The sequence below is a fragment of the Eublepharis macularius genome, chromosome 12 (genome assembly GCF_028583425.1).
Source record: "Eublepharis macularius isolate TG4126 chromosome 12, MPM_Emac_v1.0, whole genome shotgun sequence".
NCBI classification, from domain to species: Eukaryota; Metazoa; Chordata; class Lepidosauria; order Squamata; family Eublepharidae; genus Eublepharis; species Eublepharis macularius.
This window is the reverse complement of record NC_072801.1, coordinates 54,851,738-55,092,361: the sequence shown is the minus strand read 5'-3', so window position 1 is coordinate 55,092,361 and position 240,624 is coordinate 54,851,738. Positions and strand designations below refer to the sequence as shown.

At 45.5% G+C, this 240,624-nt stretch overlaps 10 protein-coding genes, 1 long non-coding RNA gene and 1 pseudogene across 21 annotated transcripts; 3 read left to right on the top strand and 9 right to left on the bottom strand.

Annotated features, from left to right (window-relative positions):
• Nucleotides 1-21,981: 21,981 nt before the first annotated feature.
• Nucleotides 21,982-60,206, top strand: NDRG2 (NDRG family member 2). Of its 5 annotated transcripts, XM_054992606.1 has the most exons (17): nucleotides 21,982-22,081; nucleotides 30,782-30,864; nucleotides 34,144-34,188; nucleotides 36,483-36,588; nucleotides 39,031-39,151; nucleotides 39,256-39,318; nucleotides 40,615-40,675; nucleotides 44,258-44,344; nucleotides 45,794-45,850; nucleotides 48,186-48,289; nucleotides 49,221-49,265; nucleotides 53,336-53,387; nucleotides 53,557-53,604; nucleotides 54,434-54,469; nucleotides 56,221-56,272; nucleotides 57,025-57,058; nucleotides 58,110-60,206. In XM_054992606.1, exons 2-17 carry the CDS (start codon nucleotides 30,787-30,789, stop codon nucleotides 58,306-58,308), a joined length of 1,188 nt encoding a protein of 395 aa, XP_054848581.1. In that variant the 5' UTR covers nucleotides 21,982-22,081; nucleotides 30,782-30,786; the 3' UTR covers nucleotides 58,309-60,206. The 5 variants fall into 5 exon arrangements, with proteins under 5 accessions (XP_054848581.1, XP_054848578.1, XP_054848580.1 ...); XM_054992603.1 differs by lacking the exon at nucleotides 57,025-57,058; XM_054992604.1 differs by lacking the exon at nucleotides 57,025-57,058 and having other exon boundaries at nucleotides 21,990-22,085.
• Nucleotides 60,207-65,782: 5,576 nt separating this feature from the next.
• On the bottom strand, nucleotides 65,783-69,710 carry LOC129340500 (tubulin polymerization-promoting protein family member 2-like). Its single transcript, XM_054995330.1, has 3 exons — nucleotides 69,541-69,710; nucleotides 67,685-67,838; nucleotides 65,783-65,965 (listed from the first exon to the last, which is right to left on the bottom strand). Exons 1-3 carry the CDS (start codon nucleotides 69,708-69,710, stop codon nucleotides 65,783-65,785), a joined length of 507 nt encoding a protein of 168 aa, XP_054851305.1.
• An 811-nt stretch (nucleotides 69,711-70,521) lies between these two features.
• On the bottom strand, nucleotides 70,522-75,948 carry LOC129339430 (tubulin polymerization-promoting protein family member 2-like; annotated as a pseudogene).
• Nucleotides 75,949-83,341: 7,393 nt separating this feature from the next.
• Nucleotides 83,342-94,516, bottom strand: LOC129339429 (zinc finger protein 729-like). Its single transcript, XM_054994008.1, has 6 exons — nucleotides 94,386-94,516; nucleotides 93,745-93,846; nucleotides 93,229-93,330; nucleotides 92,925-93,095; nucleotides 90,987-91,057; nucleotides 83,342-87,195 (listed from the first exon to the last, which is right to left on the bottom strand). Exons 1-6 carry the CDS (start codon nucleotides 94,514-94,516, stop codon nucleotides 83,342-83,344), a joined length of 4,431 nt encoding a protein of 1,476 aa, XP_054849983.1.
• Nucleotides 94,517-103,356: 8,840 nt separating this feature from the next.
• ZNF219 (zinc finger protein 219) lies at nucleotides 103,357-121,877 on the bottom strand. Its single transcript, XM_054995305.1, has 5 exons — nucleotides 121,769-121,877; nucleotides 113,246-113,354; nucleotides 110,940-112,296; nucleotides 107,826-107,930; nucleotides 103,357-105,565 (listed from the first exon to the last, which is right to left on the bottom strand). The coding sequence occupies exons 2-5, from the start codon at nucleotides 113,249-113,251 to the stop codon at nucleotides 104,706-104,708; spliced, it is 2,328 nt and encodes a 775-aa protein (XP_054851280.1). The 5' UTR covers nucleotides 113,252-113,354; nucleotides 121,769-121,877; the 3' UTR covers nucleotides 103,357-104,705.
• Nucleotides 121,878-123,878: 2,001 nt separating this feature from the next.
• Nucleotides 123,879-157,827, bottom strand: ARHGEF40 (Rho guanine nucleotide exchange factor 40). 5 transcript variants are annotated; one of them, XM_054993605.1, is made up of 20 exons: nucleotides 152,265-152,474; nucleotides 150,240-150,437; nucleotides 147,303-149,064; nucleotides 141,298-141,418; nucleotides 140,006-140,111; nucleotides 139,301-139,399; nucleotides 138,575-138,691; nucleotides 137,728-137,826; nucleotides 136,240-136,367; nucleotides 134,881-134,998; nucleotides 133,716-134,305; nucleotides 132,882-133,128; nucleotides 131,840-131,926; nucleotides 131,193-131,417; nucleotides 130,709-130,870; nucleotides 129,174-129,336; nucleotides 128,462-128,614; nucleotides 128,267-128,370; nucleotides 127,589-127,642; nucleotides 126,854-126,942 (listed from the first exon to the last, which is right to left on the bottom strand). In XM_054993605.1, exons 1-19 carry the CDS (start codon nucleotides 152,340-152,342, stop codon nucleotides 127,604-127,606), a joined length of 4,596 nt encoding a protein of 1,531 aa, XP_054849580.1. In that variant the 5' UTR covers nucleotides 152,343-152,474; the 3' UTR covers nucleotides 126,854-126,942; nucleotides 127,589-127,603. The 5 variants fall into 5 exon arrangements, 4 of the variants coding, with proteins under 4 accessions (XP_054849581.1, XP_054849579.1, XP_054849580.1 ...); XR_008597983.1 differs by having other exon boundaries at nucleotides 126,906-126,942; nucleotides 127,589-127,694; XM_054993606.1 differs by lacking the exons at nucleotides 127,589-127,642; nucleotides 152,265-152,474 and adding an exon at nucleotides 157,745-157,827 and having other exon boundaries at nucleotides 123,879-126,942.
• LOC129339014 (uncharacterized) lies at nucleotides 126,853-136,218 on the top strand. The gene is made up of 4 exons (XR_008597984.1): nucleotides 126,853-126,964; nucleotides 132,277-132,353; nucleotides 134,714-134,818; nucleotides 134,917-136,218. It is a non-coding gene; the product is annotated as an uncharacterized LOC129339014 (long non-coding RNA).
• A 2,473-nt stretch (nucleotides 157,828-160,300) lies between the features above and the next one.
• SULT2A1 (sulfotransferase family 2A member 1) lies at nucleotides 160,301-177,903 on the bottom strand. 2 transcript variants are annotated; one of them, XM_054994993.1, is made up of 7 exons: nucleotides 177,721-177,903; nucleotides 176,441-176,579; nucleotides 175,564-175,772; nucleotides 172,824-172,950; nucleotides 170,660-170,754; nucleotides 168,396-168,576; nucleotides 160,301-163,194 (listed from the first exon to the last, which is right to left on the bottom strand). In XM_054994993.1, the coding sequence occupies exons 2-7, from the start codon at nucleotides 176,574-176,576 to the stop codon at nucleotides 163,061-163,063; spliced, it is 882 nt and encodes a 293-aa protein (XP_054850968.1). In that variant the 5' UTR covers nucleotides 176,577-176,579; nucleotides 177,721-177,903; the 3' UTR covers nucleotides 160,301-163,060. The 2 variants fall into 2 exon arrangements, with proteins under 2 accessions (XP_054850968.1, XP_054850969.1); XM_054994994.1 differs by lacking the exon at nucleotides 176,441-176,579.
• A 2,644-nt stretch (nucleotides 177,904-180,547) lies between these two features.
• LOC129340108 (zinc finger protein 501-like) lies at nucleotides 180,548-187,439 on the bottom strand. Its single transcript, XM_054994693.1, has 3 exons — nucleotides 186,914-187,439; nucleotides 183,981-184,719; nucleotides 180,548-182,371 (listed from the first exon to the last, which is right to left on the bottom strand). Exons 2-3 carry the CDS (start codon nucleotides 184,686-184,688, stop codon nucleotides 181,556-181,558), a joined length of 1,524 nt encoding a protein of 507 aa, XP_054850668.1. The 5' UTR covers nucleotides 184,689-184,719; nucleotides 186,914-187,439; the 3' UTR covers nucleotides 180,548-181,555.
• A 17,128-nt stretch (nucleotides 187,440-204,567) lies between these two features.
• Nucleotides 204,568-207,407, top strand: ATF5 (activating transcription factor 5). Its single transcript, XM_054994695.1, has 3 exons — nucleotides 204,568-204,721; nucleotides 205,833-206,111; nucleotides 206,607-207,407. The coding sequence occupies exons 2-3, from the start codon at nucleotides 205,934-205,936 to the stop codon at nucleotides 207,248-207,250; spliced, it is 822 nt and encodes a 273-aa protein (XP_054850670.1). The 5' UTR covers nucleotides 204,568-204,721; nucleotides 205,833-205,933; the 3' UTR covers nucleotides 207,251-207,407.
• An 862-nt stretch (nucleotides 207,408-208,269) lies between these two features.
• On the bottom strand, nucleotides 208,270-231,071 carry LIG1 (DNA ligase 1). Its single transcript, XM_054994690.1, has 27 exons — nucleotides 230,952-231,071; nucleotides 228,634-228,784; nucleotides 227,990-228,076; nucleotides 224,752-224,914; nucleotides 223,811-223,922; nucleotides 223,455-223,562; nucleotides 222,660-222,827; nucleotides 222,001-222,121; nucleotides 221,402-221,500; nucleotides 217,782-217,838; nucleotides 217,513-217,685; nucleotides 217,066-217,232; nucleotides 216,435-216,511; nucleotides 215,843-215,934; nucleotides 214,820-214,919; nucleotides 214,506-214,591; nucleotides 213,811-213,926; nucleotides 213,630-213,725; nucleotides 213,360-213,470; nucleotides 212,932-213,003; nucleotides 212,599-212,743; nucleotides 212,384-212,466; nucleotides 211,920-212,072; nucleotides 211,543-211,596; nucleotides 211,036-211,179; nucleotides 208,969-209,061; nucleotides 208,270-208,607 (listed from the first exon to the last, which is right to left on the bottom strand). The coding sequence occupies exons 2-27, from the start codon at nucleotides 228,648-228,650 to the stop codon at nucleotides 208,530-208,532; spliced, it is 2,772 nt and encodes a 923-aa protein (XP_054850665.1). The 5' UTR covers nucleotides 228,651-228,784; nucleotides 230,952-231,071; the 3' UTR covers nucleotides 208,270-208,529.
• A 928-nt stretch (nucleotides 231,072-231,999) lies between these two features.
• Nucleotides 232,000-239,656, bottom strand: ZSWIM9 (zinc finger SWIM-type containing 9). Of its 2 annotated transcripts, none has more exons than XM_054994691.1 (4): nucleotides 239,585-239,656; nucleotides 237,741-237,877; nucleotides 236,553-236,832; nucleotides 232,000-235,322 (listed from the first exon to the last, which is right to left on the bottom strand). In XM_054994691.1, the coding sequence occupies exons 3-4, from the start codon at nucleotides 236,798-236,800 to the stop codon at nucleotides 233,951-233,953; spliced, it is 1,620 nt and encodes a 539-aa protein (XP_054850666.1). In that variant the 5' UTR covers nucleotides 236,801-236,832; nucleotides 237,741-237,877; nucleotides 239,585-239,656; the 3' UTR covers nucleotides 232,000-233,950. The 2 variants fall into 2 exon arrangements, with proteins under 2 accessions (XP_054850666.1, XP_054850667.1); XM_054994692.1 differs by having other exon boundaries at nucleotides 239,529-239,586.
• Between the last annotated feature and the right edge of the window lie 968 nt (nucleotides 239,657-240,624).

Here is a 240,624-nt window from a genome sequence, read left to right as displayed (position 1 = left end):
ATTTTCAAGAAGATAATGATCTTTGGAGACATGAATGGGGTAATGGATCTGAAAAAAAAAAAGTGAAAAAAAAACAAGGCAAACTTCCCAAAAATGTGTTTAATTATATGGAAATGTTACAATTGGAAGATGCTTGAAGGATCAAAACTCTGAATACTGGAGACTATACTTTCTTTTCTGACAGACACCAAACACATTCAAGGATTGATATGTGCTGGATATAAAAAGCCTGAGTTATTTATATTGTTTATTATATGTTTACTCTTTTCTTTTGATGTAATTATAATTGTGCTATCATTATTTTCTTTTTTCTGTTCTGCTTATATTTATAAAAATAAATTTTATATACAAAAAGAATTTATATACTGCCTTAAAATACCTATGGCTATAACCCACACTTAGTCCTTAACCCTGACTGGCTGTACCCATTTTCAATGTAGCAACAGTCAGATTGCAAGGCCTCTGTTGGACATAATTGCAATATAATTGCTTGGGTACAGTTTACATTTGGGGAATGTTAGAAGACTCCACTTCTAACGCTGTCTCTCTTGTCAGGTATCAGAGGGGGAGAAACCAGAGCGTTAGAATAACAGGTCAGAGCATCTGTTTACTCTTTTACTGCCCTGAACTATCCTTTGATGTGTAGATTGCTAATCTCAGGACTTCCCCCTCAGGAACAGATTGGTAGATAGGAATCTCTCTCCACTTTTCTATTAAAGTATGGAGTTCCTATAATAAAGAACTCTTACTTCTTTTCTAAAACTAAAACTTTTCTAAAACTTTCACACTCACACCAGCCAGCATGCTCCAACCACCCATCATCATGTTTTCTCTGCAATCAATGCTACTCTGTTAAGGACCAGTTTCTGTTCTTTTTAACAGGGAAAAAGTAAGTATTTTATTTTACTTTACAGTTATATTATCATTACATTGTATTTTGGAAATGGAAAACTGGGAAAGGGTAGGCCCTATGTTTCCTTGTTGAAATAGCTTTGTTTGTTGCTGCTGCTGTTTTCTGTTTTTTGAGGGGTTTTTTTTGCTGGGTATGGAAGAACAGTTTTTTCATGGTGATGTGGGGAGGGGGGCTGCTTCAGCCACTCCTCAGCTCCACTTTTAATTTCCATTCCATTTTTAAATGGAGAGGTGGTATCTATTGCAGAAAAGGACAATTCCTAAACTTGAATGCTGTCTCTCTGAAGCAATGAGAAACCCCATCTGCATGAACAAGATTGGGGAGGGGGGTGCAGATCAGAGGCCTTTTTAAAATTTCCTTTTGCCCTGTGTGCAGCCTGGAGAGAACATTGGCAAGGAATGTGCACTCTGTACATGTTCATGCTCTCCATTTTTCTAGAACAGTTTCTTTTCTTTTTTTTAATTAAATTTTTATTGGAATTAGAAATATTTTGTCATTTATAACAATCAAATTACTTTAATATTCCAGTTCTAACCCCCTCCCTTTCCCCCCCCCGTTTGTTGACTTCCAACAGTTTTCCAACCCTTTGTCTATTCTTCCCCTACTCATTTCAACTTATTTTGTCAATTAAACATATACTTTCACACTCTTCTAAGCTAGTCTATTATAACACAGTACTAAGTCAATTTCCCTTCACTTATCAACTAACTAATACATTCCTGGCATGTTATTCAATAGTAATAATACTGGTAATATTCTCAATATCCTGTACTCTAACTTATTCATTCTAATGTCATCAATATGGGACAAACAATTTATCCCTCCCTATACATAACTTGAGTACTCATAAGTGATGAATACATTTATAAGTCAACCAATTTAACTTATACTCTATATGTTACTCTTTACTTCCTCTTATAGCTCTTATATCTCTTATCTTTATAACATAAAGTCAATCAATTTGACTCATATTCTACACATTTCTAAATATACCTATAAACACAATATACGTTCGACATAAGTCAATCAATTTGACCCATGTTCTGCACATTTCTGAATATCGTTATAACCAAAAATACCTTCAGCATAAGTCAATCAATTTAACCTATATTCTATATGCTACTTCTCATTCCCCCCCCCTTCTTGTATTCATGAATTTTAATTCTGTTAATTCTCAATTACACCCCTATCTGTCAGCAACATAATTAATTAATTAATTTCTATTCTTATATATCACATAATAACTATTACTTAATACTGTATAGAATAATCAAATAGAATAATTGCTGAGTAATTCTTCTTTAACTCTCCTCCCCCCGGTATAGTCACTTCTCTCTTCTTTTGTTTTTCTTCAATAATTTTCAAACTGCCACAGTTCTCCTCCCACCTCCCATTTTTTCACCAAACATAATTGCAATATAATTGCTTGGGTACAGTTTACATTTGGGGAATGTTAGAAGACTCCACTTCTAATGCTGTCTCTCTTGTCAGGTATCAGAGGGGGAGAAACCAGAGCGTTAGAATAACGCTCTGGAACAGATTGGTTGGGGTGACCAATTAGCTAATGCCTAGAGAAGAAATTTGGGGTGGGGGGACCAGGTAAGTAGCACTTTCAAAACTACAATGTCTCAAGAACGTCTTGTGGATTTGGCCAGGCTGAGTATTGAATCAAACATTGCCAGAACAATTAATTTTGATGCTGTCATTAGAAATTTTTCACAAAAAAGGCAAGGAAAGCTCATTTTTAAGTAAATACAAAGTCTTTTTTTAAATTTTTATTGACCATGCCACTATGGATAAAAAAAGATGGCTAATGGAGCAGGAAAGGGGCCCTGAAATTTTTTGGCACCGCCTCATAAAATTCCTCTCCGAAGGCCTGTTAACATCATTTATGTGTGGGTATATACTCCCTCTGCTGAGGGTCAGGCTGCCCTAAAAGTTCTCCCAAACTTCTCTGTTTTCCAGCCTTGTTAGGAGGTGGGGGGCTCTCCTGACGTCTTCCAGGAGGGCATTCCACAAGTATGGGGTGGTCACTGAAATAGCTCACGCCCAGAATGGCTGAATGTGCCAGGGGAGGGGGCGTTATTGACAGACCCAGCTGGGAAGAATGAAATATACAATCCCCAAGACACGGAGGGCTTTAAAGCAAAGCAACATCACCTTGATTTGGAACCAGAAACTAATTGGCAGTCTCATGAAGGGAGCTCAGAATATGAGCCTCAGGATTGCAAGGTTTTCAACAGAGGCTGCTCCCATGTAACTGTGCACAAGATTACAGTCTCAGCTGTGTAAGGTCGGCTATACATGGGATGTGAGGGTGGAGCTGTAGCAGGCCAACAGGTTGGAACAGGAGCAGGGGGAGACTGAAGTTCAAACAAATCTGTGGTTCTCAATCTTTAGCATCCCTAGGACCTCCATTTTCATCAGAAATGCATTGAAAGGAGTCTAAATTATGGTGACCACTTCAGAGTTGGTGCTGTAGATCAAAGCTTCTTTCTGCTGCCAAGGCATGCCTCTCTCAGGTACTGACTTTGCAAGGTATCACTTAGGAATACCATAAGGTAGAAAGTGCAGCACTTCTCAAGAGTGGAAGAATGTCAAATGGCCTGTGTAAAAACAATAGCCACAACAAACTGTTCCAAGGTCGACAATGGAATCTATACTTTCCTGTCACTGGGAAGCAGTCCCCACTGAGTAGACTTGAGCAGGATTCTGAGTAGACCTGGTTAGGATTGCTCTCCTAGTAATGATCCTGGTGCTTAGTTTTAGGTAATGCACTAGGTAGAATCTCATGAAAAGCCTGACTGGGTAGAATTTGGGTAGTTGCCTTTAGAGGACATGAATCCTTCATGAGTCTTGTAGAAAGTAATCTTTCCCCTGGTGTAAGATCTCTGTCTTTGGGATGGTTGTTTCCAGTATTCTCCAGCTCTAAAAATTACAAACTATGTTTCATCTCCACGTGTAATTGTGTGTTAATGCCTTTTCTTTATACTGAACATCAAAGCTCTGAGCTAGCTTTAGAGTTCCCCCAAACTCTTTATTGATCTTCCTCCTACAGTCAAGAAGTGTGGTGTTGGCCTTTATTACAAGGAAGGTCGGGGGGGGCATCATGTATATGCAAAGATAATAAGATAACGGGAGGTCTGCGATAAACCTGTGAAGTCTTTGAGGGATCACATGGTTTCTTCCAGGTTTTCTGCAACAAATTCCATATAGTAAGATACTGTTAAAACTATTATGGTAGTGTTTCCCAAAGTTGTCTGGACCGCGACCCATCTAAAAAAAATTTCAAAGTTCGGGACCCACCTAATACAATAACGATATATAACGCACCTGTGCCTTACATGAAGGGAAAAAAGCAGCGTTATATTGCTGCTGCAGCATTTTCTCGTTAATACATATCTTAACTATGTGAAGGACTGTTCAATTAAGAAAAAAAGAAAAACATCCAGTTATAATTGAAATTTTTACTTACTAAATATAAGATGTGATATTTCAATGAGAAGAATGTATTTGTTTCCTATTTCTTGCCATTACAGCTTTAGCGTCGACTTCGATTTTAGTCACTTTTAATCGCAATGAATTCGTTACGTCCAATTTATTTCGGTATTTAGTTTTAATATGAACCATGGATGAAAATCCCACTTCACATAAGTATGAGGTAGTGAAGGGGAGGAGGACTTTCATGGCTTCATCAAACAGGCAGGGATAGGTGTCAGCAACTGACAGCCAGAATTTCGTTAATTGCTTGCGATTAAAAGTGTTTTTCAGTGATGTATCTTCCGATAAATCAATAAGTTCTTCACTTGCTTTTGTTGACATGACAGTTGGCATGTTGTCTTGAAACGGGTTACAAATCCAGCTCATCATGTCGAACTTTTTCATCTCTTCCCCGAAGTAGGCGTCAAAGTTATTTTTCAACTCTGTTAAATGAGTGGAAATTGCAGACACTACATTGATATCTGGCTGCACTTCGTTTTCTATAATGAAAGTTTCAAATGTTTCAAAACAATCATACTTGCCTTCCTCGATACATCTCTTCCACAACGTAAGTTTTTTCATGAACGCTCGAATTTTATCGTGAACTGCAAAAATGTTGGATCCGTCTGATCCTTGCAGGTACAAATTGAGTTCGTTTAACTTTGAGAAAATATCCACCATGTATGTGAGCTTGAGGATGAATTCTTCGTCCAGTAGAGATTCAAGATACTCATTTTTTCCTTCCAGGTAAACTGTAACTTCGTTGCGTAATTCCGCTAATCTTGTCAGTACTTTCCCTCTGGATAACCAACGTACCTCTGTATGCAGAAGAAGAGATTTATGGAGACTACCCATCTCTTCGCACAGCTTTTGAAATAAACGTGTTTGTAAGGGTCTTGTTTTAATATAATTTACAATTTTCACAGCAGTATTTAATACTGTTTTTAAATCATCAGGCAATGGTTTTGAAACCAGTGCTTCTCTATGAAGGCTACTGTGTGTCCACAAAGCACTGGGACTTCGTTCAAGAACCCTCGTGACCACACTGCTATTTTTGCCGCACATAGCTCGAGCTCCGTCAGTGCATATGCCGACACAGTTCTTCCATTCCAAACCCTTTTCTTTTGTATAAGAATCAATTTCTTTGAAAATTTACTCGGCCGTTTCACGAATAATTGGTTTGCAGAACAAGATATCTTCATGCGTGTTGTTTTGCCATATATAACGCACGAAAACAAGTAACTGAGATAGGCTTTGCACATCGGTAGACTCATCCAGTTGTAGTGTAAAATATTTACTACCAACTACTCTATGGATTAACTCATCCTCTGCCCATTCGGACATCTCGTCAATTCTTCGTGCAACAGTATTATTGGAAAGTGGTATACGTTCGATTTCCTTTACTTCTTTTTCTCCAAACATTACTCCAACAGCATCTTTAATCAATGGCAACACTAAATTCTCGCCAATGGTATGAGGTTTACCTGCTCTGGCAATTCTTAAGCTAATAAGAGCCCCTAGGGATGGGCGGTATATAAATTGAATAAATAAATAAATAAATAAGATATGAGGCATAAGTAGCATTTTCATTAATATTTATGAAATGTGAAACAATATTCTTTGAAGATTTCATATCCAATAATTTTCTTTGAAAAAAATCCACTGGCTTATTTTTTAAATGGGAATGTTTCGTTTCTATATGACGTGTCAACTTACTTGGACGCATACTTTCGTTCGCCAATATTTCGCAGCAAATAACGCATTGAGGGCGTGGATCCACCGTATCTTGATTCCATGTGAATTAGGTATTCAACATCATATTTTCTCACAACTTTTCGACGTTTTGTTTCATGTGAATTTGTAGAGGGAGCTAGTAGGTCAGGCTCAGTGTCACTTTTGTCATCCGAAATAACATCTTCTATTTTTTTATCGCTCTGTACGCAATCTGCCGCTGGTGGCGTACTTTTTGCTATCCGTTTCAACCACTTGTCCATTATTTAGTTTTAAGAAGATAATAAACACACAATATGCGATGACGAATACTACAGTGACAACTGACGCTCGGGCTCATGAGTCGCCTTTGGCCGCCCCGCCCCCACCCCGCGCCCATGACGAACGATCACACTCCGCGCCACGCCACGAGAAATTAAATTATTAGTAACCATTCGGATACTGGCCGAATGACACGGCCCGGCCAACGTGTTGTGACTGTCGCCCTATCAGTTTCAGGGCCCACCCAATATCCGCTCGCGACCCACCAGTGGGTCCCGACCCATACTTTGGGAAACAGCGTATTATGGTGTTGCAGCCATCAGGAGGGGGCCATGTAGAGGTCTTCTTCTTTCTGTAGTGTTGGGGTGGTGCTTTATTGTTGGGGCAGTGTTCGTTGGTATGTTGAGAAGAGAGGGGCTGTTTAGGAGTGGCTTGTGTTTGCTGGTCTATTCAGACTATGACATTTGCCATCTTTTAAGATGTGAAAGTACTATTTCAACTGTGGTGGAGAGTGCCCTCAAGTCATAGCTGACTTATGGTGACCCCTGGCGGCGTTTTCATGGCAAGAGACTAACAGAGGTGGTTTGCCATCGCCTGCCTCTGCAACCCTCGTCTTTGTTGGAGGTCTCCCATCCAATTACTAACCAAGGCTGACCCTGCTTAGCTTTTGAGATCTAACGAGAGCAGGCTCATCTAGGCTACTCAGGTCAGAGTATTTCAACTGTATGTGGAGGAAATAGGTCTCCAGGTCACTACAGATCCATATAATCTATATTGATTTGGACTGGTGGAACAGAAGGACAAGTGCGGTACGGGGCGGGGGGGTCACAAAAAGGTAAACGATAAATGTTGCTCATGTGAACCTTTGGTTGGTGGCCACCAGGTGGCACTCCGCATTCAGAAATATCTGAGAGGTCAGGCAGAAAAAAAGTATTGTCGGTTTCCCCCCTTTGGCTTATTATCACCCACCAATACTAACCTGTCCTCATCCTGTCAAGATAGAAGAAAAGGATCCCCACCCCACCAAGTCTTCTACAATGACAATGCAGAAATGGCAGCTGAAGCTTTTCATGGTCTGGAGGTAAATATAACAGCATCAGTATTTGCTAATATTAAAGGGACAGCTAGAGAGACCAATTTAAAAGTTGGCAGCCCTAGCCATACTGTACTTTAATTACAAATGCACAGATCTCATGACTAGGGTTGTCATGTTCTTGCAAAGGGGGTGATGTCCCATCCCTTTAAGAGAAGCTGAATGGGATGTTGTTTACTTCCATGCCATGGTGCCCATTTTTGCGCAAGGGGCCTCTGTTAAAGGAACAGGTCTTTCTTTTTCTCTGATGGCAACTCTCCTCGTAACAGTCCTTTCTGATTAGTTTGGGGGGAAAAGCTATGTTCAAAATATACAGAGTTAGGGGAAAGTGGCTTACATTTTGTAAGACTGAGCCTTCATTTTCAGCATGTGGCCTGCCAACTTAATTTTTCTTGGCGCATAATTTGCTCTCTCTTGGCATGGAAAGTGACACAACCTGCTTTTAAAGACTTGAAAACTGTCATCTTGTTCCTATTGTTTTCTTTTCCTTCATGCTAAACTTGCCAATTTTTGTTCCCCTTTTTTGTTTTATGTCAAGCATGTCAAAGCCTTTATGCCCTTTATTAAATTTCTCTCCACTTCATTTCTGTCATATTTAAAAACGTGGCAATAAAACTTGGCATAATATTCCAGCTCAGACCTCCCTGGTGCCACGTTTTTCATCCTTAAGGTCAGATTTTAGCATGTCTTAACTTAATGAACTTTATACAAGTTGCATAAATATATAAATGGCCACTTGCCTGATTACCTACGATGACTGGGAGTTGCCTTCAGGTAACAAAGGCAGAGAAGTGTGTGTAAAATGAGAAGGATTCTTTTCAGCCCAACAGAGTGCCAAAAACAAGTAACATTTACATGTGGACAGGATTGCTGAGCAAAATAATTTGGGACTAGTACCTTGAAACTCTCTTCTGCTTGGCTGGTTTATATTGTACATAAGCCTGCCTTTAAAACACTGATGTTATTATTACAGAGGCAGGTTGCCAGAGCAAGTTATGCGCTACTTTAAAAAAAGATTATAAGCACAGTGTGTTGTCTAGCAGCGACACAGATGGTTACACATCTCTGTCTTTTCTTTCTTACTTTTACCCTATTGTTCTCCCCAACGGGGACCAAAAGCAGCTTACAACATCTTTCTTCCTCCATTTTATCCTTAAACCAACAACCCTGTGAGGTAGTTTAGGGAGAGCGAGGTGACTGTCCCAGGGTTATCCAGCTGAGCTTCCATGGCAGAGCGGGGGTTCAGACCTGGTTTTTCCAGATGTAATCCTGATACTCTAACCCAGGGTTTTTTTCTGGGAAAAGAGGTGGCAGAACTCTCAAAAGGGAAATGAGGAAGAAACATGTGGGATTCTTTGAAATCATATTATTTTCAAGCACTATTGCCGAGTATTTTCAAGAGGTGCCGGAACTCTGTTCCCCCGCGTTCCCCCTGAAAAAAAGCCCTGCTAACCACTATATCACACCAGCATAGCATGTTGACCTCATAATTCATTATCCCCTTCAGATTCTTCTCCCTGGCTCTGTCTCCTAGACCATTCACATTTCTTGCTATTTTTTTAATTGCACACTTGTGCTTTCTATCAATACTGTCCATTTCTCTTAGCACATATCTGATTATTCCCAGTTTTTCATCCAGATCATCTGACTTCAGGAGTGTAGTTGCCACCTCTTCACTTGACCCTGATTTACTACTCTTGGAGGGAGGGGTATGTGTGACTTTTTAACCAGCTGTGTTACATTATGGTAACACCTTTAAAATGACATTTCTCCGGCGAGTTAATGTAGGGCTGACTTCTCTATTAACCAGAGGCTGTGTTTTTGCAGGCTGAGAACCTACTCACTATTTCACCTCTGCTGTGATGGTCTGGATTTAGGAATTCACAGTAGAGACCTCTTGACTTCCAACTGACCTGAGCCAGCAAGCAAGGTGGTTCAACCAGGTCCGCCTGAGTTCTTTGCCTGTGTAACCAAGGACTGTTGATCTTGGCGACTGTTTCTGGGATCCCTCTACTGTGTAAAGAAATTTTTTTTATGTGTTTAGTTGCCACAAAATTTAAAAAAACTGACTTGTGACAGAATGTTTGCAGCTGTGTGATCCAAATAAAAGGAAGACAAGAGCTTATGAAACGGGGACAGTTCAGGCCCTCTGGCTTAGTGGCGGCTGACTCAATGACCTAGAACTGGGTGGCAGCAATAGGCAGGAGTTAATTCCCCACTCGAGCAAAACCGGATGCTTCAAGTGAGTGAGGATTTTTTTTATCCACCTCTGGCAAATGTTTTGAAGCTGGCAGCCTTGGAAGGAAGCTGGATTGGGGGGGCGGGTTTAAGGACCAGTCTTCTTCCTCTCCTCCCTGACCATCTCATCCCAAATCAGTGCGGCCATCTGGCTCTGTGGGGAACAATCACGGGGCTTCCCCCTTCAGCTTTGAAGGGGCCACTGGGGCAGCCTGGGGGGTGCCGGAGGGCGGATTAGATCCGGCCCTGGCCCGCTGTTCTGGCTGCTTGCCACTTGGTGCCAACACGTTTCCAGGCTCGAGGCCAGTTCTTTTGGGATTTGCACCCCCCTTCCACATATTGCCATGGAAACCATCCCCACAGAGCCTCAGCCAGGCCAGTTTCCCCTTCTCAGCTACCCTGGATTTGGAAGGATCCCCCTCAAGAGGCCTTCCCTAAGTAAAGCACCCCCTGACACAAATCCCAGTTGCCAGGGGCCCTAGGGGCCAAGTCTTTGCTAAAAAGGAAAGGGTAACAGAGGGGGGCTGTTTGTCAAGCTGGCAAAGTCCTACTCCTTGGCAAGCCATCCCAGGCATACAAAAGGGCATTGAAAGTCTCTCTCTCTCTCTCTCTCTCTCTCTCTCTCTCTCTCTCTCTCTCTCTCTCTCTCTCTCTCTCTTTCTCACACACACACACACACACACACACACACACAGAGCACCCAGCATTAGTTCTTTTGTTCCCTTAACTGGGAAACGCCGCCTCACCCCAGAGTCTGGCTCAGTGACTGGCCAGAGCCTCACACGGGTGGGAGGAAGCAAGGAACAGAGGTTGTTTGGAAGGGCTGCTGCTCATTGTTTCGGCTGCCGCTTTCTCCACTGACAGGGGTGCTGGTGCTTTTAACAGCTGCTCAAAGCAGAAAGTCGGCCTGGCGAAACTTTCCCCATTCTGGTGATGAGCAAAGTTCCATCTTGAATTTCTGCTTGTTGCAAAGCAGTTAAAGGCATTGGAGAGAACCTGGAGAAAAAAGAGGCGACCTTTCTTTCCCCTTCTCAGAGAGATCTGTAGTCTCACAAGGCCATCTGAGCATCTTGACTCCACACGTGTTGACAGACGTGTCTCCCACCTTACCTGGACACACTTGTTCGATACTGAGGCCTAGAAAATTCCAGGAAATCGCCATCTTCCCAGCATGACAGTCTAATATCTTGTCTTTTGCAATGGAGTATCACCAGGACACAGAGAAAACCATATGCTTCTAGGAGTGCAGGTTTTTAAAGAGCTGGATCTGAGGAACCCAGACCCAACTCAGGTTTCCACAGCCATACAAAAATTAAAAAGTAAATGGCAGTTAAAAAATAAAGGTGTGCCCAAACGGCCTCAGAATGCCTCTGCAGGGCTCCCGCTCAAGCCATTTCCCCACGTCACAATAGCACAGGAGGAGTTTTTCCCAGTTTTTACTGCTCCTGCACAGAATACTCCATGTGGAGTAGAAAAAACGGGGGAAACTCCCTCCCTTGATATTTTGACGGGAACAGCTTGAGGGTGTGTGTGTGAGCCCCTCCTGCTCCTGTGGAGGCATTCTGAGACCATTTAGAGTCTCCTTTATTTTTAACAGCTACTTCCCAAAGCTGCTGTGTAGCTGCAGGGAACTCGAGTTGCCTGCACATTAAAAACCTGCCCTAACTATTACTGCTATAATAACCTGGATATACTCTGAAAACAGATCCTTTTATCTATCTTCAAACAGTGTTTTCAAGGTTATAGCTATGGGGGAATGCCACCCCAATGATTCAACTTCCAGTTTTCAAAAAAAAGTTCCTAGCCCCTAAACTTGTAGAATCATAAGGAAAAAGCTGCAGTCCCTATTCTGCCTTGCTTAATCAGTAAACCTGCTCTTGTTTTCCTGTGACTGTAGAAACACTGGAATAAAATCACTAGGCACATGGTCACATTTTAGGTTTATAACACTGAAACGTTCAATTAAATATATTAGACTACATGTATTTGAGTTGTGTCATGAGCCTCCCCCAGCCTTAGCCCTCTTACCACAAATACCTGCGTAGGCTCTGGAATTAGGATGACCATGCGCACACAGAAATGGGTTACGGAGCTTTTCAGAGGGCCACAGTAGAGGGTCTAGCAGGTATAGATTTTCCCTCCACTGTATGCCAAATGGCACTTACCACAGATCTCTACCCAGTGATGCCCAGGAGCCTCTGGTGGCTGTTCTGAGCACTGTCCCCCAAAGTGGCATCTGCTCCATGTTTCAGGGAAGTGATAAAGGCCCTTGCCTGATAGGCTTTGTGGCTGACAACTGGCTTCCAGCTTGAAACCAAAGTCCCCAGAGGAACAGATAAGCTGACAACCATCCTTAATGTGCAGGCCTCATGGAAGTAAATGTGACTGTTTTGGTTGACGGCAATTGGTAATGTGGCTCTCCACAAGCTATGAGCGACTACCACTGCTCTATGTGTTGATTACATGTCTAAGAACCTGGTGCCCTCCTTGCAACTCGCCCCTGAAATTTGAACCCAGTTTATGAGGGCCAGTTCTTGGTTCCTCACTTTCCTGCTACTTACCTTTCAACCTACAAGGCAGCAAACATGACAAGCCCCTCTTATTTAATCTGGAGGAGTAGCGAACTTATTGGTACTGGCTGGAGAGAGCTTCTCTTATTATTGTTTGGAAAGATTTCTGATTTTAATATGATTAATTGCCTGGAGGGGCCAGAAATGTCAAAAGGTAATTAAGAAATATAATGAATGCCGTCCTCTTATGCCTGTAGCCAGAAGCTTTATGAGGAGGGTGTGGTTGAAGGGGTTAGTTAGAGGGCTGGACCAGGTTAGGGTAGACCTAGTTTCAACTCCCCTGAGCCAGCTTTCCTTTCTCTAACCTATCTCACTTATTTGTGGTGATGATAAAAATGGAAAAGGAGGAAAGATAAAACAGCAGTATCTGTATAGCAGTAGTATGAGAGCGGGAAGGCCCAGTTAATCAGCTGGAATACAAATAAGCTTATAACTAAAATGACTTAAGTGTCATTTTTAAATACAAATACGGTGAAATTAAAAATAAGATCAGTACATTGGTCCATTTAGCTCAATGTTGTCTGCTTTGCTTGACAGTGAGTTTCAGGAAGGGAAAGGTTTTTCCCAATGCCTACTACCCGTCAGCCTTGCCTGGTAGTACAGTACCTTTGCATCCATTCGTCAGAATTTTGGAAGAAGGTGGGAGCAAGCCTTACTGAGCAACTGGGTAGAAGCTTTCCTAACATCTGCACAAGTAAAACAGACAGTTTAGAGGTGTTTTTTCCCCTCGTAATAAAAACAGAACTATAAAAGGGCACTTGGAACATGTGGGGAGGCCACTCTAAAGCTCTCCTATAGCTACAGCCCTGCAACACTTGGGTCCACCCATTCCTTACTGTATATGCTCTGACACCTCCTAATTTGTAAGCAAGTGTCCCTGATTTGTCCTCTTTTTGCCTTTGAGGCATGCAGGTGCTAGCCTAGTAGAAGATCTTCAAAAGTCTAACCTCTGGAACAGAGAACAGATGTCTATTTTCTCTACTGCTCATGTATGTAGATCTTAGAACTTGAATACTAAAGCACCATACACTACACAGTCTGCCATTTCATATGCTGAAGTATATTTCAAAGTCTCGGTAACTTATTTCAGGACCACTATGTTTTCTAGGCATTTTTTAAAAAAATTAAAAAGCATTATTTTGACTTTTAAGTCCATGGAGGATGCATTATGCAACTAGCACAGCTGCTGAGCAGGAGCCTTTGGCACTATGTATAATCATGGGGCAGGGAGCCCAGGCTAATGATCATTGGGATAAGAAATAAGATTATTGCAAGCATATCGTCATATTTGACATGCTGGAAAGTGTGCCTGCTATTGTAGATTTAAGGGGCTGGCCCGTCCAGCATCTTTACTCCATAGCTCCCTATTCCCCTCATTGAGCCTGCTTGTGGGGAGGGCAGGATGTGGGATAGAAGCCTAATCAATAAATAAAATTGCAATTCCTATCATGCTTGGTTCTTGGTCATGCAGATCTAATAGGGTTACCAGCTTCCAGGTGAAACATGGATATTTCCCAGAATTACAACTGATCTCCAGAAAACATGACTGCTTTGGAGGCTGGACTGTATGGCATTATACCCCACTGAAGTCCCTTCCCTCCCCAAATTCTGCCCTGCCCAGGCTCCACCACCCAAATCTCCAGGTACTTCCCAACCTGGAGTTGGAAGCCTTAAGGTCTCAGGATCCCCAGCATAGCCTTTGCGGAGGTCAAATGGGGTTCCCTCCTCCCTTTTGCACCAGCAGAAAGCCTGGTTGGATCCAACCTTCAGAGAACATAGTGGGCGGATCCATTTTCATTAGCCACCTAAACAGAACAGGATGGATAAAGTGACTTGAAACCAAATCCATTTTGACTTATATCAGTGCTGCATGATACGCCTGCCATTTCCTGACCACCCACCACTAAGCACAGCCAGGCTCAAGTCTTGGAAAAGAGCCCAGGAATCCCTATTCTTCCTGTCCCTCTACCCCCTGGGCATTATCTTCTTGGAAAACCCAGGAATCATGTTTCCCCCTCCTTCCTCCTCTAACCTGCTACCTCCGCTAGCCTTTGCAGGAGGGAAAGAGCCCAGTAGCTTGAAGTACCAAGCCTCCCACCTTCCTCCAGTAAGCAGATCCCCATTATTTCCTGGGAACAGCGGGTTCCCTCTAGAGCAAAGAAGGGATTAGTTCTCCCCATTACCTCTCTGTGTTCGGTTGTGTGTGTTTAGGCCAGATTATTAAAGGGCCAGTGTCTCCCACGCCCTGTGCCTGCTCCAGTGTCTCTTTAAATCATTCCTTGTTCTCCTGGCACTCTCTGCCAAGTGTCCTATTTTTAGAGACACTCCTTGTCTCCAGTCCGACCCCCCTCGACTTGTTTTGCAGGCTTCCCCTGGCAACCTCTCAAAGCCTGGGCCAAGGGGGCAGCTCAAGGCCAACTGCTTTCCCCACACTGAGATTGTCCTAGTTCTCTATATCCCCTCTCCCATTTGCCCCATCTGTGGTACTTCCATAAAGTGGCTCAGTGCACAGTCCTGGTTCTGCACATGTACCCAAATCCACAGACAGCCCTCAGCTGTTTCCTCCTTTCCTAACCTAGCCCAAACTACTCCTCCTTAGAATTTGTGAAAACATTACTTCTCCCCCTCCTTCATTTAAAGCAGCCAGAGACAGGGTTCCACTACAAGCTATGTATTGTTGTGTGTGCATTTATAGAAACCCCAGGGCTTTCTCTCTTTTTCCCCTCTGGGTGTGCTCCCCTTTAGAACTCCAGAGGCAGAGGGAAGAGAAAAGAGCAGTTGAGGCTGGCTTCTCAGCACTGTTCTGAAGAGCCAGGAACAAAATGTCCCAGAAGAGAGTCCAAAAAAACCAAAGTTGGGGTTGAGGGGTGTGAGAAGTTGAGGAAGAAGAGCAAGGAACTCTCTGGAAACACCAGCCTAGTCATCCTGAAGAGAAACAGGCCCAGTCAGCTCCGATTCTAACCCCAAAGCAGAACCCTTGATAGTGAGATATGCAGGCTGAGGCAGATTTTGGGCACCGTTAAGGGCAGAGAATTGTCAGTTATTTATTTTAGTTTTGCTGTTGGCATGGTGTTGTTTGGGTTTTCTGTCTCCAGTGCCAAAATACCTTAGGCCAACCCCATTAAGATGGCTTCCTATCATTATGTAGTTTACTGCCTTCAGGAAATCCAAACTCTCTCTATACACACACACACACACACACACACACAACCTGGGTGCTCATCCTTCTGTCATAGAGTACGTGAGGCAGCTCACGCACCCCATCGTTGAACTGCCTGCAATGAAAAGTACTGGGTTTGAAGAGGTGTGGCAAATAATTGAAGGCTCTTAATGTCGGTTGTAGCTGGGTTAGTCTATTGTAGCAGAAGTTTAAGGTGCCAGTGGGTTTTTTATTTTATTTTGGAACATTGGATCAGTTATAGCAGTTTCATCAACAAAAATATAAGAACAATGGTGCTTACTAAGGATTTTTTTAATCCATTTATTCCACTCTGGCTCAAGGAGATTTACAACATCCAACAACCCTAACATTAAAAATATCCCACAAAATGTGAAGAGCTAGAGAATCACAATAAGCATAACCAGGGCTTTTTTTCAGCAGGAACGTGGTGGAATGCAGTTCCAAAACCTCTTGAAAATGGTCACATGGCTGGTGGCCCCGCCCCCTGATCTCCAGACAGAGGGGAGTTTAGATTGCCCTCCACGCCACTCAGTGGTGCGGAGGGCAATCTCAACTCCCCTTTGCCTGGAGATCAGGGGGCGGGGCCACCAGCCATGTGACCATTTTCTCTAAGGCCAACCCACTGAGTTCCACCACCCCTTTTCCCAGAAAAAAAAGCCCTGTGTAAGACCATTGCTATAGCATGAGGAGAAATGAATCAAAGACTCCATCCAGACAAAAACTATCCGTCCACACAAGAGGCTGCCTGTTCTTTCATTGTGTGTTTTTATTTTAGCCTTGCCTCTTTTCCACCAGTCTCTACTAGGGCCAGCTCATTCTGCTGCATTAGATGTGATTGGATCATTCTCCTGATCTCAGTGCAAAGATGAGAACAAAATTATTGTTGCTTTCAGAAGAAGCCGTTTGTTGCATCTCAGCTCTGGGCTTATCTCCTTCTACCAAAGAAACAAGCTTTAAAAAGTGGCATCCTAATTCCAACTGTTTGGAAAATGCTGGTTGCTTAAAAGCTTGCTGGAAATGAGAGGCCTTAATGTGGTTTTCAGAACACTGACAGAAGAATATTTGAGCTCCTCCACAGCACGTGCATTCCATAAGTCAGGGGGCCACTACCATAAAGGTCTAGTTCTGCTTCATAGCCAGTCTCACTTATTTCAGTGATGGGACCTCAAGTGTGGGGAGGGGTGAAAGGAGGGGCTGTGATATCCTTGATCACTGTCCCTCGAAATTGCATTCATCGAATGTCAAACATGCATGTGTCGAACAGGGTCATACACATCTACACTTTGTATTTTGGGGCGTATGCAGAAAGCCCGTGATACTCCGGTGCCTCAGGGTAGAAAATCCCAGTAGCAACATCCTCCTTTGTTGATACATAAAATAAGTCACAGAAATGTGATACCCTTTAATGGTACCGCAAAGCCTGCTGCCAGAGGCAGGCTGCCTCACCCTGGGGCTGGCTCTGTGTGGATACCATTGTTGTTGTTTTCAGAGCCTGAGATTTGAATTGTTGTATAAACTTAAATTATTGCAAATGGTTTTGGCAGAGAGTAGCATGAAATACAAGAGGAAGAATGGAGAGGAGTTAATGATTTAACGGCTTCACAGTAGTATTGTACTAAGCAGAATTGCACCCTTTTTAGCTCACCCTTCAACAGACTTGGAAAGGTGCAGTTCTGGTTAGAATTGCACTGCTAATAACAACCTTGCATTATTGTTTTATCGCTGCTAAAAATTTGTTTACATTTTTCATTTTAAAAAAAATCCCTGCTTAGGGTGACTTTTTTATTTAGCTGTTCTTAAGTCAGCTTGATCTTTTTGGAGTGATCTTGAAAATTAATTTCAAAAAAAATAAATGATAGAAGCAAATGATGGCAAGTTCTCTCACTGTGAAAACAAAAGCACCTTCCATTTGGTTATACACGGAGTAAAGATGCACTCCCAAGTGGAGATCCACCCTTCTAAACTCATTGACTTCAATGGACTTGGGAGGGTGGAACTCTGTTCAGGATGATACTCTGAGTCTGTAACATGCGAGTGCTGTTCTGGGAGACCTTCTCCTTTCTGCCAGTCCCAAATGGGGAGGGGTGGGCTGAGCATGCCAAGGAAGCATTCTTCACGCGTTCAGAAGTACCCACCCTCCTCCTGTTATGTGTTCACATAGACGAGAGCTACAGTGACAATCTGACTATCATCATGTTTGAATGCAAGCCTTATTATCAAAATAGAGAGAGGGGGGAGTATGTGGGAAGCCTGGCCAGCCACACAGCGGGAGAACAGGGGAGGGTGTGTGCGCACGTGGGCCGCTGATTCTGCACTAGGATTGGGTCGGGATGCAAACAGCTCTGGGGACCTAACTGGTTTGACCGGATCGACATGCCCGAGGAATGTGCCAGGCAAAACAGTCCCGCCCAGCCCTGCCAGAAAAAGCAACATTTAAGTGGGTGGGTTTGATGAAACAGAACACAGAACACATAAGCTGAGAAGTGAGGAAAGCAAGAGCTTGGGAAGAAATCATTCCTTTAAGTGTGGGGAGGGGGGCTGTTGGGGTTCAAGGCTGTCAGGAACCTGCATTTCTGATTCAGCGGCATTCAGTTTGCTCTGCGAGTGTGTATAGTTAGCACATGGTGGCACACTCTTCTTACCAGCACCACTTACCAGCACTCTTCTTACCTTCTTAGCAGCACCACTTGCCCCCCTCCCAGCTGAGCAGAGCCTCTCTACTGTGGGTCCCATGAACCCTCTGGCTTTCCTGCCATTTTGGCAATCCAGGAGAGGTTGTCAAGCAAGCTTGCAGGTCACAGTATGTAATTACCATTTTGCTTGATGAACTGGTGGTCCAGGCCTGGATTAGAGAGAGCAATCGGGAGACAGCCTGCCGATGAGTTTTGGGGCTTCTTTCTTTATATTTTCTACCCCGTGCATCAGGTAGAGAGCTAATCAGATAAACAAGCAAGGGGAAAAGGATGTCCCAGCCCCTATGACACCTGGTGTTGTGACTTTGCGGCAATAAGGAGGCCTGGGTTCAAATTCCCACTCAGGTATGAAAGCTTTCTGGATAATTTTCAGCCAGTGCCAACAAATCTGTGAGGTAGGTTCAGCTGAACGGGTGTGACTGGCCCAAGGTCACCCAGCAAGCTTCCATGGCAGAGTGGGGATTCAAACCTGAGTCTCCCATCTCATTGGGTCTACATCTCATTGGGTCTTTATAGCAGGAAAATCCTACTCTATAAAAGGCTAACCGTGTTCTAGACAACTTACTTCCTACCCTGATGGGCCTCCAGAGGGTGCTGCCCTGGAGGAAAGCCCAGAAGAGGCAGCCCATCCCTCCAAGAGCGTGCCGCACAAGGAAGCCCAGGTGGGGACCAGGCGTGGAGCAGGCAGCAATGCCGGCCCCCGTGCCTTCACCCAGCTGGGATCAGGAGTGGAGCAGGTAGCAACACACACACACACACCCCTTCACCCAGCTGGGATCAGGAGTGGAGCAGGTGGCAGTGCCCACCCCCTGCATCCACCCGGCCGGGATCAGGCACGGAGCAGGAGACAATGTCCAACCCCTCTTCACCCGACAGGGACCAGGCACGGAGCAGGAGGCAATGGCTGCCCCCCCTTCACCCAGCCAGGATCAGGTGCAGAGCAGGCATCAATGGCCACCCTCCTTTCACCCACCCAGGATCAGAGCAGGAGGCAATGCCCGCGCCCTCTTCAACCGAATGAAATCAGGTGTGGAGCAGGTTGCAATGCCAGCCCCCCTTCACCCAGCCGGGATCAGGCATGGAACAGGAGGCAGTGCCCACCCCTTTCACCTAGCTGGGATCAAGAGTGAAGCACATGGCAGTGTCTCCCCCCGCCCCCCCCCCCACGCCTTCACCCAGCCGGGATCAGTCATGGAGGAGGAGGCAATGCCTGCCTGCCCGCCCTCCCCTTTCTAGATCCCGTTGTATTTTTCCCCACGACGAGCTTTGTTACTAGTATGCTATAACACTGCAAGCTACTTAAATGTTCAGGTAAAAATTCATCTGTTCTCACCTTCTTGTATTCTAGATACTGAGAGTAAAACCATTGGGGTAGCTGACAAACCCTTAGAATGTAGCTTAATTAGATTACCTGGATTAATGCTTTGGCTGTTTAACATTTATGATGTTCCCTGCTGCAAAATCTCTAGCTTTGAGCCTGTGTGTGTTTGCAATCACATGTGGGAAGTGCTGTGTGAATAAACTGTATAAACATGCTGCTAAAATAACGTCTCATTTATCCCCAACTGGGAGCTGAAATGAATTTTAGAGAAAATGTTCTCAGCTAAATGCTCCCGGTTCAGTCTTCCTTTCAAAAATCCAAATGTTATATTCTCCTTTTCTGGTTTTCAGCGTCATGATTGTGGATGCTGTTTAATTTAGAAGTCATAGGGGGGAAATAGGGTATAAATATACTAAACTGACAAGTTTGTTTTAAAACTAATTTACAAGAATTTACTTTTTAAATGAACCACTCAAATCTAAAATTTAGAAGTGATATTTTGAAAAGTAATAAAGTTCAAACTCTACCATATTTTGGTTAAATTTTGGATTTGATTTCTGTTCTACCCCCATCCACTTCACTGGAAATCTTGAAATCGCTTCTTTAAAATGCTCAGGTTCAACTAGAAAAGATAAAGAACTGGAACTACCAAGAAGGCAATTCTACTTGTTTGAAACTGACACTTCTTAATTTGGATACCTTTACCCTACTTTTCTTCCCAAAGAAGCTTACAACATTCTCCTTTTCTTCATTTATTCTCACAACAACTCTGTGAGGTAAATTATGCGGTGTGACTGGCCCGTAAGGATTTGAGCCGGCCAAATCCCATAAGGATTTGAGCCAGACTCTCTAACCACTCCGTGTTCGCTTACTTGAGTGTTAACCAATAGGCGATTTCTGTGTCAATATGGGTAGGACTGCAAGATTTCCTTATGATCTCGAAGGAGAAAAGGATTTTTAAAAAATAGAGCTAACAGATAAGCTAGAGTTTGAATCTGGGTGTCTTGTGTTAATTCAAGTTCATCCATTGGATGTTGGTAAATCTTCTGGCTGTTTTTTTTAAAAAATGGGTGTTGCAGACAAGATGAAAGAATTGTTCCAGGCCTTGGAGCTTACCAGGAAACCACAACATCTGTCATGGAAACCCAGTCCCCAGGCATTCTAAGGGTTTAACGCTGGAGCCTCTTCTCCTCATTATGGTTGGGTCATGAGCCGTTTCCCGCACGGCTTACCTCAACCCGGAACGCTGTGCAACATGCCGAAAAAACCGCGGAAGATCGCGCAAAAACCACGGAAGATTGTGCAACATCGCGCAAAACTCGTGCGAGAAAACGCGATCTTCCGCGTTTTTTCCCGCATGTTGCGCAGCGTTCCGGGTTGAGGTAAGCTGTGCGGAAACAGCCATGGTATTGGAGAGCACCTCAGAGCATGTGCAGAGTGCTTGTTCCTCCTTCCCCGAGGAAAGGCAAACAACTCTCCCAACTAGAGTTAAGGAGGAAATCTGAAAACAAGAGAGCAGATTTTGGAGGCAGTTCCCATTGAACAAACGGAACATTACTTGGTTGCCCATCTCAGTTTTAGGAAGGTGAAATCCGATTCCAACTGTTGAGTTCAAATACAGTGTATTTCAGCTCAACAGTTGGAATCGAAATAGTCTATGGCTGCCAACTTCCAGGTGGAGCCTGAAGATCTCCTGGAATTACAACTGATCTCCAGCCTGCAGATATCAGTTCCACTGAAGGAAATAGCAGCATTGGAGGCCAGACTGCAAGACGCAAGACGCACCTTAAAGACCAACGAAAGACCTTGGAAATCAAGTTGGTCTATATGGTGCTATTGGATCTGTATCTTCCTCTTCGACTGCAGACCAACACGGCTACCCACCAAAAACTATCATAAAGTCTAGGAGAAACGGATGTCCTAAAATGACATTCCATCACCTTCCTAAATGCCATCTTGCCCAGGCACCTTCTCTAAATGTCCCGGAATTTACCAAGCCAGAGTTGGCAAGCGTACTCTGTAATGCTAGTGAGGCTTTTCTATTCCACCCCCTTCCCCAAACAGGTTCTTCTTGGGGCCGAGCCTGGGGGTTTAAACGCAGCTTCGTCTTCGTTACTGCAAAGCCAAGCTCGATTCGGAGGGCTTGTTTTTGTTCGGGATGCCCCTTTCGGGCGGAGGGGAGGTGGCGGGGGGACGCGCTGCCTGCAGGGGGCGCTGCCTCTCCGCTTCCCCGCTCGTTTAGCAACATTTTGTCTCGCTGCGTGCAAAAGTCCCTTGGCGGCTGAATCTCTGCCAAAGAGGGGCTCGGAGCCGAGAGGGGGGTCCCTTTTGTTGCCAGGCTTGGGGGCAAGATGGTCGCCTCTGCGCTGCCGCCTCCCCTCCACCGATCTCCTCCCCCCACCCCCTTCCCCTTCCTTGTTGGCAGTCCGGATTGGCAGAGGCGGAGCTGGGGGGAGGGGATTGGGGGGGAGGGGTCTCTCCCTGGGGTGGGGGAGGGAGGTGGTGTTTGCAGTCAGAGAGTCAAAGGCAAGTGAAGGTGGAAGGACAGACGGAGCGACCCAGCGCGAGCAGGGCGGCCGCCGCAGACAGACGCACGGACAGTGGGTACCAGCCGCGGGGGGGGGACAGATTTTCGGGAGGGGGCGTGTGCGGGCCTGGCTGCCATTCCCAAGGCGAACCTGCTCTTTCTGTCTCCCCCCGCCCCTTGTTTGCCTCTGTCTCCTTTGATCCTTCCAGGCACCCCGAAAGGGGGGGGGGGGAGATCTGTTGCCAGATGTTGCCCACTTAGGAGGGGATTAAGCGCCCTTTATGCCATCTCCCTTCCCCTCCTTCTCCGCCACCCAAATCCGGTGTCCTTCATCCCCGCAGTAGGTTATACAAAGGAATCCTCCACTCCCTTTAAAAAAAAAACCAGTGAAAACAGTGTTTGTTGTTCTTCGGGTGGAAATACCCCGGGGGGCGTCGGGGGTCCCCTCCCTTCCCTCCCCCTCCTACTCGCGCGGTGATCTGCTTGGCTTTGATTTCCTGCCTCGCTTCCTCGCGTCGCTTTTGCAACTGACACGAGCCGCGGACTCAAATGTCAAATGGAAAAACACTCCCGGTGCGAAGCGCTCCTCGCTCTTTCACCCACCCCCGGGGTCAAACCCCCTCAGGCACCAGGTCCGTGGGGCTTGGATGGGGAGGTGGGGCTTGACGCCAGTGGGGGGGGGAGTCTGTCGGGTTGCAGGAGAGGAGAGGGTTGGGGGACGGGTCGAGGGATCTTTGCCTACTGCTGGAGAAGGGATTAAGAGGATTTTCAGCTAGAGGAATGGGGGGGGGGGTCCTTGCAGTCTCGGATTCCTGGGTTCTCTTGGAGGGAGTGCCGTGGAAGGGGAGGGTGCTGGGCGTGTGGGCCCGATGCTGCTGAGAGAGCCCCAAAGCAGAGGGGGTGTGGGGACTCAGAAGCAGGTAGAGTGAGATGGGGGGGGGGATTCTTGGATTTTCTGGAGCTGAGGAGGAGAGAGCGAGAGGAGCCGGGACCAGGGAGGGCTTGTTTTGTTTTGTTTTCTGTACGCAACAATCCGGTGCAGGAAGCCAGTGTGGCAGCCCGGACTTCTGGGTTCTATGTGAGGGCACTGAACGCCCAGACCGGGATGCCTGGGTTGCTTGGAAGCGGCAGGTGGACCGGGAGCCCTAGTGAGCCCTAGTGCCTCAGGCCTCTGGGAGGGATATGCAGGGCACGGAGGAAGAGGGAAATTGGGAGGGAAATTGGGTTAGGCTCAGAAGGATCTCGCTGAGGGAGAGGAGTCATGGGGACTGGGGAAGGGGTCTACTTTGTGAGGCGTGAATGTAGAAGATTTCAGATTGTGGACTCTTGGCTCTTTATTCCTCCTCTGAGAACGGAGCAAGTGTCCTGCCCAGCTAGGGTCAAGGATAGGCCCCCCGAGCTCTAAAGAGGCCCCCTCTGTGGGGCGATTGTTTTGCTTCATGTTCCAGCAGCAAAGGTAGGCTTAGCTGCAGGTGTGTGCCTGTCTTTCCTATGCATGTGGTGTGGGTGCCAAGGACTGCTGGCACAGCGTGCGCCAAAAGTTCCTGGCACAGAGAAACTCCCTGTGTTTGAACCTGTAGTCCTCCAGGAAGCTCTCTGTCTGCTGACATTGTGTGGACTGATAATATCTGCACACGTACACACCCCCAACATGCCACCACACTGCTCCACTGCCTTGCCAGGCACTCTGAGTGGGGTTTGAAAGTACTAGGAACGCCCCCCCCCCCCACATGCCCAGAGCCTGTCCACAGCAGAGGGCTTCCTGGCTCTATCTCTTGGGCAAACCGTCTCATCGCACCAGATGTGAAGGACTGAATCAAGGAAGGTTCAGGCGTGTAGTCATGTCGATCTGTGGGAGAAGAGCAAGATTTGGGGCCAATGGCACCTTAAAGACCAACCCAGTTTCCAGGGGATGAACTTTGATTGTCAGAAATTAAGATGGCCTTTAAGGTGCTACTGGACCTGAATTTGAATTAAGGAAGTCTTCTTGCAGAGTGATCTAACTTCTAAACCAAAAAGACTGGAGAGCAATTGGCATGTTGTAGTGCAAGAGCAGGAGGGGTGTGTGCGTGCATGGCAGAAGGAGAGCCTTGACAGAGCCTAATCTTGGTTATGACACCCCCACGCACACATCTCAGGTGCTGGATAAATTATTTTTCTTTTATGTTGGACCGCACAGATGCTGAGTTGGGGCACGTGAATGCAGAACTTGTGATCCACTGAGCCAAACACAGGCTGTCAGATGACCCAGCCAGGACACAGCATCCATGGGACTGCAGAGAAGGGGGGGGGGTGCTCAAGAGGCAGTCTGCATCTAGCTTGGTGGGATGGATGCTAGCACCTTATGGGACTTGCTGGAACTCACATCTGCTTTTAACACTAAGATAGAATGGCGGGGAATTAATTTAACACATGCTTAGTGGCAGTCCTTTCACATTTCCTAAGGCTGAGAACTGGCTGTGGAAATGGGCAAGGAATTAAAGTCTAGGGGAGCTGGATCAAACTGGGCTGCGTGAGAGAGACAGGAGGAGGATGCAGAAAATTCCCTACCTTTGACTACCTTAAATTGTGCCGTTCCTTCATACGCTGTTCATGCTATGCTGGCTCCGTGGATGGAAACTTCATTCCTGGCAAGCTCCTGTGCCTTTAACAGCTGCCAAGCAGGCATATATTCAACAGGTGGTACTTTCTTCCACCAGTGCAACTCCCTGCCAGAAAGCTGCACCTGTTGGCATGTGATTCAGCTGGTGAAGCCCAGGTTGGGGGTGGGGTGGTGGTGACGACTGTAGAAATGCCAATCCATCAGGCAGTGAGAAAGAATGAGGCTAGGAGCCCAGAATCCTCTGGGCTTTCTTTTGCGCCGTCCTGGCCTTCTGCTTTTCCTGTTTTCAGCTCTTGGTATACCATATGCCCAGGGTTTCTTTTATGTACAGGATTTCTCCTTTGGAGGTGTCCAGAGGAATTATCTTCTGTCTGTTCCTCACAGGCCCCGTTAAGGGCCCCAGAGTGGCAAAGAGCCCCAGGGGAACTGGATCACTGCCCAAGGTCTGCGTGATCCAAGTAGCTATTTATGGCCCAGGAGGGGAGATCCTTGGCTAGAGGACAGAGTGGAAGCCAGCCGTGGCACCTGGAAAGGGGGCTCTGCCTGCAGTTCTTGGGCTCTGGGGAGGCAGCCTCAGTGTCAGCGATGGCATGTCACCAAAAGATGGGAGGAGGGAGGGAAGGGAGCCAGAACTGCTAGGTTCTCTTCCCAGCATTGGCAGGGAAGTTGAGTTGGTAAGGGAGGGGGGGGATGCTTAGTCATCCTTCGCCCGCCCCCCTTGCACTCTGTTTTCTTTCCTGTTCTTGAAATATAATTCCAATTTTTGAAAAATCCTTCAATGGCATGATAGGGCATGCAAGTATTCCCAAGTAATCTATCAGGGGGAGGGGGGAGGGGTAGCCGCTGCCCTAAAGAGGATCGAATCCCAGAGTTCAGGCCTGAGACTCTTGTGTCTTTCTTTACTTCAGTGCTGCTTCTGCCTGACAGGAGAGCAAGCGTAGGTTAGGGCTTTAGGAGGTTCAAGTTCTTAGGAGCATTGTTCTTTGTTTTGAGGGGCTAGGTGCCGTGTGTGTCGATGCTTTTGCTATTCAGGGTGCCCCAGGCTGGGGAAAAGTCAGTTTGTCAACCCAAAATATTCATCAAGATCTGTGAGTGTAGGCAGTGTGTACGTAGACACACCCCTACCCCATGTATTGTATTCAGTAATGTGTGAGTCATAACAATAGGCCTCACAATCCTTCTCTTTACAATGCAACCCAGAAGATAGACTGGGCTGAAGGGCCGGTTCACATGTTTTCTTATCAAATGACTGCAGTCTCACATCAATATGACTTGCATGTGGGAATGGAGCTTTCACAGGTAGGACCTACATATCACCTCTGGAGACTTTTCAGAGAAGGCAGTTCACACATTCAGTTGCCGCTCATCTGATATTGAGAGATCAAGTGGTGACACAAGCACATGTGAATCACCCCGGGAGACAGCAGGTCATTCTGCCAAACCCACCTAAGGAGCTTTGTGGCTTAATCCCATTTTGCATATAACATTTTTCCTACATGGAGGCAGTGGATTGACTTAAATCACTCGGGGGAAAAAAAAGACTGATTTAAATCGAGCTTTGATACAATCTAGGGACATAATCCAAAACCTTTGGGCAGGCAGCCAATGTGCCTTTTGCTCTGCAGAATTATACCGCTTAAAGGAGATAGCGTTCTGTTTGGATCCTGCTGTATTCATATAAGGACACTAAGCAAGATCAGCTACTTGAAAACATTCCATGCACACTAAAGTGGGATTCAGTCCCACTGAAGAAAGATTTACGACTTCATCCTATGCACATTTACTCAGAAGTAACTGTCCAGAACATTCAATAAACAAGGTCTGGTAGTTACTTGGCAAAATAATGTTCCTCAATGAGATGGAACATGGATGTCCATGCTTTTTGGTCAACTGAGTCATAAATATTCATAACTGGAAGAAGAGAGCACATAGCAGAACATGGATAGTTGGAGGACATCAAAGGGGAGTACAAGATTGCCCATACGGTCTCTTTTAATGATGCTACAGAAAAGGCAGCACCTGTGCTGATCTGGTATTCTGCAGGTCCATTCGGAAGTTCACTCTAATAAATACATGGCCTCATGTCAATTATAATGTTTAACCACAGAAATCTGTTTTTCTCCAGGGTCCTTTCTTTTTTTCAAAAATAAAAACGGCCTTTAACTCCCCGTTGTGTGATAAATTATCATGGTTCACTTTTAAAAGGTTGCAAGTATAGACTGTAAAAACCTGGTATTTAAGACTAGATTATTTTTGAAGATAGACACAGGGTCGGATCCAGCACAAGTGCAGGGACTTATGTCCAAGATGTACAACGTTCTCAACACACACACCCTCCCATGGCATCCTGCAATGCCCCCTAAAATCTTGATCCTGGGGGGCTTCCTTGCCCTTCCCCCCAGAACAGGATTTAAAGGGGCATTAGGGGCTGATATAGGCAGGAGGTGTAGAGAATGTCAGGCTGTGTGGGCAGAAGTCTTTGCTCCCGTGGAAATGTTTGTGCTACATTCAACCTACTATATTGGGTTTTTTAAATCTTACTTAAACGGAAACATGTAGGAATTGTTTTTTGTTTTAATCAAGTTGTATGGGCATAAGGTTTAGGTTTCATGGAACTGAACTTAATATTCCAACCATTACATATCCCTGCCAGGAAAAGCAGACATGGAAATAAGGGTTAGGAGCAGGCAGGCGTGGGAGACTTCAGAACCTACCTGAGGCGTGGGGAGAAAGTCAGTTACCAAACGAACTCTTCACCCCTCTTCATTTATTACAGGTGCTGAAATGAATTATGCAAAAATAAACCAGTTGTCTGTGAATTTGCATATTCTCACAGAATCCGCCTGTCTGGTAAATTTGAGTTCCCTTGAATTTTGGTTGAGAGAACAAACGCAGGAGATAACAGGCCTATTGTGTGTAGGTTGGTGTTCCCTTTTCACTGATATCACCGAAATAGTAAAGAGTCCAGCAGCACTTTTAAGACTAACCAACTTTATTGTAGCATAAGCTTTTGAGAACCACAGCTTTCTTCGTCAGATGCATCCATTTGAAGCCCACAGTTATAAGAACATAAGAGCTTGCTGCATCAGACCAGAGGTCCATCAACATACTGTTTCCCATAACAGCCAACTATTCCCCCTGGAGGACCAATAAACAACCCATAAAGGTTCTCTAAAACTGGTATTCAAAGGTTTACTGCCTCTGGATATGGAAGTTCCCTTTAGTCAGCATGGTTAGTGGCCATTGATGGATCTATTCTCCATGTCATTCAAATTCACCGTTGTCCTACTTGGTTATGTATGTACTCCCTCAAGTATTAATAAGCCTTGCTTATGCCACCAGGACAGAGGTGACCCGGAATGTTCTGTGGCCTTGAGCAAGTAGACCAAGGGGCTGTACACCGGTTGGGTCAGGAAGTGCACCATCACACCTGTAGCATTGATTTGCCCCATTGAAGAACTTTTTTGTAAGATCACCTTTTTAAAATGTATTATGTTACAGCTTTTATATAAAATCTGACTGGCTCTTTTTAGCTCAGTTCCACATATCTGAGGAAGAAAGCTGTGACTCATGTAACCTCATATTGAAATAAACATTGATAGTCTTTAAAGTGCCACTGGACTTGCATTTTATTTTGGCTGTTTTATAGAAGGGTGTGTGTGCATGGTTAGAAGTCACTGGAAGTGACTTATGACCCCTCCTAAAAAAGAAGTAGTCCCCCAAACTCCAACAGCATGACCCGCTGATTTTTGTCAACCCAAGATTCCCTCGATTGTAGTCATTCTCAAATGTTTATATTGGTGGCGACCCTTTTGCTACTATACTTGTGACCTTGGCAGGGCACTTACAGTGCAATCCTAAACAGAATTACTCAAGTCTAAGCTCATTGATTTCAGTGGGCTTAGACTGGAGTAACTCTGCTTAGGATTGCACTGTTTATGGCTGAAAGGTGAAAGTTAAGGAATCGTTTGTTTATTTAAGGAAGATGTTCGTCATAAGTAGGTATAGTAAAAACTTCTGAGCTTAATAAATGTGAAGAAAATAATAGCTGTTATCAAGTTTCTAATGCAAACACTACGGTGCACTTGTGAGCTTGGCAAGAGGCTTGTTGGAGTGCCTTGTCGGTTCTCAGAAAATGACTGATCTTTCTATTCGTTTCTTAGACGCCCCACCTGAAAGGAAGCCTTGGCTTGTCAGGAAAGCCAGCTATAGTCCTGCCAAGTAGTTCTGTTGTTGTGTCAACTGGGAGATGCACCTTTAGGTCACTTGAAATGTTACAAAGAGTTACGGGGCACAAAATTTCCCATTGTACACAACTGGCCCTTCTGCGGATTGTGCCGTGACCTCCAATGGGTTCTGTTTCACCGGCACACAACACACACACCCCGAAATATTGATGCCCCAAGCAACTGTGTTGTTTACTTGTGCTGTTGGGCAAGCCCTGGCCCCCTGCCAAGGAGTAGCTATTTAGATGAGGCCTCATTCACATTCGAGTTACATAAGCAAAAGATTTCGGTATACAAGGCCTGTGCTGTCCACTTCTTTTGTGGACTCATTGTGCTGTCTTGAAGCAGCTGTTTTCTTTCAGCCTCAGTTCTTCCACCTGTAAAATGAGAGATGGGTTTCTTCTCCAGGAATCACCGCTTCCTCCAAAGCAACCACAGCGTCTGTGCTAAACAAACCACAGTCCAAGCAACAACATAAAATAGCAAGCATGCCATCATATACACAAATGAGATGAAAATAATTTAAAAGTGTATTTTCCCTAAATATTCTGTCTACCAAGATAGAGCAACAAAAATTAAGACCATTTAATTTTTTTAAAAAATAATAAATTAAAATTTATTAACTGCCACAACAAAAAAGAGAAAAGGAATAAAAACATACCATACTATCCACATACTAACATACTATCCAGATAAGCCTAAAAATAGTTACAATATTTTATAGCTCCTGTTTGTCCTTGGCAAGTTGATATTTCCTCTCTGTGGCTGCCTTTGTGTCTAAAATGAGAGTGGTTTTCCTTACAAGGTTGTCGTGGTGTCAGCTATAATAAAAGTTGAACAAAAATCTGTAAATGATAAATGGTATTTATTAGTGGTATGTAGATTGTGGCTAGTTCCATAAATGGTGTTTAAACCAAATTATTCTTCATCTTTTTTTCTGATTTTTTTGGTGCAATTTTTAAAATTTTTAGTAATTTTGTTCAGTCAAAAAGTTGAATACGAAGTTTTACAAATTCATCTTCAGTTCTATAAACAAACCGTATATATGTTATTAAGTACACTTCACCACACCAATCAGAATAACTTTCCATTTATCAAACTTATTTAACTTTTTATCATGCAACGTACAGGTTAGTTTACTCAACTGTACAAATTCTCCAACCGCTCCTCTTTATTTGGAGTTATGTTCCTTTCTCATTATTAAGCAAAAACTAATCTTGTAGAAGTTACAGCATTTAAAACAAATTCTTGGAAAGGAAGTCTGCATAATTCAACAAGAAATATCTAGGGGAGAAAGGTAGTAAGTTAATTCTAGAAACTCCTGCACCTGTAATTGAACTTGGTATTGAACCGGTTATGGAGAGTTTTCAGTCCTACATTCAAAGTTTGCAAAGGTGAAAACACCTTTGATCCAGGACTGCATTCATTTCCTTGCTAGGCTAAGTTCAAGAATGTGAGCTGGTTCATACACCCCCGTCTACTTCACTTGATTACCTGCACTTGGGGGCTGGGAACTGAATGTGTGAACTGATGCCTCTGGAAAGAATAGCATTGGAGGGGCTACGGAAATTCGATCTGTGATTCTTAGCTCTTTTGTCGCCTGGTGGTGTATCATTCAGTGATACATGCGTACGTGCAAACTGTCCCTGAGATAATGTGTCTGGTGGGGCCAACCTCCTTTTCTACTGTGAAAATAGCAGGAAGTGTCCCCTCTGACAACCCCAAAAGACTGCGCTGGATACCAAGAGGCTGGGGTGGGCAAAGTCATGTGAGACAAAGATTGTAGTTGGGAGGTGAATTGGGTGAGATAGAGTGGGAAAGCTGACTGGATCTAGGTCATCTTTGGGGACTGATTGGAATGGAATCCCATTCTTAAACCATAGTTTAACAGATTCTAAAATCTCTTGGCCAACAAGGAGCTTGATATTTGTGTCTTTTGCTCCAGGTGCCATGACGGAACTCCAAGAGGTGCAGATCACGGAGGAGAAGCCGCTTCTGAAGGCCCCAGGAGGACCTGATCCGGGCAAGGTCAGCAAAAGGATGGAATTCCTCCATCTTCCCTGTGCAACTCCCTTCCCACCAATGTTCCTTGGGTCTTCCAGTTTCCTCTGTTTCCCTTCTTCCTCCTTCCCATCTAAAGTGGGTTGTTGGTGCAGGTGCATTGGAAGCTGCCGTAAAGAATCAGACCCTTGGTCCTTCTAGCCCAATATTTAGCTGCAACCAGGACCAGGCTTTCTAGGCTGAAGACAGAAGTCTTTCCCAGTTCCTCCGGCTGAGATCTTTTTAGCTGGGTGGATGCACCTGGGATTTTCTCTGTGCAAAGAGTACATTGCCAATGATCTACGGTCCTCCCTTAGAACTTGAAAAGAGCATCTGGAACCAGCTGCCCCAAGCTCTGTAGGACCAGTTCTATAGGATTCCATGACCTCCTCCAAGACCTGATGCCTCTCTTTTTAAGCCCTTTGAAGCACTGAGAGAGAGAAATAGCAGGCCTCTGCCATGCCTGCTGCTCAGGCTCTCTTATCTTAACCCCCGCTCAGGAAGTGTCAATTTGCAACAAACAGTAGTTAGATCTGTATCTAAAATCAGTGATGGTTGATCAGAGAGATTTAATAAGACCGCTGAAGTCAAATCAAATGCCTGCATTTATTCAGTGGGCAGGCTGCCAACTTTTGCACCAACCTCTGTGGCTGTTCTTTGAACATCTGCTTCATCTACAGCAATCAGCAGGCTATCCTGTCTTATCAGCATGAAAAGTGTTGCACTCTGTTTTTTCATAGGTGGCCTCTGTTAATGGGACAGGGAAAGGCAGCAGGTTATATTTTTTTCCCTTTTCTAGTAAGCTGGTATTTTTGTGCAACATTCCCATGCAGTACAACTGCAAAAACGTAAAACTTATTTACTTCATTTATACCCTGCTTTTCTCCCCCATAGGAACCTAAAGCAGTTTGTAGCATTCTCCTCCGTTCCATTTTTATCCTCACAACAATCCTGTGAGTTGGCTTAAGACTAATCCAAAGAGGTTTAAGACTAATCCAAGCAAGCTTCGATGGCAGAGCGGGGGTTCAGACCTGTGTCTCCCAGATCCTATTCCAACACTTTAACAGCTACACTAACCAAGTGGCTTAAAACTCACTTGGAGCTCTGGTGGTCAACTGATCTGGAAAAAGCAACATCCTGGTCGTTGTGTCTTTAACACAGTTTTTGATGTGCATGAATTAGAAAGTGGAACTTTTCTGAGCTTAGAGCTGAACATTATCACTTGCTGATGTTCAAGGCACAGCTAGAGTGGCCAACTGAGAAAAACCAGCAGCCCCACTGAGAACAGTTCCTATATGAGGAGGTCTGGCTCGGGGTAGGATGATGTACACCCCTTTCCTAAGTGTATTGAGAGATCTGGCATGGTTTGTAGTGATTAAAATGTCAGCCTAGGACACTCAAATCCCCATTCAGCCATGAAGCCAGTGTGGCAAAACAACTAAAGTGTTGGAGTAGGACCTGAGAGGCTCAGGTTCAAATCCCTCACTCATCTTCTTACCTTGGGCTAATCACTCTCTCACAGCCTAGCTTACCTCACAGGATTGTCACAAGGACAAAATGGAGGCGGAGGAGAGAATTACGTAGGTCACACTGTGCTCTTTGGAGGGAAGGCAGGATAAACAAGTGCTAGATGGACACACAATTCTTTTAAATTCTGTTCTGATGATTCACAGATAAATATGCGTTTGAGTGGAGAGTCATATTCCAAGGCCAGAGAAGCCATATGCTTGTCTCGCTTTGACTATTTAGGGAAATGGTGTACATGGAAACGATTATTCCCAGTAATCCAGCTGAGGGATCTGTAAATCAAAACATGCTTCATATCTTTTGAAGTGGCAATGATATGAGGAACATGAAGGTTTTTTTATTGATCAAATCTTAAACAGTCTGCTACTGGGATATCTGAAGGACTGTCAACACCCTTATAAATCTTCCTTATAAATCATCAGCTGAGGATTCCACTTTCTGAAGAGAAGGAAGCGGCTGCTGTGGGAAGGGTGCTGTCTGTGGTGGCCCCTCTATTATGTCACTCCTCCTCCACTTATGTCAGTTAAGCTCTCACTTTACTACTACTTAGGTGCCAAATTTAAGCCATGCTGTTTAACCAGGACCTGGACAGATCAGATTTTATTGTGTTGGATCTAGCCAGCTTTTCCATTCCATCTCTGCCAGTTCTCCTCCTCCTCCGTTCCACGTGGCTTTTGTCCAGGCAGGTCCCATGATCCCCAGCATAGCCTTTTTGGGTGGTCAAAAGGCCCCTACCTCCCTTTATTGCATGCAGAAAAGCTGGTTGGATCCAACCCTTTATTTCTATGCTTTCCCTACTGTTTTCTGCATTTCAGTTTCTATTAAATTTGATGTGATTGCTTTAGAGTGCAATTTTCTAAGAACATTTTCCTGGGAGTATGCCCAATTGATGAATAGATCTGAGCAGGATTCTGAACAGACCTGCTTAGGATTGCCCTGCCAGTGTAATAGAAAGTGGATCAGTTTGGTCAACAGGTGGGTAGAATGTTCTAGATAAACAAATGGAGTAAAACTAAATTATACCATGACTTGACTTTCCTGAAGTGATCTTGTGATGTCTCTGCTAATAAACTATGAGCTGAATTTAGATGTCAATCTAATTGCTTTGCGTGCTACCAGTGATGGGCATGCCAGTAGATTTTTTTTTCCTGGCTGGGCTCCTGGGACTTTAACATCTGGTACAGCGATGGGGAAAGTTTCTGGTGCTCAGCTTCTGCTTGCCTGTCATACTGCTGTTAAAGGCTCAGAAGCCCTATTGGGGAAACAAGCTGGCAACGTCCCCCCAATCTCTGCTCAGCCATTGTGAAGAGCTCTGCAGGGAAGTTACTGCCTTTTTAAATAAGGCACTATTCACTTCCCAGCAAGAAGGTCTAGAAATGGACCACTAATATTGGGGTATCACCTGGGCTGAGAGGTGCATGTCGCTAGCTGTTCCCGGAAAGTCCTGGGACATCTGGAAAAACAGCTGGCACGGTCCAGGTTTCTTTTATCTATCAGTGCGACTCAGAGGGACTAGGGTGTTGAATCCAGACTAAATTTTCTGCCCACAGAAGGCAGTCTCATCTGCAGAACAAACCCAAGTTTTAAGGATCTCAACTGAGGGTAGAGACCGCAGCTCACTTTGTTCCATGCACACACACCCGCCCCTGTCAAGCCAACCCTGATACTTCTTTCCTTACTTACTTCCCACCTTCTTGCACTTTGTCTGTCTTCTTCCCCCTTTCTTTCTCTGTGTTCTAGGATGTTGAACTGCTAACAGCCAAACTTCTGCAGGAACATGGCCAGGTAAATCTCTCTGCTCCCTTCTACCTAGAACCGCTTTTTTTTCTCCCCAGGCTTGCAGAAATCCCCTGCCCAACATTATAAAAGCCACGGCAAGGAGCTGCCCCTTCGCTCTTGGTGGTTCCCTGTCACACATGCTTCCACATCTATAATCACAGGAGGAAGGAAGATGACAGAAATATGAGCGTTTATTTCTCAGGAAGAAATCTTGTATGTGCATCTTTCCCTAGTCTGCGACTATAGTGATGGGAAAAGCCACACCTGTCAGTCAAACAACTGAGAAGGGGCAACACCCCTGTCAGGGGGAAAGGCAGCAATCCAAGGATAAGTCCTGGATTCTCTCGAGCTGTGGGGGAGGTTCAGTGAGTCAGCATAAGCAGAACTGGGTGTGATGACTTCTGCGTTTCCTGGGAGCTATTTGAGGCCTCAAGAGTATGTGTGGGTCACCTCTAGAGCTGCCACCAATTTTTCCCCTTCTGGCAGGATTCCTGTGCCTCTGACAGCCCATGTGGGAGGTAGAAATTCAACCAATAGAGCTTTTCCTGTTGCTGTGCTGAGAAAAGTTGCATCGGTTGGATTTCTGTCCATTGTGCAATTGTTCAAGGCACCGAAGCCCTGCCAGGAAAAATATGGCAACCTGCCTAGGAATTCTGGCTCCCGGCCCAGCTTGTTCCTTTGTTTGCTGGCTTCAGTTTGTAGCTTGTCTTCTCCCAGTTCTAACAGTCTAATCGCTATTCTAATTTGCCATCTGCCAGTTTCTTCCTTGGATCGTGAGGTGGACATGCGGAAACCAGATCTGGGTTTGAATTAGAGCTGCCACCTCCCTCCGCTCTGGAGCTTTGCATAGCAGTGCAATATGCAGCATTTCAACAGCTTCAGCTTCCCTTGCTGTCATACCTTAGGGCTGCCAAATTTTTACATGTCGTTGCTCCTGTGCTTCTAAAAAGCCTCTTGACCTGAAACTTTAGCAAGGGAACAGAGCCTTAGCTCCATGCTGTGAAGAGATTCACTAACTGGTTTCTGCAGCAGCACTCAAAGGCACATGAGCAGGAGAGACTACTTTTTTCCTTTGGCTCATCGGCAGCCATATTTTATCCCAAGCTGGAAGAACCTGTTGGATATTTGCTTGTCGCCCAACTAATGAGGTCACTCCCCTGGCTGCTTAAGTGTGACTTCATTAGCTGCTCTTAGGCAGGGCACAGTCACTTGGTTTCCCTTTCCCAATCTGTAAAACAGGAGCAACATTTTAATTATAGGATTCTTGTAAAGTTAGATGATGCAACAACAGCTTTCAGAAAGCACCAGAGAAGTCGTTCCTTTGCCCATTTTCCAGATAAAGAACTGAGGCTGAACAAATCCAGGCTTGCCTGATGGAGGAGGATGGAAACCTCTACCAAAATGTCCAGCCAGGTTTGAATATTACTCCAGAACTTAAGAGGGAGCATCCAGGAGCCTGGGCTTTACCAGCTGTTAGTTCAGCTTGGTGGGTTACAAATTGTGTAGGTTCTTGCTAGTCCCCACTCCCTCTGCTGGGCTGCAGCAGCCTTGCCTGGAGGTCTTAAATCTGGCTTCTCTGCCTCTCAGCTCTTTACTTCTGCCTTCTCTGCTGTCTCTTTCGTCCCTACCTGTCTCCCTTTTCATACCTGTGTCACTGTGGCTCTTGGATGGAATATCAGCAGGTGCCAAATTGCTCTGGCTGCTTCCTGAGGTCCCTTGTCTGGCATACAAGAATGTCTTAGCAGGAAGAGCTAGGAGAATAAACAATGAACTGTTATTTTTTTTAGAAGTCCAAACAGAAGGTGATTGTCTTGAATATTGACCCAAGTGTGTGTGGGGGGGTCCCCCCCTGTGTACCATGGGAGCGGTAAGATGGGGAACGGTCCTTTCTGTGTGTTGATTTTAGTGCTTACTCAGTAACATTGTGGCTAGTGTTCAGTTGATTGACCGGTGTTGGCTTTGTAGAGTTTTGATTTTGCCTTTAAGCACCCAATAGCTACAGCCTTGCACATCAGAGTAAAATAACATGTGGCTTAGCCCCAAGTTTTGACATGGCCCACTTCTCTTTTGTTTCTCTGCCCAGAGATCTTCTTTCTCAGCCCTGCTCTCTGAAACCCCTTAAATGGAAAAGCCAAGGATTGGACCTAAGTCTTTACTCATGCAAAATATGTCACTGAAGTATGGCTCCATTAACATTCCCTAGCTGGGTCTGTTTTGCAAACGTGCCCTGCAGGAACTAGTAGTAACCCCAGCACTGCATTTATTCACCCTTGTGTGTTTTCCTCCTTTTTCTTTCCCAGAAACACCAAGTGGAAACACCATATGGGATTGTCACAATCACCATTCATGGGACACCTAAGCCCAAACGCCCGGCCATCCTCACCTACCACGATGTCGGACAAAATCGTAAGACTGGAACACTATCTGGGGGGGGGGGGTCCCCATCCTTGTAGCTCCAAGAAAGAACTTGGAACTTTACTTGTTAGGGCAGGTCACAGAACACACAAAGGATTTTGTATTTTTGAAAGAACCCCAAGAATGTCTTGTTTGGAGTGGCCAGACATTTGTGCACAATACACATTTCTTATGTGTCTCCTACTCTTCCCCTGCTCTCTACTCCACACGTCATAATCGGAAACCCAACCCTACTCCTTTTAATGAAGGATAAGAATCAGAATTTGGCAAGACACAAGAACTGAAACTTCCTCATTAGGTGGCTTTGAGCAATCATAGCCTACCTGCCTCAGAGCTTGACTATACTTACTGCATTGGAAGTTCTGGGCCAAACTACATGCTTTTTAATGAATTGTGCTGGGATTCCCCCACCCAACTCAGTCAGACAGCAATTAACAGGAAGAAAATTGGGATTGGAGCCTCAAAACCCTGCCCCTTCCCATCCTCTTTTCTGACCTGAAATGGACCTGGAGGAGGTGAATCCCCCAATGGGGTAGTTTACAAACCTGGGGGCTGTTTCGAGTCAGGAAAACTGCATGAGGAGACCCAGTCTTTCTCCACAGCACGGGCCCCTGCAGTGGTTGGGAACTTAGTTACCAGCAGCCGCCATCTGACTGAGAGCCAGCTAGTTAAAAATGGAACATTTCGTTTGACCCTGTGTCTGATTAAGATATCTGAAACAGAAAAGGCTAAAGAGGGCTTTTAAAAAATCCTGCACACAAGGACAGAGGTGCTTTCAGCTGTCTTTTTCTCTTTTGTTCCACACTCTAAAAATGGCAGCTTTTATTTAAAACAAAAGCCAAGCTCCTAGTCCTTAAGATTATATAGTCGCAGACTTAGAACTTGAATGTACTGATAAAATCTCAGACCATCGGATGGGAGTGGGGTTGGTTTTCCCACTTTTGAACCACACTTTGTAGCTGTGACACTCTTTATGTGGCTACTTTTCTCTTGGCATTGGGAGGAGCAGGGGATCATGGATAAGAAGAGTAAGAGAGGAAGCTAGCAGCTCTTCCACTGCATGCGTGATTTCTACACTTTCTAGGAACGTTGGTGGGGGACCATTTAAAATTTCCAAAGGATGACAAATTGTACAAAAGGTGTGTGGTGTGTGGCTAGTTCCCCATGTGCAAAGCAGGAATGACAGTGGCCTCCCGTTAGGATTGCCAGCTCCAGGTTGGGAAATTCCTGGAGATTTGGGAGCTGAAGCCTGGAGAGGGCAGGGTTTGAGGAGGAGAGGGACCTCCACAGGCTATAATGCCATAGAGTCCATACTCCAAAAGCAGCCATTTTCTCTAAGGCCAGGAGATAAATTGTAATTCCAGAAGATCTCCAAACACCACTTGGAAACTGGCAAATCTCCCTCCCTTGCAAGATTGTTTTGACTATAAATTAACCAGGGGTTGTGATGTCCATTCTGCACCTCGGGGATTATTTAATGTTGTGATATTGTTATCCCATTTTTCAGCCAAAAGCTTGGCTCCCTCAGGAGCCAAAATACAGTATTTTGGAGAAGGGCCATGGCTCCGTGCTAAAATAACTGCTTGTCGTTCAGAAGGCCCCAGGTTTGATCTCTGGTACCTGCAGTTAAAAAGACCAGGGAATAGGTTATGTGAAAGAGCTCTGCCTGAGACCCTGGAGAGCTGGTGCCAGTCTGAGGGCCAAGCTACAAGTGACAAATGACACTTGAACAGCAAGTGGATTGAGTGGAGGGCAAGTGAACAGGGAGGGATACACTTGCTGTTCAAGTGTCATTCGTCACTTGTAGCTTGGCCCTGAGTAGACAGTACTGTCCTTCATGGATTAATGGTCTGATGTGTTGTAAGGCAGTTTCAATATAAATGTCAATTAAAATTTCCTTGAGAGGGAATCCTCAATTCCTCAGGAGCGGGGCACTGACTACTTCTTCCCTCATTCCTTCCTCCTTCAAATCTTGAAATTTTTCAGCCCCACAGATTCTACTGTCAGACTGTAACTTGACACGGAGATTGTACGTTCTTTTGTGCCTCCAACGTAAATTGTACTCTGTTGTGGAACTTGACTGCCCTCCGTCAGGGCCAATGGTTCCTCTCATCCTGGAAAAAATGAGAATCTCTTTCTTTTCAACACTAGTATTCCTTACAAGTCCTGCTTCTCTGAACACCCCCTGAGATATTTTGGCACCTGAGGCAGAAAAATCATAAGATGCCTCTCGGAAAATTCTATAGAATTTAATGATTTGCTCCTCTTCAGTGGCAACTGTAATTTGAAACTTGCATCTCTTTACCTCACGACAGAAAAGGCTGTCCCTTAAATATATATATAAAGGGCCTTGCCAGTCTGACCACACTGCCTCTTGCCCTTTTCTAGCCTGACACCCCCTTCTTCTGTCTCCTCACCCCCATTCCCACCCAGATCATTCGTGCTTCGACACCCTCTTCCACTTTGAGGACATGCAAGAGATCATAAAGAACTTCGTGGTGATCCATGTGGACGCGCCGGGCATGGAGGAGGGTGCCCCGGCCTTCCCTCTGGGGTGAGCCTTCCAGCCCCCACTCCCGTCCCACCCTCTTGGTCGGGTGTGATGGGGACACCATCCAGCTGTCTAACACAGACCCTGCTGTCTGCTTCTTTGCCTAGGTATCAGTATCCTTCGCTGGACCAGCTGGCTGACATGATACCCTGCATCCTGCAATATGTCAAGTGAGTCTGGTTGAGATAATGTGGGAGGAGTGTTGGGGTTCAATGCAAGTACATCATCTGGTGAGGAGCATTTTGGATCTTCCATTAGCATCTGAAAAGAAATGGCTCGCTCTGGAAGGTGGATTCAGAATCTGCATATCACATAAAGTAACTTGGGGACTGTGCAAACATTGAAAGATACTGCCTCCTACTCTGCTAATAAGGTCACTCACTTTTTTCATGAAAGAGGCTGAGGGACTTTAGCAGCTGTTTGATGTGGAAAATTCAACAGGTACAGCTTTTCCAATATAAAGATGTCATGGTGGAGTGGGCTATACAGGGGTACCAAGTCCCTTTACTCTCCCAGAGGGAGCAGGGGGAGACCTGGCACTCACTTTTTTCTTCTCTTCACACATGCATGCTCCTGGTGGCAATGTGACGATGTCACTTCTAGAAGTGACATTGTCACATCAACTGTGGGAGCACTCCTGCATTCTGCACGGGGGCTGATTCTTTGATAATTGGCCTGTTTGGGGCCAAAATCGGCCCCAAGTGAAGTGTAGGAGCACTTCTGGGGCTGGCGCAACGACGTCACTTCCGGAAGGGACATAATTGAATCCACTGGGAGTGTGCACATCACACATGTTCCCAAGGTGCTTGCCAGTGGTGGGCGATCTCCAAGCAGCTCAAAACCTCCCACCAGTCGATTACCCGCCACCAGCAGGCACCCGGGATCCCATAGGGATGTGTCTTTTGCTTCATGCTGACCTGCTGAAGGAATCTTTCAGAGACAGAAGCCACAGTGTTAACCTGTTCCATTTTTATCACATGCCAGACCTCCACTGAGTTCTTAAAATTAAGAAGAGCATTCTTCTGATCGAGGAGACCCTGGCCACTTCCTGCAGAATTCACTCATTCCCAGCCTTTTAAAGGCGCCCCATGCATTTCTACTCCTCTTCCCTTGTGAAGTTCAGGGAAGAACCCACCTCTGGGATCTCAGTTACTTTCTGTCCGGGTCCCACTCTCTGGAGTTGTGGATGCGGGCTACAAGTCCCAACTTGTTCCAGACCTCAGAATCAAAAGCTCCTCCTCATGGCAGTCTTTCCTTTTGTTTTGTGTCATTATTATCATTGCTGTATAAGCTTACAAGTCACTTTACGTAAAAGGAAGAAGGTTATGGAGATGCAAGATAAATATATAGAGATTGCAGTATAACTCACTCTTGTTCCAGAGGACCATTTAAAATACCCAGGGGGGTCTGGGAGCTCCTGCTTCTCTGTATATTTTGTAATGTCCTTCCCCCTTCCTCCCCTGCAGCTTCACAAGCATCATTGGAATTGGAGTGGGGGCTGGCGCATACGTCCTGGCACGTTACAGTGTAAGTCACTGGGGAGAGAGGAGGGTGGTTACCTAGCACTGGCTGTGGGAGAGAGGGCATATTAAAAGAAATGTCTGCCATGCCAAACGGATGTGGTAAGATCACTTCATGGGAATAAGGCCTTGGAGCAGACCTGTGAGGACAGACAGCCTCGGGGTTCATACTAGGCCACAGGACTGCAGAGCCCTGCCAAGGTGGACGCTGGATTATTGGTTGAACTGAGACGTGGTAGGGAGTTGAGTCTGACATCTGAAAGCTGGTATCATGCTGGAGTTAGGACAGTGAGCTACAGGATTGCGTTCAAATCCCAGAGGAGCCATAAACTCACTGGACAGAGTTAGATAAGCCACTGTCTGTTTGCCTCGGATGCCTGAAGATGACAATCCTGAACTATTTTGCAAGGAGTCCTGCATTCGCACAGACGAAGATGTTGGAGCGTTTAGGGAAACTACTAGGCAGGGGCTAGTGGCACATAGTGGCTGTGGCTGAGAGAGAGAGCTGTGGGCCAGGAAGTCACCAGCACAAATCTCACACATATGTCCCCTTTCCACCTAAACTGAGTCCCCTAGGTGACAAATAACAGACATTATAACATTTAAAACATTAAAAGAATATTCAAATGTATATATAGATATTTAACAATAACATGAAAACATAAACATTTGCCATTTTAAAATAGTAAAGAGTCCAGTAGCACCTTAAAGACTAACCAACTTTATTGTAGCATAAGCTTTCGAGAATCACAGGTCTCTTCATCAGACTCTTTACTATTTTGCCACTACAGACTAACATGGCTAACTCCTCTGGGTCTATGCCGTTTTAAAGCCATCTAAGATGTATGTGGGGAGAGGTCATTCTCCACCTCCTGTAGCAGTAAATTTTTTTTAAAATCCTCTTTCTTGTGTTCCTTTTGAACTTACTGCTTCTCAATTTTATTGAGACAAAAAAGAAAAAGAGGCTCCTCCAAACAAATAAGCCTAACAAAATAGGTGGAGAACCACACATGGAGGAAAAAACGGATCTGTAAATACAAACCAATAAATGTGTATTTTATTCTTTGAAAATGTGAAAGTGACTGATCCCTATGTACAAAAGAACTCTGTAATCATAAATAATTAAAAATGGCCGAATCCACACTCATTCACAATCTGCTTATCTTGTGCAGTCGTGGCAATCGGGTTCATTCCGCTACCATGCTGTGCATCATCACATTCACCCTTCCAGTGCATCTTCATGGCGCAATCATTTCTCCACACGCCACTGAGTAAAGCGTTACAGTGGGCGGTTCCATCCTCCGCCGTCAGAATTGACGGCGCACGTCACTTCCCCTTTTTTTTAAAAAAAAAGGTCAATTTTCCGGTATACCGATATTCCGACTTTTAAGAAATGGCAATGTACCCTCCCCCTCATCTTTGATTGGCTCACTTTTTGCTCGTCACAGACCACTTTCTAACAATTGGCTGGTTGGTATGGCGGGCAAATTTGAAATTAGATTGTCACATTAAAGGCATTGTCTGGAAATTCTGCTGTTCAGAGTGGTTTTCTGCTTTTAGTAGTTAACAACATGGATGCTCAGAGTGTGATATTTGTGATGATGGCTCAGATTGTGGTTGGCATGCTTCACAGCACAGCCACGTGACACCACGAGATGATGCACTCTGTCTTTCGCACATGGTAGCATCTCCCACCTGTGTCCTAAGCTTTCAGGAATATATTTGTTTTCCGCACCTGCCGTTTACTGGAGACGATCGTTGTGGGAAATACAGGATTCCTCGGCTTGGCTCCTTGCGCTCTTAAAAATGGCAGGACACAGTAGGGAAACGGCCCCCGTGTGACATGCGCATGCTCCGGTGACCGTTTCTTTCCCCGCGCAAACTGCTGCTCACTACAGTTGGTTTACTGGTATACCGACCTTTCTGCACTGTGCAAAAAAAAAAAAGGCGAGGAGAAAACAGATTTCTGCCACTATCACGTGGTTTGGAAGGAAGGCGCAATTGTGGCGCGGTGATGGTGGGGAACACGCGGAATGGGAAAGCGTGTGAGTATCTGCATGAACAGCGCACTGCTTGCGAAAAAGGCGCAGAAACAGAAAGGAAGTGTGGATTCGGCCAACGTAATATAGCAAACATGTATAACAATAACAACAATTTAAGTCTTTTTTACATGTCAGACTCAAGCCATTACCAAGCTAAGATCATATGGTGCCGTAAGAAATTGTAATGAAATTTTGCAAATTTATGGTGGATAACCGCCCCCGAGGAGGTCTGTTGATGAAACATCAGGTACCTTGCCAGCCCTGCATGTCGGGCGAGTGGGCAGCATCTTCAAGATGACCCAACTTCATTGGCACCACCTAAAAATGTGGACACTTACCTCATGGATGTTCTTTTGGTATTCTGCTTCTCTGCACCTGTTGGATTTTGAAATTGTAGACATCTATACACGAATTGTAATTTATATATAGTGGCTTGGACCAGTCTGTTGTTGTTGTTGTTAATTATTTATTATTATAGAGTTCTTTTGTACATAGGGATCAGTCACTTTCCTATTTTCAAAGAGTAAAATACACATTTATTGGTTTGTATTTACAGATCTTTTTTTCCTCCACATGTGGTTCTCTATCCATTTTATTGGGCAAGCCCCAAGTTCTAACATTTTGGGGGATGAGAGGAGGCTCTCTCCATATCGTTCTCAATTTCATTTATACCTGATCTGAAGAAGTGAGCTGTGACTCACGAAAGCTCATACCCTACCACAAATTTTGTTAGTCTCATAGGTGCTCCTGAACTATAGCTGTTTTATACTGATCATCCCCTTCTGGAACCTTTTCTAGAGTTTATCTTTTTCCTTTTTCAGAAGAGATGACTGGAACACTACATGCAGTCATTATAGAGTTATAGGAGGAAGATATTATAATAGTGGCAGTTTTCTTTTCAGTCCCTTTCCTAATATGTCCCAATGCTGAGTTTCCTCAGCATCAGTCCCTTGTAGCCCTATCCTCTGGTGAGTCACTGCCAATTCAGATCCCCCCACCCCATCCCTCCTTCCCCCACTCCCTCCCCTACAGCTGTCTTATAGAAAATTGTTAGGAATTCTTTTTGTCCCAAGTGGCCTTCCCAAGCCACTCTTTCTCAGCCTGGCTCCGAGTCCAGACTAAATTGGCAATTTCTGCTGATACTCCCTTCCCACTATAGAAGCCCTTCATTTTTTCCTCAGGATTCCCTGTCCCCAAAGAGCACCATTTTGTGGAGATCAGTGGAAGAGAGGAGGCAGGAAAGTTCTGCTCTGCTTATTGAAAATTTAGTCTGGATCCAACCTTCTGCCTCCAATATGTGACAAAAATATTGGTGTTCTTAATGGTTCTCAGGATTATTTAGATCTGATCCGACACATGCATACGCATGAGCTGTAGTACAACTACATGTGGGAGATCACATTTTTAAATCTTCTATTTTTTAATTCCTTGCAAATAGAAAGCCAGCAGAAAAAGGGCTGGGGCAGAACGTTTTTTCTGCCTGCTGTGAAGTGCTTTGAACATGCTGAAGAGCTTGTTTCTATGCTAAAGGTTATGATTCTCCACAGCTCACTCACGCTGACACGGTGGAAGGTTTGGTTCTGATCAACATCGACCCAAATGCCAAGGGCTGGATGGACTGGGCAGCCCACAAGGTGAGGCTGGAGGGAGGGGTGGCATATCTTGTCTGTTACTCTTCCTCTGAAATTGCAAGAGACGAACGTATGTCAAGTTAACATAGAGTGCAATTTTTTTGCGCTGAGACTGAGGGAAGGAGGGGAGAAACTATCAATGTGTCTTACATCAGAAGATGGAGCCCCATCTAGTTGTACTTGGAGGGGTCACCTAATTGATCCAAACTGACCCATCTGTTCCAGCCATTCTCGATTCATGTCAATATTTGCAGGCATAAACTGGCATGTTGCTTGCAATTATAACATTTATATATGGCTTCGCACCAGTCCTGAGGTTTTAAATTACCAGGAGGTGCAATTCATTCCCTCCATCCCACACAAAAGCCCAGTTACATAGAAGCAGAGCAGGTGGCAACATTTTCCCCCCAGATTCTGTTTATTGTTTTCAAAATCACCAACAATACAAATAACTTTTACAAGAATAGGTATCTATAAACAATTATTACATTCAGTATGTTTTCTAAATTATTATACATTCACACAATCATAAATAACATATATTTACAATTCATATACAATCATTTAGCAATTATTATATCTTACTGTATTGCATATTCATCCTGTTATGTGCTATTGTATCTGAGCATGGGGAAGTGGATGTGTATAACTCGTAGTGGATATATAGAGGAATTATATACTTCCAATTTACCACAGATCTAGATCTTTAAGTCTTTGGGGGATTTCTTGTTGTTCCATTAGGTATTCTAAGCAAGTCATTTGATGAGGTTAGCTGCTAAAGACCCCCCCCCCCGGGGGGGGCTCGTCCTCACCCTTTTTTCCCAGGAGGAGGGAAAAGTGACTTTCTTGAAAGAAGTGCAGAGGCCAAAACATTTCTCAAAGCAGTACCTCAGATGTGGAGGACTGACTCCTTTATCTTAGTAGAGTCAGGGGAGGGGCTGCATTAATTCAATAGACCCTGTACTTAAGCTCATCAGCAACCTCTTTGTGGTTACCTCACTGTTCCAGGGGCAAGCTACAGAAAGAAAGTTGTGGGAATCAGTCATGGTGACCCCAGCCGTTAGATTCTGGTTGAGGAAATAAAGATCAGAGTCTCGGAGATCTTTACCTGCCTGTAGAGAAATGAGCTGACTCCCAAATTTTCTCCCTATGGCCATAAATCTGTGTGAGCCAACCTTGTGTAGTGGGAAGAGTGTCAGCACTAGGATCTGGGACACCCAAGTTCGAATCCCCGCTCTGTCATGGAAGCTCACTGAGTGACCTTGAGCCAATCACTATTCCCTCTCAGCCTAATGTGCTTCATAGTGTTGTTGTGAGGAGGAAGAGGAGAGAATGATTTTGTAAACCCCTTTGGGGTATCCACTGGGGAGGAAAGCAGAGTAAAAATACATAAACAATAAACATCTTGAACAGAGTGTTGATTTTCCATCTCATCTTGGTTTTTCTCTACAGCTGACCGGCCTTACATCTTCCATCTCTGAGATGATTATGGGACATCTCTTCAGTACAGTAAGTGTGTGCAGAAGTGGGCTGCAGTCTGCATGTGGAGAAGGAAGGCAGGGAAAGGGTGGTAACATGCTAAGTGTAGCAAAATAAGAATTTTGTAAGATAGAATTGAAATGGGTCTTTAAACTCATATAGTTTTAATTTGGTGGTAGTGTACTAGTACTAGTTTTGATTCAATTGGCTTTTTTGTTCAATCTTCTTCAGTTCCCCTCTTTATTTCAGCCCCTGTCCCACATGGTATTTGTTTGATCTCCAGCAAAGCTGTTGTGGTGGTAAAAGTCAACTCCATCCTCCCTTTTTCACCAGAAGAAAAGCTGGTTGGTCCCAACTTACTGCCACCAATATACATGATTCCTGAGGAGGAGCTGTGTTAGTCTGTTGCAAAAGAAATAAAACAGGAGTCTCGTGGTACTCTACAGGCTACATTTTTTAAAATTCTGTCATGAGCTTTCAAGGGCTAAAGCCCTGTGTGACTCATCTGATGAGCTCTAGTCGGGTCATTTCATAGAAAAAGAGCTGGAGGAACTTATTAGCATAACTCATTAGCATATGCCATGCCCCTTGACATCACCGGAAGTGTGCTATTAGCATAACTGATTTGCATGTGCCACACCCCCTGACATCACTTATCCTAGCTGTTTTGGACCCAATCCTGGCCATTCAGGGCCGAAATTGGGCCCAAAATGGCAAAAAGAGGCTGAAAATGGCCAAAAAGGGGCCCAAAATGGTCAGGATTGGGCCGCTGCTGAGCGGGGGAGTGATCCACCACCCATCAGAGGCCCAATCCACACCATTTCGGCCCCAATCCAGGCCCAAATGGGCCCAAAATGGCTGAGAGTCAGGTGGGCGGGGCCACCTGTCATGTGACCTCTTTGGGGAACTGCTGGAACTGTGTTCCTGCACGTTCCCCCTCAAAATGAGCCCTGGCTCTAGTCCATGCAAGCTGATCCTAGATGTAAAAGTTGTTACTCTTCAAAGTGCTGCAAGATTTTTGGGTTTTGATGTATATGAGTTAATGGATAACATAACCAAAAAAGGAACTATGTTCAACTTTGTGAAACAGCCTGTACCCCGTTTAGTGAACTTCTAGATGTGCAAGTATTTTCTTTTCACTTCAGTTTGTCATCTTTAATTTATTCTCATGTTGATAATTATTTTTGCTGTAATTATTAGTCAAGGAAGAGAAAAAATGCCTTCAGAAGTAAATTAATAGAGAGTAATATAAGCCAAGAAGCAGGCCTCTGCCCTGACAAGTTTACAAATCCATTTCCAGAGATGGAGTTATAATAGGAGGTAGGAAGGCAAGAACAGTGTGAAAGGATTTGAGTAGATGCTATTACATGTATTTTGGCTTAATTTCTGAGGAGATGATTCATACAAGAACCATCACTGGTGCCTGATTGTTTTTTGGTCTGAAAAGCAGATAAAAATATAAGGAAAAAATAGTGCATGATGCAAGCAACATATGAGCATATACTGCACGTATGTGCCTGATTCCGCTTCACAAAAGAATCAGAAGTTTGCCATATTCTCTTGTGTGAGCTCCACAGAAATGAGGTGAACCTATTCGTTTTGATGAGGCTTGTCAGAATTCCCAAACATATTTATGCTCATAATGGATTAGTCTCCCATCTGAATGGAGTCCAAAATCTGCTGCTTGGCAGCCACCGCATCTCACCTGACAGCAGAACCAACTGGCAAGAGAAGGCTTCTTTTGCACTCCCACAAGTTCCTTTGCATGAACGAAGGACTGAGACACTTAGGGTGCCCAGTCAACTGCCAAGTTCAGTTAGTGACTTGCATAACTTTCTTGACCCTGCCAGTATTAACAATAGGAGATGTTTGAGTCGGGGTGAGTGGAAGAAGAGAACTGTCACAGAGTCAGTTTTGGTTACCTCAGTAATCAGAACTCAGCTCCAGAGCCAGAGCGCTGCCTATTTTGCAAACTTGAAGCAAATGAATGCCAATGACTTTCTTTCTCTAAACAAGGAAGAGTTGGGTTTGATGTCCAACTGTGCATCTCTGAAAAGAAAAACCCATCCATTTGGATTTCATGTTTGTGAGAGGACTGGTTGGTGTGTTCTGAACTGTTGCAAAATTTAATTTACAATTGGATAGCCCGATGACCAGGAAAAGAAAGGGGGGGGGGAACCCCTCTTTTAATACAATCTTAATGTGCAGAAATCATCAGGCAATGTTTTGCTTGGCCAGTAAAGAAGTGTTATCACCCACTAAGCTCTATGGGCCTGTTGAAAAGCTGGCAACTATAGAAAGCAAGAGGGTATATAGGAGCGCTGAGGCTACGGCAGTAACGCTTCCTCTCCCTGCTCTCCTCCAGGAGGAACTTTCCAAGAACACTGAGATGGTGCAACAACAGCGGGAAATCCTGAGTCATGCGACCAATCTGCCTAATATTCAGCTCTACTGGAGTAGCTACAACAGGTACGGGGGGGGGGGGGGAGAAGAAGAGGCCTGAGAGAGTGGCAAAATAGGGGTTGGCATTCGGAAGTGGGAGGGATAAAAAGGAAGAAAATGCAAATAGGGAGATGTCCTTTTCTCCCTTTTCTTCCAATTCAGGGTGTTCCCAAACTTCTGCTACGTGAGGGTGGGGTAGGAGGGAGTTGAATTCATCATCCAGTCTTGCAGTGAAGGAAATATCCGCCCCAAAAGCAGCACGGCCCCTGCATTTTTGCCTGAGAGCTGATTCATACATTACAAAGTTCATGTGGCACACGAATGAAAGTCACCGGGAATCTGGGATCAAGTGTGCCCTAGCTGGGAATTTAATTCACAGGCACGCAGAGGCCCAGTTCAGAAATGGGATGCAGTCCATGAAGAGAGGGGCTTCAGCCTGCCCCCTCTGCTCTGCTGTTTTCCCAACCTAAACCAGCTGCAAGGAGACACAAATTGCTCTGCTGGAGAAACTTACACGGGCTGTTTCAGCCTCCTCTGAAGGGGAGCCCCCCCTGGAGTTTTCTGGGTAAGCTCAGGCCAGTCAGTCTCTCACAGGGTGGTTGTGAGGATAAAATGGAGGAACGGAGAACACTGTTGTAAGCAGTTTTAAATCCCTACTGGGGGAAAAAGTAGGGTATTAATAAATAATATAATAGTATTAATAATAATTGGGAAGGAGAAGTCAGGCCCATTCAGAACTACTAAACCTCTCCCTGCCACACCTGTGGCAGGGAGGGCACCCGTCAAGCTTGGGAGCTGGCGACTGTAGAACTAGGGTCAGGTAACAAGGAAAATGCAAGACCGAGCTTTGAGACTAGGAGAAGGCAGGAGCAGAGGGAGGGAAATAGGAAGAGGATTGCTCATGGAGAGAGCTGATCGTTAGAAAAATGCTTACTGTTTTCCTTTCTTTTCTATACAGTCGCAGAGACCTGAGCCTGGAGCGTGGCGGAGACATCACCTTCAAGTAGGTCAACCTCCTGGCCTTCCTTCTTTCCTTCATCCACTTCATCCTTCTTTCCTTCATCTACTCTGAGGCAGGCATTTGGCCTCAGGTTGATCAACATGGGCAGTTTCTCCTGCCCCACTGTCTCTAATGATAGGGAGAGCCACCTTGTAGATGTGTGTGACAGACACAGGAGCCCTGCCAGACAAATCATGTTCTCTAGATGATTTTTCAAGTGGTCATTGCAAACTTGTCCTATCACTTTAATTCAGAAAAGATGCTGAAAGAATAGCAAAAGACTTGGGCTTTTTTATCCTGTCCTTCCCAAGGGAGATGATTTGAATCCACATGAATTATGTCAGTATTTGGAATGGGCATCAGTGACTTGTTGTGGAAGAAAGAATGGACATGAGATTTCTTTTTCATTCTCTGTCAGTTCTTGCCCCAGCACTAAGAAAAAGGTACATAAATAGGGTTGCCAGCTAACTAGGAAAAGCAATCTGGCTTGATTCCTGTGCCTTTAATGCCATCTTGATTTACAGAAATCAGCATGTGCTGTTGATGTCTGTAAATTGCTGCTGTTAAACACACAAGAGTATTTACTGGCTTGAAAGTTGGCAACTTCATATATGTGTGGCATTTGCATTGAAAGAATTATATAAATAAGAGGGGGAAAAAACAGAATCATTTTTCTTTAATTTGCATCGTCTCCAAGCAATTTCTGCTTTTTTAGCTGTTCATGTAATTAATCATGTTCTCGATTAATTAGCAGCAAGCCTGCTCCAATTTTCAAAATGTTTTTTTAATCCCCAAACAGAGACTTATTTGGATGATTAATTAATTCAAAATAAAAGGTGTGACCTTGTGAACAGCCCCAGAGGTAGTCAGTTGTCCTCCTCCCAACCCAGAAAGAGACTAAGAATAGAATGTGCTTAGATTAGGTCTGAAGTAAAGCCATCTCCTACCGTTGTTTCTTTTTTGACTGGTCCCTGCTCACAGTGCCTCACGGATTGGGCCTCCTTAGACAATGGCCTGGGCCCCAGCACCACACAAAGGCCGATTCCCAAGCTCCGACCCCGCCACCACTTCCCTGCTTCTCACATCCACTGCCTGCCTGCATGTCTGATCCCTCTCAGGATGAGTGTGTGTTAGGGTTGCCAGGTCCATGTTGGGAAATTCCTGGAGATTTGGGGGGCAGAGCCTGAAGAGGGTGTGGTTGGGGGAGAGGAGGGGCCTCAGTGGGGTATAATTCCGTAGAGTTCACTCTTCAAAGCAGCCATTTTCTCCAGGGGAACTGATCTCTGTTGCCTGGAGATCAGTTGTAACTCTGGGAGATCGCCAGCTATCACCTGGAGGCTGATTAACAAGCCTAGTGTGTGTCCAGTGGTGAGGAGCAGGAGCCACCCCCTCGTGTGCTTGGAAGGGGAAGGAAGGTCCACTGGAAAAGTGACTTGTTAATGGTCCCCCCAAACCTGCAGCCAGCAATGCCTGCTTATTCTGTTGGTTGATCTCTGCTGCCTTTCACACATTTCTGCCAATGTATACTTTCACCTTCTAGGAACCAGGAGCTATGCTTTGATCAAATATATATTTTTTCAAAATAGCCCTGATTTTTTTTTATTGTGCATCCTTTTACACATTTACACCTGATAATTTTGTTGGCGCACCAAGGGAATTGGGTGGCGGGGGGTGGGTGGGGTCTTCTTCATAAGTAGCTTTTGGACAGAAGACTGGTTCCAGGAGGAGACAGTGCTGACTCAACTTATGTTGCTACCCTAGACAAAAAAGTTGTGCTCTCCCTCCCTCCTGTACCGAGTAGTCGGTGGGATGTGGGGACTGTGGTCTCTTTTTAAGGACTTTCCCAGTGTCTCTTATCTGCTCCATCAGTGAGGAGAAAAAGGTAGCTAAGAAGCACCTGACTCAGACCATGTTGCTAGGGTTGCCAACAGGCCTGGAGGAAAATTTCCTGTTTCTTTCATACAGGTTTAATAGGAAATAATTTGCCAGTTGACAGTGTTTATCTCCATACTGTGACAATCCTCAATGGCACCATTTTCACTCATCAAACGGTAACCTCTATTAAAGGGACTGGACACGTTTCTCTTGGCCAGTTGGCAACCCTACTTATTGCTTTGATGTTCAGAGTAGGTTTGTATCTTTTAGATTCTGCTGCTCAAAGTGGCTGCCTGGACTGACTACTAAGTAGGACTGGCTTTGGCAGGGTTAGCGTGTTGCAAAAACGCTATGGTTGCTATGCAACCTCTAAAAGTGGTTCTTGGCCCCAGGAAAAAGGTTAGGCCCAAGCTGAAGCTGCCAGCAAGAAAAGATGGCTGGCTGGCTGAGCCTCCCTCATAGGAGAGGCACCCCCGAATAGACTAGGCCTTGTCTTTACTACAGTCTCTCTCTGAGGGGCAAATTCTAGCAAACTGCCCAGCTTTTCTCTACCATCTAGTGGGCGCATAAAAGTAACCCTGAGTACTTTGGTGTATGAGGGGAGGAAGAAGATATGGTGGTCGAAGAGCCTGACTACACATTATTGCTTGAAAAAAACAACCCCATCACATGATACCTGTGCAGGGCTGGGGGTCTGAAGGCAGCAGAGACAGGGACAGAAGCCAGACATACAGCGAAAAAGGAGCTGCCATTTATCTCTTTATTCTTGGAGGCTAATTTTCCTGAGCAGCGAGGAGGGAGAGGAGACGGGAAAATAGCCACTGAGAAGAGGATACCCCAAAACAGCCAGCAGCTCCCCTTTAATAGGAGACTGGATCCAGCCAGCATTTTCACTCATTCTTGCTCAGTCCCCCTCTTAGATAGGGTTGCCAGGTCCAGGTTGGGAAATTCCTGGAGATTTTGGGGGTGGAGCCTGGAAAGAGTGGAGTTTGGGGAGGGGAGGGGCCTCAACGGGGTATAATGCCATAGAGTCTGTCCTCCAAAGCAGCTATTTTCTCCAGGGGAGCTGATCTCTGTGGCCTGGAGATCAGTTGTAATTCCGGGAGATCTCCAGCCACCACCTGGAGGCTGGCAAATCTATTGATTAGTCTCCATCCCACATCTTTTTTTTGTCACTATAAGCCCCATGATCCTCAGCTAGCAATTTTTTTGGTGGGAGAGGGTGTCAAAGAAGGCTCACGTATCCTTCTTTGACCATCAGAAAAATTGGCTGGCTCCAACCCTGTGTGTGATTTCCATCTCCTATCACATGACTGTAATGTAGGGTTGCCAGTCCCCTTTCCCTCTGGGTGGGAGGTGGGAGACCTGACACTTACCTTGGTGCTGACCTCGCGTGGGAAGTGAGATCATTGCGCAGGCCATGTGCCGGCCCGGGAAGCGCTCCTGCTAGGGATACCAGTCCCCTGCCGGGGGTGGGCGATTCCCTGCTCCCACCCTCCACCCCCGTTTCCCTGGCCGGTAAGGGGGAACACGCCCGATTCAGCCCCCTAGGGAGTACAGAAGTGCTCCCAGGGCGGCCTGTGACCTGTGTGATGATGTCACTTGCCGGAAGTGATGTCATCGCGGAAGTCGGGAGCACACGCACAACAGGGGAAACTATAAGGTAAGTGCCAGGCCTCCAATCTCCCACTTTGGGGGAGGGGGTGTGTGTCAGGGGATCTGGCAATCCTAGCTTCTGCACTCCGCAAGTCAGACCGGATTCAGGCCAAATTGGGCCACTGCAGAGCACAGGAGCGCTGTCGGGGCGGCACGACAGGCCCTGGAGTGCTCCTGCACGCCACAGAGGCCCAATTTGGCCCTAACTGGACCCATATGGGGCTGAAACTGGCCTACTGCAGCATGCAGGAGCGCACTGCATGCCCAGGAGCACACCACATGCCCAGGAGTACACCCCAGGAGGTGCATTCCTCCACCTTTTCCCCTGCCAGCAAGGTAACCGGGAGTGGGGGGAGGGGGGAGCAGGAAATCCCCCACCCCAAGTGGGAGACTGGCAACCCTATTATTATAATGATGTGTAGTCAGCCTTTAATATCCCGAGCCTGGTTATGTGGAAACAAGTCTCAGGTAAGCAATTGAGAACAGCTCTGTTGATTTCTTTCTCTCCCCCCACCCCTTCTCCTTTCTGTCGATGTTGCCAGATGTCCTGTGATGCTGGTGGTGGGAGACCAGGCCCCTCATGAAGATGCTGTGGTGAGTGACGGTACCTGTCTCTTTCGGGAAGTTCCACAGTGAGAGAGAGTGCAGCTTCTGGGTTTCCTAGTCCCCTCTCTCCGAGTTTGCAGTGAGATCTAACATTCTCTCTCTCTGGTCTTCTTTTTGTCCTGATGCTATTTGTGTGTGTCTCTTTGTGTTCTCCCAGGTGGAGTGTAACTCCAAGTTGGATCCCACCCAGACCTCTTTCCTCAAGGTAAGCAATGCCAAGCAAATGCCATCACATTGCTATGGGCAGGACAGAAACAACTCACCCAGTTTTCGACTCTTTTCTAGTTGCAAGTCTATGGGTCGGATCCAGTGCAAAATTTCTGCTTGTGGTAGAGCTCTTGCACAAGCAGAAACACAAGAAAAAGGCTGCAGTAACCACTTGCACGACATCAGACTTATTGTATCCCCCTTTGAGTTTCTACTTGTACAAGATCTTATGCAAACATCAGAGATCGATGACCTACCTATAGGGAGAAAAATGCTACGTGTTGCATAAAATTGTATGTAAGCAGAAATGCTCTAAATCTGGTTATGTTTCTGCTTGCACATTGCTGGATTCAATCCCATGTTCCTCTAATCAACCACCACCTCTCTCTGTTTTTTTCTTGCATCTCTATAAGTGCTTCTTCAGTGCCATAATCTGTCATGGTGGTCCCTCAGGGCTTGGCTGAGCCCCCTTAATTGCTACATTACCCCTGGCCTCTAAGCCATCTCTCAATTCATATGCCTTTAGGGTGTGGGATTGTGCAAGTAATTTTCCTTAGAAGGGAGAACTCTGTTGTTGATGATAATTCAGTAATTTTTGTGTGTGTGAGCACAAGGGGATGGAGCCATTTTCTTCCACCAAATTTTACAACCCTCATTACATCCCCCTTCTTCTTCTCCTTCTGTCCTGAAACTTTAGAAAACAAACACCACCATCAGCAAAGCGATGCCTGAGGCAGCCACCTAGAAATAAGGCCAGGCCTTCCCCCCTCCCCTCGCCTTTTCCCTTCAGGTTCTACCCATCCGGGTTTCTCTTTTCTGTCTTTCAGATGGCAGATTCAGGGGGACAACCACAGCTGACCCAGGTGAGAAGAATGCGAACAAGCTAGGGTACAGAAGGAAGGTTCTGACAGGGTTAGGCCATGTCTACTCTGACATGTTGTGTTAAACCCCCTGCAGATCTCATCTTCAAAGCTTCATTTCCTGGGTTGATCCAACAGCAGTTTTACCAAATTCCCGTCCATCGACAGCCCCCCTCCCACATGGCTTTTTGTATATGAAGCTCCCATTAGTCAGTCGTTCGTTCAGTCAGTCAGAGGCTGCAAACCTCTGAATCCGAGGAGGCAACATCAGAGGAAGGCCGCATCCTTTATTACCCTGCTGTTGGCCCTCCAGAATGAGATAGGAAGCTGGACAAGATGGATCACTGATCTGATCCAACAGGGCTCTTCGCTTCCAACAGGGGTATAAAACCAATTCAACCGAGATTAGCTGCCCACCCGCAGTATGGCTCCTGAGGTGACCAGTATGCTTTATTACAATTTCTCCCCATCCAAGCGAAAGAACCCCTGTGTTATCTGGGTTTGTCTTTTATAGCATGAGTCAGAGAGGAAGGTCACACCACAGCGCGTTGCCACTTAGTAAATGGTTGCCCATTTGCTGTGTTTTTATTGCATCCAATTTAATCTGCAAGATGATGAGAAGATAAGAGCTGACTATATCTCTATGATGGTGTCACTTACTTGTTGAGTGCATAAAGCAAACATCCCAGCAGCATATGTTCGATAAGATGAATCACTGCCTGGTAACTAGGAGAGCTATTCCTTCGCAAGCCTCATACTTAGATGTTTAACTAACAGATTAATCTATTTGGCTGTTGGTTTTACACGGTGAACATTTCCACATAATGAAATAGGTCTTCTATTCCATCCCATCAAAGACTTTGTGTGTTTATTTTTAATGCTTTAACTGGGTGTGTTGTGTCATTTTTATTTTGGAAAAAAGTATACACAAAGAGGAATGGTTTAATTCAACAAATATAGAGAGTAATCAAACATCCCAATAAATGTTACGAGTTTTAATAAATCTCAAGCACCCATTCACTTCTCACAAAAGAAGGCTATATTTTCTTTTTTAAATTGTATGTTGTATAAATGCATCCAAACCAAAATAGTTTCAGCAAATAAACATGGGTATCAGCACCCCTAGTCAGAGTGCTGGCATAGGGTAGTGGCTAAAAGAATGAGCTTGATCCAAAAGTTTCTGGATTCAAATTTTGCTTCTGTCACAAATTCTTCAGATGGTGTTAGGCAAACCTGCCTTGCTCAGCCTTCCGTCTACAATATGGGTATAATATTGACCTACCTTGCAGGATTGTTGTAAGGGTTCTTGCAGAGTTATGTTTGTGGAAGACTTGGATCATTAAAAAGCATGATAGCAATGTTATTAATTAAACTTCCCACCAATTAACTCATCTATATTCAACCAGTTGAAACGTGCCAAGTTTTTCATTTTTTCTAATCCTAGAAAAATGTTCTCTAAGCAATATGCAGCCACTGAAAGGAAGTAAATGTTTTAAACTCTTGCTCTTAAATTGTTTTTTTTTACCAAAATTGCATTGGGCAGGGCTTTGCTAAAAAACACCAAATATGAATATGCCAGACAATTTTGCATAAATTAGGGATTCTACCCCTTCAGATTTCCCAAGCATTAAAAAAAAAAACCAGAAAACTTTCTCTTGGGAAGGAAGGCATCAAGAGTTCTGGTATTGCGAAGTGGTTTTTCTGGCGTGTGCATAACCACGTTTGCTTTGTTCTTCTTCTCTTCCATCTTTCAGCCTGGGAAACTGACTGAGGCCTTCAAGTACTTTGTGCAAGGCATGGGATACAGTGAGTATGGGAGCCTAAACTCCACATTCCCCTGTGCATTGCTAGGGACATTGTGTGGCATACTTCCTATAACCTCCAACAAAGGGTTCCATGGAATACCAGTCCCTCTGCTCTTCAAATATTCGGGTCGGATGTTGGGACTATTGCACCCTATCAGTGACGCCAGAGATTGTTGAGATTGGGCGGTTGCCAAGGCCAAGACTGGTGTAAAATCTTATGGAGCCAGCACCATCATCTTGCCTCTTGTTTTGATGTGGAGTCCTGCCAAGTTAGAGGCAATAGCCATTGTTACAGCTCAGTGGTAGAGCATGTGCTTTATATGGAGAAGGCCTCTGGTTCAGTTCTCCAGCATCTCCACTTAAAAGGAGCAGGACGTAGGTGATGTGAAGAGACCCTGGAGAGCCACTGTCAGTCTGAGTTGACAATACTGGCCTTCATGGACCAATGCTCTGATTGGGTTTAAGGCAGCCTCATTTATATTATTCTGACAGGGCCCTGTACCCGATTAGAGCAGACCCAGGACCCCTTGTGATGGCATGGGTCACTCTGAGATGTTTTTTCTGTCAATACCCAGAGTCTGCCTCAGCTGTTTCCACACAACAGTTAAGGGGAACTCTTAGGCTAGGTAGACTGAGAGCCCCATCCCACCCTGAAACCCCGTCCCCAAACAATGACCAGTAGTGTGTTTTCATCCCTGGAGACTGATTTTTTTTTTGTCGTGGACTGAGGTATTCTTTCCTGTTTTTCCTCAGTCCCTCATGTACTGGACAAGAAACTGAGTCAGGGGTCCAGGTACTTTCTGTGGCATTTCCCCACTCCATGCCCTGGCACGCTGTCCCCAACATGTCTACTCACCACCACCTCCTCTCTGTGACTCCTCACTCCTGTGTGCTCCAGTAACACACACACACAAACAGCCTCCACAGAGACATTGAATTGTTTGCAGTGCTGGTGAGAGCAGAAACGGCTTGATTTGGCTTTTTGTTGTGCATCTGACTCAAGAAGGCTGGTGAGGCACCTTCTTGAATAACAGCATCCTAGGGCCAGGCCTGGTCTGTGCCAAACGGTTCTCACTTCTGCACCATGGAAACCCTCAGTTTGCATTCCAAAATAAAATTGCTCACATTATTAACATTTTATGCATATCGTCTCATTACATCCAGTCTTGATTAATTTGCACCCTGTATTCTGAACCCAGTATTTGAGGCTTTTCAGAATTTGAGGAGGGGGGGGGGAGGCAATAATGTCCTATGTTTCTTGTTAGAAGGGGAATTGGAAAGGTGAGAGTGTAAAAAGATGTGGGGTGGGGTACATGACTTCAGGATGTGATGCCCAGGTTAAACTGGTATCTAAGCGGATCATCTGCAATGCCCGTAAAGTTTTAAATATCATTTTACCCTCTTGTGGGCTAAAAGAGTGTTACTGTGCCTGTTCTCCTCCTCTGCCTATGCAGGGGTTGCCTGAAGGCTTCTGCTGTCACCTTCCTTCTCCTCCTTCCCATGATCAGATTCCAGTTCCTATCACTTGACTGTGATTTTCTGTGCAACCAACAATGGCTGAAGATAGAAAAGAAGCGAGGCCCCTCAGCCTTGTAAAAAAGTAAAGTTGGGAATGGCAATCTTGAACAACTTCCTCGTAGTTCCAGGTCCTAATTTTGCACGTAAAGGTGCTCACTCTCACTCTGCCTTCCGCGTTGCAGTTTCTGACCTGGGAAATGCCGTCACTTGCCAATGTGACCTCAGAGTAAACCCTGGGGATTGGGATATGGCTCCCCCATATGTAAGCTCTTTGTTTGATTTTGCCTGTTTCTTTTTCTCTCCCTTTTTTCTCCCCTCAGTGGCCTCATCCTGCATGACGCGCCTGTCTCGCTCACGCACCGCCTCTCTGTCCAGTGCCGCCTCGGGGGACGGGAACAGGTCCCGCTCGCGCACCCTGTCCCAGAGCAGCGAGGCAGGGGCACCCCAGCCTCCGGCCCCCACCATGGAGGTGTCCTGCTGAGCTCCAGGGCAGGGGACGAGACCGCCTCCCACCACTGAACAGGACTTCTTCTGCTATCCCACAATGCACTCCGGCCACTGGGCCATGTGACGATCTCCCCTAACGGTACTAAACATCCAGGGAGGCCCAGATGGGATGCAATGTACTCTCTTTTTTTAAAAAAGCAAACCTTAACTGCCCTCGACCCTTTCTTCTCAACCAACACATACACATCTCTCTCTTCATCTCTACCTACCCCAGACTCCACTCTCTTCTCTCCCCTAATCTAAAACTAGTGCCAGCCCCACCCCACTTTCCTTAATGACCCTCCTCAACTAGGGAGATACAGACTGAATACTATCAACTTTCTAAATGATTAAATGCTCAGCACTTATTAGGATTCCTCATTTGTTCTCCATTTCTTTGCACACTGAGTTCTCTTAACAAGGGAGGTCTGGAATATTTGTGTTTTTTTCTCCCTTCCGTCTAAACCGTATAACTAACTGTTGTCCCTCCCCTGGTTTCTGAGCGATACGTTTTCTTGGTGTCGCCTAAATGGGGATCAGTGTGTCTTGCTAGCTTTCCTTCTCAATCTCTCTTCCCTCTGGAACGAACATAGGAACAAGTAGGACTTTCACAAGAGAGACTTGAGCCCCAATAAGGACTGACGTTGCTGCTGTCAGGCCAGGATAATGCTCCCAAAACAGGGGTGACTTTTTCCTCCCCTTTCTTCATCCCTCTGCATCCCCCCATCCTTCTCTGCTTGAGTCTCCTGTCCTAACACCTTTCCATCTCCGTCTGGCCTGGTTGGTTCTAATTCCTTTATGGGGCTTACACATAATTCCATTCCCCGCCCTCCATGATCCTGCACTCTTCCTCCATCCTTCATTTCTTTTACAGCCCTTACCACCCCATACATACAAACGTGCTTTTGTTTTATATCCCCAAATCCAGTCCTCTTCCTCCCCGTAAGGCAAAAGCTACATTTCTTACCTGTTCTCTTTCTTCTCCCCCCCCCCCCCGTCCTCAAAACTAATCCTTTGTAGATGGTAGCCGCTTTGTGATGTGCATGTATGGTTTCTGCTAAGACAGCAAGCGATTTTGGCGAATAGGGGCATTTTAGGAGGCTGGGTCAGGTTGAATTGGGGGGGAAGAGGTTTCTCTGGGGGAGGGTGGGATGGTTCCTCTTAGGATGTTTCAGGGGAATGATGGGGTGGGAAATGTTTGAGCCAGAGTGCGCTGTTGTGACGGTGCCAGGTACAGATGGCAGTTGGCTACAAGTGGTTTTGGCTTTGTGTAAGAAGAGGAGCGGAGGAACCTGTGATTAGCTGTGATTTTCTTTTCTTCAAATAAGTGCTGACTTTTGTGGGTTCTGGCTGCCGGCTTTGAGCAGGGCTCACGTGGTGCCATGGAGGGTAACTATTGTGTCAGCTTATTCTATAAAGGGATTCCAACTGTACCAGTTCTGTGAATGTTACTGGCTGTATTTAAAAAAGAAAATACACACACATACACCTTTAAATATATAGTAGCACTTTTTGCCACATTGCTCTCTCAGAATAAGGAATCCAAAATAAATAAGGTAATTTTTTTTCCTTTGGATCAGCTATAGTGAGAGTAATCGGCATGTAAACTTTTGAGAGACACAGAATGCCTCATCAAACTGCAGAGCAAAGAGTTCTGTGTCACCCAGAAGCTGGAATACTCCCACCCCAGAAGACGATGGTCCAATTAGAAAGTCACCTTACTTATTCCTTAAACCTGAATAGGCGCTGGGAAGTAATGGCTCAGCTGCCTGTGTAAAGGGGCATTGATGAAATGGGTTCCAGCTGGAATTCTTAGCTCCCGCATGTAATGGGATCTTGTTGTATTTGAGAATGTGTGAGCTCTGTTTTTTTTCCCCCAGAGCAGTCGATGGTGAATACCGACTCTAACAATAAAATCTCTAGAGGAATGAGTTTTTGCTTCTTTTCTCATGGTTGGGGAAGGGGCAGTCTACGTATTCTTCAGTGACCAGGACAGAAGCAGCTTGCGGTGGAATTAGAGATGTTTACAGAGGACTGTAGTTTTAAGACTGAGTACAAGAACAGTTGTCGTGGATGTGTCAATCAATAATAGCCTTCAAGAGCCTGTCTTCTTGCACTGGCCAGTTTACAAGCAAGGTGTATAATACACAGCACTTACATAACACTGTAGAATGTTCTTCACACATTAGTTGAGTAATCCTCACAACAATCTTGCAAGGTAGACTCATATCCCTATATTTCAGATGAACTGGTGGCTGAGAGTTGAGAGCGGGTCTTTCTAATGCAGCTCACATTCTGAGCCACTACAGCAGCCTCTATTCTCCTTCCAAAGACAGGAAGGAGAATGTCTACCCTACCTTTCCTCCAAGGAGCTCAATCACACGCAATTCTCTCTTCTATCTTCACAAAAACTGTACGAGAGAGGTTAGCTTGAGAGATCTAAGGTTGCCCTGAAAGTTTCATTCATTTATTTGCTTCATATATCCCCACAACAAACCTGTGAGTTAGGTTGGACTGAGCGTGCATGACTGGCCCAAGGTCTCCCAGCAAGCTTCCGTGACAGAGGGGGAATTCGAACCTGCATCTATCAGATCACAGTCCAACCACTACACTACACTGGTTCTCTTTGGGCTTATTGGAGCTCTGAACCTGGGTTCCAGTCGAGTGCTAATCACTCTGCTGAGTAAAATACATATCCTTTTAAATCAAAACCAGTTTATCTATGCTTACTAGCAGGCATGGTGATCAGAATACCTCAAGTCTGTTAAGAAATCTGCCTCCAACAAATAGAAAAGTATACTACTCCTTGATCCCTCTTCAACAAACTGGGTTGGACTCACGCTTGGTGTTTATGGGGTGGGCAGAAAGAGGCACAAAAGTGGAGTGTTGGGATACCAAACGGTGTTCAGTTCAGCTAGGCAGGTCCGTCGCTTCCTCCGTGTTGCAAACTGGGGCAGCCCAAAGAAGAGCGGCTCTGACAACGCAGAGTTCGTCCAGAGTTCGCTCAATCTAAATCTGTTGACATCAGGACAACATCATGGGATTGCAGTGCAGCCTATCTCTCTTGTGTGTTAATTTCCTGCCTGTGGTTAAAAATAAGATTCCCTTACCCCCTCCCCTCTGGCTAACTTGTTATCATCCACAATTTCTGCTGCCACAGTCTGCATATTCTTTGAATATTCTTTAAATTAAGGAACAACTATTCTGCGCTAAGGATGGTTGAACCCATGGAAGGGATTTTCAAAACTCTTCCACAGAATTCCCCTAGCAGATGTCTTTTCCATCCATGCTTTCCTCCTAGCAGAGCTGACCTTTCACCAACAGCCAAAAACTGTAATTTTTTTCTCCGTTTCCTTTGCCATCCTGTGCCAATAAGCAGCTTTTGAATCCCAAAAGCCACTGAATACTGCCAACTTCCCCCTCCCTCCCCATTTGAAAAGAAGGGTCAAAGCCCCTTATTGTTCATGCAGGGGACAAAAGACTTATCCAGCTTTGGGAAATGAAGAAGTTTTCAACCTGTCTGCACAAAGGCCTGGGCCCTCATCCCAGTCTGAACCCATGTGACTGCTTCCAATGTTTTCACTCTAAATGGAATTTAGGTCCTGTCTCCGCCACGGCAAAAGAAGCTGGAAAGCCTTTTTGTTTCGAAAGGCAGCGATGAGAAGAGCTTAAAAGGGAAGCCAATGACAACATCCTTTAAGGTACTGGTGCCCAGAGGGGCTTGGTGCTTCTTAGTTAAGACATGGAGAAACAATCCTCAGAAGCTCATACAGCACATGTATGCACCTGACCAGCTCCATGCAGTTACACGTGGTCCGTGGCACTAGAATGTGGATGCACCTCTGAATACATACCCAAGTGAAAGCAACACAACAGAGAAATGATTACCTATAGTGGGATGTGTACCCTAAAGGGCATCTTCTTGACACTTGTGGCTGTGCATCCCAGTGCTCTAGCAGCACTGTATTACTTAACATTGGATGCACATTTCACATTCTGGCACTACAAGTTGTGTTATTGTGTGGGGCTAGAGCTGTGTTAGGACGCAGGAGTTGGAGGAGGAGTGTTTGTGGAATGTTTCCCCAAGACTTAGCTAAGGGATAAATGCACCACGGGTGCCACAGCTTCAGCACCAAACTGTGGCTGCACTGCATGGGCGCCCAGTTGAAAATATTGCAGCACAGATGAACAACATCTGCACTAGGATGCACATTCACAAGCTTAAATCAGATGCACCCTAAAATGTGCTTGCTAATGCAGAGGGCAACTGCATTATATATATTCATTTTTTACTAGATTTGTAATTGAATGTACATTCCAGTTTGAGCATGGGTATAGCAGTTAAGAGTGTCAGACTGGGATCTGGGAGACCCAAGTTCAAATCCCCACTCTGGCATGGATGAGCCAGTCACACACACACAGCCTAAACTGCCTCACAGGGTTGTTGTGAGGACAAAACGGGAGATGAGGCAGGATATAAAAGAAGTAAATAGATCCAAATGTACATCCGCAATCACAGTCTGACACAACTATTTGTGGGGTTGGATCCGGACAATTGGTCTGGGGTGTCAGTATGCCCAGACTACAACCCATGTGGCTTTTGTCCACGCAGCTCCCATGATCCCTAGCATACGCTTTCCGGGAAGTGTCAGAAGGGGCCTCTTCTCCCTTTTTTAGCAGTGGAAAAGCTAGCTAGATTTAACCCAGGGTTAAATATATGCCACTAGACCTGAACTGAGGTGCTAGACGTTTTTTCCATGTGTAATGATAAAATCTTTTTTTCCTGCAATACGTTTAAGTCGTGCTCAATGACAGAGTTAAGCATACTGAAATCAGTGGCCCAAGCATGGTTAACTCTGTTCTGGATAGTGGCCTAGAGATTTAAAATGGCTCCTTTCAAGTGGCAGAAAAATGACATTTTTCATTGTAGCTGTATTTGATGCCAATAAAGTATTGCATCAGCAAAGGGAAAATAAAAGGTCACTTCTTTTCCACTTCTCTCTTGCATTAAAAACATTCACGTGCATACAAAATACTGGGAAAGATTGTCATGTGGAAACTGCAGCTGTCAGCCAATTAAAAGAATTTTTTAATTGACGAACCATCTGCTTTTTAACCAATTAATGATAGTACAGTTTAGGGAGATCAAAGCAAGTGTAGGATAACGTGCAAGTTACTAAGCAAAATGTAATGTTCGTTAGAAAGATGTAAAAGAGGCTGCGTTATTTTCTTCTTTCCATATTCCAGCAACACCCTAGAATCAGAACAGCTTCAGCCCACAATCAGTTGTGCCCTTCTATTACGGCCTCTCGGACTTAAAGTAAGGTGGACTTTCTTAGGGGTAAGCTACATAGAATTCAGCTGGACACACTTCTGAGTAAGCTTGCAATAGATTGGGTTGCAAAGATTGCCACCCAAGTGAAAATTCCTTAGTCTAGCTCCCAGCCATTCTTGGACTCTTGACATGTTCTGTGGACAATCTATAGTTTATTTTCAAAGTGTCATATGAAAGTAGATCCACTAGCCGTGACTGTTATTTTTATAACTTGCGTTTCTCACCGATGGGGACCCAAAGTTACAGCATCTTGTTCCCTTCCTCCTTTTTTTCTCACAACAACCTAGTGAGGTAGGTTAAACAGAGAGAGAGAGAGAGAGAGAGAGAGAGAGAGACCATCTCAGTCACCCAGTGAGCTTCTATAACAGACTGGGGATTTGATCCCTTGGTCCTAATCTGATGCTCTAACCACTACACCATGCTGGCTCTATAGGGCAAAGGACAGGTCTAAGCTTAATACTGAGCTGAGGCTCAGGCTGCCCCAGCTTTTCCATGGGACAAACAGTCACAATTAAAGAAAATGTGGATCCAGGATTATGTTTTTGAGGCAATTTCTAAGGAGCATGGATTTTGGAAATATGATGCTGCTCTCTGCTGGCCATTGTTGGAACTGCACAGCAAGTGTCCCCAGACAGCCCCAAATGCAATGTTCAAAGTCCCAATTTGAAAGGTCTTCCCTGGCTGTTCTACATTTGTTTTTTGACTTGTTGTATTCCATCAGCTTGGAAATAATGGGTTGAAAACACTCTTATGGTCGTGAAAGGCACACAAAAATGAAACAGCAAGGAACCCTTCATTTTTTTTAAAGCATTCCATTCGCTCCCTTGTACGCTTACATCCTGCAACAATAAATGGGTTAAAATGCTATCCAACTCACCGTTTGTTCATGAAGGACTACATTGCACTGTTTGCAAACAGACCCCAGGGACCAACTCGGTCTGCTGTCTACCCTATCCCCAGGACTTTTAATTCACACTCAAGTTCACAGCCCACTGCTTTGGACTCAAATAGCAATGGAGGGCCTCCCGGTAGGCCACGTAGCCCTGGAAGCTCTGGATTAGCCAGGAGAAGATCTTGCTCCAGCTCATCCCTTATAAAAGACGCTACAAAGTCTCTGTACTTAACAACTTGGTCCAGAGTGCTGGGAAGGAAGAAGGAACACTGTGGGCTTGAGCCCCTGGCATCTCCCTTTCCCTGCCCTGTTGCTGGGGGCTGAACTTCTACACCGAGGTTTTTCTCCACCTTAGCAGCCAAACTGGAGTTTTGTTTTGTTGTGGTTAATCATCCACACATCATGTCTGAATAGTGTGCCAGCTCTCTTTTCCCTGTCTTCAGTATGCTTTTTCTCAAATCTGCTATGATTCTTTTCAGAAAGACGACAGTCCTAGGGTGTCATCGTGCTGCCTGGTGGGAAGGTATGCATTTTCAAAGTTCCTCCCACATCAGTACCGTTAGCTCTCATAGCCATCATCTTCCCCGCCGTACCACTGCAGGGTTTTTTGAGGGCTTTAAAAACTGTCAGTGACTGCTATAGCGCTATAACTGTATAAAGCTATGACACTATAGAGCTAGCCATCAAAAAACCCTCCAGTGCTGTGGCAAGGGATGGCTGATGAAAGAAAGAGCACGGGGAGGCATTGTGAATGCCTCTGAATGCACTGCAGCTAGGATGGAGAACCCTCACTGTGTGGAATCAGCTTAAGTCAGGGTTCGAGAAATCTTGCAAAGCCATTGTCCAATGGAGATCCATCAGGGCGGCTATGGGGAGGTATTATTTCTAAAGAAACAGCTTTCACCCTTCCTCTTTTAACACAGGTCTTGAAAGCAGATTGGGCGCAATATTTCTTTTGCCAGCAAGCTAACTTAGAATGTAGTCCTAACTGAAACATTTCATGTATTTGTTTGCAGAAATAAATTGGGGACCAGTATTTATATACCTTGGGTTTCCTTTCATCTTAGTTCAAGAGCTAAATAAGCGGGTGGAGTTCCTAAGATCAGGAGTCTAGCACTTTCACATTTTTCAGATATTGCCAACCCATCTTCCTTGGTGCCAAACACATGCATACAGAGGCCAGCAGTGTATCAGAGCAGTAGTTGTTTATTGGCCTCCCCTCCCAAGGGCAGGGATGTGGGCAGGCTCCCCAGAGGGCATTGCAAGACTCCACTCCACACCTAGTGGCTCTTGTCATAGGTGCCGGCCCCCTTGTAGTTCCCAACATAGCCAGTGTTTTCATGCACGTCTGCACGACCAGCGATTCCCTTGCCTTTTCCGCTTTCATCAAAACGTTCCTTGTGAGAGCCCGTATACTTGCTGGTGTCTGTCAATCTGTCCACTGCACCAGCAGCAACAGCTTTCTACAAGATGGAGGGGGGAACAGTGAGTTAGATGGGAGGGAAGGGGCCGGCACTAGGCTGGTTTCAGTTAATGCAACATTGAGGCATGGGACCGGCAGCTGTGGGGGAGACGGGTGTTGGGATACACACTCCTTGCTTGTACAAGAAAGCCCTTCACAGTCCAACAGCCCATGCCAAATAATTTACCTCATAAAGCACAGAAAACGTATCAACTTAATGGTCTTACAGAAACTGAGGCAAAACTGCCAGTCATATTAGTGACTACCGGGGTGTTTAGGGGTGTCAGCTCAGGGAAAGCCCAATAAAGAAGTCTGGCTTTACTCCAGTCTGACCCCTCTGCCCAGGTGTAACACAAAGCGATTGTCATAAGGAATGAGGTCAAAACTGTCATTCCCTAAGTGCACCCGCAGTCTTGAGCAAGACTAACAGTTCTGGAGCTGTCTCTGCTTTTTGTAAAACAGTTAAATAGGTGAGCCAACCCTTCTGTTCCTTTTACTGGATCCATCCGAGTTTTTTTACTCCGCCTTATCCAGCTTCCTTTCTTATCCCCATCTCCTTTTCTATATTCAGGTCCCATGAGTCACCGCATAGCCTTTTTGGTGTAGTCAGAAGGGACCCTTCCAACCTTTGGTTGGATTCAGTCCTTTATTCAGGTAATTTATTTGTCTGGGTCCCGTACACTTCATGCCTAGAACAGAATGATACGATGTTTTGGCATGCTTTAAACAGATTGGGATCTGTATTCTGTTTGGGATGAGGATGAACCGGAAAGTCCTTAGACTCACGTGCTCATGTTTTTCTCCAGGTTTGAAGACTTCCTGGTTTAGAACTAGCTGCAGTTTATTCTGATGTCCATGTTGGGTTGGTTGAACCAATGGGGAGGGCTGTTTTTTCTTGCAAGCCAGGATTCCTTACTTGAACAAAAGCATGGCTTAGAATCCTGATTTGTAAGCAATTGGTGGAACTACCATATTTGGATGTCATAACAAATTGTAGTTAGTTCTTCTCAACCAAGAAGTCTGCCACCTCAGTGTGTAGGGTTGTCACTTCCAATTTGGAAAATTCCTAGAGATTTGGGGGCTGTGCCTGGGGAGGGCAGAGTTTGGGGAGGTAGTTCAACGTTTGATGGTGTAGAGTCCATCCTTTAATGCTGCCATTTCCTCCAGGATATCTGATCTCTGTCGTCTGGAAATCAGCTGTAATTCTGAGAGGGCTCCAGGCCTCAACTAGAAGTTGGTAACCTTGTTCAGTGCACAAGAGAAAGGAATGAGGAAGGTCTGCATAAACACCAGGACTTTCTGGATTATTTCAGGTGTCTGAATGCAGCCAGTGGATCCATCCAAGCTTTATTTTGGGAAGGGATCCGATATTAATTTTAATTTAATTTAATTTGTTAGTTTTTTCAAAACCTGACATGCAGGCATATCACTAGATGGCAGTACACTAGGCTTGGAGCAAAATGTGCCTCCTTTTAAAAAGCATCATTACGAGAGGAGATAGGCATGCTGGTGCTGTGGTCTCTGAACTGTAACGCCTTGATGTTGCAATCCCCAAATGAAAAACAGGGACGCAATGAGCCACCCCTTAATACGGTTCAGGTTGAGTGATTCTGGGAGCACTGCTCAAGAGGACCACCATTGTTACTCCCAACGCTTTTGCAGGGACACCTTTCGATTTCCTTTTTCTCCTTTCAAGAGGAGCCCCTTGTCACTCACTCACCGTCGCCCCCACATTGCCCGGCTCCTTGCCCTCCATCAGCTGGTGTGTGGCCTGCAGAGCCTCTTCGGGAGATTTCCCTTTGAAGCGTTTGACGCTCAGCTCCTTGATGGCTTCCTGGAACTCTGAAAATGTGATGTTACGGGCACTTTTGTTTCTAAGGAGAGAGAGGAAAGAATCACCTCTGAGCCTCATCAGGATCTGAGAAGCCTAAATTTAAATCCTCGCCCTACCACAGGAGCTGAATAGGTGACTTTGGGCCAGACACACACACACTCTTCCAGCCTACATTCTACCTCTCAGGGTGTCTGTGGTAAGGATAAAATGGAGGGGACCAGGGCTTTTTTTCAGCAGGAACGCAGTGGAACGGAGTTCCGGCACCTCTTGAAAATGGTCACATGGCCAGTGGCCCCGCCCTTTGATCTCCAGACGGAGGGGAGTTTAGATTGCCCTACGCGCTGCGGAAGGCAATCTAAACTCCCCTCTGTCTGGAGATCAGGGGGGGGGGCACCGGCCATGTGACCGTTTTTGCCAAGGGCGATTTAAACTTTAAAAAACTCTGCCCTTGTTCCAGCTGACCCAAAGTGACATCATTGTGTGGTTCTGAGTTTCACCACTGAGTTCCACCACCTCTTTTCCCAGAAAAAAAGCCCTGGAGGGGACAATGCCGTTGTGTAGCTTCTTTAGGGGCCCACTGGGGGTAAACAGAGTATAATTATATAAATAAATGAATTTTGGGCCCCCAAGAACTCTTCATTGCAGGAATACCCCTTGCTTGAATAAGGCATACAGAAGTATGATGAAGATATTGGCAGATCTAGTTAACTGGAACCCTGAAATGGCTGCTACTACTCTAGATTGCACGCGAGCTGTATGATTTTTTTTTTAAACAATTTCCTTACATTGCTGCCAGGAACAGACAGCCCTCTTCTTGCTAGGTTAGCTCTCTACTTGTAGAGAGTCATATATGTGTAAGGGAGAAATGAGAAAATGTGTCCCTCCTGTGTCCAGACAATTGATTCCTTCAGCCAAGAACTCTGCTACCTCATTTTCCTTCATGTTCATGTTACAGTGAATGTACATGCAATCTGTGTGCAGCATGAATGAAATGAAATCAAGCCCTCAAGTCAGAGTTGACTTATGGTGACTCCTGGTGAGGTTTCCATGGCAAGAGACTAACAGAGGTGGTTTGCCATGGCCTGCCTCTGCAACCCTGGTCTTTGCTGGAGGTCTCCCATCCAATGACTAACCAAGGCCAACTCTTAGCTTCTGAGGTCTGATGAGATCAGGCTCTCCTGGCCTATCCAGGTCAGGGTGTGCAAAGTGAACATCTGTTGGCTCTTTTTGACAAACAGGACTACATATGTACATGCAGGATGTATGTTTTCTGTAACGTGTGAACAGGTCTTATATGTAGCTCCTGTTGTGCCTAATCACACATACACAGGTTTCCTGCCAAGCTCTATCACATTTTTATCCCACCCTCTCTCTCTCCAAGGAACTTTGGGAGGCATACCTGTTTTTCTCTTCTCCCTACTTTATCTTCACAACAGTCCTGTGAGGTAGGTTAGGTGGAGTGAAAATGACTGGTCCAAGGTCTTCCACAAAGTTTTGTGGTAGAGTGAAAATTTGAATACATCCCCTCCATCCATTGTCTTAAAACATTACACTACACAATGCTAGCTCTCCCACTGATGTTTTAATTGAAGGGTGAAGGAAACTAATTTCCCTTGTAAAGATGTGCTTGTCGAGTTGCTTAGCACAGAGAACGACAACTCTGAGCTATACAGAATTTGGATAGTGGTCACCTAGCGGACCTTTCTATGTAGCTCCTCCCCAGCCCCAACCCTGCCGCTCACTTGACTTTGTTGAAAACGATGTCCACGTCGGTGCTGGTCACACACTTCCCATCCATCACACCACACTCCTTCAACATCTTAGAGAAGTTCTTGCCTGTCATGTCATTTCCAGTGGCGGCTGTATCGCCATAAACAGCGAATTTACGGAAGGCTTTTTCCAGCTCCGACATTCTTCCTGCAGCCGTGGAAACGGGTGTTGTGGTAGGAAGAACTCTGGTTACCTTCTGACAAGAGTGAAAGCTGAGCGCCGCTTGGCCTGTGAAAGGCCAAGAGAATAAACACTACCTGGCAGGGGTGTCGTGGGGGCCTCAAGAAGGAATCCCTTTGGAACTTGTGTAAAATAAGGCTGGGGCACCATTTTGGAGGCTACCACCACACCACAGGCATATGCTCTCACTGGCCCTGTTTACAACAAATGCTCCCCGTTTTCTGGTCCCTGTCTTTGGAAAGTCATTGCTTAATTTGTTGACTTTATGACTATTGTTGCTGATGCTGCTGTTGTTATTTCATTTGGAGGTGTCCTGTTAAAAAGCTGTTATGTTCAAGGTATTGGTTATTACATACAAAGCTCTTCACGGCCTTGGTCCGGCATACCTACGGGACTGCCTCCTTCCCTATGTCCCTCCATGGTGGTTTCGCTCATCTGAACAGGGTCTCTTGCAGGTGCCAGCCTGCACATGGGAGAAATCAACAGCAGCCCATACATGGGCTATCTCTGTGGTGGCCCCTACCCTGTGGAATGGCCTGCCTGAGGAGTAGGGTTACCAAGTCTGCCTCACCTCCCATCAGGAGGGTGGAGTCCCTGGCACTTACTTTGTGCATGGCACGAAGTCCTCCTTCGCACCTCAGAGCTGGCGTGATGACATCGCTTCCAAAAGTGATGTCACCATGCCGGCCACACAAGCGCTCCCACGCACTGCATGGGGCCGATTCATCCCTTTTGGGCCCCAAATCGGCCCCAAATGAAGCGTGGGAATGCTCTTACGGGTGGTGTGACATCACTTCCGGAAGTGACATCACCGGGCCAGTAGGGAGCACGCACTTGGTGTAAGCTCCTGAGGTGCCTGCCGGTGGCGGGCAAGCTCCAGAAGCTTGCCCCTCTCGCCAATCACTGGGCGATCGGTGGATGAGAGGCAAATAAATCCCCAGGAGTTTGCCCACCATCAGCAGGCACCCGGGAACCCTACGGAGGCTAGGAGAGCCCCCACTCTCCTGGCTTTCCAAAAACGATGCAAAACCAAATTATTCAAAAAGGCTTTTTACTCAGATAGGAGGGCTCTATTGTAGGGAGGGGGTTTCAGATGCTTCACTAATGAGTTAGGGACCATAGACTTCATCACTAAGTTGCCTTACACATTATCTGTTGCTTTAAATACGTATTCCTATATACTACCTGTGCTTCATGTTGTCTAATGTCAGTCCTAGAACTCATTATGTTCTGTTTCAGCAGTTCTTCAACTCTCTATTGGATCCTTGCTAATGGTATGTCTTTGTAAACTTGAATTTATTTATCCTATGGCATTGTTTATAGAAATGTCCTTGACACTATGGAACTGTCCTTGATACTGATTGTACTAATCTCACACTATGTAATCCGCCTTGAGTCTCAGTGAGAAAGGGGGACTATAAATGACATACATACATACATACATACATACATACATACATACATACATACATACATACATACATACATACATACAGGGTTTTTTTCTGAGAAAAGAGGTAGTGGAACTCAGTGGGTTGCCCTCGGAGAAAATGGTCACATGGCTGGTGGTCCCGCCCCCTGATCTCCAGACAGAGTGGAGTTGAGCTTGCCCTCTGCGCCACTCAGCAGTGCAGAGGCCAATCTAAACTCCCCTCTGCCTGGAGATCAGGGGGCGGGACCACCAGCCACGTGACCATTTTCAAGAGGTTCCGGAACTCCATTCCACCGCGTTCCAGCTGAAAAAAAGCCCTGCATACATACATACATACATAGAACAGGGGTGGGTAATATTTTGGGGGGCTAAGTGCTGAAAAAAATGCAACTCTAACCTTGTGAAGATGCTGGTATGCCACCAAAAGGGTGTGCTTGGCCTAACACGCTTTAAGCAAGGCAAGTCCCCATGGCACTGCCAGGGTCTCAGGGATTCACCTTGGACTTGACGGATGGTTTTGCAGGTCTCTGAGGCAATCAGAGCCATAAGCCATGCTTGTTGCCTGTTGTTTGAGTGGAGATCTAGCCTTGGCTGTAGCCAAGAAAAATGGTCTAGTGCGTCACTGTCGGGATGGGTGCCAGGGATTCCCTATCCCTGCTCTCGATCACAGATATCAAAGACAGATGTTTTTCAAGTGTTCATCAGAACCCTTTTGTGTGTGAACTTTAGCCACCAAGCAACTGTTCTGAGTAGTCACAAAAAATGTAGTGAGCAAGATATCACAGGGGAGGGCAGGGGAAGATGTGGCCACTTGAGTGAAGCACTCCTGAGGGTGGGGGAAGGTACCACCAGGGCTGAGGAAGAAGAGCCGTCTGTGTTCATCTGCCTTTTTTCTCTCATCTCAGTGTCTAAAATATTTTCAAAGTATCTTAATGTTCCTATCTGGGACTAAAAAAAAGTTAATGTTTAAAAATATGAATTATCAATTTTGTTATAAAAAAACAGAAAGGGGTGGTGAAGCTCAGATTTTAAAATCTACCCAGGGTGCACAAATATCTAGCGCTGATTATATGCTTCTGCGTGGTGTGTGAAATAGCCACCTCCCTCCCCACTGGTCAGTGTTGATGTAATTTCAAGCTTACCTGAGATGCTCCAGGCCTGCCCAGTTGGGTGTGTCCTAGGAAAGAGGAGGCCTGCTCTGAACCAGAAAGTACCAGTGACTTGGGAGGAAAAATTGTGGTAGGAACTGTGACCTCATCAAGTTGGCTTATGACATCATGGCTGAACTTAGTTGCTTACTCTGTATCTATAAAAAGGCAGTTAATACTATGGGAGGGCTATAGGATCAAGAGGCTTATATTTTTCAGCAAAAAGAGAGCTGGCTTCCTCATTTCTTACTAGTCCAGAAACAATCCAACACAGTAAAATTTTGGACTAAGATATACAGCAATTTTTGTCACATTAGGACACCATGAGATAAGCCAATTTACTTACGGTTTTACTTAGAAACTTAGAAACTACTTCATAGTTGCACACAAGTTTGTACGGTGGGGTTGCCAGCTCTTGAAATATGAAATTTCTGTGTCTGACATGCTCAGCAACATCCTAGAGAAAGTTCATTGCATAGGTGGTGCCTGGAATTCTCCAGTAATTATACCTAATCTCCAGACTATAGAGATCCATTTCCCTGGAGAAGATGGCAGCTTTGGAAGGTGGAATATATAGTTTTACATGCCTGCTGAACTTTGTCCCTCTCCCCAAACTCCACCTTCCTCAAGCACCACCCCTAAATCTCCAGGAATTTCCCAAGCCAGGGTTGGCAACGCTGCTAGGTTTGACAAACTCCAGGTGGAGCCTGGAGATCTCCAAGAATTCCAACTGATTTCCAGGTCACAGAGATCAGTTCCTCTGGAGAAAATGGCTGCCTTGGAAAGTGAACTCTGGCATATAACCTGTTGAGGTTCCATCCCTCCCGTAACCCGGGATCCACCCCCGAATCTCCAGGAATTTCCCAACCTAGATTTGGCAACCCTACCCCTGGCCAGTTTGCTCTTGTGATATAGCCATATCATCTCTACAGGCCATAATTTGCTTACTCAAGGATGAAAAGGCAGCTAGCTTCATCAGAATGAACCACACCCACCCCTCAATTAATCAAATAGCCCTTTAGTTGGGAGATGATGTGGTCTGTAGTCGACCAGCAAGACATATTCTTAGCCAGACACATACACACATACACACACAGAGAGAGAGAGAGAGAGAGAGAGAGAGAGAGAGAGAGAGAGAGAGAGTATGCCGGAGCAGCTGTGGTTTATTGGCTTTCCCTTCCAAGACAGTGCCAGATGGTGTTGCAACACTCCACCACACATCTTGTCTTAGGTGGCAGATCCCTTGTAGTTCCCAAGATTGCTGGTGTTCGGAGCTAGGTCTACACGCCCAGCAATCCCGCTGCCCTTTTCATTTTTGTCGAAATGTTGCTTGAGAGAGCCTAGGTTGTTGTTGGTGTCTGTCTGTCTGTCTCTCCACCCCACCAGCCGCGACAGATTTCTACAAGGCAGAGGGGCAAGAGGTCAGATGGAGTGGGGCTGGCATCGGGCTTATCCCAGCATACACAGCAGTCAGGGATGGGACAGGCTGCTGTGAGGTAAACTGAAGTTGGGCCGCCTTGTTTCATTGGATGGTGTTGTATCTTATCTGAACAGACTGGGGATCAGATTACTTTGGTTTCTAAAATTTCAGCAGGCGGTGCTCAAATACCCTTAAACATATCTTTGTAGCTGTTATGACCCTGGGCCTGCATAGTGACGCCTAGTAGCTCCAGGGAAGCCTCTAACTAGAGTGACTACAGGGCCTACATTTCCCAGGTCCCCTTTGGACCCTATGATTGGTTAACAGGGGATTGGGAGGGGAAAACTGCACCAATAGGGAAGTAGGGGGATGGTGCCTGAGAAGAAGGGCTAAAAGGCTTCACCCACAGTGGACGGATGTTCATTCCTAGGGAGCAGAGCTGAGGAGAGGCTGCTGCAGACAGAGGGATCCCTCATCCAGAAGGGATGAGTCAGCTTGAAGTCAGTCACCAGGAGACAGCTAGGAACAGTCTAGTTAGAGGTGTTAGGGTGTTTTGTTGTTGACCTATCTTTATAGTTCTCCTTATTCTTCAAAGTTTTGAACTCCAGTTATTACTAACCCTTTTAAATAAAGTTGTTATTCTGCCTGGGTCCTCACGTCTCATTTGATAACACAATGTAAAACCTATTGGGAAAGAGTGGACAAAAGTGGTTGGTTGGGCGCTCTGGGCCCTTCTGTGGAAACCTGTACCAGAGTGGTGGCAGCCTACAGAGAGCTTCCCTGCTCCCCTGCCTGCAACAGTAGCCATAAGGACTAAAGACAGAGAGCCAAGCTACAAGTGACGAATTACACTTGAACAGCAAGTGAACAGACTCACGTGTATTCCTCCCTGTTTACTTGCCATTCACTTGCGCTCCACTTGATCAAGTGGAGCGCAAGTGAATGGCAAGTGGCAAGAAGGAATACCTGTGAGTCTGTTCACTTGCCATCCAAGTGTAAATCGTCACTTGGTGATCAAGTGGAGCGCAAGTGAACAGGGAGGAATACACGTGAGTCTGTTCACTTGCCATTCAAGTGTCATTTGTCACTTATAGCTTGGCTCTTAGACTTGCTTTTTGGAAAAAACCAAAGATGAGATTATCAGGAAAACTAGATTCTATGCTCACTAGTCCATTCTGCACCTTTTCAGCAAGATAGCATACACACAGGCCTGCAGTTAATTCCTTTAAAATGCGTGCAGGGTTGTTTTTTTTAAGTGGTTAGCTCCCAATTCACAGGAGAGCTAGTTGGCACTCACAGTTGCGTCCATTTCAGCTGGTTCTTTGCCCTCCAGCAACTTGAATGTTGCCTGCAAAGCCTCCTCGGGCAATTTCCTGCTGAACCGCTTTCCACACAAAATCTTCATGGCCTGCAAGAACTCAATGTAGTTGATGGTGTGGGCCCCCTTTGCTCTGGGAGTTGCAGTGAGAGAAAGAAAGATGTTACCTTTGAGTCCCGAAGACTTTTTTGTTTCCTACCTTTGTAATCTATTGGACTCTAGGCACTCTGGATGGGCATATCCCATGTAATCTTTACATCTACTCTATAAAGGTTAGGCACAATGACAGCAATTTATGAACATATTTGCAGATTGGGGCTACATTTAGATCAGAAGGGTAATATCAGGCACAGGCAACAGGACCTTTTCTGCTGTGGCACCTAGCTTTCGCTGCCTGCAGTTCGTCTGGTGCTGAATGTGCAAAGCTTTCAGTACCAGGTTAACACTATTGGAAGTTTAACACCATTTTTATTATTGTTTCTTACATTAGCAGTTTTGTTAGAGTTGCCAACCCCAAGGTGATACCCTGGAATTACATCTGCTCTGCAGGCTACAGAGAGAAAATGCCTGCTTTGGAGGGTGTACTTTATGATATACTCCTCCGAGGTCCCTCCCCTCCCCAAACCCCACCCAATGAACAGAGCCTTGACCTAGCCTAGGGATCTTGCACTTAGTTCCAGCATTCCTCACCAACCCCTGTTCTTCAGCTCACTTGACTTTATTGAAAGCAATGTCCACGTCATCACCATTCACGCTCTTCCCGTCCATCACGCCACACTCGAAACACATCTTGGAAAAATTCTTGCCCGTCATGTCATTGCTCGTGGCGGATGTGTTTCCATAAGCAGCAAATTTAAGGAAGGCCTTTTCCAGCTCTGACATCCTTCTGCAGCTGCAGAGGAAGTAGCTGAAGGAATATAACAGAAGGGCTCAGTTCTGTATAACTTGAGGAAGAGTTATGCTCTTCAAATTTAGGACTGGAGACCCTAGTAAGAAGACAACCAGGCACTATGAATAATCTCTCTTGAGATTAATAATTACAGGGAGATGCGTCTTACTTCTTGCTTGAAACGTTGCAAGTTGACTCCGTTAATGGAATCTTGAGAGTAAAGGGGCTCCACATAGGGCTGTCAACCTTCAGGTCGGGGCTGGAGTTCTCCCAGCCCCAATCTCCTGACTGTAGAAATCAATTCCACTAGGGAAAATGGGAGCTCCAGAAGTTGGCCTCTATGACATCACATCCCTGCTAAGTTTCTTCTCATTCCCAAATTCCACCCTTACCAAGCTCCACCTCAAATATCCTGGAATTTCCCAACCCAGAGCTGGCAAGATTTAAAGATGTACACAGTTAAAGTGGCCCAACTTTATAGGGTAAATACAGATAATGACAGCCTTGACCTAAATGGCCCAGGCTAGCCCGATCTCATCAAATCTCAGAAACTAAGCAGGGTCAGCCCTAGTATGTACTTGGATGGGAGATTACCAAGGAAAACAACAGTTGTTGTGCAAAGGCAGGCAATGGCAAACTACCTCTGAATGTCTGTTGCCTTGCTGTATAATCAGCGGCATCTTGATGGCACATTACACACTTGTGTGGTGACCACTTTTATCACATCCCTGCTACCTCTTACTTCCCTGCTCTTACTTCTTGTGAGGATGTGGTAAAATGTACCTGATGTGTACAGTAGAGTGCCACTTCCCCGCGTCTGCTAAAGGCTGGGGTTGTCAGAAGCCAGTTCAGGCAGGAAGATCTTAAAACGTCAGATAATGCTTGGTCTTTGACAGACCTTACAAGGAAGGAAATTTCACAGTTGAGGTCCAAGTTCTGAAAGGAACCTTGTTAGTCTGACTCCGTAAAACCTAAAAGGAGTCTTGTGACACCTTAATACTCACATATTTCATGAGCTATCATAAGTGGATCTACTCAGAAACAAGTCTCATGTTCAACAAGGTTTACTCCCAGGAAAGTGTGCTTAGGAATGCAATCTTATAGTGCAACCCTGAACAGAGTTGCATCTTTTTAGACTCATTGGTTTAAATGGATGTAGAAGGGTATAAATCTGCTTAGCGTTGCTACTAGAGTCCACTTCATCAGATTCCTGAAATGCATCCTCAGTTGGCAGATGTAGTTGCATACATGAAAAAAAGGAGGAACCAGTCCTGGACAAAAGACAATGGAGTACAAGAGGTGCATTTTTATTCAAAGTTCATTGGGATCTAAGGAGTAGGGGATTGGATAATGCACTTCCAATCCTCTTTATAGATCATTTGGAACGGATTTTTTCGTGTGCAGAACAAAAAATCCACCTCAAACAATTGATAAATTGCATTGAAAGTGCATTATCCAACGTGTGCAGAATCAGCCATAACTCAACAAGAAACATCTAGGGGAGAAAGGTAGTAAGTTAATTCTAGAAAATTCTGCACCTGTAATTGAACTTGGTATTGAACCGGTTATGGAGAGTTTTCAGTCCTACATTCAAAGTTTGCAAAGGTGAAAACACCTTTGATCCCGGACTGCATTCATTTCCTTGCTAGGCTAAGTTCAAGAATGTGAGCTGGTTCATACACCCCCGTCTACTTCACTTGATTACCTGCACTTGGGGGCTGGGAACTGAATGTGTGAACTGATGCCTCTGGAAAGAATAGCTACGGAAATTCGATCTGTGATTCTTAGCTCTTTTGTCGCCTGGTGGTGTATCATTCAGTGATACATGCCTACGTGCAAACTGTCCCTGAGATAATGTGTCTGGTGGGGCCAACCTCCTTTTCTACTGTGAAAATAGCAGGAAGTGTCCCCTCTGACAACCCCAAAAGACTGTGCTGGATACCCAGAGGCTGGGGTGGGCAAAGTCATGTGAGACAAAGATTGTAATTGGGAGGTGAATTGGGTGAGATAGAGTGGGAAAGCTGACTGGAGGCCCAAGCTTCTGAAGGCCCAAGAGATTGTGCCTCTTGGGGTTGCCTGTTCTCCTCCTGAAATAGATCTACTACTCTTCAAGGTGCTCCAGGACTTCTTTTTCTCAGCACCAAAATAATGCAAACACTGAACAGTGGAAAGAGTGAGCCAGTTCCTGCACTCTCTGTAAATTATGAAAATTAATCATACCCCATGTATTTGCTTGACTTGCATAACGTCTTCTTCCTCTTCTAGTCAAGGAGATATTCAGGACCCTGAATCCTCTGTCCCAGCTCAGTTTTTCTTGCTCCTGAAGTTTCATCAGGCATTGTCCATACACTATCTTCACCTTAAGGGCTAGAAATTTGCCTTTTTTTCAAAAAATAAAAAAATAATAGCCGGACATTCTAACACATGAGTCTGTGATTTTGGCAAGTTAATGCTAATGCCTTCAAGTGCTGCCAGGAATGCTTGTTCTTTCAAGTATCTTTCAAAGTCAAAGTTATAAAATCACACCAGAAGAAATTCTGGATTCAGATCCTTCAGTTTCAGATTTGCAAAATTCAGCCAGTTTGGTTTTTTTAAAAGCCTAGTATTTAGAATATAAACAAACTAGCTTGATACCCGTGCTTCGCTACAGTATTTAACTAGTTATATGTATGTATGTAACATTCCTTTACCTGATTTTTATCTCAGAACACAGTTCCACAGCTGACCAATCCAAGGGGGGCGGGGTGCAAGCAGGGGAGGGGGCTGCCAGCCACACAAGGAAAGCCAGGCCCCACAGGGAGACGGCCAACCCTAGTGAACTTTTAGGGGAAGACTGGGAGGTGCATTTTACCTCAGGACACATTCAGTGACTCCCAATAGCAACTGCATACTGGGTGATTCCGCACAAATGGTTTTCCCTGCTTCAGCTTCTAAATGACCTCGATTTTTTCTTGTGTTTCCACACATGGGAAGGCAATCCTAGCAGCAGATTCGAAGTCACTGCACGTTTTGTCTGTTTTTTTTCCATCCTGCTTTCCCCCGACTTATTTGTCCATGCGCAGCAGATTAGAGATTTTAATCATGCGGAATTCTTTATCCGATGTTCTCCCCACCCTTGCCCTTTTCTCTCACCCTTCGAATCAACTTAATTTGTTTGGCCAATCATGTTTTCTAAGCTACACCCACTACCTTTTCCCTTCCCCTTTTTTTTAAAAAAAAATGTAAAAAAACGTTGCAACGTTTCTACAAATCTATGCAGAAACATATCCTGTGTCACATGACAACAGCTGACCAATAACGGGTCCATTTTACAACAGCCAAATTTGTTACTTGTTGCTCGCTGACAGCTGACAGCTTCTGAGGTAGAGTGAAAGTGTGATGGAGGGACTTCAGCGTTCAACTAGTGGTCTAGGCATTTCATGGAGGGAGAAAGAGACTGTCCTCAACACAACACCTATGACTAAACCACACTGCTCACGAAGAAAGTGGGAAAGATAGACGCAGGGTCATTGGTAACAATTTTCCCTCCAAATGTCAATAACCAATACTCTTCAACGATATCGGCGGGAAGTGCTCTGGCCTATCCAATATGTTTATTTGATGCAATGTTTATGTGTAGCAATGTTTTTTTGAGAAATTTTTTTCTAATGTGTTGGTTTGATGCAACGTTTATGTGTAGCAATGTTTTTTGGGGGGGAGAAAATAAAAAAAATGAAGATGTGCATCATTCGACACTTCCCCCGGGAAAAGCGATGAGGAATCAATTTTTATCCTGTCAAAAATTCCGCATGATGGACTTTGAGCCGATGAAATGTGCGAAACAAAAGCCTAAAGTGGAATCGGGGAGAAGTGGATTCGTAGGACTCCACCGCAGCATGACTGCTCAGAAAGTCCGATCAAAATTGATCATGCGGAATCCCCCACTGTTTAGAATGTGGAGGGTGAGGACCAATTGGGCAGCAGATGCAAATGACCTCTGTGTTCCAACTGTCTGGGAGGGGGAGGATGAGGTGTGGAATGTTGTGAGCCGCAACCAGTCTGCATATGCAAATGACCTTGAAAGGCTAGCCCAATAAGAGTGGCCAAGCTGGCAGTGGACGGGGGGGGGGGGGGCGGGGTGCAAGCAGGCAGCAGCCTGACAGCCACACAGGGAAGCTGTATCCTTTGGGGGAGACACATTTTACCCATTTTTACCCCCTGAAGGGGTGAATTTCTTAAAATCCCTTCTTAGTGGGTGTTTACATCATGAAAGGAATGTTCTCCCCTAATTTCATGTTTCTAGGTCCAGAGGTTTAGGCTGGGCATTGATGAGTCAGTCAGGGCACTTGTCTTTATATATAGAGAGACTACATATTAAATGTGTAATTTAATTTCTCCTCTAAATTGCAGTGCTACAAAAAATGCTTCATACAAAGTGGACTCCTGTTTACTTGAGAAACCATGCCATAATGTAACCGTGAGGTTCTAGGTTAATCCAGCCTAGTTAATCCAGTTATTCCCCAAAGGCAAGGTGAACCCAGAAAGCTCCCAAACTCAAAACCATTGTCTTAATCACACATTAATATCGGGTGGAAGTAGCTCTTTTGGCCTCAGGGAAATCCAGAACGACACATAATTCCATCTAAATGGAAGCCCACAGACCTTGGAATCCTCAGAGATGTACCCCCCTCCCAACCATGACTCCATCCCCAGAGGCTGTGTTCACCTGCATAAGCAGACAGTGGAGTCCTTCTGTGCTCCCTTCATGGAGCCACCCAGGAGGGGAAGGGCTGCTCTGGACCACTGCAGCCTGAGCGCAATGCATATCCTTCAAAGTGGAGATTGTGACTTCATTGGTTGCCCTGTAATCACTAACATATCCTGGTGATGCTGTCTCAAAAAGGAAAGTGGGTAGGTTTGGGAGTCAGGCCAGCAGGATAGGACATCTCTCTCTCTCTCACTACTACAACCAGAAAATTCTCTGTAGTCCAGAAGACATATAATGCATTCCACCAATAACATGGTTCTCACCATCTCCCCTGTAAAGTGACTGAGAGAACAGTAGTGGAACAACACCAAGTCTTTGCCCACTCATCTGCCCTGGGCCCTTTCCAGGCTGTTTTCAGACAGGCCTAGGGGACAAACATGGCCCTAGTGGCTTTAGTTGATGACCACCATTTGAAGGTAGACAAAGACCATGCTTCACTTATTGCTTCGACTGGCAACATTTGACAAAGTGAACCATGCCATCTTGCTGAGACTTTAGAGGCAGAGGTAAGTATCAAGATGTGCCTGGAACTTGTTTCAATCATTCCTCATGGACTGGACTCAAAGAGTTGCCATTGGAGACCATTGGAGAGCCAGTCTGGTGTAGTGGTTAAGAGCATGGGACTCTAATCTGGAGAACTGGGTCTGATTCCCCACTCCTCCACTTGAAGCCAGCTTAGTGACCTTGGGTCAGTCACAGCTTCTAGGAGCTCTCTCAGCCCCACCCACCATCACAGCGTGATTATTGTTGTGGGGATAATAATGACATACTTTGTAAACTGCTCTGAGTGGGCATTAAGTTTTCCTGAAGGGCGGTATATAAATCTAAAGTTGTTATTGTTATTTAAAGCCTTCAGAAGAAATCATTCTTAGCTTTGGAAATAGATGTCATCAATATGCTGATGACAGTACAAATAAAATGGGCTGTTCCCCCTCACAGTTAAACTAACAAAGTAGCAGCTAAGATGTCCTGTTCAAACTTCACCACAAGTTTACACAAATTGTCCCCCTATCTACAGTTACCAACTCTGGGCTTGAAAATTCCTGGAGATATGGGGTGGAGCCTTGGGGAGGGTGGGGTTTGGGGAGGGGAGGCTGGCTGATGGGTAGCCCCGAGTTCATTCCTCGTTTCAGCATTAGCTTTTATCAAAACCATGATTACCACATAAGATAATTAGCTTATTCATAAGGCACAGCAATACCAGCTCTTATTCAATGTTTCTAAACTATATTAGCCATTAGACCATTTTCTTCAGGAACAGTGTCCTCCAATACTTTCTTCTGGCAGCACTTTGTGTAAACAGTAGTATATTATTGGCCAGTTTCCACAGTGTTTCCCTGTGCATTGTGGGAAAAGATGCCATTCTTACATCTGGCAATGGACTGTGGACTTTGGCTTGGATCCTATAGCTTTGCTCTGTGAGTCTTCTCTCCAGGTGCTGTGGAGACATTTCTGCTTGCTCGATTCCAGGGTTGAGGTCCAGTGTGCCTAGCATAAGAGTAGGCAGGCTCCAAAGTGGAGGAGTGTCCCCACAGTGCCTAGAGAGAAGTACATATGGAGCAAGGGCATAGGATCCCAGCCTTTATTGAATCCATTGGTGCAACTAAGCAAGTAAAGCATGAAGCATGGCTGAAACATGCCTCTGCCCAAGTATCCAGTATGGCTAACAGTGAAACTGCCCAGATCTGAAAATCTGGAAGGGCCTTCCCATTTACTTCCAAACGAGGCAGGTAGTTTATCTTTCAGGGTAAAATTATTACAGCTTTCTTTCTAGCAACGACAAGTATGTGCAATTGAAGCTGACAGCCATTGCAATCCATGACAGTCAATATCCCTGAAGTTCCTGCCACATTTAATGGGCTTTGAACTCATTTTGAGTTTCAAAAGATTTTCACTCTGGCATAGTAGCATAACCAAAAATATTTTCCCCCTTCCAAAATTTGAGGGAAGTGAAAAAACGTTCTAGCTGGCTTTTCCTTCTAACCAATAAGTCAGTGAGCTTTTTCACTGGGGAAAATGGGAGAAATCCCTGTTGGCCACCCAAACGTGGAGATCATTGGACTTGAATAGGCCAGAACCATGTAGGACAGAGGTTGCGATGAGGAAAAGGACTGGACAAGATTGAAAGAGCTGGCTAGATCCAACCCATTACACTGCCATGTTATTTCCCGCTCTTTCTGCTTCCTCACAAAGGAATCTTCATTGAGACTTCACAATATGAAATTTATTCAACATTAGGCCAAAGACGCACAGTTAACTGACTTAAAACATTCACACCTCCTTGCTGGCTCTTCCTTTGTCCCGTGGCAGGCAGGTCATGAGAGCACAAGGACTGAGGGGGGCTATCTAGTCACGTCCTTCAGAGCCCATGGAAAATAAGCCATTCTTACATTGCCCCCTCAGCCTAGCCCAAGAAATGCATGGCTGCAGGGCTCACCCCACCACTCTCATTGGAAAGAGGAGGGTTGGCACTCTGCCCACATTTTTGAGTTTGAGGTATAAAATACATATCAGCATCTAATCTGGTGGCCAAAATGCAACATTAAATTGAACAAATAATACTTCACTGCCTTTAATGGTATTCCCCCCTCCCTCCCTGGCAATTTGCTATCTCTACTGAAGGCTTTCACCCAAGCAACTTAAGTAGGGCTGGCATCCTGGGGAAAAGACCATTCTTGCCCTGTATGGATGTGCATGTGCTTCCGAAGATAAGCACGCTGAGAGAAGATGCAGCCGCAATATGGGCAGACATGAGCTGACCCCACTGTATGTAACTTGCAGTGCTTCAACAGGTACGAACGACGGCCAAATCTCATCCCGCAAATGATGCAATGGTAAGGCTTCCCTGGACGATGGACATTTAAGTGTTTCGTCAAGTATTCAGCAAGCCTGAAGCGCTTTGAGCACACGGGACAGGAGTGAGGTTTGGCGCCTTGCACAGATGAGCGAACTTGCTTCCGGAGCCGACTCCTCGGGGAAGGGAGCCACTCGGGGTCTAGGCTGTCGAGATCAGGGGGAGGTGCAACAGAGTTGATGGCCATGTTTGCAGTGGAGGCCTCTTCTTCCAGCATGTGTGCAACGTGGCCAGGGGCTCCTGGTGAGGCTGCTGGGACTGCAGGCACGGTAGTAATGGTCTCACAGGGACTGACAACAGACACTGGCATGACATTGGATGTGACCTCAGCTTGGAGAGGTGGTTCAGCACCACCCTCCCCGTTGCTTTCACAGCATCCACACTCACAAGCCTGTGGTAAGGACAGGAGGTGGGGGTGTCCGTTGAGTCCGATTTCCCAAACGTTGTTCCCAGGAAGCAATTCAGACCTGTCATTTGTTCCAGTGTCACAAGCACCACACTCACAGGCTGCTGGACTGGCAAGTATTTTGTAGAGCTCCCCATTTTTCTCTGGAGGGAGGTCTTGTGGCAGCTCCATGGGCACGTGCTCCCCAGGATCATTGCCCCAGTGCATGTTCTGGAAACTCTCACCTTCTTCACCTTCTTCTTGGCTCTCCTCATGCCACTTGTGGTGTCTCACCAGCTGCACATGGCGCTTGAACTGGCGTCCACAAGTAAGACAGTCATAAGGGCGTTCTCGCAAGTGAGTGTACTCATGTTGAATGAGTTCAGAGGACCAAGAAAAGCCCTCGCCACACTGGTCACAGAGGTAGGGCTTCTCAGTATGGGTGCTCTGATCTGCCATTAGCAAGTAACTTGGATTCATTGCTTCACTCAAGTTTGCCAGTTCATTCTCTCCCTGAAGGAGCTTAGGAATGGGAACTGGGCGACTACATTTGTCTGATGAAGATTCTCTCTGTTTAATTTTCTTTCTCCGAAGGTGAGTACGTTTGTGTCGGGTGAGGTGAGAGAGCCACAGGAACTTTTTCCCACACTTACTGCACAAATAAGACTGCTTCGTGAGGGGGCTCTGGTCTGTCATGAGCTTGGAATTATGGCTGAATGGTTTGTGGTAACCTGTAAGTGTTCTTGCTGCTTTCAGGGGTATAGCTGCAGAAGCCAAGAGATTTGGGTCATCTTCCTTTGCCAGCCATTCAAACCTTTTATGTACTCTGCACTGATGTCGGGCAAGATCTGAGGGCCATTTGAAACATTTCCCACAATGCTTACAAATATGTTGTTTCGTGGGGTGGATACGCTGCACTGTCATTACTTTGGTGTTTTTATGAAGTATTTTGTTGGAGTTCATACTGTCTTCCTGTGGTGTCGAGGGGGTTGAGCTGTGTCTTTCTGATTGGGATTGGCCATGTTTTGTTCCTTTCTGCCTCGAGTGCACACGCAGATGTTGGGCGAGAACAGAGCGATACTTGAAGACCTTCCCACAGTGGTCACAGAGGTGAAGCTTTCTGCTGTGGCTGCTCTGGTCTGTCGATACCTGTGAGTTTTGACTGAGCCCGTTGCAAGTGTTTGTAAATGTGTTCTCCATCTGCAGTGCTAATGGAGTGGGCTCCACGATAGTGGGGCTATCCACTTTTGGTGGAGATTGGCCTTGTTTTGCTGCTTTCTGCCTTGAGTGCACATGTTGATGCCGGGCAAGATGAGAGGGATACCAGAAGCCCTTCCCACAGTGGTCACACAGGTGAAGCTTTCTGCAGTGGCTGCTCTGGTCTGTTGTTACCTGTGAGTTTTGACTGAGCCTGTTGCTAGTAAATGTGTTCTCCATCTGCAGTGCTAACAGAGTGGGCGTCACGAGAGGGGGGCTATCCACTTTTGGTGGAGATTGGCCTTGTTTTGCTGCTTTCTGCCTTGAGTGCACACGCTGATGTCGGGCAAGATCAGAGGGATACCGGAAGTCCTTCCCACAGTGGTCACAGAGGTAAAGCTTTCTGCAGTGGCTGCTCTGGTCTGTTGTTACCTGCGAGTTTTGACTGCGCCCTTTGCTAGTAAATGTGATCTCCATCTGCAGTGCTAACGGAGTGGGCGCCACGAGAGGGGGGCTATCCACTTTTGGTGGAGATTGGCCTTGTTTTGCTGCATTCTGCCTTGAGTGCACACGCTGATGTCGGGCAAGATCAGAGGGATACCGGAAGTCCTTCCCACAGTGGTCACAGAGGTAAAGCTTTCTGCAGTGGCTGCTCTGGTCTGTCGTTACCTTGGAAATTTGACTGCGCCCTTTGCTAGTGTTTGTAAATGCATTCTCCATCTGCAGGGCCAATGGAGTGGGTTCCACGAGATAGGGATTATCCACTTCTGATGGAGATTGGCCTCGCTTTGCTACGTTCTGCCTCGAGTGCACACGCAGATGTTGGGCAAGAACAGAGCGATACTTGAAGACCTTCCCACAGTGGTCACAGATGTGAAGCTTTCTGCGGTGGCTGATCTGGTCTGTCGTTACCTGTGAATTTTGACTGAGCCCGTTGCTAGTAAATGTGTTCTCCATCCGCAGTGCTAATGGAGTGGGCTCCACGAGAGCGGAGCTATCCACTTTTGGTGGAGATCGGCCTTGTTTTGCTGCATTCTGCCTTGAGTGCACACGCTGATGTCGGGCAAGATCAGAGAAATCCCGGAAGTCCTTCCCACACTGGTCACAGAGGTACCGCCTTCTGCAGTGTGTGCTCTGGTTGCTCATTACCTTTGAATTTTGACTGAGTGCTTTTCTAGAATTTATAGACATGTTCTCCACCTGCAGTGCCTGACTGGGGGTATCTGCTTTTGATCGGGACTGCCCCTGTTTTCTTAGTCTCTGCCTAGAGTGCACACGCTGATGTTGAGCAAGCTCCCAGGGCCTCCACCAGTCTTTCCCACGTTGGTCACAGAAGTGAAGCTTTTTGCGATGGGTGCTCTGACCTATCATTGTCTTTGCACTTTTAGAGTTCATAGACATGCTCTCCATCTGCAGTACCACTGGTGTGGGCTCCAAGAGACTGGGGCTATCAGCTTCTGATTTGGATTGGTCCTGTTTTGTGGCTTTCTTCCTAGAGTGTACACCCTGATGGCAGGCAAGATCAGAGAGATACTGGAAGGCCTTCCCACATTGGTCACAGAGGTACAGCCTTCTGCAATAGGTGCGCTGGTCGGTCATTACTTCTGAGTTTTGACTGCTTCCTTTGCTACAGTTTGTAAGCCTGTCCTCCACATTCTCTAAGGCAGGTTCCAAGGAACTGGGGATATGTGGTTCAGATGGTTCTGAGGGGGGCTGAGTCTGTTTTACTGCTTTCTGCCTAGAGTACACACACTGGTGTTGGGAGAAATTAGAGGGATACCAGAACTCCTTCCCACATTGGTCACAAAGCAGCATTTTCTCATGCTGATATCTCTGGTGTGTTGTTGGCTTCTGGCTTTGGCTGAATGCTTCCTCATTCACGATACATGTTTTCTTGGCTTGCAAGTGTACCAAGGCCATAACTTCGTCTGATTCATGGTGGTATTCCTGAATTGCCACTGCCTTCTCTGGACTCTGCCTGCTTTGCACAGAGGAATCCTTTAATTCTACTGTTTCATGACTTGGTAGCTTATTAGTCTCTTCCAAATCACCACTACCTGCTGATATGAAGAACACCAAAAATGTCACTATCTAGGGCACGTCACAAACCAAACTTCCTTCCTTCCTGACCCAGATTACAGAGCATATTAATCAGATGCTGGGGGGGGGGGGTGCGCTTTCATAACCAAGCTGGACCCAGGGCCATAGCCAATTTATACCACTAGGGGGAGCTGCCACATTTCCAGGAGAGGCTTCAAAGAAATGAACGAAAACCCAGCAATTTCCTTATAAACCACAGGGACTTCTAGCCCATGTATATCTGTTTATACTTAAGTGTTTATAAATGGTGACTTTAATTTAAATAAAACTGGCATTTTTTTAAAGCTGGTAGGTTTTTATTTATAATGAATGCATTCCTCAAACAATAACTAGCATTAGTTACCTTTTACATTTTTTAAGCACACAGACTTTGTTCATAGACATAGTAGTTCAAGGCAGCTTTCCCCCATGATAATTTAAGCATCATCAAGATGATGATGCAAAAAATCCTCCCTGAGCCTTGGGGTGGGGAAGATGTTGAGTGGCCATTGCTAGCTGTTGGGTCAGATGGTTTTTTAGGCAGGGGGGGAAGGGGGGCACCAACTTCCAACATGGGTTCTTATCTGCAAATTTTTGTATTTCAAAAAAATTCAAACTGTATCAGGGTCTCTCAAAAGTCCAGAGGCCAAGGCCAATTCCAGCGTTTAAGGTCCCTGGCCATGATAAAAAAAATTTAAATGATGGCATGTTTTTATTGATATTTGTGAATATTTTAAACTTTAATACGACCCAGTCTAGAGCTGTTAAAAAAATTATTTCTTTTGCCAACTTGCATCCGATGCCTCAAATTCAACAAGTATCTACAGCTGAGGCAGCCTCTGAGTTTGAGGCCCGGGCCAAGGGTGCTCCTGTCCCTCCCCCTTTGGCCCAGAATGGAATCTGTCATGTCAAATTAATAAGCCCGTTTTTTAAAAAAGCAAACTCCTATGGGAGGTGAATCATTGCTTCAGATGCAGCCACAAGTCTCACTCAGGCTGTGGCCCTTCCCTTCCCTCCAACCTCAGCATCAATCCAAGACAATGCATGAAAGTAGAGAAAGGGAACAAGGGGCAGGTATAGAAGCAAGGCTCACTCTCAGGGCTCTCAAGCTCTGCCTTCTTCAGGCTCCATCCCAAAATCTCCAGGAATGTCCCAACCCAGAGTTAGCAGCCTTAGGAACAGGCCAGGAGTGAGAGGAAAAAGCTAATTGGATCCAGCTAGGGTTGGGAGGTTGGGGGCCTGGCACCTACCATTTTGTTGTCCCAGCCAAACATGCGCAGAACTCATGCATGTGCTCCCAACCTGCGTGATGACATCACTTCCTGGAATTGACATCATTGTGCAGGCCATGTGCCGCCCTGGAAGCACTCCTGTTTTCCTCAGGGAGGCCCGATTCAGCCTGAATCTGGCCCAATTCAGCCTGAATCAGGCCCCTGAGGAGCACAGTAGCACTCCGCACCGGCCCGATTTGAACTGAATCAGATCACAGGAGTGTGCCGCATTGCCCGGTAGTGCACTCTGGGAGGCATGTTCCCCCCCTGCCAGCTAGGTAAGTGGGGGCTGGGTGAAGGGTGGGAGCAGGGGATCCCCTGCCCCCAGCGGGAGACTGGCAACCTTAGATCTGGCCCTAAGGACTATTTGAAGCATTACAATCAGCTCTGATTTAGGGAGGGGGGATTTCAGCTGGGTATAATGCCATACAGTCCACCTTAAAAGACAGCCATGTTCTCCTGGGGAACTGATCTCTGTCACCAAAGATCAGTTGTAATTCCAGGAAATATCCAACCCCCAGCTAAAGGTTGGTTACCCTACTTCCCTGTGACATTATTGTTTTCTACTAATGGAGTCTGGATTTCATTTTTAATGGAATTATAATTTTTGAGGCGGTGCAGTTCCAAACGCATACAAGAGCAGTTGGGTGTGTGTTGTTTTATGAATTAACAGTTAGACAGGTCAGCCTTGAAATAATTTTTGAGTAGCAGGGCTTAATCTTGAAGAATGAGCACAGTCAAAAAGTAGGCAACTGTGCACAGACACAGTGTCCCCTCTCACCATAAATCACTGGTGCAGATCAAGAATTAAGGAGAAGGATTGCAGATGAGAGGCTGGGGTTTCCAAGTAAACATTGAGCAAATCACCAGTTATAATACAGGAAATCATCCATCTAATAAAAAGGGACAGCATCATTTGAATAAAATCTCTGCATACAAACTACCATAAGTTTAATCAATCATATTTCAAGTGAACATATTTTCCAGTATTCTTGTTCAAATATTTTGTACTACTTCTTTCTATGCATTACCAATTTTGTTACTCTAGCATTTAATAAATGGTTGCCACTGATGTAAACATTTCTCATGTTTGTTGTTTGCAGTTTGCAGTTCCCAACACTACCAAATATAAAGATTATTCATCAGCATCAGACCCAAGCCTTCCTAGTCTATTCCTAGACATCTAGCTTGATTTCCAAGATTGCATGGTTAAAATCCTAACCAGTATCAGCATGTTTAACATTAAACTTTGTTTCTTAACAGCAATTGTATTGTTCCTGGAAAACTAGATTCTTGCTCAAAAAGAAAACAGGAAAACTGTGATTGCTAGGAAGCCAAATGCTGTGCCAGCACCCAGTTTTATCTTGCACAGAACGGGTGTCATAAATAAGACATGAAGCTTTAAGGAATCACCGTGCCCACCCAGGGCCTATAGGCTTTAAAAGCAATGCATTATATTTGCATTTGGATTTGTTTTAGATTTAAATCTATTCCTGTCTCCCTCAATCCACTTCTGTTCCTGCAATCAAACCTCATTCAAATATTTTGGCTAATTTTAGGTAGGGTTGCCAACTTCCAGGTAGGTCCTGAAGTTTTTCCAGAATTATGAATTCACCTGGAGAAAATGGCAGGTTCAGAAGGTGGACTCTTATGGCATCACACCTCTGCTGAGTTTAGCATAGTGGTTAAGAGCGGCAGGACTCTAATCTGGAGAGCCGGGTTTGATTCCCCACTCCTCCACTTGAAGCCAGCTGGGTGACCTTGGGCTAGTCAGTTCTCTGGAGCTCTCTCAGCCCCACCTACCTCACAGGGTGTTTGTTATGGGGATAATAATAACATACTTTGTAAACTGATCTGAATGGGCATTAAGTTGTCCTGAAGGGCGGTATATAAATCGAATGTTGTTGTCGTTATCATCATCATCATCATCATCATCATCATCATCATCATCATCCAAACTCTGCCTTCCCTAGGCTCCATCCCCAAATCTCCAGATATTTCTCAATCTGGAGTTGGCAACATTAGTTTCAGTAGCACTTCTCACTCTAAAATAGAAAAGAGTCCAGGGCTCTTCACATTTAAGACTAATCAACTTTACTGTAGCATAAGCTTTCGAGAATCACAGTTCTCTTCGTCAGATGGATGGAGGGTAAGAAGAAACTGGTCAGATATATAGGTGGAAGGGGAGTAGATGCAGATAATGGGATCAGTTTGCTTCTGATAATGAAATCAGTAACTGATTTCATTATCAGAAGCAAACTGATCCCATTATCAGAGCTACTAATTGCATCTACTCCCCCCTCCCCTCTCCACCTATATATCTGACCAGTTTCTTCTTACCCTCCAGGCATGTGACAAAGAGAACTGTGATTCTCGAAAGCTTATGCTACAGTAAATTTAGTTAGTCTTAAAGGTGCTACTGGACTCTTTTCTATTTTGCTACTACAGACTAACAGGGCTAACTCCTCTGGATCTACTTCTCACTGTAACAAACTCACCTTCCTCTGCCCTGATCTGTCCATATAACGGTGGTTCAAGAGCATCCATTTCCTCCAAGTCCTCCAGAGTTCTACAAGGGTACACAAGGGATTTCAAGGGACATTAGCAAGAGGAACCCACTGAAAACTGTTAAAATAATATAGTAGCACAAGCTTTGTGCACAGAATATGAGCAAGCAAGATGCTTATTTATTTATTTTTATTTTGTCCCATGTTTTACTTCCCAATGGCAACCCAAAGCAGCTGTGATTATCCATGCTGTGACCCCTTCCAGGTTAAATTGTTTTAATGAGTTCTGTGTTGGGCAGCTTCTTGGACGCTATGCAGAAACTTCAGCCAGTGAATAACATGGAGCAGCAAGTTCATTAACCAGACTATGGCCAAGAACCCTATTCTGCCATTCGAAAGATCTTCACTGGCTGCTAGTTTGCTTTAGAGCACAATTCAAGGTATCAGTTCTTATCTTTCAAGCCCTGAAACAGGGGTCTTCAACCTTTCCAGGCTCAGGACCCACAAGCACATGACAGGAAGTTACTGCTTAGGTTTACACTGAAAGTGGCCTTGTGCAAGCCACTCTGTCCTAGCTACATTCTCTCTCTCTCTATTTCACCTTGGGTCAGGTCATAACAGCAGCAACCTACCACACAGGGCTCTCTTCACATGGTTTTTTCCCCTTCAATCCTTCCACACACCCACCATTTTGTCCACAAAACCTTGCAGAGAATGACCAGCCCAAGGTCACCCAATTCGTTTCGTGGCAGAGTTGAGAACTTGAACCCAGATCTCCTGAGTTCTGGTCTCACATTCTAAACAATACATTGTGTTGTTTGGTCTTTAGCAGCGGTGGCCAAACTTACTTAATATGAGAGCAACATAGAATAAACGTCAGATGTTTGAGAGCCGCAAGACATGATGCACTGAAGTGACTTCAGATGAAAAGGTGGGTCTGGGGGAGTGTACTGAAAGTGACATCACAGGAAGGGGTGGGGTTTTGGTGCAGTATGCTCGAAGTGACGTCCATCAGAAGGTGGAGGTTGGGAAGAGCCATCACCTGACCTTTGACTTGGAAGTGAAATCACAAAAGTGATGTCACATCCTTGCTAGGCTTCACCCCCAAAGTCCCCAGGTATTTTATGAGTCAGACTGGGCAACCCCAACATTTTTATTGAATATATGAAAGACAGAGAAATAAAGAAGGGAGTGAAAAAGGAAAAAAGAGGAAAAGACATGGAAAGAAAGAAGGAAAGGGAGGGAGGGAAATAAACTAAACTAAAATGTATGGTCATGGCAATACTCAGAGACCACCAGGAGCCACACAATATGTCTAGAAGAGCCACATATGGCTCCTGAGCCGCAGTTTGGCCACCCCTGGTCTATAGCAGCACACACCCAGACAACCTGCCAACCACCAGGTGGGACCTGCATATCTCCCGGAATTACAGCTGATCTCCAGATGAAAAAAATCAGTTCCCCTGGAGAAAATGGCTGCTTCGGTGCGTGGACTGTATAGCATTATGATCTGCTGAGCTCCAGACCCTCCTTAAATCCCACCCTCCCCGGGCTCCATAGGTGTAGTGTGCGGTGGGGGGCCAGGGGGGGCGGCCACCCTGGCACAAAATTTTGAGGGGGGGCCTGGTCCACACACACCCTATAGCGCCCCTTTGCCGCTGCTGCCTACCCACCCCTTTGCCTGCGCTGCCAGGTGCCCAGACAGGTGGGGAAGCGGGGAGGCAAGCGGGAAGGTGGGCTGCCTCACCGCTCGCCTTCTTGCCCCCTTGCCAGCGCTGCTGGGTGCCCCAGCAGCACAGAAGGCAGTAGGGAGGCGAACGGGGAAGTGGGCTACCTTGCTGCTTACCTTCCCGCCCCTTTGCCGGTGCTGACGGGCGCCCTGGCAGTGTGGAAGGCAGTGGGAAGGCGAGCGGGGAAGTGCCGGCTCACCTTGCCGGCACTGCAAGGCGCCCCGACAGGCAAGGAAGCTGGGAGGCAAGCAGGAAGGCAGGCCACCTCGCCGCTCGCCTTCCCGGCCCTATACTGGCGCTGCTGGGCAGCCTGGCAGCGCGGAAGACGGTGGGGAGTCGAGCAGGGAAGCGGGCAGGTGCTGCCAGGCACCTGGACAGGTGGAGGAGCGGGATGGGCTGCCTGCCGCTCGCCTTCCCGCCCCTTCACTGGCGCTGCCAAGCGCCCTGGTGGCATGGAAGGTGGTGGGGAGGCAAGCCCTGAAGCGGGCTGCCTCGCCGCTCACCTTTCTGCCGCTTTACCACTGCTGCCAGGCACTCTGGCAGTGCTGAAGGTGGTGGGGAGGCGAGCGGGGAAGCGGGATGCCTCGCTGCTTGCCTTGCCGGCGCTGCCAGTCACCCCAACAGGCAGGGAAGTCGGGAGGCAAGCAGGGAGGCAGGCCGCCTCATCGCTCACCTTCCCGCTCCTTCGCCAGCGCTGCCAGGCGCCCCAACAGGCGGGAAAGTGGGGAGGCAAGCAGGAAAGCAGGCTGCCTTGCCGCTCACCCCTTCCCTAGTGCTGCCAGACGCCCAGACAGGTGAGGAAATGCCCAGACAGGAGGGGAAGCAAGCAGGGAGGTGGGCCACCTGCCGCTCGCCTACCCACCCCTTTGCCTGCGCAGGAGGGGAAGTGGAGAAGCAAGCGGGAAGGTGGGCTGCCTCGCTGCTCACCTTCCCGCTCCTTTGCCTGTGCTGCTGGGTGCCCCAGCAGCATAGAAGGTGGTGGGGAGGCGAGCGGGGAAGCAGACTGCCTCACCGCTCACCTTCCTGCCCTTTTGCCGGCACTGATGTACACCCTGGCGGTGCGGAAGGCGGTGGAGAGGCGAGCGGGAAAGCGGGTTGCCTTGCCCCTCGCCTTGCCGGCACTGCCAGGTGGGGAAGTGTGGAGGCAAGAGTGGAGGTGGCCTTGCCATCTTGCCCCTTGGCCGGCACTGTCAGGCTACCCAACAGGCAGGGAAGAGGGGAGGCAAGTGGGAAGGCAGGCCGCCTCGCCACTCGCCTTCCCGCCGCTTTGCCAGCGCTGCTGGACACCCTGGCAGCGTGGAAAATGGTGGGTAGGCGAACAGGGAAGCAGGTTGCCTTGCCAGCACTGCCAGGTGCCCCGACAGGCGGGGAAGTGGGGAGGCAGGCTGCCTCGCCATCTTGTTCCTTTGCCAGTGCTTCCAGGTGTCCTGACAGCCAGGAGGCAAGTGGGAGGGCAGGCCACCTCACCGTTCACCTTTCCACCCCTTTGCCGGCGCTGCTGGGCGCCTGGGTGGCGCGGGAGATGATGGGGAGGCGAGCGGGGAAGTGGGCTGCCTTGCTGCTTGTCTTGCCGGTGCTACCAGGCACCCTGACAGACAGGTAAGCTGGGAGGCAAGCAGGAAGGCAGGCCACCTTGCCGCTCGCCTTCCCGTCCCTTTACCGGCGCTGCTGGGCACCCGGCAGTGGGGAAGCGAGCGGGGAAGCAGGCTGCCTCGCTGCTTGCCTTGCTGGCGCTGCCAGGCGCCCCACAGGCGGGGAAGCGGGGAGGCGTGTCTCCTCGCTGCCCGCCATCTTGCCCCTTCGCCGGCACTGGCAGTGCGGGGAAGCGGAGGTCGCAAGCTGAAAGACGGGCCACCTCGCCGCTCACCTTTGGTGCAGAAGGCAGTGGGCAGGCGTGTGGGGAAATGGGCTGTCTCACCGCTTGCCTTGCCAGCTCTGCCAGGCGCTCCAACAATCAAGGAAGTGGGGAGGGAAGCGGGGAGGCGGCCTGCCTCACTGCTTTCCTTCCCGCTCCTTCGCCAGCGCTGCCAGGTGCCCCAACAGGCAGGGAAGCGGGAGGCAAGCCAGAAGGCGGGCCGCCTCACCACTCGCTTTCCTGCCCCTTCGCTGGCACTGCCGGGCACGCTGGCGGCACGGAAGTTGGTAGGGAGGCAAGCGGGAAGGCCCGGGTGAGGGGGGGTGCTCCTGCGATGATGTCACTGAAGTGACATCATCACACGTGCACCTGGTGGGGGAGGAAAACCGCCTCCTGCTCCAGGCGGCTGTAAACCACGCTAGGCCGCTGCCTGGCTCTACCCCAAAATCTCCAGATATTTCCCAACTTGGAGCTGGCAACCCTCTTTGAGACTCATGTGGGGCCTGGTGATATTACATTGAGTAATACTATTCTCTTGGTGGGGAGTGTGTGTGTGATTCCCACCAGGCTTATATTTGCTATTTTTAATACACCCTGACACATCCAACTAGACAGCAAGAGGTCTCTCTGAGTGACCATGCTCACCCTCCAAATTATTTATGCAGCTGCCCTTGCTATGAAGTTAGTATGCACACCATTAGGAGATGTACCATATCTGTAGCATATGTGAGCCATTTCCACACGGCTCCCCGCTGCTCGCAACAACCCGGAATATCGCGAAAAAAACGTGGAAGATCACGTTTTCTCGCACGAGATTTGCACGACGTCACATGATGTTGCGCAAATCTCGTGCGAGAAAACGTGATCTTCCGCGTTTTTTTCACAATATTTCGGGTTGTTACGAGCAGCGAGGAGCCATGTGGAAACGGCCCTGGTTACAACCATGATACGGCTTTGAAGAGAGGTACAATTAATCACTCACAAAATTTAAAATGTATGCAGGAACTAACTGTGAGATAAATATAAAATATAGTCATGCAGTTAGTGTCAGGTAATTAACTTTAATCTCTTATTTATTTACTTACATCATTTATACCATGCCTTTTTCCCAAATGGGGACCCAAAGTGGCTTACATGCTATTTTATCCTCACAACAACCCTGTGAGGTAGGTTAGGCTGAGAGTGTGTGACTAGCCCAAGGTTATGCAGTGAGCTTCCATGGAAGAGTGGGGATTCCAGATCCTAGTTTAATAATCTAATCACTACACCACACTGGCAGAGGTAGCTTGAGGAGGTTCTTAACCCCCCTTTTATTTTGCAAAGCAAGGGATATGTTCCGTCGTTCTGGTATGTGCTGGCTTTGTCCCCACTGCCCCCTCCCAAAGTGACTAATATTCCCCTCCATTTTTTCATACATAAAGATTTTATTTAAAAAGAAAAGCTATAAGAATAGAAAGTGCATAAAAAACTGATGCAAGCACTAGATTTGAAATTAAACTAATAGAAAAACACATTCAGAATATATATAACAGCACAACTTAATTGTATAGTAGCTATCCTTAGTTACTTATAGGCAAACTTTAATATCAACATTTTTAATTAATCATTTTGCCTGTGTTTTATCTTTTCATCTTTGTATTGAGTTACCCTAATTTACCTTAATTTTAGCCAAAGGAATCAAAGAAATCTTTCCATTTCCCCCAAAATTCAACTGTTGGTCTATTATGCACATAAGTTGTTAATTTGACCACTGATGCGTATTGGTAGATCTTATCTTATAATATCTTGTCTTATAAGATAAGTATTCTCCTCCATTTTATTTTCACAATGGGGATTCGAACCTGGATCTCCCAGAGCCCTGTACTCTAACCACTAAGCACACTGGCTGTCTAAGGTGTATGTGCAATAATGATCACAAGTAGGCATACATAGAAGTCTTTTTAAAAAGAAAGAGTTTGGGCTAACTGGGATTTCAGTTTGCCTCCCTTGGCCCTGAAAGCAATCCCAGAACCTTCATCTCAAAGCAAAAGCAAGAAACCTAGCAACTAGGGTTGCCAACTCCAGATTGGAAAAATCCTGAAGGTAGAGCCTGGAGAGGGAGTGGTTTGGGAAGGGGAGAGACCTCAGCGAGGTATAATGCCATAGAGTCCACCCTCCAAAGAAGCCATTTGCTCCAAGGGAACTGACCTCTGTAGTCTGGGAGCAGTCCAGTCCTTCCTTGGAGACTGGCAACCCTACATCACCGTTACACTACACTGGCTGTTATGTGGGTTACTCTAATATAATGTTTGTGTAGTATTTTGAGTGCTGTTGAGCCAGTGTGGTGTAGTGTTTAGAACGTTGGACATGGGAGACCCAGGTTCAAATCCCACTTCTACCATGGAAGCTTGCTGTTGATCTTGGGCCAGTCATACACTCAGCTAATCTACCTCACAGGGTTGTTGTGAGGATAAAATCAAGCAGTGGAGAATAATAAAGGATGCTTTGGGTCCCCTGTGGAAGGTCCCCAAAGTCAGGGTATAAATGAAGAAAATAATGTAAAAGATAAACTTTGTGAGACACAGTAAACACTCTCTAGAAACAGAATAAAATCTTTCAATACAACTTCCTACTCTGAACAACTGTTCCTGATACTCTGCATTATAAAGTACTTAGGAAACTTGAAATAAGCAATATACAGTATGATTGTGTTCCACTAATCACCATCCACAAATACCAAAGGGTGGGGTGCCATTTAGTGAGACTACTTTTCATACCACGTATGATAATTCCTCAGGAGCACTGGTATCTCTGGCTGCTCATTGGTTCTACACCCTGATGGGCAATTGTTAGGAACAATATGGGATTATAGAGTAGGTTCAAAATTCATTGCTTCAGAGGGAGAAGTGAGTGATCTTGCATTGTTAACACAGAAACAATCACAGGATGTTCTTTCCCAATTTATTCCTGAATGTTTCTCAGTGCAGACTTATAGACCTTGTGGATACTTTCCCCTTCCACTGGGAAAACTCTCTGCCTGTCCCCTACACCTGAATTCTGGAAAATTATTTATTTACTCACTTTATTTACAGTTTGTTTTTCTTGCTGAGACTCAAGGTGGGTTTTGCTACTAACAAAACACATAAGTGTACAATGCAATAAAAACACTGTAATAAATACAAACAATGCATAAAGAATGGATTATAAAATTAGAGAACAGTGCAAAAATGAGAGTATAATGCGTACAATGAGTAGAGGTTGAACTGGTGCTACTCTGTCACAAGCAAACAAAATACACACACCTCTGCATTTTCTTTCATGCTTATGAGCATTAGAAAGATACATAGAGAAAGCCAGATTCAAAATTATACAATTATCCAATAAAAATGCATCTGTGAAATATCTGAAATAATAAATAATGGATCTAACAAAAATGCATCTAATAAAAATCTAATAAAATGTGGTTAAGAGTATCTGACTAGGATCTGGGAGACCCAGGTTCGAATCCCCACTCTGCCATGGAAACTTACTGGGTGAGCTTGGGCCAGTCACACCTTCTCAGCCCACGGATTTGTTGTAAGGCTAAAATGGAGAAGCAAAGAATGTTGTTTTCCATTTTGGGTCCTCATTGGGGAGCTCCTGCTCTTTCTTAATTATTTTAGGGTAATTACTTATAATCATAACTTAGATTAGAACACGATCCTTGAAAAGGCAATGAAAATCTACCCTTTCTCCACCTGGTTAAAAGGTGCAGGGTCTATGTTATCTATGCACCTTCCATTTAAAATTCCTAATTGCTAAAGCAAATTAAAAATTACCTTTTTCCACTCAGTTTGCCCTGAGCTAGAATGGGCAGAGGACATTTTACTTGCTTCTCATTACATCATTGGCCTGGTGTATGTACTACATTCTGTTCTAGGTCCATGGATACAAGAAGACTTCTATTTTGTCGGTTACTCTTTTATATTTTTCATCAAGGTGATGAAGTGAAAAAGTTGATGAAGTTGAGACGGTTGAGAGGTAACTGATCTAGGGTTGACAGCCTCCAGGTAGCAGCTGGAGATCGGGTCTCCAGGCCACAGAGATCAGTTCACCTGGAGAAAATGGCTCTTTTGGGGGTGGACTCTATGGAGTTATGCCATGCCAAGGTCCTTTCCCTCCCCAAACCCCACTTTCTCCAGGTTTCACCCCCCCCCCCCCCAGATCTCCAGGAATTTCCCAACTTGGAGCGGGCAACCCTAAATTGATCTGCCTTAAATCCCCTTGTACATGTAGCCCTGCAAGATGGCAGAAGGCTCAATCCAAGAATCACAGCAGAGAACATAAAGATGCCTACCCCAACCTCATCCTCCCCCCTGCCAGGTCCCAGCACTGCCAGTCCCCTGCATCAGGAAGTCTTGAACAGATGCATCACAACAACCCCACCAAAAGAAAAATCTCTCCTTCTCCAACTCTAGACCAAGATGCAAACTGAAACCAGTCACCCCTCACCCCCAACCTCTATCCAGGCAGTGGAATACTCTTCCCCCCACATCCTACCTTGAGAAGGGCTCTCTTGTTCCCATAGATTTGTGAATCATGTCATGCTGCTGAAGAACAGTCCTCACCAACTGGAAGGAAGAAGGCAACTACAAAACACCCCCTTCCTTCCAATTGGATCATTTGCAGGCAACCTCTTTACAGGTTATCTAGATCGGGGAAAGCAAATTGGAGGGAGCTGGCTCCTGAACTTCAGCCTAGACTTCAGTTCTCCAGTGCTTATGTTAAACCAGCCTTTTGGAGATTGCTTTATCTCATGTCCCATTGTTCTTACCCCACCTTGTGTCAGACTTGCCCCCAAGGTGGCCATTCCATTCCTCTCCTCCTTCTGGCTTTGCAAACTGGAGGAGAGAAAGAGCCATCAGGGTATTGTTATGGAAAGATGACCTCCACCAAAAATGCAAAAGGCCATTTTCATTCTTACAAAAGGAGGAGATGGTTCTCTTATTTCCTGGAGGAAAATGACTCTCCAACAACTTTTTAGGGTGAAAACTGGCAGTTTGTTCCCACATTAACAACCCACCTGCTTTGGTGGGCATCAGTTTACTTTTGTCCCTTACCAGTTTGAGAAGGAATCTAGGGTCTATCCCACATTCATTGACTGCTTAGGGTAACAGAAGTAGTAGTTACCCTTTTTACTGAACTGTTTGCCCTGTCTTTTTCAGCATTCTAGGAAAACTAACAAAAATAATTACCTTGTATCCTCCAGAAGAAATTTGCAATAACTAGGTAGTAGTTTAATATCAAACTTCCATTATGGAAGTTATTTATGTGTTCACTTAATTTTTTATGTATTTAGTTCATTTATCACACAGAGCTGTGATTTCAGTACTAGTCAAGTATGCACCAATCATATATTTTTTTCTTTCTTACATTACTTATGACTTAGCATTTCTTTTAAGGGTGTCATAGAAGCAACCTGGCCAGTCACTTTATCTAAACCTAACCTACCTCACAGGGTTGTTGTGGGAATAAAATGGTGGCGAGAATGATGTTACAAGATGCTTTGGGTTCTCCATTATGGAGAAAAGCAGGGTCTAAATATCTAAAATAATGTGTTTTGAAAATGTTTCAAAATATTTTGCATACTCCATCTACACCACAACCTTATAAATCTAATATTATTCCTATTTGCAGCAGCAGAACTGATGTAGAGTATAGTGGCTTCTCTAAGAGATCAAGACTGAGGTAAACTTTAAAAGTTCCATCTCAGACATTGTGAGCCATTAAACTTGCTCTTCCCCCACCCCCACCCCTCAGCCCGCCCGCTCCTACATATAGCCTTAATTATTTAGTACATTGTTTATCCAGCTGTTCTTCCAGGGAGCTCAGGGAAGTGGACATCTCCATTCTATCCTCACAACTCTGTAATATAGGCTGAGACACAGCATCTCACCCAAGGCCATGCCAATTAAGGATTTGTCTCTCCCAGATTGTAGGCTGCTAGCTGCTACACTTTGCTGGTTTTCACTATTTGAAACATTCTGTTCTGATCATCAGTTGTGCCCAATAAAAAGTATCTTCCCTAGTTCTGCGCAGCTCACATGGTCGACTGAGTTAGCCATTCCTGTCAGCGGCAAGGGCCAGTGAAGGTTAATATTCTTACCTATCAGTCTCTCCGTTCCCTCCAAAAATGAGGGCAGCTCACTCTTTGATCCATTCTGTGTCCCAGTGGGCTAACTGAATAATGTATTCTATATTATGAGGGCTTTCCTTAAACTTCAGTGAATTCAAAGCCAAATTAGTTTACAAAGGATGAAAGTAGACAAGGGCAAAGTTTCCGTCCCTTAAGGGAAATAGGGATACAGATTTACAGAAGTCCCTGGTTCAAATTGTATTTCTGCAACAGGCTTTCAAGTTGTTCTTACAGTTCTGAAATTACTGAGGTAAACTGCTGTCCCCTCGTCTGTGATAGAGTGCACTGCAATGGCTGTATACACATGCCTACACATCTGGAAAGATATGTCACTTCACAGCATGGTGGTTATCAGCCTTTTGTACAAGGTTATTGTTAGGGATAATATGTATGAGGAAATTTGGATGGTATCTATGTGCTAAGTATTAGTATCATTTGTGATTCCCTTGATCAGACAGTGGGGAGAGATGCCAGGATGAATGCAGAAACTTTGGCCAGCTCTATCCACACCCCATGGCTGGTTCATACACTGCATTTCTCCATCAAACTGCTGTCATGTGTGTGGTCAAGGGTGTGTCAGGATCACTTTCTTGTAAAAGAAAATGTCCTTTGAATGATTCAAGACTGAAACAAGATCAGCAGACACACCCTGCAATTCTCAAAACAAAACCAGCAACTCTTGTTTTATGAGTTATCTACTGTGTGTAAGGGGGGGAGGTCTCTCTCAGGATCCAAATCCCAAGATAGTATTGTGTCGACAGGCCCAGACAGGGGAAAACACTGACAACATTCTTCCAGTGCTCTCAAAATGTGAGGAAGGAGAATCAACTCAGTTGTTCCCTACATTCCCTTTACTCAAAGAAGCTTAAAACTTAAAGAAGAATTTCTCATTCTTATAGAGGTGGATCCAACCAGCTTCTCTGCTGGTGAAAAAATGGAGGGTCCCCTTTTAACAACCCTAGTAGGGTTGCCAACTCTATAGGGTAGAAAATTCCTGGAGATTTAGGTGTGGCGGAAGCTCAGTAGGGATTTGATGCCATAGAGTCCACCTTCTAAAGCTGCCAGTTTCTCCAGGGGAACTGATATTTGTAGTCTGAAGATCAATTGTAATTTTGGGAGAATGCCAGGCCACACTTTGAGGTCAGCAATCCTACCCATGGATATGGATGGACAAAAAGCTATGTGGGAAGGGGACTGTAGTAAGGAATACAACTGGATAAGAAGCAAGGAAGTTGGCTGGATTCCACCCATGGTCTCCAATTTATTGTGCCTGCAGAAGGGGAATTCAAGGACTATCCAACTTGGAACAGATTAACTTGAGCTCCTCAATCATGTGCTTCTAGCCAGGCCTAGGCGTGTTCTTCTGGATGGCTTAATTCTCACCAAGATTTGGCCCTGGAACTTGTTTTGAATGCCAGAGCGTCTTCTTTACATGAATAAAACCAAAGACAGTAGCTCTGACGCTATGCAGAGTATACCATCACCATAAACAATCCATGTTTCTGCATTTTGGATTATGAGAAAGGGCTTTCAGGTACATTTAATTTCACATATGTACTGTATACCAGCCTACCTTAAATGGTTGTTGTAAAATTACTAGTATAGCGTATGAAGTGACTTTAAACATTCCACAACATTATGCCTCTGGATTAAGAGAAAGGGTATGTTTCTGCATTCAGTACATGCTTGTGGATGGAGCCCATGATTGCATGACAGTTGTTCTGATTTTATATTACTGGGAGTAAAATCTGAAAAACTGGCCATTATTGTGGGAATTCACACACCTCCTCTGCTTTGTCAAGCGCTGGGTTTTGTTATCCAATTGAACTTCACTAAACATTCAGTTTTGTTGTCTTCTCCACCAGCCAGCTTTAGGGTTAGAAGTTCTCTCCACCCTGTTCCAAGAATGTGCTGAGCATGGGGGAATTTGAGGGCAAAGCCAGATTTAAAGTGAATTGGTCTACAATAGTCATTCTCAAAAGGACAATGAAATACAGTTTCTTGCTCAGTAATGCTGTATAAATACTAAAAATAAAATATTAATTTGTTCAGTGTAAACAGATATGAGATCCCTGCTTTTTATGCTGGGGATGGGGGAAGTAGCATGGTGTTATTTTGCAAGCAGTACAGTAAATTTAGAAGTATATTCCATTTCAAAAATTTTGAGAACCACTGGTCTACAATGACCCATACACACTGAGATGCAGATGACAGCTGTTAATGCTCTTTTTAGTATACCTCTATCTATTTAAGAGCCATTGAAATCTCAATACAGCATCACCCAGCAATCTCTGCAGATTTGTTAAGAGGTAACTGAACAGCACATGTGAGGAATGCATTGGCTAAAACGGAACAGCATCCCAAGTAGATGTGTAGTTAAAATAATGGCAAAATTGTGATTCTGGAAAGTTTGGTGGTTACTCTCCTTAGCAGTTTGTGATTCTCAGGCAATTCTTTGCCTGTTGGGGGCAGCCATTGATCAACAAGAAGCTTGAAAGAGCATCTTCAACCCTATAGGAAGACATTGTCTACTGATTAGGTGGGGGAGGTGTGCTCAGAAAACGCTGCTCAATGTGCACATTCACACAAACGTTTAATGGAGCATATTAGTCTTTTCTCATTTTAATTTTTATTTCCAGTTTCAAATTTTCTACAAGAAAAAACAATAAAAAAATAGAAAACTCTAGAAGTTGTCACGCTCCCTGCTGTGCCAGGTTACTACAGAAACAAAGCTCTGTCACTGGGCCGCTACAGAGACAAGATACTGGGAACTGGGCCACTGGCTAAGCACAGGAGACTGTATTCCCCACTTGCTCTGAAGATGGGCTGCCTCACATGGTACTCAAGAGGATAAAGTCCCTGCAAGCCGAGTGGCTGGTACAGCCTATGGCCCCTCTGCCTCTGTGGCTCTTCAGGGTCAACAGGGTTCCTAGGGACAGGGCTTCTCTGCCCCTTGATAGCAACAGAGAAAGAAGAAATTGGGCAGGTACAATTTTTCCCATCATGGCAGCACAATGGAAACGAAAGCTGCACCTGCAGTAATTCTCCCCTTTTACAAAACCAGTCCACTTAGAGGAGTCTGGTCCCACAGGAAACCTCTCAATCCTGCCCCTGTGCCACCAATTTAGATAGTGAAAGGGCCCGAATCCTCAGGCAGCGGCACCCAAAGGAAACAGCGGCAAACCCAGAACTGAGGCACGAGCAAGAGGCTGGAATCTCGTGTATTCCAGCCACCTTACCCCAAAACCCTGTTTGACTAAAAAAGACTGCTACAGTATCACTTGCTTTTCACCCAACTTCACACCTAGGCCACATCACAGCCTCTACCTTCTTGGGTGATCACTTTTTCCCGTCAGGGTTCTGTGCCTTTAACAGTTTCAATGACAGAGAGGGCGAGTGCCTCTTGAATTCCCATCTGTCTTGTTGCTGTTAAAAGGCAGAGAGAGACTTACTTCTGAAAAAGCTGACACCCCCACTACCTCCTACCCCAACACTTCTCACAGATGGGCATGGAACCCTGTTGCTTGTGGGGTAGCGTCTTTCTATCTGTCTCTTCTGGTCTCAGCACATCTATGCTACAAATGTAAACAGGTTTGAAACTGGTTTAACTGTCTAATGAATGTATGAAGTTGCCTTATATGGAATCTGACCACTGGTCTATCTAGCCCAGTACGGTCTGCTTTGACTGGCAGCACCTCTCCAAAAATGCAGGCCTCTTTTAACCTCTTTTAACCAAGGAATTGCTTGAACCTGGAGCCTTCTGCATGCAAAGCTCTAAGCTACAAGGCCCCTCCCCTTCAACTTTACCCTCCAGAACTCTGAGAACTGTAGTTTTGTACAAGTGTTGAAAAGTCTCCATTAGAGTGCCATTTCATGGAACAGAACTACAGTTCCCAGAGTCCTTTGGGTCAGGAGTTGTCATGACAGTTAAACAGGTTTGAAACTGGTTTAAATATGCAGAGGCGATGTACTCAAGCCTGCACTGGCTCCAACTGCAATTCCATGAGGCCCTGGCCTGCTTTAGATGCCTCCTGATGTGCTGCCCCCTTTGGGACCTGGGGGCCAGACAATTCCTCCTCAGGTATTGGCTCCTCAGAGTCTTGCGACAGACTATCCCAATCCTGCTGAGCTCCAGGAGAGACACTGGCAACAACTACCGCTCCGTCAGAAGACTGCTTCCTTCGAGGCAGCTCGGGTCTGGGTGGCTCATCCTGGTCTTCCAAATGCCAGCGCTTCTGGAGTTTGGTCGCCTCCCCCTTTGGACTTAGGGACTTGGGTCCTTTCAGCTGGGGGCTCTGAGGTTCTGATATCTCCTGCTCCTCCTCTTCCTCTTCCTCCTCCTCCTCCTCCTCCTGCACCACCACACGGGGCTTAGGAGCAGTGTGGGAGCAGCGGCGGGTTCGGGCTTTTCGGCTGTGGTGGACCTGAAGGTGTAAGTCCATAAGCTCAGGAGCTGAGGTGGCAAATGGGCAAAACTGGCAGCGGTGGAGAGCTCCTCCGGCCAAGGCTGGGCGCAGCGACAGGTCCAAGGGCTGGAAGTCGGCCTTCCCATTGAGCAGCGGTTTGCGACGGGACGGACGGGACCGAGCAGCACCCAAGCCCCCCAGGGGTAGGAAGGGCCCATGGCTCTTGGTGTGCTGCGTTGGAGGAAAGGCAGAGACTGCAGTGGGAGCAAGGGGTATGTGGCACCGTTCCAGTGTTCCGGCAGCGGCAGCGGCAGCTGCTGCAGCAGCACTCTTTTGCTCCCGGTGGTGGCGCTGCAAGTGATACTTGAGAGAGCCAGACTGAGTGCCAGCATAGTCACAGTGAGGACATTTGTACGGGCGCTCACCTGCAGGGAGAAATGGAGAAAAACATAGGGAATGCAGCCATCTTTGTTGAGAGGGCACCTACTTCCTGTTCACCTATGAAACAACTAGTTTCAGATTCCGTGTAAGACACAGTCTCTCTCTGAGTGAATAACTCTCACTCAGTCTCTCCCCACAACCCATATTTATTTGCTTATATATTTATACCCAGCATTTCTCCCCAATGAGGACCCAAAGCAGCTTGAAACACCCATTTTATCCTCCCGACAACAACCCTGTGGGATAGGTTGGGCCGGGAGAGAGAAACTGGCACAAAGTCATCCAGCATGCTCCCATGACACAGTGGGGATCTAAACCTGGGTCTCCAAGATCCTACTCTATTCACAACTCTTACACTAGTCAAATGAGGATAAAAATAGCCCTGCAGACTTGTGAGAGTGAAGGAAACCAACAACTAGTATTAGACTCTTAGGATTCTAATTAATATTCTAATCAAGAGTCTTAATCAATAGCCCAATAACTAAAATCTCTGAGTGAGGCCTGGTCCCACATTTTCCCTTTCTGGGAGCTGAAACCAAGAGACAGATATTTTGACTGAAACACTGAAATTTCCTTCCTCTGTTTGTCAACCAGAGCCTGGCCTTGTTGCTTCACAGTTTGCCTTTTGACATCTCAACAGGGCCTTCTGCAGGTGCTACCCTGCATTCACCTGTATATGCACATTCTCTGTAGTATCCCTCACTTATGGAACGGCCTGCTTGAAAAGGCTGGGCAAGTTCCCTCTCTTTTGGTTCTCCACAAACTTTGCAAAACCAAATTATTCAGGAGGGCTTTCTTACACAGGTATTAGGGCTGTGCTGGAAGGAAACGGTTCAAGGAAGTGCTTCGATAAAGGGATAAGGACTGTAGACTACACTACTGAGCACTTTCTGTTACTGTCGTATATTATGTCATGCCAAACTGCTTATGATTTGCTTCATCATTGCTTTACTGTATCAGTCTGCTTGTTTTCACAATTCTGCAACCTATTGTGTGTTATGTGCAACCAAGTCACCTCCAACCTATGGCGACCCTATGAATGAAAGACCTCCAAAATGTCCTATCATTAACAGACTTGCTCAGATCCTGCAAACTGGAGGACATGGCTTCTTTTATTGAGTCAAACCATCTCATTTTAGGTCTTCTTTCCTATTGCCTTCCACTTTTCCTAGCATTATTGACTTTTCCAGAGAATCTTGTACCCTATTGTATTGTTTATTGACTGCCCCAACTGTTGAATATATTGATTATACTGTGTAATCCGTCTTTGATCAACCCTGTGTTACTACACTAATAGGGCACTCCTAAGCAGAGCTATACTCTTCAAAATCCATTGACTTCAATCGAGTTAGAAGGCTAGAACTCTGCTTAGGATTGCACCGCTAGTTTATGGTTTGAATGGACGGCTTTGCCGTACAGGTTTTTTCATACGGCACTGAGTGCTCAATCTGGCTGAGAAGTTTGCTCGACATGTTATCCCCACAACAATCCTGCAAGATGGGTTAGGAGGAGAAAAGGTGAGTGGCTAAGATCAGCTCAGAGGTAACTGGACTGTGAAGGCAGCTGCCTCAAGCAGCGGGTGTGGGGCATTGAGGTCAGAAGACTGAAAAGTGTGTATTTCAGAAAGGCTTCCACACAAGGCCTTACCAATGAATCATATGCTGCCTTAATTCATAGAGAGGGACATTAAAGGAAGGAAGGGTGTCAAGAGGGCCACGGTGGCTCTTCATATCAGAAGTTCTCGAATCTCACCTCTGCCATGAACTTATACAGGCAGCCTTAAGCAACAATACCGAACTATACTGACTTAAAAGGTTGGGTGGCTGACCTTCAGGTGGGGCCTGGAGTTCTCCTGGAATTAGAATTGATCTCCAGACTTCAGAGGTCAGTTCTGGAGGAAATGGTAGTTTCAGAGGGTAGACTCTATGGCATCACTTCCCCTCTGAGCTCCCTCTTCAGGTTTCACGCTACCCAGGCATAGCCCCAAAAGCACCAGGAATTGCTCAAGCTGGAGTTAGCAACAATATTTGTAGGATTGCTGTAAGGTTTATATCAAGCATGTGGTGTAGTGGTTAGAGCAGTGGTCCTCAAGCTTGTTGATCTTTCAGCAGCTTTGGAATTTTGAGAAATGTCACTGTGAGCTACTACAAAATGGCCACCATGTCATATGTGACCAATCACAAAATGGCTGCCAATAGAAGGGTACTTACAAGTTGGGAGAATCCCTGCCCTCTTAGCTCTTACCTGTGTGGACACGGAGGTGCACCTTGAGATGGTGGGAGGAGCGAAAGGACTTTCCACAGAATGGGCAATCTTTCCCAGAGCCCCGGCGTGACTGCCCCTGCACATCTAGGAAACAGAAACACAGAAGAGATTTTAGAAAGAGGGGATTCTAAGATTTCTTAACCCTGGTTGCTCTGCTTCCCATATTTTTCACAGGACTTTCTCATTTCCAAGCCCTAGAAACAAAGCTTCTTTTGCAGGAGTATGCAACTCAGGAGCACTGTAAGTATGCAGCCTGATAGCTTCCCCACGTCCAGCAGAAAGACAGCTGTGAAGTAGCATGCTTGGGATTGGTATCAATTGGTCACCTTTGTTTAGAAATATCCAACTGGATTGGAATAGTTGAAACTGAATTACTGCACAGTCCTCAATGTTTACAATGCAATTTCAGTGATACCTAATTCAACAGAGGATATGACTGTGGTGACCTTAACAGCTGCACGAAAGACAGGATTTTAGTGGCTTGGTCCCCCCTGCCCCACTACTGAAGGAGGGAGAGGGAGACCCTGAAAAAATTCTCTGGGTTTTTAAAACCAGTACAAGAGTCCTGCACAGAATCTAGCAAATGTAGTTTTTTATTAAGAGCCCCGCCTTTTATTCTTGCATGCATACTTACAGTGCTCCTGAGTTGCATACTCCTGCAAAAGTGTGATGCTAGGCAGAGGCACTACAGTCTTATTTTCAGTGGATTTAGACTGGAGTAACTCTGCATATGATCTCCTGAGATCCACCTGCAAGCTATACACTTTTAAGTGATTTTTTTTCCTTCCTGAAGGCATTCCAAGTCCAAACAGCTTTAAGCCTAAAAACACTTTCCTGGGAGGAAGTGAATAAAGCAAGGATTATTTATTCTGAATAGACTTGCCTAGGAACGTTCCTAATGTTTCCTTCTCCTTCTCCTTCTCCTGGAGCACCAAGGTTTAGTTTGACGCATAGCAATACTGAGCCAGAGGATACAGAAGCAACCCTTGCAGGGAGAAGCATAACCAAGGGTGTCAGGGGTATGCATTCTGGCCACTTTGTTAGTGCTGATGCCCCAGTCAGCTATTTGAGCCTTGCTATGGCTCCTATATCTCAGGCAACATATATTCCCATAGGACGGAGAATGGGGATGGTTCATTTTTGCACAGGAAGCATGTTGCCTGAATACACCCTCCAGCAGACACAGCTGGAGTTTGCCACACTGACCCTCACCCCATAAAGCCTGGTTTTCGAGCATTCTGTCAAGTGCAGCAAACTCCAACTCTTGCCACCCTCCAAGGGTGCATTTAAACAACACATTCACCATGCAGAAATAACACGGCCACATGGAATTTTCAACATGTGGAAATGTAGTATGTGATCCCAGTCTTACACCTTTTTAAATAAGTGTGTGTGTGTATGTATGTGCAGTGTAAACATGCTCTTGGGGGGGGGGGATGTTACAAATCTGCATAATTTAGCATTCACTTCATAATATAACCTAACTTTTTGTTATACAGAATCTTAATTTTCTTCACACTGAATCTCGGATGTGGGTGTATGCTTGCGTGCAGTTTTACCTACTCTTATGGCACCTGCACTTATTTACCCAAGTATCTTCTAACACTAAAGCAAGGTTGATATTCCACAAAATCCACACAGCAATGAAGACAATTTCAGTTACAACTAGTTTTTTTAAAATATCAAGCTTTTGGGTCACACAGAACTCTTCCTTAGGCTTAGATCAGGCATGTCAATAGGCAGCTGCCTAGTTGCCTACAGCACATTAGTCACCTTCAGATAACCATGCAGGAAATCTTTAAACTGGTTAGAGATGGCAGATGGGGTACAAAACTTCAATCTGGTTTAATAAATTGGGGGACAGACAGGAAATGCAAAACTGCATTAGGCCTGATATTTACTTAAATGCTTGAAAACACTCAATGGTACAGTGGTGTGTCATGATATTCCACCACAGGAGAAGAAAGGCCCGATTTGCACAGTGCAGAGGAAGCCAAGTTGTGCCTGCCCAGAGGTGTTGGGGGACTTGTGCTGGCAGGAACCGATGACATCATCAGTCTCTGCAGCCTGTTAGCGACTTGACAAAAAGACTCACCTATCACTGCTGCCGATGCCCCCTGGTTGTGACTAGTACCAGTACAGGACCTATATGGATCCTTCCCTGGCTGGTGGCTAGTGGTAACAACTACGTACTACCACATGGGGTATTGCAAAAGCCATGACATTTAAAGCAACCCCCCTCCTTTATTTTATTAAGCATTTTCACAAGGTACACATTCAAGTAAGTGGTTCTAGTGGGTGGTTTTGACTCAGACTGAAATATATAATTTTGAGATTTATTCCTGGCTCCTACTACCAATGATCTTTATTAAAGGATTGGTGCAGGACTGGAAGGAAAGGCAGATTATAAACTGGGGAGGGGGGGAGGTTCAGCTTACCGAGAGAACGTGGAGGGGGAAGGTAAAAATGGTTGAAAAAGAGTTGTGTGTGTCTCAAAAACTTACTTCCTGTGTTTAAAACCCTGGCTGGCCTAGAAGGTATCGTCTCCTTTGTTCTGTGAGACAACTACCCACACACATGCATTCTGTTTGGCCCCCACCTTGTGGAATGGCCTGCCAGAGGAGGTCAGGAAGCCCGCCATGGTTCTGTCAATATGCAAACTATGTAAAACAGAACTTTTCAGGAGGCACTTCTATAAAGGTAATAGGACTACATTATAATGGCAGGGTTCAGAAGGGAACTTTATAAAGGGAAGAGGACTGTGGACTTTATCACTGTGCATCAGGTGCTGTTTGCTATACTGCCATCCTGCTCTCCCTGCCTTGTTCTCTACTGCGGTAATACCATTGTTTGGCACGACTAATACTTCTTGCTTTGCGGTCTGTAGCCCTATTGCACTGCTTGTTAGATGTCTCATCCTGTTCACTGCATCGACTGACACTCTGTAATCCGCCTTGAATCTCAGTGGGGCAGGCAGACTATTAATAAAGTAAATAAATAAACAAAAATGTGGATCCGCCCTTCTTGTCCACCAAAGCATATTCACAAGCAGAGGCACCAGCTGTGAGTTCAGCCCTGAATGTTCATACTTGCCCTTTTCCCCTTGCGTCAGCAGAGCTGGGCTGGTGTTGCTCGTAGTGGAGGCTCTAACATTTGTGGGCAGCCAGTGTCCAGTGAGAAGTTGAGAACCCAGTGACTGTCCCTTGCTCCACTCCCTGTCTCGGGACAGGTGGCTTTGGCGATGCAGTGCCATCTGCTGGAATGTGGTAAAGCTCCGTGTGCAGTCTGGGCAACGATGGGTCCCTCCAGGGTTATCTCTCGCAAGCTTGGGCTCTCCCGCGTAAGGGCGCTCCTTCCACTGCTGGCCACTCTCCACTGCTCGGGCAGTGGCCTGCAGTCTCTCAGCACAGCTGGCATCACCATAGCCCAGGAAATTACCCGTGCTAGCCTTGTCTGTGGGCCGAGGGGACAGGAGCGAAGGGTAGAGGGCCTCGCATCCTACAAGTAAGCTCTGTGGTGACCGTCCTGTTCCCGGCCTTCTTTGTTCACTCTGAAGGCCCAGCTTGCTGAGATGAACCTTCATGTGATTTTTGAGGAACCAGGGTTCCTTAAAACCACGGCCGCACACCTGGCACTTGTGGTCAAAGGAGTCTTTGTGCTTCCGCATGTGACCTTTGAGGAACCAGGACTGGGTGAAGGCTTGGCCACACACCTGGCAGCGGAACTCAGTTGGTGCAGAGGGTGCAGGAGTGGAGGGGGTAGAGACAGGAGGGGTGGACAGAACTGCAGCAGGAGGGTTAGGGGCAGGAGGAGTGGGGGGCCTGTTGGTGGGGAGGCTGTGAGCCTGCTGATTATGCCACTGAAGATCTGCCTCATGGGCGGCTGCAAAGGAGCACTGCCCGCACTTGTACGGCTGGTGAAGGATCCGTAGGTGGCGCTCTCGTTCAGCTGCCGTGCGGAATTTGCCCTTGCAAAAAGGGCAGCGGAAGGTGGGCCGGGGTGGGCGTGGGACAGGAGGAGCTGGCCTTCTCTCGTCCTTCTCCTCTTCTTCTTGGCCCCGCAGAAGAGCCCGCTCCTCCAGTTCGAGCAGCAGGCGGCTCTGGTGGCCAAGGCGGGCACGAGCCTCAGGGCAATGGGAGCGCAGGTGGACGCGCAGGCTGGCACGCTGCCCTGCCCGATGGCCACAATAGGGGCAGGTGAGAGGGTAGGACCCAGTGTGGATGCGAGTGTGCAGGGCCAGAATGCTGTTGAAGCGGAAACGCTTGCCACAAATGGGGCACGGGTAAGGGCGGGCTTCACCCCCTGACCCCCCTGGCCCATTGGAGTAGCATTGCAGGTCAAGCTCCCCATTGAAAGCCAGGGCATCAGCTCCATCACAGGAAGACAATGAGGATGGGGAAGGAAGGGACAAGCTAGCTGGCTTGGCAGAAGGCATCTCGTAATCTGCACCCTGGAGGAACAAGGAGAAAGAGAGAAATAAGACCTGGGTAGAAAGGGTAGGCATGGATTTTTTCCCCTCAAAATTCTCCATTATGTGAAGTTTACTTCTGAAGGACAGCGAAGATAGATTTCTCCTTCTCATAACAGAAGGCCAGGATTTCTTCCTTTTCACAGAACCCCATGCAAACCCATGGCTGGAATGCAGCCTGGGGGTGGGGGGGTGGGAGAAGCTTCCCTTCCTGCAGCCAAAGTAAAATCCTGACACCGTGCCCCAGATCAGCCTGCACGCTAGCAACTGATTCCCAGCCAAATAACATTCCTCCCCGTAGGAAGAGGAACAGCTCTGCTTCCAGTATGGGGAAGGTGTGAACAATCTTCCTTCCGAAAGCAGGCGGTTAAACCTGCGCCACAAACCAGTGATAGAAACTTAAGGGACGTCTTCAGAGGAAAGGAAGGCTCCGTGCACTAACTGCAGTGTTTCGGTTGCCACCTTATAGATGTTTCCTTGCTTAAGGGGGCCCACTTGGCATCTATGAAAGCCCGTTCCATCTTGATAGTATTCCTATCTTGTGGAATAGGCTCTCCAAGGAAGGGGGAAACCACCTTTAGAGGTTTTTAGGAGGCACTGTAAGGCCACTTTATTTATGTTGGCTTTGAACAGGATTTAAGCAATAGATGAGCTTAATGGGGTTTGTATGTTTTGAATTTGGCAATTATAAGCCACAAGGGAAAGTCAGAGTATAAATGTTTTAATAAAGACATAGACTTGGCTGGGGACCAAGAAAGGTAAGGGCTACCAGACCCACAGCTGGTACAGAGGAGGGAAAAAACTTCTTCTTATGTTGTGCGGCCAATGTATGGGTGAGGATTGGGATTAGCATGAAGGTGAGTCCCTGGGCATACGAGCCCCTCCTCACCACCTGTATGTAAACCCTGTTCTCCTGAATTTGACCACTCACCTCCATGGTGTTCCTGCTCACATGCTTCAGTCCTTGACTGCAGAAAGAGCCACCACTGGGATGTCGCCTGGCATCTCACACCCGATAGGAATGTACACGAGACCATGGGCTGCAGGAAGGGGAGGGGGGAAGAGTTCACAATCAGTGTGACACAAACTCATCGATCTTGTACTAAAAGGCCTCCCCTGGGCTTAATTTGCAGCCCTGACATAGGCATGTTTCCAGTGCAAGGACGTAGTCGTGGAATGTATCAAGTAAGAAAGGGCAGAAGTTGCCTCTGAATGTATGTAGAGTTCATTTTCCTCACCAGTGAATGCACAATTCAGGGGAAAGGGGGGGGGGCACAGTCATAATTTCTTTCACCCTGCCTGCTCCTTCCTGGCCTCTTCATCTAGCCTTCTCTCTCATTTTCTGGAGCAAACAAGACTCAGTTTTGCATGCAGTTTCAGGAAAGGGGTGGGTGGGTGGGAGGTTACAGGAATGGTGTGGAAGAAGCCTTGCTCATTCAGTGCTATAGAGGCAGGAAGTTATGCCTGGTTGTGACATAATAATCAAGCCACAAACTACAGGGAAAGCAAAAAAAAAACTTATTGGGCCTAGGTGACCTAGGGGAAATATCTTTTCTGATCTCACCCATGGTTATAAATTTGGTTTTCAGTTCAAGAAAAATTCATCCCACAGAGACTTCTAAGGGGAAAATATGCAAAGCATGGAGGGACACTCCCATGGCATTCCGCATGGAAAAGTAGCTGGCACCCAGGCTTAAAAGTGTGAAACCCAGATTCAAATCCCAGTTTGACTAAGTTCCCTATGTAACCTAGGGCAAGGCAGTGTTAGCCAGACCTACCTCACAGAGTTGTTGTGAAATGTTGCTCAGAGATCACTAGAGGAAGGGTGGGATATACTCCCAAGGCACCCAACATTTTCCAGAGTGGTAAAGAATCTCACCAGAACAAGTGCTTGCATGAGAAACATCCCATTATTTTGCAGAGTTTAGCAGAATGCACACCCACAGCTCTAAATAACAGAAAACTGACACTTCCACAGAAGCCAATAAAAACAGAAGTCACTCCACTCTGGAACTCATGAAATGGAATATGAATGCATTACATTAATATCATGTGCTGTGGAAGGGCGTTTGTACAGCCTCTGCCAGAACCCTTTCTAAATACTGCTATTCCTGTCTGGTGGGGAGAAACTGGTCTACATGAAAAAGAATTATGGCTGCCAGCAACACCCTCCTTCTCACATAGCTATTAACTGATCTATGAGGCCATGGAATGTTCACAAACATTCTAATTTCTGAGGGTGTCGGCATCAGAATAGTGACAAACAGTGCAGCTTCTGTGTAGAGAAATCAGGTCACATGCAACATTTTGCAGAGAGTTGGGGTCAGGAGGGGCTGCAAGCTGTTGGGAGAGAGGAGACAGAAGCAGAAGCATGGCTCTCAAGAAAATGTGTACAGAACAAGAGAGCTGAATGGAAGACAAGAAACTAAGGCATGTATGCATAGCCTGTGGTCTGCATTGTGCAGGCTGCCCCAAAATTATTCTCACTGCACCCATTCTCAAGGATGTGTTAAGAAGTTTCCCTTTCTTTCTGGGTAAGAGTCAGAATATCCAGAGAACAGCTGAAAAGCAGCATGCTGACCCCCCCCCCCCGTCCATCGTTATGTGGGCCATGATGGAGTCATGTGACATTATAAGATGGCTCCAGCTAAGATACTTGATGGTAGCCCCCATAACTGTTTTAGTTATTAGTTTAGTTACTTTCACTGTTAGAGACTCAGCGTGGTATAGTGGTTACAGTATCAGACTAGGATCTGGGAGAGCCGGGTTCAAATCCCCACTCTGCCATGGAAACTTGCCAGGTAACCTGGAGCCAGTCACCCACTTGCAGACTAACTTACCCCACAGGGTTATTTGGGGGATAAAATGGAAGAGAGGAGAATGATGTAAGCAACCTTGGATCCTCACTGGGGAGAAAGATGGAGTATTAAGCATTTTTTTTTAAAGACTGTTTTCAGTTGCATTACCTTTGAGCTAAGAAAAATAATGAAAGGAAGCTGGGTGAGAGGAGAGGTGGAAGTTGAGAAAAACCAGAAACAGGGCTAGGATTGCCACGTTTTCCACAAGCTTAACACCTTTTATTGGCCCTATTTTTAGGAAGACATGAAAAACTGTATTATTTACACCTCTCGCTAACATTGCTCCCCGCCCTTCCCCCTTGGGGTGTGAAAGACGGATGGGAGCAGAAGACAGATGCCAGGATACTGTATGCAGAGAGGTTACTGCCCTGAAATACATGCCATGGGAAGATATTTCCTAACACTCTAAGCAGGTGTGGCCTGACCAACATGTTCACCCAAATCTTTTCCCCATCCCTACCCCCAGGCAAGACTGCTGCCTGCAAAAGTTCAGGTGGAACCCAGTTTATGACTTCTGGTAGAAAAATTTGGATTCCTTCGAAACTCCCGGCTCAAGCAAATCATCTTACAAACAACACCGCCCTCCTTTCTTGTCCATCTCCCCTCTGCATGAAATGGGTGGGGTGAAGTAGTAGACAGACTCCTTTGGATAGTTTCCTTAGGTGGGGGGGGATGTGGAAAGTTAGCTTCTGCCTCCCAATTTTCCTGTATCTCAGGCATATATTTTACAGCTTGCCCTTTGTATGTAGGCTGCAGCAAGTGCCAGCAGAAGCAGCATCAGGAGAGGCTGTTCATGAAGATTTCTGTGCATGAGTGTGAAAGATAGCATGGTGTGGAAAGCCAATGGGATGTAGTAGTTAGATTGCCGGATTAGGGCTTGGCAGGCCTGGGTTCCAAATGCCACTTGGCCATCAAACTCCTTGGGTGACTTTCAGCCATCTCTCTCAGACTTATCTGCCTCACAGGATAACTGGAAGATAAAATGGGAGGAAGGGGGCCCAAGGGTGCTGTCCTGATCTCATCAGAGCAACAAAAATGTGATAGAAAGAAGTGTGTACAACCAAGAGGAATATCCTGCAATTTTTTTTCTATGCGATTACTGCTTATAGTTGCTATGATCACGTTAAGACCTTAGTGGTCTCCCTTATCCTAATCTGACATTCTCACCACTACAACTCTGGAAAAGTGACTGGCTATCAAAATCCTTTTTTAAAAAGTGACACTCTGTATGTATCAGCCATCAGGTTGTAACTGCTTTCAAGGCAAGAGAGGATCAGAGGTGGTTTGCCGTTCCCTCCTTCTGCAGAATCTTCCTTGGCGGTCCTCCATCCAAGTACCGACCCTGATTAGCTTCTGAGATCTGATGATGTCAGGCTGTACCATGCCACTTCCCCTTCCAAAAATGACACTAGTGTCTTTGAATTTGAAATATTTCACCTAGCTGGTAGGTGTACATTTGGGAGTGTTCTGCTATATAAATTGTTGACATACATTCTGTAAACATCATAATTGGCCTACAGAAACAGAAAAGGAAACAGGATGAATTACTGACACTCATTCCCTCAGTGTGGATGACCCCCTTATCTGGTCTTTGATATGGTTGTCAATGGGCTGGGACAAAAATGTCTTTTCCCTTTAATAGAGGCTTAATGTGTAGAAATGGAGAGCTGAAGATTTTCATGGTCTGGAGAAAAACAACATCATCTGGCAAATAACATCCCATTAAGCTTCTACTGAACTAGACACACGTGTTTTTTTTTCTCTAAGCAGCTGACAACCTTAGTCTTTGTGCACACGGACCCCAAAACTCATGCCTCAAACCCAGAGGTATTTGGAACTAGGAAGGAGTTCTTTGGCTGGGCCCGCCAACCAATTTAAAATCAGCAATGTGGCCCCAGGCTAAACAAAGGTTTCCCACTTCTGCATTTACTTTACTACAGTACATTAACTCGTTAGGAGACAGATGAAAGATCCAACTGGCTGTCACTAAATGACGAAAACATACTACAGAATCCTAAGCTTGGATCCTGTGTTCATTAATCTGCTATCACTGCAACCCCTGCTTCGATCCCCCAATTACAAATGGAAATTAAAACTGCCAAGTCACCCATAAAAATGAAAAATCACCCTTTAACCATTCATTAACCAATCTGATTTATGAGCACAACAGGTTGGCTAGTGAGTATTAAGACGACAGGTATCTAATCAGAGACTGGTGATTTTGAGTGGGTGCCTTACATTCCAAGGAAAATGCGGCTGCATGGCATTTGATTCTCAGTGAATAACTCGTTAGGAAATAAATTCAATTTCAGGCATGGTCTTTATTCTGGAGTATGCCGAAGCTAGTAAGAAAAGGAATGTGAAAATACAAAGGGATTGAGTAGAGGGCATCTCAGTTTGAAGCATTTGACTGTGATTATGAGAAGATACAGAAGGTAAGAAATTTAGTGGACATTTACCATACCCCAGGGGCATACGGGAATCAGAACTGTGAAGTCTGGCTGTTACCCCATGAATTTAGGAGAGTAACAGAACACACAGAAGAAAGCCAAGAGTCTGTCTGGCAGTGACATTAACACTGGTAAGACAATACCATTCAAAGAGACAGTTCCTGTACGCAAAGGAGTCTATTGGCTTCCAAATAACTGATATTCCCATTTTAGGAAGGAGAAGTTATTTTAGGCCTGGTTCCTCTGAACAGTGGGTCCCTGAACACTACCACTTCAGACTGCATAGATGAATTTAAAAAAAAAATCTTGGCACATGCAGCACAAGGTTAAGCCAAAATTCATCATTCTGACTTCCAGTTTTCTTTGTGCTATTCATTTTTCACATTCAGGAACATTTGGTCACATCAACCCCACCAGTTGTCTCAAGAGGTACAGATTAGAAACAGTTTTACCTGCTGTTTGTGTGAACTAAAGCAAAGCTGACATAGCACTGAGCTGCCTCAGCTACAAAACAGTCTCCTCAGGAGTTTGTGTGTTTATCATATACCACATTAATAGCACTTCTGCTTCAGCTCTACAGGTACCACTATTACTAGCAATTATTGCCCTTTTTAGAGTCAAAGACCTGGAGCATTATGTCAAACAAAAATAAGACACAGGTTCTGACCTCAGGTTTTACAATCTATGCAAACAAATACAAGGGAAGCGAGCAGAGGGAAAGCATCATCTGAAAGATGAGCTAGGAAATGCCAGTGTCGAAGAGATGGGTAAATATGATACTGGATGAAGTGAAAGAGATGCTCAGAAGTAATGGACAGTAAGGGAACAGGATATTTTATCCTTGGGTATCCTGAGGACAAGGGTACCAGCGTTGTTGCATGAAGGGATGCAGAAGTTGAGAACATTACACAGGCGAGTGAGAACAAACTGATGAAGACATTTAATAAGGAATAGGAGATGTTTAGCTAGAACATGAATTGAAAAAGGGAACTAAATGTAAAGATTAGACCAAATTCGTGGAAGAGGCAGGAAGGTCAAGCAATCCATGAGGTATTTAACAAGAATAATCTCTTAATCATTAAAATAACCTGTGAGGTCGAGTATTAATATTCACATTTCACAGCTGAAACTGAGGGCTGCTTTATATATATATATATATATATATATATTTAACGTAAGCATAAAATACACAATGGATCCAATGTGAGGTGTCCCTGTCTGTATCTTTCACTGATTTTACATCCTCAATTTCATGGATGGCTATTCTGATTCCAAAGAAAGCTTAATCGAAAATACAGCACCCTTGGGCCTTGTCAGACATATCTAAATTACAAACTTACAGCATCACAAACTGCCATAGCTCCCCCCAAAGAATCATGGGAATTGTAGTTTAACAAGGATGGTGGACATTCTGTTAAGAGATCTCTAACCCTCCTCATAGAACTGCAGTTCCCAGGTTTCCCTGAAAAATATAACCGTTAAAAGTTTGTGATGTATGTTTAATTATTTTGAAATAATTCCCAAACTCACTTCATTCTCTGATCTGTTTACCCAAATAAGGAACAAATTAGGGGTTGAAGGAGCCAAAAGTAATTCATCCAAATTTGGCTCTTAAACAATCTCTCTAAATTCCCGTTTGTGGGGAGGGAGGGCTATAAATCGAATAAATAAACAAATAAATAAATCTACATTCTTCTGAGATATGTGATCATACAAATTAAAGCAGGGTTGTGGTCACTGCTGGGTGGTGCTCAGTCTCACAGATACAACAGCAAACTTTGAATATCCTGAGAAAATAAGTGGGAGTGCAGGGCTAAAACTCCCCAGAATTATTTGGTGCAGAGACAAAATGGTTCAAAGAGATGCTTTGATAAAGGGATAGGGACTGTAAACTATACTGCTGTGCATTGTCTTTTATTGTTATTTTTGTCAAACTGCTTGTTTTTTTAACGTTATTTCAGCTCTGTATCAAATTTCTGCTTGTTTTCAAATTCATGCAATATATACCTATTGTATTGTTTATTGAATGCCACAGCTATATTGAATTACTTGAGGCTTGGAGAGAAAGGCAAGACTATAAATAATGTAAATAAAATAAAAGGCTGTCATCTCAAGATATAACAACCTTGGGATAACATCAGAATCCTAATTGTGTGAACAACCCTAAATATGTTTCAGATAGACAAATTAAAGCAGCAACATTCTGAGATGGGCAAAACCTATCCTCCAGCAGTAACATCTGTGGAGAAGAGTTTTGTGCAACTTGACAGCTTGCCATCTTGAAAGCTGTGCAACCTGAAAGCATACAAAACTAATGAAATAAATATTTTATCATTCTGAAACATGTTATTTTGCCCAAAAAAGGGGGCTAGTAACATCAGGGAGATGGTAGGCCTCAAGCCTGCTTGGCAGTCAGTCAGTCTATGATTTGGAAATTGTATCCATAATTTTTAATGTCATGGAGGGGAAGCAGCAGATTGTCAGTGCTGAGGAATGTTCTCTGAACATGCTCTGAAGCATCTTTTCTTTACTCAGTTCACAAACTGTACAGGATTGCACACCAAGGCATTTCAACACAGGTTCTGAGAGGAAACTCTTTGGAAGAGCATGGTTCATCCTACAGCTTAAAATGGTGGCCTTGCTTGCAGTGAAGTTATTCCTGCCCTGCTTGTCATCCAAATCAGGCAGCAGACTTTGTTTGCCTGCAGCAGTGCAAGGCCAATGGCGTTCACAGGCCTGCATAAAGGATAGCTGATTCATTTTGGCACAGTGCCATGTTGGGCTAATGGCAGTACCCAGATGACTAATGTTTAAAAAAAACAGACACACGCACACAACATGAAATCTTCTGGGTCTGTTCAGTTCTAGTGAGGCAAACTACACCGTGCTACTTATGTGCGAGGGGGTCACACTTTCTGAACTGCAGCTATGGACAGTGTGTATAGGAGTGTCCATTCAGTCCTGCTTCCAAACATACAAGATGGCTGCATCTGAGGGGAAAACACCTTAAAGAGAAAGGGGGCAGCCTCTCAAGAGTGTCCCCCTGTACCTAAAAACAGGGAGGGTGGCCATGAGGCCTTCTTTCTGACTCCCGCCAACTTCCAGGCCACAGAAGAGCGGAAGGGGGGTGGGGGACATATCCATGGGAACACATCAGTCCCTTGCACTAGAGCCCTGCCTTGGCCTGCATGAGAGACAGACAAGAGAAGGACTGTCCCAGCAAGACACAGAGCTGAACCCCCCTCCCTTCCTACCCCACACGCCCCGAACAAAGGGAGCAGCTGCCTCAGCAAATGCTCCAATGCACATTCCAGTGGCGGGGGGAGGATGAGGGATGAGTAAAGGGAACTGTTCCAGTGACTCCTAAAGCCCCAAGTCTCTGTCCTGAAGCCTTTCGAAGTCCCAACTTAGTGTTATTACTGGGTCCTCAGAGACGGAATTTCAGCCCCCCCCCCCATTTACATCCAATGACACTTCAAGAGACTCAACAAATGTGGAATTGGGCTTTGGGGGAGGAAAGAATAACATCTAACGGGGGAGGGGGAAGGAATGCCCGAGGTGGCGGCGGAGGGAACGCATGGCCCTTTGGCCTTCATCTCCGCAGCCCCAAACCTGGTCCTTTCTCCCCCACCCCATCCCACCCCACCATGGCTCCAAGCCACCTGCTTTAGGACCCCCTTTAACTCCATAAGCGCCTCGCCTTCACCCCAAATGGCCCCAAGCCCCACTCCGATTCCCGGAGGAAGAGCATTCCCCCCCACCCGGAAAAAAACTTGAGGTATATCCCCCCCCAGCTCAGCCTCGGTCACGTGCTTTGGGGGCGACGCAACGGTGGGGCGGCAGCGAGCTGGAGGAGGAAACCGTCCGGGTCATTCGGGGATAACGAAGCCTGAGGCCGAGGCCGGGCGGTTTCCGTGCGCCAAGGCGCTGCGCTCACAGCTTGGCCCGGTGCAGCCCAAGGCCGGATGCCCCCCCTTCCCGTCCCCGAGATGAAGCTCGCAGCCTTGGCTTCCCTTCTCACCCCCCCCCCACCATGCACCTGCTCTGGGCTTTGGGGGGGGGGAGAAGACGAGTGGTCGGGCGGGTTTCTGGGTAGGGGGGCGCACGGTGGGCGGGCGGACGGCGCGGCGCAGCGCAGCTACTCACCAGGGCGCACGGCGAGGCGGCGCGGAGGAGGGGGGCGCTCCGGGGACCCGCCGCGTCGTCGGGGCTGGGCCGGGGCGAGCAGCCTCCCCGCCAATGGGGCTCCCCCCTCTCCTCCTCGCCTTCCCTCTCTCTCTCTCTCTCTCTTCCTTCCTCCCTCCCTCTCTCTCTCTCGCTCCCTTCCTCCCTCCCTTCCATTGTACGGAGCCGCAGGCAGCGGCAGCGATTTGCATTTCTGAGCCTTGCGCGGCGAGGGATTGCCCGGCTCCATTGTGCGCTCTCGCTCGGCCGGGCGCGGAGGGGGCAGCCCTGCCCCTAGGGAGGGGGCCACGGGACTGGGGGCGGGGGGGGGAGGAAGGACGAGGCAGTCGTCTGGCACAGACAAGGCCGAGAGAGCAAAAGAAGAGAGGAAGAAAAAGCCCTAAGAATGGCTGGCTGGCTGGCGCCACCAGGGATTGCCTTCTCGGCTATGGTGATTGGGAAGGGGCAAGTGGGGTGGGAGCAGGATTTGAGTCGAGTGGCCACAAGATTTTCAAGGTGAGAACTTATCGAGAGCCAGAACCCCCTTCTTCAGATACCCCGAAAATCTTGTTGGTCTCCAAGGTGCTAACTGGACTCGAATACTGCAGAGCAACACGGGTATCTACCTAAATCTATACTAGGATTAGGTCACGGGAATGACAAAATAGTATTCGGATGGGGGTTGCAGAAGGACATTGGATTAGGCGTGGGAGGCACAGCAGTGTTGAGAGGGGGGGCCCTGCCATGGCATCGAATTTGCTCCCCTGGCACAGCCAAGCAAACAGCGCTGTTGTAGTGGAAGCAGATTAGGGGCCACTGTGCCGGAGAGAGAGGATCAGCTTGTCTCAGCCTGCTCTGCTGGGGGGAGGGCACCATCTTGGCACAGCGAAGCATTGTCTGCTCCGCTGTTGGGAGAAAAAAAAATGATCTTGGCACAGGCTGTTGTTTTGGATGATAGAGGGTGCCGTTTGCAGGGGAGGCGGAAGTGGAATGCTAACCAGGCGTAGCTCAGCACGGCATTGTCTGTTCTCATGTGCTGTCATATGGGGAAGGGGAGCATTGGATTGGCACAAGCAGCTTGGCAGAGACTAATATGGTCCACACTGCAGCACCACAGTAGATGAAGGCACAGCCTCTGTTGCTTATCAGTCATTGGTGCTGTAATCTTGGCATTGTCTGTTCTGCCTTGGCAAGAAGAGGGGACAGGGTGTCCCTTGGCATTGCTGGTTTTGTTTGGTTGTGGCAGAGATATAGAGGAGTGGACAAAACACTACTCCATCGCCGCCACATCATGGCTGGGTCAAGCTGATGGAGGGGAGGCGCAACTGATGAGAAAAAATCAAGAAGCATCAGTTTTGGCACACTATTACAGATGAGGAGGGCCAGGATGTTGGGCCCGGGGTGTGAGGCCTGCTGGGAGGGCCTCTTAGTGTGGCTGGTCAGGTCAGTTCAGGCAAAGGGATGGGAAGAGGCACATTTTGGTTGCCTAGCAACCACAGGTCAGGTTCTATCGACCTCCCCAGAAAGTGTGGAGGAGAGTGTACAGCAGCTGAATACCTATAGGACAGACAAGCCCATGAAGAGGGGTCAGCTACACCAGGCATTGTGTGCCTCCTGCCTCCTCCCCTTAGGGATTGGGAGGAGAGCTTTAGCCAGGGAAGGCAAAATGGGAGCTGACAATAGTCTTAAGTACCCTGTTTTGTCTATAGGGAAAAAAAGGGCTCATCAGGTATGCACTAATATAAACAAACAAGGCGTATTCTAACCATGTTTACTCAGAAGTAAGTCCCACTGTTTGCAATAGGATTTACTTCCAAGTGGGCATGCATGTTTGCAGACAAATATCTTACAGTTGCAAGAAAGCCTTTACCTTTTAATACTCCCAACAAATGCGCACTAGTCACGAAAAATTCTATAAAGCTGGTAATAAATTGCTGGTTCCATTATTATTATAATTATTATTACAGAAGGGACTGAAGGAGTGAAATGGTTCCGGCAAATCATATCCCGGTTTAAGTTTATAAAGAACCATGGTAAAATGATGAGAGATGTACCTTTTGCAGCTGAGAAACTGAAGAACAGAAATCACTAATATGGTTCAGCATGCTTTTTATATAAAATAATAATGTCTTGTTAGACAAACCTGACTGATTATTTTGACAAGATTACATAGTTGGCAATGGTAATTTACAGAAACCCAGTGTGTTTTGCTTAGTACCTTACAGAGGCTTCGGTTCATGGGCAGCTGGAGTGAAAAAGCATACCTCAAATGCATTACAAATTGGCCTGTTCCCAAACAGCTTTTGTTAACACCTGGGCCTGAAGAACACTCTGGGTGGCTTGCAGTTCTTCAAACACTGCATGTTCCAGTTAAAGAATGCTATTTAATTTCTCAGAAGCCGGAGCCCTAGCGCTCTGGCTTCCCAGGCAGCCAAGCAGTCCCTCTGTGGTGGGCCCCCTTTTATGGGAACAGTATAAAAGCCCTTCTTGACTGGGGCTTCTGGCTTCCCCAAATAAAACATTACCCTAAGCTCCTTCCTTACTTTGTCCTTAGTACATAGTGCTAAAACAATTTTTTAACTAATTTGAAGCCGACACAGACAGTTATGGATGCTCTCATTTTGAGTATAAGGCTTTTTGTTGATGTATTTTCTCATACAATTAAAGTCTGTCACATCAGACCACAGTCTACAGGTGTAAATTCATATGACCAAATGCTCTTCCATACAACAATACCCCATTTGCAAGTAGTGGGTGGAAATCCAGCCAGCTTTTTTGTTCAATCTTGCCCAATTCTTACTACAGCCCCTGTCCAATGTGGCTTTTGTCTATGTAGACCCCATGACAACCAGCATAATCTTTGATCCTGCCCAGAAAATTCAGTGTCAGAAAATGGTTCTTGCCTAGACTTCTCTCTGGCATGCTAGTTTCCTAAGTGGAGGGATTTTATTTTAAAAAATATGGAGGAGCATTTGACCATGTGAGCTTACACCTTTAATTGGTACAGTGCAGACACGTTTACCATTTCATCCGTGAAAACTAGGCGCATTATGCCAACTTTTGTTTGTACATTGATCTGCCTCTAGTGGTTAGGGTAAATGACAAGCTAGCACCAGGCCTATCAAAAAGTGGTTCTGTTTGGGGGAATTTATGCTAAGTAATGGGAAAGGGGTGTTGTAAACCTATCACTCTCTAATAGTGAGCTGCACCAAAGCATGGACAACTATGCTGTTAAAATCTTTGGAGCTGATATGGATAGACAGCCCAGTATTTGAACAAAGTGGAAGAAATTGTCATTGCACAACAACCACATTTAGCATCATGTTTGAAAACATTCCTAAGTTGTGAATTTCTCAGGAACACTACCTGTTCTGCACACAATTCCCTTTTTACAAAAATGTATTCCCCTGCCACACACACATAGTTCTCTATTTGCATCTTTTAAAGCTTCTTATATCTGCTTTTTAAGCAGCAAGGTATGCACATAGTGGCTTTAATGACTTTTGCATGTGGGCAAATGTTTGTGCACCTTCTACATGATAGATCCTGGGTTTAAATGCTGAACATATTCTGCTGAGGGAGCTAGGTTAGCAAAAACTCAAACTACCATGTAGAGAAAAATAAGACATATGTATCCTGGAAGTCTGGATGGATAAAAACCCCACTGAAACTACCACCCCAACTTAATATACAGCACACCATTTTCTAGCTCTTTAAATACCCATAATCCAGGCCACAGTATACCATAAACAAAAGGGCAACTTCACTGCAGAGGTGTCCACAGAGCAAACAGCCCCAAGAAGTAGCTCAAAATTTTCTCCATTCGACCCAAGTTTGAATCCCAACTCTGCCATTGAACCTTGGGCAAGTCACACCAGTCTTTACCCTATCCCTATACAGGGTTGTTGTGAGAATAAAACGGAGAAGGGGACAATGATGTAAGCTGCTTTGGGTCCCCACTAGGGTATAAGTGAAGTTAATACAGTAGTGTTCATATTACGATTTTTGTTGTTCTAATGAGGAAAAGTATTCGTATAACATAAGATCACTATGCGCAGGCTTTACTACCTCAAAAGCAAACTGAAAGATGCAAGTGGAGACAAAAATACCAAATCTAGTGGGTGGTTGTGTGGGTGTTACATTACCGAACACTCTAGTTTGTCAAAACTCACTGCAAGTTAAAAAAAAATAGTATACCAGCTTGAAGCCTTCTCTTTGGCATCTACCCATTCTGTGTGCAGGTAGTCTTCAGGGATATCCAAACATGCAAGTCCCCCACTTGTATTCTGAAGTGGTACAGTCCTGGGAGATCTGTCATGTGCTAGATCACGTAGCTTGGCTCTAATTAGGCTTCTTAGTCACTGGCATCAGAAATTAACAGCTGCTACCCTGAAAACCTCAGCACCGTAAATATTGCTGCATTATTTCTTTAACTTATGTGGCTCTGCAGTTTCTCTGGGCTATTTCTGAACTCCTTTAAATGAGGGCAGGGGAAAATTCATGTCCTGTAGCAATATGTTAATTTTGCCCATCATGCCACCCAGATGCACCTCTTTTCTTCTTGAGAGAACCTGGATGTGGTTCAAAGAGTGATTCCTGTCATTTGCCCAGCAGCTGTCACCCAGATTCTTCCCTTCCTCTCTCATAATACCAACTGGCCTGGGACTGGACACTAGGCAAATGAGCATTCAGTACCCTCTGGGCATCAGCCCCGGTTGAAGGGGGCTGGTTCTACATTCCTCCAGTTTATCATGTCCATGGTCAACAAAGAGCTCTTTGGTTTGGCCTTTACCTGGGCATATAACCTCTCTCACCAGCTGCAGCATCGGCTGGGCCAGTAATCTCCAGTAATTCTCAAAAAAATGGTGGAAAAGGCACTGGATGGATGCTCTCAGGCAGTTCAGAGCCCTCTCAGAGTTAGATAGAGGCCGAGGAAGCTTGGTATTCCTGTGGGATGGCAGCAGATAGGGGAGCATGGGAGAGCCATCAGACAATTTGGTGGGAGCATGTCACGGACACAAGCAACCATGCGTTTCCCTCCCCCCGAGGCACTGTGAGGTTCAGACTGTCCTGTTCCCAGAGCCTCGGGGGACTGAATCCTGCCGTCCGTGGCTGCCTGGGGAAAAGAGCTTCCGATGCAGACTCCACACCCAACGCTACAAAAGAAACAAGAGTCTGGTGAGTACCCAGAAAAAAAAATTCCATTTTGATTTTGTCTACCAAATATAAACTGCAGGCCCACAAAGAGGGGCCTTGCCATTTCTGCATTCTGCACAGCACCCACCATTCTGTTAAACTGAGTGTTGAGTCTTCAAACGATTTCACAGTAATCACTGCAGTCACTCAGTATAATTTTTCTCGTATTGCAAATCAGAGGCTGAGAAATAGCAGCTTTGCCTAAGGTAATCCCAGTGAATTCATGCCTGAGGTTAGATTTGAATCAGCGATTTTTGCAGCTTGCACTGTTAGCCATAACGCTATGCCAGCACTACAGACATCAGGTGAATTTAAATGAGAATAGTAACACAAAGACAACTGGAAGGCCAGTGAGGTGGCACAGAAGACAAAGAGAAGCTGCAGGGTGGAGAAAAGCATACAGGTTAAAAAAGTGCCTGGGCGTACAATCACACATTGAACAGAAACTGAGGGAAGTTCTGCAGTGAGGGAAAGTTATCCCTGGAAATAAAGACTGAGAGAAAGACATGGAGAAATGCTGTGTGTTACACTTGGGGGGAGACGTTGAGAGAACATGGGGGGAAACAGGGTGCCCAAAGGCAGAGAAGTTTGGCATGGGCGTTGTACCTGGCCGCCACAACCTCAAAGTGGGGTCACTGGTTCGCCGGCAGCGCCAGAGCTCTGGCAAATAAAGAAAACATACACAAGGCTATCAGGGACAACATGGTGAACCCTGGGGAGGAGAAAGAGGAGAGGGAAATTTTAGGGTGGAATAGGAATGTCATGCAATCTGGTATGTAAACGCACAAAGGTCTGTTTAGACAAACAACCTTGTGGTTATCAGCACCTAAGACAGAAGGGTCTGTCTCTTGCCCTTGTGGTTTGGATCAGTGTGGGCGACATAGTTATGAGAAGCCTATGAGTAGCTTTCTGGCTGAGATGCTTGAATTCTTGAAATAGGCATCTTAGTATCAATTTATACGTTCAGCAGAATCAGCCTTTCCTGGAATGTACTACTTTAGGTTGCAGGGGTAGTGTTTGTAACAGTTTCCCATGAGAAAAACAGAATGGACGACACATGAAAGAAACTAGCTTGCCAGGGAGAACTCAAGCATGAACCCTTTTCCTTGGCATTCTAGTTCTGTACAGCCAAGGAGTTCCTCCTGCTGGCAAAGCATTCAGTGATGCAAACCCCACCTTGGAAAAGCCGCAAAGGAAAAGCTGTGCCATGTTGGTTCTGCTGAGTGTATAAGCGGGCCCACAGACTCCTTCATGACAGACCCAATTGGAATTGTATGCACTCACCGACTGGTGGTGCCCCACAGCGGAGCTACTCCCAGGCAATGATCTTGCCAGGCTAGATGGTTCTCGGTGGCTTGGAGAGGCTTCTTCTGAATCAGAGGTCTCAGCTAGGGGGAACAGAAGAAAAGATATGAGAAAGCATGGAGAGGACAATCTCTAAGAACGCCTCGGAAGACGTGAGAAGAGCAGCATCCTCACCTCTTGGGATAGGCTTGACATCTAGGTCCCATTCCTCTTCCTCAACGTGGCCAGGCAATGATAGCCCAGAAGGGGGTCCAGGACCAAGGCCAAGGGGGGCCAAACGCTGGGCTGGGCAGGAGGATACGCACATCGAGATAGCTGGATGGGCAGCTGAGGGGAGAGAGAAGAATTCAAGACCGTTTTTCCCTCAGCTGAATTCTCCCACCTCACCAAACAGAAACACTATTCCAGTCTGCCCTCTTCCTAACCTCCTTCAATTTTCAATTTGCATAGACAAGAACTATAGTTGTTAGGGACAGTGCAGATTCAGAGAGAGAGAAAGAGAGTGAGAAAAAAACCAATTTACATACAAAAATGCATTGCCTATGTTGTTTACGTAAAGAAGACCTTGCTCATTGATGGCACAGGAAGATAATCTCAGAATTCTCTTTGACTCCACATTCTATAGATGAAACAGACCTCCTGTCAGAAGCATCCCCTAGAGCAGGCCTTCCTCTGCTAACAATTCCATTTAGTAGGAGGTTTCTTCAAAGAGGATGGGGTTACTGCATCTTCAAAAAGGAGGCAATACTCCTGGACCCCAGCTGACTTCATTCTCTCAGCACAAAAAGTAAAGCACGGGAAAAGTTTCTTGAAGTGAAAGTAGTGGTTGCCAGGATCCTTTAGCTCTGATCCCAGCCTCTAGACATCCCTGACCACCCATACACACCTTGTCTCCACAGCAGCTGGGCTATAACACTTGTCCATTGATGCTTGACTTCAGCAGAGGGTGCCTGCAGTGTGTAGGCCTGTCGGGCTGGTCCCCGTCCAAACCACAGCTCAAAGCGTACACCGCTGGGCCCCACACTCTCTGTCAGCCCCATAGATGCTGTCTGTGCAAAAAGAGAGAGGGAGTGGTTAATGGAAAGAGGATAGATGCTCCATTTGGGCCTGTGGCAACTGGAAGGTGAGGCATCCTAATGTAGTGGAAAGGAGTACAGAAGGGGAAGAGAAGAACCACTAGGCTAAAAGGATTTACGTAGCCATCAAAATTCTGGTCTCCTCGCTTCTGAGACACTGGATTCTTCTCGTATCGGGTTAGCCAGTTCCCCATAGCCCCCAGTTCTGTATGTTTCTTCCTAGTACATAATGCTGTACCTCTTATCTTTAATGAATTTCATTTTTCCCTTTCAGCCTGATGCTCTGATAAATCCATTTTCTTAGATGTGTTGTTTCACCCACCATTTTGTTACAATTCTTAAGCCAGTATGGAGTAAGTGCTTAAGAGTGTCGTATGAGGATATGGGAGGCGCAGGCTCAGACCCCAGCTCTGCCATGGAAGCTTGCTAGGCCAGTATCTGTCAATGTAAGCTGCCTCACAGGGTTACTATTGTGAGGATATAATTGAGAAAGCAGAACAATATCGTAAACCACTTTAATAACATAATAATTACATTTGATTTATATACTGCCCTTCAGGACAACTTAACGTCCACTCAGAGTGGATTACAAAGTATGTTATTATTATCCCCACAGCAATCTCCCTGCGAGGTGGGTGGGGCTGAGGGCCAAGCTACACATGACGAATGACACCTGAATGGCAAGTGTATTTCTCCCTGTTCACTTGCCCTCCACTCAATCCACTTGCCAGGCAAGTGTCTTTCGTCATGTGTAGCTTGGCCCTGAGAGAGCTCCGAGAAGCTGTGACTGACCCAAGGTCACCCAGCTGGCTTCAAGTGGAAGAGTGGGGAGTCAAACCTGGTTCTCCAGATTAGAGTTTTGCCACTCTTAACCACTACACCGAGTGGGGTATCGTGAGGAAAGAGGGGGATTAATAACTAAATAAATCCCTTCCAGCTTTATGTCAGATGCCAGAGCCTATGTGGTGTGGCAGTTAGAACATCAGACTATGATCTGAAAGACCCAAGTTTAAATCCTCATTATGCCATGGAATGACCTTGGGCCAGTCACTATCTCTCAGCCTAACCTACCTCACAAGGTTGCTATAAAAATAAAATGGAGGAAAATGGTGTAAGTCACTTTGGGTCCCTAATAGGGAGAATGGTATATAAATGAAGTTAATAAATAAAACAAATAGGTATATCTGAAAGATATGCACATTGCACTAAACAGGCAACTGTCAGGAATCCTATTCCAAAAGGCAATTCCCAGCAGCTTGAACTACTGAGGTCTGTGTTGTGAAGCATTGTTCTCCTGCCAGCGCTGTATAGCACTCAGTGCCAGGGAAGGGGTTACCGTGCCCACCTGCAAGGCCTGTTTGCAGACATAGCCACCCTCAGCTCCCTTGCACTTAGTGAAGAGAAGCAGCCGCTCAAAGAGGAAGGTGTGTCGCTGGCACTTGCGGCGCCCGCACACCATGGTGAGCTCACCACGCTGCAGCAGTGGCCCTTGTTCAGACAGTTTCATCTGCAGGGACACAGAAGCACTGATCAGATGAATGAAGTCAATCCTTCCCCCCACCAAGAGCAACAGAAATGGCACTTGTCCCATTTGCTTGCAGGGTGCTCCTCCCAACTATACCCAAAGCATTGACCTCCCCACACATACACGCTGCAGGAAGGGCAAAACGTGACAAAAGATAAACTGCCCAGGAAAGAAAGCACCAAAGAACAGGGATAAATCAGTCTGGTATGGTGTTAACTGGCATGGGAGGAAGCAGCACATGTACGAGGGTAACTGATAGGAAGGAGGATGTAGCGGCACATGCTGGGAGCACCCATGCGCTCACCTCGCAGCCCCGGATCTGCTCGGCAGCCAGCAGGTCCCTGCCTCGCTGCTCTTGGGCCTCCAGCAGCTGCTGGGCCTCCTGCAGGGCTTGGCGGTCAGGCCCCCGTTCGAGGTCACACTCGCGCAGCAGCTCACCCAGGAAGCGCCGGTACCGTTCCAGCTGTTCCAAGGGCTCACACAAGGCGCGTGCCATTTGCCCATGCTCACGCAGCTCTATCGGTCCCTTCTGAAAGGAGAAGGAAAGGAGGCAGCTGAATGTGGCACAGCAGTGGCCCACAATCTTGTTGAAGAAGAGCCAAAGAGATTTGACATCCAAGCCCCTTGTTTTCATCCATGTGCTGGGAAACCCTGGAATCCTGGCTCCCATGGAGCCAGATACCAATTCCCAAATGCAGCAGAGCACATGCAAACACTCAGAGGCGGAGTTGGCTCCTTACAGATGGTCAGCTAGCAACAGGCCAGTTTCCTCATGACAGACTAGCATCCATTATCTCTGCGCCAGAATGAACATTTCCCCATGAGGGTGAACATCAAATGTGAAGAATCCATTACAAGGCAAAGCTTTTCTTTTATCAACCATCAATCTCGCTTCTCCCAAGGACAAAATTCAACTTTGCTGTTCCATTTCTTCGTGGTCACAGATCCTACCTTGCTGGTGGTTCGAAGTGAAGCCAGGGTGGCCTGGAACTTGTGGTGATCTTTGGCATAAATGGCATAGAGTTGAAACTTCTCCCCCTACAAGGTAGGAGAGAAAAAAGGCTCTCTCACTCACCCAGCCTAGCAGCAGTCTAGGAAACCTGGTTGCTGTGACAGACCAAGGCGAAACCAGGAGACTGTTCAAGTGATTATTCCTTTTTCCTTGGCACCCCAATTTTTTAATGGCAAAGTGTGAACTGGAGATATGCAGAAAGGACAGGGATACCTTTTTTGTGCCCTGCTGCTGTGCCTTTTAGGAACAGCTGAGGAAAACATGGCATGCAATGTTAAAGAATTGGTTTACATACTATAAAAATATGGGAGAATGTGAAGACCAATCATCCACTATTCTGAGTGCCAATGCTACTTATTTGTTTGTTTGCTTTCAGAGGAAGGTTCAACTTGCTGCAAAGACTGGGAAAGAAGTGCTGGGTTATTGTATAAGGAGGCACTGCAAGTGGATTAGGTTGGTTTTGCTTTCTTTTTAAGCTTGGTCCAGTTACTCCTCACAGTCAATCTGTAGTTGCCCGTTGGGAATTATTCTGAGGTAAATATCAGCAGATACCCTCAAAATGGAGCAAGCTTCCATGGCGCAAAGTAGTGTGAGGTCAAACTACATTTCTAAAAGGAGATGTGTGGAGGAACAGGGCTTTTGTCTTGTGTGGAAATCATGCCCCCTTGCTTGGAAGCACTTGCCCCTAATTGCCAGCTGTGTGTGGGGTGGCTATAGTTAAGCAGAGAGAGGCGAAAGGCACTCTACACATGCTCAGAAGTGCTCTTCTCTTTATTACTACTTCACATACTCCATAGCACTGGGCAGGGGGGAATACTTCTGAGGGCTAAGCCATAGGGAGCCTTGTTGCAAATTGAACCATATGATTAAGGAGGTTTCATCAGCAGGAGTGAGGGGAGGGGTGGGGATGGACACCGGCCCTCAGCATGCTGTGGAGTGGAAGCAACAGCAGTGGGTTATCATCCATGGTGGGGCACTCACATGACGCAGGAAGCAGCCCCCGGTGCGCGATGGGTGGTTCATGCATCCCTCCAGCTCGCTGAGGAAGCTGCTGCTATGGAAGGCCAACAGCTGGTCCCGCGTGGCCCGCAAAGCACTGCCCAGGCATCTCAGCTCAACGGGCAAGACCTGTCCCCCAGGTTCCGGGGCCAGAGACAAAGGCTGGGCCAAGGCACCCACATACTCCCGCTCACACTCCAGCATCTCAGCCAGAAGCTGCTGTTGGACCCTGGGGGGAAAAGGGGGGGATGGGAAGGGGTCTCACACTTAGCATTATAACAGTCTGTGGAAAGTTCAAACAAGGATATACTGCTAGCGAGTGGGTAAGCTAGGTGCAGATTTTAGGTGCTGCTGCAAGTGGCAAGGCAGGTGAGATACATCTGTCCATCAGGCACTCAAGAGAGCTTTTGTGCAACTTCTGTTTGTGGGAATGAGGCTCACACAGGAGAACAACCTGAAGGGTTGTGCCCCTGTCACCATCTGTTATCTCCCCAGAAGGAAGACAATCTTGAATTTAAAACAGCCCCCTATCCCCAAAAGATTTTTTAAATTACCATACATAACTAATTTATTTGAGAATTTAAGATGACCCCGTTTTTCTGGACTACAGTCCTAGGAAATAACTTGACCTCCCTTTCAGGTAATTAATAGGTGCTGTTTGGACTTTCTAGCACATGGACCAGCCAGGATTGCATACTTATCCCCTGACAGATGCAAAGCAATTGTGTTGCCGTTCATTCTGCCCTAACCTGAACTGCAATTGAGCAATAAAAGGTGACGGAAACCTCCTCCCCTCCTGCCTGCTCCTCGACTCACCCAAGACAGCGCCTTCTTTCCGTGCGTGGTGTGGCTCCCCAGGGCGCTTCAGCAACATGAGTCCCACTGCGACTCAACAGCACATGCTCGCGGGGCGAACAGCTCCTATCTGCCAGTTCACGGCTGCTGACCTCTAGGCCGCGGATGTGCACACTGGGACGTCCTGGATCGCTCAGGGCTCGCAGTGCCAGGGGAGAGGCGGGAGACAAGAGCATCTGGGGGCTGGCAGGAGGACCTCCTTTTTTCTTGCTGCTGTCCAGGGGACTGCTTCGAGTAGGGGAACAACAGGGAGAGGCCTTGGGGCTGGGGTGTGGCTGGAAGAGAGAGGTCAGGCTGCAGGAGGAGCCAAACCTGGCACTCAGGCCCCAGCCATGTTTTGGTGAGGAGGAGGAGCTGATGCTGCAGGCACGGGGCCGTGGGGCAGGGACGGCTTCTGGCACGGCCTGAATCTTCCCTTGGAACTTGGGGCTCAGGAGTAGCATCCTCTCCAGGGATGCTCCCTCCGCCAACCTTTCAGTCAGCCTCTTCTCTTCTATGGTGCCGCCAGTCCCTTGTAAACTTATTTTTTCTTCCATGGTTTGCTCTTGTGCCTACATTGGATGAGATACAGGCAAGACTAGCAATCTTTTGTTTACAAATAAACACAATTGCTTTTCTCCCCCCCCCACCAGGGGGTGAGATTCTGAGCAGCTTAGAACATTGTTCTCCCCGCCACCATCCTCTCACAACAACCCTGTGAGGTAGGTCAGGCTGATGCTATGTGACTGACACGAGGTAACCCCGCAAGCTTCCATGATTTAAACCCACGTCTCCCAGGATCTGGGAAGAGCTGTGATTGACCCAAGGTCACCCAGCTGGCTTCAAGCGGAGGAGTGGGGAATCAAACCCAGTTCTCCAGATTAGAGTCCCACTGCTCTTAACCACTACACCAAACTGGCTTCTGACAATATCCATCCAATTTTTCCAGCCTTTATTTTCACTGTTTCACTCTCCTATAGGGAATGGAAGGATAACCTTCAGAGGTTGGGAGGAGACCGATTCTTCATCAGCTCAGTCTTCAAAGAAGACAAACACAAGCCTACCATTAATAAGAGCCCACCAAAGTAAGTTCTGACCTTGGCCCTGGGGGCCCCAGCTTCCTTACAGCTGCTGTCTCAGAAATTACCTGTGTATTTTCCCACTCTTGTTGTAACACCTCCAGGCGCCGGTTGCTGAGCTGGACCAAACTGTGAAGGGCCTCATCCACCTCTTGGTAGAGCTTCGTGACAGCCACAGTCTCGGCGCTACAGAGAGAAACAGTGGGTCATTCTGGCTTCTGCTTATCACATTAGGGTAGTATCCTGGCAGGAGGAGAAGGAACAACTTGCAAGGATCAGATGGGGGCCAGTGGAGACTGGAGGAGGGGGAATATAACATATTTAGGAGCCACCAGGTAAAAATGATTTCTCTCCCAGCCATTTTGTATTATGTAGCTTGTGGGGTCCACTTGGAGTGCAAAATGGTTGGTGGGGGAAAGAATTACATATGGCTGTACTGCAAAAGAGTGCAGCTTCCCAAAGTTGCTTTTCTTAACAAAAATTAGTCCTTCAGGGCTTTGTGATGTATATCTATATGCAGCATTTAGTTTGTGCCTCAGAATGGCTGAACCCCATTGATTTCTGTGGTGAACTGCCTTGAGGAGGGAAAAGGGCTATAAATTCCCTAAATTCATAAACAGCATGCTTCTTGATCCAGAACTGACCAGGACACTGCTTTCTTATTGTCAGTGACTGTCCCTTCTTTGCCTCCTTCCCTTTTATAACTCTGTCTGTAGTCTGGGTGATAAATGGTGTTTGGATCTCTCAGAATAAAGGGCATGCTGTCCAGCCAGTGAGCTGCCAAGTTGCCTCTGTGCATCTTTTCCATCACTGCAATGCAAGCAGTTACTGTCTCTTTCTAAGACATAGATGTCGCTGAGAGAGATGCCCTTGGAAATTTGGCTCCCCAGGCTGCTGCCGAGTTTGCTTCTATGTTGAGACCAACCCTGGAGTGCACAGACAGACTTTACAGACCTTGAAACATGCAGTAGAGTCACCTCCAGCACCCTGCTCTACAGGGTTCATTCAAAGTGCAGGACAGCTAACTGAACAACACTGAAGTGGACTGTGGGTCAATTGGTGCTATAATTGCTTGACTTAACTGTGCTGAAAAGCAGCAATTCTGGAAGAAATTTGCCTCAATACACTGCCATCCAGTGTGGTTTAGTGGATGGTGTTGGACTAGAATCTGAGAGACCCAGGTTTGAATCTCCACTCTGCCATGGAGACTTGCAGGGGGACTTTGGGACAGTTACACTCTCTAGCTTAACCTACCTCACAGGGCTTGTGTGAGGCTAAAACACAGGAAAGGAGGACAATGCAAGCTACCGTGGGTCCCCACAGGGGAGAAAGGTGGCATATAAAATGAAGTAAATAAAGAAATAATGAACACAGAAGGGGTGAAGGAGATGGCAAAGGGCAGTCTCCTGCTGGGCTCCAGTCCTCACCTGCGTGGCCCCAGGACAGGCAGTTGTGCCAGCAAGGCTCCACCACGGCGCTGGAGTTCCAGGAGCTGAGGCTCCAAGAGCAGTTTCTGCATCGTCTCCTGGTGCGAGGCGATTTGTGCTGATGGCTCCTGCAGGGAGGAGAGGCTGGTAAACATGGCAGGATAAAGGAGGTGGAGGTGGAGCCCGCAAAGCAGGCCCTCTGCCCCCAACAACAAACAGGTAAACAACAACATCGTAAAACAGTGTATCAGTGTCCGACCCGGCCATCAATTAATGCACCAAATAGCCACACCACAACAACACCAGGCTTCTTGTGTGTTCTCAGAGTCTGTCAGTCAGGAGGAAGGGCAGTAAAACCCCATTCCTGCAATCACTGGAAATCTAGCTTGGGTGCGCCAGTTCCTAAGATGTTTACACTTATTTTGCACCAAGGCAGCAATTGTTTGAGTGGGTTGTTTTATTATATATGTATTTATTTACATTATTTATAGTCTGCCTTTCTCACTGAAACTCAAGGCAGATTATGCCGTGTGAGTCAGCACAGTCAATTTCAATGGAATTTCAATAAACAATGTAATAGCGTCTATAAATGCAAATTTGCGAGATTTAAAACCAGCAGAAATCCAATGCAGAGTTGAAGATATGCCAAAACACAGCATAAGCAATTCTAAGACTGACATATTAAACAACATAGAACTACCCATTCGGATCATGCTTAAAGCAACAGATAGTACGTAGCAGCACACAGTAGTATAGTCTGTGGTCCCTATCTCTTTACTGATGTATCTCTTTGAGACCACTTTTCAGCAGGTGGAAACAAACCAACTCTCTGCCGAAAGACCACAAGGTGTCAGAAAGATAGGTTATAAGGTAGTTTCTCCTTCAAATGCTAGTGTCCGTTGTGTGGGGGAATTGCTTTGCTTTGAGGAGACTTCCATCACATCAGCCCCCATGTGACTGAAGAAATACAGCCCAAAGTCAGGTTTGGTGTCTGCCTCAGTGAGAAGTAGGTCTCCGGTTTTCAGCCTCGCAATTGTGACAGTATCTTTGAAAAATGTAACTTGCACAAACAGCGTCATCCAGAGAAAAGTAGCTCTTCTTAGGACTGCACTGAAAGGTATCAGTCCTTTTAATGGAGCTGCTGTGTGCTATATTCCTATTTTTAAGATTAATGTAAATTAAGCGCAGTGCATCTATTGCTAGAACTGAAGCAGCCGGAATGCTTGGATACCGAAGACAATGAGCACATTGATATTCACTCGGTTACTACAAGAGGAAAATGGGTGTGAATCTAGAAGTGCCCCCAGTTGTTGAGGGCCTCTATTGCTTATATTCATTAACAGTTGGATTTTCGCAATAAGGGCATGAATCAAAGACAAAAGTGGGGCTGAACGTTGTTTTCTCAGGGTAGCTGTTAGGGCAAGCAAGCTATATATACTGTGGGAGGTGCTACATTATGCAGCCTAAGGATCTCTGGAGCAGGCCTACCTTCTGATTTGACGCTGTTCCCACTGCCTGGAGATGGGCTTTGGCTTCACACACGGCTTTTAGCACACTACAGCAGAGTGTCTGCAGTTGCTCAAGAGCCTGTGAAAAGAGAGAGAGTGCTCCTCACAAAATGGCAGCGCTTGAATACATGTAAAAGGTCACCTAGAACAGCTCCCTTGCTCCAGGATTTCACAGAGTCCTGGACATTCAGTACTTGTGGCTGAGGACATGGGGCTCATGTGAGTTGTAAGGATAGCTCAGGGTCTGGATGAAGTTGTGGGAGAAGAAGGTTCTTGTAGTTTTCAGGGATAAGCTGGAAGTCAGTAGGGGCTGTGGCTGAGGATAATAATGGCCCAGCTAGATGATATCGGTGTCCTCAGGGGTGCCCATCATTTTGAAGTAATGAGCTCCCAGCCTGAAATTGCCTTAAACTGCACCTGAGGGGCCTGATTCTAGTCACAGTGCAGGAGACGAAAGGGATCCTGCCTCCCTTATGCTGTTTTGCTGACCTGAAACAGCACTGGAGGAGCTTTATTTGCCCATATGTTTTCCCCAGCATCATTTCATGTCAAAATAACAGTGAAGGGAAGACCTCTCCTCTCCCCACCATGCCACAGAGGTTTTGCCCAGAACTGGACACCTGTGGCATAGTTTAAAGGAGTTCCCAACTGGGAACTCGCTACTTCAAAGTGGAGGGCATCCCAAGGGATACCCTTATTGTCCAGTTTGGCCCTAAGTAGTCAAGCAATGGTGGGTTCTTGCCCCAGATTGGAGGGAGGCTCGATTGGTTCCATGAGGGAGCACAGTACGGCACCATGAGGGCCACTTTGTTCGGTATCTCTCTTACCTGGCGTGCCCCCACCCATTTGCATGGTGAATGGTGCAGGACCCCACCTAGTGCAGGAGTCAGCTGGTCCAGGGCCACGTAACGGGGCAGTTCAGAAGGAGAGAGAACCACCACTTTCTGTGGATGAAAGAGATTGATTTCAGACACATTCCAACACCTTCAATACTGTCCCACCCAAAGCCCTCCATTCCCACTGCATGTTGCAGTATAAAGATAATGCAGTAAGCCTCTGGATTCTGGCTCAAAGGAAGTTTTTTTGGCCGCTTCTCACTTTTTCTCTGCAGCAATCCATGGGGCAGCCATTGACACATCTTCCAGCATTATTAGCTGCTACCCTGACACATTGCCTAGTTTAGCGGTAGCTTCAGCACAAAAGGCGTTAGAGTTGACTGAACAGCAATCAAGTGTATAGAAATACATTGTGTGATATGTTTCTCCCTATCCATAAGTAGTGGTATTGCTTAACAGACCTCTGTGGGGTGAAATGCTTGGGTACAATAAATACAAAGACTAATTGGGGGGGGGGGTGCTAAAATTGTGAGGATAACATGAGCTGCATGCTCAGAATTTTTCTGTCATTAGCAGGGTTCACATCATGATCCTTTTAAAAACCTTTTACCTCTCTACAGGATTCTGTCTCTGGATTCTGCCCTTCTTGTCCCTTTTCTTCACATACAGCTCATCTAACAAATGGATACCAAGGCTGCCGCAAGGCTGGAAACTTACCACAGCAGGTTCCAGGGCCAACTCTTTTTCGTGGGGTACAAATCGGTCATCAAGGGGTAGGACCACCAGCAGCTGACTCACAGGTGGTGGGGAACCCTCCTGAGGGAGAAAGGCTATGTTTTCATTCGAGTAGATAGGGTTGGGCAGGTATAGTGGATGATGATACAGAAAGGCCCGACTCTCTAAGGCTGAAGGGTACACAAAATATAGCTATAAAGTCTACAGTGATCTGTAGGATACTGGATGCTTTAAGAGTTCATGGGGATGGATCCACAAACAGCTGCTGACCCCTGGAAGTCCATCAAAGCCTGGGCCTGATCATATTTTAGAAATAGAGTATTTCAGTCTAGTACCATTCTGAGTCAAAGGGAAGGCAGCCTGGTACTTAGATGGGGGGCCACCAGAGAAAACTCTGCAAATGGAAGCTCTGGCAAACCCTTTGCTGGGGTGGCCGCAAGTCAGTTGGAACTTGATGGGACAAATGTACCTACATATCATTTCGAGGGTTTAAGCTAAGGAAACTTAAAAACCCTCATTTTAATTTATTGCAACAATTTGTTTGAGAGGGTGATCGTTCATTTAAAAAACAAAAACATCATCTTAATAAACAACAGAATACACGGCATAAGACATGACACAACAACATGACCCACAGAGGAATAGGGGGAAAGGATTTGGGGGAGGCATGGAGAAAGAGTTCCATACCTGGAATGTCCTTAAGGCTGGCAAAAGCACAGGAGCCTGGAGGGCCCAGTCGTCCACCTGGCTTAGATCCAAGAGCACTGTCATCCCCAAGGCCGCCTGCTCTTTCCTGGAACGTTTGTGGAGAAAAAAGAGGGAAACGAGGCCACAGTTCGCATCAGGAGGCCAGGCTTGCTCAGAAGGCATTAGCACATGGTCATCTGAGGAGCAGCAGCCACAGCATATGACAGTGGGCTGGGATATTTCGCTTGTAAACCCTGCTAAGAACTATTATCAAGCGGTGCTTCTTTACACTGAGCCTTGATTAGATCCATTTTACAATTGGAAAGGCTGTGTGAGACTGAGACCCCCCCCCCTCATTTGCACATCTGTTCGTTCCTTTCTTTTGTGGCTGTGATGCACATTGGGCACACATAAGAGGAGGAGAACATGATTTGCTATTACCAAGTCTGTCTGGAGGAGCGGGGAATTGATGGGAACAGGGGCACTTAAGTGAAGTCAGCAGAATTAACATAATAGTGATTTTACTTAGTGTTCCAAGCACTTCACATTCATTAGATCAGTTACAGTTATAGATTTAAAGTTACCAACTGAGGCCTGGTCTACACATGCAGAACACTGAGGGCCAAACTAGATGAGATGGGCATCTCCAAGTTTGCCTCAGTAATGTGTTATTTTGCAGAGAGAGTTCCCAATGGGGAACGCCTTTTAACAGTGCTGTGAGCGTTCAATGCTGGCTGGGGCCACTACGGCACAGGCAGTGGTCTTGACCAGAATCTGGTTGAGATGGCTCTCCAAAGCTGTCATTTCCTCCAGGGAAGCCGATCTCTGGAGATCAGTTGTCATTCCTGGAGAAGTCCAGGCCACATCTTGAGGTTGGTAGTTCTAACCTCATTATCTTGTTCTGCTGCAGGGCTAGACCGGGACCTCAGTTAACAGCTGATTAGCGATAGGAACCAAAGCCTTCTCAACTGACTTTCACATGCAAAAACATTGCAACTGTAAATTGGTTTCAAATCAGTTTGACTGTTATGTTTTCTCCTGGCAGCTTCCTCCGAATGGTGGTTTTGTGAGGGTGTGGAGAGGAATTTCCTGTAAATTTTCTACCTCTCCCCCCACCCAACGATTTTACTGGTTTTTGTTTCCTAGAGAAGTCCCAACAATCAGCCTCATTTAAATCTCCTTTACATTTGTAAATGCAGCAGTTGACCCAGACAGGCTGACGTGATGTATTTCTTGTGAATCATCTTAGGAATTCTTCCCTTGGAGGCAGTTTCTTTTCTTTTTTCTTTTACCTGAGAAGTGAGTGCAAGTATTTCAGGGTCCTAACCAGAACTTCTTGTCCTAGGGGGAGCCCATCTCGAATAGGCTGAGGCACCACAGTCAACAAAGGCCGTCCAGCCCTGTCCATTCCTCCTGTTGGGATGAAACACAAGGAAATCATAAGGCCTAACTCTGTACCAATTTGCCGTTCTTTCCTCCTCCACCTTCCTTGCAAAGGGAAGATGAATTCCCACTGAGGGGTTTATGTGGGTCTCATCTAGAAGTGCCTCTTGGTTTGTCTCCCTCAAAGTTCACCATGATACACCAACCAAGCACACGGTCTCATGTTCTCTGGAAGGGGATATGAGAGAATTATTCGCCGCATGCAGTGCAAAAGCCATGAAAGCAGGTATAAATGAAGAAGAGTTATGCCACCCTTCCTCCAAGGAGCTCAAGGCAACATACATGGTTTCATCCTATGAAGAACGTTACACACACATACACACACACACAGAGAGAAAGAGATGCAGTGGTTAGTGTTGGACTAGGATATAGGAGAACTAAAGTCAAATCCCCACTTTGCCATGAGAGCTTGTTAGTTGACCTTGAACCAATTACACTCTTTCAGCCTAACCTACCTCACGTTGTTGTTCTGAGGAGAAAATAGAAGTGGGGAGAAAGATGTAAGTGGCTTTGGATCCCCATTAGGGAGAAAAACAGGATATAAATAAGGATATAAATAGAGAAAGAGAGCGAGAGCAAGAATAGTCAGAGATCACCCGGCCAGCTTCATAGCTATGTGGGGAAGAGAAGCCAGGTCTCCTCACACTGGTGATTTGATCATGACATCACACCAGCTTTTCTGGCATCATATGTGGATGAAACATCAAACAGTAGATTCCACAGAAATATCATCAGATAGAATCACTTCTGAGAGGAAAAAGGATAAGAGCAATGCCAACTAAAACAGGATGCAGAGGATAAAACTGAGGTTGAAATAAAAACAAATTCGTTTCTAGTGTAGTACAATCAAGAGGGTCAATTTATACATTACAATTTTTAGGTGTGCACTTTTAAAAAAACTTATATATAAAACATAAAGTGAGAATTGAACCTCTGCCCTGGAGCTGGATTGGATGCAGCTCCCTTCTCAAGAGGACACTTGGTCTCAAACCTGGGCGTGCCACCATGTACCATTTGGAAAGGCTCACCAGATGCAGCTACTTCAAGGAAGAAAACATATGCAGTTGCACATTGGAACAGGGCTTATTATAATACTGGATTAGGTTTGAGGGAAACAGAGGACAGATGTACGTAAGCCATATCCTACTGCCAAACAAAAATAAAAGCTATTTTTCTAAAATCACAGGAAGAACTCCTGAGCTCGTTCTCCTTTAAAAAAAAGCTTACTGCCCCATCTTCCCAGCATTATGTTACCGTTCAAGGTTGGAAAAAGCCCTCTAATTTCCACTGATCCAAAAATTCCATTTCCTGTAAGCACATACCATTTATTAGCTCTGCAGCAGCAGTTACACAATGCACAGTATGCAGACACAGCTCTCTGGTTTTGGAGATGAAGGGATCGGATACCCAGGCCTTGTATGACCATTCAGGATCGATTCACACATTACAAAGTCCATGTGGTGGACATCTAGACTTTTGCCAGGCTAGTACTGACTTGATTTGGACTGGGAAAACAGCAGTGGAGGGAAGAACCTAATCCAAAATGGCCCCACGTACCTGGGAGTAAAGTTCCCAGCATGGAATTCTCAGACCATATCTGTCAATAGTCCAGTGGTTAGTGTGTCAGACTAAGATCTGCAAAAGCCAGGCTCAGATCCCCATTCTACCATGGAAGCTTGCTGCGTGACATACACTCAGCTTACCTAACCTCTCATGGATAAGGATAAAATAGAGTTGAAGATAATGTAGTTAGTCACTTTGAGAGCCAAACTACAAGTGATGAATTACACTTGCATGGCAAGTGAACAGACTCAAGTGTATTGTCGAAGGCTTTCACGGCCGGAGAACGATGGTTGTTGGGGGTTTTCCGGGCTGTCTTGCCGTGGTCTTGGCATTGTAGTTCCTGACGTTTCGCCAGCAGCTGTGGCTGGCATCTTCAGAGGTGTAGCACCAAAAGACAGAGATCTCTCAGTGTCACAGTGTGGAAAAGATGTAGGTCATTTGTATCTACTCAGGAGGGGTGGGGTTGAGCTGAGTCATTCTATAAGAGTTTCCCAGGGTGTGGAATGCTAATGGCGGGAGGCTTCACTGTATCCCGAGGCGGTTCTTTTGCATATGGATTGGTGCTTGATGTGCTAATCTTCTCTGCAGGGCTATTGTCGGGTGTGGAGTGTTTTGTTGGCCTGGTGTTTTTCAGAACTGGAGCCCATGCTCTGTTCATTCTTAAGGTTTCTTCTTTCCTGTTGAAGTTTTGCTTATGCTTGTGAATTTCAATGGCTTCCCTGTGCAGTCTGACAAACTGCACAGGGAAGCCATTGAAATTCACAAGCATAAGCAAAACTTCAACAGGAAAGAAGAAACCTTAAGAATGAACAGAGCATGGGCTCCAGTTCTGAAAAACACCAGGCCAACAAAACACTCCACACCCGACAATAGCCCTGCAGAGAAGATTAGCACATCAAGCACCAATCCATATGCAAAAGAACCGCCTCGGGATACAGTGAAGCCTCCCGCCATTAGCATTCCACACCCTGGGAAACTCTTATAGAATGACTCAGCTCAACCCCACCCCTCCTGAGTAGATACAAATGACCTACATCTTTTCCACACTGTGACACTGAGAGATCTCTGTCTTTTGGTGCTACACCTCTGAAGATGCCAGCCACAGCTGCTGGCGAAACGTCAGGAACTACAATGCCAAGACCACGGCAAGACAGCCCGGAAAACCCCCAACAACCATAGACTCAAGTGTATTCGTTCATGTGTATTCCTCCCTGTTCACCTGCCATTCACTTGCGCTCCACTTGATCAAGTGGAGCGCAAGTGAATGGCAAGTGAACAGGGAGGAATACACGTGAGTCTGTTCACTTGCCAGGCAAGTGCAATTCGTCACTTGTAGCTTGGCTCTGAGGGCCAAGCTACAAGTGATGAATGACACTTGAACGGCAAGTGGATTGAGTGGAGAGCAAGTGGAGGGCAAGTGAACAGGGAGGAATACACTTGCCGTTCAAGTGTCATTCGTCACTTGTAGTTTGGCCCTGTGTTTCCACTAAGGAGAAAAGGGTGGTATAAATGAAGTAAACAAATACAAATTGGTAACATGTGAATTGGTAACCCAGCATTAGTTCCCTCTTTTTAGTAATTTGCAACTCAGTTGCAAATGTGGAATTTACATCATGGTTTAGAAAATGAAGGTTGAAATTGAGTAAGCCCCACTTTTTCCCCCCTGAGGGAAATCTTACTCATAGTGTTCCCTATCCATTATATTAATCTGTTCCTATAAACACAGAGACACCACCATGGAATTTCTTCCATTTTTTTTTGTCCGCTGCATCTTGTTTGGAAATTTGCCCTAAAAATATTAATATACATTCACCCATCCAAAGGGTCTTTACAGATGATCGTTGTACTGTGAGAAAAATACACAACATTGTTGTGGGGATTCCAAATGTCTCTGCAGCATCCAGAGAAAGAGGGCTTCATCTGCCTCGCTATCTTAGGTGGCTTTTCAAGAATAATTTCATAGATACCAGGTCTATCAATAGTTATTAGTTAAATGGAACCTCCAGATTCAGAGACAGTATAGCTGTCAATACGTAGATATTCAGGACAGTTAACAGGAGATTGTTGTCTTTATCATACCTGGATTATGAGCTGTCAAAAAGGTCTGAACAGTATTTTAATCAGAGAGACATTGGGGGTAGGGCTCTTAGGAGTCAGTGACACAAGCGCTTCTAAAACAAGTTGTTCCTTTTATCCTTTGGTCCCCTCCTCCCCTTCCTTTCTATTCTGTCCTTGCTTATGTTTCCAATCAACCCCCTCTGGGAGGTCTGCCTCCCATTTTGAAAGCGGCATGCTTTTTGTAACGTGATCAGGGTCTGGCGTTATTTTGAGTTGTGTTTTGTGGCTTTGGGTCGGGGTGCGGTTTTTGCAAACGGTTGTGATGTGGCCAGAGTGAGGCGGCTTGTTTTCCTCAGACCTCATGATGTTCCATAAAATGGCTAAATGCTGGTTAAAGGACAGCCGGACCTGGCAACTTAAAAAACATTCCATTTGCAGAGATCGCTCCAAAGGCTGGTAGCAGATTTTGGGATGCAAACCTGGACTGTAATATATAGGCTGCACGGCACGGCCAATCCCAGGTATTTTGTTGCTCCAAGCAAGACACACCCATCACAGCGTGGGCTTGCACTACCATCAGCCACATCTGAGTTGGCTTGGCTTATTTCTGGCCAACGCTAGAAGGTGATACCAAGTAGGGGTGCCAACCTCCAGAATTACAATGGATCTCCAGACTAGAGAGATCAGTTCCCCTGGGGAAAATGGCAGCTTCAGAAGGCAAACACTATGGTATATCATAGATTCTTGGAAAAGTCCCTCCCCAAACTCCCCGCTCTACAGGCACCACCCCCAAATCTCCAGGAATCTCCTAGGCCAGAATTAGCAACTCTACTGCCAAGTCCCTGCCCATGCTGCTGATGGCTGGGAATGAGCCAAGCTCCTGTGGGGTATCAGCAGCCTCCTCACTGCAGTGCCCCAGGCAGTTCCCTGGGTGACTTGACTGGAAAATCGACCCTGTCTATGTGCACTGGTACGCTTCAGGCACAATCTATGCACCCCTTTGGAATTTACTCAGGAAGTCACTGCGTTCAATGAGGCTAACTCCCAAGAGAGAGTGCATAAGATTACTACTGATCTGTTCAGGTGGGGCAGGCCCAAGTCATTTGAGTGACAAATGCACAAAAATGAGAATGGCACCACCCCATGAGCACACTGTAATGAATATACAGCACTACTCACCAAGAAATTCTTCTGGTCAAACCCCCACTGAAATGAACATGATTACTTCTTCCTCATGTCAATGCGGCTTGTGCTGGAGCACTTCCTGGTGAATTGTGCCCCATAGGTCTCCTCTCTCTGTCTCTCACTCAGTGGTCTTTAATGGCAGCCAAACTCTGCCCTACAGACAGTAGATTGGTTTAGCCTTCTGCTAAGGGCACTTCTCAACCATCTTCTTTTGTTTCTGATTATCCATTTCTATTAGCACCAACCTCATCCAGAAAAAGTGGTGCTCTTCCCCCATCCTTGCATAATAGTAAGGTTGCCAACTTTGGTTTGGGAAAGATTTGGGGAGTGGAGCCTTGGGACGGCAAGGTTTGAGGAGGCAAATGGAGTTGCAGGGATAAAGGCACCTGTAATGGTGCAGCATCTGAACAGCATAGCCAGGAGGCATCTATGACACTTTCTTCAGTGTTGTCACAGGAACTGTCCAACAGGTGCCTCACATAAGTGAAACCACAATCCAGGTAGCACCATTATAATAATAACTGTGGCTACTCGAGGGGGCATAGGACGTAACAACTAAGCATTATGGATTGAGTTCAGGGACAATATGATTTCCAAGGAATAGATGCACTGCTGCAAGACGTGGAGAACATTTGGGATCTTTTGCAGTGCCTTCCATGTGGGAAAAAAAGAGCAACACTTGGAAAGATGACTTTCATTGGTTTAAAATGAGTTGAACCTTACTATTTAAATGGTTTGACACATCATGTTCAATACTTTTTTGAATTGTGTCTAATTTTTACAGTCCTATTGGATTGCTTATTAGATATCTCATGATATTAGACTGCATTGACTTAAACCATGCAATCTGCCTTGAGTCTCAGTGAGAAAGGAGGCCTATAAATAAACCTGCTAAACTAACAAGCCACAGTTTCCCCACTAATAAAATGGAAGTAATATTGACCCTACATTGCAATATTCTCCCTAAGTTTTAAGGGCCATGGGAAGAAGAATACAAGCCAATTTTCAAGCATTCCCTTGGACCAGAAGTGATTTTTCACCAACTTACCTGTTAGTGCAAAGACACCTGACCATAAGAGGTCCCAGTCTACAGTCTGCTCGAGACGAACTGTAGCAGGCAGAGGGGCAGGTTGCATTTCCTTCACTGCCTGTTCAGCTGCAACATTTAGGGCTTCCACTTGCCCATCGACTTGGCTTGGCTCTTCCTTCCCTGGCAAAGTCAACGGTGCTTCTTCCATGCCAAGAGCAAAGCTCTTCTCTCCCATGCCATGCCCTTCTGTACCAGCGCCTCGTTCCATGATGCTCGGCTCTTCCATGCCTGCGCTTGCTTCGCTGTCATCAATTGCAGTGGTCTGGTCTTTGGCATGAAGGTTTACGTCTTCGCTGCCAATGCTCCTTTCCCTAGTGCCAATACTGCTGTCTCCTATGCCAGCAGAACATTTTTGTGAGCTGTCCTCTGGCTCTCTGATGCCAACGCTATATTTTCCCGTGCCAACAGCCAGCTCACCAATGCCAGCACCCTGCTCCTCGGCACCAGCCGTCCCATCTCCTGTGATGCCACTTCTCTCTTGGATGCCATTACACTCTGCAATGCCCGCACAGCATTCTTCAGTGCTGATGGCTTGTTCTCCATTACTAAAGCTTTGTTCTCCCCTCTCAGAATCCTGGTTTCCTGTACTAGTGGTCTCCTCATTTTCTGGGTCTTTTAGATCAGTAAAAGCTCCCATTTCTTGGTTAGCTGAGTCGCCCACCGGCCTGATTCGGCCACCTGCTCCTCTCCCGGCACCTTTTTTTTTCCTACGGTTTCCTTTGGCAGTGTGTTTTGGTGTCACAGATGCTACAGATGGGTTTTCATTGCTGACCTCCCTAGAAGGGATGGGATCTTGGTATACAGGCCCCGATGGCTCTGCTTTCTCTGGTCCCTTATCCTCAGCAGCAGCAGCTGTGCCAGAAAGGTCCAGTTGTGCTTCAGCCCCAGAAGGTTCCTGGGTTTGCGCCAGCTGCCCAGAACCCGGGCTACCCACTGCCTGGGAGGGCTTTGACATTTGGTCCAAGGCCCGACTAGGGTTACCTCTACGTTGTTCAGTTCTGTCCCCCTGGGCGCTCCTCTCTTGGCTAGACTGCTGAGCCTCTTGAGCTTTGCAGGCCTTGCGCAAGGCAAAGTTCTCCCCACACCCAGCCTTGTGGTGGAGCCAGGCCCGGTGGCGCCTGCTCCGATTCTTGTGGTGCCCCTTGCGGGTGGGCATTGTCTGGATTTGGGCACCGCAAGGCTCTGGAATCCTGGGTCCTTGGTGCAGGGTGGGGCTGACTTCCAGGAGGTGAACGTACTCTCCCTCAGACTCCCGGTTCTCCCCACCAGAATGGCGCCCGTCGCCTGGGCTCCTTGCCCCCAGCACTTCAGGAGCCAAATCCACAGGACAGCGCTGACCCACAATGAACCCGTCTTTGTGCACAAACTGGGGGTACACCAGCTCAGGCCACGGCAGGCTTAGCACCTTTTCTCCATCTGCCAACAGGCAGCGCTCCAGGCGTCCGGCTCGGCGTTCCTTGTTGATGCCGTTGAGCCACTCAACAGTGAAAAGGAAGGGGTAGGAGTCTGGTGGCACAGGTAGCTCCTGAACACCACGGCCCTCCGGTGACAGGCACTTCAGCACCAGGCGCGGGGCACACTCCCGGTGAGGTACTACTTGCAGGTAGAAGTCACCAGGGCAGAGGTGTTGCCAAGGCAATGATCCCAACTGTACTAGAACCTTCTCTCGAAGACACAGTGGCCAACCCTCGTGGCAGAAGACAAAGCCACTGTACTGAGCCTGAGGAGTTGTGAAAGAGAGGAGAGGAGAGGGTGAGTTCTCAAGACAGCCAATGTGGTATAGCGATTACAGAGCCGGACTAGGATCTGGGTGACTAAGGTTCGAATTTCCACTCTGCCACAGAAGCTTGCTGAGTGACCCTGGGCCAGTGACATTCTCAGGGCCAAGCTACAAGTGACGAATGACACTTGAACGGCAAGTGGATCGAGTGGAGAGCAAGTGAACAGGGAGAAATACACTTGCCATTCAAGTGTCATTTGTCACTTGTAGCTTGGCCCTCAGTCTAATCTACTTCACCAGCTTGTTGTGAAGATAAAATGGAGGAGACAAGAACAATATAGGTGACTTGAGTCCCCACTGGGAAGAAAGGCCAGGTGTAAAAGAAGTAAATAAAAAATATGCAGGACTGTGTGCACACCTTGCAATAAATATTGGTTTCTGAGGGCCAAGCTACACATGACGAATGACACTTGAACGGCAAGTGGATTGAGTGGAGGGCAAGTGAACAGGGAGAAATACACTTGCCATTCAAGTGTCATTCGTCATGTGTAGCTTGGCCCTCAGACAAGGATAAATAATGCCAATTTGCACATTTTGCATAAGGCGTGCTGCTGCTTCTAACAATGTAAAGGAGCAAAGAGCCACCCTCTGACCATCAGAAATACAACTCAGTTTCCCCCACTGGTATCCAATATTTTACCAGCCATTTCACTTTTAAACATACCTTCACAGTCCTAAGGACTAAAAACGTGTTTTTATTTTTACATGAAAGCTGAGCTTCTCAGGATGCTGAATCATACACCGAGTGTCTGTTTTTGTATTTTGCTCCAAACACCATTATACAAAAGGGGATCAGGACCAGTTGTATCCCTAAAACCAAAAGAATATGCCCCTCTCCGATACACACACATCAAACAATACTTGACTTGTTGTTCAGTGGGAGTTATTTTGGGATGGGTGATGGAGCTAAGGCACAATCACATTCTAGGATGCAGCTCTAGGACTGAAGAAAGGGTTCCTGAGTGAAGCTTTATATCCAGTTGAGCCTCAGATGGAGGTCTATACTGAGATTCCAGCATCAGAACAAATGGCTTTTGTGTTGCCCTGGGCTGAGAGCAATTTCCCGTTCCAAGGGTACTCCAGAGGAACAGGGCCAGACCAATGCAGAGACTCACACAGGCTTCGCTCTGGATGCGAGCCAGAATGTGCTTGGCAGGAACGAGGAAGTCAAGGGTGTAGCGCAAAGCGTCGTGCTGGTACGTCCGCTCCAGCACCTCGAAGACCTGGCTCAACAGGGTAGGGGCTGTGGCCTCGAATGGGGGGTACAAGGCAGCCAGTGTGCTCTGAACACATTCCTCCACCGGTTCAGGTTCCTGGGAAAACAGAAAAGAGAGAGCACACAGGGTGACAACAGTTAGTATCCAGCAGCTTCTGCCAGCCTGCCCTGCCCTCCCTCAAGCCTTTGATGTTCATGTGCCACTCGAGAATCTCCACCCCATGCAAATCATCGCACCATTTAGTCCTCAAAATAATCACACACAGACTCAAGTTCCAACCAGCTGTAGTGCAGTCAGACTGTTATGTTAATACATGAGTGCAATATCCCTTGCTGATTTGTTGTTCCCGTACGACACACACACACACACACACTACAACTCGTGATGATGCACTGGTGCCAGGGCCGCCCCCTTGTTCTTGACCCCCATCTAAATTTTGCCTTGCTCAGCAAGCTAAAAGTCAGGCGGTTTTGATTACCAGCAACAAGTTGTAGGTAGCTTCATGCCTAGAGACTGGCTGCTGCCCCCTACTGGCATGCCAAGTGGGACTGGGCAGCAAGGCAGATGCAAGCAGAGATCCTTCGTGAGTAAATGAGAAGGGGCATGAGGGGGCAGCCTGAAAGAAAGAGTTTGGGAGGCTGCCAAGACCTGCAAACAGAGCAGCCGAGGCTCCATCTGGAATGCATTAGCAACTCTGAGCTCATTCCTTCCGCAGCTCCACCCAGCAAAGGAAATGGGGTGGGGGGGGACTGCAAGGGAAGGGGCCGACCAAAAGAAACAGCCATTATTCCAGATCTTCCAACTGTACCTAATAAAGAGGCACAATAGTCTCTTTGCACACTGTGCCTCCTAGTTGCCAGCATGAACCAAAGCCACGCCTAATATTGGGATATTTTTTCAAAGTATTTTTGGACTTTTTTTTTTGACCGCTGGAAAAAATCAGCTTCCTTGCCTTTGCGCCAGGATCCAGATCAAATGCCTTTGCTAATACATACTGATTTTGTGTTTTGTTTTTGAACATTCTGAAAAACTAGAGAATTAGGACAGAGCTCAATTTGGAAGATGTACGGTGGAAAATACACAGGCTTAGGTTGCTGAAATGTGTGTGTGTGGGGGGGAGTTGTAGGGAAGCTACACTGTTAAATGAACCTTTCTAAAAATCTACAAGTTATGTGTGTGCTGGGAGGGGGGCAACCACTGCAACGTTTCAACATTTTGTCAGCACTACTTGAGCTTCCACGTTCAAGAAGAGGAAATACCTTGATTAGTTACATTTTTTAAAAAGAGAATTTGGGGTGAGGGGGGGTTGAACCTGCCTGGATACCTTCCTTCCTAGCTTCAGACATGAACAGACTAGCTTACAGTGAGGAAGTGGCGAAGGAAAAACACTCTATATCTGCTCAGAGGAATTTGGATTTTTTAAAAAATGATCTATATGGATTGATTTTTCTTCCCCATTTACATTTTTACTCTGCTACTGTAATGAGAATTTACAAGGACCCTGTGAGGTAAATTAGGTTATGCTAGGATACGGCAACCCAAGGTCACTCATTTAGGGCTTTGTACCCACATCTCCCTGGGCCAACCCCTTCTTACTGCTCTTCTTTGACCAGCAGTGTTTCTCCAGGAAAAACAATGAATTCTCTGGTACCCAGCACACTTCAGCTAGAGACACCAGAGATCAAACCGGGGACTTTTCACGTGTAGAACACATGCTCTTTCATTAGGCAATGTGATTGTCTACTTCCTTCTTCCCACAGCAAAGCTTCAATAGTATTTGGCTGCTTTGCTCTTAGGTAGCTTAACTACTACGGGGGAAGGTATGTAAGTTTCCTTACCCCCCCCCCACCGCCCTCCCTCACCACCGCCTTCCCTCACCACCGTTTTTGCCACTTTCTGGCACAGAGACAGGAAAGCACAGACCTGGAGCCAGCCTGCCTCTGTGAGGGAAAATTTTACATCTCCAGAAGGAAGAGGCAACCCCCCTTCCCACGCAGACATTGGAAGGAAGGAGCGGGGAGGCCCCTTCTTGGCTCGGCATCTTGGAGAGCGTGCAAGGAAGACGGTTCCAGTGAGAACAGCGGCTGCAGAAACACAGACAGCCGCCCTCCTCTGGGAATACAGCTGGTGATATCTTCTTTTTCTTTCTCTCTCTCTTTTTCCCCTCAAAGGCATCAGCCACAACCTCAGCTGCTCCAGTTTTACACCTCGATATACCCCAAAAAGGAAAGAAAAAAGGATTCCATAAAAATCCAGTGCTTCATACAAGCAAGCAAAACAACTTTTCTGCATCCTGAAATTGTAAGGTAGCAAGCTTCTGAGTTACACAGAATCTTTCTGCGTGAAAATGCAGTTGCCCGACAAAAGATAACAGTGGAACCAGTTAGCTTATCTTATAAAAGATAACAGGAACCATTCTGCATCATTCCTGCCGTGTGCGTTCAGCACCTTTAAACTTTCATTCTGTTGTTTCTGAGGAATTACTGAGAATAACTCAGTAATTATTCCTCATAATCACTGGTACAAAGAACAACACAGAACACAGACATATATTGAACATGGAAGAGGCACCAGGACTTAAAACTCAGTTTTTAAATGTGAAATCCCCAGTTTGTGCAGGGGCAATTGTGGGCACTTCAGAGGGAAGAGACGCAGCACATATTAATAACAATTATTAATAACAAGTTTATCTACAGTACATAAAGTTGCTTGCTTATATTACCTCAGTAATCCATAAAACAACCTTATAAGGTAGGCCAGTACTGTAGTCAAGAAGTTCAACAGTTGAGTGAGCATACCATCTGGTGAGTTTGAGAACAGACAGAGGCAATATTTAAACAGGTGACATCCTGGTTCACAGTTCACAGTGTCATCCTAATCAGAGTTATTTGTTTCCAAGTCAGTAGGCTTAAAACTGTGTAATGTCACTTGGAATGGCACTGTTTGTCTCCCAGCCACTATGATCCATTAGCCATAAGTCATTTGTCAGATATTATTTTACAGGTATTGATCCTTTGTATAAACTGGCTCAGATTAAGCTCTGTTTTGGGTGGAGTTTTCAGTGCACAATAGCCACTGACAACCGTCCTGCATCAATCACCACAAAGACAGAACAGCTGGTCCTCTAAAGTCACCTCAGACACAGCAGTAATTTTCACTGGAGGCACGTCTCCTGAAAGTCTTCCAGGATTATTCAACATGTGAAGATTTACAACCAATAAACTACCTTAATTTCTCAAGCGAGGAGGCGCTTACAATGCAATCCAACAGAGAGTTACTTCAGTCTAAAGTAACTGCAAGCTTGCCATCCTCCTAGGTGGGGCCTGGAGTTCTCCCAGAATTACAACAGATCTCCAGACTACAAAGATCAGTTCCCATGGAGGAAATGGCAGCTTCAAATGGTGGATTTCATAGTATCTCATCCCCACAGAGCCCCTGCGTAACCTCTGCCATCCCCAGGCACCACCCCAAATCTCCAAGGGTTTCCCAAGACAGAGGTGGCAGCCCTAAGCCATTGACTGCAGTGAGCCTCAACTGGATTAACTCTGTGTAGGATTGCACTTAGAGACATACAGTCACGCCTGTGTGAATCTGCTCCTGCTTCTTCATATGAGGGAAGTCATACTTAGGAATCCTTTGCCTAGGTCAGACCAAGGGTACTTCCTAGTCCAGTAGTCTGTCTCCAAAACACATCAGCTGTTGTCCACAACACCCGGTACTCGGAGGTGTACAGCGTAAACTTGGCTCAATGTAGAAACATAATTCAGCAGTTACTGTTGTGATTGGGAGTTTTCGGAAGTTTCAGAAAATAGTTTCACATATGACTAAGGAGAAGTTATCTGCTAACCTTTATTTATTTAGCTAAATCTAACTCAGCCAACCTGATCGAGCTCAGCTGCTTCCAGACTGTTTCCTTTTTGCATTGTTTGCAGTACATATTGGAATTTGTATTATTGTTTTGGAAAACGAGTATAGGGAAATGTAAGCAAATTAGACATAACTGTTGTCCTTATTTATAGGGCATGTGTAGGGTGGCCAGCAGGTTTGGGGGGAAATGTCCCATCTCGTAAATAAAGGCTTAATGTGTAGAAATGTGTAGCTGAATCTTTACATGGCATGTACATTTACATAACATCCCATTTTTCTCCAGGAAAGGTGCCGTAAGAGTGTAAAAAGGTATCAGTTGTTTTCAACAGGTTATTCACATGAAAGGCAGCTTACAACCATCTGGGAATGTATTGCATGATTATTAACTTACGTTTGAAAGATATTTTAAACTCTTGATTTCTACTATTACTAATGTCTCTCTGTGTGTATATATATAAAAATCTGGACCTGCCATAAAGAGAAAGATGTTCAATAAATATTTTAATAATAAGTTTGTGAAAATTAGTATAGCTTTTCTGTAAAAATGTACATGTTAGCATTTTGTACATATTACAAATCACGTTCCTTTTCAATGTTTAGTCTATTCTGCTTTAAATATATCCCCCGATGAACAGTGCCTTCATTTGATATCTATTGGGATCTGCTATTTTTTCTTGAAGGCGCTTAACGTAAACCTTTTGTTTTTTAAAATCTTGCTTTTTTAATTTATGTATTTACCCGTCTGGCTTGCTCAGCTTTAGAAAGCAACACCTCGATAACTTAAATGGCACTTAGGATGTCTGTGTACTTCTGGTTCACATAGTACACCTTACAAAGCATAGTATGCCACTTCTGTATGCCATAAAGTATGTGGGAATGGTTTGCCCAGGAAAAAAAGGTAAAGAGCTATGTACTGGCCTAGTCCAAAACAGTCTGTCACTCTACGCTAAGTTCCTGCATCTAATTCCCTGCGCCAATTCTAGCCCTCACCTATCTGGGATTAGAGGTAATGTGGGGGCTTCCAGTGAAAGCGTGTAATCGAAGCAAAGGTTAAGCCTAGGCATCTTTTGGTTTTGAAATTAAGTATTGACTCAAGGTACCCAATGTCAGAAGGGCCTGTGGCTTCCTCCAAGACGACTGTTTGAACTGCAGGGACCACAGCTATGGTATCCCTAGGGTTGTCAGGTCCAGGTTGGGAAATTCCTGGAGATTTGGGGGGTTGAAGCCTGGAAAGGGTGGGGTTTGGAGAGGGGCCTCAACATAATGCCATAGAGTCCACCCTCCAAAGCAGCCATTTTCTCAAGGGGAACTGATCTCTATTGCCTGGAGATCAGTTGTAATTCTGGGAGATCTCCAGCCACCTCCTGGAGGCTGGCAAACCTAGGTATATCCCTGAGCTGTCTGTCTCCACAGAAAAGAAGGGCAGGAAGAACTGCTAGGCCAGGGATCTGCATGCTGTAGCTCCAGAACCAAATGTGGCTCGAATGTGACTCTTTCAATAAGAAAACAAAATCTTTACGTTAAGGTACAAGGGAGGGGTAGGTGGGATACTAGAATAACCGGTATATGAAGGGAACAGTAGGCAAGGAATTTTTTTAAGGGACTGAAGGGCTTCTTAGAGATGCTTTACTGAAAGGGAAAGGATAGAAGTTAACAGTTGCCAGCAACCTAAGAGTGCATATTTATGCCAATTCAATAAAACAGTTGTGCAGGATGCTTCTGATTTATATACTCTTTAACTGTGAGATCTCGTGTACACCTTTTACTAATAAAGAACTCACAACAATCAGTGTTTAGGCTGCGAATCCTTTATGGATTGTTAACAGGTCAATTACCAATCATGTTCAGATGTCTATTTTCAGTTATGCAAATAGGCTTACTGATACTGGCTCTCTGTGAGTCTCTTGGTCAACGTAGCTCGGGTCTTTAATTATAAAGGTTGTGGACCCCCTCCTGTTAAGCACACTAGAGCTGAACGCCACATTACATGCACACATGTCACAAAACCTGCTTCTTCTAAGGACAGACAGCTTCGGCCAGCACCAAAGAGGCACAGAGCAGAGGCAGAGGAAAGAATTGTTTAATCTTTTCTCTGCCTATCTTTTTTTACCTCTGCAAATTGCCTCTCACAGGAAGCTCCCACTTCAAGACCCCAAAAGTATATTTGCTGTAGCAAATGCTCTGTTCAGGGGGAGAGCAGCCAAGCAACTGGGGGGGGGAGGTGGCAGCAGATGACTGGCAAGCAGAGAAAAGAGTAAAGCATACCCGCCTCACCCCTGCCACATCTCTGCTCCAAAACATCCGCTTGCAAACCTGGTTAGCTCCTCACAACTCTGTTCAGATGCACATCAACGATGGGGTTTTCCCACTGAACGGTGATCCAAGAAAACCTGCGATTTCTTTGGCTCAAGAGCCCACAACCACACTCTGAGGCACCCTGTTGCCCCCCTTTCCCTAGTCCTGGATCACGGGACCCAAAACCCATCAGAATAAAGTTCTCTTGTCACTTTGTGCTTGGGGAAGCCATCTGCAGGCGGATCCCTGCTAGCACAGAGACGGGATCCGTTTATCTCAAAGAGAGCCAACAGAGGCACCACTAGCTTGCAGGCTAGACAGCTCCTGGAATTTAAGGGCATTTCCCCCTCACAAATGCTCTCAATGCTTTTTTTGTCTCGGAAAGACTAGTGAAGGTTATTAATGAGAGGGCCCAGAAATGAGAAGGAAAGCAGCAGCAATGCGTGTTTTAGTCACTGATGTTCAAATTGCAAATTCCAGAAATGGGGAAAAAAGCTTTAAAGTGTCACTTGTGAAGAGAGCCACATGGACACACAAAACATCATGCTGTCATATTCCATGTTAATTAACCCCTCAGGCAATCGGCATCCCTACTTATAAAACCAAAACACAGGTGGGAATCTACTTCACCCACTGAACATGCCTTTAGAGGAGTGGGGGATCTTGTATATCAATGCACATCCCTTCTCTCTGATCACAAGCAATCCACGTTCCAAGAGATTTATCCTTTATGTGCCAGTAAACTGTGGTTAGGCTTGGACTATTAGCCACAGTTCCACCTAGGAGGAGGATTCTCCTCGACTCAGAATGATGCCTTGAGCAGCGCCCAGCATGAACTCTTCCTAGCCACCTCTCATGCCACTCATATACCCCCAAGGGTTGCAATGCCCCAAGGGTTGCCAACCTCCAGGTAATTCCTGGAGATCTCCCGGAATTACAAGAGATCTCCAGATTACAGAGACCAGTTCCCCTGAAGAAAATGGTTGCTTTGGAGAGTGGATTGTATGCCATTATACCACAGGCTTCATCCTCCGAATTTCAAGGAATTTCCCAACCTGGAATTGGCAATCCCATAACTCCAGCCCATCCTTCAAGGATGGAGCGGGGGAGGAGAATTTTCCTCCCATCTTTGCCGTTCCATTCTTGGAGCTTTATGCCGCTTACCCCGAGCAACCCCCCCTCCCGGGGGGGGGGTGCACTGTCCCATCCCTCGCCTCCCCCGTCCCGCCCCAGTGGCTCACCATGGCGCGGGCAGACGGACGCACAGACGGGACGGGCTGCTCTGCGGCGGTAGCTGCCGCCGCTTCGGTGGCTGCTGCCTCCAGTCCAGACTCTGCGCTGCTTCCCCCGTCCCCCCCCCCTTCTTCGCCTTAGCTGGCTAGCCCAGCCCGGAGCCACCCCCTGGCAGGAATCCCGGCCCCCGACGCCGCGGCTGCTTGCAGCTGCAGTCCCCGCCGGAGCCCGGCCAAGGGCACGTGGAGACGCGACTGCGGCAGCAGCAGCAGCACGCCGAGCCAGGGAAGAGGGGCGGGGAGGAAGGGACGGAGGGGAACCGGCCTCGGCGGCTTCGGCTCTCCGCCCACTGGTGCCCTTGAGAGGCGATCCACAAGTCTCTCTTGCAGAGCCGCCAGAGCCCCGGCCCGGCGAGTTGAGGTGCAGATGCAGGGCTCAGCCTGGGAGGAGAGTGCCTCTGAGTTTGTGCAGAGTGTATTAGTCCTCTGGGCAAGGGGCCGCGCGTCTGTCATCAGGAGGCGAAACGCTCTGGGTGTCAAAGCTAGGGTTGCCAACCTCCAGGCGGAGCCTGGCGATCTGGATTACAGTTGATCTACAGAGATCAGTTTCCATGGAGAAAATGGCTGCTTTGGGAGGTGGACTCTATGGCATTAGATCCCTGCCGAAACTCCATCCTCAAATCTCCAGGAATTTTCCAAACTGGAGTTGACAACCCTAGAAAATGCCTGGCGTCTAAATAACCTGCCTTGGGCTTGAGACGTGCTTGTTGCTTTCCCTGACAAACGGAAATCTTAAAAATAATCCACCTGGTCAGGCTGACTTTAAGCCCAGTCGAGGGCATAAGGCTTGCCAACCTCCAGGCAGTGCTTGCGTTGGATTGTCACAGTCCAATGAGTAATTATTATGGGATGCCCTGTGCAAACAAACCTCCAAGAGAGTGCAATGCAAAACAGCCTAAGGGGCCTGATTTCGCCACAGAACTGAACCCCTTTGCCTCTCAGATTGAAAAATGAAGCTCTGCTTTCAGGTGCCAATTAAAAAGGAGGACTGGCTGCTTCCACATGGAAGTTTTGTTCCACCTCGCCTTCAAAACTGGAGCGAATTCATGTTCATCCCCAGAGCATCAGCACAACACCATTGTGCCATTATTTGCCACCCAAGGTTCCCACTGCTTTGCTGCTGTCTTTCTAGAAAGATCATACGTCCTGTTCACATGTTACAACGAACACACATGTACATATGTATATCTATTTTGAAGGAAGAGCTAGCATGGGTTCACTTTGCAGTTGAAGCCAGGGACCAAGATAAATGGGATTGTATCACATGCTGAGCTGTACATGCATTGAATGTATCATGAGAATTATTGAAAAATTACGTGTACAGTATACATTGATTGAACATGCATTCACTGTAGCTTATGAAAAGGGCTATAATCCAGTTGGGTATGCCCACCAAGTGGGCAGGAAGGTATGGATTTTTTAACCTCCCTGCCCACATCTGCCATGTTACCTTGGTATCCCTTTGCCCCACACCAATGGTACACTTTTGCTGTAGCTGCTGCAGCGTCTTAACATTATAATGATATACTTAATAATATATTTTAAAAGCCCACTGGTGGCACTTGGAGGGGTACAAAGGGACGCCAAGGAAAACACAGAATACGCTCCTGTGAATGCTCCGTTGCCACTGTTGTGCATAACTCTACATGAGCAGCAATGAATAGATTTTGAGGAATCAGTCTTTAATTTACCCATACACACACAGGACTGGATCCTTGTACTCCACAGTAATTACTCCAGCAAAAAACTACCCCCCCTTACTGAGACTGTACTCAAAATGAATTAACATCACTAAGAGTGTAAGAGCTAACAACAGGTGCAAAACGCTTAAGTGAGTGATCCAGGAGATCAAATCTGACTTCTACTATTTATTTGGCTCATGGATATTGTTGCCTTTTCGGGTATACTGGCTAATAAATCAGGCAGCCTAAAATACAATAAAATCAATATAAAACTAAACCTATCAAACGTAATGAACAATTAAAACTGGCAAAACAGGATAATTAAGAACCAACATTTTAATGCCACCCCTTCCTCCAAGAAGCACATAGAATTCTCCTCTTCATAAGCACCACCACGCTGCAAGGTCAATTGACAATGAAGGACTTGCAATCATCCAGTAAGCTTCATGGAGATTTGAACTGGGACCTCTCTGGTGCTGGTTCAGCATGCTAACCACTCTACCACCCTAGCTCCCTAACAAATTAAGAACTGGCAAAGCATAAAATCAACACAGTTAAAACAGAGGGATAAGAAACTCAGCATTGCTCATAGATCTTGCAGAACAAGGACATTTTCATTTGTCTGCAGAAGGCTGCAAGTTCCTGGGGGAGAGAGCTAAAGCTGGGGGGGGGCGGGGCATAAGTCATTGTGTGGGTCCCTGCCAGTCATGCCTGCAATGAAGTAGGTTCCCAAAAGACACTCCCTCTGGCTAATAGAGCATAGGTAGGAACTTTTAAACTTTTATTTATTTATGCAAAGCAAAAAGAAAAAAATAGTGGCAAATCTATACATAGGCTTCTATAAAAGTTCTCCAAATATGTAAAAAATAAGTTGGTACACAATTGTTGTTGATATGAGATACATTCAAAGGTTGATACGGTTATAAGGTCCTCAATCCAATGAATTGCGGGAAGTAAGCTTTTGTCTTTCTAGTGCTGTAGTATACGCTTTTTTAGTGAATGTGAGGGCACAGAGGGTCCATTTTCAATGACCATTGGTTAGGTTCCATGAGACAGGCAAATAGTTTAAAAGTACATAAACATAAATATATATTACATTTAAGTACATAGTACACTTTAAAAATGCATAAACATCCTCAAAATAAATGAGTATTCTGTGCAAACGTAATGCAAGCATACACAGGACCATAACAATTGGAGGTAGGGTTGTCAGCTCCAAGTAGGGAAATTCCTGGAGATTTGGAGGTTGGAGCCTGGGGAGGGCAGGGTTTGAGGAGAGGAGGGACCTCACCCCCAGTAGTGTATAATGCCGTAGAATCCACCCTCCAGAGCAGTGATTTTCTCTGGGGTAACCAATCTCTGTAATGTGGAGATCAGTCATCACTGCAGAAGATCTCTTGGAAGCCAGCAAGCCTAATTGGAGGATGGCATGAACACACCAGTCAATCTGTTCTTTCTCAGTCCCCTATCTCCAATATAGTGATAGTAATTCTGGTCTACATTACTGGGCTGTTGTGTCTGTTACCAAATCATGTCCACACAGTGACTGAAAGCTCTATATAAATACTAAATAATTAAGAGCCCTGTTTAGGTCCACATAGACCAGCTATTCCGGTCTGAATGCTAACTCAGCTAAGCGTGGAGCCTCCTTTCTCTGGAAGGAGCAAGATCTCCCTCTGGAAGAAGGTCTTCTTCCGCTGTCCTGATGGAGGGATGGAAGAAAGCACAGAACTTATTCCTCATTAGGCAAGGCTTTTATGGAGGAGATATGGAAATAGAATAAACTACATAAAAGGCCTGCCTAAGTGAGGATGCACACATGGCATCGGAAGAAGTGGACCCCAGTCCATGAAAGTATTTGCTGGAATAAAATTTTGGTTTGGTTCTGCTGCAGCAATCCTAAACAGATCCTAAACAGCAATCCTACACAGATCGACTCAGACACCCACTTAGATCTATTCTGACTCCCAGGAAAGTATTCTTAGGATTGTCCTATAGCACAACTAACCCTCTGGAATTATCTTCAAAAAGTATAAATTCTTCTATTTCACAAGTCTTTAACCATCCTGGTTGTGAGCAAGACATACCTTTGCTCTACTATGTAATCCCAGCTGGGATATAAGCAAACAGGTCAAGGTTGCGACTTGCAGGTGAGCTGGCCCCTCTTGCTCTAGAAATCAAAAGCTGGGCCACGCACAGACACACGCACACAGACCAGCATTGTGTCAGCCGCGATCTGTGGAGGGGCTCTGCTCCTCAAGGTTTTTCTTGCAGTCAAGGTTTATATTCCAGGAAAATCTTTTAAAAAATATTTTCCAACCAAGCTAAGTCTGAGAGGAAAGGAGGGCAGGCAAGATGGAGTTTTTTGTGAGACCAAAAGCCATCAAGTGAGGAAAAGTCAAATGTCTCCATTTGATCAAGTTCCAGATATGCAGCCAAAAGAACAAATAAGATTAATCTAGTATTTTTTTAAAAAACTTACTAGTTGGATGAAAATGTGAAATTCAGCTTCCTTCTACCCTATTAATCCCTCTGGTCCAGTATTCACCACCCCACCCCCGATTTGCCCACCTTTCTCCTGCCAATAACAGCTAGAGTTTCCAACTCCAAGTTGGGAACTTCTTGGAAATGGGGGGGGGGGGAGTTTGAGGACTGGGATTTGGGGAGAGGAGAAACCTCAGCAGAGTATAATTCCATAAAGTCCAACCTCCAAAGCAGCCAGTTTCTCCAGGAGAACTGATCTCTGTAATCTAGAGATCAGTTGTGATTCTGGGAGATCTCTAGGCCCCATTGCAGACCCACCGCACCTTGTCATGTTCCTCAGCCTTGTGCAGGAGTTTGGTAGGCACTGCAGACTCGGTTATTTCCAACAGTTTCCCTTTCCTATCACTTTTCCTCCTTCCTCTAGGGCTCCCTCGCTCGTCCATTGGGACAACAGCCAACCCCACCCCGCCCCCCACTGATCTTAGGCCCTGCATGACTTTTTCCTCTCTCAATGGTCCGTCCATTCCTCTCCACCCCTCTTTATTCAGATCATCCCCCAGATTCCTCTCAGAAGGTGTGCGTGTTTGTTATGTGCTGTCAAGTTGCTTCTGACTTGTGGTAACCCTCCGAAGGTATGAAATACTTTCCCCCCTAAAATACCCTTCACACACCAGCACTCAAGTGTGCTGGCTCCACCCTCACCTATAAGCGGTGACAAATGTGCATAGGTGGGGTCTGCAGCATTTTGCTCTGTTTGTGCTCCTTATATACACAAGTGTTGTCCGGTCATGTATGTCAAGCCTCAAGCAGGATCCATATTATGACTGTCAGAGTAACACATGTTTAAAAGCTTTCCCCCCCTTTTTATTTTTATTCCCCTAAGAGGAATCATTTATCACATTTTTGGAGTTGTGTTACACTTATCCTTTCATCTGCATGTCACAGCATACCTTAACCAAGTGAGATAATAGTAAGGTACATTGCCTCTGAGCATTTGCAGAGTTCTTTCTCCTCTTCTTTGAGCGACCTCAACAAGCCCCTTCCAATTTAGATATAACATCAAGACAGGCTTGAGGCCCAGAACTTTTCAGTCCAGAAGTTAAGAGCTTTTTACCAGTCCAGTTTGTTCCCAAGGAAAGATTCTATTCAGTCCCTGCATCTTCTCCTGGTACACCCTGTCAAAGTACTCAGACTGTGCCACAGTAAAATGATTCTTCCAGTCCCCACAGATGCCTACAAAATGAGGAAGAAGCAGACATTCAGCTTACCAAACCTAGAGATCTTGGGTCCCAGGGCTGCCAATCTCCAGGTGGTGCCTGGAGCTCTCTCCAGAATTACAATTGATCTCCAGACTACAGAGATCCATTTCCCTGAAGAAAAACGAGTGCTTTGGCGGGTCGATTCGATGGCATCACATCCCTACTGATGCCCTCCCCTTCTGTCCCCAAACCCTGTCCTCTTCAGCTCCTCCACCCAAATCAGATACTTTCTGTCACAGAGTTGACAACTCTGTGGGGTTTTGGAAACTGTTGGGGCCTCCAAGTGGGTTTGGTGTATGTTAGATTTCCCCACCCCACATTTTTTGTTTGCTTCTCTAGCTGAACTTGCTAGAGTGGAGCAAATCACACTGCAAGTCACCTTCTCAGCAGGCTAAAGAAAATTCGATGTATTGTCGAAGGCTTTCACGGCCGGAGAACGATGGTTGTTGGGGGTTTTCCGGGCTGTATTGCCGTGGTCTTGGCATTGTAGTTCCTGACGTTTCGCCAGCAGCTGTGGCTGGCATCTTCAGAGGTGTAGCACCAAAAGATAGAGATCTCTCAGTGTCACAGTGTGAAAAAGATGTAGGTCATTTGTATCTACTCAGGAGGGGTGGGGTTGAGCTGAGTCATTCTGTAAGAGTTTCCCAGGGTGTGGAATGCTAATGGCGGGAGGCTTCACTGAATCCTGAGGAGGTTCTTTTGCATATGGATTGGTGCTTGATGTGCTAATCTTCTCTGCAGGGCTATTGTCGGGTGTGGAGTGTTTTGTTGGCCTGGTGTTTTTCAGAACTGGAGTCCATGCTCTGTTCATTCTTAAGGTTTCTTCTTTCCTGTTGAAGTTTTGCTTATGCTTGTGAATTTCAATGGCTTCCCTGTGCAGTCTGACAAAGTAGTTGGAAGTGTTGTCCAGTATTTTGGTGTCCTGGAATAAGATACTGTGCCCTGTTTGAGTTAGGCTATGTTCAGCCACTGCTGATTTTTCAGGCTGTCCAAGTCTGCAGTGTCTTTCATGTTCTTTTATTCTTGTCTGGATGCTACGCTTTGTGGTCCCGATGTAAACTTGTCCACAGCTGCAGGGTATACGGTATACTCCTGCAGAGGTGAGGGGGTCTCTGCTGTCTTTTGCTGATCGTAGCATCTGTTGTATTTTTCGGGTGGGTCTGAATACTGCTTGAAGGTTATGCTTTTCCATAAGCTTTCCCATCTGATCAGTAATTCCTTTGATATATGGCAAAAACACTTTTCCTGTAGGTGACTGTTTTTCCTTGGTTGTTTGATTCATCCTGGGTTTGATTGCTCTTCGGATTTCATTTCTGGAGTAGCCATTTGCCTGAAGTGCGTGGTTTAGATGATTAATTTCCTCATTGAGAAAGCGCGGCTCACATATCCGTCTTGCACGATCCACTAATGTTTTCATTATGCCTCTTTTCTGTCGGGGGTGGTGATTGGAGTTTTTGTGTAAGTAACGATCAGTGTGAGTTGGTTTCCTGTAGACCTTGTGACCTAACTGAAAGTTTGCTTTGCGGATGACCAAGGTATCCAGGAATGAGAGTTTTCCCTCACTTTCTTTCTCCATTGTGAATTGTATGTTCAGGTGGATGTTGTTGAGATGATTCAAAAACTCCCTCAATTCTTCCTCCCCATGGCTCCAAATGATGAATGTATCATCCACAAACCGGAACCATACACTGGGTTTGTGGGGTGCTGATTCTAGAGCTGTTTTTTCAAAATGTTCCATGTAGAAGTTTGCTATAACTGGGCTGAGTGGGCTCCCCATGGCCACCCCATCCATCTGTTCATAGAATTCGTTGTCCCATTGGAAGTAACTGGTTGTCAGACAATGATGGAATAAGGCTGTTACATCCTCTGGGAAAATCTGATTAATCAGTGCAATAGTGTCTTTTACTGGAACCTTGGTAAACAGGTAAACTTTGGTAAACTTTGCGGTCACCCCCACTAGAATTCCTGTGGAAGACATCATTGCAAATGTAGAAGCTGCCATCCGTCATCTACCGGAAGAGGAAGCTGAGGAAATAAGAGGAGAGACAGCCAGGATTCTACGAAAGGCAAAGCTTCCCACCAGCAATTTAACACGCAAGGAGAGAAATGCCATCAAGACCCTCAATGCAGATCCAGACATCATCATTCTACCAGCTGATAAAGGCAATGCTACAGTGATCATGAAAACGGAGGAATACAAAAAGAAGATTAAGGAACTCCTGGACCCCTCCACCTACAAAAAACTAAAACGAGATCCCACTTGCAAAATCACCAGGCTAACAAATGCGCTGATCAAGAATTCCTCACTACATCCCGACACGCACAGAAAACTATGCAAGACTGAAGCACAGCCACCTAGACTATATGGACTCCCCAAAATACATAAAGATTCAGTCCCACTCCGACCCATTGTGAGTGCCATTGGTTCACCGACATATGAATTAGCTAGACATCTGGCAGATCTCCTGCAGGACCACATCGGGAAAACCTCGTCTTACATCAAAGATTCAGCAGATTTCATCAACAAAATCAGTTCTCTGAAACTCAATCCACAAGACATACTTGTCAGTTTTGATGTTGTATCCCTGTTTACCAAGGTTCCAGTAAAAGACACTATTGCACTGATTAATCAGATTTTCCCAGAGGATGTAACAGCCTTATTCCATCATTGTCTGACAACCAGTTACTTCCAATGGGACAACGAATTCTATGAACAGATGGATGGGGTGGCCATGGGGAGCCCACTCAGCCCAGTTATAGCAAACTTCTACATGGAACATTTTGAAAAAACAGCTCTAGAATCAGCACCCCACAAACCCAGTGTATGGTTCCGGTTTGTGGATGATACATTCATCATTTGGAGCCATGGGGAGGAAGAATTGAGGGAGTTTTTGAATCATCTCAACAACATCCACCTGAACATACAATTCACAATGGAGAAAGAAAGTGAGGGAAAACTCTCATTCCTGGATACCTTGGTCATCCGCAAAGCAAACTTTCAGTTAGGTCACAAGGTCTACAGGAAACCAACTCACACTGATCGTTACTTACACAAAAACTCCAATCACCACCCCCGACAGAAAAGAGGCATAATGAAAACATTAGTGGATCGTGCAAGACGGATATGTGAGCCGCGCTTTCTCAATGAGGAAATTAATCATCTAAACCACGCACTTCAGGCAAATGGCTACTCCAGAAATGAAATCCGAAGAGCAATCAAACCCAGGATGAATCAAACAACCAAGGAAAAACAGTCACCTACAGGAAAAGTGTTTTTGCCATATATCAAAGGAATTACTGATCAGATGGGAAAGCTTATGGAAAAGCATAACCTTCAAGCAGTATTCAGACCCACCCGAAAAATACAACAGATGCTACGATCAGCAAAAGACAGCAGAGACCCCCTCACCTCTGCAGGAGTATACCGTATACCCTGCAGCTGTGGACAAGTTTACATCGGGACCACAAAGCGTAGCATCCAGACAAGAATAAAAGAACATGAAAGACACTGCAGACTTGGACAGCCTGAAAAATCAGCAGTGGCTGAACATAGCCTAACTCAAACAGGGCACAGTATCTTATTCCAGGACACCAAAATACTGGACAACACTTCCAACTACTTTGTCAGACTGCACAGGGAAGCCATTGAAATTCACAAGCATAAGCAAAACTTCAACAGGAAAGAAGAAACCTTAAGAATGAACAGAGCATGGACTCCAGTTCTGAAAAACACCAGGCCAACAAAACACTCCACACCCGACAATAGCCCTGCAGAGAAGATTAGCACATCAAGCACCAATCCATATGCAAAAGAACCTCCTCAGGATTCAGTGAAGCCTCCCGCCATTAGCATTCCACACCCTGGGAAACTCTTACAGAATGACTCAGCTCAACCCCACCCCTCCTGAGTAGATACAAATGACCTACATCTTTTTCACACTGTGACACTGAGAGATCTCTATCTTTTGGTGCTACACCTCTGAAGATGCCAGCCACAGCTGCTGGCGAAACGTCAGGAACTACAATGCCAAGACCACGGCAATACAGCCCGGAAAACCCCCAACAACCACCTAAAGAAAATTCGCTTTTCCAGACCTGAGCTCCCAGAACTAAGTATCACATCTGAAGCAGATGGAAGACACCAAATATACCTCTGAACTCAAAACAGGAAAGCCAGAAGCTCGGCACACTTGCCTCGCTCTTTGCCAAGGCATACAACTTCTGAATTTGCTGTGGTGTGTTGTTTTTGTATGTCGCAATATGTCTGGCCATAGGCATCTGGGGCCTCTTGGGCCAATATTCATGCGGCGCTCTAGTCCTCCCCTGTTGCACTGATGGAACTGCACCAATACCAGCTGATGAGTGTGCAAAACTTGGAAAAGCAAAGCTGCCTTCTAGCGAGTCACATCATTGCAGTTCTCTCTTCTCAAACGGAAAGCCCATCTCCAGGAGCTCAGGCACAGAACGGTCTTTCTCCAGCATCTGCTCCAGAGAATCCCTTAACTAGAAATGCCAAGGATTGAACCTGGGACATTGTGTAAGTTAAGTGGGTGCTCTACCACTGGAATACAGCCCCTCCTTAGCTATTCACATAAAGTCGTTGGTGCTGCTGGACTTAGCAGCACTCGTCATGTTTTCTGGAGAAGCAGCCCTGCTTTTCTTGACATGGAAAGATTTGGCTACGTTACCACCTCCCACTCCTGCCCCACCTCCACCCCCTCTGGCTTGTACAAAGTCTTACAATGTAGCTTTACTGGCCTATTTGCATCCCAGCAAATTCTTTCATTTTGTGTATTGTGTTGCCTCATCGGTGCTATAGAAGCACAGCTGTTGCACTACAATGGTGCAACATCGTGATGCTGGTCTCATTCTCCATTCTGTCAGTGATCAGGCAGCCATCCCTGCTCTCCAGGGTTACCAACCTCCAGGTGGGGCCTGGAGTTCACCCAGAATTAAAACGGATTTCCAGAGATCAGTTCCCATGGAGGAAATGGCAGCTTTGGAGGGTGGACTTACATTACACCCCTGCTGAGCTGCCTTTGCTCTGTCCTGCCAAGGCTCTGCCCACCAAATCTCCTGGAATTTCCCAGCCTAGAGTTGGCAGTGCCACTGCTTCCCTCCACTTCTTGGTTGCAGGAAATCCACCCAAATAGAGCTTCAGAAGTTTTGCCTAACCTTTCCTGAGGAAAGTCCCCTTCTCTTGGTCCATGAGCTCCTTGGGCAGCATTGTAGAGTTGCACATCTTATTCCTCCGCATGGCTTGGAAGGAGGTGTTCTCCACCACCGAGGTGATGGCTGCATCGTCCAGCTCTTTCCCCAGAAAATGGCAAAGGCGTTCCACGGTACCTCGCAGGTTCTGACAAGATGCAAAGCCGGAGGAAGCACTGTTTAGACTTCAGGATACTGCGATCCATGTGTTTTGAAGTCTTGTCTTCACAGGACTAGAAACGTGAGTTTCTCAGGATGATGAATTTTGCATTAGGGAACAACATTCTGCAGAGCATGATTGTGTGCGGAGTTGCAGAATACCCACGTACCTGCTTCTAACGAAGATATTTGGGGATCTCCATTCCTAAATGCTTTCCATAATCTTCTGTTGCCTTGTCCCAGATATTTTTACAAAACTAGTCAACAAGCCAAAATATTTACCATAAATCTATCATGTTAAAAATATTAGCTAGAGACACTTTCAGCTCCAGGGCCCCAAATACAAAGACGGTGTCTTTGAGTAAAGTCTCTCTGAGCAAAGACTCACTTGACTGCCCTGCCCTCCACCCACCAGTCAGATAATAATGAAAAAGGAAGACAAGATGTGGCCATCTGGCATAGGAACAGGAAAACTCTACTCCCTCATTATCTAGCGGGGCCTTTCAGAGTCCCTTCTTCACTTTGGTAAAATATTTATTGGAAGGCATGAAGATGCCTGCTTTCTACTGAGATGATCCATTGGTTCATGAAGGTCAGTACTGCCTTACCCTGAGCAGCTTATACCCCATTTATCTGCCTAAGAAATTAGGCATCCATAATTATGTAACAAAAATAATACCAATAAGTGACTTGGCTCCTCACAATACACTGGAGCCTACACAATTATTGCTATTATAATTGCTAAATAAGTCCAGACCGGAGCTTTAGAATACACTGTAACTCCTGGTCATGAATATGAAAAGAGTCCATGTGATGATGATAATATGTTGCCAGAGACGTGAAGAATTTTCAACTGGAAAAATCCATATCTTATATGCGTCCAAAAATAGCAAAGAAAGGGGTCCCCACAATAGCGGGATGAACAAATAGCCAGTAATTTTCCCAACAGGATTCCGGGTATCCTCCTGTTTTGTAAGTTTCTTGATCACGAGAATTAACTGCAAAAAATCACATACATGATATAGCTGTGCTATATGTATTATAAAGCTCCGGTCTGGACTTATTTTTGGACGCATGTAAGATATGGATTTTTCCAGTTGAAAATTCTTCACATCTCTGGCAACATATTACCATCATCACATGGACTCTTTTCATATTCATGACCAGGAGTTACAGTGTATTATAAAGCTCCGGTCTGGACTTATTTAGCAATTATAATAGCAATAATTGTGTAGGCTCCAGTGTATTGTGAGGAGCCAAGTCCCTTATTGGTATTATTTTTGTTACATAATTATGGACTCCTAATTTCTTAGGCAGATAAATGGGGTATAAGTTGTGAACTTTAGTTATTGGTTCGATATACGGGGACGTTGGTCTGTTTTTTCTTATCTTACCCATATCAGCCCTTTGCTGGTTCCTTTACCCTGAGCAGCAGCAGCTCTCCAGGCTCTTAGGCAAAGATCTACCTGCTGGAAAACCTGGTCCACTTTGTCCTGCCACTGAAAGATCTTTGCATTCAAACCTAGATCTGCACATTTTGTCCTACCCTTTTCAATGGGACAGCAGCCTGGAGAGCCTGGCTTAGTCCAAGCTCATTGGGGCTTGGAACGAAACAGGGTGGGCCATGGTTAGTGCTTGGATGGAAGTCCGCCAAGGAAGACTGGGGTTGCTACCTGGAGCAAGGCAATGGCAAACCACCTCTGCCCCTCTCTTTCCAGAAATGCTCTGAGACTGGGATTGCCATGAGTCAGTTGTGACTTTATGGTATGTTTTTCTTCTTCCAATGGGATAGGTGAGGACACTATGACTTTAAGCAGTTGGTGCTTAACAGGTTCTATGCATCCCAACAAGCTTTGTGAAATAGGAGTAGAGAGATCTGGCTGGGGTAGCAAGTTACTTGCTCTCTCTCTAATAATGCTTTCTAAGTTATGTAAATGGTTAATAAAAGTTTATCTTATGTTGTACTACATCTTGGACTCAGAAAGTTATACTTAAAGAATGTTACAGCATGGATAAAAGTTTACACCATTTGGAGAAAGAGGGGGGAAGGGGGCACCTGGAGCTGGGATCACCTGCTTCAGCTCCTCATAGCTGATGAAGAAGATATTGCTTCTGCCTTCCAGCTCCATCCAGCCTTTGATGTGGTCGAACCAGGATCCATGAGGCACTGCACAATGGGATACAGATTGGAATATAAGCCACTGATTCCATCTCTCTTAGTGAATGCAGGTCCCGACCTTGAAGCAGTTGCTTTCAAGGATATATACAAGAGCATATTCTGCCAGGTGCAGCCGTTCTTGTCCCTGCAGTGCTTGGATAGAAAAAGCTGCTTAGGGAAAAGTTCTCCTTTCTACATATTTCAGAAAGACAGGACTCTTTAAAGAGTTTGAACCTAGCACTTTTCGCATATTATGGGGTCGGGGGGGGGGGAGGCACTGTTAGACATAGAAGACAGTTGTCCTGGGTACTGAACACCCCGTTGCTGATCATCACCCACAGTCACTTAACTACCTGAACATCCATGCTTCAGATGGAGACATCATCCCTCTTTCTAGCCACAAGGAATGGAACTAGACATAGGTTGTGTAAGAAGAGGAGGACTTGATGCTGGCCCTTTCCTCAGTTTCAGAAGGGGACAAACCAAAGAGTTAGAAAGATAGCGAGGTCAGGGCATATATAATAATAATAATAACAAGAATAACAACATGTGATTTATATACTGCCCTTCAGGGCAACTTAATGTCCACTCAGAGCAGTTTACAAAGTGTGTTATTATTATCCTCATGACAATCACCCTGTGAGGTGGGTGAGGCTGAGAAAGCTCCGAAGAGCTGTGACTGGCCCAAGGTCACCGTCTGTTTACTGTTTACTGCTCTGACTATCTATTTATGTGTTGATTGCTATTCTCAGGACTTCCTCCTCATGACATCCTTCTCTTCCTGGCTTTGTCACACTTCTCTCCCTTCTCTCCATCTTCCACCATGGATGCAGAACTTGTCCTGCAATCCATGTCCATCTTTAGACTAGATAGGTAGATAAGATCTATCCTCCTTTCCTACCAGAGTATGGAGTTCCTATAATAAAGAACTCTTATTTCATTTCTAAATATAAGCAAGTGCAAGCGTGTTATTTTCTCTCTCGCACTCACACCAGCCAGAACACAAGCTCCCATCACCCACCACGTTTTCTTTGAAATCGATATCACTCTGCTAAGGCCCAATAATGGATTCCTTTAAATAGGTTAACAGGACCAGTTTATGCTCCTTTTAATAGGTTGAGAGGTGACATGCTAGTGTGCTTGGAGCTCCTGAAGTTTTTTTTATTTTAGAGCAGCTCCCCCAGGGCGAGTCAGTATAGGCTCTGAACTTGAGCAGGGCAGTGTGAGTGTGTGCGGGTGGGGAGAATGTAGCTGTTTTTCCTCCTGCCTTTTCCCCATCTAAATACTAAGTAAATACTCATTGAAGCTGCAGAAAGCTTCATCATGGAGGGAGAAAAGTAGGCACTCCAAAAGGTACTCCAAAGCCATTCTGCTGGTCAGATCAAGAGCATCCTGAAACTGCTTTAAAGTACAAAACAAACAGCAGGTCTAGTGACAGCTGTCCCAAGTTTGGCCTTCAAAGACTCCCAGTCCAAAGGTCCCTCCCTTTAGTTAAGCACTCAGCCTTCAGCAGTTCACAAACAGAGTTGGGGCAGGTCCACCACCATTGTTTGATGTGGGCATCTGATAATCTCAGGCAAAGGGCCTCTGAGTAAAGAGTTCCATTTTTTTTTGCTTCCGCATCTTGAAGCGCTCGATAGACCCTTCCTCTGTGCATTGGTCTCAGCTGACTGACACTGAGGACAGCTGATGTAAAGCAGCTAGAGGGGCTTTCAATGCGGGAAGCCACAGCCAGTGAGGAAAGAGGGGTTAACTCTTTCCCCCTCTTCAAACCATTTCCCTCTTTAGAAATTGCCCCAACATCCTTCTCCTTCTTCTAGGCTTAAAGCAGTCTGTGGTTGCATCTTTTACTGAGGAATGACCCAAGGGAAAGAATGAAACCCTGCTTCCCTAGCACAATGGCCCTGATCCAGTTTGCATTCCTTATCTGTACAGAGCCAAATTTTACATCTGGGGTTCCAATCGTAGATGTCAGTTTCACAGGCAAGTGTGACCCTAGGCTAATTGAATCTCATGGCAACGAACCGGATCAACGTTTTGGATTTCTGACTGAGGTACCCAGAAGTTCTCCAACTTACCATCTCCACTCAGAAAACTGTCCAGGAACTGGTTGAAGGATTTGGGATCCTCATAAGTGGTGCACATCTTGGTGAAGTAATAGTAGGAGACCACAATATCCCGTGGGTCCCGTGAGGTATATACCACCTATACAAGGAAACGGAGTTCAGCTATCAGGAGATGTTATTAGAAGAGAAACACTGCATTGGATCTAGCCAGCTTTTCCTCTCAGTCTTACTTCCCTTCCATAAGACAGCCCCAGTCTTACACAGTGTTTGTACATGTAGGCCTCATGATTCTCAGGACAGCCTTTTTGAGCAGACAAAGAAAATGTCTCCCTACTGTATCTCTAGCAGAAAAGCTGGTTAGATCCAACCCATTGTCTTTAGGGGAGCAAATAAGGTTGCAAGCTAGATCTGGGTCAGAGGGAGGGGCATGTCATATCCCCTTAACAGAGGTTTAATTAGTGGAGATGAGCACTAGAAGCTTTTCATGGTATGAAGTGAAATAACATCACCTGATAATGACTTGAAGGCCAACCTGATATTAAAGGGACAGACTAAGTGACCAGTTTAAAAAGTGGTAACCCTAGACCCAAGATCTGCAGGGAATCAACCTGCCATGCATACGGTGAAATATGGAACTGTCCATGTTCCAAAGCTGAGGACTTGAAGTGAAAAATAGGTTCTGGAGTTCAGATCACTAGTGAAATAGTATGGTTAGGTGCACAGACCTGGTGTAAGGTTTAGGGATAGAATGACAGTAGCAGGAGTCCAAACTGGTGGAGACTGACCAAGAGAGAGATCTTGGAGTCATGGTAGATAACTCACTGAAAATGTTGATAGAGTGTGTGACAGCAATAAAAAAGGCCAATGCTATGCTGGGATTATTAGGAAGGGAATTGAAAACAAATCAGCTAGTATCATAATGCCCCTGTATAAATCAATGGTACGGCCTCATTTGGAATACTGTATACAATTCTGGTTACCACACCTCAAAAAAGATATTATAGCACTGAAAAAAGTACAGAAAAGGGCAACTAGAATAATTAAAGGGATGGAACACTTCCCCTTTGAAGAAAGGTTAAAGCTCTTGGGGCTCTTTAGCTTGGAGAAACGACAACTGAGGGGTGACATGGTAGAGGTTTACAAGATTATGCCTGGGATAGAGAAGGTAAAGAAGTATTTTTCACCCTTTCTCACAATACAAGAACTCGTGGGCACTCAATGAAATTGCTGAGCAGTCAGGTTAGAATAGATAAAAGGAAGTACTTCTTCACTCAAAGAGTGATTAACACATGGAATTCACTGCCTCAGGAGGTGGTGGCAGCTTCAAGCATAGACAGCTTCAAAAGGGGATTGGATAAACATATGGAGCAGAGGTCCATCAGTGGCTATTAGCCACAAGGTATAGATGGAACTCTCTATCTAGGGCAGTGATGCTCTGTATTCTTGGTGTCTGGGGGGGGGCATCAGTGGGAGGGCTTCTAGCATCCCTTCCCCACTGGCAGACCTCCTGAGGACACCTGGGGGGTTTTGGCCACTGTGTGACACAAAGTGTTGGACTGGATGGGCCATTGGCCTGATCCAACATGGCTTCTCTTATGTTCTTAGCAACATGAACAAGAAGCATCAAGTTTCCAAAAATGGTTAGCCAGAGAAAGCATGTATGTTGTTGTTAGAGTATTGGACTGGTGCTGGGTTTGAATCTACATTAGCTTTGAGGTTCAGTCGGTGAACTGTTCTTTGGCCTGAACTACCTTGTAGGAAGTTTGTGAGTTTATAATGGAGGAGGAGACAATTATGTATGCTACCCTGAGCTCTTTGGAGGAAGAGCAGAATAAAAATGTAATAGATCAATTTTCTCTCCAACTTTAAAACCATAACTGTCATTATATAATATTTTGAGTTCAGTTGTCTATTGTTGTAAAGAAAGAGATATAGCCAAAAATGGGAAGGTCAAGTGCTGAAAGGGAGGGTAACTGAGACTAGTAATACGTACAAAAGAGGTTTTTTTTCCCTTTCCTGACTACATCACTGGACTAAATGAAGTTTGCAATCCTATTCAAACTTAATCTGGAGTAAACCTTATTGAACAAAGTGAAACTTCCCTCTGGATAAATTTGCATAAGATCACCTGGTCAGCCATTATGCTCCGTTTTCAGAAATAGATGGTTGGATCCATACAGTTTTTTGCTGCTGAAGAAGACAGGAAGGGCCCTATTGACCACCCCAAAATGCTATGTTGGGGATCTCAAGATCTGTATTGACAAAAGCTATGTTGGACGGAGACTGTAGTAAGGAGAAGAATCAGATGATATTGCGTGAAAAGGCTGGCTGGATCCAGCCCAGAGCCAAACTAGACATTATGGTGGCCATTAACCTCTTGGCTGCCAATGCCCTTTTAGAAGAAGAAATGTCACAAGGCTGCAGCTGGACCAGATGATCTTGTTATCCTCTGCACCATTTTCAAGATCTTAAACAACTGTTGGGTGGGTGGGGGGCTGCTTTAGCACTTGAAAAGGTGCAAGGGAAGGGGGGATAAGATCACCTGGTCCCACTGTGCTGCAAGCCCCAAGCCCTCATAGCATTTTTGAATAACCATTTTACCCCTCTAAAATGGCATTGGCTGCCATGGGTCAGACTCATGGCTGCCGTAATGTCTAGTTTTTCTGTAAGTTGAATTTCCACCTCTTGGTGCGCAAGCAAGCAGCCTCCATGACAAGACTCAGACTTCAGACCCATCTCAGCCAACACCCACCTTGGCCTTGGAGGTGAAGAAAGCTTTGGGGAAGATCTGGATGGGGAGATGGCAGGTGAGCAGGCGTGGAGATGGGCTATCATGTGCTGTCTCCAGGCCGAGCTGAGTGCTGAACCAAGGAGCGCGGAGAGAGTTGAGAACACTTTGATTCCAGGCAGGGTCTCCTCCACTGAGGATCAGGCTGAGAATCTCAGTCATCCACACTGTTCCTTGAGGGAAGAAGTGAGAAATCTTCACATTGAAGTGAAATGTTATAAAACAATCAAAACCAAGCAGTATCTCAAATCTGACTTTTTAAAAATTTGGAGTATTTCCAAATTCCAATTCTGAAATTTGGGAATTTGAGAGAAACCTTAAAAAAACAAATAAAAGGACGGTGAACTTCTTCTCTTCTTCTTCTTCTTCTTCTTCTTCTTCTTCTTCTTCTTCTTCTTCTTCTTCTTCTTCTTCTCTCTCTCTCTCTCTCTCTCTCTCTCTCTCACGCACACGCACACGCACACGCACACACAAACACAAACTAGGATCTACTGATGGAAATGATGAAGAAAAAATCAAATTATAAAGATACACAATAACACACATTTTTGCAATAAAATTGGTAATTACGGCTGAAAAAAAGTTCCCCTAATTTGTTTCAATTCCAAGTTAGTTATCTGAAAATTGTATCAACATTGTAGGAAAGAGCATGAGGAATCATCAAGAGAGCAACTGAAGAGGGTTCTTACAATATTGTGTCTAGTTCGACAAGCTTGTAGAGCAGTTTAAGATATTAAGGGAAGATCCAAATTTTATATGCATTTCCGCACAAATGCAGAATGCCTGACAGTTTAAGGAGTTTTGGAGACTGTAGCTCTGCCAGTAGCTCTCCAAATCCTACCGGATTTAGGATAAGTGACGTTGAAGATATCATCATCTTGCACTTCAAATTTGTTCTCAGCAAAGGAAAGACTCTCCACAGAGTTATATCCCGGGGGAAACTTTATCCCCTTATATTGGACATACTGGACAGTCATCTCCTGTAAAGTAAAGCAGATGCCCAGCACTAGGAAAAAGCAACTGTTGAAATTGTTATCATACTTGAAGGCACACAGTAGTCTTGAAGTGGTAGCTTAGTAGAAAATTCACAGGTTACAAAACCCTCATATCTCCCTCCTGAACTGTCAATAGATGTGGTCTAGGAGTTTCATGCTGGGAACTTAATTCCCAGGTATGTGGGGACCCAATTCAGATTGAGACTGTGGCACGCAGTAAGAGGTTACTTGAGCCTCCCCCTGCACTGATTCCTAATGTGAAACCACCCAGGGAGCAGCTATCGGCCTCAGACTGTTTCAGCTCAGGCAAATGGCATGGGTGGGAGAGTCTGAAGACCCCCCATCTATCTATGTACCATTGCCCTGACCCAATTTGGGCCCCTGTGCCTGGGAATTCCCAACACATGTCTGATTGAAGGCTTTGTAATGTGTGAATCAGCCATATGCATCTGTTTCTGGTCCTCTGGCTAAACACAGAACTGGTGGGATGTCAGCCATTGAAGCTTCCTTTCACTATTCAGCAAGGGAAAATCAGGTGCTCTTCCCTGTCTGCATAAAAGGTTTTGGAATGGAGTTGCTCGATAGTGTGAGAGCATCTAGGAAATCTGCTTCTGCTTAGCGACAGGTTGCCTTAATCCTGGACCTGGTTCCGCCTATGCCTTTGGTTCACCTGTACGGAAGCGGAGTTACTTCACAGCTCAATTACTGTTTATGAGAGCAAATCATGTGATGGGAAATACACTTACAAGGAGTAGCCATGAAGGAAAATGTACTAGATTGTTTCAGGCATTCTGTGATGGAGCACGAGAAACTATGGCAAGTGAGGTCTGGTTCCTATCAGGTAATGCCTGATAGATTGTGGGGAGTATGCATTGGGGCCTACATGAACCCAATCCCTTAATTGCATAGGGCAGGAGTCCCCCCATGGTGCCCCCAGGCACCTTTCCTGGTGCCCATCAAGTGTTTTTAGAAAGTGGATGGGGCCAGGTGGGGCTCTTGCCCAGCAGGTTTTCTGATTGGCCCTATGTGAACGAGCCCCAGTGCTTGCCATGTAATGGAGACCACAGTGACCTTCATGGACATCTGACATCATTCTCTCTCTCCCTCTCTCAAGATGCGTACTCACCTGTCGAAAAAATGTCTCTCCCTGGAATGTGCAGAGAGCAGCAGAGATCAGAGGGGGTTAACTGCAGGGTAGGTGGAGAAAGGTGCTCCTGTATGTGAGGGGAGTGCCCCACTCACCAGCTGGAAGTTCTCTCTCTCCCTTGTCTCTCCTGGAGACCAGAAACTGAGGGTCTCTCCATCTTCACAAAAGCAGTAACAAATACAGGAACCAAAAAGCAAATCATTAACAGAAGGCCCAACACAAAGTCCATTGAGCCTTCCCTGGGCCTGGCTTTTGACAAGAAGTGTGTGTGGGTGGAAATAATATGAATCAGATGTTGTGACTCTCAGTTAAGAACAAGGTTTGTGGTATGTGTGTGTATATTGTTTTGCCTTTCCCTCTATGGCCAAAGCTTGTTTTTCTTTTCCTGCCACCCACCTACCCCCTGCCTGTGATGTAAAAATGTACAAACCACCCCCGTCACATAGATTTTCCTTCACTACCACTCTCGGTTTGTGAGTTTTTATAGGTTTTTATAAATCCTTTCTTGCTTTTGCTGTGTGCAATTCTGCCACTATGGACTCCACTAACAATGTAGGAATATAATTTATTGACAGGATGGCACTGCCAGGGGCTTCAGAAGCCAAGTATTTGTGATTTCCATGAATAATTTTTGCTCCATTTTAAGATTTCCTCAGTGGGTGCTCTGAGCTTGTCACATGGAAGCTTGAATGCCCACGTTACCATACCACTATAACCTTCCACTTTCCCCTGACCAAGGTGTTAGGGTTACCAACTATGAGTTGGAAAATTCCTGGAGATTTGGGGGTGGAGCAGCAGAGGGCAGGGTTTGGGGCAAGGACCTCAGTGAGGTATAGAGTCCCACCTCCAAAAGAACCATTTTCTCCAAGGAAACTGATCTCTGTAGTCTGGGCCCCATTTGGAGATTAGCAACCCGATGTTCTCCACACAGGGGCTAGCTTATGTAATTTCCCCATTGCCACTGTACTGTGTCATGAGTCAAGCTCACTTCTTCACGTGATGGGGAAAGTGAGAGGTTATGAAGGTGTGTTAGAGGTTTCTGTTTTCAAATATGCACCAAATCCAAAGGGGTGTATTTACTTACTCTACTAATCAAGTGAGTATCCCCTCCTTTAAATGGCAAAGTTTCACAGCTAAGCTACAAACACCTACTTTATTTTTTAATTCCCAAACTGTTTAATGACTGTTATTACCCAAGACATATTCTTAAGAACGGATTCTCCTCCTACAGGCCACTGTGTATTTTAAGAAAGTGGGTATTTTCAGCTTGGGCTGTGCAAGTCTTTATGGCTTTCCATAAGGAGACGAAGGAGGTTGTTACATCTTACAAAAAGACTTCCCCAAGTTGATGTGTCCCCCCTAATGAACTCTTCTAGGGTCATCTTGAGCAGGCAGAAGCTTGTCTGTCCGCAAAAGAGAATCTCCATGAGGAAGAAACTGTTTGAGACAGGTCAACAGGCGCTTAGCCTCCCTGGGGAAAGATACTGTATGTTACGAGGATGGACTCTCTCTTCATGGCACTCTTAAGGTGCAGCACTTGACACTGTTGTATTTGGAATAACTGGATACTCTGGATAATCTCTGTGATCCTCCATTTGTTTTTCATTTTGTCATTTGCAAATCTTTAGAAATGATGCTCTGATACTATTTCAGTATAGTTTTTTTTACCATGTGTGCTATTACATTTTGACAGTTCGTTTTAAGGGGTTTGTTGTCTGCTTTGTGCATTTCCTTCTATTTTGGCAGGTGTACTTTTGTACAGTATTTTTTTTGAAAAAAGTACTTGTCTATCTGTGTCCATCATTTGAAAACAAAGTATGCTCCCGCACCCCTCAATTCAGAAATACATATTCACAAGCAGGGGAGACAGCTCATTTCCTGTTCCCCCACTATTTCCTCTTTCCATTCTCTGAATGCCTCCATAGCCTCTTCCCTTTTTCTACTTCTCTCTCTCCTTCCCACCACCCAGCCAACCTACCTTTATCTCCCCTATATCTACCCAGGAAAACTGTAGCCCAGTTGTGCTGTGCAGGTTGCAAGACTGGGCCCAGTTGCATGGTGGGCACCTGCAAAGATACGTTTTTTTTCATCTATCTCAAATATATTTTTCATATATCTCATATATCATTTTCCCTTTATCCCTTTCCCCAAACTACTTCCTTTTTCCTCCTCCTGGCAACCTCCATATCCTCACCTTGTCCTGCTTCCTTCTCTCCTTCCCACCAACCTACCTTTTATTTATTTACACCCCATCTCTCTCTCCAATCAGGACTAAAAGTGGCTTATGACATTCTTCCCTCCTCCATTTTTATCCTCACAACATCCCTGTGAAGTTAGTTAGGTTGAGAGTCTGACTGGCCCAAGGTCACCCAAAGAGGGGACTGAAACTCCAACCACAATATCATGCTGGCTTTTGTGACTGCCTGGCAAGGGCAACTGAAGGCATTCATTTCTTAAAGCTACAGATACTGCTATTATTTTGAGAGGTTAATCCCTCAATGTATTTGTTTTGCATTTCAGATTTTTCTGCAAACTTGGGGCTTTTCTCAGGTTTGTAGAAAGATCTGTTTCATCCATTCATAGCTCCAATCTCAAGATTTAAATCCATGTTTCATATACCAACCCCATTTGAGTCATTTGCACACCTCAGGTGAATGGATATGCTCCAGTTGGTGGAGGTGAAGCTTGAAACCTTTGATCTTAACCTAATCAGTGAAGATGGCAGTTCTTGAATCTTGTATATAATGAGAAAGGCACCTAGGAATAACAAAATCAAAAACAGCAATGAAAGTGGATTTGAGTTTAATCTGACTGCCTTGACCTCGACACCAGTCAATGACATACCTTCATGTTTATTTCTTCAATGCTGACCCATTGCAAATCCTCTCCTGTATTTTAATGGCTGAGCCAAGGGTGGGTGGGTAAAAGCAGCTGTGAATTGTTGACATTCTCTGTGAGCTACGAAGGCCAGGATCTCATTATCCAGGGCAGAAGGACATTATCCAGGGCACACAGGTGTGTTAATACTGGTAGATAAAAGCAGTACTCCTAGCACTAATTTCTGCACTTTCATCACATCCTGGGAAAGCCTTGGGGAAGATTTACTGTGCTGTGCTAAGCACAGTTACACTCTTCTAAGCCCAGTGGTGTCAATGGATTTAAAAGAATATAAATTTGCTTAGGTTGGCACTGTCAATCTCTAGCCAAAAACCCATAAAAAGAACCCTCAGATTGATTTACTTGAAACTTCTGTAAGCAGCAATATACAAGAGGACAATGTTGACACAATGATGGTGAAGCTTTGAAAAATTGGCAAATGCAAATTAAGTCCATCTGCATGTTTGCTTGTACTAGCCATCAAGGACAAAGTTACACAGATTGCTGAAGCTTCTGCCCTCTGACCTGTCGGACTGTTGTTCATGCTGTGGTTTGTGACATTTTATTAGGCATGGTTTTCAAGCTATCCCCAAAATCATAAGGGCTAGAAACTTAGGACTAGTAAAAGACCTCCTTCCAAAAAATCCTGAAAAATATTCAGAATACTGAGTTCTGCTGTGAACAAGATGTGATAATGACACAGAGCTCTGTCACTCAAGTCCCTTTGAGCAACTTTTATTACAGAGCTCAGGCTAGTGTGGAGCTAAAAAAGGGGATGAACAAAGCATAGTGCATTTGCAGGCAATGTATACCCACGGTTTGGTGGGTGCGCAAAGGACACTTCCTGCCCATCACAGCACACACGCTGGACCACGTGAGAGAAGTGCACAATCGCAGTTCTGTTAATACAGAGAAACTGGCACACAAGTCAGTCTTTCTATCTGTCCCGGTGTATCCGCTGGTGCTGCAGCAGGTTTGATGGGTGTGCAAAGCCCTTCTGACAGACTAGGCACTTGTAGGGGGTCTCGCCTGTGTGTACCTTCTCATGCACGGCCAGGTAGGCCAGGTCTTTGAAAAGCTTGCCACAGTGCTGGCATCGGTGGGGCCGCTCGGTGCTGTGGACCCGCTGATGCTGCAGGAGGAGTGAGGGCCGGGTGAAGGCTTTGCCGCATGCTCCACAGGCATAGGGGCGCTCACCGGTGTGTGAGCGTGCATGGATCGCCAAGTATGACGACTGCTTGAAAGCTTTGCCGCAAGTCGGACAGGCAAAGGGCCTCTCTCCAGTGTGTACACGCTCATGCGAGGCCAAGGCATTGGACTGCTTGAAAGCTTTGCCACAGAGGGCACAGGAAAAGGGTCGGTCACCCGTGTGCACCCGTTCATGGACCCGCAGGCTGTGTCCGTAAGCGAAACGCTTGCCGCACACGCCACAGACGTGGGGCTTGTCGTCACAGTGCTGCCGCTGGTGCAAGAGGAGGGCCCCTGCTGCTGCAAAACCCTTCCCGCAAGCCACACAGGCAAAGGGGCGCTCAGAACAGTGCGTGAGTGCATGCCGCTGCAACTCATAGGGCGTCTTGAAACGTTTGGCGCAGGCAGCACAGCGGTGGGGCCGCTCGCCCGAGTGAATGCGGCGGTGCTCCGCTAGGTTGGAGGCTCGCTTGAAACGCTTCCCACACAGCTCACAGCGATGAGGCCGCTCTTCTGTGTGCACAAGAGCATGGCTCTTGTAGTCAGAGTGTCGTTTGAATGAGGCCTGAAAAAAGGGGGGGCAGGATAGAGTAAAAAGCATCACACACCCAAAAAGCACCACAGAAATCAACTGTGGGACAGACAAAAACAGACTATTCACACTGCTTTTCTACAGAAATGACTGCTTATTGGTTTTCAGTTATCATATTGTTATGGTCACAAGAAATTAAGACAGTCCCATCTTTAGGTTTTTCCATAGGTTAAATACCACATTTTCCTCCAGCACCCTCTCTTTTTTGGGGGGGGGGGGGTACTGATCAGATGGAAGCTGAAGTGGAGACAGTAACTTAGCCAAAAAGAGACAAACAAGACTAGCTGGCTGGCATGGAAGAGTCTCAGTGGATGGCAGGGGAAGGGCTATGCTTGTGTTTAGGGGTTGCCATGTTTTGGGAGGAACAAATGCTGCTTAAAGACAGCGCTATCTTCTCCTCCCAACTCCCCTGCCCCCTACAGTTAATATGCCTGTATATAACCACAGTGAAAACAGAGTCCGGTAGTACTTTAAAGACCAACAAAATTTTCAGGGTATATACTTTCTAGAAGGGTAACCAAAGAGGTAGGAACAGAAAAAGTGAATTAAATATAACTATAAACATAATACACATGAATAAAACACTGGTATATAATTTAATTAAACGAACTAAAGTGCAAAAATATTATTAAAAACAGCAACTGTGTGGACCAAAATATTAATACCATACTCTTGTATATTCAAATATATATCTTACAAATATACAAGTATTATTTTAAGTTTATCTCCATATGTATAGAACCAGAACTGTTATGGCCCAAGGGCCATTCTAGGAGGCATATTTTCATACAAAGCATTCCATCAATATAACTAATTAATACAAAGTACTTGACCCTGCACAGAATGGACACAAAGACGTCATATTAATGCATTCAAATCCATGAAAAACACTTCAAGTGCAGTGTGGGCAACTTGTCCAAAGTCATGACTTCGCACTCCCGTTTTGGTATGAATGCTCCTGACCTGGCCAAAGGAAATCTATGGGCAAATGAAAAAACTTTCTTCTAAACAAGCTGTCTATTTGAATATACAAGAGTATGGAACTACTATGTTGAACCATAATCATATTTTTGTATTTAAATTCGTTTAATTAAATTATATACCAGTATTTTATTCATTTGTATTAGTTTGTAGTTACGTTTAATTCACTTTTTTCTGTTTCAACCTTTCTGGTTACCCTTCTTGTGCGGGGTTGTGCTTTTTCTCCCATTTTTTGTTATCCTTATAAGCTTTCTAGAGTCAAACTCCCTTTGACAGATGCCTGTCATCAGTGCTCTTTCCTCAGAAAAGAATCATCCCACCCTTTCCCTGGTGAGTGCTGCCTTCCCCGTAAGATTCCTATAGCTGAAGAAAAGCAGGTTGCATGAAATGCTATATTTGGTTCCTCCTAGTTGCGGAAGTCTCTGCCTTAAAATAGTAGTTGGATTTTTTTAACCCACTCCAAAGGTTTCATTACTGGGCAGCACAAGCTCCTCCCCCTCTCCCGCTCAAATGCCTAGGCCTCAGCTCCTATCCCTATGGCTTAGGGAAGATTACAGTTTCAACCCCCCCCATTCCAACTCCCCCATTTTTGCTTTCGCACCTGGCATAGCTGGCAACGGAATGGGCGTTCCTCATTGTGGACCACCTCATGGCTGAAGAGCTCCCAGGCCCGTTTGAAGGCCTTGGCACAGACAGCACACTGGAATGGCTTCTCGTCCACAATCACCTCCCGGATCTCAAAGTCCTCCCCCACCTGGCTGCTGCGCTCCAAAAGCTGCTGTGGGTAGGGAGAAAGGCGTTCTGGTTCTGGGGTAGGGACCAGCTTGGCACAGGAATAGACGCCATGCTCATCTATCAGCTGCACAATGTCCTCTGGGCTTTCCTGTTTCTCCTCTGCCTCCTGATGCTTCTCCATGAACTCCTTCTCAGGGGCAGCCTGCAACGGAAGTTGCCTCCCCTGAGAAGGCCCTGCTTCTCCCGAATTCGCCACAAGTGTCTCTGCCTTGTGGGACTCAGACTCCGGCTTCTGACATGGCTGGGCTTTGCAGCGGGATAGCCAGAAGAGATGCACTTTGGCCATCTTCTCTTTTGCAGCCTGGGTGGTGACATTCTTGTTTTGGGAGGGGACACAGAGAAAGGAGGTCTTCCTAGAGCGGCCTGGAGAGCTTCCACCAGAGTCCGGCTCCTTCTCACTGTCGCTCCAGTCTCCCAGGGATAGGGGTGGTTCTGATCCCTCAGAGCCATTCTCGGGCCTGTGGCTCAGTGAGAAATGTGGATCAGTACTGAGAGAAGGAGGAATGTCCACCATGATGGGTGCCGATGCTTTGGCCAGCAGAGTCCTGTACCAGAAAAAGAAATTCAGTTCATTATTTCTTTTTAGCATTCAAAGCACTGTAGACATTCACACTGATCCTCAAAACACCATTGTCAGTTTAAGTCAGTATATTTATGCCTATACTGCAGTTGTGAGTCGGAGGTTGAGGGACGGTGGTTCACCAAACAACACCTATAAAGCTTGTGGCTGAGGTGCCATTTCAACAAGATGCTTGTGAGATCTCTTTGAGCCACTACAGTACGCCAACTCAAAGAGAACACATGCTTCCTAGCTTGCGATATTCACCCCGCATGCATCCTTCTCTCATCAAGCTCTGGGTCTGTTGCTTGCCTATTAATTTACTTCATTTATACCTCGTCTTTCTCCCCAGTGGGGGCCCAAAAAGTGGCTTACGTCGTTCTCTTCTCCTCCATTTTATTCACCAAGCAAACAAAATTCATCCAGCAAGCACCTTGGTCTCAAGCTCTGGATCTCTTGCTTCCCTGTGCACTGACGCAAGAGGTTCTATAAGAGACTTTCAGAAGGTCTCCTGCAAGCTGGATAAAAGATATCAGTCTTAGAATTGCTTATGCTCTGTTTCAGCATTACTTGAACTCTCTATTGGAGCTCTGCTGGCTTTAAATCTTTGCAAATGTGCATGTATATACCCTATCATATGCGTATTGAAATGTCTTTGGAAATGGCTGTACTGACTCACACTGTGTAATCTGCCTTGAGTCTCGCGGAGAAAGGTGGACTATAAATAATGTAAATAAATAAATAAAAGCGGATAATGTTTTGCTCATATATTAAGGTCCCATTCAAAAGGAGAAAAATTCATACAACAGAAAGCAATTCACGACATGGTACAGCATGTGAAGATTTCTAAAGTGTGGCAATAATGCTGCACAGGTTTATTTTGCCCCATGCGCTAGAAAAGTGCAATCAAGGCTTAGGAGTACAAAATACACACTTGTACACTCATCACCTGTGAGGGCCAACACACAGATTGCAAGCTCTTTCCTATACAGAAACAGTTTCATGAAGGATTTTTGTTACATTCTAAGCTATTCTTCATGAACAAGCGCAAGATGTTCTACTTTTCACTCCACAACGTTTTGTTGGCACACCGTGCTGTTTGATACTTTCCAAAACCAATAAAATGCACACAACAAGCCTGCCAAACTGGATGGTGGAGCGTGGGTGGCACGGCTGGGGGGAGGATTCGATTCTGCCAGATACTGGGGGATGGAAGTGGGAAAGGATCACACAGGTCTTGTGGTTGGGAAGTCTTGTGTTTGAATTCTGTTTGCCCTTCTTTTGTAATGATCAGTTTCTGAAAAAAGATACAAGTATGGGGGTAGCTTGGCTAAAAACGCTGTTCCATATATATCCTGGGTACATTAAAATTCAAGGGCCATTACTAGGGGGGCGGGGGATGTGTCCCATTCACGCTCAAACACACTGCTGTTACTTTAGCACATGCCAAAGCCGAACCTCAGCATTCCAAACTGGTAGTAGAGTTAAATCCTAGCAGCCTTCCTCCCCACTTCGCTGTCACAATTCCATCTAAGGCACAGTGTCTGTGCACGGACCTCAGAGGAGCCAGCATGCCTAACCAAACTATGAATGCCAAGAAATTCTCCACATTTCAATACACTTACTTAAATGAGCCTCTCCAGACAGACTGAAGACTATCTGCAAGCAAAATGGAATATCGGATGTGGCACAGTGGCCCTTTCAAAACTGCAGGCTGCAACACTGTTCATCTTCTCTGATTCCCTGGCCATCCAGCAGAAACGAATTCAACAACAACAAAAATGTTAAGAGTTGACAACATTCTTTGTCAACGGGCAATGTTAAAGAGTTGACAACATTCTTTGTCAACTGGCAAGAATGGTAATAAACCATTAGAAAAGCCCAACATTGGCGACCAAGAAAATATATATGTAATGTGAGGCTTTTTAATAACATGCAGGATCCTTAGCCACAAGAAGCGATGAAATCTGTCCTCCTTACAATCTTCCTCTTCTGTGAAGAGGAAGATTGTGGTCATCCCTAAGAAAAACCCACCAATTTGGGGAAACACCTGAACAGCCTTGTTACATATTACTGACTATTGTTTTAACAAGATGCAATGTTGAAATTAGCCCCACCACACAGAGAATAACAAATACAGCCCTGGGGCAGAAAACACTTAATAATATTGGGAAACTCACTTGCCCCAAGGTGTATGAAGAAGTTGTCAAAAGATGACTGCAACACTCACAGGCAGTATGAAATAATCTGCTTCCTAAAAAATTCTTCTGGGGAGAGCAGGAGGTAATATACCCAGTAGTCTGGGGAGGTGGGGAGGTTTTCAATAACTGACTTTAACAAATGTTTAGATAAGCAGTTGATATTGCTGCTCCCAGGTCTGGCTCGGGAAATTCCTAGAGACGTTAACGGTGGAACCCGGGGAAGATGGAATTTTGGGATAGAGCTCCCTGGGACCTGATTCCATAGAGTCTGCCCTCCATAGCAGCCATTTCCTTCAAGGGAAATGATCTCTGTTGCTCGGAGATGAAACGTAATCTCCAGCCACCACCTGGAGACTGGCAAGTCAGGCAAAGGAGGAAGTAGGTATGGGTGGGAGAATGCTCCACATACTAAATTTAAACCAAAAGGTTGTTTCTTTATGGAGCAAACTAACAACAACGTTTTCCCTTAAACCTCTTTTCCATGGGGGAGATCCCTGACTCCTGCCCCTGCAAGGGTCAACACTGCAAGCAACTCTGCCAGCTGATCAGCCTTTTATCAAAGTGCCCCCCCCCAGGCACAGCCCCACCTCCCATCTCAGGTGTTGCACCCCTCCCAGGAAAGGGGGGACGAGAGCAAAGCCAGCCCCCTTTTTGCCTGCAGGAAAGAGGACACTCCTATGACTCACCCCACAGCCTCCTCCTCCTTCCTCCGCCCCTTTCTCGCCGGCGCCGTTTTGCATCAGTCCGGCCCCCTTTGCAAAAAAACCCCCAAACCCACCCCTCCCCTTCCTCCATGCAGACCCGGCAGCACTTCCGACGGACTCGTTCCTTAACCCCCCTCCCCTTCCTCCTGCAATGCGCATGCACCGTCTTGCTGGCGTCTGCTTAGCCGAGGGTCCCCCCCACACCTGAACTACGCCCCCGCCTGACTGCTGGGGACCCATAACTCTCCCTTTTTCCTCCTGCCTCTGCAGGCTCTCTCTTGACTGGTATGAAGAAAAATCCTTGGGGGGGGGGGGGATGCACCAAGAAGGTGCCAGTGCAGTCGTGTGCATTTACTCCAGTCTAAGCCCATTGACTGCTATGGAGTAACTCTGCGTAGGATTGCACACATAATGTACCTTCACGCGTCAAGCAACAAAATCCATTTGCAAATGATTGCTAAAGTGGGCTGAAAGTGCGTTATTCAGTGTGTGTGAAACTTGACTGTGTCTCTGTGTATAAGGCTCTGCAGAGTACAGGCAAAGAAGGGTACAGAAGGCAAGCCGAGTATGTATTGCAGAGTGTTGTGTGAAAGAGAAGCAGCTTGGGAGCAGCTATCCGGGTTGCTTACCTGAGATTACTTCTGCATTCTTTTAAACCATCCTGTGGTTTAGAAACCAAAGCTAACCTGTGGAATGCAGTGCACCCAGCCTGCCCTGGATTTAACCGGAATGCACCTTTTAAATAAAAAGAGACTGCAAATCAAACCCCAATGGGCAGATAAGATCTGTAAGAAGACAACTGTTTAGGCCTGGGATTCCCAAAGCAAAAACTGCTGGGTGGAGAAAACCAACCTTCCTTAACGTGTGGCAGCTCATGTTTGCCAGTGTCACACAGTCCAGAATCATGCAGATCGGAGGGTGACATTCCCATTGCCAGGTATGCCCTTGCTATCAATAAGCGTGCTATCATTGCATATATTTAGGGGAAATTTCCAGTTACCTCGAGGAATTTAATTCCAAGTAAACATGCAGATGATAGTCATTCTAGACAGGTCACTGTGTTAGTCTGTTGCATTAAAAACAGCCCAGGTGTCTTTTGGCATTATAAAGACTAGCAAGATTTTATATGATTTTGTGGACTTAAAGCCCACTTCATTTGATGCAGGTAGTGGGTTCACAGACTCAAGGCAGATTACACAGTGTAAGTCAATAGGATCAATGGCTGGAACATTCAGTAAATAATACGATAAGATATGGCTTGCAGAATTTTGAAAACAAGCAGAAATCCAATTCAGAGCCAAAACTATTCTGAAACAGGATAAACAATTTAATATAACATGTTAAACAATGCGGAAACTACCCAGTAGGAGCATAATCACAGCAACAGATAATACACAGTAGTATAGTCTATAGTATAGTATATAGACTATACGACGGTCCCTATTGTGTTACCAAAACTTCCCTCTGAACCATGACTTACCGGCCTCCGGAGCGTTGCGCAAAACACGCGGAAGATAGCGTCTTCTTTTGTGAAATCCCGCCAGGAGGACGTGATGTCACGCAAAACTCCCAGATGATGGCGTCTTCCTGGCGCAATTTCGTGCTAGAAGACGCTATCTTCCGTGTGTTTTGTGCAATGCTCCGGAGGCCGGTAAGTCGTGTGGAAACGGCCCACTTCCTGACAGTGCAGCCGTATTACCTGTGTAAAAAAACCCTTCTGAATAATTCAGTTTTGCATAGTTTTCAGAAAGCCAGGACAGTGGGAGCTTTCCTGACCTCTTCAAGCAGGCCATTCTATAAGAGGGGCCACAACAGAGAATGCCTGTGTATGGGCAGTTGTTAATTTTGCCCATTTGCAAGGCGGCACCTGCAGAAGACCCTTTCCAGATGAGCATAGCTGCTATGGCAGAATATAGAGGTGGTACCATATATAGGGGGGAACAAGGCCTTGAAGGACTTTGTATGGGATAGCCAAAAACCTTGAATGGAGCCTGGTAACTTGGGTCACAAATGATTGCAGAATGGGAGTAATATGGTCCTCATAATAACCAAGCTGAGGCATTTTGTACTAGCTGGAGTCTCTGAATTGACTTTGAGGGGAGACCTATGTAGTATGCATTACAGTAGTCCAGTCTCAGTGTTATTGTGGCGTGGATCTAGGTGGCCATACTAGCCATGACAAGGTAGGGGGCTAGACTGAGTTGGAAGAAGGCATTTTTTGCAACTGCATTTACTTACTTTTCTAGCAGCAGTGTAGGGTTTCCAGTCCCCTAGTGGGGACAGGGTGTCCCCTGCTCCCAGTCTTTGCCCCCTGCTGCTTCTTACCTGGACAGCGGGGGTGGGGGTGCGGGGAATGGGCCCGAGAGCTCTGGAGTGTGCTCCCTCACGCTTCAAAGCCTTCATTGTCATGCTGGGAATGATGTTATTCCCAGTGTGACAACAAAGGCTCTGGAGTACATGCACAATAAGTTCCCCCCCGTGCATGACCCCCCCCCCACGACCCTCCTGTCCTCCGGTTTGGACCTTGGGGGACCTGGCAATCCTACAGTAGTGCTAGTTCCAGTATAACCCTAAGGCTCTTAACCAAGTCTGCAAGGGTCAATTGAACCCCATCAAAAGCAGGGAACACAACGTCCTGCAAGATCTCCGCCTTCCCTACCAGCATCACTTCTGTCTTGTCTGGATTCAGTTTCAATTTGTTTGGCTTTCAGTCATTTGAGCCCAGCTGTCAAGCAACGGATTACAGCCTCTACTGCACCACCAGAGTATTTGGATAGTGTCATCTGCATATTGATGACATTCAACTCCATAGCTATAAATGATTTCTCCTACAGACTTTACATAGAGGTTGAATAATAACTATGGGGGATAAGATTGTGCCTTTTAGAACCCTGCAAGATAATTACCACCATGAAGATAGCTGGTCTCCAACCACAACACTTCGAGTCCATTCCATGAGGAATAATTTAAACAAGTGTGTCACCTATTCCACTTGGAAATTTTCCCCTTAGTGCCAACATTAAAGAGCCAGTCAGAAGTGTGGCTAGTGTTTGCTGAGAGGAAAAGGAGAAATTAGGTTATTTATTCATTTATTATACAAATGCAATGGGCGGAATTGGGGCATAGAGGCATGAAGGGAGTGAAGGAAAGGGCTACAGGTTAGGTCATAGGAACATTCCCCTCCTCTCCGCAGGTAACACACACAGAGAGAAAGAGAGAAATTCAGCATATGGGACTGGGAGATGGGGTTTGGCAGAAGTTCAGCAGAACCAAAGAAGGATCTTCAGATCAGCATTCCCCTCCCTTTGGCAGTACATCATCCTTGAAGGGTAAGAAACAGAAATAAGGGACATCTTTTTATTGTCAAGTGCTACAGGGAGGAATGGTCAGTCCATTAATCTGAGGGAGAAGGAATCTGAATAGAGATGTGGATGGTGGTTGTTTTTCTTAAATCTATCAATTCAGGAGGATTGTCCACCTTCATTTTTCTTTTTCCCAAGGAGCTGCTCATTCAAACCTTTTCAGGTATATGAAGTAAGTACAAGGATGCCTGAGCTTGTCAGCACTTGGAAGCTGAGCAGGGTCAGTCATGGCTAGTACTTGGATGGGAGACCACCAAGAAGGACTGGGGTTGTTATGTGGAGGAAGGCAATGGAAAACCACCTCAGCTCATCTCTTGCCTGAAACGCCCTGTGGATGGGGTCATCATGAATCGTCAGCTGCAACTTGATGGCACGTCCTTCTTCAGTTCAAGCCTTTCCCCACTAAAACCCAATTATCTAAAGAACCAACTCCCTCCTTATGAAGACCCAGATCAAAGCTTGTTGACAGAGCCCCTGGCTCAGTTGGCTACTCCCTGCTCCTGTGCCTTCTCCATATAGGGTTGCCAGCCTCCAGGTAGTGGCTGGAGATCTCCGGGAATTACAACTGGTCTCCAGGCCACAGAGATCAGTTCACCTGGAGAAAATGGCTACTTTTGGGGATGGACTCTATGGAATTATGCCATGCCAAGGTCCTTTCCTTCCCCAAACCCCACTTTCTCCAGGTTTCTCCGGGTTTCACCCCCAAGATCTCCAGGAATCTCCCAACTTGGAGCTGGTAACCCTATCTCCATAGCTGACCCTCAGCTGTGGAAAGAGCTCCCCCTGGAGGTATGAATGATCCTGTTGCTGGAAAAGGAATAACAGGAACTAAAATGGCCGTGTTCAGGGGAACATTTTAATCTTCCTGGTGGGGGAACATTTTACACTTCCAGAAATTGCAGATCTACAAGTTATTATTCTCCTTCAATAGAATGACAAAGGGAGAATGCAACGCAAAAGTGCTGTATTAGAATTCATTGAGAAGTTGAACGCTATCTCTCCTCCACAAGGCTTAAATAAGGATCTTGGTTTCCTCATTCGCTATAGGTGTTAATGTCTTAGCATGACCCACCTTTTACAGATGTTAATCAGCTGTATCTTTATATGGTCTCTCTACTGCTCTATGATACTACTTAACATGTCTCACACTGTATTTCCCTTAATCAGATTTTATGGTTATCTTACTCTGCCTACATAACAACAGTTGAGTGATTCTCATCCAGTAAATTCATTGAAATCAATGGGCTTAGACTGGAGTAACTCTTCTTTGGATTGCACTGTCTTGTAAAATCTTATGCTGGAATAAATTTTATTATTCTTTAAGGTGCTTCTGGATACTTGTTTAAGAGGTATCTGGGATCTTATATTTTTATTTTGACTTGATGTTTTAGTTAAGAATGGTTTTAGTTGATTTGCTGTTGGCTTTCATCAGCCTCTAATGAAAGGTAGGTAATAAAAGTCTTTAAATTTACAATAAATATTTCAGTAATTTGGGTGTTGGGAGGGAGGGCTGCGGAAAATAAAGAAAAAAGAATATGCTCGGATTGACTTCAAGAGAAAAAAAATGTGAATTGAACATGGTAGCTAATGCTTCATAGCCTTGACTTGGATGGCCCAGGTGAGCCTAATCTTATCAGATCTTGGAAGCTAAGCAGGGCTGGCTTTGATTAATAATTGGATGGGAGACCTCCAAGGGAGACCATGGTTGCTATGCAGAAGCAGGTAATGGCAAACCACCACTGATAGTCTCTTGTCCTAAAAACCTCACCAGGGGTTATCATAAGACAGATCATATGACTAGATGGGCTCTCTCCACCATCAATGCTTCACAACAGAATGGATACAACCCAGCGCTTTAAAAGTCCTGATTCAGAATAACCAAAGCAAAACCAGCATGTGCTAACCCTATCAACACATGAAGGTATGGATCCAGCCAGCTTTTCTCCTGGTGAAAAAGGGAAGAGGGAATAGCCACCAGAATGGCTATTCTCATGGTCATGGGACTGACAAATACTATGTGGGACAGGGACTGTATTAAAGAGGAGAATTCAGATTTCGTTTAAAAACCTGGCTGAATCCAAACCAAGGCTCTTTCCTGTGTTTGGCTCAGCCTAAACTGAGACAGAAGCTGATATTAGGGATTGTTACTGGGGAAACCAATTGGAGGCTCCGGGGGCCTTGGGAAATGCTCAAGGCAAGGGACCGCAATAGTACAGCAACCCCATATTAAAAACTACCTTACAGCACAAGTTGCTATGGAGACTGTTCCCCTAGGAAGCAGGCCTCTCAGTAGGCCCACCACCACAGATTTGAATGTTTGTTTGGATGCAACTTCACCTTCACATCTCATTACAGTACTGAAGATTTTATTTTTATTATTTATTTCAGATTTGTGTTCTGCCCTCCCCTCGAGCGGGCTCGGGGTGGATAAATCCTTTTTTTCTCTCAAGGCTCAGAGTAAGCAGCTTTTTTTTTGGGGGGGGGGAGAAATACTTAAAATATAAAATAACTTTAAAACATATATTAAAACCAGTATTTCAAATGACATCCTCCCAACCATAAGATAGTCAGCTAAGTACAAGGGGCCTGTCCATAAAATCCTCAAGCCTTATGATTTTTGAGCATCTGGATGTAAAACAGCATCAGCGCAGGTGAACTGTTATCTAAAACATTAACTTATTTAGATATTTATCCCTCATTTTTCTCCCCAACAGGCACCTAAAGTCCCTTACAATATCGTTCTCCACTCCTCCATTTTTATCCTCACAACAATGGCCATGTGAGATAATTTAGGGTTGAGAGAAAGCCTGAAGTCACCTAGCAAATTTCTATAGAGGAGTCAGGATTCCAACCCGCATCTCTCAGATCCTAGTGATACCACGGCCAAGCTCAGCTATAATAATTAATAATTGATAATAATTAATAATTAACTGTATGCTGATGGACGTAAGACAAGTAGTATTTTCTTATGTGTTTGCAGCAATAAGCAGCTCACACAATTAGTTATATAGATCCAGAGGAGTTAGCCATGTTAGTCTGTAGTAGCAAAAATAGAAAAGAGTCCAGTAGCACCTTTAAGACTAACCAACTTTACTGTAGCATAAGCTTTCGAGAATCACAGTTCTCTTTTTCAGATGCATATTTTCACACAATAACTATGAGAAACTGTTTAGTTCCATTGAGTATTGAAAGCAAGAAATTAGAGCTTTCTCAGAAGATAACGGTATAATAGTATTGTTTGTTTGCCTGATACATTCAGCCAGAAAGGAATTCTTAAAAGGTAACGTACTCAAGACAATGGCTTATTCTGTAGTGTCACACATGCGCAAATGTGATATGAGCTGACTTTACACTAAAAAGGTAACGTGTACTGAAATTTCTAATTACGATATATTCTATGAACCAAACATATTCTAATTAAGTACACTGGTATTGTGATGTCAAAAACATTATAAAAACTCTGCTGCTCAAGGGAGAAGTCATAGAGAAACAATTTGGGGGGCTTCTAATGCCTGGTTTCACTCCTGCTGTTGCTCCTGGCCTCCAGTGTCTTATTGGGTGGGGCACTGGAGGAGATAGCCTTTTTCAGGCATAACACTAGTCCACTACACCACACTAGGTTACATTATTTTCCCTCCCGGCAGGGCTCATATGTCTCTTTTTACTGCTGCTAAACAAACAGAAACTCAGCCAGTGAAGGAGCTCCCAAATGGCCATGGGTTGATGGGACTCTTCCATCTGTTGAATCTCTGACCCTCTTGCATCTGCTCAGAGCACACAAACTCTGCAATAGTGACAACCATTAAAAGTGTCCATCACATCTTTACAAGCCCTTGTTGTTTGAACTTCCTATACTGAAGGCACCTAGAAGTACCTTGTCAGTGATGTCCCCAGGAGGATGATCTGAGACCACAGAAAGATAACAGAGCATGTGTGACATGGGTTGCGCAGGTATACTCCTGTCTATCCACAGGCCAACAAAAGCATTTTGGTCCACTGAGAATTTGGCAGTCTCATATGTCAGGCAAGTTTTTGCCTCCAACAGTATCTCTCCTTCCCATCCTCTCTTCACATCCAGACTACAGTCTTCAACTGGCTTTATGGTCAGCTATCAGAAATGCAGTTATGTGTGAAAGGGAGAATTCTCCACACTCTCACTTGAAACGTATAATTGAGAATCAGGGCTCATATTGAGGGGGAACACGCTGGAACACAGTTCCAGCAGTTCCCCAAAGAGGTCACATGACAGGTGGCCCCACCCACCTCAGCCATTTGAGGCCCTTTTTGGCCTGGATTGGGGCCAAAATAGCCCGGATTCGGCCTCTGACAGTTGGTGGATCACTCTCCTGCTCAGCAGCGGCCTGATCCTGACCATGTGGGGCTCCTTTTTGGCCATTTTCAGCCCCTTTTGGCCATTTTGGGCCCAATTTCAGCCCTGAATGGCCAGAATTGGGTCCAAAACAGCCAGGATAGGTGATGTCAGGGTGTGTGGCATATGCAGTTATGCAAATTACACACTTCTGGTGCTGTCAAGGGGTGTGGCATATGCTAATGAGTTATGCTAATGAGTTCCTCCAGCTCTTTTTCTAGGAAATGACCCAATTGAGATACAGCCTCTTTTTCCACAGAAGTGGAATTTCTTAACCTACTCCTTTAGCCTCCCTTTTTACCACTTTATAGTCATTAGGTGGGATCCTGCCAGCTTTTTCTCTCAATAGCTTCCAGTTGTTTTCCTTATTACAGCTCCCCGCCCCCTAGAGCTTTTGCACATGATCCTCAGCATAGCCTTTTTGGCGATCAAAGGAGATCTCCTGTTTTTTTCACCAGCAGAAAAGCTGGTTGGATTTGACCCTTTGCTTTGATCAAGACCATCTAAAATGTTATATCAATTAGGAGGCGCAGGGTGTATTTTAAAGGAGATCTAAACACACCTCTTTTTCCAAAAATCCAACTCCCTTCAAGTTGGTTGTTGTGGGTTTTCTGGGCTGTATTGCCGTGGTCTTGGCATTGTAGTTCCTGACGTTTTGCCAGCAGCTGTGGCTGGCATCTTCAGAGGTGTAGCACCAAAAGACAGAGATCTCTCAGTGTCTTTCAGAGATCTCAGTGTCTTTCTCAGAGATCTCTCTCTGTCTTTTGGTGCTACACCTCTGAAGATGCCAGCCACAGCTGCTGGCGAAACGTCAGGAACTACAATGCCAAGACCACGGCAATACAGCCCGGAAAACCCACAACAACCATCGTTCTCCGGCCGTGAAAGCCTTCGACAATACATCCTTTCAAGTTAATTAGCCCAATAAACTAGCATAAGCAATTGGCCAGCAAGAAGGACAGGAATAGGAAAAATGGCTTTATTAGCCTGAAAATGTGCTCATAAAGCAATATTTACCATTTCTTGACTTTTAATTCTTTTTAAAGAATGTGATTTTGCAAAAGGCCCATTTTCTTACTTTTTAATGGATTTCACATTTTTGAGGAGCCCCTTCAGAATAAGCACACTGTTGTGAACTTTGTATGGGGAGTGACCAGTGGAGGAGTGTGGGCAGACAGGTGGGTCCTGTTTGTGAGAGTGGTTGCTTTGGAGATCAGACTCAGAGAAGGCAGGGAAGGAAAATGAAATGGGGTGGACATTTTGGGAGAGGAGAAAGGGGTTGAAGAGAGGAAGAAAGCTTCAGCTCAGTGGAAGGACAGATTGTGGACTATACTGTGCGTGTTGTGTGTGTGCAGGTGTATGTAGAGAGGTTGTTCAAGTATTAGGGAAACAGTTTAACTTCTCGCCTGGGAATGGAGAATCTACCTACATCAATTAGTTAGCAGCAGAATATTAGGAAATATTAATGGGCTGAATCCATTCAATTGCTGTGTTTATTACTGCTCCCATAAAACACAGCTTTGTGTCTGGGCAGGTCCCACAGTTCCCAATGTAGCAAATAGGACCCCCTTCCTTGCTTTTTCACCAGTGGAAGAACTGGTTGGATTCCAGCCAAAGTTTATAGTCAGTATGGTAAACATACCCAGATAACGGAATCCATGTTTGTTTGCCCAACCTTTGATCTCTTGTTTCAAAATAAAGAAAATGAACTTCAAAAAAAGTATTAAGTTTATTAGAACAAAAAACACGATGATGTTATACTAATCACAACACCGAAAGGACTAAAGTCTCTGATGCTGCTTCTTTGAAAAAACTATTTGGTTGGCAAATAACTCTGTCATGTACTACAGTAGGATTTGGACACCCCTTCTTCAGCAAACAAAGAGGAAAGCTGAAACCAGAACAGTAGAAAACAAAGACAGAATTTGTCTATATTTTGCATCATCATTCTCATCATCTCTTCTGCCAAAGTTCATGGTTGAGTGCCTATCAGAAGGCCACTGAAATGCCACCACACACATTAAAAACCAGAACACCTTCATACTTGGGGCAAAAAATATTACTTTTCGTTATGTCAAAGGTTATTAATTTGTAAATTAAAAAAGAGGACTTCTTCCCTCCAAATGGGCTTTATGAGGACAGAGCACCCTTTTGACTTTGGCATGAAAAGAACTGCTGAGAATCAGAGGGGGAAACCCAAACACAGAGAATGTGTGTGCCTGTGTGAGTTCCAAATCAATCACCTCTGATCATGTCACGTTTTAAAATACAAATTAGACAGCCACGTGCCTACCACCAGGGTAGTGAAGTGGGGCTAGCCTCAGAGAGGGCCAGGTTTCTTCATATTTGAAAGGCTACCAAGATGTGCAGCAAAATATTACTTTGTACATTTTTAAAAAGAAGGGTAAAAAGAAACATGATCTGTATGGAACATGTTCGTTACCCTCTACAGGGACATGGAATGTTGAAAGTATTTGAGTGACAGTTCAGGGGGGCGGGGCGGGGTGGGGAGAAGCACAAAATGGGAAGGGAAAATTGGTCTGTTCAAGCCCCCTAAAAACTTATATCCTAAAAGGAAAAAATCCTCATCATTTGTCCCAATATACATACCCTGCAATTCCTCCAAACATTTCTAACTTAGCTGAAGTAACATCAATCAGATCTATCCATTTAAAATATATGTTTTAGGTAAGATTGCCAACTCCCCAGACTTTATCATCCCAACCTGCATACTTGGCTTGCTGACTTCAACAAACACTTGATCTACAGATATCAACAGAGAGAACGGTGTGGAGAAAAACATTAGCAGCTATCATTGTTTGTGGATCCAGGATACTGAAGGGACAAGTCAGGATTTCATTTTTAAAAAGATAACTGGCAAACCTTGTATGATGAAGGAAAGTTAAGGAGTAAACTCCAAGAGCACCCCCACCCAAATACAAAGGATAAGGTGCGTTGTAGAAATATTGGGCGTATTTATATACACTGAAATTGCTGAATAGGATAGAGACAGCTGCATACAAGATTTACTGTTTGGTGGTATCAGAAGATGGGAAACTAATACACTCTGGGAACATGTACAAACATTCACGAAACATTTAAAACTGTATCCTCACATCTCCCTCAGAGTCAAAACAGGGATATTGATTTCCTAGGGCCATGGAGCAGAAAAAAAGGAGCCTCTCTGCTAGAGAGTGTTGGAGCTTATGGGCAAGCAATGCATGTGAGGTTGGCAGTCTGGCATTTAAACAAGCCATATATGTTTTCTTAGAAATTCCCAGTGGAAAAAGCTGACAGCAACTTCCAAGAGAACTCCAAGTGGGCAGTAGTCATGGCTATGGCTGGCCCCGCCCTGCCTCTCAAGGAAGGACCGGATGGAACATATTAGCTGTTCTTAAGAGAGTCGCCATGACAACCCACACAAGAGACATATTCAGCCATGGTCACCATGGAGACCTCAAGTTGCAATGAGGATGGAGAAAGCCTGCAGTTATATGATACTCTGTGGGGATTTTTTTGTGTCTGCTCAGCAAGAAAAAGAAAATCTCTAACAAACCTCACAATCCCAGTGCTGTGTATGAGCCTAGACAAGACAACAGAGCTTGGTTTGAGCAAAGACCAGGCTTTGGAACCTGTTTGTGGCACTAGATCTTGGAACATGTGACTCAAAATAAAGAAGTAAGTACCTCTGTGCATGTAGAAAATTACGGAAAAACTACAGTACAATCACCCATTGCAAACAAGGTCAAACGATAAACACCACCATTTAGCGCCACAGATCAACTCAAGTTAATCTCTTATACATCCAGGTATTAATATTCAGACTCTCTGTCCCCTCCAAATGGATTGTTTCAGGAATTTGTCTGTGTAAACAAAAAGGCATCTTTTCATCCCCTTCTTCTACTTGCACAACCTTAGATCAGGCCCTTCTTAACAGGTTTCTGTGTCATCCGGTCACAGCCAATTTAAGGAGACCCCATAGGATTTTCAAGGTAAGAGACCAACAGAGCTGCTATAGCACAGTGGTCAAGTGGTTTGGCTGCGAATCAGCACTCTACTCTCACTATTGCCGTGAACTCAGTAGGTGGCCTTGGGTAAGCCACTGCTCTCAGCTCCAGCTCTACAGCTGTATTGTGGGGATAATAATAACACTATCTTATTCACCCCTCTGGGTGAGGCACTAATCTGTCTAGAAGAGCGGTATATAAGCGCAGTTATTATTATTATTTGAGATGGTTTGCATTGCCTGCCTCTTCATAGTGACTCTATTGGTCTCCCATCCAAGTACTAACCAGGGAAGACCATGCTTAGCTTCCAGATATGATGAGACTGGGCTAAACCTGGACAGGAAAAGTCACTAGGGTCTTGCAAAGCTTGTGGATGGAAAGAACTGTCTTACAGTGCGCTTTGCTTTGTCCCATCACACTCAAGTTACCTCCACTCTCAGTAACACAGAAACAAAAGACAGAAAACTATCAAGCACTAAAATAAAGATGGGATGGAGAGGAATGAGCCAGTAAAATGCCATCTCCCTCGAACAAGGAGGGAAAGTTGGTAAGTCTGTGTAAGCCTCCTGAATAGTCCATGTGGCATTTTTATGTAGTGATCCTAGTCCACAATTGGTACCAAATGCATGTTCACCAGCAACATGACTAGCAAATGGAGAGGTTGCACCTGAGGGCCAGTTCTCCTGCCCCTATGGTTACCAGGAAAAAGAACCACTGTAAAGGACAAATGGTTTCCATATCTTATCACTACTGGCTGTAATTGCCACCACCTGCTTGCTCTGTCCACGTGCTGCTTTCATGGCTGGCAAGAGGACAGAGAAAATACATAGAGGGGCTATCTGGGAGTCAGAGGCCTTGTCCTTGCAGTGTTGGCTACATGTGGCAACCTCTGCTCCATCTGGGCTATTGACCTTTAGGAGTGCAGGTGCGAGGGCAAGGGTCATCCTACGACGAGACAAATCTGGTCCCTGTCAAGGCAAGACAGGGAGGCCTCTCGGACAGACCCTCCTGTGCTCAGGGGAGCAAACAACTCAAAAGCAACAGATTCAAGCCGGATTTCCTAAGTGGCAGGGAATTTTTTTTTTATTTCCCACATCTGTAATTTAAATGTAAAAGCTACACTGGCTTGTCATTGTTTTGGAAAATGTCTGACTTCTACTTTTACATTCAGGACATCCACAAGTAACACCTTCCATCCATGGCAAAATGCATTCTTGCTGGCACTTGTGAACAGGTGACATTCCAACAAATGAGTAGTAGGGCAAAAGCAAAGTGGACAAGGGTCCCCTGCCCCCCTCCTCTCCCTGAGATTCAGTGTCTGAGCCACAACTCCCCCCAAACCTGATTTCAGCTTCAGGATTCATCCACAGATGAAGGTAAATTGGGATATTAATCTTGTGCACTGGGGGCATTGCTTTGCAGAGATGGATAATCTTTCTGTTCCTGCTACGAACCTTTCCAGAAACCATTAAATTAACAGCAACAAAAATATAAGCATCTTGAGAAATACATATATATATGTATGTAGCAGTCAAAAGGGATATTGTCCATCGCCTCTGTTATTATGAACTACATAGGCAGCTGAAAGCTAGTGTGGTGGAATGGTTAGTGTTAGATTAGGATCTGGGTTCAAATTCCCACTCAACCATGATGCTCACTGAGTAATCTTGGGCTAGTCACACTCTCTCTCAGGCTAACCTACTTCACCGGGTTGTTGTGAGAACAAAATTGCAAAGAATCATGTGCACTGCTGTGAACTTGGAAAAGGGGTGGGATAAAAATGTAGTAAATTGATTTCTGCCCTCCCCATTCTGTCCCTCAGAAATGATTGGACAATATGGAAAAAGCGGACGCAGTCCCAGATTATAACATGTTTATTGCCTATAAAGTTTTCTTTGTTGCTATTGCATCTGAGAAAATTATATATAAATTGAGTGCACATTGAATCTGACACAAGAACCAGAACAAAAGTACAAGCTTCCATCCTGAGGAACTTCCATAGTACATTTTGATAAAAAGGAGAGGATAGAAGAAATGATTGGTAAGAAGGGCAACAAGGAAAATAAAGGTATAGCTGAACAAGGGACATACACATGGGGAAAGGACCTGAATCAACATCGCATGGAATTGAAAACAAGTTCCAAGAGGCAAGATTTTAACCAACCCTCCAAATTCAGATTACAAACGTAAGAATTCAGCATATTGCCAAATCTAACATTTTAAGCTTCCCATTGGGGTTTGTGTTTCAACAGAAGCCCTCGTTTTACTACTCAAATGTGAACACTGTTGCCATAAACTGAACATGCACACACCTCATAAAAGGAAAACTACATTTTGCACTGCAGTTTCACAGTATAATTGCATTGGGTTTTGGCACACGGTTACAAACCTGAATTCTGGAGTCAAACCCCATATTTGTTTTGGATCAACAAAAATACATCTTTTTACCTTTCAGATATGGGTGAAATGTCTGCCAATGGATGACAGTGAAAGAGACAAACCTGAAAGGAATTTTTCTTTTGCAAACAGATTTAGCTTTCAATACTTTCCCTATACATTTCATGTCAATACATGTGGAGATCCTTTCTAGTTTTAGAAGGATACCCATTTGTCTGGTACGGCAAAAATAAACAGCATTTTTTTCCTCTTATTTTGTTTGTAACTCTTAGACTGACATTTTCAGCATAATAACAAATGCTTATATAGCTTACTTGACAAACAAGGCAAAAGCTTGTTTAATGTCATGTAAATAAAATGCACTCAAATAAAAAAGAGTTCCTTCAACATATTTTGTTCACTCGTGACTCTGGTCTCAGCCAAAGCAGTCAACTGTAAGAAGACGGACTGAATTCTCCGCCTCACTTGAGACAGGCAGTTCCTGAAGCCAATCATGGCACACACACACCCTTAGATGGACTGAGATATGAGTTTTCCTTCTGACTTCTACACCCACAGCTGATGCAATCCTGGTGCAATCGCCGGATCTCTGTGGCCTCTGATGAGAGCTCTCTCCGCTGGTAAAATAGTCCCACTAATCTTGAGAACTGTAGGTAGACATACATATTAAAGTCCAAAGAGCAGTCTGGGATCACATTCTCAATGTAGAGGCCAGAGCATAACTAAGAAGATTATTTTAACCCTCTCCGTACTACGTGCTGTACTGAAAGTACCTGGATCGTGTTCAGGGGTTTCCCATTAGATGGATAAAGCAGGCAGCTGTATTGCTTGAACTGCTTCACTGGAACAAAATCCACAACCAAAGTAAACTAATCTCTTTTCTAGGACTAGTCAAATGGTGTGCAGACTTTTAAGTCACGTAGCAATATGTCTCTGGCTGTATATAAAAAAACCCCTTTACAATAAAAAAAATCCATCTTGAAAATGACTCGTGTGATTTGAAAGCACATAACTGTAAATGTGAGTTGTTCTAACCAAAATATTTTCTTTGTGAATTATATTGGTGAGACAATGGATCAAGAATTGACAATAAGGGGAACGGCAACACCCGTTTCTTTTATAGTGGGAAATAACCAAGATTTGCAGGCTTGCCTATTTCAGACAGGTGGGTTGCCCTTTTACAGTTTCAGAGAGAGAGAGTAGACACAAAGAAGCACATTTGAAAGCTGCATTTCAGATAAGGGGCATTGGGGATGTCTTGTGGTATTTCAAAGGATGTCTGTGGACCAATCTCTGCCGGGAACAAACCTCTCCCAAATTAGGACTGTGTGACCTGATGAACAGACTGGAAAGAGTTTCTTCAAGCATCAGCATGCCATGACTTTTCCAGATGTTCTGAGCCTCAGCCTCAGTTTACACACCTGCAAAATAGGAATATTAAGGGCTTAACTTGTTTAGAGAGTTGTTGAAGTGGTAAGAAAAAGAAAGGATCGTAACTCACTGAATTTATTTGAAGTCCTCAGTAATAGCAGTAATCATCAATAGAAAGGAAGTCTTATGATTCAGCTAAAATTTCACAACTCTGTGTAAACTGGAGGGGAAAACTCATTTGATTTATAGGTCAATTTTCTAATAATTCCAGAGCGGTAGCCATATTAGTCTGCTGCAGCAAAAATAAACAGAAGTCCAGTAGCACCCTGAAGACTTACAAAAGACTGCTGGAATAACTTTTGTTAATCTTTAAGGTGCAGTATGATTTCTGTTTCACTTTACAATTCTTCTCTAACCCTGAAAAATAACTCAGTGAAATTCAGAAGCTACATTATTCCTAGAAATACTCATTCCAACAAGTTTTTTAAAAAGTTTTTCATTGCTTTTGAGATCAAACAAATCAGCCTGTCTCCTAAAAACTTGGTTTGAGATAATCTTAAAAGCACCATGAGCTCAGAAGAGGCTTCAGATATTGGGGCACTCCAGGGCAAAAGTCTGGCTCGAATCTAGAAGGCCAGGATTTAAATTCTGTCGGGCTGCAGCTACAAAACCATATCCATACCTTTCCCCCCTTCTCTAATGTGTAATCCCATTCATATCTTCTTGCATCTGGGAGCAGGTAGGCAAAGCTTGCCTTGCTCTAGAGCAGGGACACACTTTCATGACCCAGGCTCTTAATACAAGAATTAAGTATTTAAAATGGCATGGCTCTCTCAGAGGACATCCAAAGAGGCACCCTCCTCACCACTAACAACGCCGGTCCATTCATGTGAATCCTCTCTCTCTCTCTCTCTCTGTTGTGCTTGATGCGCATCAAGTTGCTTCCAACTTATGGTGACCCTATGCATGAAAGACCTCCCAAACATCTTATCATTAACAGCCTTGTTCAGATCTTGCAAACTGGTAGATGTGGCTTCCTTTATTGAGTCTTCCACTTTTCCTAGCATTATTGGCTTTTCCAGTGATGTGACCAGAGTAAGAGAGCTTCAGTTTTGCCATTCTACAGAGAATTCAGGCTTCGTTTTGTCTTTTTAGCCCTCCATGGTGTCCATAAAACTCCTCCAACAGCACAGTGCTAATGAAGGATGCAAATGGTCAACCCTTTGCAGGCCCACCACTTCCACTTTTTGGGAGGGATGCGTGAAAAGACACCAGGCTTCCTCTTTCCTTCATCTGCTGAGCACGCTCAATAACGAGCAAAGGCCCTGGGGAAGAACCAGGGCCGAGGATGGATACGCAGCGAGGCTGCGCTGCGGCTCGGAAGGCCGGCGCGACAATATAGGCAGACTCCACCCTAACTGTGACTCATTCCCTTCTTGACACAGGCACCAGTAAGGCATTCATTAACACGGAGAGAAACGCCCGAGGGCGAGATCGGAAGATGGCTTTCTAGACCTGCACAGACCTCGAAGCCAGCCAGCGTGTGTTGCGCGCTGCAACAAAACCAGCATAATGGAGTGAGTAGAGAACTCGCGGGTGCCCCGGGGTCTCGATCGCACGGGGGGTGGGGGGCGGGGAGGCAGGGAGGGGGATGCCAGACGGGCTGGATGGGCGTGGCTGTGTTTTACCTGCGGCCTCGACTCCAGGGTCTGGGTCACAGAAGGATACCCAGGGCTCGGCCCTGGGGATGCGATTCCCCTAAGGACCCTAGACGTGTGCGCGCATCGGCAGCAACCTTCTAGTTTCCAGTGGGCTAGTCCCTTTTTCTACCCACCCAGTCCTTTTAGTTGGTCTAGTTGTTCTGGGGTCTCTAGGGAAGCAGGTGCTTTATGTCTAAGTCCGCTGTGAGATGCCAACGTGCCTGCGCGGCTGTGGAGTGACAGTTCTCCTCCCTTTCTCAGCACGTGAGGAGCGGAGGGAGGGGATGGAAAGCAGAAGGGGGCGTGCCTCACCTACCTCGGCTCCAGCTATACCTCTGGGGAACGGAAGGAGAAGGAAAATTTTCCGTGTCCCAGCTGCCTCCCTAATGCAACAAAGGCCAGCACAAAGCATGCGGGTTCACGGAATAGTGGCCGCGGAAATTAGGGCACAGGGATTGAGCATCCTTCACCCCTGGGCGGCTGGTGGAGCAGGGTGGCCGAGATCTGTGATCAGGAGTCTCTCCACTCAGACCCTCAGTCACCTTGGAAAAGCACCCCTGACCCTAGAAAGAATGTGGTAAGGATTGTTAAGATGTGGAACCCCTGGCAACCCTGAAAAGTGCTATGATTCTAAGCATTTTTGTATCTGTGTATGTCATCCTCCTGCTGCAGGCCAGCTGGGTTGACAGGGATGGGGGAGAAAAACGAAGGGACCACATTATCTGTGGTCAGTGCAGCAGCACTCTGAAATGGCCTCTCTTGAAAACCTGCAAAGTAATTTTGGTGCCTTTTGGAAGGTTCATGTGGTTGCTATCCAGAGTCAGTCACTGGCACACCGTAAGGTTACTTTTTGATTTTGCTGACATACAGCCAGATCTTATCCCATAGAGATAGCTGAGTTCGAAGAAGACACCCTCTTCTTCCTAGAACAGGCCAAAGCAAGCAGCATGGATTTCTCTTGTGCCTTACCATTTCCCTCCCGTTCCAGGTCTCGTTTTGCCACCACCGCTATCCCGGCCTGCAGGAGTCGAGCCCCTCCTTGCCTGCTGCATCCCAATCGTGCATCTAACGTGAACGACCACCACTACAATGTCTCTGCTGGCGGCGCTGACCCTGGACCTGGACCTGACGATGCTCCCAGCTAGCGCCATGCCTTGCAGGCCGGAGCTGCTCAAGCACCGGCTGCCCCACGCTGGTCACTGTGAGCTGCTAACCGGACCTGTAGATGAGGGCTTTGCCCTCAATATGGAGCGCCCACTACTGACAGGTGAATAAATGGGGGGGGAGATTATAACTTGGAGTCTCCAGGGTGAGGAGGAACAGGAGACGTGATGGTCCCTGGAACATGAAAGGTGGATGACACAGAGAAACTAGCATTTGGATAGGGTTCGGTTATGTCTATTAAATGTAATTTGCCTCATTAGTAACGTGGCAGCATTGTCAACAACCAAACAATTCATCAGACATAGCGGAGGTCTGAATTTTCTTAGAACATTATACCTCTTGAAATTTTTAATGTCCACTTCATCAGTTGTGCTAGGCTTCATGCTTTTGTTGTTGTTTGAGGACAACTTGAAATAAGGAAGGGGCAACAGAAAACACTGGGGAGACCTGCTACTGATTGGGAAACATTTCTAGTCTCTTTTTGTCCAATCTTACATATAACACATGATGGCAAGGCTTGCACGCTAGGTAGGCTTGTGTGTGGCTATAGACCCTTGCTTGTCTGTTCACCACTGACTTTGCTCCTGCTTGTCTGCAGGCGATGGCTTCTCAGACTGGATGACAGAGCGCACAGACCTGGCCACGCTCTTGAGTGTGTCAGGGGAGCCTTCACTGCTCTCACTGCCCTCCCCTCCTACTCCGGACCTGGAGGCCATGACCTCACTGCTCAAAAAAGAGTTGGAGCAGATGGAGGACTATTTCTTGGAAGAGTCACTCTCTCCCGATCAGGTAGCACCCAGTACACCCCCTTCTGATGGGAACTTCCACTTTCCTTTCGGTGATGGTTTCCAGCCCTTGGAGCACCACAGCACACCTGCTCCTTTGCAGACCTTGGATTCCAGCTGTTTAGAGTTGTTAGAGCTCTATGGTAGAGATGTGCCTCCTGAGATTCCCCTGCAGGGAAATGAAGTACCAATCCCACTACAACGGCCACCTACTCTACCACCAAAGGGGGACCGGCGCCAGAAGAAGCGGGACCAGAACAAAACAGCGGCCCTGCGCTACCGTCAGCGCAAACGAGCTGAACATGAGGCACTAGGGGACGAGTGTCAGGCCCTAGAGGCACGCAACCGTGACCTTCGTGAGAAAGCAGAATCTATTGAACGAGAGATCCAATATGTCAAGGACCTGCTTATTGAGGTCTATAAGGCACGGAGTCAGCGCCTGCGCACCACCCCCTAGAGGCAGGGAGCTGCATCCAACTTCTTTTTTGTTTCCCGCACCCCAAATGAAAAAAAAATATGGTTGTTGGGGGTTTTCCGGGCTGTATTGCCGTGGTCTTGGCATTGTAGTTCCTGACGTTTCGCCAGCAGCTGTGGCTGGCATCTTCAGAGGTGTAGCACCAAAAGACAGAGATCTCTCAGTGTCACAGTGTGGAAAAGATGTAGGTCATTTGTATCTACTCAGGAGGGGTGGGGTTGAGCTGAGTCATTCTGTAAGAGTTTCCCAGGGTGTGGAATGCTAATGGCGGGAGGCTCAACCCCACCCCTCCTGAGTAGATACAAATGACCTACATCTTTTCCACACTGTGACACTGAGAGATCTCTGTCTTTTGGTGCTACACCTCTGAAGATGCCAGCCACAGCTGCTGGCGAAACGTCAGGAACTACAATGCCAAGACCACGGCAATACAGCCCGGAAAACCCCCAACAACCATCGTTCTCCGGCCGTGAAAGCCTTCGACAATACATCGAAAAAAAAATACTTAAAGCGGGTACTGAAAGTAGATAAGAGTGGAGGCGGCATGTAGGAATAAAGTTTGGGAAGTGTTGGGAATCAGTAGCCTATATGACACTTGGGTGGCTAGTAATACGAACTATGCAAGATAAATTTATAGTCAAGTGGGGCTACTAGACGCTGTGTAGGTCAGGGTGAGGGGTAGCTGGATTTCATTTGGATGAAAATGGGATTGCTGAGTTAAAAGAGGCCCAAGGTTAGCCAGTTTTGGCAATAGGCTTGGTGGTTTCTGGGGGCTAGGCTCTGTGGGAGTAGTCTCTCTCTTTTTCCTTTCTCCCACTTATCTGGTTCCATACACAGTCCCAAGGCTGTGAGATGGCCTTTTTGTATGTAATACTTTCATAGCACTTCTTTTTTGCGCTACCTTTTCTCAACTATGCACCAATAAACACTGTTTTAAACACTGGCGGAGAGTCAAATTGTTAGTGAAAGCTGAAGCAAAGCACCACAAACCAGCCAACCAGTCACAAAACATCAAGGGTTTATTAACAGACCATCACCAAATCAGCGCTTGCCTTCAACTGGGCAGGTGGAGGGAAGGCAACAGAGTATCATAAGCTAGTGCTTGCAATGAAAGGTAGCACCTGCTTTCAGTGTACTCCTACCCAAACTCTGTACGTTTGTTGGCTGCATTCATAAGAACCAGTCTCAAGAAGGCCTGAGGGCTCCAGCCTTTCCCAAAGAAGCAGAGGAGACCTTTTGCTCAACCACATGAACAGCTTTACTAGTAAAAATCGTCATCTCCTTTTTCCACCGACTGCTGGTTCTGGATCTGCTGCTGCTTCCGGTATAACTCAGCAACCTGCAACCACAGAAACATTTTATGGGTGGCATCCTCTGTTCCCACACCATACCAAAGCTGCTATCTGAGGCCCTGCTCTCTGCCTGACCATTACCATCACCCTCCAGGATAAGTCTTTATAGCTGCACAAGTCTGGCTCCTTACTGTCCCTGCAATATTTCTTTGAAGCATTTTCGGGGTAGCAAACACTGACCAGTCCAAAATGGGGCAAACTAATGTAAAGTAATTATTCCCATCCCCAATTACCACTGATTAATACAAGGGCAGTAAAAGGAGGAGAGAAGCTATTCTGTTCACAGCTGTAGGACACTGTCTTCTCATTTCTGAAATTCTCACACTTCCTGTCCCACCACCTCTATACCTGAGTGCTGGCAGTGGCCTCTTCCGGTTTCTTATCTTCTCGGATGCGAAGGAATCTGGGGAAGCGTAGAGAAATCCCCTTTTCCTCATCCACCTGTGGTGGAAGGACAATTTGATCATGAAACTGTGACAGGCCTGCAATAGCCACTGTCATTTGTCAATGCAAACAGTTCCATATCCAAGGTAATTTTCCCAACCATTCCTGTGCACAGGTGTTATCTAGACAGGTACAGAAAACGTTGCCTCAAAGGCTGTCAAGCTGCCTCCCTAATAACAGTTTTTGCAGTCAGATTATTAGTCGAGAGGGGAGGATTTGAGTGCACTTACTACTGTAAGCTCTTTCCATAACCATTCTCTCTTGAACACACACATGAAGCAACCTTGTACTGAATCAAACCATTGGTCCATTAAGGTTAATACTGTAAACCTAGACTGGCAGCAACTTGCCAAGTCTCAGACATATCGTTCACATCACCTACAGCCTGATCCTTAAAAAAAACAAACCATTAGAAATGCCAGGGATTGAACTTGGGACCCTACCACTAAGCCACAGCCCCTTTTAAGCTACACGATGGCCTCAGAGCCAGTTCAGATAGTGCAATTTAGCAGATGAAGGAAACTTTTTATCCATAGCTCCATAAATTATACTCTGTGTGTCAATGGAGAAAGACACATGACATGCATTTGTGATAAAAACTGGCTCAGGATTTCCAGGTTCACAGGTTTGTCTGCAAGCTGCTATTATTATGCCCGATCAAGTGCAGAGTAAAGCAAACAGTAGCATACGCTACTATCTATTAACCAAATCCCTACTTGTCTCAGGCACACTAGCTGGGAATAAATGTGTATTTATGTTATGGCCATTACCAATAATTGCATTACTTGTAACACTGTAAAATAAAAACAGCCACTATAATGACAAACAAAACAACCGGAATACGTTGTAAGACCGAATGTGATTTGCATTTTAAATCTATCATTTTGGCAGCCTACTGCATATTAAGAAAATCTGTCCTAATTTTGGCAGTTACGGTTGCAAGTATAGCAACTGTGCAAAAGACTGCAAAGTCTCCATTCAAAAATTATTCAGTGTTCTGAGCAATAAGCCCAAGAAGAACTTTAGCTAAAATGGGCCAACACATTCATTTCTGTATGGGCTTTCAAAAAATGCCACATGGGAGATTTTCCATTTCTTTCTCCAGAAATGCAGAATCTAGAACTAAGGGGACTTACTGGCATAACATCATTCAAATGCTATTGATAGCACTGTCTGAAGATGAAAGGCAGTGAAGGTCTTTCCTAATTTACAGCAGACAAATCTCTTAGGCAATTTTCCAGGCAATACTAGATAGCTTTAAATACTATGGGAAAAACACTGAGTTAAGGATTGTAGCCAGATCATCTAAACTAGAATTCTAGAGCCTGTATCTTGTACTTTTCTTGACATACGAGCATATTACCATTACACAATGATTAGCTAACAACAGGTTTTGTACTCTAAAAAGTAGAATTGAAATACAATTATACACAAACGTCCTGGCTATTCTGCAACGATTATCAATTAACACTACAAGCATTGAAAAAGTGTAAGACTAAACACTTGGTTAATTGCAAAATATATACTCTGTAAAGTTAAGGAGAGATTCCTATTTATGCATAATCTCTTGAAGAATAAAGAGTGTGCTAACAGCATTTCAGACTATCTGGTCAATAAAAGTTGTATGACCTTCCCCACTATTCCAACTTCAACATGGTTGTAAATGATTACATACTGTTGTCTATTCATCACTTTTAGCACCAGCGTCTCTATACTGTTCACCCTCCTCTGCTTTCAAAGTATGCAAAATTAACATACCTGGAGAGCTTTGTATTGCAGTCTCAAAAACCAGTTACAGCCTATTCAAAACACATTGTGTATTTGTAGGTAGAATTAAAATGTGAATAGGACAGTTAACAATGTTTCTGGAGCAAAAAAAAATCCAGTATGGTAATATCAGGAGTTTAGGATATTTAGTGCAGAATTTTATCTATACATGTACCTCTTCCTACTAGCCTATCAGTCACTCACCAAACCAATGGCTGCCTTGTGAACAGGAGAAATGGATAGGTCAGCACACTTCACCTCCCAGACATGTTGGGCCTCTAGCCAATGATCAGGTTCAGCTGTTCCACCCCAGCGGTAGTATGGGCGTGGCTGTGGAATCACGTGGTCCTACAAAGGACAGACTAGGATGAGTAGTATTTGCATGGGGGTGCAGCACAGAACATACACCCAATGCTCCCCAGCACAGGAGACTCCTTAGGAGCAGGCCACTGAGCCTGTTTCCGCTGTTCCAGTGCCTTCAGTCTCCCAATTAGAGAATTCATCAGGCAAGCAAGTTCTCTGATCTCTCTCTTTCATAGAATCAAGAACTAGGGCAGAATCAAGGAAGATGGGCTCCCATCCCCTCTGCCACTTCTTATCATCCCATACTCACTGACTAGCTATTTATTGTAAAAGGATGATGCCTGCCTGCAGGGAATCTGCTAGCCCTGGCAGAGAGGATGTCTTGTGTCAGCAGAGAGGAGGGCCTACCTTGAGGGAAGCATGAAGTTTCTCCAGGTCCTCTTCTGTGAATCCAGTGCCAATCTGCGAGCAGAGGGAGGCATGGCTGTTAGAAATCAAACAGCTGTTTGCTGTAGGAAGTGTTTGTCTTGTAGGGTTGACACACACAGTGGCTGGACATGGCACCGGAAATATAAACCAATCCATTTTATTCCCCATAAATATTCTTGCAGACCAGACCATCCATTTTATTTATTTTCTATCTCATAGTTGCAGCAAGGACAAAATAATATCAACCACAGCAGTCCCTACTTTATGAGGCTAGGTGTCCTAGGTGGAACCAAAAACCTCCCCAAGACAGTGCCCAAATGCTCTTAACACTGGGAGTAAGCTTGGAGATGCCTTACCTTGCAGATACTCTGGAACTCCTCACTTTCCTCATCATAGCAAGCCAAGAGGTAGCCTCCATAGATGCCTGCACGTTTGCCCTTTCCCAGGTAAGCACCAATCACCACTAGGTCCAGTGTGTCCCCAACACCTTCCAGGTAATCTTTTTTAAGCTGGAATGGGGGAGAGTTACCCATATGAGAAAGCAGAAACTGAGTTGTTTGTCTCCAGGTACAAACCTGTATTCAGACAACAGCAATATGGCTGGTGCTTCCTGTTATGATAATGAAACAGGATACAAAAGATCATGTCTCTGTAATAAAGATCGACTAGAAATATCCATACAGTAAGAGCCTGACTAGTCTGGGGAAAGATGAGGAATGCTGGCACTAATCGGGCTCAGTTCATTGTTGCTCATGTAGGCTAAGAGTACATCTTGCATTAGGTGGCCAGCTACTTCTGTACCCAGGAATTCAGTTCTCACCTTCAGCCAGTTGTGGGATCTCTTTGCAATTTCATATGTGGCATCCACTTCCAATGTTTTCACCATTAGCCCCTCACATGAGTCTGAAGGAGAAAATCACTTTATTACTCTATCCCCTTCCCCAGCATAATTTGGACTCAGCTGGCATCTGGGGTTGTATGAAATAATACAGGGAAAGGAAAGTCATGACTGAGCTCCCATTTCCTTCACAATACCTTTGATGGAGCACTCCAGGAAATCTGCTATTTCGTCAGTGTTACTAGTATCCATGGAGGAGGCAAAGAGGAACTGGCCTTCAACCTCAGTGAAAGCATCATGCAGCATAGCCCGGCGTTGAGCTAGGGGTTCCCGTACCAAAGACTGGAGGAACACACAATTATGTATTAAAAAGGCAGGCACTGAACAGGGACCCCAGTGGGGTGAGGAAGGCTACAAAGCAGAGCCGCAGGAGAACAACATGAAATCAGCATAAGATAGGTAGGACTGGAAATGGTATTATTACTAAAGGTACCAAATATGCATATGTAAGGAAGAATGGCTACACTTACCTGCCCATTGAGGTAGAGCATATCAAATGCGTACACACATACTTGTACTCGGATCTCTGCAGCATCCACATCCTGGGGGATATTGATAGAGTCAAGTGAGTGGCAAGAGAATAGATACTTTCACAGCAGAAAACAAAAGTTTTGTTTTCATTTCTTGCTTCTTTCAAGTATTTCTGATTAGCTTACATCTTCCTAAAAGATCTTTTGCAAAACCCCATGAATAGCTGCTAGAAGAGCAATATTCTTTCTAAAAGGCTGTAACCTGTTCATCACAGGTGCTTTTGTTCTCAAAGCAACCATTTCCACTGTTCAAAAGCCTCTAGAGATTAATCTAACTGTGATAGTGGAATGGCCCAAGGAAGGAAAAATCCTACAATCAATCAATCCAAGGAATCATTTTGTATAGCAATCCAATGTTAAGAACTTACCTTGCGCTTGCGGGTGGTCAGTACCTGGAAAGGCTGGATCTGTTTTGAATGTGGGTCCCAGGCCACAGCCTCTGCATCCAAGATGCATGAGTGCACAGTGCTTTTTTTCACCTGGGTAAGGGAGATATCTCAGTTTAGTTGAGACTCTTATTGCAGGAAGGTCCCAACCTCAGCAATTCTCATCATCAGTCTACCCTAATAAAAGCCTCATAGAGATGCCACTAGTTTCTGTTCCCATAGTTAATGTCACACTTCCAAAAGCTTCTGCACCTTGGGGATACGGCTGACAATGTCAGGATACTTGGATGTGTTATTCTCTTGGTTCCTGCTGTAAATGTGCACTTCCCCATTTTCCAGGATGTGGATCTGCAAGGATGGAAAGGAGTATTGAGCTACAAGAGAAAAGGTGAACAGGAGCTTCTCTTTATGGGCCTGCACCTCATATCCTTACCTGTGCCCGTTCCCCATCATATTTGTATTCACAAGTGAAAGCTGCTTCCTCAAATCGCTTTAAGACTTCCCCGATACCTTTGGTTGGGTGGGCCAGCATTGGCTTCAATGGGATCCCTGTATGGAAAGGTTCATGAGGCTAGGACTCGCAAGACTCAGTCTCTGAGTTAGGAAGATAAAGTAACTAAGCTTGCAACAGGGCAAAGTGCAAGAGATTGCATAAGACAGTGAAGGAGGAGGAACAGAAAAAGGATGTTCATCATTTCACTGCCTAAGTATCTTTGAGCTTTTTTGGTGCAAAAGTTGTATGATGCTGTTCTATAAATGTATATCAAACAGGTCATTCTGCATAAATACTATCTGCATGCTTTAACTTAAAATATACATGTCAGTGCACTCTTGGCAAGACATTGTAGTGAAAGAAAAATTAATATAATGGAAAATAACCAATTCATATAGTTAGGAGACAGTTATTAAAAAGGTATGTTATCCTAGAGGTTATGGAAAATACTGGAGCTTTCTCTACAGAAATATCTACACACTTAAATCTAAGCCAAGAACCATGAGGGCTGCAATTAAGAAAACAAACAATTTTTAGAAACCCATGTTATATGCTGGATAGCATTTTATGCATTGTTCTGTGCTCACATTCTTGTTACATCAGTTGCCCTCCACCCCCAGAAATACTGCAGATACCTGGTGTGATCTTGCAGTGCTGAGGCAGGCTCTCCACACCATGCTGTAGGAGGACAGGCACAATGGTGTCGTAATTTGGCAGCTCACTGAAAAACAAACAGAATGACTGAGATCCACTCCTGGTGCTGTGGGTGGATGCTAGAAGGCACCAAACCTCAAGCCAAGTTCTTGCAAAAGTACTACTGTTCACAGCCCCAGGCTGCTGATTCTAAAGGGGCTATCGATACTCTATTCTCTTTGGAACTTCAGCTATCACAGCCTCTAGAAACAAAGATGTGGAAACTGGCAGAAAGAGAACACAATATGTCACTCACCAGAAAGCCTGTTTAACAATCAAGGCCCTCTCATCCAGCCAGGTTTTTCGTGCCTCTGCAGATTTGCCCTTAGCAGCATCCAAAATCTCTGGGGGGAATTCTGTCAATGAAAAGAATTTGGTAAGTCACCATCTTCCTTAGTTATGCAAAGTCAGGGTCTCACTGACAGGAAGTACATATTTTATATTTTCATTGTTTCATTTTGCAAGCACAAGGATCTATTGCTGAGCTCAGGTACTGTTTAAAGAAAGCTAAAATGGGTTAAATTAACTTTCCATGCTCAGAAACTGTGGATCAGTTGCTGTGGACACAACAGGGTGAGGATTTGGCTTCCATGCCCTACTGTATGGGGCCATCTGGTTGGCCACTTTAGGGAAACAAGATGAGATGAATCTTTGGCCTGATCTAGCAAGGCTATTTTATGTTTCTTGACTGGAATCATACAGTGGAAAAGAGTAAGAGTCTAGTAGCACCTATAAGACTAACAAAATTAGTGGTAGGATATGAGCTTTCATGAGCCACAGCTCACTTCTTCAGATACAGCTAGAATAAGAGTCCATCTGTCCTTATATCTTGGAGAGTGGAGGGATTACAGAAACTGAATGATAATAGCCGGTGAATGACAAAGGCAGGCATGAATGAATAGGGTGGGGTATGCAGAGGGATAGTGGGGGTGGAGAAATTAGCATTGGTAATGAGATAGGAAGTCTTTGTCTCAGTTCAGTCCAGGTGGAGCTTCGTTATCAGTTGCAATTCAGCAGACTCTTTCTAATCTCCTTTTGAAATTCCTCTGCAGGAGAACGGCTACTTTTAGGTCAGCAACTGAACATCCTGGAAGGTTGGAATCATACAGTATATTTATTCAGGCTAACTGCAGAACACACACAGCACCAGATTTCCCATGCACCCCTGTACACAGCATCCGGACAGCCCACTGTCAGTCACATATACTCAGGTGCAACAAATCAGTTAATCCCCCCCCTAAGTCTCCACTGCCATCTTCTAGCAGCATCCTGAACTCACTTTGTCCTGGAGGTGTGAGTGATGCTGCCTGGGCCAGGGCTGACAGGACAGACTGCTCTGCTAGCCCAATTCGCAGCTTCCCTTCCAATGACCTGTAACAGACAAATGTCATTACAGCATTACAGGGCCGATGTGAAGGGTCTGGCTCTGTGTTTGCTGAAGGATAGGGTCAAAGAAGCTAAGTGCTGCATAATGGAAATAACCAATGGGTAAGGTTAGATGTGAGAGAAAGACTGCTAGAGAAACTATATCATTATAGTTTCAAGGAGGTTCTGAGAATTACCAGGCAAATAACCTGAACAGCAAACATAGTGTAGTGTAGTGATTAGAGCGTTAGACTGACTGGACAGACCCCTGTCTAATTCTTGCTCAGATTCAAAGTTGAATTGGAAACCTTGAGCTAGTGATTATCTGTCAACCCAATCTACCCTTGTAGGGTTGCTGGGAGGAGAAGTCCATGTACACCACCCTGATTACCTTGAAGTAGGGGCGGGATAAAAAAACAAATCAAAGTAGATAATGTAAGGATATAAAGTTGTTGACAGGCAGAGGATGGGATGAGACACTTAAAATGAAAACATATTGAACTCACCGAGCAACATAGCGAGCTTCTGAGTAGCGACAAGCAACAAACAAGGTTTTGATAATGTCAATCTTCTTGTTCATAGACTGAAAGGGGGAACAAAAGGGAGTGAGATGGGTGCACCCTGGGGAAAGGGAAAAGAAGGCTTGCAAATGCTAGAGAAGCTTTTTCCTGCACTATATACTAATTAGCAACTATATACTAATAGCCACTTCACAATAAAATGCTCTTCCCATAGTCCACTCACATCAGTGTGACAAAGAGATTCAGACAGATGCTTTTATAGATCTGCTTCCAAGGATTATCATAGCTTTAATTCCCTTAAAGGCTCCAAAGGACACTTTTCAGTTCTTTCAAACTCTTTTGCAGGACAAGGACTTAGGGAAAAAACTAATCTCAGCTTGCTTTGAGAATCCTTGCATCTCCCTTCCCCCAATTCAGCATTATGCTGCATAGTCTTGGGTGGCAGTAGTGCAGAGAAAACACATCTCATCTGTTATATCAAAATACAGAACAAACTGTCACAGGCAAACAAGAAACACAGAACCTTCTCTTAGCCTTGCCCTATCACTAGATGACCCAATGTCATTTCCTTGGGCTTTGTGCCCTGACCTTCCAGGCTCATTCAACCAGTACTTACAGAGCTTCCTGTCATGCGCCCAATTGCTTGTAACTTGCCAAAGACTACAGCAGCACCAAGCTTGGGTGGAGCAAACATGATGCCCTGGGTGGTGCGGCTACTCTCAGCAACCAAACCTAGGTCCCCCTTCTCTGCTGCCTCTGCCTTGATCTGGTCCAGCTGCCGGCCTACAGGGATAAGGAAGAATCACATGTTCAGGAACCATATAATAAGGATCTTTCTCAACGCCATCCTATTAAATCTTTATCTAGATGCATCTGATGAAGAGAGCTGTGGTTCCCGAAAGCTTATGCTACAATAAAGTTGGTTAGTCTTAAAGGTGCTATTAGATACTTTACTATTTTGCAACTACAGACTAACACAGCTAACTCCTCTGGATCTATGCCTTACTGGTGTAACTGACTGATAATATTTTCATCGAAAGTAGTATTAACTGGACCAACTCACCTGTGGCTTGAGCTAAAGCCTTCATGAGGATGGTTTTGCCAATTCCCAGCTCTAGGCCCTCATATGCTGGGCCTAGCCGATTGAGGCAGAGGTAGACACATGGCAGCAAGTCTTCAGGAGACAGAGCAATCACAGAGCGATACAGGTTGCTCAGAGTCTCTATGATTTTCAGCCTGATAATAGAACAATATGGTGATTAATGGGATTTAAGGAACTGTTTAAAATGCCACTGTGTATCTGGTTTCACGGATTCCAGTAAGTTAGCTTACCGGGCAGACTCCTCTTCAATCTGCTCAAAGGACCGGGCCACAGCCAGATACGGTACCCTGTTGCAGGAAATTGAGGCAAAACAGTAACTCAGGGGTATGAAACAAAACCAAAGATCAGCAACAACCAACACAAAACCTATTGCCTTCTCATCAGAACTCTAATATTGTCTGGTCCTGGGAGGGAAGCGAGGGTCACAGAATCAGAGCATCAAAAGGCCTCCACTAACCCAAAGTTGCTACATTCCATCTTAGCTGAGCCCTGAAGGATGATTTTGGTCTCTACACCAAAACCTAACGTGTAACAGTTCTGATGCCATTAACTGTTTTGAAGGTATGGTTCAACTCTTCACATCTCTGCATTCTAATGATAAACCTCTTAAAATGACAACTCACTCTGGCAGAGGGTGGTTTGACCAGGATTGTACTGCCAGGAAATTGCTAGTATACTATACCCTAAAGATTCACTGCCATAAGAAAGGAACTTCTGCCAGTTCACTCATTTCTTTAAGGTCAGTCTATAAGAAAATCCTTAGGCAGAAGAAACTTGACAATGCTAATATGCAATGGTAGGAATTGGGACTGGTAGTTCAAGAAAAGTGGGAGTCCCAGATTGCGGATTTTGTTTCATTTGGTTTAGGCAGATTTCCTCCCTTAGTGGAAGCTTAGGTCTCTGCACAAGACTGAAATACTCATTACAGTCAGGTATTCAGGGCCAATTCCATTCTGGGGAATGAGAGATTGAGGAAGGCACCCCTTCTTGATTTGCGCATCTTACCACAATGGCCTTCTTTCACCGTGCCTGAGATAAGATCCTATTTCTCCTGAGATATTTAAGTTTTTCTCTGAATGGTGGGTGCCTGTTCACTCAGATCACCCTACCTGGTGTTTTCCTCTCAGGATGGAAACTGAGTATTGTAGCTGCAGTAAAGGGGAATTAAACTGGCCCTTCATAACTACTGCTCAATAAGTTTGCTGAGTAGAGCCTCCAAACTGTATATTAAAATATCGTCTATGCAAGCTGTATATTAAAATATCGTCTACGCAAGCTGGAGGGTTGGGTGGCTTCCAACCAAGTTATCCACTTTGAGCAAGTTTAGAGAAGAGCAAAGTACATCTAATCATTGCCTACATCTTTTCCACCTAGCCTTACAAAGCACTAAGGGTCCTACCAAACCTTTGTATGCAGCTTTTGTAGATCTGATTCAATTCATAGAATTGCCTTTGATTCAATTCATAGAAAACAGCTTTGGCTGAAATTGGGAGGTACAAAAACTGCCAAGCACCTACTGTTTTTGTTACAGGAATTCTATACCAACATTTTCACTAAAATAAAGATCAGCACTTCAGGCTTCCTAACAGAGGAGATCCCAATTATTGGGAGGTTAAAAAGGGTGAACTTTGGCCCAAGCGCTTTCTGACAGATATTTAAATGACATCATTTGGAGGTTATCAAGCCCTGAATTTGTTCCTCCTCCTTTAGGTTCCTGGAAAATAATAATTATTTTATAAGCTCACAACATGGTTCTGGTGTCTCACATATATTGGCCTCAGATGGATGCTACATGGCCTTGTAAACTGAAGTGGACCATAGATAGCATCTCAATAGATCAATGTAGCAGCTTTAAATATTTTGGGGCAACCCTTTGTGAAACCCTGTCTTAGAGAGCTCATTTAGTGATCACCAGATTTATAGTTCCAAGAATTGTAGATGTTATTCTGAAATTTTACAGGTAGAATTTTCTTTATTTAAACTATAAACCATAACATAATAGCTATAAACTTTAAACATAAATAAGAAAAAAAAACATTCTAAACATAAGACACTAACAATACATATATCTATATAATTAAAAAAAACCCTAAATGACACTACAGGTTGAGTTCCGATTTTCTTCACAAGTATATATTATTTATAGAGTCACACTTGTTCTAGGTTAGTCACAAAACCCCTTTTTTCTATTGTTCATGTTTCTTAATCCATAAATCCAGACGTCATCAAATCCTTGTTATCCATTTCATGCAAAAAGTCTATAAACGGTTTCCATTCAGTCAAGAAGTTAACTAATGTCCTTTCCCTAATCAATGCAGTAAGTTTTTCCATTGGCGCAAACTCCAAAACTTTTGTCCACCATTCCTCCACTGTAGGCAATGTTGGAGTGTTATTCTGAAATTTTACAGCATGAAAGGAAGTTTCTTGATTGACCCAGTTCTGAAATTTTGACAGAGTAGAGCTGTTCCAAAACTTCTGTATAAAATAGAGGTTAGGGGCAGGAATGATCACTTAGTCACAAAACTGGCATTCATACGAAATCTCTTCGTAAAGAGAATTTTAGCCCTGCTCAGAAGCCCCCCAGTGGCTTTGATGTGGGCAGAACTTGCTTTGCCTTCAATCATGCCCATGTACATGTTATCATGCTTAGATTTTGAAGAAAGCAAAAGAATGACAGTACTAGTCTGCAGGCAATGTCATGTGATGATACAGAAAGATGTTGCCTGGGTACCTTGCTATAACAGTATTTTCCGCTGCTGCTCTTTATTAGATGGTATCCAAGGTGTCCCTACAGCTGGTACCAAAATTTTGGATTGGGTATTCAACTATGACATTGCTACAGAAAGACAATCAATCTTTAGCTCCACTGATTAATAAGGAATCATGACAGAGCCACTTATCTGTCTAGCATTACGCGTTATAATCTTAGAATAACCTTTACAACTATTTGGTACCAGATCATGCCAACAGCTTTGCTGGATAGTCGCTAATTCCCCAAACTGTATGCTTTATGTCTATGTATCTGTTGAGCTCCAGTTCTGGAGGATCAGTCATAGCACAGCAGTTAGGTGGTTGGATTGCAAATCAGCACTCTGCTGGTTTGAATCCCACTACTGCCATGAGCTCAGCAGGACGCCTTGGGTAAGCCACTCTTCTCAGCCACAGCTCCCTAGCTATATTGTGGGGATGATAATAACACTGACCTTGTTCACCAGTCTGAGTGGAACACTAATGTGTCTAGAAGAGTGGTATATAATCATAGTTACTAATATTATATTCTGCCCTCTTTACACATAGCCTAGAACCAAATTTCTCACAGCACTGTTGCTTATATTCTTCCATGGAAACAAAGAAGATGATATTTCTTCTTCTAGATACTGACTTGCTTGCTTTATACAGAGCATCACTGTTTGCCTTGGAAGCCAAGAAAATACAGGCTAAAGTTGTATCTGAAGGGTGAAATGTTTTAATTTGATAAGCATGTTTAGATTTGGTTGTTTTAACAATTATATTTATGATCCATGTTTTAAATTCTCTGTGATTAATGGTAATGGCCTTTGGCCACATACAATAAATGTTCTCTCCCCATGACCATTAATCCAGAGAACGGAATAAACAAGTGGAGAGAAGGAGAACTTCGGACTGCACCAAGGTAGCTAAGACATGCTGCAGAGAAAGCCACTCTCGCTCCCATTATTGACCTTGAGTAATTAAGCAATACATACTACAAAATTTTGGATAATTTTAGCAGCTCTTGCCTAGGGGCAATTCAGATTGCAAAAACAGCATAGAATCAATGGTTTAGCATTAATGCCTTTTGCCTGACAAAGCCCACTTTGGCTACACTCACCTCTGGCCAGGGCCCCAACAAGCATCATGGACAGGATGATAGTTGCCCTTCATGGGGTTATAATCTGCAGGGTCAAGTGTGGGAGATGACTTAAGAGAACTACAAAAACAAGAAACAGACTTGGTTAGTTTAAGAGTAAATTCTAAAGCAGTTTGGTAATAATTACTAGATCTCAACATTTTATTTATTTTACTAAATATATATTAACTCTAACAACAAGTAGTGTTGCCAATAGTGGTAAGCCTGTCAGCCTTACTAATTAGCTGCTGTGTTAATGCCCTGTTTATGAAACAAAGAAGACAGAAACATAGCAGGTGCGGGGGTTGCTTCTGCTTTGGACTGAACAGCAGTCTAAGCCAGTTCTTCTACAAACAAAGCAGAGAGAAAGTTCAAGGTTTGTGAAGGCTTTTCTTGCAATCCCTGAAACCCTTAACAGTTACAGCTATTGTACTAAAAACAACGCCAACATCATATCCCACTCAGCCCAGAGTAGCAATATTTGTATGCAACATCTGAATACGTTTCTTGTGCAGATGAAGTGCTTTTACAGCTTCTCCTAATGTATGGAACAAACATCCCAAAAGGCACCCATCACTTACCTGCCAGCTGTGCTGCCAGACTCATGGCTACCGACTTCACTATGGTTCTTTTGTGTAGGCATATTTTCCCCCTTCACAGGTGTAGACTTTTTTTCTGCTTTCACGGAAGCTTTCCTAGGGGCTACCATAGAAGAAAGGGGACAAATGTGGAACATTTCCTATAACTGAGTTCACTGTTAGGAGGGCTGATGATTTTGGGGGCACCATAAAAAAACTCAGAGGTACGAAGGCAAAGTCAGAGACTTTGGAAGGAGCTTACTGTGAGCCAGACTCTTGAAATACCCCTCCTGCCTTTTAAGGTATCAAAAGTGGAGACTGAACATCACTCCGAGCTCTGCAAGAGTCACCCACAGTACACTAGCCTCCCAGTATTTGTTTCCTTTGTGCTGTGGGATTCTGGCTTGGAAGTTTTCTTTACTTTCACAAAATAAAACTTTTTTCTCAGTCTTGCATGCATGTTTCCAAATCTCTTTCCACAATCACACTAACTAGAATTATTTTAATAAATTGTCATATTTTCAGGAATCCAATGTCTACATTACACTGTAGATTCCAGACAGAACAAGAAAATATATCCAGGTGTGGAGAAGTTCCACAGCACATTTCTAAGGGAGAGTTGGAGACACGCACAAAAAGTGCCACTCCTCCTTCCCACTTACCAAAAAAACTAGAAATGAGTTGGCTAGATGGCTTGGGTGTTGTAAGCATCTTCTCTTCATCTGCTTTTTCTGCTTCCTCTTCTTTCTCTGTTTTATCCTTCACCATCTTAGCATCCTCATCTTTCACTTCTGCTTCCACTGGCTTCTCATCTGGCTCCTCTTTTGAACCTAAACAAAGATCAGGTACAAAGTACACAACAGAATTTAACGAAGTGCTTGGATTTCTTTTGCACAACGCAGCCTCCACCCAAACGAAGCATCACAGGTTTCTTTCTGACCCAAGCAGCATCTAACAATATAATCCTATTCAGAGTTACTTTAATCTATGCCCACTAAAATCAAGGGCTTAGACTGAAGTAACCTTGCACAGGATTTCTCTGTAAGATTGCTACAAGCTTCTACTATAAAACAAGGATTCAGAACAATGAGCCCAGAAAGCCAGGTGAATGGCTGAAGACAATCCACAATCAGAAAAACTCCTATTAATAGAAACAACCTGTATATAACCACACACTGGATGTAAAGGCTGCCGCACACATTACATTTTTAGTAGGCATATATAAGACGTCCAAGGAGAGTTAAAAATGGGAAGACATGGAGTAGTAAAATGCCCTACACACCTCTTTTTGGCTATCACATCACCTTGGAGGCAGGAATCACATCTCACCTTCAAGAGGGAGAGTATTCCCAACCCTGCTACTCACTCTCATGCCCTAATGCCATTGTGCTCTTGTCTAAGCACTGCATATATTAGTCCTTCTCCAGCTTTTCAACCATCCATCAGAAAGCACTCACCTTCCCCAGCGCTGTCTGTCTTCTGTTTTTTGGCACACTGCTCCTCCTGGGTGCCATCTTGCCTGCTGACATCTATCTCCACTTTACGTTTAGGGATCTGTTTGCGGGCTGAGGACAGAGGTAAATGTCAAAAGCTGGTACTATGCTTTTCTTATCTATTGTTTGACTCTACCTGGAATGCAAGTTCACTGAGTTATGAGCTGCCTTAGAAATAAGTTCAAGACTTTGTTTACAGCTATCTAAACAAAAGATCAAAGCTGCAAAGCAGCAAATACCTCGCTACTATCTCGGGTAAAACAAGAGACAAGTCTCATCCTCCCTGGCAGGCCTGAAAGCCCAAAAGAGTGAGTGCTTACCAGTTCTGCGCCGAGGAATGCTGGAAGGTGAGGGAGAATTAGAGGCAGCTGGGCTGGTGTTTGGGGAGATGTTCTCTCCAGGTATCTTTTGCTCAGGTACACAGTCCAGTTCCTAAAAAGGCAGTTCTACAAAGTGAAAAGGTGAGGACAGAAGGAACAACCCCCAGAGAAGGTGCTGCATTATTTTAAGTGGGAAGGATAAGGAATCTATGGCAGCAATCCCAAGAACGCTTTAATAACAACAATAACAACAACATTCGATTTATATACCACCCTTCAGGACAACTTAATGCCCACTCAGAGCGGTTTATAAAGTATGCCATTGTTGTCCCCACAACAAAACACTCTGTGAGGTGGGTGGGGCTGAGAGAGCTCCAGAGAACTGTGACTAGCCCAAGGTCACACAGCTGGCTTCAAGTGGAGGAGTGGGGAATCAAACCTGGCTCTCCAGATTAGAGTCCCGCACTCTTAACCACTACACGAAACTGGCTTTCCTTGGAGGAAGTCCCACTAAATAAAATAGGATTTTCCGGGCTGTATTGCCGTGGTCTTGGCCAAGACCACGGCAATACAGCCCGGAAAACCCACAACAACCATCGTTCTCCGGCCATGAAAGCCTTCGACAATACAAAATAGGATTTACTTCTCAGTAAGCCCTTTAGGATTACTCACCATGTTGGGTAACTTATATTGAGAAAATAAGGAACACTACAAAGGATATTTGATGTAGTAACCAGGATAAGGAAAGAAGGCCTGCTTATGTCTTCTATGCATAATCCCCAGCCAAGATAACTTGTGGGAAACTGAAGCTATAACAAAACTGTAACCACCCTCCTTCTTGCTTTAGGGAAAGAAGGCAAAAATCTACACTATAGAGCTAGAAAATGGACATCTATTTGGTTAGTTCAACAAATATCAGGACACAAGAGGAAAGGATCTACCTGCTTTGTATCATCTGCCTCTGTATCCCTTCTTCCTGGTTTCCCAGAATCTTCATCACCTCCACCATTAAGGACCTGAGTGGCTTGTTTGGATACACTTTTCTCAGAGGAATCTTCATGGAGGGTTGCACCATTCACAAACTGGTCAGAATTTATTGGTTCCCTGAAAAACAATAACATGTAACAATAGCACCATTGGACCTCTACTTTTTCCCGCTCCCTTTCTTCACCATATACACAGAACCACCCAAGAACAATAGGAATGTCCACCTTTAAAACGTTTAGATTCCTTCAGCTGGAATAAATTTAAAGTCCTCTTTAATGTCTTTTTACGCCTCGCCGACATGGGGATTAGGGGGACAGCCTTACAGTGGCTGATCTCCTTTCTCCAGGGTCAGGGACAGAGGGCGGCGCTCGGGAGAGATCTATTGCTCCGTCACCCTTTGGTGTGCGGGGTTCCGCAAGGGGTGATACTCTCCCTGATGTTATTTAACATCTACATGCGCCCCCTCACCCAGATGGTGCGGAGGTTCGGGCTGTCATCAATATGTGGATGACACCCAGCTTTTTCTGTTGATGGATGGCTGGCCAGACATGGCCCCGGACAATCTGGCCAGAGCTCTGGAGGCTGTGACGGCATGATTGAAACACAGCAGGCTGAAAGTGAACCCGGTGAAGACAGAGGTCCTGCAGCTGGGACGGGGGCTGCCAGGTGTTGGGATCCAGCTCCCAGCCCTGGATGGGATACCACTGGCAAGAGTCTGGGCATGCTCCTGGATGCCTCCCTGTCAATGAAGGCTCAGGCCTGGCTACAGTGACCCATGCAATGGTCACCTCCAGGCTAGATTACTGTAACTCACTCTATGCTGGGCTACCCCTGGGCCTGATCCGGAAACTACAACTGGTCCAGAATGTGGCAGCGTGGGTCCTGACCAGTATATCCTATCAGTCACATACCTGTCCTGTGCCAGCTGCTCTGGCTTCCGGTTGAATTCCGAATCAGGTTCAAGGTGTTGGTTCTTACCTTTAAAGCCCTGAGCGAGTTGGGACCGGCATATCTTCGGGACCGCCTCTCCCTGTATGTTCCCCGGAGACCGCTTCGATCAGCGGATAAATGTTTGCTGGTGATCCCCGGCCCTAAGGAAGCCCGCTTCGCTTCAACCAGGGCCAGGGCCTTTTCAGTCCTGGCCCCAACCTGGTGGAACGCCTGTCAATGGAGACCGGGCCCAGCGGGACATATTTTTGTTCCGCCTGGCCTGTAAGACAGAGCTGTTTCGCCAGGCATTCGGTGGTTGAAGGGGGCGGTGCCATGTTGGCCTTCCACTTTTGGGGGGGGGGTTCCTCCTCACCATTGCACTTTAATGTACTTGGTTAATTTATTTATTATTGCTTATTGTATGTTGATTTTAGAATTATTGTTTTCTTGTTTTTATTGATTTTAACTGTTGTTCACCGCCCAGAGCCCGAGGATGGGCGGTTTATAAATCGAATAATAATAATAAAGTTTAGCAGGTATACACTACAGTCCTAAGCAGTTACTCTCTTCTAGACCTACTGAAGTAAATGGGTTTAGAAGGGTACTTCTCATTAGGATTGCACTGATAATCCATATTAAAATGTACTCAGAAACGAAACTGGGAATAAGCATAACACAGCTACACATTCACCCTGAATACTAAAACCATCTTATTTATGTCAACTAACATGGCTCCAAGCATGCAGGCCACAGGCTTGCTGTGATACCCCACATATGCAACTGAATTTCATAGGATGCTGTCACCGTTTCAGTACCTATTCTGATTACTTTTACCGTTAAATACAGAGGGGTACTTATTTTGATAGAAAATCGAACAGCACAGAGAACTACTAGGTTGGATCCAACCAGCTTTTCTGGTGAAAAAGAAAGTTCCCTTTGGCTACCAAAAAAGGCTATGGTAGGGATCGTGGGGCTGTACATACAAAAGCCAAGTAGTAAATAAGGGAACTGGGCAAGAGTAAGTGAAAAAGTTGGCTGCATCTAACTCATTAGGTGCAGAACCAGAAGACAATGTAATGTTTTATTTGTTATTTAAACTCTCTTATAAGGTTTCAAATAATTTCAAGTAAAAGTCAGATAAACAAGGAACAAAGTAGTATAGGAGAAAAAAATTACATTTCCCAAACCTTTCTCTATTAAAATATCCTTGAGTTTAATTTTTTTCTTTCCTGGAGATGTGAAATTGACAATGTGTAACTATATCCATCAAGAACCCTGTGGTGCAGTGTGGTAACCTGCAGTACTGAAGTCCAAGCTCTGCTCACGACCTGAGTTCAATCCCGGTGGAAACCAAGTTCAGGTAGCTGGCTCAAGGTTGACTCAGCCTTCCATTCTTCTGAGGTCAGTAAAATGAGTACCCAGCTTCCTGGGGGTAAAGTGTAGATGACTGGGGAAGGCAATGCCAAACCACCCTATAAAAAGTCTGCCAAGAAAATGTCATGATGCAACATCCCCCCATGGGTCAGTAATGACTCGGTGCTTGCACAGGGGACTACTTTTACCTTTTAACTATATCCATAGACATCATTTTGGCTGCTTTACATTTAAAAGTCTTCCTACTTTTAACTGTCATGTCCCAAGGGCCAAAGCACTAAATTTGTCCACAGTAAGGCCTATCAAACCAGCCAGTTCCCTGGAAGGATGAGTAACAATTAGTTTTAGGTCTTCCATAACCACTGGAAATGGGATGCTTCTCAAATACTCTATTTTTAAGCTATAATTTATTTTATTTTTATTGTTATCTCACATTCTTATTTAAGACGTATCTATACTGCTTCTATAAAACTACTTCTAACACTAATAAAAAACAAATCTTACTTTTGACACATACACAGTGCCACTAATATGGCACTGTAAGATTTTGAACATGAATGCAAAAATCTGCCCACTATATCTTTCCCAGTGTAAGCTTTCTAGCACCAGTCCATTTCAGTCAGCATTGTGACTTTAACCATATTCATCTCAGAGGATTTTAAGGAGAAAACTATATAGTCTTTGAGGAGAGCAAAGAGCAATTCTGACTACAGTAGGCTAGCTGTGTGCACTGTACAAACCAACCAGTTTTGTTGTGAATAAACAGAATCTAGTAGCATTCTGAAAAAATCTGACATCTCAATTTTCTCAGACTACATAAAAAAAAGGGAGGTGAGGTTCAAAATACAGTTTTGTCAACAGACCATACCACCGCTCAAGGAAACTTACTTTTTAGGGGTTAGCTTATCTTCTGGTTGCTTCTTCTCTGCTATCGCTTTTCCAGGCTTTACTTGGGCTAAGGGCTGGAAGAATGATCTGTCCAGGTACAAATAAACTGTTATATGAACGCTCCTGCCATACTCACAACTGTAAAGTTCACTATGGATTTTGCAACAATAAGGCTGAGGGCACTAATACATCTGGCAACACTTCTGTTCAAAAAAGTCAAATGTCTCCCCAATACTGCAAATAGCTATAGGCTATAGAACAGATTATTCTGAAGGAGCAAAGGCTATGATGGCAGCTTTCTTGAACTTCAGAAAATCAGCTTTAGAGGTTGCTTGGAAATGCAAAAATGTTTCACATTAGTATTTTTGTGCTTTGCATTTCCTAGTGATTATTGTTCACGTTTTATATTTCCTAGCATTTACAATACTTATCTAGTATTATAAATATCTTCATTTTACAGGTTCTAGAATTATTTGAAAATCAAAGAGCAAAAGCATTTCTTTTTAAAACTACAACAGTGTCTATCCCAGGAAAAAGAATTCCCGAATTCCTCCCCATTTTCGATTACAACCGGCTCCCCCGTTCAAGGTTTTGGTTTTGTATACAAAGTTGAAGGCCATCCATAATTTCAGGTTGATGCTTACCTGATGGTGCTCTGCATTGTGGATGTTTGGAAAAAGATGATACTGAACCTGCTGTCAGGATAACAGCTCAGCCGGCCAGTTCCAGAAGGCAAGGATAATGGAGTTCATGGAACAGGGTACCTGTCAGACCTTGTTCTCTTGCAGGTCACAACTGATAGAGAATAAAGAGAAGGAACAAGTGAGCAATTGCTTGATACTGGGTTAGTCTGTCAAGTCCAGTATTGTCTACTTTGACTGGTAGCAGCTCTCCAGAATCTTATGCAGAGGTCTTTCACATCACCAACTACTGCATCCCTTAACTCGAAATTCCAGGGATGGAACCTAGGACCCATATTCTTCCACTGAACCACAGATTAAAACTGTGCCTGGCTCAGATTCTTCTCTTGAAGCTCAACTGCTGTGGGAACTTTCTGGTAATACTATTTTACAGGTTAGCTATATTCTACTATTTAACCTATGTGTATTTGAGAAAGTAGCCTGTACCTTTTGTTTAAGAATATTTTAATAATATGAATTTTATAATGTTTTCTCAAAATGGGCCTGTGAGGAAACTGATTTATTCAATATGCACTGCCTTCTGGCTATTGTGTCATCAATCTTCTGTCACCTATATTTCTTATATGTTCAGCTACCACTTTCTTTTAACGTTTGTTTTTAAATATGTTTTAAATAATATACGTATCTATAATTGTTCAGATTTGTTTATATTTGTATATTTTCACATAAGTGCATGGAACATTTGTTACTCATCACTAGTGATGCCATCAGATTGAAAACAGGACAAAACTTCTGTACCTTTAATAGATAGGCAGAAATGGAAATGATGACTAAAAATTGTTAAAAATTGCCTGTGCAAAAATTCCTTCTTCTGAACAACTACTGAAGTTGTAGGAACCTCATCCTTTACTGCACTGCTGGTCCTCTCACTCACTAGAATTATGCAAAAGGTACCCATGATGCTCCAAAACCAGAGGCTGCCTAAAAGCCAGTTCCTACCATTCTTGCATTTCACCACAACCCAAAATCAAGATCCCAAATGTTCACGAATAAGCAAGTTTATTTCTCAATGTCTACAATTTCTCTTGTTCAGAGGAATTAGAGTGCAACCTGATACCAAAGGCACCACTGTATTTTTAATGGGATGGCTGGAATTGAGCTGAGATGTTAGCAATAAAAAGCCTTCAAAACCACGGCTTGAAATGTCACTTTTTTCTCTCCTCACCCTCTTTTTAGTTTTTAGCCTGAATAAGAGTTATTGGGAATTCAAAACCCTGCACACTGTTTGTGTCATCATATCTGGTCCCAATAAAACATATTATATGGATTTTGCTGTTTTTTGGATTTTGCTTTCGGACCAGGATGGCTGTAAATTTTTGGTCACTCGGAACAGATTTAACACCCACCATAAAAGTATTCTGATTGCACACCTTTACTTTCAGTCATATAAAGGTGCTGCTATTCAATCCTGTGGAGAAAATTGAAACTTCATTTAGGACACTGCCTTGAGTTCAATGATGGAGATTTCAAAGTGCACTGCAATGCACCCTCCAGGCCAGAGAGAGACAATTTATATTCTAGGGGTGAGGGGTGGATAGGGGTTGTGCAATGTTAAGGCCTTCCCTTTTCCTACCATCTGCAAGTCCTAATGATGGTCATTTGGGTTCTCTAGTTTTAAAAGGACAAAAGGTCACATTAACAATTGCTTAAACACAACTCAAAAGACACTTTTTTCTAGGTCATGTTCAAAAAGCCTCTCAGAAGTAGACCTAATAGGGATTTTATTGTTTATCAAGCAAGAAGCAATACAAATGGGTGCCTACATTATTATCTTTGATCCCTGATTATTTTATTTCTTTCCTCTTTTGTTTTTTCTCATTACATAACGTCCTCTAAAAAAACACGCTCTCCAGGTTATGTAGATTGGCCATTGGTTAATTTTATAACTTTGGCAAATGCTAAGGAATTAAAAAAAACAAAAACAAAATTTAAGCATCAGACAGGAAATTATCATCAAATGAGGGAAAAGAAGGTCAGAAGCAAGGGGTGTCGCCCCCTTTCCTTCACAAGCAATTTCCACAAGTGTAATCAGTGGAGGGTCTCGTTTTTCTCTGTGAAAAGGGGCCGTTGCAAAGGGGAGGGGCAGCCTCCAGGTGAGGAGGGGTTGTGATATTCCCGCCATTTCCCCTCGGTCTCTCTCCCCGCTCCCTCAGGCTATTGTCTCGCGCTCGCCCACTAGAGAATCTTCCCGCCAAATTGTCCCCCGGTCGCTAAGATTCCCTCAGCAGCCCCTAGAAGGGACGTAGGGGGAAGGGAATTACCTAGCTCGAGACGCGCGTCCCCTCGTCGTCGACTCTACCTAACCGTAAAGGTCTTCGTAATATTTTTTTTTCGCGCGCGAAACCTGTTGATTGACAGAGTGAGCGACGTCACACGCTCGACGCCGGCCGAAGCGGACAAATAAAGCACAGCAAGATGCGACGTCTTTAAAAGAATACCTCACCCATTCCACGAAGGCACGCTGGGACATGTAGTCCTAATGGAAGATAAAGCGGGAATAGTACTCGCGCCGCTCAGCTATGCTTTTCATGGAGGATCTTGGGAAATGTAGTCTTGGTTGTGAGGAGAAAAAGAGCAGATGTTCTAATCTATGTTCTGTATTCCTTTCGTAGGGCTGTGGATGCCGTTCCTCCTAGGAGACCGCTGCCATTCATCATTTACACACATCTCTTAAAATGTATTTATTATATTGAAATATAATTTTGCACAATTGGTGAAGGGAAAGACTGACTAGTTCTGAAGAACTCAAAATCTTGCTCATCATTTTGAGGTAGTCCCAATAAAATACATTATCTGGCTTTTATTTTTTGATACCGGGCATGGAATTCAGCCACTGGAGCCTGTGGGCATGAACAAACCTTTTTTTTTTTGTGCCAAGACCCTTTGTGTCTGGGAAATTGTTTTTATTCGGCTGTCACACTGATGAGCCTTGGTATGAGTGATGCTGTAGATATACTGAAAGTGCAGATCTCCATCTCACCTATGGGCTTACAGGGTTGGACAAAATGGCCTCTTAACCCCTTCTAGATTTTTTAAGGTTTTTTTAAAAAGAAAAACCTCCTCTCTAATCAAATTAGTTCAACCTAAGAACCAAAGTGGCAATGCCACAAACAAGCAAACTTTCCTATTTCCACAGGACTGCGGAAATTCCAGTATTTTATGCCACAAAAGCTGTTGTGAAGGTCATTTAGAATTTCCAATGATGTATATATGCATTTGTTCATGTTCTTTAATCTCAATCATACTTTCCCTGCTCAGGCTTGGAAGTGAAAACCATGTGGCTACTCTGGACAGAACTTATACAAGCAATCTAATTAGACAACATCTGAGAGTTTATTATTTGATAAGATAATCAAACATTATGGCAAAGTTTTGTAATAAGATGGACAACTTATTCCTAGGACTGAGAGTATTCTTTAAGTGCTAAAATGGATATGAGGCACAGATTGCAGGTAGCTGTACTGGTTTGAAGACAAACTCCAAAACAAAAACCATGTAATGGGTTGGATCCAGCTAGGTGTTTCATTCAATCTCACCCCATTCTTTTTCTTACTACAGCCTCTGTTCTATGTGGCTTTGGTACATACAGGTCCCAGGATACCCAGCACAGTCTTTTTGGGTAGTCAAAAGGAGCCCCTTTTTCATGACAGCCAGTTTGCTATAGCAGTTAAGAGTGGAAGGACTCCAATCTGGAGAACTGGGTTTGATTCCCCATTCCTCTGCTTGAAGCCAGCTGGGTGACCTTGGGTCAGTGGCAGCTCTTTCAGAGCTCTCTCAGTCCCACCCACCTCACAGGGTGATTGTTGTGAGGATAATAATGACACACTTTGTAAACTGCTCTGAGTGTGGCATTAAGTTGCCCTGAAGGGTGATATATAAATTGAACATTATATATTATTATGAGCAGAAAAGCTGGCTGGATCCAACTCAATGCTTTTTATGGGACCAATCAAATTATTACACAATGATGTGGCAGTGTCTGAGTTCTCCAAACTCTTCATCAAATTGCATTTTTTTAAAAAAATGGGATTGGGAGAAAACTTTTCACCTAAGCTAAAGAAGAGTTTTGGAGAACTCAAAAGCTCTCACACCTTTTTGTGATATTTTCATTAGTCTAAGTAAAAGATTACGTGAGCTTGACTGCAGTGTCTCTAGAAGGGTGTAACTCTGCTTAGAACCGTACCATACTGTTGTTGTTTTTTAAAAAAATATGAGAAATGGAATACAACTTCTACAGCATATGGGCAGAAGTTCAAAAATCTAGAGGAGAGCAGAGTAGGATTATCGTAGGTTAGGTGGTGGGTTTTCTGCAGCCTACATGCTCTTTGTTCCTTCCTGTAATTTCTCCAAACAGATTATGTAGAATAACAAAATGTTAAATAACAGATACAGAGTTAGGGGCAACTAAACCTGCTGAAATTAAGAGGTATACCTACCTGTACACAGAACTAAGATACACAATGCATAATGTGTACACAGTAAGGAATGCAGCTTTCCTCTGAAAAGCATTTGGATTGTCCTAATGCAGAATTTTGATATTTCTTTCTCCAACTAAGTGCTGAAAATGGGTTGGATCCAGCTAGCTTTTCTGCTGGTGAAAAAGGGAGAAGAGGGTTTCTCTTAGCCACAAAAAAAGCTATGCTTGGGATCATGGGACGTGCATGAACAAAACCCATGCATGTCAGGGGCTGCGATAAGAATTAGGCAAGATTTAATGAAAAAGCTAACTGGATCCAATCCAATATACTCTTCTCCAATATAGCTCTTCTCAATTCTATTTGCTGACTTTTGGTAGAATTTTACTTTCCTGGATGAAGAGCTCTGGATTTGACTTGCAGAATCACAGCCAAATTCAGAATTCCTGGGCACTCACTGAGTTCCAGCTGAGTCCCTTGAGATATAAGCAAATGAGGGCTGCTTTTTGCATTGAACCCACTCCTGTTCCCCTTTCTCAGTCCCAGGATAAGGTGTGGGTCACGGTATCCCAATCCTAGATCTTGGCAGTGGTAATATATTGTTTCTTAACAGTCATCGATCCTTGTGCACATAGGCAAACAACATCAGCCTGTTCTCACAATGGCTGGTCAGCAATCAGTCTTTCTACTGCCCCAGATTGGACCACCCACAATGTTTAGCAATGTAGTGAAACTGTTATCTGCTTTATCCCTGACTGACCTGGCAATTACCAGGTCTGTGCCACCACCATTCAATGCACATGGGCACTCTTCATGGGCTTCCATCAGTCCAACAGGTACCTTGGCTAGCAGTTCTCCTGTCCTGTGCTGTTTTGATGTCCATCTGGTAAGCCTGGCAGCAGCCTGCGATCAAAGAGGGGCTCCCCAACCCAAAGGCGTGCAGCAAAGATGTGTCGACAGGGCAGCTGGTGAGTCATATAAATAGAACAGCTACAAGTAGCCAGGTCCTGGCTCACCAGAAAAGAGCAGGTGCTTTCCTCCAGGAGGTACCCATCAAGCATATCCTTGAGCTCATAGTGCACATCAGGTACCAGCTCCAGTTCCTCAGCCACCAGGTCGGCACTGTCAGGTAGGCACACAGCATGGTATAGTTCAACTGCGGGCGCCACATTAAGCACTGAGGTCTCCACATGCAAGGCTTGGAGATCCAATAAACCCTGGACACAGGTAGCCAGTGCCAAGGGGGGGCTGCCTATCGTCAGCAGCTTGCGGTGGTGTGTGCTAAGATGGTCAAGGAAGGAGCATTCTTGGTTCTTCTCAAAGGCCCAGCATTCTACCCACATACCTTTGTGGGGGTGCCAGCACTCCAAGAAGTACTGCAGGAAGGAGAGTGGAGCCACATCTTCTAGGTCACTCAGGTACTGGCTATAGACTCGTGGTGAATCGGCATTAGCCAAGTTGAGCAGCAAGTTGCGTATCTGGTCTTCCTTGGGCACAGCCAGCTCATTGGCCTTGCGATAGAGTGACTCCAAAACCTGCAGGCGGCAAATCTGCACCCGGGCACATGGCAGCACCTCCTCGATTGCATCGAGGCCAGTCACACCAGCCCCGACAGTAACCACCTTCACCTGTAACTTGATATCTGGGGCACTCTGCACCAGTGAAGCCACAATGAATATGAGTAGGTCTGGCAGCCCCTGGCGTGCCAGGCAATAGGCTACCTCACGCCCACGCCCATTGGCATCCTCACACAGCACTGTGTAGAGCTCAAAGTCTGCATTGAGGCAGGCAGCACGCTCCAAGAAAAGGTGAGTTGGGTAGCGCTGCACCAATCTGCGCATGAATGAGGTTGACAGGAAGATGCTGTTGAGGATAGCCACATCCTCCTGGAACACTAGCTTGACTTTGGCGCCCACATCCATCTTGAAGAGTCCATCCAGAACTGCCAAGAGCTCACACATGCCCTTGTCTTTGGCTTTGCTATAATCCTCTAGGCTCCAGATAAGATCCGGTGCCAGGAAGCGCTTGGAAATGCTGTTGGTGATGCGGATGGGTAGGCCAAGGCTTGCTTTTAGCTGGTATCGCTTGAAGTGGAGCGCAAACTCCAGTTCTGACAGACGGTGGTTGTGCTCCAGGTTGGCCTTGATCACCACCAAGCGGTCCTTCTTCGGGCCCAGGCAGAGTGTGATGGAGGCTGGGCAGTCGATTTTCTCACTGCTGCAAGAGGGAAGATAGAAAAAAGTTAGTCCACTTAGCAACAGAATGCACCAAAAGGCAGCCGCACTACTGACCCAAAACTTCATTTTCAACACACAAAAACACAACCTCCACTACTGCACACACTGCCTCTAAGGAAAAATTAAAAGCATCTGCAGCCGTTTGCTCTTGTTCAAAACTTCACATTAATTAAAAACGACAGATGGATTATAACAACTTTGGTAGTTCTCATGTAAGCAAATGCAAAGAGAATTAAGCGGCTGTGTAGGGTTTATTTAGATAAGCATGCCTGAATTTCACATGGTTCACAAAAGTTTTTGTACAGTTGTACACATCCATCCAATCAGCACAAAATAAAGAGTTTTCAGTGACATATGAAGATATCCCAGGGCATTCTGTTCTATTTTCTAGGGAAGGTATAGTCACTGTTGCTTATGTGGGACTCCAAAATACCAAAGAAACGAATTGAAGCCAAATCTTAGATTTTGTTCATGGATGCTTCCTGGGGTTTGGTTTTGGGGGAAATTGGAGTTTTTTCCCTTTCCTCCCATTCTTACCTAGTTTTGAAAAAGGAAGTATCAGTCTTGTTTTCACTAAGGTTCTTTCTTTTTCTTTCTTTTTCTTTCCTACCTACCTACCTACCTACCTACCTACCGTCTGCCTTTCTCACTGAGACTTAAGGCGGATTACACAGTATGCGATTAGTACAATCAGTATCAAGTACATTTCAATATAGTATCAAGGACATTTCCATAAACAATACCATAGGGTAAAGAGATACAAGTTTAAAAGACATAGTATTAGCAAGAATCCAATACAGAGTAGAAAAAATCCTTAAACAGAACATAATCAATTCTAGGACTAACATTAGACAACATGGAGCGCTGGTGGTACATAGGAATACATATTTAAAGCAGCAGAAAATATGTAAGGCAATATAGTGATGAAGTTTATGGTCCCTAACTCATTAGCGAAACATCTGAGACCCCTTCCCTACAATACAGCCCTCCACAGAGACATCATTGCATCACTTCCCATTGCTATACAACTGGTTTACTAAAGCTAGCTTGTTGCCGTGGCGAAATATGAACTAGGGGACATCATGGGCTCCCGTTGTTAGACCTACACCACAACGGGCTGTTATTTCAGTGTTTTGCTTCATGTACACTTGACAGAGCCTGGAAATCCTCAGGGAGTTCCTGAGCCCCGCAGGCACAAAGGCACACTTACAAGCGGTTGCGTTGCACTGTGCTCTGCCCCACGTAGGTCCCACTGTGCTTGCAGATGAGGCGCACGAAACGGAAGCGGAGGATTTCAGCCAGACTGGGCTGGTGATGTGGCAGGTTCTGGCGCAGTGAGATCAGCGGCTTCAGGCTGGCGACAATGAAGAGGACTTTGTGCTTTTCACACCAGTCGTCAATGAATGTGCTGAACTGGTGCCAGGTATGGAACTCCTGGCCCAATCCCAGGTCCCCCATGGTGACTGTGACAAAACCTCAAGCTGATGTCACTGCAACAAAAAGAAGGGGAGGGAGTGGATGAGAGCAAGCCGAAGTCTGAGACCAATAAACAAATAAACTTCCCTGACAAAAATAAAGATTCACAAATCATCCTACAGCCTTAGGGCACACCACCAAGATGTGGAAACACAGCACCAGGGGGTGAAAATAATTCCTTCTGTGATTGCTCATTCTTATAGGACTGGACCTTGACCTGCATGACTCAGGTTAGCCTGATCTTGTTAGAAGTTGGAAGCTAAGCAGAGTAGGATCTGGTTAGTACTTGGAGAGGAGACCACCAAAGAAGGCCAGGGTTGCTACACAGAGGCAGGCAATGGTAAACCTCCTCTCAATGCGTTTTGCCTTGAAAACCCTATGGGTTTGCCAGAAGCCCGCTGTGACTTGATGGCACTTTCCACCATAGGGTTGGATCCAGCCAGTTTTTTGATTGGTGAAAAATTCTTCTCCTTATTGCAGTCCTTATCCCACATAGCTTTTGTCCACAATTCCCAGCACAACCTTATTGGGTGGTCAGTGGGGGACCCCTCCCTCCTTTTTCACCAGCAGAAAAGCTAGTTGGAGCCCATTCACAAACACAAGGTGGGATCAGACCATCTTTTCCACTGGTGACAAAGAGAGGAGGGACATCTTTGATTATCCAAACTGTCTATGCTGTAAATTGTGGGGAACCCACCCCATAGATAAAAAGCCTTGTGAAATGGAAGGCTATAGTAAAAATATCTGGACAACTGAATGGAAAAGCTAGCTAGATCCATCCCACATTCTTATTAGGACTGTCTTGTATAAACCAGCTCATTAGTTAAGATCTTTTGGAAAGGCCTGGAATTTCAACGTGCTTAATCTTTTAGTTAAGTAATTAACTCTTGAATGTAAGTAAGAAAACTGATGCAATACCTACCTAGTGGTATATATTTGGAGACTTCATCCCAGCATTAGATATTCACTTTACACCAGGAACCACAAGCAGCAGCGATAAAATACATGCTGCATCTACCACAGCAGGTGCCTTTTCTTTGAATTGAGATGTCTTACCACCTTGCAAAGTAGCAAACAAAAGAGGGAAAAAAGAGACAATAATGCATAAAGTAGCAGCTATGGGATACTTCTGAGCATAAGCATGACACTGAAGCCTATAAAACCACAACAAGTTCTTCTGCTCTCATAATGCTGTTCTTGCTTCAGAGTTAGGATTTTATTCCTGCGTAGGACTACACTCCGTAAGGGATGGAACGAAGCACTTCTGAGATGACATGCACATGAAGAAGGGATGTATACATTGCAATTTGCAGATCCAAATAGTGAACGCTAATGCTGCTAGCTACTTTGAATGTCAGGAAAAGCTGGGGAAGAGCATCCTACTATATAAAAGGCTAAGTATTCAAGATAACTCACTTCCTACCCTGGTGCACCTCCAGAGGGCGCTGCTGTGGAGGGCAGCACAGATGAGGTAGCCTGACCTCCAGAGAGTATGCCATGGTGCGAAGCCCAGGCCGAAAACAGGTGTGGAGCAGACTGCAGTGCCTGCCACCCACATTCACCCAACTAGGATCCAGAGCGGAGCAGGTGGCAATGTCCCCTGCCCTACAGCTGGGATCAGGAGTGGAGCAGGTGGCAATGCCTGACCCTCACCTTCATTCAGATGGGATCAGGTGCAGAGCAGGTGGCAATGCCCACCCACCCTTTACCCAGCTGGGATCAGGCTCAGAGCAGGGGGGAGTGCCTGCTCCTCTTCACCCAGCTGGGATCAGAAGTGGAGCACGTGGCAATGCCTGCCTCCCTTCACCTGGCCAGGATCAGGTGTGGAGCAGGTGGCAATACCCACCCATCACCTTCAAACAGCTGGAATCAGGCACAGAGCAGGGAGCAATACCTGCCCTCTTCCTTCACTCAGCTGGGATCAGGAGTGGAGTAGGCGCGGTCAGCTGTGGAGCAGGAGGAAATGCCTGCACACCTTTTCCCAGCCGGGATCAGGAGTGGAGCAGGTAGCAATACCTCCCCCACTTCACCTAGCCGGAATCAGGCGCAGAGTAGGAGGCAATACCCGTCCCTCCTTCACCCAGCCAGGACCAGGTGTGCAGCAGGTGGCAATGCCCGCCTTCCCTTCACTCGGCTGGGGTCAGGCGCAGAGGATGCAGCCATGCCTCCCCTCCCCCGGCCTTCATCCCGCTGGGATCAGTGATGGAGAAGGAATGCCCACCCTGCCCTCTCTCCCTTCTACAGCCCATTGTATTTTCCCCCACAGCTGGCTTTGTTGCTAGTTTTAAATAAATAAATAAGACACCCAGAGTGAAAAGCCGTGGGCCTGGTCCACCAAGGTTCCCACTCCCCATTGTTTTAATGCCACATCAGTGCACCTGTATAGTAACTTGGTACATATGAACAGGTAGCTCAAAATGTGAATCACTCCACAAGTGCACACGTACAAAAATATATCTCATACAGCGGAAGAAACATGGGTATTTAACACAACAAAGCAAGTGCAAAACAAGGACGCCAATGCGTAGCCTGGAGCGAAGTCTACTCGAAACACATTTATTGACGCATGCGTGATGGGGTCCGCCAGCCCAGCTCCTTGGGCCCTGGGGTCCGTCGCCAAGCTTTGCTGGCTACAGGGGGCGCCCCCGGCCATCTCTAGGCCCCCGATCCCTTGTTTCTCCAGCAACACAACCCCGGGTTAGACCCGTACCTGCGCTTGGCCGGCTCTCTCCCACTCCCTCCAGTCCAACCGCCTCGGATGTTTACCTGCGCCTGCAACCAGGCCCGCTTTCAGCCAACGCAGCTCGGGCGCTCCGTCTCCGGCTTGCTGATTCCGACTGTGCGAACCTCGCGCTCCATCTGCTGGAGCTTCCAGAAAAGCAACCTAGTCGGTTGCTAGCATAGAGGGTTGCCAGCTCCAGGCTGGGAAATACCTGGAGATTTGGGGTGCGGAGCATGGGGAGGTCAGGGTTTGGGGAGCGGTGGAGCTCAGCAGGGTCTAATGCTATACAGTTCACCCTCCAAAGCAGCCCTTTTCTCCTGGGGAATTGATCCTGTGTCATCTGGAGATCAGTTGTAATTCCAAGAGATCTTCAGGCCGCACCTGGAGGTTGGGGACCTTCGTTGCACCACTGGCGGCTGGGGGTGAGATAGGGGGAGGGAGATTCTAGACCGTTATGTCTGCCCGAGGAGAGACCCCGGGAAAAGATCTCAAGGGCTAGGTCCAGCACCTGTTGCTCAGGGCCAGGGTTTAGCGCCCTGGATAAGGAGAGCCTGCTGCCTCTGGGCATGTGCAGACAGCTCTTTCTGAACCGCTCTGGAAAGCAACCACAGTTAACACATCCCAGGTTGGGCAGAGGCGGTTTGTGTGTGTAAAGATTTTTAGTTCTTCCAGAAAGGGTTCTTCAGCCCAGGTAACGACTAACGCTGCAATCCTGTGCAGAGTTAAGCCACTCTAAGCTCATTGACTTCAATGGGCTTAGACTCGAGCAACTCTGCATAGGATTGCACTGTAAGTGTGAAAGTGCATGTTGTATGTATTCGATTGTTCTGACTGCTGCGTTTAATTATGAGATCCGTCGTGAGGCTCAGCGAGAAAGGCGGATTATAAACCTCAGCAGTGTGGAGAGCTGGCACTTACCGCCCGGTTGTGAGCTACTTCCCTTTGTACATGCCCCGGAGGCGAAAAACGAGCCTTGAGGCTAATCCTTGGCTCAAAGCCGCTTGCAAGTTCTTAGATGTAAGTATGGTGTGTGTGTTTGTTTGAGGGACATTTTATTTCCCAGTCGCAGGGGTCAACGCACCAT

Excerpts from the sequence above, each read along its gene's own strand:
- LOC129339429 (XM_054994008.1), bottom strand. The coding sequence starts at position 94,516 with ATGGCGGGCAGCGAGGAGACACGCCTCCCCGCTTCCCCGCCTGTGGGG. Across the intron at positions 93,331-93,744 it reads GCCGGCAAAAGGGCAGGAAG|CGCCGGCAAGGCAAGCAGCG; the intron begins GTGAGCGGTGAG and ends GGTGACTGGCAG. Across the intron at positions 93,096-93,228 it reads AGTGGTAAAGCGGCAGAAAG|GTGCCTGGCAGCACCTGCCC; the intron begins GTGAGCGGCGAG and ends CCACCTGTCCAG.
- ATF5 (XM_054994695.1), top strand. The coding sequence starts at position 205,934 with ATGTCTCTGCTGGCGGCGCTGACCCTGGACCTGGACCTGACGATGCTC. Across the intron at positions 206,112-206,606 it reads GGAGCGCCCACTACTGACAG|GCGATGGCTTCTCAGACTGG; the intron begins GTGAATAAATGG and ends GCTTGTCTGCAG.
- SULT2A1 (XM_054994993.1), bottom strand. The coding sequence starts at position 176,576 with ATGACTGTCCAGTATGTCCAATATAAGGGGATAAAGTTTCCCCCGGGA. Across the intron at positions 172,951-175,563 it reads TCTTCACCTCCAAGGCCAAG|GTGGTATATACCTCACGGGA; the intron begins GTGGGTGTTGGC and ends TTCCTTGTATAG. Across the intron at positions 163,195-168,395 it reads GGGGACTTTCCTCAGGAAAG|GCATCTGTGGGGACTGGAAG; the intron begins GTTAGGCAAAAC and ends CTCATTTTGTAG.
- LOC129340500 (XM_054995330.1), bottom strand. The coding sequence starts at position 69,710 with ATGTCGGAGCTGGAAAAAGCCTTCCGTAAATTCGCTGTTTATGGCGAT. Across the intron at positions 67,839-69,540 it reads ATCGTTTTCAACAAAGTCAA|AAACAAAAGTGCCCGTAACA; the intron begins GTGAGCGGCAGG and ends CTCTCTCCTTAG. Across the intron at positions 65,966-67,684 it reads CGGGCAATGTGGGGGCGACG|AAAGCTGTTGCTGCTGGTGC; the intron begins GTGAGTGAGTGA and ends TCCATCTTGTAG.
- ZSWIM9 (XM_054994691.1), bottom strand. The coding sequence starts at position 236,800 with ATGGGGGACCTGGGATTGGGCCAGGAGTTCCATACCTGGCACCAGTTC. Across the intron at positions 235,323-236,552 it reads ACAGTGCAACGCAACCGCTT|CAGTGAGAAAATCGACTGCC; the intron begins GTAAGTGTGCCT and ends TCCCTCTTGCAG.
- LIG1 (XM_054994690.1), bottom strand. Across the intron at positions 211,597-211,919 it reads AGTTCCAGAGTATCTGCAAG|ATTGGCACTGGATTCACAGA; the intron begins GTAAGGCATCTC and ends CTCTGCTCGCAG. Across the intron at positions 208,608-208,968 it reads AGGCCACTGCCAGCACTCAG|GTTGCTGAGTTATACCGGAA; the intron begins GTATAGAGGTGG and ends CTGTGGTTGCAG.
- LOC129340108 (XM_054994693.1), bottom strand. The coding sequence starts at position 184,688 with ATGGTGGACATTCCTCCTTCTCTCAGTACTGATCCACATTTCTCACTG. Across the intron at positions 182,372-183,980 it reads TCCGTTGCCAGCTATGCCAG|GCCTCATTCAAACGACACTC; the intron begins GTGCGAAAGCAA and ends CCCTTTTTTCAG.
- NDRG2 (XM_054992606.1), top strand. The coding sequence starts at position 30,787 with ATGACGGAACTCCAAGAGGTGCAGATCACGGAGGAGAAGCCGCTTCTG. Across the intron at positions 40,676-44,257 it reads ACGTCCTGGCACGTTACAGT|CTCACTCACGCTGACACGGT; the intron begins GTAAGTCACTGG and ends GATTCTCCACAG. Across the intron at positions 56,273-57,024 it reads TGTGCAAGGCATGGGATACA|TCCCTCATGTACTGGACAAG; the intron begins GTGAGTATGGGA and ends GTTTTTCCTCAG.
- ZNF219 (XM_054995305.1), bottom strand. Across the intron at positions 107,931-110,939 it reads GCTGACGCAAGGGGAAAAGG|ATGTGCAGGGGCAGTCACGC; the intron begins GCAAGTATGAAC and ends TCTGTTTCCTAG. Across the intron at positions 105,566-107,825 it reads GCACCTCCGTGTCCACACAG|GTGAGCGCCCGTACAAATGT; the intron begins GTAAGAGCTAAG and ends TTCTCCCTGCAG.
- ARHGEF40 (XM_054993604.1), bottom strand. The coding sequence starts at position 152,342 with ATGTCTGCGTGGGAAGGGGGGTTGCCTCTTCCTTCTGGAGATGTAAAA. Across the intron at positions 134,999-136,239 it reads CCTGTCCTGGGGCCACGCAG|CGCCGAGACTGTGGCTGTCA; the intron begins GTGAGGACTGGA and ends TTCTCTCTGTAG. Across the intron at positions 133,129-133,715 it reads GAAAGAAGGCGCTGTCTTGG|GGTCCAACAGCAGCTTCTGG; the intron begins GTGAGTCGAGGA and ends TTTTCCCCCCAG.